Source organism: Myiozetetes cayanensis, unplaced genomic scaffold, assembly GCF_022539395.1.
Source record: "Myiozetetes cayanensis isolate MyiCay16 unplaced genomic scaffold, myiCay2020 scf30, whole genome shotgun sequence".
Classification (NCBI taxonomy): Eukaryota; Metazoa; Chordata; class Aves; order Passeriformes; family Tyrannidae; genus Myiozetetes; species Myiozetetes cayanensis.
The window spans coordinates 4757502-5041520 of record NW_026087522.1 but is presented as its reverse complement, the minus strand read 5'-3'; the positions used below and the strand labels follow the sequence as shown (position 1 = coordinate 5041520).

The window sequence follows — 284019 nt, the reverse complement described above, 5'->3', positions numbered from 1 at the left end:
AGTTGTTACCCTGTTTTGGCAAAAAAAAAAAAAAAAAAAAAAAAGTTAACTACAGACAGTTGTTTCTAATGATCAGAGATCTATTTTAGTAGTCAACTGAAGGTTTAGTTGTGAGCTTCAGATTTTGTGAACTCCAGATGTTGTGCAGTGGTTTCTTTTTTTTCTTTTTTTTTCCTTTTTTTCTTTTTTTTTTTTTTTTTACGAACAAAAGGAAAATCAAAAAAAAAAAATCCCAACCCTGAGGAATATGTACACTGGAACCGTAGTGGTAGCTTTCAGTATTGTAAAGAGATTGTTATATACAAACCTTTTTGCTGTTTATCCTGTATGTAATAAAGTCCTTTCTAGATCCTATGTGAAAAGCAAAGTGAAGCGGCTCTCAATCTTCAGCATGTTTCCTCATCAGCGAAGACTTGTGTAATGTAAATTGTGCCATGTTATTAAAAAATGTGAACTAAACTGCTAGGTGCTTCTTTGTGTGGAGTACCCCAGCGTTGCCATGGGGAAGAAATCCTTTTTCCCACCAGTGGGGTTTTGTTCAGAAGGAATAGCTGTTAAAAATGGAAAGGAAATGGCAAGCTTTTCTAAGCCATCTTATTAAAATTATTAGAGTAATCAGAGAAAAAGGAACAAAAAGGAGACCACATCCTTGGCTTCTTTAAAATATAGTACTACCCTACTTGGATTAGATTTTAATTAGACCATAATCTCAGTCTTCTGGATGCGCATCATTAAAAGCCTTCTGAGCTTCTGACTGAATCCAGTTCTAGGTGGCCACAGAAGGATGGAACTACTGGAGCAAGTGTGAGGGACCCATGAGAGAGGTTCTGATGAAAGCATCGTCTTCCAGGCTCATCTCAGCGCTGTCAGAGGAGCCCTGACAGCTCTGTCAGTGTGTGCAGGGGGAAGAAACATGCTCTTCATTGTCCACACTGTGATCTTTGTCCTCCCAGGTGCTGAGCAAACTCTTGCTTCTGGTCCTTAATTCCCAATTAAGCCAATGAGCCCTCACTCTCAGAGCCCCAGGAAGCATTGAGGCATTTCACTCCCTTTGAATTCAATCCAATTTAAGATTCGTGTGTCAAGTCTTCTACTGCTGGTGATGCTCAGAGGAATATGCCTGAGAGGAATAGAAAGAGGTGAAACCAGATTTTTTAATGCTTTTAAACTTAACAGGTGCCTTCCTTGTTTTTCAGAAGTTTGATACAGGCATGTTAGCTTGCAGGTATAGACAATTTGATCTTTTTTGCAGGGTTTTCTCTTCAGGACATTTGTCTTAAATCTTCTATTTTTGAATCCACTGGTGTTTAAGAAATGAAGTTCATTTAAAGACCACACCAAGTACCATCTGTGGGAATTAAATGAGTGGTGAGGGTATTAATTCTGTAGGCTGTGTGAGATTTAGATCATAGAAAGCACTCAGCTACTGTGCTTACAGCATCCAGGACGTTGCTTTAGGCTTTAAAGTCCCACCTTCCCACACTCCAAGTATTTTTCCACTTAGCATCTTCCTATCACCAGTTGAGATGCCAACCATGGTGTACAGGAGAGGAATCTTTGAAAGCACTCCTAACATTTGTTTCCCAATACAATCTTCATTCTATGTCATAGTTTGTCCCTTCTTTTTTAACTTTCTGTATTGTCTTTGTTTTGCCTTACTGATACCTTGCTCTAGCCTGGTTTTCATCTATCATCATCAGACCTTACTGCTGCCTTCTTTGCAGTCCTTTTCTCCCTCATGGCCTATGACAGCTAAATCTATCACAGGCAGCAATAGACACTGCCAAATATTTTCCCAAAAGTCATAGACATATTTTTGTTCCTTTTTACCTTTGCCTGTGTGAGCTGTAAGTGAAAACTGTAGTCCTTGCTGGACTGGGAGGTAGGGGAGGATTTTACTGAAAGTATTTTCATTTGCTGTGGCTGTGCCTTGTGAAGTAACTCTTCAGCAGGATTCTTGCTGCTTTGAGCTCTAACTGCTGCCTCCCACGTGCAGGTGACCCTGCTGCAAGCCCCCTGGAACCAGGTAACACACCAGTGGTTGTGTTGTTTTCCACAGGAGCTCTTTGGCTTGCTGCTCTGCTTCTGGCAAGGGGGAAGAATGAGCTGTGGTTCAAACAGTGGCCAAAGGCTCAGATCACACGGGGTTTTGTTACTCCCACGGTGACTCGGTTAAGTCCCACCTGGAGAAACCAACTTCCTTCTTTGGACTCCACCTGCCAGCTTTGAGCACAGCTGTCCTTACCTTCAGAAGGTGATTTGGAGCAGGATCCCAACTTAAATGGGCTGAATTGGCTTTTGAAGTTGACTCTGCCTTAAGTCTGGATGAAGACAAACCTCTAACTTTGCTGGTTGAGAGAAGTGCATGCAAAGGAGTGGTGGGAGTACCTTCTCCCTTGCTGATTTACAGTCTGTCAGAGCTTCCTTGCTCCCACTGTAAGGTACCAGTCATGGCCATTCCTTAAATGAAGCTCTTTGTGGGACAGTCTGTCTCTCACTCTGTGATTTCACTGTGCTTGCTGCCCTGACTGGGGCAAGGGAGCATTGCCCAGTGCTGCTGTAATACAAAAAAATCCCTCAGTAGTATTAAAACTGAAGGCCTCAGTGAATTAGCCATGGTAACCTCTACAAAAGACTTCAGATTTTTGCCAGCTGAGAACCAGAGCTGCAGGTGAGGGCACACTGTTCTCCCAGTGTCCTGTCTCCAGCTGGAGGGGCTGGGACTACTTGTGGCTGTGGGCAAGGTGGAAGTTCCCAGCTGGCAATGTGCTGAGGACACACACCTTTCCTTTTCCACAAGTGTCTTGCAACTGAAATCATGTCAGCAAAAGGTATTTCTTGGTGAGAAAGAATATCCCCTTTCTCATTCCTGCACTGTCTGCATATGGAAGCACAGGTATTGATAGCTGTCAGAATGCCCACATGCTGTCAGGCACAACATCAGGGATGAAGCTCAATCCAGCAAGGAGCAGGGTGTGAATTCATGGTGCCACCCTACAATCTCCCACGGCCTTTGTGCTGCCATTTGGTGTTTCCTCTGCTGGGCTGGTAATCCCTGTTTTATTCATGGGAAAGGTGCTGCTGGGAACTCAAAGCACAGAGTCACCAGTGGAATACCAGGCACCTCCTGCCTGACTCAGCCCAGGAGTCACCCAGGGCAACGGGGTTACTGCCCCAGCCACTTGACAACAGAAAAAGCCTGGATCAGGAAAATTGCAGAGTCAGTAGTGGTAGGAGATGAGGAATTTCTGCATTGCTCTTCTGGGTTTTAAAAGCACTTTCAACCCTCACCCATGTTAACACCTTCTGGCACCCTAGATTTGCTGAACTTATCCAGGAAAGAATGGGTTGACTTATTTATTGATAATTCAAGTACCTCAAATATTGACCTAAGCTGATAAGGCCTGTGGTCATTCTGTTTGCTGTATTTTAGCACTTAATGTGGCTTGTTTAATCATCATTGTTGCTCAGTATTGAAACTCACTTTGAGTGCAGCATTTTTCTTGGTTGAATTTATATGTTTCTCTACTGAAAAAACTTGTATTTAGCCCTAGGAACTGAACCATCCACTCCTGGTACAATTATCTTTGTTTCAATATAAGACGGTAATTAAGCAATAACTTAATCAGCTCATTACATTGAGCCCTTACCTATCAAATATACAATAAAATTATTATGAAATGGATCTTTTGCTTTGCATCTTCAAAGCACTTAACTAGTTAGTGTTGAATCACTGTTGAGGGGGCAGAGGGTGCTTTATGCAGCAGAGACTGCACTGAAAGCTTGGAAATTTGTTTTCTTTTCTTTTACAGACAAATGAAAATGCAAGTATAAACCTTACGGGATTTTCAGTAGTCCCTGTTTTGGGGGGCTTGGTGTATTCGGAGGTGGAGACATGATGCATTTGGAGCTCGTTTGAATAAAAAAGAGGGTGTTATTGCCCTCCAAAAGGAAAGCTTTGTCTCACTTAATCCTAGAAAGTGAAACAGAATTGGATGTATTTTAAGCTGTTAGAAGAAGATGTCGTTCTGCAGCCGTACCACAAGAGGGTAGTTCAAGAGAGCCTGAAATGTGTGCAGGCTGACGGGATGGCTCTGCTGTTTTGGGCAAGGTGAATGTAGCAGTAAATTATTTTTATGAGAGTCTGATCTGTGAGGAGCTCTCCTGGCCCCCTGCATAAATGACAGAAACCCCAGCAGTGCTGTGGCAGGCACTGATCAGGTTGATTACAGAGTGACCTTGCTTTATCACATTTAATACAAGGCACTGGAAGTGGTCCATACCCAGAGCATTCCGCTCAATAAAGGAAATTGTATTTTGGAGAGTTAGGCTTAAATTGCACAGTGCTACAGTCCAGCAAGAAAGCAGGTAAGGGAATAAAAGATGCTTCTCTATAGCAAATAGCATGTACAGTATGAGTTAGTGTGTGTTGGACTCAGTGATCCTTATGGTTCCCTTCCCTCAGGATATACTGATTCCATTCTATGAGCTGCTTAAAGTCTCTGCCTTTAGTGAGTACATCCATCTGATTTTTCCATTACCTGGCTTTTGAAACAATTAGCCAAGGTCTAAGCAAGAGAATTGCTTCCCTTGGAGAAGGGGAAAAAAATTGATGCCAAATTTCCTAAGAAGAGAAATTAAAATGGTTTATTTACCATCACCAGAGCTGTCTGCTTAACACCAGCAGAAAGCTTGGCCCTGGCTTTACCTTTTCTACCCTATTTGCCTTTGTCACGTCAGTGGAAAGCCAACATGGAACAGGCTCCCCAGGGCAGTGGGCACAGCACCCAAGGCTGCCAGAGCTCCAGGAGGGTTTGGATGATCCTCTGGAGCACAGGGGGGGACTCTTGGGGCTGGGCCTGTTCAGAGCTAATGATTGGACTCAATGTGGGTCCCTTCCTAGCTCAGCATATTCTGGGATCCTGTGATTTCCCTGATGCTGTGCTCGCCCTCCTGACTCTCCCAAGGGGCTGCCTGAGGAGCAGCAAGGCATGGCCCCACATGGCCCCACTGGTGTCTGGCCTGGCTGAGGAACACAGCGGGGCTGGAGGAGCCTTCATCTCCCTGCTCGCATCGCAGGGCAAGTACCTTGGAAATGCATCTGTCCCCATAGGCACAGCCTGGAGTGTCTGACCAGGAGCCTTCGGGAAGGGTGGCAGCCCCTCACCACCTGCTCCCAGGGCACCTGGGAACACTGGTGAGGAGAACTGAGCTCTGCCTCCTCACAGCCAAAATCCCGGTGCCCAGCTCTTCTCCCCTGGGAGCCACAACAGCGTTTCCACGATCCTGGCACTGAGGTGGAGCGCGACGCTGAGGAGATGAAGGCTCACAGGGACACCTCAGCACCCTGGCCATCTACACCCCAACACCAGGAGGGCTGCCCGGCAGCACCAGGGCTGGGGGGCTGCAGCCCCTGCCCCAAAGGTAGAGCCTGACGTGCCCCACAGCCCTGACGATCGTGTCTCATCCACCTCGCAGCGTTACCGCCGGGGCTTGTTGTCAGCGGAGTCATGCTATGATAGTCATTATGGTTTTAAATGACTCATTTTCCACTTAACTGTATTACTGTGGCTTACAGAGCATCTGGAGCTTTGCAGCAGTAAATACATCACTGAATGCTACAGCAATGTACTAATCTGTTGCTTTGAAGAATCTTTTTAGCAAGATGCAGCCGGAGCGGGCAGGTGTGTCTGTGCCTCTGCCGGCCAGCCCAGCTCCCTGGGGCACCTGTCCTGCACCAGAAAGGGGTAGAAACACGGCTGATGGTGACCTGTTTGCACAGACTGGTTTAACATCTTTAGTACAGTTTGATGACGCCTCGATTTGGCGGGTTTTGTGCGAAAAAATGAGAGATTCTTGTCAAGACGCACGTGACCCTGCGCTGGCGCTGAGGCGGCTGGGTCTGTGAGGTGTTGGTGTCTCGGGGAACGCCGCAGGTCTTCTCTCATCATCCTGAGTGGAAGGACCCCCTCTCCAACATAAGGAAGGACTCTTTATATTGTGTTTATTATGGTTTTTTATGTTTTCTCTCCTCAGCGGGAGGCACGGCGCGGGATGGATCTGCAGAGGGCAGTGTGGGAGAGGGAAAGCGCGGCCAAGATGGCGGCGGGGCGGGCGCGCTCGGGCGCTAGAGGGAGATGGCGGGCTGCGGCTCGAGGAGCTCTCACAGAACCAAAAATACGATTTTTGGGGCTCTTTGGGTGTTTGACCCCCCAAATGGACCCTCTCTGCCCGCAGCTCTTGTGCCGGGCTGCAGAGAGGCGGCAGCCGGCGCCCCTGGGGCGGCCGCGCCTCGAGCTCTGCACAGATCTCAGCAGCTCCCGCTTCTTATTTTAGAGCCGTGAGGTGCTGGATGGGGGAGAGTCTGGTCGGGAGTTATTTTGATAAAGGCATCTTGAGAAACATCTTGAGGAACGCAGCAAGTTGGAAGTAAAGGCTGGGGGGAAAAAAAAAAAAAAACCGCACTGTCTGTGAGTTCATGTGTCGCCTGAGGTGATGGAAAAATGAAGTGGGAAAAGGAGCAGGTGCGACAGACTGGGGTTCGCATGTGTTCATTTACTTGTCATAAAAACAGGCAGCAGACGCTTTGCTTTCTCCGCCAGCTCCTCGGAACGTGGTCCCCGGTGCCCTCAGCCCTCGGCAGGACAGACTGGCATCGCCAGCAGAAATGCCAGGGAAGGTCAAGGTGGTGGTTGGCAGCTCCACATAAACCTGGTTAAAGAATTAAAGCGAAATAAAAGCCTGTTTAGGAAGAGGAAAGAAACGCCCAACAAACCCTCTCTTTTCAGATTTTTGCCACCCGTATTCACCTTGTTGCCTCTTCCCCAACAGCCTGCGTAATTTCTCACTTTGAACATAAAAGAAGTTCCATCCCCCAGGATGCTGGGGAACAAGAGAAACCCTTTAGTAGTTTCTTTTCTTCGCCAAAGTTGAGTTTCATTAGAGAAACATTGGTGTCCAAACTTAGACAAATTTGGGGGAGAAAAGTTGTTTTCCCTGAACACCGTCCTGGCACTGCCTCGCTGGGATGGGTGGACAGCAGGACAGTGGGGGCAGACAGCTGGTCACTCGTTTCTGCCCCAGGATGGGCTGTGTCCTCCACTTCGGGTGTGAGAACCAGGATCTCTAGGATTTGGAGGGGAAATTATGCTCAGACCAGCATCGTATAGGTTTAGTGTGACGGGGGACTCCTGAGCTCCGGTAATGTGGGGATGAAGCCAGACTGTGTGGAATTAGACATAAAATTTGCTCTCCCTCCAGTTGTGTGGAGGTAAATTAAGTGTGTGTTGTTCTGCAGCATGTTTCTTCAGACGACTGCACGTTTTACAATTGTATTTCAGAGCAAAGGACTAGGGGCTTCAGGTTTGATTTCTGTTCCAGCCTGCTGGGGAGCCTTAAGATGAATATTAAGAATCTGTGCCTTTGTTTTTTTTCCACTGTGATAAGTGATGCTTTTCTCCCTGCCCTTCCCTCCTGCCTTGTCTCTTGCACAGAACTTTTATATCTGTTATTAGGAATTCTGCAAGAGAGGTTTCATCGTGCTCTTTTTGTTTTATTCTTTTTTTTTTTTTTCTGCAGTATAATTTTCTAATACTCATTAGCAATGCATAAATCTATTCTGGCAGATTATTTAATTTTATCTTTAGGTTGGCTTGAATTTGGAGGAACTACAGTCAAAGTGGGCATTGGATTTTAAGAATTGTTCTGTAATGGCTGCAATAGCTCTATATCACTGCAAATTCTGAACTCCATGAACTTGTTCCCTGTTTCTATAGCTTGGCTGAGCAAACTTTGCTCTGAATGGCACCATGACTGCTTGATGAAGCAGAGAACAGTCTATTTCCAGCATATCTAGCGTAGAGTGGGTGGATCTCTGACTAATCGATAATCTACATGAGTTTCTATGAAATTCTGGAATCTAGATTACTGTGGGATCAAACTGGACCTTGTTTTTTTGCCTGTATCTTTGACAACTTTCTCCCCAAACGTGCAGGACTGAATTTGCCTGACACTGAAGGGCTGAACCATGAATATCCTTGACTTTGACTTCCAAAATACTTGCTGCATTTTGGTGTGTGAACTCAGCACTCCACTGAACCTGGGAATCCAACTGAAAAATAAGAAGACAGCTCTGCAACACCACACCTGTTGGTGATTCATGCTTTTGATTTTCTGTTTAAATGCATCCCATCAGTGAAATTTCCCACTTAACTCATCAAGACAGCAAAAGACCCTCACAGATATATATTGGGGGGGACAAAAGACAAAATGTGATGTTTCAGTGTAAAATAGCAGGATTTTCTTTCATCTAGAATACTAGATGAGAGTTTTGGCTCTATGAAGGAAGGTTGGTTTGCTGTTATCTTGTGGGTTTTTGGCAGGTGGTTGACTTCAGGAAGTTCAGATGGATTATCTGGAAGGCAAATGCAGGGTTAGCACCTCTGTAATATCTGATGGGTATAAAAGCAGTGCCTGAACATTAGCCTGGGGGAGGATGTTGTGTGGGGATATTTCTGCTTTGGAGAAAGGGACAGAGGATGGTCTAACTGGGAGATAAACAGGAGGTCTAAATGGAAGTTAATGGAAACTCAGTTGCAAAATAAAAAGGGGTTTTTTTGTGCATTTCTGAATCTGCAAGTCTTGGAAAGATAGAGGCTGATGATACCTGTGAATCTTTTCTTCCTGTAGGCAACTGAAGACCTGTTGAAGCTAACAACAAACTCTCTCACTGCTGAGCATCAGAGAAATCCCAGGAGTTCCTGAATTTCTCACAGGTGTGAAAACATTTATTAGAGATGTTACTGGAAGAGTTAGGACAAAATCACTTATTTTGGTTGGTTTAGTAAAGCTGAACAGGCTGTGTGGCAGAGGCACCAGGTTGGGGTTGTGGAGCTCTTGTTGACTCTGCAACTGAGTGGGAGACTCTCAGGTTTACATAGTTTACCCAATATCAAAATGAGCCTGGTATTCCAAACTTCTCTGGGGATATTATCCATTGTATTATATCTCCATCCTCTAGATCTGTGAAAACAGTGAACAAGAGAAGTCATTCTTCTGGGTGGAGAATGCAACTCTCCTGATAATTGTAAAAGACAAAACAGGAAGTGTCGTTTTGAAATGTTTACCTAGGATGAAGTAATGGTTCCTAATGCCCCAGCACAGCCACAGCCTGGGGTTGTTTGCCACAGGGCAGACAGGGACCTGGGGCCATGCCAGCTTCAGGAGGTGGAGTTCAGGCTCTCTGTGAATCCCAGGGCATATTCCAGAGCAAGCCAAGCCAATAACTGGGTCTTTGCAGTAATCGGACTTTCTGGTTCCCAAAATGCTGACACATATCAGTCCAGAGGAACCCAAAACCTGAGGAGATTTTCCTTTGAAATCTGACCAAAGGCTCCCTTCTCGTATTTTCCCTGAGGGGAGCACAATCCACAAATCTGGAAGCTCTGCCAGCTTTGGTAGACACCACTTTCCAAATGCTGCTGGTGCTGTAGAGTTAAACCAAAAGCCCTTCCAGGTGATTTATGTGTCTGCTCTGCCTGAGATGTTGTGAAATCCCTGCAGCCTAAGAGAGTCTGTGGGGAACTGGCCCTTGTTATTGGAACAGAGTCCATTCCAGGAGACATTTTCATTTTGATTCATTGCCTTTTTCCAGTGTTTTCCTGGAAGATTCTCAGCAGCTCTAATTCTGCCTCATGTGCTTTGGTGGCAGACACCTCAGGGCCCATCCTGGAACATCTGAATGTCTGCATGTGGCACTCAGCCCTGGTCTGGGCAGTGCCTGAAGGCCACCCCAGAGCTGCAGCTGCTCAGTGGGCTAAGGCATGTCTATTTGCTCCTTTAGATTTGCTTAGTTTGGGGTCTCAGTCAGCTCTGCCAGGCTCTGTGAGGCAGGAAGAAGTAGCTCATAACCAGGTATGGCCCAACCAAGGCTGTGCAAAGACAAGCAACCAGCTTTGCCTTAATGGGCTGGGCTTTGGTGCCAAAGTGGTTTTAGTGGTCTCTGTGTTGCCCAGTTTTTTCAGGCAGTGAAGGAGCACTGTAAGGTGGGATTTGGTAGATGCTCAAAGCAATAGCTTTCATGTGAGCTTCTCCCTCAGGTGGAAGGTGACAGTAAGGGACAAAGTATGCAGGTTCATAGGCTACAGCTGAGGTTGGGAGGGAGGAGGGTTGGGATGTTTGATCTGTGTGTTCTCTTACTCCAGCCATCCTAAACAAGGTCAGGGTACAGCTGAACAAATTTAATATCTCACTAAACCATAGAGAGGAGTTGAATACTTGCAGGTCCACAGTGAAGACAGACCTGTGTCCATCCTGTGGAGAATGTTTTCATTCCCAGGAGTATGGTCAGTCATGGGTTTTGCTGATGTCTGTGTTGAGCTGATTGTTTAATGGTTCAAGTGGCCCCTGGTTGTTTAGTATCTCTGTATCTCACAGACTTAACTGTTCTTTGGTTGTCTGGGGTTGTTTTGGGTTTTTGTCATGTTTGTAAGGGCAGTTTATAAGTGAGGAATCCAGTCACAGAAACATGAAGTTCAAGACTGTATGGAGGAGGAGGGGATGAGCCGTTCAGCTGGGGTTCCCCAAAGTTCATTCCTTTCCCCAGCCTGGCAGGCACCACTGCAGGGCTGATATTTTAGATTACCAGGGGACTCAGGAAGGAGAGGAGAGATGCACAGTAAAGTGTCCAGCCCCAGAGCTGGTCACTTCAAACCATGAATAACTCCTGTTTTCCAGGAATCCTTTCTAACACTACTAGGGCTTAGGCTGCTCTTTACCCAAACAAAACACTTATCCCTTCTGGGTTGCAGTGTAGCATTTCTGCCTGCCCTAAATTCACTTAATTTTAACTTAATCGCTCTGTATTCTTTAATGTTTCAGTGAAACTGCCACACTGCTGTCTCAGCAGTAGTAGTGAGGAGTTGAAAGGAGCTAATCATGCTGTGTAGCTCAATGCCTTGTGGTTTATTATTAAGAATAAAGACGAGCACTCCCCTATTTTATCTCTAATGTGCAGTTTACTTAATTCCTAATCCTCTGAAGAGATGCTGTTTTTCCAAACGGCTTGGCTGCTGCCTGGCTTTCAAGCTGCACATGAAACTTAAAAGCTGAACTGCTCAGTGCTGAGAGAATTTTAATAAATGCATGCATAAGTCTGTCTTCATTAGCTGCTCCTTAAACATTCAGGAAGAGAAGTTTTCCTTTTCCTGGTGTGCTTAGTTGGGATTATTTCTTTGCTGTAGTGTGGAACGGTCACTGAGTCGAGGTGCTGAGCAAAACACACCCTCAGACTGAGAGCTGAGTTCTTTAAGTGTTGGCAACTGTCTGAAATACCTGTCCTTCCTCGGCTGCCAGTTCTTTTCTTAGCCTGACTGCTGCCTCCTCCCTGATATTTCCATAGCTCCTGCCTCCTCCCCGTTATTTCCACAGCTCCTGCTAAATCTGGCTGCTGAGTTCACCGAGGACAGGGGGCTGTGGGACGAGTTAACGAGCTTCTGCAAGCAGCTACGTCATTACAGTGATACTTCTCTTTCTTTTCAGTGTATTACAGTGCAAAGGTATTTAGCAAACAGTTTAACAAGCTTCATCTGCAGAATATTCACATTGTTGTGTTTTCAATTGTGGAGAAACATGTCTCTGTTCAGCCTCTAGAATAAAAACTCCAAAAATTCCATGATGACCTCAGTACTCAGGTTAAGTTTTCAAACTGCACATGGTCAACGAAGCCCATGGGTTTAGAGTGTTGTTTCCATTGCCCCTCTCTTTTGGGTACATTTAATTTTACATTTTGCATTGCCTTTTGCAATCTTCCTGTTTCACCAATAGCCCCCAGATTCCTCTTGCTGCACTCAGCTAATTGGATTAACACATTATATTTATTGTAGGGTATTGATTTGAGAATACCAATCTTCCACTCTTAACTGTAATCTCATATTTTCTCTGCCCTCAAAGCAGCCCTGCTATAATGTCCCTCCTGACCCACCTTTGCACTTGGACTTCATATAAAATCACAGCAGTAATTAACAGCCCTGAAGCCACTGATGCTCTGCCCTGCAGGCTCCTTGATGCCTTCAGGAGCACTGAAGGCTGAGGCAGAGGTGTTGGATCTCCCACATCTCCTAATAGCTGCTCCATGCTGACAGAAATGACCTCCCAAAATCTGGGGCTTGTGTTTCTGCAAGTGGTTAGTCACCTGGGTGCTTAGCCTTGGTACCTTTGGGGGAGGTTAAATACCTCAAATATTTGCTTGCCTGTGCTCACTCTTCAATGTTCAGACTTCTGGCAAGAGCTCAACATCCCAGTTCCCTGGTGACCTGTGGAAATCTCTGCCTAAGTGTCCTAAAGCATATAAATCTTCAGCTTTTCATAGAGTCAAGAAATGGTTTCAATGAGATTCACTGAAATGAGCAGCTTTTCAGGAACTGTGGCAAACAGAATCTTTGTGATCCTCTGTGGAAAGCAAAGTGTTTTGCTGTGTGACACTCAGGGTGCAAGTTCAGGACTCTCCAGAGTTTGGAGATTCGTGTCCATCTTTGTTTTGACTCCTGAAAAACCACATTCATGATGTAGGCTGCACTCTCTGAAAGGCTGGAATTGTGCTCTACACTGGCCAGAGGTTTTCCTCAGCTTCTCCTCCAGTGAGCTGAGATTTCCTCCAGCCTGAGCTGCCTTTGCTTGTCTTTGGATGCCTCTGAGCGTGGTGAGGCTCCATCAGCCACCCTGCCCCACACTGATCCTTTGCAGGGAGCTGCTTGCCCTTGGGATCCTGGCAGTTCTCCCATCTCCTCCAAAACAGGACTGCAACAATGCCTTATTTTGGCAGAGGGGAAATAGGAAGCAAAATGTTCTGCCTTGGTTACAGCATGGTGATAACAACACCAAGGTTGTGGGTTTGGTCCCTCTGCAGCTCAGTCATGGAAGAGTTGGACTGGATGATCCTTGTGGGTCCCTTCCAACTCAGAGGATTCTGTGATTCCATGAAACCTGCTGTGCAGTCCAGAGCAGAGGCTGATGTGCTCACACAGGGGAGAGCAGTCTCCAGGTGTAGGCAGCTTCATTTTCTGTCTCACTTTGCAGTTGTCACAGTTTTAAAGAATATTTTCATTTTCCTGTGGCAGTTGTAAGACACTTTCATGGTTTGACAGCTTCAATGCCAGATAACTACTCATCACACCGATGAATTTCTCTTTCAATATCAACATTTCACTTTTCTGAGATCCAAAGCAAGGAGAGGACAACCATCAGGAACTAACAGGCTGTAAACACGAGGGGTGGGAATGCTGTCACAGGGATACCAAAGGAAGATTTGATTGTGAGGGAGTGAGTTTTTTTGTGCTATTTGACATTACATTGACTGAGAATTTGGTTATGTGCTTCAGAAGCACTGCTGAGAGGGGAGGGGGAAACACAGCAGAAAAATTGCTGGTTGTACCTGCTCAACTTTCGCTATTCCTTGAGAAAATAAACCTTTTCCCCTTCTTTCCATTGTGACAGTTTATCTCTGTCTGAAGTTTTACTTCTATTTATTAATAGATCCTTGTGAGTTCCTTAAAACTGGAGGTATTCTGTGATTCAGTAACTTACCACTTGTTTGGTTTTATGAAGTAAATGCTTTGCAAGACAAGCAAGCACATCAGACCATCTCTGCTACCTGGAGCCAGTGGATCTGCTTTTGGGTGGAAAGGTCAGTCAGGTGTTTCTGAATTGTGCAGAAACAGGCTTGCTATGGTCTGGCAGTATCCTCATCACAAGACAGGAAGAAGTCTCTGCTGAACAGGTTGCTGTGCAGTGGAGAAATTGGTTTTAAAAAAACAGGGCTTGCAAATTAGGTTTTATTTCTCATAATAGCTTCTGTAGAACTGAAGTCATGCTTGGCAAGTACCTGAGGAGCGTGGATGTCCTCTGGTACAACTTAGCATTGTCCATGACAGTGGGCTGTTAACTTCATCTCAGAGCAGCTGGAAGGCAGAGAGAGTTTTGCAGTGTTTGCTCGGGGGATTGGTATTAAAAACCAGATTGTTATAAAAATGGAGCACGTTTTGTAGGAATGGAAGTGTCTAGTTGTGCAAAAAATAAGAGCTAACAGGTGGCTGGATGCTAACCAGGCAAATAGGAATAAATGATGATTTGGATGCAGAGCTGTTGCCTTGTTGAAGATACCCAGCAATTTAATAAGCTCCAGGAATACAAGAAATTCCTGAGGGCCCAGTCCTGCCATGCACTCTGCAAATGGACTTAATTGAGTTGTAATGAGGCTGGTCATGGGCAACTGTTCCACTTAGACCCGCTCGTTACAGGATTAGATTCAAACTCATGAGTGCAATGTGGATTGGAGCAGTACTTAAAACATTTCAGTGTCAGAAGCCCATCAGAAATAAAGAAGTAAAAATCAGCAATAAATAAAGAAAACATAAATAAACCTTATTTATGCTTTTGACATCACGTTACCTTGAAATGCACCTTCCTGCAAATGGGTGGCTGAACCCAACCTGCACCAGAAATGTTTCCAGTCGGTCTTGGATGTTGATCATGTTGTCATCTGGCTCAGAAATGCTCCTGTTGAGAAATGGTAGGTCAGTCTGTAACTAAAAATGACCTGAGAGGAGATTCCATAGGGACAGGTTTGAGGTGGGCTCCTGCTCTTCAAAAGCTTCAAGGGGCCAATGGGCTGCTGAAAGTGGTGGCACACTCTGTGCTCCTGCAAGAAATTGATTTTATTAATAAAAGGTAATATGTTCTTAACATCCTTAAATATTAATAGGTGAATTTCTGAGTATAGGAGAGAACATTCTGATCAAGATTGAATTTTTACTTTTTCAATTCCTGCCAGTGTTTACACACTGACAGTTTAAAAGAACAGCAAATACCTTCAAACATTTATTTAGAAATAAAATTGCCTCCAGGGCTGACTAGTACTGCTGAGGGTTGGGATCCCATTCTATGACATACCAGAGGAGACTGACAAGCACAATTCCCTGAATGGGATCTTGGAGGGAAGGTTTGATGCCACAGTAATAATTTTTATCTTAAAATGCTTCTTCTGGAGGTGAGAGAAGCATGTTTTAGTGACATGCACAACTTTATTTCATCATATTTGGGGTGGAAGGGAGGCAAAGTTTGAGGCTTCTGTATTAGGAGCAAGATAAAGTTATTTAAACTGCATCCCACACATCCAATCCTTTTCTCCACACTGTAGGCACAGTACCTGTCCAATTCTATTTAACTTGCCCTCAGGCTTACATGTAAGTCTCTGCTGAAATGTAATACTATAATTACTGTCTAACTGTTCTTAAATAGGTAAAAATGACCTATCAATACATAATAAACCGAGATAACAAAATATCTTATTCGTGTTTTCTGAAAGTCTCAATTATTTCTATTTGGATATCAATTAGAGTTTGAGTTTAAAGAGAATTCAGAGCAGTAACATTCCTTTCACTTACTCTGAATTAGATGGCAGTATGTTTCACTTAATATAAATTGTGTGTGATTACTTACAATCAGTTTAAATCAATAACTTTGTGATGGATTTTTACCCTCTGCTATGGTTTCTCAGTAATAAATCCCTTGTTTAGTCCAGAAGGCATTGCTTCTTTTGGCAGCTTTCCATGCATTTCAGTAATGAGTATTGGATAGGCACAGTTTCAGCAAATCAGCATTTAAGAAGAAAAAAAAAAGTCTCTGTAGAGGATAAACGCATTAAAAAAATCAATTTAACTCAACTAGTCCCAATTCAAATTAATAGAATACTTGGCTTTGAGAATCTGAGACTGTTCCTTGTAACAGCGATGTGTGTGTGTCCTGGCTAAAGAGTGTGAAGGGGATGTGCTCTGGGATTCAAGGGTTGGAAGCTCTGTTACAAAACCCATGGAGGATGGGTGCAGATGTTATTTGTATATTTGGTTGATCGAGCTGAGTCACAGTCTGGCCTGGCTTGTTCCCAAGGTCCACCCACCTGCAGAAACTGTTGTCTTTGCCCCAGAAGAGCAGACTCCCATGGACTAGAGGAGGATGCTCTGGAGAACTCTCATGGTGGTCACAGTGCATAATAAAAGACATCCCAGGTGCAAAAGCTGGTTGTAGTTGCATTTTAGGAGGAGCAGAAAGAGTCCCAGAGGGGGTGGCAAGGCACAGGCACTTTGGGACGTGACATCCTGGGTGAAGTATGGCTTGCTGGGGAGATGGGTGTGGGAGGGGTTGGTGAGCTCCTTGAGGATGGAGGAAAATGTCAGAGAGCAGGCACTGAGAGGGGCCTTCCCCAGGGTGTGTCAGGGGCTGCAGGGAGGGGGCAGAGGATGGCCCAGGCTCTGCTGGGGGGGCCCAGCAATGGCACCAGAGGAACGGGCAGGAACCGATGCCCAGGAAGCTCCAGCTGGACAGGAGGAAGAACTTCTTCCCTGGGCAGTGACCCAGCTCTGAACAGGCTGCCCAGGGAGGGGCTGGAGTCTCCTCCCTGGGGATATTCCAGAGCCCTCTGGACACAGTCCTGGGCCATGTGCTCTGGGCTGGCCCTGCTGGACCAGTGACCCACTGGGGTCCCTTCCAGCCTGACCCCTTTGGGATTTTGTGACGTGGGCTCTAGGGGTGGTAGAGCCCAGGGACAGCCAGCCTGGCTGTGGCACTGCAGCCCCCACCCCACCTTCTGGTGAACTCCTGGCAGAAAACCTCTTGGTCTAAAGCACCAACTCTGCTTAATCACATGGGGAGTGTGATAGTAATTAATTGAACCAGAGTAGAGAAATTAGTTTTCATCTTGCTGACTGGAAAGCAGCTTCTAGGCCAGGAGGCTGTTCCCCATCTCTCACTGAGCTCTGTTCTCCAGCTCATTTCTGCTCTGTGGTGACCACACCTATGGTCAGCCTTTCTCCCATTTCTCTCAGCTCCTGGGTTCAAAGTCACACACTAGTGCAGTGTTGCTTCCCAAGGCTGAGCAGACTTCACAAAGGAATTCTTAGAAGAAATAAAGCATGGAAATGAATTAGTGAAATGATGAACTTCAAAGAGCAGCAAAAAAGTCAGGGAATGCCAAATATTGCGTGGGGAGGCAGTGAAGAGCAGTGTAGGGAAGGGTCTGTGGGAAGAGAGCAGTACAGTGGGAAACAAGCATTTGTTCTGGTGCAAACACTGTGCTTTAGGGGTGATGTGGGTAAAATCACTGAGGATATTTACAAAGGATAATTTTGTATCTGGGCAATCTGAGTGCTCTGATTTGTAAAGTAATTGCCACTGCATCCAGGCCTTGCATCAGGGCTGACACTAAAAGAAGTGTTCAAGATATGCATGCAACTGTATAATTTTACGGTTTTAATTCATTGGATTTAGAAGGGCACAGAATGGTTTGGATTGGAAGGGACCTTTGGGATGATGGAGTTCCCTGCCCCCACAGCATGACCCAGGTGTCCCCATGCAGTGCCACGTGTGACTGGCAGCGTGGGAGTCACTCACTTCCACTCCAGTGGAAACTAGTTTTGAGCAATACTTGCCTGGGAGCCCAGCTGAAAGTGTAATTATAGCACACAGGGAGACAGTGCTGTAATTGAACTGTTGCTGATAGGCAGTGAAAAATGACTGTCCTTTGAAGGCTGTGCCCATCCTTTTCTCTCTCTCGGGATATCTGTTTTAAGATCAGTTTGTGGTAATCACAATAGTTGGCATTTCTCATCCTTGGAGCCTTTCAGGTCTCATCCCTTCAAGGTAATAACCACTTGGACTTCTGACCTGTGCTTTGAGCCACTCTCAGGTGTTCCAGGGAGATACTTTAGGGAAGAAATATGTTCCCTACAGTCACTAACTCCCTTTTCTCTGCATATGAATACCATAGAATTGCACAACAGCAAGACCTGTGGATAAGGTGCCCTGTCATTGTCAATGAAGGCTCTGGTGTTCCAGTGCTGGGGCACCCCAGCCTGTTGCAATGGTGCCTGAGGGTTTGCACTCACCTTCAGCACATTTACCACACCCAAAGCAGGGCAGATGGAAATGGCTTCTTGTGAGGAAGCATCTACCTCTGGTTTGTTTTATTGCTTAAGACCATTTGCCAGCACATCACAGCTCAATGTGCCTTTTTTGTTCCCTTGCCTTTTAGGCAAATACTTGGGTGATCCAGTGCCTGCAAAAGTTTTGCACAACTGCTGGCAAAATCCCTCCACTCCTGCTGAAGCCTCTGGTTTCAGGAGGAAAGGGTGCTACAGGTTGAATCCTGGGCTTTGTGGGGTTTTTGAAGGGATGGGGAAAGGTAGCCAAGAAAAGTCACCAAACTCTCCACTCAGGACTGGGAGCTGGTGGTGCAGGATGCTCTGATGGATCGTGGGTCTCCTCTCCTATCTCCCAGTGCAAACTGGTGCAGACCAGTGTAATCAGCACATTGTGTCTGTGTGAACAAACTTGGTGTTCCCCCAGCCCATGAGAGCTGTGGATGGTTGAGGTGTAGGTAGGTTTGAACACCTCGAGGTTTGCAGTTTGGAAATGTGATTCCTCTCTGCCTTTTAGGGCTGTGGTGCTTTCCTGGAGTCATCTGCAGGATGTCACCTCCCAAATGCTTTTCATCTTTGGGTGCCTGTGCCCTCTGCTTCAGGCTTGCTGAACATCCTGGCTCTTTGCCACTGGTTCAGCTGAGCTGTATTCCTGTGGATGACACTGCAGTTGAATGTTGAGAGATTTTGGAGGGGACCTTGACTTGCCTTAACCTTGCCTTGTGCTCAGGAGTTATTTTGGGAAGATACCGACTGAATGACACTGAACCCTGACAGACAATGAGGCTGCAATCAGAGGAGGCAAAAGAAGTTCTCTGCAAAACTTCTTCCCTTTGTTCTGCTTTCTCTATGGAAAAATGTGCCAATTGGTGAATCTGAGAGCAGGGGAAGGTTTTGCTCCCTCTCCCCTCCCTGAGAGAATGGGGAGGGACAAGCCAAACTCCCTGGGCTTGCTGGGGAGTGGTGTCACAGCAGGGAATCCACCCAAATCCTGCCGATCCCATCAGCTGACACGTAGTGTTCTGTCGCTGAAGTTTGTAGGAAGAGAAACTGTCTGGAGAAAGGACTCAGAGCAAGTGAAAGTATTGCTCCACCTGGACCTGGGAGATCCCCACTCACTGCTTTTATTGCTTTTACCCTTTCCAAGTAATGGACAGGGAAAGTGAGAGAGTGACACGTAAAGAAAATCCCGCTGTAGTTTGGAAACCCAAGCAGTTACAGTTGCATTCATTTAGTGTGAGCTACTGAAGAGTCAGAGAATCACTTGCAAGTGCATTTAGATTTCCCTCTCTCCAGTGCTAAATTGCTCCCTCTCTCAGAAGAAGTCGAGACAGCAGCTTCTCAAAATACCTGCTGGTGAAGGAGCCACCTGCTGAAGAGAGCAAGTTCCTTTTACAACTCTATTTTCCATCTTTCTGTATGTACTGTCGTGGCAGACTGTTTTCTGCCAAGAACTTTTGGTTCCTTTGGCAAGAGGGGACCTGACAAAAGTGCAGCCCTCTTCAACAGAGCACCTTTTTAGAAATTTAAGTCTTTGATCTACAGAAGGGACAAATTCCACCCACCCCCTGCATCCCCAGGTTACTGGATGATTCAGGGGCTTTGAGTAGTACATAATAAAAAAAAAAAAAAAAAAGGATTGTGAAGATATTTCTTTTCTTCTCTCCCCCTCCCCTCTTTCCTTTGACTCCGTGTCAAGGTGATGGTACTAAATTTCTATTCCAATAAAGATGTGACCGGCCACTTACCAGTGAACTCGTGTCGAATGAGGGAGCTTTGGGCAGCTTAGTTGGGAATTTGTAGATTATTTACAGACAAAGGTCCTTTTCCCAGTGGCAGTGCGCTCAGATAAAATGCTGGGGGGTCGCCACAGCTCTGCTGTTTGACATTTAGCAGCTCGTATCCCATCTCTGCCCTCCGACCTCCCGACAGGGTTGTCTGCGTGGTTTGTGCTGCAGCAGCATCTTCATTCCGATCGCAAACTGCGCCCACTGGAATTGCACAGACAGCCCTCCGGCCACTGGGGTTTCTCGGCTAAAGAACCCAAAAGGAGGCCGGCCGTGGTTCTCGGGATTGAAGTGTCCGGGAGAGCGCGGGCTGTGCCCGGAGGCTCCCACGTTTGGTCACTGACCTGCGCTTGGTTCAGAACTGCCCCCGCGAGGTTCTTCCCACGCGGTTTTTCTCCCTTTGTACCAGAGGCGGGCTTTGAACTGGTGTTTTGTGCTGTGCCTCCTCTCCCTGTTGGGCACGGGGAGGATTCCTCTGCTAAAACAACCCCGAATCGAGTGCTTTCTCCCGAGGGAGCTGAGGCGGTGCCCGTGGGGGCTTTGGGAGCGCTCTTGAGCTGTGGCCTCGGGGAGCCTCCGGCTCTGTCCTCTCATTTTCCCTCGGTCTGACGCCTGGCTCCAGTTGATCCATGTCAAATGAGCATGGATAAAGCTGCTCTGGGACTGCAGCAGGGTCGGGCTGGAGCAGGAACTCCTCTGAGGAGAGGAGCAGTTGGCTCCGGCCATGGCTGAGCGCGTCTGAAGAGCGTGTAGGAATTTGGGATGCGCAGCCTGCGATGTCTTTCATCTTACCACTGCATTACCCTACAGGATCCTTTCCGGGTGCTTTGAAATTTTTCAGGATTAAAAGAGGTTCTCCAGTGACCTTTTCACTTGCCTTCCTGTTCCAGTGAGGGAGGGTGTCTTGGATTTCTGGGCTGTTAACACGATGATGCTTTTAATGCAGAGAACTTGTTTGTTTTGGGTTTTTCCATTTTCCTTTCTATTTTTTTTCATGTAGTTGAGTTAGGCTGGTTCCAGCATAGCTTTATACCAAAGCTTTTGTCTCTATCCTGAAGGGCTGAAGGCATAATCGCTACTTTCTTATTTAAATTCTAAAATTGCGTTTCAAATCTTACCTTTTCATTTCTTTGTAAAAGTCTTCTCTGGCCTTTTGAGGGCTGAGCAAAGACAGTTTCAGTAGTGCAGTGTTGCTAAAAGGCTGTAAATCGCTCCCTTCACTCTTAACACAGAATTTGCATAATCCCAAATCATGGCATTGAAGAGTAACTTCTGACCACTGAACTTCACTGGATTCTGGTGAGCTTGGATCCATGTCCAGGGAGTGTTGGTGGTTCTGGAAGGACGTGGTTTGCTTGTTCACCCTTCATAATGAGCTTTGCTTTATATTCGGTTGGGCAAAATAGAGCAAGGAACCCTCTGTGTCAGTTCATCCTTGGATTGATCCTATGGAAAAGGGCTGCTTCCTTCATGGAGAGCTGGAAACACCGAGCTGCAGGGCAGCCCCCTGTGAGCAGCAAGGGAGGAGTGGGGAGCAGACCCACAGCCCAGTCCCAGAGCCCTGGAGAGGCTGAGAGGGGGATAAGGAGAGAGAAGCCCCTTGCTTTATCCCTGCCTCCCTCCCTGTGTGTCCACCCAGGAATGGCAATAGTTGTCTCCAACCCTTTTGTTTGGATCTGTCACACCTGGTGCATTTCTGGTTTTGCTGGCACAGAATTTCACCTGCTCTGGTTTGGTTCCTCCTAAACCAGCTCTGGAGGTTCAGTGTGCTCCTGGGATTCCTCCTTGAAAGGGAAGGAGTGGGCAGATCCATCTCCCAGCTCCCGGGATGCTGTCACATCAATCAGCCATGCAAACGTGCTTGCCATGGAGGCAGCTCTGCTTTTTGATTATCTACCTTATTACCAAATATATTGCTCTCAGGCAAGTGGAGGGAACCTTTTCCTTGCTAAAGGCTGTGGAGACTGTTCAAATCCCTGTGACAAGCTGTACATTAAACCTCACAGTCGTGGTTCCCCCCTTGTGTTACTATTGAAGAATTTTGCTGTGGGCTTTCTGAAATAAGCAGTTTAGCTCCAGTCAGCCACAGGGCTGCAGATCCACACCAGCAGCTTCACAGGCTAATAAGCTTTCTCTTAATGGTGCCTATAAAGCTGATGCTGCTGGAGTTGTAATGTTATTTCTCAACTTGAAGTGGGATCCTTCCAGATGTGCCTGCCTTGTTTTCCCAGCTGAACTAGCCCCTGCAAAGCAGCCCTGCCTTCGTGCTGGTAGCTGAGGGTGTCTTTTGGAGGATGATGGCCAGAAAATAGCCCTGAGCACCAGCCCAACCTGTACCCCAAGGGGAAGGGACTGGTCACAATTGCACACGTGCACTGGGATTTGGAAACTGTGAAAAGTAGGTATTCCTTCTGAAAGGAAAAGAAGTTTTGGCAGGTGTCCTGTGGGCCATGCAAAATCTTTTCAAATAATTAATTTTTAACTTTTTTAAGGGAGTCTTGAGCAATGTCAAATGACTTAAAACATGACAAAGCTTTTCTGTTAATGGCCAAGTTAATGAGGCACTGAAGTGATTTGTCTTTTGAGGGAGCAGCATCTTCATCTCTGGTGGCTGCTAAGGGCACATTGGGTAAACACCTTTTGGGAATGGTGGGGGTTCCACATGATCCTGTCCAAGGCAGGGGCACAGATGAGGAAAACTTATTCTCTTCCTGCCCTCTTGCCTTATCTTGTGAGTTTGTGGCTTTACAAGTTTTTAAGGAAGGTTATGGGTGAAGTCTGTGCATGTTGTATTGAACATTATCTCCCTCAAACTTTGAAGGAAACACCCTTGAGGAACCTGGTCTAGTGGAAGATGTCCCTGCCCCGAGAAGGGTGTTGGAATGAAATGAGCTTTAAGGTCCCTTTCATCCCAAACCATTCTGGAATTCTGTGATCTGCCTCCCTCAAATTAGGGGCATGTTATGTAAAGGAGGGGGCATGTAGGAAAAACCCTAATGAAAGCATGTAATAGTTTTTGCAAGCAGTTCAGTAGGAGATAGCTTTTTGGCTCGAGAGAGAGTAAACAACTAGAAAATTATGGTCATTTGACAGCAGGAAATCTATTTTTTGTCATTACTGTATATTAGAGACATCAGGGAATGAGACTGTTTAAGCCTTGATCAGTCACCAGCCCACACAGGATCACTTCCTTCTTTGCTCTTTCTCTTCATTTAATTTCATTGCTGAGATTGACAGATTCAAGTATGAAAGGCTTTCAGTAGGTGAGCATTTCCATCTCAAGGATTTGCCTGGCTTGTTAGTTTTCAAATCTCATTTTGGAACACATTGCATTAAATTACATGAAATTACCAAGCACTTTAATTACTTTTTTTATTTTTTTAACCCAACCATTCTTATCTACTGCTATTGCTTACAGAGTATGGAGAAAAGTGGAGTAGTTTGCTGATGCAATACCACATCCCCTGATTGTTTTGTGCTTCAGGGGATGAAGAGGAGTTCAGCTACTGCAGTGGGAAGCACAATGACACCCTCAGTGCCAGAACTCCAGGTTGCTGTAGGACTCTTCCTTTGACAGTGTCCCACATCTGAGGGGACTGAAGAGCCAGCTGTGTCTCTGCAGCTTCTTTTGCAGGGGGGAAGAGGCCCCTCATTGATCTGGAGATGGAGATGAATGGGTTGTTTTATCCTTTTAGGTGTTGCTCCCAATCCTGTCAGCGTTGGCTTCCTGTTGATATAAAGTTTTGTCACCTGGGAAGGAACAGGAAAAGAGAGCAGAGCAAAATGGAGCAAGGGGTGAATTTACAAGGCTTCTAATAAATGGGGATAGTGATGAGGAAAGAATTGTTGTTTGTAATTGGAAGGCAGTGGGATCTTCCCACCCAAATTACCATTTCTAATTGACTTGGAGGAGAGTGCTCCCTGGTTTTCCTGCAGTGGTGTTGCTAGGAAGTGTTGCTAAGCAACTACTCAATGACTGAACCGACCTTTAAGATAAATATATGTATTTTCTCCCCGTTTTGATGCTGGAGAGCAAACCTCTATTTTGTCTCTGGTACTGGCCTTTCCCTGGGCAGTAGGAGCTGTTTGGGTGTGGGAATTGCTAAATAATAGTCTTAAGATGAGGCAAAGCTGTTTTGTAGCACAACCTTTTTGTCTGTAACAGTCTCAGCAGCTCGACTTCTTTCTTGCAATGTGAGCAGCAAAACTTGGCAAACAACATCTTAAATGATTTATCTGATTAACTGAGTGATCTTCATTGAATAAATCATTGGAGAATCATCCTTCACTCTTCACTGGGGTGCAGGGGCGGGCAGGGCAGAAGCAGAGCACGGGATGGCTGTTGGTGCAGAGTGACAAACAGGAGTTAAACACTCCCATGGTCAGGCCTTCTCCAAGGAATCCTGGTGGCACAGCACAAAGCAGCTGCTGGGACCTCCCAGGGGCATTTTGCTTTTTCCAGCTGTCTGTGAAGCAAAAGTCTTTGTTTATTATCACGTTCAAATGAATTCATGCTCATAATTCCTTGAATGCTTTTGCCTGTCCAAAAACGTGTCACATGTTTAATTTTGTATTTCCAGAGGAACAATTAGAATAATCTGTCAGGCTCTAGTTTAAAAGTACCTGTAGTTAAAGACAACTTGCAGAAGGCTTTAGGGGTATTCTGGGTTTTTCCTTGGCTGAGGCTGAAGTCCCACAATTCCAAGACTTGCTGAGGGCATGTTGGGTACCAGCCATGGAAGAGTCCTGAACTTTGTCTGTGGTCCTTCTTCCCTTTCCAGGAAGCAATTTTCCCAATATCCAACCTGCCCCTCCCTGGCACAGCTGGAGGCCGTTCCCTCTCCTCCTGTCCCTTGTTCCCTGGGAGCAGAGCCCGACCAGAGAACTGATATGGAAGAGCAGCTTCTGCTCCTCAAAATGCCCAGGCAGAGGTTGGTGTCCTTCAGGGATGGGTGGGAGGTTCCTTTCCAGCTCAAAAGGGAGAGGAGGAGGAGGATCTTGGGCAGCCCAGGTTGTTTTGGTGCTGGGAGCTGGATGGTGCTGTCCCCTCTTGCAAACCCTTGGCTGAAAGAAGAGAAGTCAAGGCAAGGAAAAGCATGAACCACTGCAAGAACCTCTGAGGAGGGAGAACAGGGAGCAGCCAGGGGCTGCAGGGAGGCAGGTTTTGTTTGGTCAGTGCTCAGCAGCCACAGCCTGCCACGTGCTGTGTGTTCTGTTCCCTGCTTTCCTCCCCAGCCAGGCCTGTGAAGAGCAACACTCCCTCCCCACCCCTGAACTTCCCAGTAACCTCACCACTGTCCCTGAGCCCGAGTGTAACCAGGCTTGGAGGGTGCTGTGCTTACTTTTTAAACTCTTTTTGACAACCTCCTTCAGCCCTGTTGAACTTCAGATCTGCTCTTCCCCAGACATTGCCCCCCCCAGACCCGGTTCCTCGCAGTGTTTGCAGCCACCCAGCTGACACACTGCTTGTCCTGCAGCAAACCCAGCCATCCCCCCTGTTCCAAACTCAGCTCACCCCTGGGAGTTCCAAGCTCTTTTAGCTGGCAGGGCTTTCCCACTGCCTGCCTCTGCTGTGCTTGTCACCAAGGAGGATGGCCCTGGATTTTGCTTTTGCAGAATTTAGGCACCCAACCAATCAGTCTGTGTGTTGAAAGACAGGCTGTTCCTGATGGGGAGTTATCCATGTTATCCATCCTCTGTACAACATCTGTTATGGGGGGGGAATTGACTTCCTCCTCTGGTCAGAGTGGCTGTGTCTGAGCAGAGCAGTGCAGGTGAGATTGAGCAGAGCCTTGCAGTGAATAATTCCACAATAATTTCTGAAAGAGAGTGGCTTTTGCAGCTCTCTGTGCACTGTAGGACCTGTTCCTACACGTGTAGCAAGGGCCGGGGATGATTAGCATGAAATTGAATTTTGTGTTAATCAGTCTCAGGCAGAAGTGCAGCACAGGACTGACTAGCACATAATTTCATTCCTTCCCTTCCCTTAAATAATAGAGCTGCAGACTGGGAGGGGAACAGCTGCTCCTGGGGGTCACGGGGAAGAGTCAGTGCTGTGAGTGACCTGTGCAAGGGAACAGAATTCACATTCAGTGAAGCAACCCAGGGCTCTCCAGGTGAGGAGGTGGAGGCTGGTTTATTAGCACTTGGGTTTGTCCTAGCTCCTAGCTCAGTGTCCAGGAACAACAACTGTTTTAAATTAAGGGAAGGAATACTTCCAGAAGGAAAGCACTAAAGGACTGGGACAGGGTATTGTGTGGATATTCTGTTGCCAAATTTTAAAACTTGATAGAGTTTAGTAACCTGATTACAAAAAAAACCAACCAACCAACCAACCAACCAACCAACCAACCAAAACAAAAAAAAAAAAAAAAAAAAAAAAAAAAAAAAAAAAAAAAGGAAAGAAAAAAAGTGAATGTAGAAATGGATAGAAAGGGGAATTTCTTATTCCTTGTTTAGAGAAAGCTTCCTGGGGGTTTGCAGCACCTCCCAGAGGCTGAAGAGCTCAGTGGTCTGTACAAAGTCCAGATTCTGCAAATACCTCTCAGTACACCTGTAGTCACTGCCAAATTAGGGGAAATCATGGAATAGAATCATTTAGGATCGAAAGACCTTTAAGGTCATGAAGTCCAACCATCCCCCAGCACTGCCAAGGCCACCACTGACCCGTGTCCCCAGTGCCACATCCACATGGCTTTAAACCCCTCTAGGGGTGGGGACTCCAAACCTCCCTGGGCAGCCCCTGCCAGTGCCTGACCACCCTTTCCATGAAGGAATTTTCCCATTATCCAACCTGCCCTTCCCCTGGCACAGCTGGAGGCCGTTCCCTCTCCTCCTGTCCCTGTTCCCTGGGAGCAGAGCCTGACCCCCCCCAGCTCCCCCCTCCTGTCAGGGATTGCAGAGCCAGAAGGTCCCCCCTGAGCCTCCTTTTCTCCAGGCTGAGCCCCCCGAGCTCCCTCAGCTGCTCCTGCTGCTCCAGCCCCTTCCCAGCTCCGTTCCCTTCCCCTTGTCCCGAGGAACCCAAATCTGCCCCCAGGGCTGGAGGTGTCTCAGCAGTGCCAGCACAGGGACAGTCCCTGCCCTGGTGCTGTGACACCCCATGGCTGGGACAAGCCAACTTACTTTTCTAAAACTTAATTTCTGGAGGAGGGAGGCTTTCATTCTCTTTCCAGTGTTTAATGCCAATCAGTTGCTAAACGTTTTATTGAGCATTTCCAATTGTTTTCAAAACTATGGAAACACAGTTGTTGATTTGATGTATTGGTTTGTGTACCCTTATAAAACCTGGACAACGTTAGCAAATAAAACAGTCATTTGTATTTGGCTTTACAGAGTTAAGTAGACTTACTACAATATACCTCAGTCCTTCCTGCAGGGCACTGTCTAGAGCAGGAGGTTCTATTGTGGTGGTGTTCAGAATTGACTGAACACTTAGTGTGTGTTGTTCAGAAATTATTTTTAAGTGAAATGGAACAAAACTGAGTAAGGTACATAACTGGAGAAAGCATTCAAAATCCTACAGCTTGCCACAGACTACCACAGCTTTCAGAAAATATTGATTTTGCCACATTAAACACTGTATGTTATATCAGGGCCTAAGATTGAGAACACGTAGCATGAATAATTTACCACTTACGGAGTGAGCCTGGCTACAGGAGTAAGGAGAAAAACAGCCCTACCCTCAAAGCTGAGAGCTTTTTGCAAGTGGGAGCATCTGATGTTGAAAGACCCCTGGAGGGTGAGGTTTCTACATGAGAAATTCTACAGAGCAATTGAGAAACGTGTCTCTCTCATCTCGTGGCTTCTCTTCCCTGCGTGGAAAGATGAGAAGCTCCGCAGATGCATCTTTGACCTGGGCAAAGCTCTGGGTCACCCTGCTTGGAGAAGACAGGACTGGGGCTAAGGTTCAAACTCTGCTGCTTCATGTGACCCTTTCAGTTTGTAGAGGTCACTCAGGAGAGAGGGAGACTTGCACATCAAAGCAGAACACCTGGTGTTGGAAAAGCTGCCTCTTGTTTAACTCCTTCAGGCTCCGTGTGCAGGTTTGTTGCCACAAGCAGCGAGAGGACTGGTGAGAGCCTTCCCTCACCTCCTGTTGTTTGGGCTCAAGGAGGGATCTGTCTGGAACAGGGGGTTACCTCACACAACTCCTCTGACCTTGGGATCGTTTTGCAGAGTGACTCCTGAGAACTGCAGGTGTTCCCAGTTCCGTGGAAAAAGGAAAACTTGGTACCTGCCCAGAACTTCACCAGCAGAGATGATTTTCCACGGAGCTGCTCAGCATCTGCAGGGCTGTTTGCTGAGAGGTTCTGACTTGCTCATTTGACACTTGTTCTAAAGACAGCAATTCCTCACCTCTTCCCTCACCCGAATCACACAGTGCTCTGCCTCCCTGCAGCATTCCTTCCTCTTTCTTAGAGGAGGACAGAATGCAATCGAGGCAGCTGATAATGCACAACAATTAACATGCATTTGAAGTAAAGCAGCGAGTTGTCACTTAGTATGACAAGTGGAGGAGGAAACTGGAAGTTGATAAACATGAATTGCTAATATTTTTCTACAAAGAAGCTATGGGAAAAAAGGTAGAGAAATGGCATTCCTTCCTCCTCCTCATCTCTCTCTCCTTAGCCTCCCTTTACCTCGTGGTTCAGAAACTGTCACGTTTGACTGAGCAGAGCCCCAAAACAAGCTGCAAATGACTCATCCCCTGCTCAGTGTTGTTTCTGTGGTTTCACTACCTTGGGCCTCTAATTTCCCTCTCTCTGTAGAAGGCAGAGACCTCACATCCCTGTTCAGATGCAGAGCCTGAGGAAATTATGGAAAGAGACTTCTGTTTGCAAATTGTATCTGAATCCCTGATAAAATTTTCAAGGTTCTTCTAATCACAGTTACAGCCAAATGCTGGTGTCTCTTCTGAAACCCAGACAGAGTGGGGGGAAATTAAAGGATGTGCTGTGAAACTCTGGGATAGGTAGGGATGCTGATAGGTAGTGATTGTACTGAATGGTTCAGCTTTTGGTTTTCCAGAATTAGCACTGCCAGCCTTTGCACCGGCCTGGGTTGGGTTCTGAGGTGCAAGTGCTTTGTCGTAATGTCAAAGCACAGGTTCTTTATTGGAATTACGGTTACCAGGGTAAAACTTGTGTTCACTCTTCCCCTAACTGTGCCTGAAAGAGGCATCTAGTAAATTGGAGTTTCTAAGCTAGAATAATTTCAGGAACTGGAGAGGTCTTCGGTGATTAGTTTGTGCAGGGTAATAATGCAGATGGCAGAATCATTTTCTTGCAGGGCTGGAAGCGGGTGAACTGGCAGGGAAATGACAACAACTACCTGCTCAAACAGTGACTGTTCCCTCCCCCTGCACCTTTCAGAGGCTTGTAAGATCCCTGCAAAACATGGCTTTTTACTGTGTGGAAAAACTGGTGCTAGTTCTGTTATTACTTGTCCAAAGAAAATGACTTTGATATAAAAGAAACTAAATGTTTCCAGCATAAAATGAAGAAAGGTGTTGGCTGTAGATTTGTGAATAGAGGCAAAGAAATAGCCACTATGTGTTGGACAAAGGTTTAGGGCAGTAATTCCCTTTCCTTATCTCCTGGTGCTCCGGGAGTGTTTGAGTGCAGTGTAATACAGAGGCAGCTCTCTGGGAATTGAAGCTGGAGAGTTGCTCATGCCTGGTACAAAGGGCGTCAGGTTGTATCTGTTCAACAAGGAGTCCTGACTCTGTGCTGAGTGATACAGCAAAAAAAGGTGCTATTTAGAGGATTATTCTGAAAGAACAGTTTTATCAAGTATGATCTTGTCAGGGATGTCAGATTTTGCAATTTCCCCTTCCCGTCAGAAATCCTTGCTTTGGGATTTCTTTACTCCTATTTTTGGTCTTCCAACAGAATGGACAGGAAGAGAAAATAGCCCCAAACTGCACCAGGGGAGGTTCAAGTTGGACATCAGGAGGAATTTCTCCATGGAAAGGGTGGTCAGGCACTGGCAGGGGCTGCCCAGGGAGGTTTGGAGTTCCCACCCCTGGAGGTGTCCAAGGAAGGACTGGATGTGGCACTCAGAGCTCTGGGCTGGGGGACAAGGTGGGGATGAGTCACAGGTTGGACCTGATGATCCTGGAGGTCTGATTCTATGGATTATATTTTTCAGGTTTGTTTCTGTAAGTGGGGATAAGTAGTTTCACTTCAGGTTTTGTTAGTAAACACCACCCATGGGAGATTGGCCTTTTCTAATGGGAAAGCTTTCAAAGCTTTTATCTGCAGCAATTTCTCCCCTTCAAAGATGTTCCAGTGACCCTTCTTACAAGAGCATTATTCCTGTTCAGTGGCACCTCAGACAGCAGCAGGTTTTTACCCAGTCCAAGAGCCTGAAGAATCCTGAACTTGTGATTCCTCAGGAACCCAGAAAGAACGTGGCTCTACCTCAGTCCTTGCAGGACGGGTGGCGTGGATTAAAATGAAGGGGCCTGACCTGATTTGTGCACCCTGGTTTGTAAGGAGAGGGTGCTGCTCCTGAGACAGGAGGGGATGCAGGTTGGGAAGGGTGTGCTGAGCACTTCAATCCCCATCTCCTGAGGCTGCACTTAAAGGAAAGGAGGAGTGAGAGGCTGCAAACTGGAAATGCTCTTGAGCTTATCTGTTCTTCTTCCAAGTTTGACCCAGGCCCTGCTGCCAAACCAGCTCTCAAGCTGCTGAATCCAGCTCTTTCCCCTCTTTTCCTTGTTCCCACACCCTGAGTATCTGTGCTGGGTTTCCACCTTGCTGCTCAGTAGTAGGATCTCTCCTAGAGCCTTGAGAAGGTGCTGGTGCTGCCCTGTGTAAAGGAACCCCCCAGTCCCTGCTGTGCTGGTTGGGAGCACGTGGGGCTGCCCCAAGGGGATACAGATGCTGAATCCCCAAACCCATAACCCACAGTGGGACCGGTGAGTGCTCACAAGGCAGCAGAACCTTTCCCTTTGCATTCAGCCATGCACCCAAAGCATTCTGCATTCCAGCAAGGAGGCGTGTTCTGAAATTAAAACAAGCTGCTGATAAGTTTAATAGGGTGATAAGTTTAATAGGATTCATGAGTTTAATCTCTCTTGACAAACTGAGTTGGCCATGATAGTGAAGGAGAGGTGTTACTAGGCAATTAAATTGCTTTAGTTTCCAGACAGGGTCTTAAATGGACAATTGGTATGAGCATATTGCCTGGTACAGTGTTTTAGTATTAAATGAGAAAATTATTTCCTGTCAAAAACCTTCTAAATGTGGGAAACTAAAGAATATCTCCAAGCCTAAGAATGTTATTTATGTATTCATAAAAGAATATTGGAAAAATGTTAGAGAGCATTTTACTAATTCCACTTGCCTTTTTAAATGAGAAATCCTGTTAGTTGGAAGCCCAAGTATTCATTTTTTTGTTAAAAATCAAAGAGGGCTTTCCACACTGGATTAGAGTGGCTTTAGAAGTCCTTGCTGAAGCATATAAATATATTGGTTAAAACTGAGAAAGTGGCTGGGAGCCTCCAGCTCCAACATCTGTTCAAGAATGAATAGAACAAAGAGCACAATGGCTGTGAGCAGAGAGGGAGATAGGATTCTTTAATTGCTGAATGGGATTTTGTGGTGCCACGGCCACTGCAGCAATTTTGAACAGTTCCCCGTAGTAAATTAAATAATGGGGCTAACATCTGTATTCTCTTATCTGCTTCCAGATTGCAGGGAATTCCTCTGCCTTGCACCAGGGGCTCTCTTTGTCCCCAGGGCACACACAGGGCAGGTGCCTATCGAGTTGCTGTGATAGAGCTCAGGGCTCCTCCACACGGCCTTCAGCTCCCTGTTTGCTTTAGATAGGGCTGTTCACAGCCCCCTGGGGAGAAGGGCAGGGCAAACGTGGGGGCTGTGGAGTTGAGAAAGGAGAAAGGGCTGGGGGGCTGCTGGGGTTGAGTCTGCCTGCACCAGCATCTGGGTCTGACCTGAGCAGCACCTCCTAAACCAAGCCCTGAGGAATCACAGAATGACAGAATGACTTGGGAGGAACCCCCAAGGATCCTGGAGTCCAACCCTCAGCCCTGCACAGCCCCAGCCCCAAGAGTCCCCCCCTGTGCCCCAGAGGATCATCCAAACCCTCCTGCAGCTCTGGCAGCCTTGGGGCTGTGCCCACTGCCCTGGGGAGCCTGTTCAGTGCCAACCACCCTCTGGGGGAAGAACCTTTTGCTGAGATCCACCCTGAGCCTGCCCTGACACAGCTCCAGCCATTCCCTGGGGCTGTCCCTGGTGCCCCCAGAGCAGAGCTCAGTCCTGCCCCTCCTCTGCCCCTGCCCAGGCAGTTGTAGACTGTGATGAGCAATGTCAGAGGGCTCCCTGTGCTTTGTGTTAGAGCTTCTCATGAACCCAGATCCTCATACACAGGTGGGCAGAGAGAGGAGGACAAATGTGTACTAAAAAGCACCATATTCTGTAGTGTGATACCTACAGTTATGTCAGGCTGTGAGGGTGGCAGAGTAAGTGTGATGATCCCTGAGGTCTTCAGTAATTTACTGAAATGTGTCAGTAGGGTACAGAGACACAGCAGAGCCCATTTACAGTCTGCAGCTTCCTCCCGAGGGGCAGACCCCACCTCTGCCCTTTGTGAGCAGGGACAGCCCCCAGGGAATGGCTGGAGCTGTGTCAGGGCAGGCTCAGGGTGGATCTCAGCAAAAGGTTCTTCCCCCAGAGGGTGGTTGGCACTGAACAGGCTCCCCAGGGCAGTGGGCACAGCCCCAAGGCTGCCAGAGCTGCAGGAGGGTTTGGACAACGCTCTCAGGGACAGGGTGGAATTGTTGGGGGGTCAGGAGTTAGACTCAGTCCTTGGGGTCCCTTCCAGCTGAGGATATTCCATGATTTTACTGCTGTTTATGTGCTACTGAAGAGTAAGAACTTTGCATCACTTTCTTTTGCTTCCTTCTTGGTCCTCAGGGAGAAACATCAATGACCTGTATCCACAGTGCATATAATAACTAATATATAATAACTATAACACATCATATTCATATTTCTGGAGTCTGGAAGAAGAAGTACTTTAGGAGGCATAGCTAAGGCAGTTAAACGTGGTTTTTCTTGTCTACAAGGGATTCCTTGGCCTCTGGAGAGGATGCTTCCTGGGTTAAAAACGAGCTGTTCTTTGGCTGGATTTGGGTAATGTTTGTTACACAGACTCTGTGACTTGCTTAGGAATGAGCATGAAAATTAATCTCCTTCTTAAGAGGATATATAGATGAGAGGAAGCTTGAGAGATTATTATATCCTGTTTGAGGACATATCAAGTGAATAGAGTGTAATATTAGTCATAATGATACATTTCTATCTGCCATTAGCATAATATACCTGTATAGAAACTTAAAAATCTATTCCTTCATTAGTGAAGAGCAGGAGCATGTTTGCTGCAATGCCTCAAACTGTCACTTTGGGCTCTGCTCAGAAGCACCAATCAGGCAGTTGTGGTTTTGACTGAAGGAGCTGCATCTGTTGCTCAGAAAGCCTTGTTGTATTAATTTGCCTCTCCTCGAGAATCATCCTGAGGTGCAGCTCCTGTTCTGGGGCCGTGGGTGGGCAAAGCAGGACGTGTCTGCTCGTTTGCTGATGAGGGAACAGGGGTCCTTGGCTTCGTGGATCAACAGCAGCTTTCCCTTCCCTAAACTGAGGCTGTGAAATCAGGATGAAGGGCCAGGTTTGTGGCCAAATAACAGGGATAGCCACAACCTCTGTCTTGTGCTCCGTTGTCACATCTGGGGCTGGTGTTAACACAGCAGAAAAACACTGAATTAAGAAGTGCTCAAAATGCCTTCAGTAAACACTGAGACTGCCTTGGGTTTTCTGCCCTCTTTCCCAATGCCACACTGAAATATTAATTAACATCTCCAGTTCTGCCTTCCTCTCATAATTAGGGGTTTGCATAGCTGGGAGTCTGCAATTGTTGGGAAAGCAGCCTTTGGAATCCCTTAGGATTTGTTTTCCTTCTTAAAATCATAAACAATGTTAGTGTTGACCTACATAGCCCCTGAGTTTTCTTTTTTTTAACCTAAACTGTTGCAAAGGCTACTAATTATAGCCTACTCAAAAATAAATTAGCAAACCATCAGTAAGGATTACATTAAAAGCAACGTTATTTCCCATAACATTAATAAGCCTTTTTTTGGGTGTGATTTATTTGTGCAACAATTACTGTAAAGTCTCCTGGAAGATGTATTTCTGTGTAGTTAATGTAATACACATGTATGCAATTTTCCATTTTAGTGCCTATTGATTGCTTCATTTTTCATCTGTATGAGGCTATTCTTATAATTTCCTCTGGGCTTTCAGGACTGGCAGACATCAAGGGAAAATCATAGTGGTGTCCTGTGGGAAATGCAAAAAAGCAAATAGATCAGAGTGGGATGGAAGGGACTGAGTTCAAGTGCGCTTGCAGCATGAGAATTTCGACTGCCTTCCAACCTTCTGGAGATCTGAAAGGATTTTATTGAAGTAACTTCTCTTTTATGTGTTTTACTGGGAAATGAATTCTAATTGTGAGCAGAGTCCTTGTGCGTGGAGGGGGAGTGTGGCTGTTCTGCTCTGTTTGACACTCTCCGAGTTCACAAGGTCAGGGGGAACGTTTCTTGCTCCCAGCTGTATCATTTGAAAACTTAGGTTCAAGTTACAGGTAGCTCAGGGAAGTTTTATCAGAGAAGTCTAGCCCCCAGAATTCAGATTTGCTGCTTCAAATGTCCAGGGCTGTAGGGCACACTCGTATCAAAATGTAAGAGAGGGTGAATTCACTTGTACCCAGTTCATGTGAACTGAGAAGCCACTGGTTTAGTTCAAAACAGGAAGGAATGTGTACAAGCTGGAGTGATCCCAGAGGAGGCCACGGAGATGAGCAGAGGCTGGAGCAGTTCTAGGGGCAGGCTGAGGGATCAGGGACTCCTGGAGAAGAGAAGGCTCTGGGGGGACCTAATTCTGGCCTTTCAGTACTTGAGGAGTTCTAAGGGAGCTGGAGAGGGACTTCTAAAAAGGGTGTGAAGGGAAAGAGCAAGGACAGTGGCATCAAACTGAGAGGGCAGGGTTAGATGGGATATTGGGAAGGAATTCCTGGCTGGGAGGGTGGGCAGGCTCTGGCACAGGTTGCCCAGAGAAGCTGTGGCTGCCCCAGCCCTGGGAGTGTCCCAGGCCAGGTTGGATGGGGCTTGGAGCAACCTGGGCTGGTGGAAGGTGTCCCTGAAGGTGTCCCTGCCCATGGCGGGGGGGGGACTGGGTGATTTTTAGGTCCCTTCCCTCCAAACTATTCCATGATGCCATGCACTGCAATCCTGATCCTCGTTAATTGGTTGCTCTCTGCTCTCCCCTCTCAGCCTCCCTGGGGGATGTGATGGGAGGGACAGGCTCTGTTTGCAGTCAGGTGGTGTCATGTTAATTCCAGGCAGGAATTTCTCTTCACAGCTCTGAGTAAGATAATTAAATATCTCCTTATTAATACAGCCTGAGTGTCACAGTATGTAGCTGTTTATAATACAGCCTGAGATAATGTAGTTAATTTATGTTACATTGGCAGTGGTAGCTGTAACTTTTTGCTGGTTTAATGGTTACTTGTGCTTTTACAACCACTTGACAAAGAGAATCAGGCCCAGGATTTGGCTGCAATTGAAGAGGGCAGGAACACAAGTGGAGCAGAGGAGCTCACACACAATCTTCTAAGGTCACATTATTCTGCTGAGATCGAAGGTGTTGAGAGGGACATGGATGAGAGAACTCCAACCAAACTCATTCAGAGCTCCAGTTACATCTCTGCTCTGAGCCAGGTCACTAAATCCAGGTTGTGCTTAGTGGGGAGAGGAGAGTTATAGTGGATGATTCACCCAAACTATTTTAGGAAGTGCCAAAATTTGGGTGAATGAGAGTCAGAGAGAGAAATCCAGTGCGACCATGTCCAGCTCTGCACCTCTGTGAACCTCTTCAGTTTTGTTACAGAAGATGATAGATTTGGAATGGATAAACACTTGGAACATTAGATTTTCAGAGGTGCCCACAAAGGAGTTATCAGATACCCAATTAACCTTTTTGGAGGGATTTGCATGCCTGACTTCTTTAGCCTGCTTTGACAATCCTGGTAGCTGTAACTATTCCATAATGAAGCCCTGTGCAAATTACATGGAAAAAGTCCTGTGCCTCTGTCATTTCATGCATTGCTTCCCTTGGTGCCCAGGGAAAAACACTTTAGAGAGGTGTTGCCTTGTGAACAGTCATTTGGAGGTTGTATTTATGCCCTACCAGAAGGGTCAGCTTAAAAACACCCTTGCAAGATCAAACAGGGTCAAAATCAGATATTAAACAAATAGTAAGAAAATGATAGAAATTCAGCTCTTTCCTTTGAATGAATTTTAAACTCTTGATTGAATTCTGCCCGTGAGTTGGCACTCACTGCTTTCTACCTTTGCTAAAGCTCTTCCACAGGCACTTCACATTCAGGTGGGTCTTGCAGGGCCACTGGCTCCCACTGTCTTGAGGAGGAAAAAAGACTTTGAGCACTGACACCTTCCAACTGAAAAGAAAAAAAAAATCTTTTTTATTGTGGCCTGATCTTCTGTGAAAGATCCTTTTCTACCTTGATCATCCACAGGCCCTGCAGACTCTCCAGCAGGCTACTACCTGGGCCACTTATTCTAAAGGATTTATTATCAGATGTTACAGCTTTGGCAAGCTGTTCCTCTACAGTATTTTGGTGTGGTTTGTACAGTCACCTGCTGGAGTGCTACGAGGTGCTTTGTATTTGGGGTACAACTTCACCTTCTTGAAGCCTCAGTGTGGTGTCTTTGTGTAACCCTCTGCCATCTGCAAGGACCTTGCTGTTGGCACTTCTGAGGTGCAGGGTTTTTTCTGAGCGTAGTTCAAGTTGTTCTTGATTGCGAGAAGAGTCTCTCCCTTTTCTGTTAGTCCAAAATGGACCTTGAATTCAGACACCCAGGGGATCTGCATGAAGAACTTCATCCTCAGTGCTGGCCAGGGCTGTGTCAAGAGTTGCTTCTCCTGTGGTTCCCTAATTAACTATTTAATGAATAGTTGAAAAATCAATCTTGGCACTGTGCCTGAGTATGAACATTTCCTTGACACACATATTGGATTCTCCCTTTCCAGCTGCAGTTTTGGTGCTGTGTTTCTGTGGTCTCTCTGAGCACACGGGGTCACAGCTGCTGCAGCCACAGGCAGTTGGCAACACAAATCTGTTTTCTTGTGTTTCTCCTTTCAAGGCCTTGAAGATGGTTCTGCTGCTGTATGTGCAGGAGTTTGTGCTGAGAAGAGGCAGCTGGGACAAGGCTCTGCCCAGCTCCTGGTGCAGTGTCTGCACGATGAGGCAGAGGGTGTGCACAGAGGATTTCCAGCTTCCTACACTCAAAAACTTGTTCTTCCTCCAGCTCCAGGAATGTTAAGGGTGAGTTCACACAAAGTACTAGATGTCCTCAGGAAGAGAGATCTTTCCAGCTAAGACTGAGGGGATGAAGCACTGGATGTACCTCAGAAATCCTCCCTCCTGGAGCTCACTGTGCCACGCATGTGATGCAGATGGCAACCAACACTTCCAGTATCACTGACTTTCCAAATGTTCTCCTCCCTGCTGCAGGAACGTTCCAGTGATCTCTGCACAAACCTGCCTTCAGTTCCCTGCTGTGTCCTCCTTTCCCTGCCTTTGGTGGGCATGAGGAGCTTCCTGATTTCATTTACTTTGTAGTTTTCAAGCAGGTCTCCAAGAGAAGCACACACGTGTCCTGTTTGCTATTTTTTTGGGGTGTAGTACAACTAAAGAAGGGGAGGAGGGAAGCTCAGAAGACCTGAGGATGAGAATATCTAATTACCATTTTTCTTGTTGCTCAAGATAACCTGTTCATCTTTCAGTCACCTCCTCAGAGGTGACTATAAGTGAGAATCTTAAGTGTGGCTACTTTACTGGAACAGCTGAGGTTATCAAAGTCTCTCTAGGCTACTGTTCTATGGCAGTTCTTTTACAGGAAAAATGCAACATTTGCTAAAAATTTAAATGTAGGATGAAGTTACTTACGTAAATTTGCTGAGATAAGGCTGGAAGTGTTTTAGTGAGGAGTTTGGAAGGAGAATTAAAGAGGAGGGTAAGACACAGAAATCTGAGCAGGCCAACTGTGCCTCCTCTGAGCTCAGGAGTGCCAAGACTGTCTTTTAGCATATGGGAAGTTTTATAAGGACACAGACTGAGGCAAGAAGCAGTGCAATTCAAAGATCATCCATCTCTTCTAGTGATAGTAATTTCTTACCTTTTATGTCTCTGTGAATCTAAAAGCACTTAGAAAGAAATTGGTGTAAATTTTCCCCATTAGCCCGTCGTCACCTAAGAGCTGACTTAGAGCTTGAACTGGAGGGGTGGGCTGGCAGTCTGGGGAAACACTGGTGCCAGGGGCTTTGCCAGGCTGGGGAGAGGCAACTCCTGACTGGAATGTGGGTTTGGTACTGAACTGGTGTTGCTGGAACCTCTGCCTGTGCCCGGGATCACAGACCATTGGAGAGCTGGTGTATTCACAGCAGGTGCCATTCCTGCTGTTCTTACTCCATGCTGTGGCAGGGCACACAAAGCAGGACATCAGCTCTGGAGCCTTTCACCAGTTTCCTCATTTAGTTTGGACTGGCCCAAGAGTGAGGAAGGCAGGTTTTGCACGACAAGCCTTTTGCTTTCTTGCAGCTGTACCGAGTGCCTTGGGAAAGCCAGGCAGCCTGGAAATGATTGTCTCAGTAGGGTTATTGCTTTGCAAGGCTGTGGAATGGAAAAATCTAGGGTGGCTTTATTTTATTAATTTTTTTTAGCCTCCTAAATCCATTTTTATAAGTTGAATTCCTGTTACAGGTCCTAAATTTACTCAGGAGATCTGTAAGGGAACCCTTGTAGGTCCTCCTGTGTGTCTGAAGCGTGGGCTGGTTGTTTTTGAAGCAATAGAATGTGACAGTCAGAAACCAGTTAAAAACAAGTGATTTCAGTACCTGAACTCATGTTTCAAGGACTGCAGGCTGATTAGCTCCTCTTGTCTCCTGGATCCAATTACTCACCTGTAAGTAAAGCAATTCTGAGTCCCCCAAGCAAGTTCTGATATTATCAGTGGATTTAGGCAACTCCAAATCCTCCTAGTAATCTGAAGAAGTGGGTTTTCTGACTTCACCCAAGAGACAGATAAAACCTCAGCCTGGGTCTGTGCAATAACACAAACGTGTGTCATATCTGCTTTCCTTTTATATCTTCTTATTCCAGTTGACAACAAGAGTCAGATGTACCAGATATGCTTAATCTGGTAAAGAGTGTCAGCACTATCAATTTTTTCTCTGCTTTCATATTTCCTGCCCTTTTAATACTCAAAGCTGCTGCTCTTCCTTCTCCTGGCCATACTTCTTTTTCCTATTTCTGTTCCTTTGACTTTAGGCAACTCACTGTGGATAAACCTGGTTCTTCCAGGAGGAAAAGAAATTACAGGAATAAATGAAGTCTGGTGGGTGTTGTGAAGGTGGAAATAATGTTGCAGAGGACGTGGTGTCTGTCACTGTAGGTACTTTGTGGTAGGTCTGTGTTTGTTTTAGAAGTGTCTTGGTTACTGCTTGCTTTGCTGTTACTTCTTCCACACTTGAAAAAAATACACTGAACATTTTCATGCAGTAAACAGAAGGGTGGCACTTTATGGCTTTCAAAAGGAACTGGAAGAGAAACCACTTTTCCATACTGAAAACATTGCAAAATAACCACAACAATGATAAAATATTTCTTCATCCAAAACAACAGCTGAGATCAAAATGCCACAATACTTTGGGGAGACAAAACTTATAATTTGGGACGTTGCATTGAAGTTTTCCTTTTCTTCTACACCCTAATTTCCAGGTTGTTGGTTTGTTGAAGGTTGGTGTGACATCATCTCTGCTCCTGGGATTTATTCCTCTCTGTGCTTGTTTCAGTTAAATCTCCCACAGAAGTGAGTGGACACTGCTGCTAAGTGTCTACAGGACTGACCTTGTAGCAGCTTTGTGAAAGGGTGCAGGAACCTTAGGCAGGGTTGGGAAATGGGAACTGCAGTAGTGGAGATGGCTGGTGGCTCGAGCAGAGTTGAACCTCCCTGGTTTGTCTCCATGGGATGTTCTGAGCTGGCTCAGAAAGCCTTGCAAGGGGTGGTTTTCTGAAGGGTCAAACTGGAGGTGACACCCAAACCAGGAACCTGGGAGAGGGTGGGGCAGAAACAGGGGGGTAGGTTCAGTGAAAATGGGTTTTCCAGGCTGGGTTTGTGCTTGGTAATATTGCAAGACAATTACAGGGAGGGCAAGGCCAAGTTCCTGCTGTAGAAGGACCCTGGTGAGGAGATCTCGGTAGAATAACTGGAAGGAATTACACTCATATCTCTGGAAAGAAGGAGTAGAAATCATGATGGAAAGAAACACATTGAGGGCTGAGCTATTTGTTTCTGAAGGGAGGGGACAAGATGGACTTTTAGGGAGAACTTGCTGTTGCACTGAAAGCAGAACTCCCTATTTACTTAAGGAGAAAGAACTAGAGGAGTTTTAACAGTGGTGTTTTGTTGGAAAACTAATTTCTCATGTTAACTACACATCTGCAGAGCAACCCTTTCTATATGACCCAGGTGGTATGGGCTCCTGGGATCCCTGGTTTGAATCATTGCCCCTCTGTAACTCACCCTGGACCAACCATGCCTGATATTCCTGACAAGGATAAACCCAGCTGGCTCAGAGTAGCACAAACCAGCATTTATCCCAGTCAGCTACTGAGTGATGATAGTCCTTTCAGTGTTGCTCTTGTTGCCAAATTTGCTTTCCAAAACCCCTGAGGACATTGCTGAATGTGATTTTTCACACTCCTGCTTTTTGCCACCATCTCTCACTTACCTTTACTTTCCAAGCGTTTTCTTCATCATTTAGCAAGAACATTTTGAATGGATTCATATGGTGAAATAAATCTGGCAGGCTCTTCCCATCTGTTCTGGAGAAAGCTGCATTCCAGAGGTCGTGGGATGAGTATGTGAAAGGGAGAGTATTTTGGTACATGTGATATGCTGGGGTTTTTTTAAACAGCTCAAGAAAGTCCACAAAGAAGAATGCAGAATTTCAGCTCATGAGAACTGGCAGTTGAAATGGCTCCAGGATCTCTGGGTCAAGAGGAGAACTTGGTGAACTTCTGCATAGAGGAGATACTTTCCTAGTGCCACAAGATGCTTTTCCCGTGTCCTGTGCACAATGCAAGGGAACCAAACTGTGTGCAGGGGCACTGAGGAGAAAACAGGGGAGAAATCAGAAAACTGATTTAGGCAGTGAAATGCCAAGGCACTGGCACTGACTTTGAGGGTCCAGCAGGGCAGCCTGGTTTGGGCCCATCTGAGAGCCTGTGCCCAGGGCTCTTATCTGCTCTAATCTTCTTCTTAGCATGGTTGATCTTACTGAGAATAAGGGACATCTACCAGAAATACTACAAACTTTAGGAAAACTCTTTTACAGTAACACTGAGAAATATCTCTTTTTAAAAGGAGTTTATTTCTTGAAGCAAGATACTTCAATGTGTAGGTAACAATGAAACAGAGAAATGTACATATATGAAATCAGATTTGCCTATGAACTCGTTGAATTTAGGCTTTGCCTTAGTTTGAACATAAAAACATTCATAAAGTTCCCTTAGTTTGAGTTCGCTGCTGCTTTTCCCTTCCATTATTGCCTGGGTTTTTGTTTTCCTTACTGACAGTGTCTCATTCATTTGTCCTTGTCCATGATCTGTGAGTGCATTTGGGTTTTATTGTGCATGAAGAATTCCAGCTTATTGCCTTTGAAACACATCCTGGATGGAGCCATTGGAAGTGTAAACAGAGTGCTGAGAGCTGGAGGGCAGATGGAATGAGAGGAGCCTGTGAGCCCAGGGACACAAATCCACTCAGAGAGAAAGGAACAGGATTCCATTAGTTGTTATTATTATATAATTATTACATACAATTATATAATTATAAAATATGTAATATGATTTTAATATAATTATGTTATATTATTATATAATCCCAGGCTCCCTTCCCTCTGCAGAGGGGACAGAACAGACAGGATGATTTCCATGACCTGGACACAGGACTGGAAGCAATACTGAGTTTGCTGATAACACTGAACTGGGAGGAGCTGATTCCCTGGAGGGCAGAGAGGCCCTGCAGAGAGACCTCAGCAAATCACAGATGGGCCCTCACCAACTGTGTGAGTTTAACGAGGGCAAGTGTTGGATTCTGTACCTGGGTGGGGCAGCCCTGGCTGTGTCATGGACTGGGAATGAGGGGCTGGAGAGCAGAGCCAGGAAAGGGCCTTGGGGGTCCTGGTGGTGCCAGCTGTCCCTGAGCCAGCAGTGCCCTGGCAGCCAGGAGGGTCCTGGGGGCATCAGGGAGGGGATTGTCCCGCTCTGCTCTGCCCTGGGGCGACCTCACCTCAACATTGGGGCAGTTTGGGGGGACACAATGGAAGGAGAGATTGAGCCATTGGAGAGTGTCCAAAGGAGGCCACGAGGATGGGGAAGGGCCTGGATTTGAAGCCGTGTGAGGACACTGAGGGCACTTGGTGTGTTCAGCTGGAGCAGAGGAGACTGAGGGGAGACCTCATTGGGGTCTGCAACATCCTCCTGAGGGGCAGCAGAGGGGCAGGTGCCAATCTCTTCATTCTTCTGACCAGTGACAGGACTCAAGGAAGAAGCTGGAGCTGTGTCAGGGCAGGCTCAGGGTGGATCTCAGCGAAAGGTTCTTCCCCCAGAGGGTGGTTGGCACTGAACAGGCTCCCCAGGGCAGTGGGCACAGCCCCAAGGCTGCCAGAGCTGCAGGAGGGTTTGGATGATCCTCTGGGGCACAGGGGGGGACTCTTGGGGCTGGGCCTGTGCAGGGCTGAGAGCTGGACTCCAGGATCCTTGGGGGTTCCTTCCAACTCAGGATATTCTGTGATCCTATAATTCACTTCCTTCCTGTTGACTCACCCTTGCTCTTCTCTTGATGCCTGAAGTCTCCAGGAGATCCTGTAGGTACAGCTGATGTCATCTGACAGCCAAAGCAAACCCTGCACTGGGTGTTTGTTACCCAGAGGGGAGCAAAGGGGCTTCAGACAGAAACTGGAGGGGTCAGCTGGTTGTGTGTGACAACCACCCCCATCGCCATCTGTCCAGAGAAGCTTCCCTGTGGCTGGTGGTAAATCACGTGCAAACCTTTAGTCCTGGTGGAAGGTGCATGTCTGAGGGTCAGACCTGAACACAACTTGCTCCACTTGGCTGTGCTCCTCTAGAAAGTATTTACAGAAGTGCACCCAAAATAAATTACATTCTGATCACTTCCAGTTATTGTAATTGAGAAGATGGTCAGAGAAGAGCAGGTAGGAAATTACCAGGAGCTTGGAGGATTTGATTAATAAGGGAAATCACTAGAAGGTGCAGAGAGTGATGGAGGGAGAGATGGAATATAATCCACTATAAATATTTGAAGAACAATACTCAAGACAGAAGCAAAGTGAAACAGAGAGCTATGAAATAAATGCAAGGGGGAGGCAGGTTCCTGACAGTGAGATGTTTCAGGCTGTGTGTGCAGCACCTCAGAGGGACACCTGGCCAGTGGCACATGTTAAAACTGAACCAAAGAGATGAGGAGTGACACCTCCAGCAGGCAACCCTTTGTGGGGAGGCAGGAGATGAGGAGTGACTTAGACATTCCTGGCAGGATGCAGCACTGACAACATGGCTCTGCTGTTTTGAAGTTGAGGCATCAGGTGGATGTGCAAATGGGAACAAGAGAGTTGAGCAGTTTAGACCCTGTGGAAGGGAACAGCTGGAACCTGCCAGTCCTGAGATTTTGGGAAAAGTACAGCTTCTAATTTCATCTTGGATTGAAGAAAGGTGCTTTTGTGACATAGAATGGCTTTAGAATTGTGTGTTAGCTGTGAGTGTGTGTGAGAAGTGCCCCAGTGCTCACAGTGCTGTGGCTGTCAGAGGTGTGTGAGAAGTCCCCAAACCACGTTGTAGGAGGGACCCTGTGCTTGGGGGTCTCAGGGTTGGACTCACAAACACTCGCTGACTGCTCAGCACTCTTAGTGCAAAACATCTTTCCAAAGCCACTCAAAGCACCTCAAGGTGCAAACCAGGAGGATTGCAGTTGTTATCTGTCAGGGTTCTCCACTCCTGGGTGGGGAAGGTCTCCTGGCAGCCCTGAACAGCCACATCTCAGCTCTTCCCTCCCTCAGCCACTGCCTCTGAGTTAATTCTGTGCAATTCAACACAAGATGAAATGGAGAAACTCAGGTCTATGTGATATGTCTTTATATTGTAATGATTCTCAGTTGTCCCAAATCCTCTGCAGGAGCACATCGCAGTAGATCTATAGAACTGTCTCCAGTGTTTAGTATAAATTGAATATTGTCAGCAAGAAAGAATCATTTACAGTGCTCCCATTGTATTTTACTTATAGTGAAGCCATTACTGGAGTCATGTCTTTTATTTATATTAACATGTTGTTAACTGTAAGCTAATAAAGATGCAAAATGCATGAAATCAATTAGGCACAGATTTAAGGAGTGCACGTAAAGGAAATTTTCTGATTTACCTTCCCATTTGTTGAATACAGACCTGGCATTACTTTGAACATGAAAGCAATCAATTGACTCTGTTTAATTCCATTAATTAATTTCTGCTATCATTTTCCTTGCCTCTTTACTTCAGTTTAAAAACACCTGGATCCCAGTTAGAAAATTCCCTGAAGTAGTAACGATTTCAAATTAGGAGGTTTCTTTAAAAGTATCATTTGGGCTCTAAGAGCTTATTAGTTAAAAACTGTATTCCAAGATAATCTTCAACTTCACAGAAGGAATTAATGGTTTTAAGAAATACATTTGCTTCTGGTTTTCATTAATTTTTGTTTGCTTTTTTATGAATCTGTAACTTGAGAAGTGTGAAAAGCTTCTTTCTCAATAGAGAGAACTTTTCAAACATTTCCAAGCCTATAGTTTGTTTCTTAGGCAGGGAAAAGTCTATCAATTTATTTTTGCAGTATTTTGTCCAAAATATTGAGAGCTCTGTAAATAACTTCTAATTAAATTAGATCTGGTAAGAGTACAGTTTTTTCTTCTGCACTGTCTAGCTGTGAACCAGATTTTCTAATGCATTTCTGTTGTCAAAAGCTGTTGCTGAACTGCAGAACCTCAGGACTGCAAATAATGGCAACTGTGGAACTTCTGAGTTGGGTTTGGGTTGATTGGGTTGGGTTTTGTTCTGGCAATGGACACTGCAAATCTGATAATTTCACTGGCAAAATAAAAATAACAGAGTCAATAAATTACCTGGAGATCAGTCCCTGCCCTTTGCAGGAGCCTTGGTGTGAACTCCCATCCCATTTGGAGCCAGGCTCTGCTGGGGGGCCAGCAATGGCACAAGAGGAACGGGCAGGAACCGATGCCCAGGAAGCTCCAGCTGGACAGGAGGAAGAACTTCTTCCCTGGGCAGTGACCCAGCTCTGAACAGGCTGCCCAGGGAGGGGCTGGAGTCTCCTCCCTGGGGATATTCCAGAGCCCTCTGGACACAATCCTGTGCCATGTGCTCTGGGCTGGCCCTGCTGGACCAGTGACCCACTGGGGTCCCTTCCAGCCTGACCCACCTGTGAGGTTTCTGTCAGATTCTTTACCACAATGACAGGCCATGTCTCCAGGATGAAGCCCCTGGTCCCAGGGAAGGAGCTGTGCTGGCTGCCAGGGGGCAGAGCTGCTGGACACTCCCCAGACTGTCCCCTCTCATGTGCAAGGCACACAGTGAGGATGGGGCCAGTGGCACCTGCAGCTGTCAGGAGCCTTTTAGTAACATCCTTGAAAACTTGGATTTCTAATGCACTGAATACCCTGCCCCAACCTCAGAGCACCTGGGCAATGTCTACATTTAGGGATGTCAGTACTTGGTTCCACTCACAGGCTTCACTGGCACTTGTAGGTGATGGATTTAGTACTTCAGGGATGGGTTAGGGGTTTGGAAACTGGGAATCTTGAAGCAGCAAGACAGTCCCCAAGACAGCTGACAATCCCCCAGAAGGGTTGGATTTTACAATTAGAAAGTGAAACACTCATGAATAATGTATATGGTCAAATCAATTAATCACAGAAAGAGAATTGGGCTGTGTGTGCTCCACTTTCATGTTCCCTCTTGGGAAATGGGAGGGGAAGAGGCCACTTCTGTTCATTCTTCAAGAGGAACAAGCAGCAACAGCAGCTGGAGTTGGCTGGGGCAGAGGCTTGTGCTGTGAGATCACTCTGGAAAACAGAATTAGTGATGGATTAATGGATCAAAGTTGTGGAGTTGTGATCTGACCTGTGGTTGTGTCACCGAGCCTTTGCAAGGGAAGTGCTTTCAAATGTGCCTCTAAATGCTCATCGTGAGACAGAATAAAGAGGAATCCTTCAGGGAGAGGATCAGTACAATCCAGCAGCTCTGCCACGCCCCTCGATTCCCACTGCTGGAACAACGAGGGTTTCTGAAGGGCACTGGGGGGGTGTGGATCGGTGGGCTTAGGTGGGATGTGCCAGGGGATAACCAAAGTGTTTGTGTCCCCTGGGGCTCTGCACTGGTTGAACTCTTTAGTTACAATGGAAACAGATCAAAGTGGGTTTTGTGGGTTTTTTGTTTGGTTGGTTTGGTTTGTTTGTTTGTTTTTGAATCCAAGTGGGTTATTTGGGTTCCTTCAGGGAACAATTCTGTAGGTAGATCTTCTTTAAGCTGTACCTACTCTTGGGGGCAGCTCAGACTGAAGAACCCCAGAGCTGTGGGTGTTGTCTCCCATTACATCTGGAGGCAGTGAAGTCTTCAGGGACTGAGGGAAAAATCCCCCCAGGATCCTGCTGCATCTTACAACAGCAGGCTCTAAGTGGCTTTCCCAGGATTTCACTAAAAGTCCCTTGGCACAGCCGAGAGTTGTCATGGATACTCCAACTTCAGGACACTGCAGCCCATCATTGGTCACATTTATGAAATGTTCAACACTTTTAACTCTGCTCTCAGTGCCAGTACAAACCCACATCAAAGCAGATGGTGCAGCACTACAGGAATAACCTCTTTACCTCCTCGGCCTTGGGAAGGGCTCTGCTGCTCAAAAAGCTCCAGCAGTGCCAGTAAGCACCACCTGAGCACCACTGGGGCACCCTTTAATGTAAATAAAGGTACAATTGGTCATGGTTTCACTGGAGAGCCCTCACTGCTATACATGGACTGCCTTTCTCAGCTCAAAGCATCCTGTGCTCTCTTGATTGAGGTGAACTATTTTGGGTGTGTGACATCAGCTGGTGAGCACTGCCCTACAATCCCAGAGCTGTCTGCTGGATTTTGGAAGTTGGGGCAGAAACAAGGATAAACAATTGGCTGGATTGTTTGTTTGATTGTAAAGATGTGGGGAGAAGTTTCTTCCTGTTCAAGTTGCAAACTGGAGACCATAAGGAAAATTTGGACATAAGAGCCATTATTAACCTGCCTTGGCTTTGGAGTGGGTCTGGATTTAATAGTCTGGCAGACTCTACCCTATTTCCCTGTTTAATTGCCAATTAGTGCAATAGATCTCTGTGCACTCTTTGGAATTAATTTTAGTGAGGTGCTGACAGATCACAAGGAGGAGCCAGCTGAATAGGAGATGGGTCCTGAAAGGCAGCTGCTTTCATGTCTCCTGAAATATTCCTTCCAGGAGCTGACAGCAACAACAATCCCCGTGTTAGTGCCTTCCTGAGCAGCTGTAGGGAAACAAATATGGGTTTTTTTAACAAAACTGAGCTTTTGGGCCTGGCTCTAGTAAATCATTTAAACTGACATAAATGAGTAAGCTGTCAAGTGCACCACATGATTCCCCTTTTTAATGCTAAAAATAATGAATTGTAACTTCTGGGAGAGCAGGGCACTGATACTTCGTTGGCTTGAGTGAAGCAGCCACTGAAGGGCTGATTGAAGAAAGTGTGAGAGCTAATAATGATAATAATAATGCCTTCAGACTGCAGCAGTGGGGGCTGATAAATCTGTAATTAAAGGTGGTGTTCACCTCCCAAGCACTGTCTGGCACTCTGGTGGTGAAATGCAGCCCTGCCTCTCACTGATGGCTCACGAGGCGTCTCCACTGCCAGTAACTCTTCCTACACCCCAGTCACCCTCCACTGCTTTGTTTCACTTCCTGTGCAGAATATTTTTCTGATCTGATTCTTGCAAGTGAAGCAACAATATCATATTAGAGAGGGTCAGACAGGGGGTAAATCCTCCCTTTCAGAAACACCCCAGAAGAAGCCTTGGTGGTTTTGAAGTGTAAGTGCAGGAATAAATACAGGAAGTTTGCATTTCTTTGGATCAATGACTGAATTGAAATTGGATGTAACATCGATTTTTATTTTTCTCTATTTTTTTGGTGTGGCAGAGATGCACTAAACTGCATCAAAGAGTGCATCTGTGCCATACATTAGAAGTAGATCGTGTATGTGCTTATGGAAAATGGTCTAGTGCTGTTCAGGATGAGAGCAATAAATCCTGAAAGCCCTGCATCCTGCTGGGAGAGATGACAGGCCTGTGAAAACAACAGCTGTAGTTTGTAGGCCCTGCTACAAACCTCCTTTGGGGTTTGAGAGAGCCCTGAGGAGCAGCAGCAGAAGGGGGTGGCTTTCAAAAGGATCCTCCTGGAGGACTTGGTGCAGACCCTGGCAGTGTCCATGGGGACACTCCAGTGTAAAGACTCAAGATCCTTTTGTAAAGCAAGAGGAAGCTTTGTAAGAACAGTAACTTTCCTGAAACACTCGTGTGCTTTGACTCACTGCAGCGTTTCCTCTCCAGCATCCAGGAGAAACTGCAAAACCATCCCTGTGATGGGGCTGGAAAAGCGATTCTGGTAAATCTGCAGTGCAGTGGATCTGCAGTCATTAACTCCAGCCTCAGGTACACTCACCTTGCAAGGAAATAAATCAAAACTGCTTCAAGGGTTTGGGCACACTGAAGGCAACACCCACCTTGTGCCCAGTTAAAACATCAGAAAGGAAAGAGGCCTTGATAATGATGGAGTTTGGGAACTTGAGAAATTACAGAGGTCACTTCAGATCCCATTGGCCCCTCAGCAAAACTGTTTCAAGGCATTTGAGTTTTCTGACCCTCTTTGTACATATTTGAAAGCCACAGCTTTTTACCCAAAGTGCTCTAAAGAAGATTAAACAGCTTTTTAACATCTGCTGTGTTCATAGTGTGTAGGAAGAGCTCTCAGTTGCTGGTAAGATAGATGGGTTTTTACTTCATTTGGAAAAGGTGTTAAAGCATACTTTGATTTATGTTTTTGTGTTCTATTATACTCTGAAAAGGGGCTGTAAGAAATTCCTTGCTTTAATTTGGTGATTTCAGTTCAAAAGGAAAGAAATGCTTTAAAAACAAAGCACACCCATGTCTAGAGGTCAGTTCTGCTGCAGGTGGAAACAGCAGCATCTGTTTAACAGCAAGTGGCCACTCTGGGTAATGACGTGGTACAGAGGCACCTGGGAAAAACTGGAGGGCAAAAATACAGACTGGTTGGTTGAGCTATAAGAGCAACTAATATTTAACAATTGTGTGACAAAGGAAGGATTTAATAAATTTAATGTAATAAATCTGCCTTTTTTATATGATAATATATAAATCATATGTGTGATTTTATATGATGGTGTCTCACCTGGCACTGTTCCTCAGGGAAACCCTTTGTCAGGACAGAGCTGCTGAGGGAAGAGAGGACTCCTGGGACATCAGGGCTTGGCATGGCCATGCCTGTCTCCACTTTGGCTGCTGGCTCTGGACTGGGACTACTGGAGTGCCAAAGGTCTTGGATCTGGAAAGCAGAGGGAAGTGGGGCCTGTGTGAGGGGCCAGAGAGAGGCCCCTAGATCTCTGGAGGGACAGGCTGGTGTTGGGGTGAGGGAGGGGCTGGGGGGTGAGGTGAGCACATCTCAGTGACACTCAGCTCTGCACAAGGGCTTCTTGCAGTCCATGAATCCCATGTATTGAGGCATTGGCTACTTCCCATCATTCAAACCCTCCTGCAGCTCTGGCAGCCTTGGGGCTGTGCCCACTGCCCTGGGGAGCCTGTTCAGTGCCAACCACCCTCTGGGGGAAGAACCTTTTGCTGAGATCCACCCTGAGCCTGCCCTGACACAGCTCCAGCCATTCCCTGGGGGCTGTCCCTGGTCCCCCCAGAGCAGAGCTCAGTCCTGCCCCTCCTCTGCCCCTGCCCAGGGAGCTGCAGACTCTGAGCAATCCCCAGACTGTTCAGCAGTAACAGGACCATGTTCTGGACGATGGTGCCACACACAGGGCCAGGAGGAGCAGGTGAGAAGGACTGAAAAGAATCCAGAACTGCAATTCTCAACCTTTCACTTTTATTTTCCCATGCTGGTCTCATTTTTACCTTTACTTTTGGGTCTTCATGTGACCCCAGTCAGTAGAAAGTGTCTGGCTGCTCATAATGTTCCCCATGATCCTTACCCTGGAGGTCTCCCCTAAAACAGAGCTCCCAGCTCCCAGTGTTGACCTGTTGGTGTGACTTTGGCTCAGACCCAGCAGAGGAGCTGGGCTGCCTTCCCAGCAGCAGTTTCCAGCCTTAGGTCTCTTTTTTTTTTCCCCTCTCCAGGGATGCTCATTCCAAGCACAGATCTGAATTCAGGGCTGTTCTCTGCTCAGTCTGTAAATTCCCCAGGGATCATCTCACAGGACAGAACAGCAGCAGACGTGGAAGGGGGAATGGTGTTTGCAGAGCACTCCAGTGATGCTGATTACAGCCAGTGATGCAGCACCCTGATTCCTTAATGCTCCCCTAAATTCCCACTCGGGGTTTATACCCCAGGAATTCAGGCTTCCTGCTTGGAATAGCCTCACAATCACATCTGGAGGCAGTAACTGTGGATTTTTGCACTTCAGAAGAAAAGCCAGTTGCTGAATCTCTGACTTATCTGAATTTCCCTTGATGTTAATAAGAGATTGAACTGAGCAGAGGATGCAGAGTTTCAGCCTGAGGTTTCTGAAATTCAGATTTGCTGCTGCCTGATATACATTGCCTTGTATGAGTTAATTAGCCTGTATAGAAAATCGATTTTTCTGCCTGTTTTATATTTACATGCTTTGCCCAGAGCTTGCCTCTGCTGGGATTATGGAATTTCCATTTGGAGAGGTTATTCCAGTGATGAGTGTAAAGCTGATGTTGAGCAGAGCTTGTCTGATGTCTGGGCCCTGATAAAAGCACTCTGCAAATCACACCCTGCTTCTCTGGGCAGGGTATCTGCAAGGGTAGGATGTTTCTGGTGAGGAGCAGGAGGCTTCTGTATCCCACAGCTTTTGGGACAAGTTTCATGTACAACTGGATGGGGCTCTGAGTGCAGGCTTGAACTTGGAACATCCTGGGGAGAACTTACCCCAGAAAAACTGAACCCAGAAGGTGCCTTCATTTGTGGGTGAAGTGTGGCCTTTCAGGACCTGAAGGAGCTACAAGGGAGATGGAGAGGGACTTTTACAAGGGAATGTAGTGACAGACATGGGGGAACGGCTTCCCACTGCCAGAGAGCAGGGTTAGATGGGATGTTGGGAAGGAATCCTTCCCTGTTCAGGTGGGCAGGCCCTGGCACAGGTTGCCCAGAGAAGCTGTGGCTGCCCCTGGATCCCTGGAAGTGTCCAAGGCCAGGTTGGACAGGGCTTGGAGCAACCTGGGCTGGTGGAAGGTGTCCCTGCCCATGGCAGGGGTTGGAATGAGATTAGCTTTAGGGTCCCTTGCAAACCAAACCATTCTGGAATTCTATGATCCTTATGGTGAGAGCCAGCAGGACTGATCAGAGTCACCTCTGTCTAATGAATGTTGTGCATCAGGGTTTGATGTGCTCTGTCCCAGGGACAGAGCTTTTATAGCCCTGCATATTTACTGAGGTCTCCGCTGCTCTCTCAGTAAGGAGATTAGCTGAGGAAATAAGTTTTGCTCCCTTAGGAGCTGTGGTGCATTGCCAGTTTGTAAATACACAGAGGCCATGGAAAGAAAAAACCCCAAATATTGTATCAAGCTGTGCTGTCTGAAATGTTGTTTTATATTCTAAAAGACACTTGCTTTGATATTGAAGACTTAGATGTCACAAAAAGGGAATGTGTATGATTCAATTTTTTACAGGGCTATAGCTAAAGAGAGTGGTAAAATTTAATGGTGCTGCTGGCAGGGTATTTTCAGGAAAGACCCAAATGTGTTTCTAAAGTAAACTTCACACTGTATTTCCTGTAGTAGGGGAGTCACAGTAAAACAATCTTCATGAGAGGGGAAATAGGAATATAACCAGCCCTCTGCAGCCTCAAACCAGCCTTTATAAGTGCACATCATCTCCTTGTGCTTCAGCTCTTAGCTTGAGTGTCCCAGATGATTTGAATTCATCTGTTGAGTTGGAGGAGAGTGAAGCTGCCAGATATTTTGTTGTAGCTTTATATTTGTCACATGAGATGTTTGGCTCAGAGGAATCGATTCCACACTTCTGTTCTACTCGGAAAAGGAGGCTCGTGCAGCTCTGGGGGTGCCAGGAACAGGCTGCAGTTATTTCATGCCTGGATTTCACATCCCAGTGCAGCCCCAGCCTTCCCAGTGCTCTCCCTAAAACTGGGTGGGAGGTGGGGCTGTTGGTGCATGAGAGGTCACCTGGCCCCCTGGTCTCTGGGACATCATCCCCAACGTTCCTGTTTGCTCCTCAGGCAGAGCAAGGGCAGTGCTGGGTTGTTTGTGGCACTGCTGTTGTTCACCTCATTTTTTTCTCTGAACTGAGGGACAAAAAAGATAATTTGCATTAATCATCAAGGACTAATGCAAAACCCCAGTGTGGAGACGTGAAAAACTGCAGGTGTGAGAAGCTGTGCTGGAACCTGCCGGTGATTCCAGGGCATGGATGGATCAACAGCCACGTCTGCTTTGGGCTCTCACTGCTCCAGTCAGGGTAAGCAGGTCCCTGCTGTCACTGTGACACAGGGCTGGCTTTGAGCTTTATTGCCTTTCCCTTCTAAGTGCCTGCAGACCCAGCAGTGCAGAAACTCCTGTCTGTGGTGGCTGCCAAGCTAATCCAGCCCATTGTCTGCACCCAGTGGCTCAGCACTAAGCACGTGCTCTGCCAGTGCTGCTGTTTGTCCCCAGCCCTGTTTGTCCTTCTGCCCAGCTGGCACAAAAAGCTTCAACACCCCAGGTCTGTGCCCTGCAAGGGACCCTGCTCTTCCCTCCTGCTCCTCCACACAAGCCTAAACTCCCCTTGCAGCCACAATTTAACAGTTCACTCTCCGGTTTCTCATCTGTAAATGCAGCTTGGGGAGAAGAGAAAGCATCTTTCTCTGTGTCACATGTTTAAAAGCTGTAAATAGCACACACAATATAACTTGAACTTTCCTGGAAAGCATTTTGTGCAATCTGAGCATTTTTCACCCTAATTTGTTCTCTCTGTAGGGTATCTTTTTTTTTTTTACAGGTTTATATTTTCCTTTGCCCAGTGATTCCTGAAGCCTCTCAGTGAGTATCACTTTCTAAAATGTATCTATAATAAGGGACTTGGCAATTAAGCAAACAGAAAAGCCCACCCAGAAAATGCTTTGAGATTTGGTTACTCAAATAATTGCCTTGTGCTGTGGAGCATCTACAGCTGAGATGAATAAAATCTCTCGGGTTTGATTCCTTCCAGGACCTGAAGGAGGTGATAAAGATGGAGAGGGACTGTTTAAAAGGGGCTGGAGGGACAGGACAAGGGACAGGAATGGCTTCAAACTGAAAGAGAGGAGGTTTAGATGGGATATTGGAGGGTGGGGAGGCCCTGGCACAGGTTGCCCAGAGAAGCTGTGGCTGCCCCTGGATCCCTGGAAGTGTCCAAATCCAGGTTGGATGGGGCTTGGAGCAACCTGGGCTGGTGGAAGGTGTCCCTGCCCATGGCAGGGGTGGAACTGGATGAGCTTTTATGTCCCTTCCAATCCAACCCATTCCATGATTCTGTGATTCTCCATCACCTCCCTTCAAATTCTACCAACACCATCTTCCTTGTGCAGAGGCCACTTTTTTCCTCTTGTTGTTGTTTTAGTAGTGATCCAGGATCTGGAATAGGGTTAAAACTTCCATGTAAGTAAAGCACTGTAATTATAACTGATACACCAGAGGTATGTTGTGTTTAATATAATTAGAGACCAGACTTTGCTGTTCTGATCCTTTCCATGTGAACAGTAACTTTGTGATCTGTTCCAGAGATAGAAATAAAGCAGGTAAAGCACTACCTGGTGTAAATAAAGATGTCAAATAATAGTCCATAACACAAATCCAGATCCTGGGTGGAGGATGATGGCTTCTGCTGTGTTCAGAGGTGTCTTATATCTAACATTCCATAAAAGTGCTGTATTTTATAGCCATGGTTGGTACTGAAGTGAGCAATGTTTCATCCCTGAGCCTTTGGTATTCCCTCTGAATATGCCTCTATCCACAGCTAGACCAGAAATTGCAGAGCCTAGTAAGGTTTTCATTTAAAGACCATATGGGAAACATATGGGAAAATCTCTCTTGTGTTGACCTGTCATTTATTATGACATAGATTTCATTTTATGAAATCTTTCACCTTATGAAATCTTTTGTTTGTTTGCCTTTGCTGAGGTGTTCTTGCCTTCCCTTGAAATTCAACTCTCCTCCCCTGGGTAAACTGATCCTTTTGTTTACTTGCTGGGGAAATGAAAAAGATATGCCTGCTGTGGTGGGGTGACCTGGCTGGGCACCTGGTGCCCACCAAAGCTGTCACTGCCCTGCTCAGCTGGGCAGGGGACAGGGAGCACAGGGAAAGGCTCAGGGGTGGGATAAGGGCAGGCAGAGATCCCTCCCCACCTCCTGTCCTGGCAAACAGACTCAGCCTGGGGGAATTGGTTTAATTTACAACCCAGCAAACCAGAGTAGGACAATGAGAAACAAAACTGAATCTTGAAGCACCTTCCCCACAGCCCCCTCTTCTTCCTGGGCTCAACTTCACTCCTGATTCCTTCTCCCTCCTCCTCCCCAGGGGCTCAGGGGGATGGGCAATGGGAGCTGTGGTCAGTCCACACCCTGTCTCTGCTGCTCCTTCCTCTGCAGGCCTTGGAATCCTCACACTCTGTGGGGTCCCTCCCACAGGAGAGTCCCCAGGAACTGCTCCAGGGTGGATCCTCCACATGGCCACAGGTCCTTCCAGCAAAGCTGCTCCACGTGGGCTCTCTCTCCAGGGATCCACAGGTCTTGCCAGGACCCTGCTCCAGCACAGGCTCCCCACGGGGCCACAGCCTCCTTTGGGCATCCCCCTGCTCCCTGTGGACCCCCATGGGCTGCAGGGGAATCTCAGCTCTGGTGCCTGAAGCACCTCCTGCCCCTCCTTCTGCACTGCCCTTGGTCTCTGCAGAGTTCATTCTCTCCCAGGTCCTCCCTCCTCCCTTCTCCAGCTGCACTGGGGCAGTTTGGGCTTTTTTCCCCCCTCCTTATCTCAGTCACCCCAGAGGTGCTGCCACAGTCCCTGCTGGGCTCAGCCTGGCCAGCAGCAGCTCCATCCTGGCTGGCCTTGGCTCCGTGGGACACAAGGGAAGCTTCCAGCAGCTTCTCACAGAAACCACCCCCTCCACCCCCCTTCACCCCCCCAGTCAAACCCAATTCACTGCTCAGGGTTAAACTTCAGTTTGGGAGAATAAGCAGCAGTAGCAGATGAGATCCCTTAGGAGGCTCCTGCTTCTCTGGAAGTGCCCTTGGTGATGCAGATGGGAGGGAGATCAGTATGGAAAACACGACCCAGATGTTCCTTCTAAGCAGAATACTTACATATACACACACATGTATATATATATAATGATGTTCCAGGCACTGGCAACTCTTTAAAGGAGCAGCAAAAGCTCTTTTTTTTTTTTTTTTTTTTTCCCAGAGAAATACCACATCAACAGGCTCAGCACAGTCCCCAGTGATTAAAGCTACACCTACAGGACAAGCTGAAAGCTTTGCCAGTAAACCTCCTCCTTGCTAATGCCACTGAAAGCCCCTTCGTTATCCCACCCAAGGCAGAGTTTAAAACCAGATCCTTTCCAGAGTCCCTTAATCAAAAAAGAGAGATTCAGGAATGCAGCAACACAATCAACTCGACACAGAAATGTTTTGCCCTTTCTGCAGGGATTTCTGTGTAGGACATCCCTCCTCCAGGTACAGAGGCTGTGCTTCCCACGACTGGCCATTTGATGTGCCTATTCAGAATTTTCCCAAAAAGCTCTTTTGCACTGGGAATGTGTTTTAATATGAAATCTAGTTGCTGGATAATTGATAAATTATAGCCATGAATAGCTTAAATGTAATTAGTTAATATGTGGTAGAGAATCGTCATTTTTATAAGGAGAAATATCAAATTATTAGAGTTCACAGAATTTGAATAACCATTTATTAAGCATTAAGAGAGTTAAAATTAACCCTTTTTTGTCTCATTGCATGTGTATGTCAAAATTTATTTTGTTCCCTGGTAGAATTGAAGTGCAAATTAATGTTGAGACCTTGTGGCTGTTCATCACAAATGATCTCTTGAGCCAGAACGGAGCTAAATAAACAGCAAGGCAGCTCAAACACAGGCTTATACATAGTGATCACTCCAGTGATTCGAGTCACTGAGCTGCTGAACTGAAATTTAAAATATGGGGCTTAAATGGGTTTGAGTCAGGTATTACCCTGGCCATTTGCACAAGAATGGGCAACAGGCTCTAATACTCCTTCAGGTTCCTGGTGCTGAGATTATCCACACAAAAGAAAGAAAATGTGTCTTTGCAAGTGAGATACAAATGTGGCAATTAAATCCAGTGAATGGGGTTTTAGTCCCTGCACTGCTCAGTCTGAGTAACTTGTTCCCACCCTGGTCAAAAGCTTCATTCCCAAACCGGGGCTCCCAGTTCTCCCAGCACTCACTGATGGGGCACTTTTCTCTAAAGGAGCAGCATCATCGACCTCACCAGGGCTGGCCATGGCACTGAACAGGGCAGTGACAGCCCCAAACCTGCCAGAGCTCCAGGAGGGTTTGGACAACACTCTCAGGGACAGGGTGGGATTGTTGGGGTGTCTGTGCAGGGCAGGAGTTGCACTTGCTGATCCTTGTGGGTCCCTTCCACCTCAGACTGCTCTATGATTCTGTGATTCCAATCGGGAAACTTAAAGCCCGAAGTCCTTAATTTCAATTATCTCGAGAGGTGCTCCAGTGAGGCTGCAAAATAATTTGTATGTGGCACCTCTCTCGCTGCTAATCCCGAGCAGTGATACCTGGTGTGCTCAGTGACTCCTCAGCCTATTGACTTGAACCTATTGAGCAGTTTCTTGTGATCCCATCCGTGATTCCTCCTTCATCTGCACTGAACCACTCCAGGCAGCCTAGGAGCTAAACTGAGCTAACAGCTTTTCTCTTGGTTTGTTTTTTCAAAGTTTATATGCATATCTATCGTTTCAAAGTGACCTACTCAGTTTTTTTACTCGATGCAATTTTGTGCAGGCAGAGAAAAAAAAAAAAATATCCATCTGTGGAATTTTTCTCTCCAAGATGACAAATGCTCAGTTACCCCAAACAGGGACATGTGTGTATGCTCAGAGCTATTCCACAGGCACTTCACTCTCCAGGGGACTTTCCCTATGAGCATCTGCCTTTCCCCAAGCCTGGCTGGTGCAGGGGAGGGTGTCCAGTGTCAGGGGTGGAGATGGCCAAAATGATGTCACAGGATCCTTCTGCCTTTGTGCTGTCTTGTTCCTGGGCACCAGAGCCCTGAATCCCAAAAAGATAACATGTACACCCTCTGTGAGCTGTCCTGACTTATCTGGTGTGATTTGCCCTGAACAGCATTGCTGAACCTTGTGACTTTGCAGTGGGAATTCTGGAGCAGGGAGAACGTTTCCCAGTTTGGAAAGTTGCTCTTGGGATGTATCCAGCCTCTCAGACCTGGGGATTTTGGTCCTGCTTATTCCCTATCACCTCTGTGGATCATAACAACCTTCCTTTCTTTCCAAAACTGTCTCCTCTGTACCTCAAGCACTTCCTGTTGGAAGTTTTTAGTGGCAGCTCCATGGAATGAGTCAGCTCTGTGCTGCTCACACTCTGCTGAACGAAAGGACTCTGAAGGAATAATTCCCTTGTTACTGAAGCCTGGTTTTGACAAAGCTGTGGAATTCAGTGCTCTCTTGTAGCTCTGTGTGTCTAATTGATAGAAGGCAAACACAAAAGCCTCATGTGAATCATGGAATTACTGAGGTTGGAAAAGACCTCCAAGGTCATTGAGTCCCCCCTGTGCCCAATGCCCCCTTTGTCCCCCAGCCCAGAGCACTGAGTGCCACCTCCAGTCCTTCCTTGGACACTTCCAGGGGTGGGGACTCCAAACCTCCCTGGGCAGCTGTGCCAGTGCCTGACCACCCTTTCCATGGAGAAATTCCTCCTGCTGTCCAACCTGCCCCTCCCCTGGCACAGCTGAGGCCGTTCCCTCTCCTCCTGTCCCTGTTCCCTGGGAGCAGAGCCCGACCCCCCCCGGCTCCCCCCTCCTGTCAGGGAGTTGCAGAGCCAGAAGGTCCCCCCTGAGCCTCCTTTTCTCCAGGCTGAGCCCCCCCAGCTCCCTCAGCTGCTCCTGCTGCTCCAGCCCCTTCCCAGCTCCGTTCCCTTCCCTGCACACGCTCCAGCCCCTCAGTGTCTCTCTTGTCCTGAGGGCCCAAATCTGACCCCAGTACTGGAGGTGCCCCAGCAGTGCCAACACCGGGGGACAATCCCTGCCCTGGTCTTGCTGCCACACCATGGCTGGGACAGCCCAGGTGCCCTTGGCCTCTTGCCCACCTGGGCTCATGTTCAGCCACTGCCTTTTCCATTGGGCATCTTTCCAGCCCCTCTGCCCCAGCCTGGAGCTGTTGTGCCCCAAGGGCAGGACCTGGCACTTGGCCTTGGTGAACCTCAGGTGTGAATATGTGAAGGTCAGAGGCAGGAACACAAGAGCAGCAATGCTCTGGTTCATTATTCTCATACCTCCCTTCCTTAAAAGGCTCTGAGATGAGAGTACGTTTTAGAGGAAAAAAATCAGCGTTGCATCCAGTAGGTTATTTCCCAGAGAAATACCAAAAATATCCTTCCCCTGAGCATTGGCCTTTCTGCAATAATTGCTCTGTAGAAAATGCAAATACACTGTCCAGGCCACAAATAAACCCCCTCTGGAATGGCATCACTGCTGGTGCAGGGTCCTGGCTGTGCCTCCAGGGTTCACCAGCCCTTTCCAGCTCCAGCACAGTCACAAACTAGAAACTCACCTCATGCCCTGCTCGTGTTTTCCATTCTTGGAGTATTTGAGGAGCTTAAAGATCACCCCACTCAAAGGACTTGACAAAAGTGTCTCCACTCTGTGAGGAAGTAACTCCTGTACCCCTCATCTGAAGTGTTTTCCCATCTGCCCAGTCTTTTCATGTCTTTTTGGTTTTTTTTTCCTAGAAAATTCACCTTCTTCCTCTTTTTTGTTTCGTGACCTTCATCCTACTCATTCATGACCTGCCCAGCCCTGGGCAGGCACATCTGCAGGGCTGGGCCCAGCTCTGGCTCCTCAGCACAGCAGGCACAGGGAGCTCCTGCAGCGGCTCCAGCGCAGGCTGGGAGGATGAGGAGGGCACTGGAGCATCTCCCTGCCCAGCAAAGGCTGAGGGAGCTGGGGCTGTTCAGCCTCCAGAGCACACACTGAGAGGGGCCCTCCCCAGGGTGTGTCAGGGGCTGCAGGGAGGGGGCAGAGGATGGCCCAGGCTCTGCTGGGGGGGCCCAGCAATGGCACAAGAGGAACGGGCAGGAACTGATGCCCAGGAAGCTCCAGCTGGACAGGAGGAAGAACTTCTTCCCTGGGCAGTGACCCAGCTCTGAACAGGCTGCCCAGGGAGGGGCTGGAGTCTCCTCCCTGGGGATATTCCAGAGCCCTCTGGACACAATCCTGGGCCCTGTGCTCTGGGCTGGCCCTGCTGGACCAGTGACCCACTGGGGTGCCTTCCAGCCTGACCCACCCTGGGATTCTGGGATCCATTGGCAAGAGGAAAGGACAAGACCAGCTACTTATAAAGACCAGGGAAGGAAGGCAGGCCTGAAACACATTTAGGTTTTGGCTTCATACTTGAGAATCTCAAACTGCATTTTCCCCTTGCTTTCCCCAAACACTCTTTCCTCCCCATCCCACCATTCTGTGTCATCCCAGCCCTAATGACACGTTCTGTGTCATTCCTGTCCCAAAGCCCTTCAGAGCTAATCAGGACATTTAGGATTAATGGCTGTGCTTTCCTGTTTCCATCAACTAAATGGATATTGCTCATCTGGAGGTTATGGTCAGTGCTGATGGCTCTAAAGCTCCTTACGGATATGATGCCATAAAAAAATGTAAAGGCTCTTGATGGTTTATTATTTTTATATGTAATATTTACTGCCTTTCCCTGCCTTCTTGTGGAACATAACGAATGGTGTTCAGCTCCCTGCAAACGTGTGGTAAATCAATTGTTCCACAGTTTTTTCCAAGTATCCTTACTTAGTGTTGGTTTTCATGCACACGTTTTGGAAACTATGTAAAATGTGCCTTAAATAGCAGAATAAGATAAATGCCAGGGCTCTTACAGCTTCCTCCACCTGCTTTCAATGCAGAGCTGCCAAACAATTCCAGTGCTTTATAGCCTGTTGTCCCAAATCAGATTCTGTGTTACTTTTGGTTTAAGGGCTAATAGCTTTTTGAAATATATTAGTGTTTTCTGGTGACAGATCCAAGATTAGCTGTTTATCCATTGTTCCAAGAGGTATTCTATAATCCTGTGGCACAGGAAACTTTATGAGGAATTTTACAACCTTCCATGAGTGCATTGTGTTTTAAAATGCTAAAAAAGCAGTTAAGGAGAGAAGGAAACAAAGCACTGCAGTGTGGCCCTCTGGTGTTCCACTGGCCTTTGAAGTGTTAGAGAGTGAGGGGGAATGAATGACTGCAGGAGGAATGACTGCAGGAATGACTGCAGGAGGCATCACTGACAGTCACTGAGAAGCCTGCAAACCAAACCTCCACGTGTTGCAGAACTTCTTCACTGGAGGCACATTGGCCTTAAGAACCACGAGCATCAGGAGTGGTGGGACTGTTCCTTGAGCCCAAGTCACTGCCAAACATCGAGCAAGCCCTTGGTAGCACCAGCACTGAGGGAATGACATCCATTGGATTCACCTTCCCTGATTTTTTCATGTAATGGGATGGAAAGTGCCGTGGGCAGCACATTGAGGAAGGTGATTCTGCCCCTCTGCCCTCAGGTGAGACCCCCCTGCAGAGCTGCCCCAGCCCTGGGGAACAGCACAGGGAGCACATGGAGCTGCTGGAGAGAGCCCAGAGGAGGCACCAAGAGGGTCAGAGGATGGAGCAGCTCTGCTGGGAGGGAAGGCTGGGACAGCTGGGATTGTTCAGCTGGAGAAGAGGCTTTGGGGTGACACAACTGTGGCCATGCAGGAGCTGAAGGGGCTACAGGAAACATGGAGAGAGACTGTTTACAAAGGCCTGGAGTGACAGGACAAGGGGGAATGGCTTTAAGCTGGCACAGAATAGGGTTAGATTGGATATTGGGAAGGAATTCTTGGCTGTGAGGGTGGGCAGGCCCTGGCACAGGTTGCCCACAGAAGCTGTGGCTGCCCCTGGGTCCCTGGAAGTGTCCAAGGCCAGGCTGGAGAGGGCTTGGAACACCCTGGGCTGGTGGAAGGTGTCCCTGCCCGGGGCAGGGGGTGGCACTGGATGAACTTTTATGACCCTTCCAACCAAAATTTTATGATTTGGGGCAGTGCAAAAGCAGGACCTTGGGAGCACATCCATTGTTCCACAGGTGGTTTATGCAGGGCAAGGCCAGGGCAGGGCTCAGGACACCCCTGTTTCTTGCAGCGTTGCAAACTGTGGATACAACTTGGATGAATCTCTCCATGGTGCTTTATCCCCCTTTTGCATGGAGGAGAAGGGAAACATCCAAGAGCTGTGATGAGACAGCCCAGAGGAGGGGGAACTGGATGGGCTCAGCACAGCTTTTTGCCTGCAAAAAATCCTCCGTGAGACCTTCAGCCCTAGATGCAAATGCATGTTCCCTCAGGGGATGTATTTCAGAGGCAGGGTCTAGCACATCATTTTCTCTCTCTGCCTCTTTAAAGATGTCATATCCTTCACCCACAACAAATGCTATTGTTGGAGAGAAAATGGAAAACCTTTCAGGCCATTCTTCTGAAATGAAAGCAGCAATCTTCAAAGCTAAGAACAATCCCTTCAGGGGAACTCAGTAACTACTCAAACCACACGAAAACGGGTAGTTTGTACTTGTGAGGGATCGAGGCTCAGGACTGTTCCATGCAGGCTGCAGGTACCTGTGGAGATGTTTGTGTTTGGCAGTGGCTGGAATGGTGTGTCACTGGGACAGGGGTGGGCTGTGCTTGGGGCCTGCTTTTACAGGGGGAGAAAATAGGAGCCTATTTTGGGCACCAGTTTTGATTTTCAGGAGCAAGTTGAAGGTTTTGCTGAGCCTTGTGACCTGCTTTGCTTTGCAGCTCCATCCAGTGACTGGTGTGAGAGGAGCAGCCTTGGCTGCTCCCAGCCCAAATTTGGGTTTGGTTTGTCCCAAATCTCCTCTTGCAGCTTCACCTGGACATGAAACAAAGGCAGGGCACAGAGTCCAGCCATGAATGACTCCCCAGCTGAGAATATTTGTAATAAAAAGGAAGATTGTACTTGAAAAGAGCTTGTTTTGGGGGCCTCCAGGCTGGGATTGGCAGTTTTGTGGACCCACCTCCCAAACCACCCACCCACCGCCCGTGGTGGGGACTATTTCAGCACCAGTGCTGAGCTGAGGGTTTCAGTGTGTTTCTTAGGGCTGCTTAGAAATGTGAAGGTGGAAGCAGCAGAGAATGGGAGTTTGTGCAACACCTGCCAGAGTCCAGACCTACCCTGGATGTCCCGCTCCACACCAGCTCCAGTTGGGCTCTGCATGTTGGGATTCACCTGGAGAGTGGAGCCCTCCAGAACCTGCAGCCCCCAGTGAGTGCCTGAATGTTTGATCCATGGGAAGATGCACAGGGTGATCAGAGGGGTGGAGCACATCTCCTGTAGCTAAGGCTGAGGGAACTGGGATTGTTCAGCCTGGAGAGGAGAAGCTCTGGGGTGACCTGACTGTGGCCTCCCAGTGCCTGAAAGGGGCTACAGGGAGGATGGAAAGGGAATGGCAGGACAAGGGGGAATGGCTTCCCACTGCCAGAGGGCAGGGTTAGATGGGATATTGGGAGGGAATTGTTGGCTGGGAGGGTGGGCAGGCCCTGGCACAGGTTGCCCAGAGAAGCTGTGGCTGCCCCAGCCCTGGAAGTATCCAAGGCCAGGTTGGAGCAAGCTGGGCTAGTGGGAGGTGTCCCTGCCCATGGCAGGGGGGTGGAATGAGGTGGTGTTTAAGGTCCTTTCCTATCCAAGCCATTCCATGATTCTGTGACAACCCTGAAAAGTTCTGGAGACAGCCAATGAATCAGCAGCAAATCTGTAATAAAATCCTCTTTGGGTTCAGTTTTATTGTTTTTTTCCCCTACTCTACCTTTCACTGACGTGCACAAGGATACACAGCACCTATCAGGGATTGCTGAGACAAGCACTCAGAGTGTTTTGGGAACTGGGAGCACAGTTAACATGCAGGTTCCCAAAATAGGACAAAAGGCTACCTGAGAGGGAAATGCAGTTGTTTAACTCCAAGTGTAAACACATATATATCTGTTTCTTGACCTACTTGATTTTCCAAAGATTAAGAGCTGTTTGAAGTGTTCCTTTTGCTGGCATGCAAACCTCTTGAAATTTTTATGAGAAGCATCTTCTAAGTTCTGTCACAAGAATTTATTGATGTCAGTCAATGATGTTTAATTAGTGTGATGCAGACACAGACTGGCATTCGTTAAGCTGTTGTTGCAATCTGTGGCTCCTCTTTATGGGGAGATTTAAATTTTTAAGATTAAACCAGTGTGTTATTCCCAGATGGCCAGCCCACCATCCATAATCACAGCAGGATAAACACTGCCCTGGCATGTCTGAAACAGAGTTTAAGCACAAATCCAGTGCAAGAGAGATCTGAATACTCCAAAAGAAGAATTACATAAAGAGACAAATGGTTGGGCACACTGGCTTGTAAAACTCACAGAGTTTTGTTCTTGTTGTTGTTGTTTTTAAGACACTGTTTTTATTTTGAGCCCAACACACGGGGAGTCCTCATAGATGAGGAATAAAGGCAGGTATCAGTTTGACATCTGTGGCTGCACCATGGCCAAGTCTTGAAGATGCCCCTTCAGTGGAGTCTCCATGACCCCAAACCCACCTTCTGCCTGGCACTGTCCTGCTGGGGCTGGGCAGTGCAACCCCCTGAGTCCATGGGCTCAGAAAAGGCTCTGAGCCCTCAGCTGAACACTTGCTAGAAGGTATGGAACAGTAAGTTATTCCTGAGCATGAGCTGTAGCATCTGGAAAGCCCCCAGAGCCAGGCTTAGGGAGCAGCCGAGAGGAGATACCCCATCTGTGGGATCACCTTTGCTGTGGGACAGGCAGATATTGCTACAGGAGGCAAGGCCAGGCTTTTAGGGAGACAATTAAACCCTGAGAGGTGTTTCCAAATCCAAACAAACTGACTTCTGGTCTATGTCTTGGGTGCACCATCAGATCTGCAATTCTGATGGTCACAGAATCACAGAATGTGCTGAGTTGGATCCACCAGGATCCTGGAGTCCAACCCTCAGCCCTGCACAGGCCCAGCCCCAAGAGTCCCCCCCTGTGCCCCAGAGGATCATCCAAACCCTCCTGCAGCTCTGGCAGCCTTGGGGCTGTGCCCACTGCCCTGGGGAGCCTGTTCAGTGCCAACCACCCTCTGGGGGAAGAACTTTCTCTTAATATCCACCCTAAGGCATCCCCACATTATTAGGAACTAGGATATGCTGCAAATTGACTTTGGGATTTTTCTGCAGTTCCCTGCTTCCCACTGGCATGGACACACTGCAGTGCTGCTGAAGGGGCCACTGGGTCAGCTTTAAACTTAAGAGGCTGGTGGCAAACTGACCTCTTGTCCTAAAGGCTCTTCGTTTGGTCCTGGCCAGGTAGTTTTTGTCATTTCCTGGATCCCTTGGGAATTTAAAACCTGCTTTGAAAACCTGGAGAAATGGCTTCATGCTGAAAGAGAGCAGGGTTAGATGGGCTACTGGGAAGGAATTGTTCCCTGGGAGGATGGGCAGGCCCTGGCACAGGTTGCCCAGAGAAGCTGTGACTGCCCCAGCCCTGGAAGTGTCCAAGGCCAGGTTGGAGCAACCTGGGCTGGTGGGAGGTGTCCCTGCCCATGGCAGGGGGTGGGCCTGGATGGTCTTTAAGGTCCCTTCCAACCCAAACCATTCCATGATTCTGTGATCTTTTCAAAGGTCTTCAGGTACCTCTTTGTTTGCCCCTGTAACAGGAAGGAACAACAGTATTTCCTGGCTCAGCTGAGATATTCTGAGAGAATATGAGATGATGATTAGGGGTTGAAATGTCATAGGCTTATACTTATAAGTAATATAAGTAATAAGTAATAAAAAGAAATAAGTGAGAATTTATTTTCTAGTCATGCAAAAAGTCAGTATTTAAAATGGATTTTCTGATTTTTTTCAATAATTTATCAAAATTTCAACAAACTTGCTCTTCTCCCTTCCCCCCTGTTTTTCAAGAAAGAAGCTGAAACTTTTCAAAACAGCTCTAATTATAAAATGATTTAAGAATCAGATTTTGGTCATCAAGCTGAATATTGAAGTCAAAGAAGCAAAACTAAAGAATAGTTGAGCCTTAATCTGTAATTCTGCTTTTTCTGAGCAAGTTCCTTCAATTCTGAACTCAGTCAAGAGTTGAGGCCATTCTAGAAGGTTTATAAATGCTGATCCTGAAAGATCTTTATTGATAACCAATGCAAAGATCTTTTTAATATCCTTGGGGGAACCATAAAGCAATCTCATAAGCAAAAAGCACAATAAGTTGCTTGTTTTTTCCCAGCATTTCCCTGATGTGTCAGTGATGAGCTGTCCATGCTCACAGCCTGAACTTAAAAACTCATGAAATATGAATAGAGTTATTGTAACACAGAACTAAATATGTTCCCAACTTTGAAGATAAGACTGAAGAAAGTTACTTTTGTGCATTGGCTGCTCCCACAGTGGGGGAAAGTGAAGGCTGGAGACAAAGGGTTCACTCCTTGATAGTAAATACGTGCCCAAAGTACTGTCAAAAATGACTCCAGAGAGAGCAGACAAAGTGCCATCAGCTTTTTAATATCAGCTTCTGAAAGCAAAAAGTGGCTTTTGTTGCAAGTGTTTGCTCATTTCTCCAGCCCAGGCCTCCCATGGCCAGTGGATGGAGGGCACAGAGGAATTCAGGGGTGTTGGTGACCCTTGCAGGGGGAAAACACCAGTGGGAAAAACAAGGAGCCCATGGACAACATGGAGGTTAAAATTCACCTCCCTCCAGGGGGGTTGGACTTTCTCAGAGCTGGTTTTGGGCAGCAAAGGAACAAAGTTAAGCTGAATAATCAGGAATTCCTAAGAGCCTGAGGGAGAAAAGGGAAGATGAGCAGCTCCTGAGCACCACCTGCACACAAAGAAATAACCCAGTTTCACTGAGAGCACCCCAGCCACAACTCTAAGATTTGGAGGAAACAAATCATGGCTTTAAGTTGAACCTGGTTTTTTTTGGGGGTAGGGGGAGTTTAGTTTTTTGTGTTTTTTTCCTCATGCAGATCATGGCTTTCATACAGTGGTTTAGTCACAGATTTATGCAGTTCAAGCAAATTTACCTACAAGACCCAAACATGTGGTGGAGCTGAGTTTGCCCTGTGCCCTGGAGAACACTCAGCACTGGCACTGGCTCCAGTAAGTAGCAAAACCTATTTTTTCCTGCCTGTTTTACATCTCTCAGAATGTGAGGAGAGTCTGCCCCAGATATGTCATGGTATCATGCCACCATCAGATACTTCCAAAGTGATCAGGCTGAGATAACTTCTGGAAATCAAGTTATTTTTGTGTTTTTAAGTCTTCTTGTAACTGGCAGCTCGTGTTCACTGTATTTTAAGGAGCAGAGATTTGAGCTAAAGCATTACTATGTCATTAACCAATCCATTGAATATTCATGATTTAGGGGATTTTTTTTCCCCCACAGAAGGAGAGAAGTAATTATTTTGGCTAGCACTTGAAAAGTGTGTGTGCTGTTCATAGAACTCCACTGGAATGGGCAAAAATAGAATTTTTCTATTAGACATGCAAACTGATCTTCTCTCCCTGATACTGAGAAATATCCTTTAGTTCTTCCTCTCTATTTAGTAACAATGTTTCATGCTTTTTTTTTTCGGTAGTGAAAATGGAAAAACTGATTAAAAAAAAAAAGAGAAAAAGCCCAGACCCTCCAGTGGAGGCTGAGCTAGCCCTTGGTTGAACCTTGATTTAGAGAGTGGGGTCTTGATGAACCTTTCCATGTTTGTAGCAAAACTGCACCTCGAGACTGAATTAAACTTCAATAGCAAATACAAACTGTATTTTCTATATACAAATAATGTAACACAAATGTGTTTGTATATACAAATAATGTAATACAAGCTGTATTTTGTATACAAACTGTAGTTTGTATTTGCTGTTGATGTTTAATTCAGTCTCGGGGTGGTGCCAAGCTCGAAGGAAATTCATGCTCCAGGGCACGGGGGGAGCTGCTCTCAGGACTTCACTGCCACAAAGCACTACTCTGTCTGGGCTCCTTCAGCCTCATCCTGTTGGTGTCCATCCTCAGGACAGGACACAATCAAACGGCCTCCAGTTGTGCCAGGGGAGGTTCAGGTTGGATATTTGGAAAACTTTCTCCTCTGGAAGGATTGCTGAGCAGTGGCACAGCTGCCCAGGGCAGTGGTGGAGTCCCCATCCCTGGAAGTGTTCGGAAGGGCGGGGATGAGGCACTTGAGGACTCGTTTAGGGGTGAACAGGGGGGTGGTGCTGGGCTGATGGCCTTGGAGGTCTTTTCCAACCTTTTTGATTCTGGGATTCTCTGATTCAGGGGGCTTTTTCATCCTTCTTGTGTGTTGTGTGAAGTACTCTGCTCTTCCCCACGTTGCTTTAGGGGAGGTGTTTGGTTCTCCCTTAACAGAAGGAAAAGCAGCAACAACAGCAGGTACCTGGAGAGGTGTTTGAGCTTAATCCACCCAGACAGGGCAGGGGGCTGTTGATGTGTACTCCTAATTTTAAGCTCTCATGGTATTTCCCACACAGCACATTTTTTTCCTTGCATTTTTTGTGCCTATTCCTTCTCTCCTGCCACGCTGCCCTCCCCGGGCCCACAGACACTCACAGTGCTGGGTGTCCTGTGGCTGTCACCCTAAGGAGAGATGTGGCTTTCTCCCTTCCTCCCTGCTTCCTTCAGGGACTTAGTTCTGCTCCTTTCTTGGGGAAAGTGGGGGCCAAATACTTGCCTTGTGCTTCAGCAAGGAGCTGCTTCAAATTGTTTGTTGTTTTGTTTTAAGATCCTAAGAGTTTGGGTTTTTTTTTTTGGTTTTTTTTTGCATTAGGATCATATGGAATAGCCATGTGCCAAATGTCTTTAAATCCAGCTTTTCCCAAGCTATTTTATAATTAAAATAGATCTTGCTGTTTCTGTGCAATGCACCAACCTGACTTCAGTGGGAGCACTGGGTAATGAAGGACAACAGGAATGGGTCTCTAGCCCAGGCTGCTTCAGAATAAGCAGCAGGCAGTTTTCTGTTTGCTCAAATATTTCTGCTCCTGACAGTTCAGGCCATGTGGTTTCCCTTTTTGGTAAACTGCTTTGCAAAGCTGAGGTGGTGTTTGTTTATTTGTTTAATAAAAAGTGCTTTTATTGATCTAGAGAAAACATCCCAGTTGTCAGCTCTGGAAACAAAACTCGTGCCAAAACACCCCCGAAGAACCCCCAGAGCTGCAGGTGTTGGGCTAAGCTTCCCATCAGTGCCAGCCAAAAGCTGGTTTTCAGCAATTTGTAAGGTATTTCCAGCTTCATGTCACCCAAATCATTCACATCGTTTCACCCTCTTAGCAGAATAATGAAGCTGAGTGTGGATGATGGACTGACCACGGTGTTTTAGGGTCTGACAGTGAGTTATGTGCCTGTCACTCTTCTCCAGGTTTGTAGCAGGGTCCTCGCTCTGAATGCAGAAGCCATAAAAGATTTCATGTGCAGCTAGGACTAAATTAAAACTCCAAATCCTCCAAAGCAATTTTAGGTCTGTTTCCATAGCATTGATTTTTTTGTTTCAATTTTTTTTGTTGTTGTTTTTAATTATGGCTCGGGGGTGAGAGGGGTTATTCTTACCTTTTCAAAAGTTGCCTTGTAGGATACAATGACTCAAGGTTGCTTCAACTTTTAATCCGTGTTGGTGTCATCTCTCTGAAAAACTGTGGCACGTGAATAGAGCTGGGAACAGCGGGGTTGATGGGGTTGTTGAGTGGGGGCTGTGCTCTCAGAATAGTCAGCATTCTGGCATTAATGGATGTCAATTCTCGCTTATGATGTTTTCATCACTCCACCTCGTGTTGGTGTTTGAGGCAGAGCCGATCCTCGCTCACCGTGGCGGGGACAGCTCCAAAGCCGTTCCCTGGCGCCGACACGGAGCGTTCGGGCAGCGGGATGCTCCCGTCGTGATTCCGTGCCTGTCAGAGGAGGCCGGGGGTCCAAGGGGGAGGATGAGGCTCCAAGGGAGATGATAAGGCTCCAAGGGGGAGGGTAGGGCTTCCATGCGGGAAAGCCGGGGCGCAGAGTTCGGGAGAGGACCCCGCACCGGCCTGGGGGGCTCAAACTTTCAGTGACACGGACGAGCCCGAGCGCGTTACCGCGGCCGGCCCCGCCTCGCCCCGCCGGAGCCCCGCACCCACCGCGGGGGCGATGCCGATGCCCGGCCGAGCCGCGGGGAAGCGGGGGCGGCCCCCGGGCCGGGCTCGGGCCTCCATCGCGGGCCGTGCGGGGGCTGCGCCGCAGCCGCGGGCCCCGCTCGGGGCGGGGGCTCTTCATCCCTCTCCTTCTCCCCCTCCCCTTGCCCGGGAGGGGCAGGAGCCCGCGCTCCCCCCGGTGCGGGCGGCGGGGGATGCCCCGAGCGCGCAGCGCAGCAGCGGCCCCGCGCCCGCCCCGCGGCGGAGGCGGGGGACGGAGGAGGCAGGAGAGGAGGCAGGCTCTGGAGGCAGGAGAAGAGGAAGCAGGCTCGGCGGTGATGCCGGTGCTGCCGCAGCGCTCGGCGGCTCCGCGGCCGCCCCGCAGCCCCGGCGCGGGCGCCCAGCGCGGGGCATGAAGTGGCGGCGGCGGCGCGGCGGGCGGAGCGGGGCGGGCGGCCCCGGCCGCGCCTCCTCTGCGGGGCCATAGTCCGGGGCGGGCTCCGCTGCTCAGCCTGGGCGAGCGGTGCTGCTCCTCGCCAGCCAGCCCCGCTGCTCGCCAGCCCCGCTGCTCCCCAAACCCCGCCGCTCCCCAAACCCCGCCGCTCCCCCAAACCCCGCCGCTCCCCCAAACCCCGCCGCTCCCCAAACCCCGCCGCTCCCCCAAACCCCGCCGCTCCCCCAAACCCCGCCGCTCCCCCCAAACCCCGCCGCTCCCCCAGCCCCGCGCTCCCCGCGCTCGCCCCACGGATCGTCCCCGGCCCCGCGATGCGCTCGCAGCGGGGCCCGCTCCCGTAGCCCTGCGGCTGGCGGGGCCCCTCGGGAAGTTTGATGGCTTCTCTGAGGAGAGTCAAAGTCCTGCTGGTGTTGAACCTCATCGCCGTGGCTGGCTTCGTCCTCTTCCTGGCCAAGTGCAGACCCATCACGGCCAAGAGCGGAGACTCCTTCCATGACATCCATCCCAGGGCAGAAGTGGCCAACTCGACAGCCCACGGCGGCAGCTCCATCCAGGATGCGGTGCTGAAGAGGCTCTCGCTCCTAGAAGACATAGTCTACAGGCAGCTGAATGGTAGGAATAGTTCTCCTGCTTTAAATGCCTTTCGGGAACGGTCGTGGGTGGTGAATCGGGGCTCAGAGCAGGTGCCCGGCTCGCTTGAAGTTTGCATGCCAGACCCATTCTTTTCTGTGTGTTACTGTGCAAACGGGGTCTGAATCAATTTAGCACCCGATTTCCAAGTTCCCTGTGTGTTTAGAAGCCCAAAGTACCTTGCACAGGGTGGGAGGAAATCGTAATAACAGAATGCTGCCTTTGAGATTTATAGCAGCGGTCAGGGGATGACAGAGGCACGATTTCTGCATCAAACGAGCAGGGTGTGCAGCGGGCGAGCATGGGCTGGAGCAGTGCGGTGTGTATTGATTGAGGGAATGGCTTTTACTCCTCCAGAGTTGGGTTTTTGGAAAGGAGTTCTTAAATGGCCGAGTGTGTTGCATCACTGGAGTGCAGAAGGTCAGAAAGCAAAGGCACTTTCTCTACGAAGTTAAGCAAACTGTTCAGTATTTCCTATGGCTCAACACTGACGACTGCTAATTAAAATCTCAAGTAATGCTTCTCTTTATAGCACAGCAAAGGGATTTCTATTAAAATCTCACCAGGTTCAGTAGTTCTGAGATGTCAAAAGGGAGTTTTAAAGATGCTGTGCAGGATAGAGAAACACGTTGTAAAGACGTAAGAAGTCTGGCTGAGGTATCTCATTAAAACACTCACTGTGGAAGCTGATTTTTTTCAAGTTGTTCCCCACAGATTCCCAGCTGGGGTTGTTCTCTCAACCAAGAGTCCTGTTTATTGCTTCCAGTCTCTGTAGCTTTAACACCTGCAAGTTTTGATGTGTCGGAATTAGCGGAGTTAATGTTTTTTTTTGGCCGTGTCAGGGTGATTCCCTCTCTGAGTTTTGACTAGGAAGCTGATGTCTGATTCTGAGCCGTGTTGATCCAGGAGCTGGTGTGCCCTGAGTGCTGAACCCGAGCTCGTGCTGCTCTGACTTCTGTGCCTGGGAGGTGAGGCAGGAGCAGGAATGCAGCGTGCCCTCCCCATGCCAGTTGGCAATGCCCTTCCCTGTGCCCAGCCTTGGCTCAGTCACTGTCTGGGCTTTGGGGATGGCACTGGACACAGTGAGAGCAAGGAAAGTGTTGTTTATATTCCTGCCTTATGCACTTGCACGAGGAACCCGTCCTGCCTGTGCCCGTGCCCGGCACCACGAGATGCTGGGGCAGCACTGCCGGGTGACAAACGTGACGAAGAGTAAGAATAACAAGGAATGAGGTAGAAAGCTGCATGTTATTTATAATAAAACTGCCTGCTCCTGGGATTTGCTAGGGCAGAAGTTCCTGGGGAGACTTAGGCAGTTATTTAAAAAGAGGCAATAGCTGCAAGACAGGAGCCCTCACACCAGGAGAAGTAATTGTGATGCAATCTGCCATTCCCACAGATACACGGGGAGAGCTGAAGTGATAAGATATTGCCCTTCCTCGATGGCTGCCTGCTCTGCTGTGCTCTGGGGCTGCTCTTGGAGCTGGCTGGGGTTGTGAGAGGAGCTCAGGACAGCTCTGTGCTGTCCACAGGCTGCTCTGGGCACTGGGAGGACGCTGTGGTGTTGCACTGGAGCCTGCTCAGTGCTGAGGAGCAGCGATGCACCTACAGACCAGGGGAGGCAGAGAGGGAATAGAGATCCTGCCCATATCACAAACGTTTTCCTAGGGCAGGCAGAAAGCTGAGCACATAAATGTGACATCTTGTCTGGCCTCTGCGTCCTGGGGTGATTTATAGCAGCACTGATCAGTCTGGCTAAAAAATAGCTCTGGCACAGTGCTTATGTAACTTTGGGTCAAGTGTATCTTTGGTACGTGTGGTTTTGAGAGGAGCACAATGTGCCCGGTTCTCTGAGTGATGTCTGTGTGCTGTGCTTCAGCAGGACAGGGGTTTAGAGCAAGATATGGGGGCCAGGTGAATCCCCATCACCACTGGAAGGGAGCAGTGGGGTGTGTTGGGACAGCCCCTGGGAGTGGCTGGTCCGGCTCCCCCACCAGGAATTTTCTGTGCCTGGATCATCATTCCTTCTGGGCACTTGAGGAAAACCTAAATTTGAAATCCTGCTGCCCCACTGGAGTGTGCAAACATGAGTTCACTCCTCCTCTTTGATTTTCGGCCGGGCAGTTGTGTGCTGGTGCCTCACCAACCCCACCTGAGCTCTTGGCCAAGCCCCTGCAGAACAATCCACCCAGAGGTTGTGTAAAGTCATATTTCACTGTAAATCTGACCCGTGGTTTAGCACAAAATCATAAAACATGGTGTCCTGTAGTGCAGCATGTGGAAAGTCTGCGCCTTGGGAAGCATCAGGAAGCGTTTGGCCGAAGAGAGAAACTACCCCTCGGTTTGGGTGCAGCCAGCCATGGATTTCTTCTGCATTATAGGACTTGGCTGGGTTTCAGTGGGAGTTGAAGCCATCTTTAAAAAACTGAATCTCTTAAAAAGCTCCATTCTGTAGAGATTAAATGAGCAATCTGATCATACCATTGCTGTGGGTTTGGTTTGTGAGTCATGTAGTGTAAAACATATTGGAAATAACAGCCCTCTGTGGTGCAGCAACCCTCATGTTTTATGTGTGTGTATGTATTTATCTCTGTAAACATTGGCCGTGAAAACAACCTAAACAACACTGCCTTGGGCCTGGTAAAGGAAGGATTTGTCACAGTCACTCTTTTTGAATGACATTTCTCTGGTGGGCCATCCTGGAAATAACACCAGGCTGCCTCTCGCTCTCTCTGTGCGAGAAGAGCTGTCCCAGACGTGCCTCCCACAGTGCCTCCTCCCTCCCCAGGTGATGCACTTGGCTGGTCTCACGGTGTTCTGGAGTTACCTTGGGTAGCAGTGCACAAACCTGCGTTGTGTCAGCCCCTTGTTTCACTCAGGGGTTGAAAGAGCACCCTGGGAATGCTCCACAGGACTGGGGAGTCACCACAGCAGGCACTGGCCAAGTGCAGTTTTCTCCTCATTCTAATTCATAAAGTACCCATGAAAAGACTTGGGTTTGCCCCAAATTGTCTATTTAGTCCCCTTGTGGCCTGATTGAGAGCTGTATGTGTGCTTTGTTCATTCTAGAAGTTTGTTATTGCTCCCTAATTCATTGCACGAGTTGTGTGGGGTTTGCTTTTTGCTGTTCTGCTGCTTTTTGCTCTCTCTAATCAGATGGCTCCCACACACAGAAGGACGAGGGTGCCCTTTGAAATGGAGGGCTTTGTATGTAGAGGCACTGATCTGAGAATTGAGAGGATTTTTAATTTCTGGAGTCACTTTTATGGCTGGAATTCTCTTGTTCAGCAGATGTTTAGAGAAAGCTAATGAAGGGTGGAAAGGAAAGCGTGTATTTTACTTAGGGTATTAACCACAACTTGTCTTTTTGATCCAAAGCTATTTTCCTGTGTGCTGACATTTACATAAGCACAAATTGTGGTCCAGGTTATCTCCAACTTTATGGAGGTTCGCACAAATGAACTTTTCGCTTTGTCTTTGTGTTTACAAAGAGGGGGTTTCTGTGCTTGTGTGACTGGGTAGGGAGTGAGGAGCTGGAGGGAACAGAGGCTCAGGAGAGAGCATCCAGCTTTGGCAGGAGCCATGGGCTTCCTGGGAAGTGCTGGGCAGAGTCACAGAATCCCAGAGTACTCTGAGTTGGAAGGGACCCACAAGGATCAGGGAGTGAATGGCCCATATGGAGATCAAACCCATGCCCTTGGTGTTACTGGCACCATGCTCTGCCCAGCTGAGCTCATCTCAGAGTCTACCTCCATCCATTCCCATTCCTCTGGGGTCATGTGGGAATCCATTAGTGACCATGAGGTGTTTGAGAAATTGGGCATTTATAGGATCCTGAGACACCAGAGGTGGGCCAGCTTTCTAGCATCAGACTGGCCTGTAGGGTGAGTGCCATGGCTGGAGGAAAGCTGATGTTTGTGTCATGGAACAGTGTACAGAGACACTGCTCCCTGAGAGACCCCTCAGTGGGATGGGTCCTGTGCCTGTTGCATGGTGAGAAGTGGCTCCTTTCCCTTCCTCCCATGGGGAATTGCCCAGGTGGCTTTTGAGTGGCTGTTTCATCTTTCTTGAGCTCTTGCATTACCCTCTTCCACCTCCCTTTGTGCTCTTGAAGGTGTCCTGGATCCCACCCTGGTGTGGAGATGTTCACAGCAGGGCAGGGTGTGTTTATCCCTCACCCAGGAGGAGGGAGGATGAGGCTGGGGATGCTCTGGGCAGGAGAAGCTTTGGGAAGTTGGACACCCTGCTGGGTGGGCATGTGCAGGATCCATCAGCAGGTTTCCTTATGTGTGCCCTGCTCTGGGGCTGCCCCAGTGCTGAGTGTTCATCCCAGGCAGGAGCAAAGAGCCTGCGTCTCATTTTGTGTGTTGTCCTCTCTCCCTCTCCACCTGCATCTGATCCTGCAATCCCCTGTGCACCAGAAGCTCTTGAGGTCAATATATAAATACTTGTCATTAAAACTGCCAGTTTGAGAACAAGGAGTGCAGGAGGGAGTGAACTCTAATCAAACCCTTGGCCTGGGTGTGGGGAGGACATCACCTGTATCACCTTGAGCAGACGGCAGCTGATTTTCTGCTGGTCCCTGCTTACCTGAGCAACCTTCCACCCAGCTGGGCTGGGACAAGCATCTGCTTGTGCATGTTCAGGGGGTCTGGCTCTGGATTAAAGCCTCTGATGGCTCCCACACACAGAAGGACGAGGGTGCCCTTTGAAATGGAGGGCTTTGTATGTAGAGGCACTGATCTGAGAATTGAGAGGATTTTTAATTTCTGGAGTCACTTTTATGGCTGGAATTCTCTTGTTCAGCAGATGTTTAGAGAAAGCTAATGAAGGGTGGAAAGGAAAGCGTGTATTTTACTTAGGGTATTAACCACAACTTGTCTTTTTGATCCAAAGCTATTTTCCTGTGTGCTGACATTTACATAAGCACAAATTGTGGTCCAGGTTATCTCCAACTTTATGGAGGTTCGCACAAATGAACTTTTTGCTTTGTCTTTGTGTTTACAAAGAGGGGGTTTCTGTGCTTGTGTGACTGGGTAGGGAGTGAGGAGCTGGAGGGAACAGAGGCTCAGGAGAGAGCATCCAGCTTTGGCAGGAGCCATGGGCTTCCTGGGAAGTGCTGGGCAGAGTCACAGAATCCCAGAGTACTCTGAGTTGGAAGGGACCCACAAGGATCAGTAAATTGCTGCTTTTACCAACTGTTAAAAGTTGAAGAGGAACTTCACATTCCTTGGTGGTGAAATAAGCCTGTATTCAGTTTTTAGAGAAACCTGCATCTGTGCTTTTGCACGTGGAATGATGTGCACATGCTGAGACAGGACCAAGCTCATGCCAGCAGCCTCCTCCTCCCTGCTTGTGCTCTCATCTGCTTATCCAATTAGGAAATTAACTTTGGGAGGGTTGCATATGGACACGGAGGCTGATACTGAACCACAGCCCTTTGCAAGCTCTTGCTCTCCCCCTTGTAAAGTGGCCCTTAATTAACTTAAACCACTTTATAGATATGTGGATTTGCTTCCCATAAGGGTAAGATAATGCTTATCTTCTATAACACTTATCATGCTCCAAACACATTACAGACTTAGCTAACTACTGACCACAGAAATTATATATGGAAATAAGGCAGATTAAAAGTGGTTCTATCAGCAGTTAGTAGTTTGTAATAGCACTACACCCACAGACCAGTAATACTGAGATTTTAACAGGCAGGTAATATATTAACTAAAAAGCTAAGAAATTCTCTGAATAAGATAAATAACAGTGTAAATAACTGAGAGTGGGGAAAGGCTGTTTGTAGGCAGAAGGGCCCAAACCTAAATCCATGTTATTGAAATCAAATAGCTCTTTATAAGAGCAGAGCCTCGCTGGGTGAAATCTTTGACTGAAGAAATGGTGATGTGGAGATAAGTGAGAGCTGATGGGGTGTGACTGCTGTGTTAACTGTGTCCCACAGGATCTGGGATGCTCCTTCCCTGTCAGTCTCACCACCACGATATGTTTTTGAAGTAGAAACCAACTGTATTATGTTGTATGTTATATACTTTATAGCAACTTGATAAAAATTGCCACTTCAGCATTTATTATATACCTGACAGGTTTGGTTTCCTGATTCCCCATTAGAAATGACACAAATTATGCAGATTCAGTACCTGCTTTTAGAAGTTCTCAGCCTAAACTTCCTAAGTGCAGGAGAGAGCTCAAGACACCTGAGGGCTGCTGCCTGTAAATCATTCTCAGCAGGTTCACAGGAACTGGGTCTGATGCCCACCAAAGAATGAATAAAGGAAATACTTCTCAGAGAAACAATACAGTTAAAAGATGAGGCTTAAGATAGTCATTTAGGAAGCATCTGGAAGCTTAGACATTAATGTGGCATTTAGTTTACAGCCAGCTGACGAGGAACTGATAGATAACTTTTGGTTTTGATAGTTGCTTGGCATCATGATCCAAATATTCCCTGTCATTGGCAACGAATGAGTAATAAGCCACTAACACATTTGTCATGCAGAGACAACACAGGATTCATGAGATGCAACTGCAGTGACCAGAAAATAGTGACAAGGGTGGTATTTTATTTTTGCATATTAATAAATGAGGGGAGAAACTGAACCCTGTTGGTAAAATTACAGAGGGACGTTACATTTATCCTGCCTATTTAATTAGGCAGCTCTTGGAAACATCTTTCTAAGGATGTAAAAAGCCCAGAAAGGTGCTTTAATTATGTGATTTTCAGTCTGGATCAGGGGTGTGCTGTTGTGTCACCAGTGAGAGACATTTGGATTGGATGTATTTGGAAATGATGGTCATATAGGAAAGATCTGAAGCCATTGGAGAGTGTCCAAAGGAGGAAACAGAGATGGGGAAGGGCCTTGGTTTGAAGCCGTGTGAGGACACTGAGGGCACTTGGTGTGTTCAGCTGGAGCAGAGGAGACTGAGGGGAGACCTCCCTGCAGTTCCAACTGCCTGGGCAGGGGCAGAGGAGGGGCAGGACTGAGCTCTGCTCTGGGGGGACCAGGGACAGCCCCCAGGGAATGGCTGGAGCTGTGTCAGGGCAGGCTCAGGTTGGATCTCAGCAAAAGGTTCTTCCCCCAGAGGGTGGTTGGCACTGAACAGGCTCCCCAGGGCAGTGGGCACAGCCCCAAGGCTGCCAGAGCTGCAGGAGGGTTTGGATGATCCTCTGGGGCACAGGGGGGGACTCTTGGGGCTGGGCCTGTGCAGGGCTGAGGGTTGGACTCCAGGATCCTTGGGGGTCTGAGGATCTGTAATATTTCAGTGCCTGGAGTCATCCTGCCTGGCTTGCAGCTGCCTCTCCAGAAGGACAGGACTCAGCCCTGGGTGGAGTGTCACACCTGAGGGGCTCACGAAACACTTTGGATACCCCAAAGCCTTTGGGATGGCAGCAGGCACTGCTGAGAGAACAGTCCCATGCTTGCCATCTTGGAGATCTTCTGCCCTGACCAGGCAGGACAGATGGATGAAGTTGGCTTTAGGCATATGCTTGGATTTTGGGGAGCTCTCTGGTCTAGTCCAGGCCACCATCCTGCCTCCCTCCTCCCCTCCTGGCAGACAGCACGGGCTGTCTGGGAGCAAACCTGCCTGTTAAGGCACAGCTCAGCAGCAGACAGAAATGAGCCTGCTCAGGTAATTAAAGAGGTTTGACTAATTTTGTGATTTGTACCACTAATCTTTACCTAAAGTGGAACATCTGGTCCAGATGTTGTGGCAGGCTGCCAGCTGCCAGCTCCTCCAGATACACCTGAGCCCCGGGATGGCTGAGGGCGTCCTGCATTGATAGATTACATTTTAAAAGGAGACTTTTTTTGGGGTAAGACATCCTTCTGGAAGTCTGCAAAGGGCTGTTTAAACTGAATACTCAGAGTATTGACCCTCCTGTGAGTCACCAGCAGTGACTGAGCTCCAGTGATGTATCCAAGAGGCACGAGATGATTTTTCCTAAACAGTTTTGGGAGTACAAGCGAGTGTGGTTTTTTTCAGCCCCCAGTCCCCACGGTCAGATTTCTTCTAGAAACTGTTGAATGCTTTACATCTCATTGCTACAAGCCCTGCTAGTTGTGCCTATAAATCTAACAGCTATCGACCCACACTCTGCCATTCCCTGATGGTTGCCTAAAAATAACGCAGGAATCATGCAACGAGAGCCCGACGTAAAACAGCGAGGAGAGGGCTGAGCCATCACACCCCCTGCCCTGGCTCTGATGTTTGGAATCCTTGGGGAGATGCAAAGTTGTCTCAAAAAAGAAAGGAAATTCCCTGCGAGTTGGACAAAAATCCCAGTTTGCCTCTCCCGTTTTCAAAAGCCGGTGCTCGGCGCTCCCGCTGTGCAAGGAGTCCTGGTTCCTGTGATCCTGCCGTCCCAGGGATTCGCTCCCTGGGAGTCACTCTGATACCTGAGCCCCCAGACAGCGATCCAAGGGCTGTCTGCCGTGTTACAGCACTTGTTTTGCCTCGGAACAGGAAACACCCACAGCGTCCCAGGGTCTCCAGTGTGGGAGTAACACGATAACTCTCCGTTAATGGGTTTGTTAAAAATAGGGATCTTCCTTGGCTGTTGTGCAAGAGCACCATCCTTCCTGCTGAGAGGGGAAAGGAAAGAGCCCCGAAATTCCAGGGCTGTGTCACACCCAGTCAGTCACACGAGGCTGACCTGCCTTGGTGCACGTGGGGACTTCATGTCAGCATTCTCAAACCACCGGGGTGATGTCAGCACTGGGTGCTGAGGAGGGAAGGGAAACCCTTGGTCCCCTTCTCCTTTAGCACCCTCAGCTTGTGTGCAAGTGGAAGTGACTTAGAATGGTTTGGGTTGGATGGGACCTTAAAGCTCATCTCATTCCACCCCCTGCACTGGGCAGGGACACCTTCCACCAGCCCAGGCTGCTCCAAGCCCTGTCCAGCCTGGCCTTGGACACTTCCAGGGATCCAGGGGCAGCCACAGCTTCTCTGGGCAGCCTGTGCCAGGGCCTCCCCACCCTCACAGGGAAGGATTTATTCATAATATCTCATCTACACCCTCCTTCCTTTAGTTTAAAGCTGTTTAGTGTCGTGTTCTTTCCCGTGGTTTGAGGTGAGGTTTCCCAGCACTGGCACTTCTGGAAAGGGGAAGGCTCTGGGTGGCAAGAGCTGGGCTCTGCTCTGTGCCACCTCTGGGCATCTTCAGCTGAATTATTCTGGTGTTTCCTCAAGCTGCATCAGAGTCAAGCAAGGTCTCTTACCTGCTGGTTGTCAGAAGTGATTTAACCTTAGTTTTAATCTCCATTTGCTGGTGTCGCATCTCGGGCAGGGTAATGGCCCACCGTGGCTGTGCATGTGCTCAGAGGATAAAGATGAAGTGAGAAGGTTAATTTTAAAACAACAATTAGAATTTCTTGCTGGGTCTCTGCCCATATTACACTTTAAATTCAATCAGAAGAGCACTCACGTTTGCACCAAATTACTACTAATTCTTCCAAAGCACTTGCTTGATCACACTTTAAAAACACAAAGTGAAGGAGGAGGATGAAAGAGTGAAAAGCCATTTAATGAATTTTAAACCTCACTTATATTCCATTATTGGGTTTTAAATAAGTTTTGCTGACCTCTGTGTGTTTTTATTTTTTGCCCCCTTCAGTGAGGTGTCATGGAACACTGAATGCTTTAAATAGCTGGGAACATAAACCCCCTGTTCCTCTGGATTTTATTGCAGTTTTTCCTGTTTGCACTGACAAGACAATAATAGTAATAATAAGCACTACATTTGTGTAAACCTGTAGTCAAGGCTGGGGCCATGTTGTAATTTTACCCCTTGCTAAGTGTAGACCAAACACCAACCATCATGTGGGATTTCAGTTTGCTTGAAGTTGTTGTTCCTGCCATCAGGAGGGACTGGTGGCACCACGAAGGGCAGCAGGATCCAACAGGAAAGGGCTAGGGATCAGTTCTTCCTCTGATGTTTAGTGTGATGCTGGACAAGTCACTTAGAATAATATTTGAAAAAATACACAAGTAAGGGATTGAAGTTCCCTCGTGTCTCCCTGGGTGGCTGTCTCAAGGAGAGGAGGAGATAAAGAGGTTTTTATGTGGTGAGTGGTATGAGGAAACACTGCAGAAGAGTTTTGGTTATTTGCAAATACTTGGAACTGGATTCAAAGAGGTGGGAATAGAAAATGTGAGGAAGGAGAGATGTTCACTTCTTGTTCCTCATGGAATGGCCAGCCCAGAGCACATGGCACAGGATTGTGTCCAGAGGGCTCTGGAATATCCCCAGGGAGGAGACTCCAGCCCCTCCCTGGGCAGCCTGTTCAGAGCTGGGTCACTGCCCAGGGAAGAAGTTCTTCCTCCTGTCCAGCTGGAGCTTCCTGGGCATCCATACCCAGCTGCTGGAATGGAGCCTCCAGGAAGTGATTCCTCCTCCCTCACACTGTGACCTTGGCCAGGGCCCCTGACAGGTTCATTTCCCAGGTGTTTGGTGCTACAAACCAGTGAGAAACTGGCTGTTCCCAAACCAGATAAATCATGCAACAGGATGAGGCAGAAGATGGGAGGAGGGAGTTAGACCTAAAGTTGTGTTAATTCCCTGTCACTTCTGGATTTCAAACTGAAGTTGGTTTCAGTCTATATTATTACATGTGAACTGAGCTGAAGGGGAGATATGTTAGAAAATGAAATAATGGAATCATGGAATAGCCTGAGCTGGAAGGGACCTACAAGGATCATCCAGTCCAACCCCTGGCCCTGCACAGACACCCCAAAAATTCCACCCTTTCCCTGAGAGCATTGTCCAAACCCTCCTGGAGCTCTGGCAGCCTTGAGGCTGTGCCCACTGCCCTGGGGAGCCTGTTCAGTGCCAACCACCCTCTGGGTGTGAAACCAACCAGGGCAGGAAGATGAGCAAGTGGAGCTCCTAAAGGGATGTGCAGGGGGACCCTGGCTGTGGGAAGGGGTGGTGGGGAGGAACCAGAAGTCCCAGTTTGGAGGAGCAGGTGCTGCAGGTGGGGCAGGTGCTCTCTGGGTGGAGCTGACTGGGTGGGTCCTGTGCAACACTCAGAGGGACAGGGCTGGTTTTTGGGCTCTGCAGGTGGAAGGTCAGAAAGGAAAAACTGGAATGTGTCAAAAATTAAATTAGTAACTGCCCAGTGAACCAGGGGTGGGGGAGCTGCTTTCTCTGGCACAGAGGGGGACAGTTCAGACCTGGGGTGTTTGACTGGGGGTGTGTGAGGAAGGGGCAGTGTGAGAGCTGGATGATGCAGGTGGTTTTGGGGCACACAAACAGCTTTCCTGCAGAAACCTGCCTCTCAGGAGTGTCCAGAGGCAGTAACTGCCTTTTCCAGTGTCTTACATGGAAGGTATTACTGGGGTCAGGTCATATTGACTTGAGTTGCCTTTGGATCAAGCACTGAATCAATAAATGACTTTCTGGGGGAGTTTAATCGCTGCTCTGCACAGACATGAAAGGGGTTAGTCAGTAAAATGGGACTTCACACTTTTATCAGTCTTTTCTTAGTAAGTTGCTCAACTTCCAAGGCCTAATTAATGCTCTGTTCCTGCTGCAAATTTTCCTCCCTACTGATGCTGCCTGTTTGATCCTGTGGAACAGCATCAGACCTTGCAAATTAGGACTGCCTGCCAGGCTGCAGGGAGGACAGAGGCAGTGAGAGGGGAGGGATGAAATTTAGACAGCACATCCCCGTTGGAGGCCTCCACCATGGTTTGGGCTGTTTGGAAAATCCTGGAATTCCTTTAAATGTCCTGCTCTGCATCTCCAGAAATACCCAGCTCCAATTACAATTGCTGGCTTTGGGTATCCAAAGAAGTTGGACTGGGATGTCCAGATCCACTCCAAAGCTGCAGGTCCCTGTGCAAGCACCTCTGGTAGCACTTTATTCTGAGGCTGCCCAGCCTTTTCCATCGTGAGAAACTGCATTAATTTGTTCACAGTTTTTCCAGTTAGATGAGGTGGTCAGATATTGTCAAGATCATGTTTGTCTTTAATTCCAGCAAACTGATCCAGATGTTTTTGGAAATGATGTATGAGAAGAATCACAGAATCTCCTGAGCTTGAAGGCACCCCCAAGGATCATCCAATCCAACCCCTGGCCCTGCCCAGACACCCCAACAATCCCACCCTGTCCCTGAGAGCGTTGTCCAAACCCTCCTGGAGCTCTGGCAGCCTTGGGGCTGTGCCCACTGTCCTGGGGAGCCTGTTCCATGTACCAGGAACATGAACCAGTGTTCCCATGGAGGGACAAAAACTGCTATAAAGGAAAAGAGTGGAGGGATTGAGAAATGGGGTTCCAAAAAAAACAAAACAACAAAAACAAAACAGGGCTGAGAAACCCCAGGAGCAGAGAAGGGGGAGGATGAGGAGGCACAGTGATAGGGAGAGAGGGGGTGTGGGGTGGCCCAGGGTGTCCTGGCAGGGGGCAGTGCCCCCAGGGAACAGGGGCATCTCTGGTTTGCTTCAGGAATACTTGGAGGCCGTGCAGTTGCTTATTTTGTTACGAGTGGTGGAGAAACCTCTGTCTGCAAAATAAAAAAGTGCATTTCCAACTGACTCTTTTGTATGGATGAAATATAAATAAAAAGATAAAAAGGTGCTTCCAGAAACCTTCTTGGCAAAATGTGGTTCTTGGGTGTTTGTGCTGCTGTGCTGATTCCAGTGTCAGTGCTCAGGAGATGAGTGGGGACAAACCAGGGCAGGGATTATTAGCTGTGCAAAGCAAAACAATACAGTTGCTGTGGAAAAATTACAGGGTTTGTGCTCAAGCAGATATTTAACCTTTGTTTTTACAACTCCAGAAATGAAGCAGTTTGTTTCTTAATGTAGGTTTAATGCTCTGAGTGTGTGCTGACTGCATTTCCACATCAAATGCATGAAATGCTGGGCTATTAAAATCTGCTGTAACGATCTCTTTTCCCATAACTCCTAATATTTGCCATTTACTAATTATGATGTGCCAGAGTAGTTTGCATTTGTAGTAGGTGTTTTAAATGCTGCAGCTGTCCTAGTTTCAAGATAACTGCTGGTGACTTTTTTTTTTTTTTTTAAGGAGCATTGTGTGGGATTGGTGATTTTTGGAGGTTGGAATGAAGTGCTCACCTAATACTCTTCTTTATTAGGTTTCTGTTGTACAGGTCCCCAGTGGAAACAGAAATAGATGTGGCAGAGGAGCAGCAGTGCTGGAGAACACCTATATTTTCAGTGAGGATCACTGGTATAAATTCATGCTGAGTCAGAAGGACATACCTAGGGTGGGGGCTGTGGAGCCCTTTTTGATTTGGGAGTTCCTGCTCTCTGGGTCTTTTTTTTTTGGGGGGGGGGAGGAGGGGGTTAATCCTTAGGATTTCCCAAGAAAGTTCTAATAGGGCAGGTGTGGCTGTTTGAGAGGTCCCAGCCTGGACAGCAGCTCCAGGTTGTGGGGAAGAAAAGAGCAGGATGGTTTTTTCATGGTTCATTTTGCTGCTCCAAGGGATGGTTTGGTGGGATCAGGTGAACTAGTTTAAGGACCACACAGGTGCTGTGAGGCCACTGACTTTTGTTTTGGGTTTGCAGGGCAAGGGTTTGGTAGCAGGGGGGACCTCAGGGGTGGTTTCTGTGAGAAGCTGCTGGAAGCTTCCCCTGTGTCCCACGGAGCCAAGGCCAGCCAGGATGGAGCTGCTGCTGGCCAGGCTGAGCCCAGCAGGGACTGTGGCAGCACCTCTGGGGTGACTGAGATAAGGAGGGGGGAAAAAAGCCCAAACTGCCCCAGTGCAGCTGGAGAAGGGAGGAGGGAGGACCTGGGAGAGAATGAACTCTGCAGAGACCAAGGGCAGTGCAGAAGGAGGGGCAGGAGGTGCTTCAGGCACCAGAGCTGAGACCCCCCTGCAGCCCCAGGAGAGCCCCCAGGGAGCAGGGGGATGCCCAAAGGAGGCTGTGACCCCGTGGGGAGCCTGTGCTGGAGCAGGGTCCTGGCAGGACCTGTGGATCCCTGGAGAGAGGAGCCCACGTGGAGCAGCTTTGCTGGAAGGACCTGTGACCATGTGGAGGATCCACCCTGGAGCAGTTCCTGGGGACTCTCCTGTGGGAGGGACAATGGGACCTCAGCTCCCATTCCCCATCCTCCTGAGCCCCTGGGGAGGAGGAGGGAGAAGGAATCAGGAGTGAAGTTGAGCCCAGGAAGAAGTGGGGGCTGTGGGGAAGGTGCTTCAAGATTCAGTTTTGTTTCTCATTGTCCTACTCTGGTTTGCTGGGTTGTAAATTAAACTCATTCCCCAAGCTGAGTCTGTTTGCCAGGACAGGAGGTGGGGAGGGATCTCTGCCTGCTCTTATCCCATCCCTGAGCCTTTCCCTGTGCTCCCTGTCCCCTGCCCAGCTGAGCAGGGCAGTGACAGCTTTGGTGGGCACCAGGTGCCCAGCCAGGTCACCCCACCAGAGCCTCATGTGATGGATCTCCCTGCAAAGCAGAGAGCTGAGAATGTCAGAGAAGTGCTAAAACAAAGAACCTGGAAAGTGAGTCTGGGGCTGCACTTAAATTAAAAAGGGAAATACGCAGCTCAGAACTATTTAAAGGCTCTGCAAGCAAGGAAAGCCTCAGTTGTCTGTTCTCTTTGCATTTTATTTTACCTTGAATTTTACCTGTTGTCTTTTTTTTTTTCTTTAATCCCATTTCTCAATCACCTTCACCAGAGGCAACTCCAGCTGTGACTTGACAGCTGCTCCTGTCTTCTGCAGCATGTGCTGCCAAAAATCCCAGTTGATTCCAGGGCTTAAGGCACAGTGCTGTCTATTTTCTGTATTTCTGCCACCTATGAAACGATACATATTAATATTAACAATGCTCTTTCCCAGTGCAGAAGCCTCCAGGCCTGTTGCAGTTCTGGTGGGTTTTTTTTTGAAAGCTCCATTTTTGGCAGGAGCGTCCTGAGCTCACGAGCACGTCCAGGGCGGTGCTTTGGGCTTGGCTGCAGGGGACTCAGGTCTGGAACCAAACCCTTAAACTCCTCAGGAGGCTTGAATGAAAGTGAGAGCTTTGAATGCAATCTTCCCCCCTTCACACCCTGTGAAATGATTCCTCCTGGCTTGGAAGGAGAGGCTGGGGAAGGCCCTTCCTGTGCTGAACGTGCCAGGCACGACCTCCTGCACGCACCTGGTGTGGGTTGACCTGTTTGCTGAGCCCCTTTCGTGCTGCTTTTAACCACAGGCTCCTTCTCTGCAGCCCAGAGGGCAAAATGCTGCTGCTGTGAGAGGCAGCATCCAACCTGCAGCCTCCCTCCCTTCCAGGAGTATTAAAAAACCAAGAGATGTTTTTCCTTTCTTCTGCTCCTTCCTTGGCACCTCTCACACCTGCACGCTGAGCTTTGGCTTAAAGCCTTAAGAGCAGAAACTCAAGAAGCTGGGGGGGAAAAAAGAGCTGATCCAGGAATCTTCTGACTGGATCAATGGAGCAAAAGAACAGGCTGAAGCTGCACAATTGGGTGTCAGGAGAACCTTGCTCAGCCTGCTGTGTCAGGAGCTTGTACCAGTGATAATCTTCAGAGGTGCATAAGGCAACAGCTTTTCCAGTCTAAGGAACTTCTTCTAAAGTTGACTTTAAAAATGCTGATTTTTAGTTTATTTTTTTTTTAAACAAAATTGCTGATAGGGGCATTCAAGCAATAATGATGTTTCTGTGGTTCATTTTCCTCAGCTCAGTTTTTGGATGTTATTAAGTAGAAATTCTTCAGTGTTTGCCTCCTGTGAGCACTGGGGTTTCTTTTCATGGCTTTAGTTGCATTCCCTGTGCTGTGGACACTCAATCCTACCAGGCAGCCAAAAGGAGCTTCCCAGAAGGAGCTCTGTGGCAGCACCATCTCTGCTGGCTGCAGGAGCCTGGGATGCCCATCCCTGGAGCAGAGCTCGGATCCCAGCGTGTCACTTGTGTGTTCAGTGAGCTCAGCTGGAATCAGCTGCTGGCTTTGATCAGCAGGAAGGTGTCCTGTGAGTCTGCTCGGTATTCCTTGAATATTCCCTGTTCTGTGGAGCCAGGCTGGGAGAGCTGGGGGTGTTCAGCCGGGAGGAGAGAAGGCTCTGGGAGACCTCAGAGCCCCTTCAAAGACCTAAAGGGTCTCCAAGACAGCAGGAGAGGGACTGGGGACAAAGAGGAATGGTTTCCCACTGCCAGAGGGCAGGGTTAGATGGGATATTGGGAAGGAATCGTTCCCTGTGAGGGTGGGCAGGCCCTGGCACAGGTTGCTCAGAGAAGCTGTGGCTGCCCCAGCCCTGGGAGTGTCCAAGGCCAGGTTGGAGCAACCTGGAAGATGTGGGAGGTGTCCCTGCCCATGGCAGGGGGGTGGAACTGGGTGATTTTAAGGTCCCTTCCAACCTAAACCACGCTGGGTTTCTATGAAACCTCTGGTAGGGTTTAAAACCCTGAGCCCAGCCTGTAAATCTTGAGGAGTGGGTCCTGCCTGCACCCCTTCTTGGGGGTGGGTTGGGAAACACCCAAAGAACTCCCTTTCATCTTTGTGGAAACATCCTCATTGTTTCCAGGGGCTTCAGCAGGGTGAGGATCAGGCTTTGCTCACGTGCCTCATTCACTGCCAGTACAAATTGGAAAGCTCTGTGCTGGGCTGAAGAAATAAAAAGGTAGGGCCTAATTTTCAGGCTGAAATTGCTGTAAGCTGGGCTTCTCTCACATCACTCCCTGGAGCTTTGACAGTTTAATTCAAGGGATTTTTTTTCTTCTTTTTTTTTCTCCTTGCTGGGTCACGAAGACCCTTTGTGTCCTCCTGCATTGTGTTACCTGTCAGGGACATGGGATTGTAGCTGTGGAGCACATCCAGAACTACCTGTATGGCAGATACCTGCCAGCTGTCCTTCCTTTTTGTGTCTCAAGGGTGTGGATTTTTTTTTTTTTGACAAGTAAATACAGTCTCATATTTATACCCATACCAGGAATAAATCAAATTAGGCTGAAATTACCCTTTGCTCTTACAATGCTTTGCACAGCTCTTACATTAAGGAGATAAGGAGAGGAGCCAACCTGCTTTGAAGAGGAGCTGATTTCCATAGCAGGCAGAATGACCTACTTAGAGGGGGGGTGGGAGAGGGAAAATGGGCTCTTTATTTATTTATATAATTTCCACGTCTCTGCGTCAGCGCTCCCCTGGCTGAGCCCTCTCCTGACACTCACCTGACAGGGAACTGGGAGTGAGGAAACGTTTGTCCTACAAGAATCCACTTTGTGTCAAAAGCCTCCCGTTGGCTTTGCAGCTGAGGTGGAGCTCAGCTCGGTGCAGAGGCTCTTGGGAGATGCCACGGTTCCAGACTGTGGGAATGCTTTGTGGGAACGTTACTCTTGGTTTAACATTTGTGAGAAAATCTGCACAATCTCCTTCACTGCCTCACTTGAAGCAGGAGGAGCAGCTGCCTTGCTCTGGGGCTCCTGAGCATCCTGTTCCAGAGAGGCACAGGCACAGCCCTGTGGGGAACTGCCAAAGGGCACAGCAGATCCAGGGATGCTCCAGCAGATGTTTTGGAGCAGAGGGTGGGAGATCAGGTGCATTTGCTCCTGGTTTTGCACATCCTGGTTTGGTAGCCAAGAGACACGTGGAGTTGTGTGTATGCCATGAGATCAACACTGGCTGGGTGGGCATGTGGCCTTCTTTTCTTTAAAATGGGCTCTTTTGGTAAATAATGTATGTCTGATTCAGGTGCCACCTTAGTAGGGGACTTAACTCTGCAGAACAGCGTCAGTGTCTGGGAGGCCAAGGCTGTGCCTTTGGTGTATCATGGAATCAGCGTGAAATGCTTTGGGTTGGAAGGAACCTTAAAGATCATCTCATTCCACCCCCTGCCATGGGCAGGGACACCTCCTGCTAGACCAGCTGGGCTCACGTGCCCCCAGACCACAGTGATGCTGAAATGCCTCAGTTCATACATGAGGAGCTGATGTGTCCATCCCAGGGGCTTTATGACCCCCTCTCTCAGGTGCTGAGGGCTGGCACTGCCCTGCCAGGCCTGGCTTCTGCTCTGCAGCTGTGTTTGGGTTTTAACTCCATTTGCATCACCTGCAAAATTTACATATCCAGGGCCTGAGTGAAGCTGGGATGATCTGAGCTCTCCCGTGCTCAGAAGGTGATGGACTCTCTGCTCTTGCAGTTCAGGTGTTGTGATGTCCTGAGAGGCAGAAGGGGAGGGCAGGGTGTTGGTCTGAGCCGACTGGGACAGTCTCAGCTGAACTGAGCTGCTCAACAGGTTTATGTGTAAATGGAGATTCCTTCATTTGGTCGGAGAAGGCACTAAAAAGTTTGTTTTGCTTGCCCTGTGCAGCGACAAATATTTTGTGAGAGCAGCGTGTGTGTGGCTGTGTCTGCCTGAGCAGCCCTGCCCTGTGGGTAGTTGTGTTTCACTGGAGCCATATGCTGAATTTACAAAGCCCTTTAGGAATTTGGCAGGATCTGTGAACTAAGTTAAAAATTAAGCACTGAGGAGTAGGTGAGAAAAGCCTGTTCACAGCCACCTCGGGGCACCAATGCTCCTGTAACAACTTTGTTCTGTGCAATTACTGTCCCCTGTTGCTTTTTAATAACATTTCTTTCTCTTTCAGTCAAAACTCAGCTCCTTTTAACTTCCATTCTTCCCAAATCTGAGAATCCAGAGGAAGTCTGGGGCCTGCTTTAAGTCACATATGTAAAAAATAGGTTTATTGACCAAGTGCAGAGAGGAAACCTCAACATGAGGAAGAGCTTCTTTCCCTGGAAGGTGGCAAAGCCCTGGAACAGCTGCCCAGGGTGGTTGTGGAGTCCCCCTCTCTGGAGACATTCCTATGGAATAAAATCCCAGAATGGTTTGGGGTTGGAAGGGACCTTAAATCCCATCCATTCCCACCCTCTTCCACCAGCCCAGGTTACTCCAAGCCCTGTCCAACCTGGCCTTGGACACTTCCAGGGCTGGAGCAGCCACAGCTTCTCTGGGCAACCTGTGCCAGGGCCTGCCCACCCTCCCAGGGAACAATTCCTTCCCAATACCCAACCTAAATGTCCCCTTTTCAGTGTGAACTTGCTCCCTGGTAACTTCTGAGGTGCTCTCGACTTCTGGGGAGGTGCAAGGAGTAATCTTCCTTTCTTTTTATCACTCAGCATTGCAGAGTTCTCTCATGTCCACTGAGCTCATCTACCTTCTTTCCAGTGTGGAGAGCCCTCCTTTATTTCTCATCTGTAAAGAGCATTTTTTAAAATCTTTGATATCCTGTTCCTTTGTGCTGCTCCATATTTTTTATACCTCTGCTTGTTTGGTTTTAACTGGAGCTGCTCCCAGGCCCAAAGTAAGGAGGGCACACTTGGGCCAGACATTGGCAAATTGTATCAGTAATTGCAAGAAATTCAAAGACATTCCTTTATATAAAATTCCAGCTATTACTGCTAATTACTGTGAATTACTATTGAAGGGGTCCAGGCCTCATTCCCTGGTCTGAATGGCTCCAGTTCTTCCAAGCCCTCCTTGTCCCACCTCCTTTCCTATGGTGTCTTGGGCAGGAAAGGCTGGGAGAGGCCTTCAGTGTCCCAAATCCTTGTGCTGCTTCTTCACAGGGTCTCAAAAATCAAAGTGAAGCTGCTGAAACCTGAACATGAGATCACAAGGCCTGTTTGGGCCACCTGTGGAGCTTCAGACCATGAATTTGGTTGGTCTCTGGGTTTTGGAGCTCTGAGGAGCTGCTGTTCCCCTCCACCTCCTCACCTGTTGTCAGTGGGGTTGCAGGTGGATTTCCCCCCTTTCCTCTTGAATGTGCACATTGAGGGAGTTTGTGAAGCTCTTGCTGGGTAGAATTTGGCAGCTCTGCACTGGTTCAGTCTCCATCCTGCAGCTCCTGCTCTCGCTCTTGCAGTTCAGTGTCTTCCAATCTCTTGTGGACTCTCTTGTTGATGTCAAGAAACCAGTAAAGCTTTGATTCATTTTTTTGGTAGCAGTTGTATTTAATGTGTCAATAAGATGCACTTCAGATTTGCATGTTCCCACACTGCAGAGCGTAAACAACCCAAACAGAAATGGAAAACCTTTTACGGCGTCGCTGTGTGTCATTAGAACAAGTGGTGTCTGGGAGGAATTTAATGATTCCTTTCAGAAGGATTTATTTTGATCTAATATTTTAAAAACCCCACTTTAAGCTGCTGAACTGGTGGAGAGCTAACAAGGCAGTGCCTTCCTTGGCCATTTTGTCATTTGATTGAATGGTAAAACAGGAAAGGTTTTATTAATAATCGTATTTTTGCAGAGTACTTAGAGAATTAAATTAGGAAACACCAACTAAGTCATTCAGACAGAGCCCTGTGTGTGTTCAGGAGTGTCCTGATGGGATGCCCTGAGCTTGCACCAGGTGAAAACATCTGCAGTCAACATATTATTACACTGGCAGTGTCCGCCCTGCTCGAGGAAGGAATCCAAAAACCTGCCCAGCTTCACTGGCAGGGACAGAAAGGAGAGGCTGTGAAAGGCAGGATACTGCCCAAATATCCATTTTGCCAGTTAGCAAAACAGGATGTTTTAGACTCACCATACAGCCCATTGAGACGGGAGAGTGAAGAAGTGACCCTGGCCCATGTCAGGATTAACTCTGGGAAAGGCTGGCCTGGAAACAGGACCTGGGGATTCGTGTGAACAGGAGGATACCCAAAAAGAGAATCAAAAATAAGAGCTGTTTTATCCTTTGTTGTTATGGAGCTGCTTTCAGAGAAGTAGTAAATGAAAGCTTAGATTTTAGTGGTGTGGCCTCTTGCCTTTGGCTGAGGGCAGTTTGTTATGGATGATGCCTTTGGAAGGCTGGAAGCTCTTCCCAAGATCTTTGGTGTCAGCCAGTGCCCAGCAGATTAATCTGGAATCAGAGGTACTGAGGGTGTTCTGGGGCACTGGGAGCTGCTTTCATTCCAAAGCTGAACACTGAGGTCTCTCCTAGGGATGGGATTTAATCCTTGATACACATCTGGATGAAGAATAAGCCTCCCCACATCACAACCCTTGCTCTGGGCCAGCAGGCCCTTCACTTCTCCCCATCACCCAGTTCAGTTGTTCTGCTCAGTGGTGGGATAATAAAATAGCAGGATTAAGCCTCGTGCTTTGAAACCTAAAGCAATTCCATTATCAGTCGCTCCATGTGGATGGCACTGGACAAACAGGATGATCAACAGCCCAGAATTCCTGTCCTCAGTGTTTGGTGGCTGGCAGAGCTCAGCCCCAGGGAGGCAAAGCACAGGAACAGTTGAGCAATGATGGTGACAGTGTCCTTTTTGAGCCCTGCCTGTCCATGGCACTGGATAAAGACATTCCCGTGGGTACAGCAGTACAAACACAAACAGTGCAGCTCTTGGATCCAGTTGTGGAGATGGAACAGATGGGCCCCTGTGTGCAAACAGAGCCTGTTCCACGTTCACTGGCACAGCAGCCACAGCGTCTGTTGGAGGAGCGAGGCTTCACCAGTGCCAGAGCCTGGAAAAGCCCTGGAAAATCATATTTTCTTGAGAAAACTAATTAACTAGATGTTCTCTCTAATACGTGCAGGCTGACAATTTGTGCTGTTGCATATGGAGGCTCTGCATCACTGAGACTTGTGATTTCTTCCCTCTTGCCCTCATGAAGCTCCTGCAATTCCCTTGTGCCTTGGAGCAGTGACACCACAGTGCTGCAGACACAGCACTCAGCCCTGCTTTCCTTGGGTGCATGTTAAAGACACTTCCCAACTTCCTGAAGCCCTGGAATGGGTAAATAAACACAGGATGACATCGAGATCTCACCCTGGTGAGGAAAAGGGATGGATGCAGTCACTGCAGGAGGGTCCCTGGGGTGCCCCTGAGCATCAGCAAGGCTGCATCAGGCACCCCAAAGCTGTGCTGGATGGGCAGGATGTATCACCTGCACCTCTGGAGGAGGGGAGGGAAGGTTTGGGGGCTTCACTCTGCAATAAACTGGGGTTGGAGAGAACATCTCAAGTAGGGGCAAGAGGAGGTGAAGGTTTGGATTTCGATAAGAAATTCTTGTATCGTGTTTCCTCTTTAAATGATCTGTGCAGCTTGATGGGACCTTGTGGCATTCCAGAGCCAGAAGGAGGGATTGATATCAGTTCAGAGCCTCCTGTTCAGGGGTGCAGGTAAAAGGGCACATGGCCCAAGTAACTCCTTGAAGTTGAGCATTCCTGAAGGGTGAAAACGGAGTGCTGGAACATGCAGAGCTCAAAGTGGAGATGAAGTGAAGATCTGGGAGGCAGCAGTGTCCAAAATCCTCTCTGGGTTTGGGGGTGAAGTGGGTTGGTTCTTTAGATTGGGGTCTGCTTTTTTTTTGATTGTTTGAGTTGGGTTTTTTGGGTTTTCTGGTAGGTTTTGTTGCTGGTGGTGGTTTGGGTTTTTGCAAGCCCTGTGGCCTGGTGGGTACTGCTGATCCAGGGAGTCAGTGTGGGCAGGATTTGACTGTCAGCTGAACATCCTGGAACCAATGCAATCCCCTTGCTTAAAAACCACAACCATTTACAACAATAAATGATGTACCCAGTTCTGCACAGATGTAAACATTGAAAACTGTCAGGAAGAAAATCTACGCTGTAAAATCAGCCTTTAGAGATTTTCAAATGTCATTAGTACCTGTTGTCCAAGCATGGCTTGATAATTGCTGCATTTTTTTTTGCCTGCATGTGGCACTTCTGAGAGCTTTCAGTCTGTACCCAGCCTGTGATAAGCACCTTCCCTTTGGCAAGAGGTCTCTGTGTTCCTCCCACTGCTTTCTCTTTATGGCTTTAATTCCTTGGGCTTTGCCACAGTTTGATTTGATTTTCCAGCTTTGCAGCGTGAGGCCTCCTAATCGTGTCTGGCCGTTAAAGGAAACATCCATTCCTGGGATTGAGGTTTTAATTTATTAAACCCCTTCCTAATGGGGGTCAGCTGCAGCCCTGCACTTGGTAATGAGTGTTTGTTGGGAGCCTTTGGAATGGCAGAGCTTGGAGGTGCTCGTTCCAAGGCTGTGCAGGTGGGTGATGGGCTGGAGGGGCTCACACGGGGTGTGATCCTGGTGCTGGTGTTGTCTGAGCCCTTTCCTGTAATCTCAGGAGTTGTAGAGGACCAACACTGTAGGGAGGAGGGTGTATCAGAGGCTCAGGTTTTGGATCCAGCTGGGCACAGTCCCAGATGGAAAGAGCAAAGGGGTTGCATATTAAAAGGAGCTATTTCTGAGAGCTCAACCAAGGGATGCTCCTTTGTAGCACGTGTGGGAGATCTTGCCCTAAAATGCTTCGGAATCATAGAATTGTAAAGGTTGGAAAAGCCTTTAAGATCATCAAGTCCAGCTGTCACCACCATCACCACGTTCACCACTGGACAACGTCCTCAGGTGCCCTATCCACGTGTTTTCTTGAACAACTGAGGGAAGGTGACTCCTCCATTTCCTTGAGCAGCCCCTTCCAATGCTTCTCAACTCTTTTAGTGAAGAAATTGTCCCTGATGTCCAACCTGCCCCTCCCCTGGCACAGCTGAGGCTGTTCCCTCTCCTCCTGTCCCTGTTCCCTGGGAGCAGAGCCCGACCCCCCCCGGCTCCCCCCTCCTGTCAGGGATTGCAGAGCCAGAAGGTCCCCCCTGAGCCTCCTTTTCTCCAGGCTGAGCCCCCCCAGCTCCCTCAGCTCCTCCTGCTGCTCCAGCCCCTTCCCAGCTCTTTTCTCGTGATCAGCCACTCCAACCAAGCATCCCCAGGGCCCTTCCCACCAGGCACATTTCCAGCCCCTCTGCCCCAGCCTGGAGCATTCCATGGGGAACGTTCAGATTCCAGCAGCTGGAACACCAGGCAGGGGGGATGTTGTCCTGTGCAGCCTCCAGGAAAGGTTCCCATCACTCCAGGAAAGGTTCCCAGACCAAACTGCTGTGGATTTGGAGCTTGGCCCATGAAAGCAGGTCCAGGGCAGGAAATCAGCACCTCCTGCTGCCTTGGGATAATCCACCTGTCCCTCAGCATCCAACATTTCCTCCTCATTTCGGAGGGTTAGAGAAGTCCCAAGACTCAGATTGCTGGTCCAAGTCTGTGTTTACCCAGAGTGTGTGTGAGCCAAGGAACAGGAGTTTTGTTTTGGTCTGACTCTGGTGAAGTTAATTGGGGTCTTGTTTGTTTGCTAAAGCAGCACAGAAGGATCCCAGGACACCAGGCAGGGGGATTTTGTGCAAATTATAAGAGATACATATATTAGTCTGTGTGTTCTTTCATATGTCCTTTCTCATCTTTGCTAATCTCTAATAAATCAGTGTTTTGGGAGACCAAACAGAGACATGGAAAATCTCAGAGTAATAGGTTTTTAATAGATTCTCCCTTGAGCTTTTAATTTAATTTTTCACTTTTTCATGCTCTGTCCTGCTGCCAGTCCCTTCCCTTTGGTAGCTCTTTAAAAGGTACTTCCTTTGCCAGACTTTTCCAACAGGCTTTGGGATGAAACATTTTGCATCTGATTAAATTCTGTGTTCATTCTCCCCACATCCCCCAAAGAAAATTCTGGTTTTTCTTCCAGAAGATGCAAATCAGATGCAAGGCAGTGAGGATCATTTTCCACCACCTTGAAGTATTTTGCTTCACCATCTTCCTGCCAGCTCAACCCAGGGTATCTCTAGTGAGGCTTGCAACCAGAGGGACCAGTTCATTCTATGGTACTGCTGCCTCCTGGGAGAGAAAATTCCCTGTAACCTCTGATTTTATTCCATGAGGGCTGTCAGGGACGCATCACACAACAGAAGCTTTGTTGGCCTGTGTTGAATTTCAGCTGGGGGGTTTAACTGGAGAGGTTTTACACCTGCTGAGCCCCTTGTCACTCACTGCAGTCACTTCTTTGGGTGAGGCACCGAGCTGTGCTTGGCCTGTCACCCCTGCCCTTCCTCAGGTCCATCCCTGGCTGATTCCCAGCACAGGGATCACCCAGCCTGGCAGCCCCAGGATCCCACCATGTGACCCTCACCAGCACTGTGACCCTTTGTAGCTGTTTTCTTCACTCTACATGTCACCTTTAGACAATCCCAGGATGTGCTGAGCTTGGAGGGACCCCCAAGGATGCTGGAGTCCAACCCTCAGCCCTGCACAGCCCTAGCCCCAAGAGTCCCCCCCTGTGCCCCAGAGGATCATCCAAACCCTCCTGCAGCTCTGGCAGCCTTGGGGCTGTGCCCACTGCCCTGGGGAGCCTGTTCAGTGCCAACCACCCTCTGGGGGAAGAACCTTTTGCTGAGATCCACCCTGAGCCTGCCCTGACACAGCTCCAGCCATTCCCTGGGGGCTGTCCCTGCTCCCCCCAGAGCAGAGCTCAGTCCTGCCCCTCCTCTGCCCCTGCCCAGGCAGTTGGAACTGCAGGGAGGTCTCCCCTCAGTCTCCTCTGCTCCAGCTGAACACACCAAGCTCCTGTTTTTTTGTGTTTTGTTTTGTTTTTGTTTGTTTGTTTGTGTTTTTTCTTTTTTTGTGGTTTTTAAGTTTTATTTGTTTTTTTATTACTTCTCCCCTTTATTCCAGTGACTGCTGGAGTTGTGCTTTGGCACCAATCTGCAGTGTGGCTGAAACCTGAGCCTAAAGGGACAGGGTCCCCGTCCTGCAGAGCTCTGCCTGTAGGGCTGGCAGGGAGGGAGCAGTGTGATGGCAGAAGTCAAAAGACATCTAGAGCCAGTCAGGAAGACACTTAAGCCAAAACTCAACTTGCAAACAAGTGTCATAATACTTTTGTTTGATTTAATTGGTGTTGGGTTTATGTAAAAGGGTCTGGATGCTTTACATCACCATCTATTGACCCTCCAGGGGCCCCTTTCGTGCTCTTGAAAACACTGTCAGCAGCTTCCAGTGAGAACTGTGCTCCACTTAGGGCTGGAGCTCTGCACATAAATAACTTGTAAGAGCTGTGGGAAAGCTCCTGTTGGAACCATTGTCCTCTGAGGGCCAGGAGTTGCTGCTTTCCCGGGTTTGCCTTGTATTTCTCTCTTAAGGACATACGATTATCCTGTAGCAAGTGGCTTTGCTGTGCACAGAAATCTGGGCTCCAGCCTTACCCATTATCATGAGAAGAATGGATTTCTCCTCTTCTGTGTATTAAGGACGTGTTGTGACTCTGTGGAGTTGCTGCAGCAGTAAATGATGTATGAAATGAGAAATCTCTGCTCTGTGTGCACAGACACGGCCTGGGCTGTGAAACCTCCAGCTCAGATACAGCCAAAAACAGTATCCAATGTGACTCCTGGATCTTCCTCTGCTAAAGCACATTCCACCAGGTTTGGTTTAAATTTCCCTGGAGCACTCGACGAGCCTTGATTGCTCATTATGGAGAGGGATGTTCCTGGCAGATGTGGAAAGCACGCTGTGCACATGAGGACACTTTTTCCCTGGAAGCTTGAGGTGAAGAGGAAGTTTTCTGTTCCTTCAGAGCCCCTTATGAAAGCCCTCATATAAAGCTTTGGTTTGGAGATGTCCCACCTTCCTCCTTGCCCAGGCAGCGAGCTGGATGAGCTGGAGCTGGCAGGTGTTCCATGGAAACAATGCCCAAGGGAGTGGTTTCCTCACTACATGTGTAGGATGGGCAGGCCCTGGCACAGGTTGCCCAGAGAAGCTGTGGCTGCCCCAGCCCTAGAAGTGTCCAAGGCCAGGTTGGAGCAACCTGGGCTGGTGGAAGGTGTCCCTGCCCATGGCAGGGGTGGGACTGGATGATCTGTAAGGTCCCTTCCAGCCCAAACCCTCTGTGATTCTCTGCTCAGAACTGCAAGATAGGAGGGAGCCAGGGAAGGAAGATTGTTACCAAAACTAATCCAGTGGAAGGGAGCACAGTTGGGAAAAAAATGCAGAGGAGGTCTTGTGAAAAGTCAAAATTTTAAATGTCAGATGGAACAAATTTTAGAGGAAAAACCCAGAAGTTCGGCAGCAACGGCAGGAGACAACGAAGGCTTTCATCAGAAAAAGGGTGCCAAGTGTTTTAGTGGTCATTTCTGCCTTTGGTTATGGATCAGCTAAAAGGTATGTGCTTCTTACACTGAAAAATGGCAGCAACAGGAGACTTCAACTTCTTCTAAGGGAGGTTCATGGAACTAAAAATACAGGTCTCTGTATTTTCTCAAATAACCTCACCTCCTGGCACATAATTCAGTTGGGGAACAATTTGGAATTAATAACAAAGGACATTTTTCTTCCTACCTTTACCAACGAGGCAGAATGACTGAGAGATAACTCCCTTGGATCCTTCCCAAGAAGCTGCATCAGTGTTCCTGGGAGAGTGCCTGGAACTCACCAAAAATACATCATCTGTTTAGCCAAGGCTGGATGAGTTATCAATTCAACACAAACTGTGCCTCTCTGAGTGGGTCCTTCTCCCTCCTGTGGTATTTGGGATGAGCCCTTTCCCCTCTCCAGACTTGCTGTGTGACATCCAGGGGGTGTTAACTCTTGAGGTGCTTCAAATCTGCTTCCCCTGCTCTGCTGGCTCAGGTCACTGTGATGGACAACGTCCTGCACTGGCTCCTGGCTGCTCTCCTGCCCTCCAGCTGCCCTCCCAGCTCTCCTGCATCCCTCTGGCCATGGTCCCTGGGTGCTCTCCCTGTCCCTGGGTGCTGTCCCTGTCCCTGGGTGCTGTCCCTGCCCCTGGGTGTTCTCCCTGCCCCAGCCACATTTGCTGTGGGGTGGACACCGAGCTCCTCCACTGGGGGGTATCAGAAACCCTCTGAACAGCCCTTTGCTCCCTCAGAACGTCAGGCACAGATAATTGGAGTGTGCCTGACCTCTTGCAGCCCTGCAGACACCTGGACAGCTGTTTCTGGCCGTGGATTCCTGCAGCGTTTTTTTAAGGTGGAGGGAAAAATGATGTTGTTCTGTGACGCTCCTGAAGTGTCACCTCACTAAGTCTCTGCCAGGAACAAATAAATCTAAGGGAGGCAGAGGGGAGGGAGGGAGGGAAGGCGATTTTTCTGTGGCACTGATGTGGCCTTTTTGCTTTGCTGTGCATTTCAGCAAACTGGATCAGCTGGCAGAGCTTCCTCAGTGATGACAGAACACGGCTGGTCTCGTGGGACCTGCACCGAGGGTCCCTGGCAGCCCTTTTGAGGGTGTCCCCTGAAATTCGGGATCACAGCTCTATATGACCCTCCTGTTGAGAAAACAGATTTATCAAGCATTCATTTGAGGCCTTCCAGCAGGCTCTGAAAACTCTTTCACCCAGATCCTCCTGCCACCTGATCTCATACCAGGGACTGTTCTACAGAGCTCTGACATTGGTTTTATGTCTTAAAAACACTGGGAGTGTGTTTGTCTGTGCATGCCCATCTGGAGGTTGGTTTCCTCTCTGTGGGGTACAAAGAGCTCTTCATAATTTTGTGCTGCCATTTCAGCCTTGACATTTCAGTGGGAGGTGTCCCTGCCCATGACAGGAGGTTGGGATGGAATGATCTTTATGGTCCATTCCAGCCCAGGCCATTCTGTGATTCTGTCATTCTGTGATGATTTCTCTGACTTTGCAGGTTAAAAACTTACTTCTCCTACAGCTGCTGCTTTCTGGGCTTGAACCCCTGTTCTGCTACTCTTGAGTGAAAGGCAGTTTAAACTTTCTTCAGGTGTCCTCTGGGTTTGTGGAGAGAAACAGCTCTTGCAGAGCTTTTGCCAAAACAGCAGCAAATGGATCTTGGAAGAGCATCTTCAGGAGTGCCATGTTCACACATCCTGATGGTTCTCCCCAGTGCACTCAGGGTGATTTGTGGAATCACTGAGTCACTGAGGTTGGAAAAGACCTCCAAGGCCATCGAGACCACCCTGTCCCCCAGCCCAGAGCATTGAGAGCCACCTCCAGTCCTTTCTTGGACACCTCCAGGGATGGGGACTCCAAACCTCCCTGGGCAGCCCCTTCTAGTGCCTGACCACCCTTTCCAGGGAGAAATTCCTCCTGATGTCCAACCTGCCCCTCCCCTGGCACAGCTGAGGCCGTTCCCTCTCCTCCTGTCCCTGTTCCCTGGAAGCAGAGCCCGAACCCCCTCGGCTCCCCCTCCTGTCAGGGATTGCAGAGCCAGAAGGTCCCCCCTGAGCCTCCTTTCCTCCAGGCTGAGCCCCCCCAGCTCCCTCAGCTGCTCCTGCTGCTCCAGCCCCTTCCCAGATCCGTTCCCTTCCCTACCCACCCTCCAGCCCCTCAGTGTCCTTCTTGTCTGAGGGTCCCAGAACTGCCCCCAGGGCTGGAGGTGCCCCAGCAGTGCCAGCACAGGGACAGTCCCTGCCCTGTTCCTGTGACACCCCATGGCTGGCACAGCCCAGGTGTCCTTGGCCTTCTTGCCCCCCTGGGCTCATGTTCAGCACCCCCAGGTCCTTTTCCATTGAGCATCTTTCCAGCCCCTCTGCCCCCAGAGCACCCCATGGGGTGGTTGTGACTCAAGGGCAGGACCCAGCACTTACAGGCTTATGCTGATGAAAGATGGTTAAGCAAGTTCTTTTGGTTTAGATTTTTCGTCACAGTCTAATGGGTTTAGATATTCGTTTTATAGTAAAATTAATAGTCAGCTTTAAAAACACAACCACAGAACTCCCCTGTGGTAAACCAGTCATGTTCACAGAGACATGGAATAAGCTTGTGGTTGAAACCCCTGTGCCTGGAAACCTGCAGAGCATGGCTAGGACTGGGATCCTTTCTGGGTGGGTTTTGAACCGAGGAGGGCACTCTGCTCTCCCCAGTCCTGCAGGAGGGCTCCATAAACCTCCTTTGGTGACATCTCCACCAGGGCAAACTGATGGTGTGGGAAGCTTCAAGCCCTGTTTAACTGATGCACAGTGGGGCTGTGTGGTCTGTAATGCCCAGGCCTCCCAGGGAAATGGATGTCTTTCAGAAGTGTAGCTCACAGAGGGTCGTTTTCTGTGCAGCCTTGATTCACATAATAAACCCAGCTGGAATTGTAAATCCTCAGATCAATGCATTTCTTTGCCTTTTAACAACTCCTGAATGAATGCAGCCCTGCACAGAGGAGGATGGTTAATGATGGGGGTTCAGCAGGGTGTTCCAGGCAGGTGTGGTGGTTACACCAGCCAGCAATCCCATGGGAGAGCCTCAATCCTGATTTATACCCTCCTCTATCAGCAACTGAATCTCAACTGAGTCTATATTACATGCCCAGGACATTGAGGGATTGGTTTTGTCCTTCTTTTCAGGAGGGAAATCTGCTGTATTAACAGAGCACAGCATTTGAGCTGCCTTTCCTCCCTGCCTGGGAAGGGGAGGAGGAGCAGGCGCTGCCAGTCTGGCAGTTCTCACGTTCAGGGTTTGCTTCTGGTGTGTGCACTGGGACAGACAGGCAGGGCCCAAAGGCTCACTCTGCTCAAATTAACTTGTGTTAACTTCCCCCAGAGCTCAGACACCTCCCTCCATCCTTCCCTGCCTTATCCTCACATCTTTGTCCTGGGAGGGAGGGGTGGATTTTGCAGCTCACAGGAGCCAATGTGTGGGATGATGGTTATCCTGTTAAATCCTGGATTCCTGCCTTGTCAGGCAAGTGCTCTTATCAATCTTTGAGCCATGGGCATCTTTCCCTCAGCTTCCCTGTACCCTGTGAACTCTCAACTTTCCTCTTGGGACCATCCCTGCCTGCAGAGGCCTCCGAGCAGGAACGTGTGAGGATGAGCTGGTGTAAGGAGAGCGCCGTGATGGAGCTGAACTTCATCGAATCCCAGGAGTGATCACAGGAAACAGGATGGCTTGTGCTGAAAAGGACCTTAAAGAGCATCTCCTTCCACCCCCTGCCATGGGCAGGGACACCTTCCACCAGCCCAGGTTGCTCCAAGCCCTGTCCAGCCTGGCCTTGGACACTTCCAGGGTTCTGTGTTGACACTTCAGCACGTTTAAGGCTTGGGGAGCACAAGCTGTGCTCAGAGCAAGGCTTGTTGTGCTGTTGTTGATGCTGATGTTGAGCTGTTTACATGAACATAATTACATTAACATAAACAAAATATTTATATTGAAGTCATTGCAAGGGAAAAATCACTTCCCTCATCCTGTCTCACATCTCCATGTTGCCTGGTTGCTTTTCATAAAGCACCTCTTAATCTTCACTTACATTTCTATTAAAAAAAACCAACAAAACAAACAGAGATCTTGCAAGTGCAGCTGATAAGGAGTGAGGTAACTCAAGCTGGAGCAAGAACTCAATCTTTCAGATTCATTTTCCAAACCAAACCCTCCCAAATCCTACTTTCTGTGTAAGGAGGAGATTTTCTAGGGCATGGCATTAGATGATGTCAAGAGGAATCAAAGGCTACGTTTTTCCAGAGAATTTGTGTGACCTGAAGGCCCAATTTTATCTGAAATCAGTAAGACTTAGTATTTTACAGAAGGTAGGCTTAGGTGCATGTGCTTAAATGAAGTTCACCAGTAGAGCTGCTCAGCAGTGTGTTCAGATAAAAAGATGCCCAGGTTTCTGCAGGATTGCAATTCTAACAACCTTTGGTAAAATCACAGCACTTAACTTTCCTGTGTGTTTTTGGAAATCTCTCCTCTCAATCCATAGCTTGAGGAGCCCAAGTTTAGGGATCCAGGACTAAAATTCCTGGTCTCTGTGCCTGAGCCTCGCTTTTTCTCCAGAAAGCAAAGCCATTTTACTGTACCAAGTCACAGAATCCCAGGATGGGTCAGGCTGGATTGCTCCTCCCCACCTGCACGACCTACATTTGCCTTTGTTGACCTTGAGATTGTTCTCTGCCCTTCTCCCCAACTTGTCCAAAGGTTCTAATCACTGTAATTCATATTTTTTTTCCCGATTGCTCTTTTCTACCTCAGCAAGATTTCAACAGAGCGGCTCCAAGGCAGAATCTTGTGTGTCAGGTTTCACCCCAAAGCAGGTTCTTTACATTCAGCTTGGAGATGGAGATTTTAGCAGGAATTCTGACAGCCTTCCCAGGCACAGCTGCAGCAGGAGCCAGGGGATAACTCATGGTGGGCTGGATCTGCCGTGACGTTAATCTGGGTGAGGGAAGAAGGAGATTTGATAAGGCCAACTACACCAGTCAGGACTCGTTCGGCCTCTTCTGTGTCTTGAAGATGAATGTCAGGAAGTACCCAAGGCAGCCCCTATTCTTTAGATTTTCACCCTGAATTATTTAAGCATATTCATATCAGCTTTTGTACCTTATTACATCTGTGGCCAGGGGACAGATATTGGGCTTTGTGCAGAGCACTGAAGCAAAAAGGCAATTTTCAAGCCGTGGCCGGTGAACGTGGTACCTTTATTTTATCTGTGATACCTCGTTAAAGGCCCCATTTTGTCCTTTGCTGCCCTCCCTGTTCAGGCCTTGCTTGTTGTTTCATTTGACCCCGTTATGGTTTGTGCTTGTTCCTTTCTGTTTGGTGTTCATCCCGCTTCTTAAGGATGGGTTTGAGGTTAAACAAGTGCTTAAAGGCTTTTGCACCTCGAGGTATCTGTGTTCCCTTCAACAGACAGGTGGGTTTTCAGGGACTTTTATTTTTTGTTTGCTGTGGAAGCCCAGGTGAAGGTGCTGTGTTGCACACAAGGGGAGTACTTTTAAAAATTAAGCACAAATTAAGGCATAAGCAGTTGCTGGATCAGTGTTTGTGGCTCTGGTCCTGCAGAGGATCTCTGGGACACTCCTGAATCCATCCATCAGGACTAACAGGACATGAGCTCAGGGTGTGGGAAAAGCTAATTAATTCATTAAGTTAGAGAGGCAAAGCAGGGAGGGAGGATCAATGGTGACACTTTGGATCATGAAGGAGCCTGGTCTGGCCTTGGCCCTGAAGCCCACGAGAAGATTTGGCCTCCTTTTAGACTGCAAACCTCAAAGAATTTACCACTGCTCCTGGGTTTTATCCCCTCCCTTCCTCTTCCTTTTTTACCCCCTTATCCCTTCCCTCCTTCTCCCTTTTCCCTCCCTTCTTGCTTTTCCCCCACTTTTTCCTTCTCCCCCTTTTCCCTTCCCCCTTTCCCCCTTTCTCTCACCTTTTCTCTTCCTCCTTTTTATCTTTACCCCTCTTTTTCTCTTTCCCCCCATTTTTCCTTTTTCCCCTTTTTCCTTTTCCCCCTTCCCCCTTTTCCCTTTCTCTCCCCTTTTCCCTTTTCCCCCTTTTCCTGTTCTCTTCCCTTTTCCCTTCCTCCCCTTCTCCTCCCCCCTCTCCCTTCTCCCAGAGCAGGAATCGGTGCAGATGCAGCAAACACATCCACCCCAGTGAGCATTTTGTGTGTGAGTTGGGGGCAGCCACTGCTGCTCCCCCATTCCTGAATCATCCATCTCTCTCCACAAAGTGCTGACATCCAGCCCAAAAGTGGCTCCTGGGACTGTCCTCCTCAGGATTCCCATTTCCAAGAGCATTGGGGCCGTGCCTTCCCTCAGACTTACAGTGCCTTCAAAAACCCATTAGAGGCCCGATTATCAGGGGTGCTTTTAAACCCCTGCAGCATCCATCTCTTTGCTCCATGAATTATGGGCATGATGTATTTCCAGGCTGGAAGATACTCTGACTCCATAGATCACAGAGCTGCAGGTATCTCCCTGCCAGCACTTGGATACTGGGTTTGATTTGTGGGGATACTGAGCACAGGTAATTTGCTTCAGTGCCAGGCACTGTGGTGTGTCCAGGGATGTTTGGGGTGAGCATTAAGCAAAGCTGGGATGGATTGTGTTCTCCCAGGGAAAAACTGGCAGCCCTTATTGAAAGGAAAGGATCCCCCCCCTTGTCCCCCAGCCCAGAGCACTGAGAGCCACCTCCAGTCCTTCCTTGGACACCTCCAGGGGTGGGGACTCCAAACCTCCCTGGGCAGCCCCTGCCAGTGCCTGACCACCCTCGCCAGGGAGAAATTCCACCTGATGTCCAACCTGCCCCTCCCCTGGCACAGCTGAGGCCGTTCCCTCTCCTCCTGTCCCTGTTCCCTGGGAGCAGAGCCCGACCCCCCCCAGCTCCCCCCTCCTGTCAGGGATTGCAGAGCCAGAAGGTCCCCCCTGAGCCTCCTTTTCTCCAGGCTGAGCCCCCCCAGCTCCCTCAGCTGCTCCTGCTGCTCCAGCCCCTTCCCAGCTCCGTTCCCTTCCCTGCACACGCTCCAGCCCCTCAATGTCCTTCTTGTCTGAGGGTCCCAGAAGTGCCCCCAGGGCTGGAAGTGCCCCAGCAGTGCCAGCACAGGGACAGTCCCTGCCCTGGTCCTGTGACACCCCATGGCTGGCACAGCCCAGGTGTCCTTGGCCTCCTGCCCCCCTGGGCACACCTGGGATCATGTTCAGCTGTGGTTCACCAGCACCCCTTTCCCACCAGGCACTTTCCAGCCCCTCTGCCCCAGCCTGGAGCGTTCCATGGGGTTGTTGTGCCCCAAGGGCAGGACCTGGCACTTTGCCTTACTGAGCCTCCCACCACGTCCTCAGCCCATGGATCCAGCCTGACCAGGTCCTCTGCAGGGCCTTCCCACCCTCCAGCACATCAACACTCCCACCTACCTTGGTGTCACATGTGACCTTAATGAGGGTGTCCTCGATCCCCTCGTCCTGTTCATTAATTAAGGTGTTGGACAGGACTGAGCCCTGGGGAACTCTATTAGTGACCAGCTGCCAACTCCCCTTCTTGCCTGTACAAATCTGCCCCACTCTTTGTTTCACTGGCCTGAAGGTTTGGTTTAAGACCCAGGTTCCACTTAGGCACAATTTTAGCATGAAGTTCTTGGGTAGCCACAAGGTAATGGCCTGTCCATGCCCACAGGGAAATGCTAAAGGCACTGACTGCCCCTTCAGCTCTACTTACCTACAGTTTGGAGTGTTTGCAGTTGTTCTCCCAGACATTTCTTGGAAAGCCAAGGGTGTCCCAAAGCTTTGTGGTGAGTTCAGCAGCCACTGTTAATTTTCTCCCCAGCCCAGGGAGTGATGAGCTCTGGGCACTGGAGGTGTCTGGTTTTTCTCAGCCCTTTTTCAGACGTGCCCTGTGGGGTGCTGGGCTATGGTTTTTGCTCACCAACATGTTTGTGGGATGCCATGGGGGGAAAAGGAGGGATTGCAGCAGCACTTGGGACCCCAGAGCTTGATCTGTGAGAGCTGCCATGAGGTCCCTGCAGTGCCAGAGCCTGGGACAAGGTACTGGGGGCATCATGGTCTGAAACATCTCCTGCTGTGTCCCCAGTGACGTACCCTGAGGAAAGACTGTCACCAGTTAAGTTTGCTGAGAGACAAATTGAGGTTCAAGCTCTTCCCATGTGCCTCCTGTGACCCCAGACAGGTCATTTGGCTCAGAACATTTCTATTTCCAAATATAGAATCACAGAATCACAGAATATCCTGAACTGGAGGAGACCCACAAGGACTATCCAGTCCAACTCCTGGCCCTGCACAGACACCCCAACAACCCCACCTTGTGCCTGAGAGCGTTCTCCAAGCCCTCCCTGAGATCTGACAGGCTTTAACTTAAACTAAATATGATTTAACTTGTAACAAAATTGGTGGGAATTGGAGTCCAAACACCCTTAAACACCTGGCTCTTGGTGCTTGACTGAAAAATCTCCCTGCATGTGCACATTCTGTGTCAGATGCCCAAACCAGAGCTCTCAGTTGGCCAGGGGATGGGAAACCTTTTTAATATCTTTCTGTATCCCAGCTGGAAACATCCAATCTATAAAAGAAATGGTTAGTGAGAGGAGGGAGCCCCCGTGGCCCCCAGCTGGGTCTCTCTCTGTGTGTTTTACATGCAGCACTATTGGAGCAGCCAGGCTTTTGCTGGTTGCAGGTACAAGGGAACAAACACATTTGTGCTGCCTCAGTGGGAAGGAAAATCTGTTGCTTCAAGGGCTTGAGCTTGTGCAGTTTGCTGTGTGAGCATCAGAGCCATCCAGAGATGGAGCAGAGATGAGTTAAGAGCTCCCAAGATGACAAATTCGCTGATGTGGAGACATGGAGCTTGTGCAGGGAGGGAGCCCGGGGTGTGTGACAGGTTGTGATGTGCCCCAGCAACCTGATGGGGAGATGACACGGGAGATAACTGGGATGTGTGATCTGCTTGGATCTGCTCCAGCAGACATGCCTGCTGGCTCCTCCAGCCCTTCCTTTAATCTCTGCATTCTTCACCTTTCTTATCTTAATCACCTCTTGCTGCCTTTGAAAGGCAGTGCTGTGATATGATTGTATTTTATTTGGTGTTTGTGCCAGCACTGCACTTGCTGGGTCTGTTGTATGGCTTGATTTTTAAAGGGGTTTCACTGATGTGTTCAGATGTTGGAAAAATCGTTTCTCCAGGTAAAAATTCACCCTTTGAAATCACGACTTTTCCTTCTGATTCCACTAAAGTATCATTTAGTTTTCTGTATTTTAGAGCATTTGCCATTGCCTACGTTGTATTTACCCTTGCATTGTAAGACCTGAAGTGTTCGTGCCTCAGAAGACAAAACCCAGAGATCCACCACTAAATTTATTGCTTGATAACATTAAAAAGGGAAAATTGCCAGTAAGCTCTGGAAGGCACATGTTTTTCCCCTGCTTGGAGAGTTCTCCTCAGCCTCCCCCTGGCTGTTGAGCACGAGCCCTGTGTGCCTGCCTGCTCCTTTGCCAGCAGGAGATGCACAATCCAGACTTCATGCAAAGAGGAATTAAGAGCACCATTCTGGTCTCTACCTGATTCTAGAATGGTTTGGGTTGGAAGGGACCTTAAGGATCATCTCATAGCACCCCCTGCCATGGGCAGGGACACCTCCCACCAGCCCAGGTTGCTCCAACCTGGCCTTGGACACTCCCAGGGCTGGGGCAGCCACAGCTTCTCTGGGCAACCTGTGCCAGGGCCTGCCCACCTTCCCAGGGTTTGTTCTGGACCAAATCCCAGAGTCTTTCATCAGCCTGGAGTTGCAAGGGATGGCAGCAAAGCAGAGGTGTCACTGCTCCTGTAAGACCAGACCTCAGGAGCTTCCAGCAGTGGAACAGTGGCCACCTCAGGGTTAAGGAACAGCCCTTGCAGTGTCTTAAGGCTTTTAAGTGTTTCACAGCCAAGCCCAAGTCAGATGGCTCAGAAAGATGCAAGAAATCTGTGGTTCCTCCACTTGGCTCTTTCTCTCTGTTGCTCCTCCATCTGGCTGCCTGCAGTGCTCATGGAATCCTGGAATATCCTGAGCTGGAAGGGACCCACAGGGATCACTGAGTCCAACTCCACTGTTGCCTCTGAGCCTGTCGTGTTCCTCTGTGCACTCCCAGTGCCTGTAAGCTCTTCTCAGCAGTGAGGGAACTGAAAATGCTGACCTGAGGTTGGGCTTTTTGGGCTGAGATGATGTCATGTTAGGTGGGAATGAGTTGTGTGTCTGTCCTCCTGACCTGGCCAGCAGAGCAGGAAGCAGCAGCTGGATAACCAGAGTGTGTTCATGAGGGGCTGTGCTCTGACATTCACAACTTCTGAGGCTGCAATTCTCCAGACTCACTAATTTTTTCAGGTCTAAGCATCTTAGTGAGTCTCCAATGTAAAGAGCCAGTTTGTTTCTGTGGTATTTCTGGCAAGCACCAAAGACTGAAAAAGGTCATGCAGTTCTTGCCTCTAACCCTGGTTGGTGGTGGTGCAGGGGGGATTCCTGCTCTACCTCTTGCTCAAACAATTGGGGATCAAAAACAACCTCAACCCACCCTCCTGTCAGATGTTTGAGGCTGCTCAGCACTTGGGGAGTGTCAAGGACACGGAAGGATCCTCTTGGGTGGGCTCAGAGGGACGTGGGTGAGCTCTGCACAGCCCTGATGGAAAGGAAGGGGCTCTCAGAGCATCCCCTCTCCTCCAGCTCTGTGTTTGGGTACCACTGCAGCTCAGCAGCTGTGTGCTAACAAACCCATCCATCTTCATTGACTGTCCTGCTGCTGCTCCTGCCTGTCCTTAGGTGGGGGTTTTGGGGGTATTGACAGGACCAATTTATCAGCTCAGTAGGAGTCAGAAGAAGTGTTGCCTGCTCAGGGACAGCAGGGGATGCCCCTGGTGTCAGAGCCCTGAGCTGGCAATGCACTGGCACCTGTGTGATGCTGGTGCTGGTGATTCAGAGAGTTGCAATCTGTGTTCCTGATACTCTGTGATTCCTCAGAGCTTTGGGCTCTTCAGGAACCCAATTCCAGCTCAGCTGGACAGATTTTGTCCCTGAACCTGGGAGCAGTGTCCTTAGGGGTTGATTTACCCTCTCCCTCTGGCCATGGGATGTTGCAACCACGTGTTGAGACTCCAGTGTGGCTTTACAGAGCAGATGGCTTGGAAGGAGGGTAAATTTGGCTTTATGGAGCTCCTGGTGGTAGTTTGGGCCATGAGGTATTTGGGAGCTGCTGCCAACATATGGATTTTGTTTAAATGTCACGTAATGGGGAATCTTATGAATGAAAACATGATGTGCTTATTTTAGGCAGGGCAGCAGGGACTGCCTTGCCCTGAACAGGGGATCAAACCTGAGAAGAAAAGTTACTGATCTTTTTCCTGGCCATTAATTGAGGTTACCTGAATTTTTTTACCAGAATTAGATTTTTTTTTTTTTTGTTACTAATAGTAGGAAATAGGACTTAGTACTTGATTACTTAGTCTAGGATATAGCCTTACCCTTAAGATAGGATTAGAGCTCATGTAATGATTTTCAGCTGTTCATTATTTCATTTGGCCCATGGAGGGACTAACACAGAACTCACAGAGGCAGCTTTAATAAATGCCAGAAATATGCACAGCAGGGCTTGGGTTTTTTAACATAAAGAGCAAAGTTACTTTCTGCTGACAATTACAGGCATGTAACATATGGGGAATTATGGAAAGAGGTCTGCAATGGCCCTGAATTTATTGAGAGCTCCTGGGGGAAGTGTTTATCCTGCTGCTCTAGGCACAGACATTGCTGTGGTGGGACTGACACAACCCACACACAGCCCCAGCTGGGAACAGTACCTGTGATTTCATTGCCTGGGGATCCCCCCATAAGGGAACAGGTTGGTGGTGTGTGGAAATATTGGATTTTGTAGATGTTACAGTGGAGAACAAGAGAAAATTGTCTGTACAAACACAGAGTCCAGCCAGCTGACCCGAGAACATTACAGTGACAGTGATACCAAGAAACAGGCCCGTGGTGCCCCTCAGGTGCTGAGGGAAGTTTCCTGCTGGTAATTCACAGAATCACTGAGGTTGGAAAAGCCCTCCAAGACCATCAAGTCCAACCTGTGCCCGATCCCCCCCATCCCCCAGCCCAGAGCACCGAGTGCCTTGTCCTGTTGGACCCATCATGCTCTTGCCTCTCCCCCTCCACTTTGGGAGCCCAGTGTTACCCAGCAGATGGGATTTTCTCCCTGAGGAGATGCAGCTCCTCTTTCCAGCCTTGAGAGAGGAGGGATGTTCAGTTTAGAACCCACTGGCAAGTGTTTAAAAATAAGCCAGCACAGCAGCAGCCGGTGCCGGCTGGAGGTGGGAGCTGAGACATTGCAGAGGAGAAAAGCAGATTTGCTAAAATTCTGTTCAGTCCCTGAAGTCCCCCCAGTGCAACAATCAAATCCCAAAGACAGAGGGGTTTGTGGGTCTCTTTGTTTTTTGGTTTGGCAGTGGCACACAGAGCCCCCAGAGCAGGTTCAGAGGGTGATGAAGTTGTGCTGATGAACATCTTCCTCCCAGAGCCTCGAAGTCACCTTAAATATATTTCATTTATTGCTGTTGTCATTAGTTATTTGTACCTGGGTAGTGTTCAGGAAACCTGGTCATGTATCAAGATCTCATTGAGTACAAATGAACAATAAAATAACACGGTGCTTCACAGACCTTCCAGTTAATGACTTAACTAATTACTCTAATTAATCTGTGCAAAATTGGAGAATTTGCCCTGGGACCTTTTGAAAAATTAGTAAACATATATTGTCCTTTTTTTCTGCCAGATTCTGAGGTTTTTATCTCTGCTCTGGGTTACACTGGAGCAGAAGAACAGCTGTGCTGGGACATCAAAGCGTGGCCAAAAATGTCCATTTAGCCTTAATTTGTGCAAAATACCTTCTGGTGTCCACTCACCTCCCAGGCTGAGGAGTGGGGCTGACACTGGGGGTCTCTCCTTGGCTTGGCAGGGGCTCTGCCTGTGCTGGCATCAGGATTTTGGGGGTGGGGGTGTAGCACGTGTTGTTTCTCCCTTCAAAAAGTCTTGGTGTGGGAACAATTGATTTTTGAGGCTGGTCTAGTTGAAATGAGCAGCACATTCCTTACAAGTGTGCATGTATTGAAAATATGACAAATTATTTGGCCTAGAGGATGTGATACTGTCCTTCTAAATGGATCCTCTTGGAATCTGACCTTTAAAAAGGATGTTTTGTTGGTTTTTTTTTCTTTTTTTTTAGCGAGGTAATTTCTAATACCTCAAGCTCTTGCCAGCCCCAGTTTTGGAGCTGAAACCTTGAGCAGCACAAATATGTATTTATTACTTCTTTGTTGCTGTATTTTTGTGTGTCCTAATCCCCCCTGCCCTTCCCCCTGCACGAATGGAGGAAACAAGCCTGGTTCAAACTGCTGCTTATCTGCCTGGGACTGGAATTAGATTTGTTCTTCCAAGAAGCGATGACAGATACGAGGAGGTGACAGGGGTGATTTGTCACAGGGAGAACTTCTGCTGTGTCTCAGATGAGATGCTGGGAGCGTTCACCTCCAGAAGGTGGTGACCCACAGCAAACTGGCCAGTCTGAGATAAAAAGGATCTGTCTCAGGGCTCAGTGAAAGCAGGGGAAGGGCTCCCGGGGAGTCAGGCTGCTCCCAAGCCATCAGCAGCTCGGCGGCAGCAGTTCAGGGGCTTGTTTTAATCTGCAGCAGGAGCTGTGGAGAGTGGTTGCCGGTGTTGCAGTGCCTGCAGGTGCTGTCACACAGGTCTCAGGCTGCTGCCCTTCCACCTCGGGGATCCCAGGGAGGGTTGTGAGGATGTCACTTACTTTTACTCATGCAAATTAATCTAATGGCTTGCTTTTAAGCTCACGCAGAGCACAGCGAGGTGCCTGCGGGTGCATCAGGGGCACGCGTTCCTCCTGCCTTTCCTCCAGGGAAGCCTCTCACAAAGTTCAGCTCCAAATTGCAGATGTAAAGAGTCCTGCAGTGTTTGTTTCAAGCCCCAGTGCCCACCTGAATTATGGGTTGATGCCAAATCACCACCAGCCCCTGAACATGTTCAATTTGCTAGTTTGGAGTCTGGCTTTCTGATGGTAAATTGTTTCCGTCACTAATTTGAAAACTGAGCAGGAGCTTATCCAGAGCAGTGACATTACACTCACCCTGGCTGTGTGGAATAAAAGGGTTATCTGCTGGTAAAATCCTGGGGCAGGTTGAAGTGAGAAGGAGCAGCTTTGAGGAAAAGAGGGATGAATGCTGCCATTAGATGCTTTAATAGCCAAGGAACACCAATATTCCTTCTCTGGTAGAAAGAAGGCACTTGAGCCTCTGGTGTCACTGGAGGATGTTTCTGAGGACCTTGAGCACGTGTAGGGGGGAGAAGTCTGAGATACAAGTGGTGGATGATGATACAGAAAGTGTAGGAGGAGGGGAAGGCAGGAAAAGGAAGGGCTGGTTGGTGCACAGGGTGGATGAGGGGCTGTGGAGATGCAAGAAGGGCCATGAGCAGCGTTAGCAAAGCGGTGCCTGGTGCTGAGGTGGAAGCAGAGATGTGAATTTCTGGGGTGATGGAAAATTTTACACTGGAAAAGCAGCACTGAAGAGCGAGTGCAACCCTTCAGTCACATTCCTCTTTGAAAGTGTGTGCTGTAAACTCCCAAATTCAAGCCCAAAAGATGAGTTGGGGCAGCAGCTCACTGCTCTGCCTGCCTTCCCTCATTTCCTGCTCAACATTCCTTATTCTCTTTGAATTACAGATCCAGGTTGCTCTCGGGTGTTGTCAAAAGGTGGCATATCCTTAATAAGTAAACATGGGGAAATGGGTGTAATGCTTTTGGCTTTGCTCTGGACCCCCATCTGAAGCAGGAGCCCAAGGACAGCCCGATCTCTGCAGCCTCAGGGGCTGTGGAAGGATTTGTTGTGGCAAGCAGGAAGAAAAGAGTGGCAGATCCTGGAAGGATGTCTTTGGGAAAGAGTGGGGGGAAAGAAACAATCCCCTTCAGCCCCTGTGTGAGTCAGGGGAGGTGTGACCCTGTCCTGCCACAGGAAGGTGTCCCCAGTGTGGGTCCTCAGCTCCCCTTTCTTTCCCCTCCCAAGCTCCCAGCAGGGTCTGGGTTTCATTCTGTGTGGTTTGTGGCTGTTCTGGGGATTGGGAGCAGCACCCTTTTCTGCTGAAACAGCATATTTTTAGGGCATCTTTCCCACAACATCTCTGGACCTGCTTAAGGAGGGAGGGGCTGGGGCTCAGGATTTGGCAGTTCTGTGTCCAGTGCAGCTGCATTTTCCAGTGAGCAGCTGATTCCCTGCTAAACCTGACCTGGAAAGGCAGGGAGCTGATAAATGAGCTTGCTGACCCTGGGTATTTTACAATGACACTTTTTTCCCCCCCTTAAGTCCTTTAATTTGCTGGAGGGCAAAGAGGGCCAGCTTTGCCAGGTGGGTGCTGATTGCATTCCTTAGGGAGCTGGAAGAGTGAGAGGCAGATATAACAGAGTGTTTGAGCTGTTGTGTTTTCCAAATTGTTTAAGGTGATCAGTTTGGGGATTAATTAAAAAATGGCCCTAACAACTTGTCTCTCTCTCTGTATGTCAAGAACAAGCGATTGCAAAGCTTTTAGTTGTGTTCTTATTTTAAAACTAAAATATCAACACAAAAAGAACAGTTCCTGCCTGTGTGCTGGGAGCTGCAGGGTTACTCATTAGCACAGGTTTTAGGGGGGAATTAATTGGTCTTTGTGGGAATCTGGGCAGGAGTCTTAGGAGGAGAGACAGGAGGAGGTTGTGGGGGGCAAGGACTGAAGTGTTCGAGGGATGTGGTGTGGAAGGGAGACTGTGCTGGGACTTTAAGGGGTGGAAATCCGGTGGGAAATGAAGGGGCAAGTGGCACATCCCTGGGATTTGTGGGAATCTCTTCTGCAGGGCAGGAGGCTGATGGAGCCTGAGCCAGGGAGACAACACACACCTCAGTGCTTGAGCCACCCCTGGGGCCTCTTGTCATCACGTTAATTGAGTGCAGTGCTCTCAGAAAGAGGCTCCAGGCACTCCTCTTTTGCTAAGAACGGGATCCTGTCAAGTGTTGTAGTGGCTGAGGCCTCTGGATTGACCTGGTCCCAACACCATCCAGGGCTGGCTCAGAGTGAGGTGTCAAAGAACAGCCCTGAGATCAGGGCTCAGGTGTCACCTGTCACTTGGTGTGGCCACTCAAGAGGGGAGGCCTCTGGAGGGAACCACCCTGCCAAGGCAGGTTGTTCAGGAGGTGGGAAGTTCTCTGATTTCCCCAGAGCTCAGATTGTGTCTGTGAGCACTGATCCTTCCTGGCTAAGACACCCTGGACGAACTATTTGCTGTGTTTGAGCGAGGTGTGTCATCTCTGGAGTTCTCCTGGAGCACCAACTACAGCGGGATCAGGACCCTGTTGCTCCACGTGCTCTGTTGTACCCAGTGTTCTACAAAAAGAACAAGGACAGTCCTCCTGCCTCAGGTACCTTAAAACCCAAGTCCTATATTTAGCTCCCTTCTCAGGAGTGCTCTGAGCATTAATTATGTCTTTAAAGCACTCAGTGCCTGTCATCAGGAGCTCTCTGCAGAAACACAGAGTGTCACAGTCACAGATCTGGGGCCTCTTAGGGGCTGTTCCCAGTGCTGAACAGCATAACCAGTGACAGATGTGCACTGGTGGTGGAGACCAAGCTCCAGCCCTCCTTCCTCGAGGCCCTGATGGCAAAGCAGCTCAGCTCAAGCTTTACTTCAGCACTTGGGTTGGGTTTTGTAGCAAAGTGCTTAAACCTACACAAAGCTCTGCCTTCACCATGCAGAGACTGAGTCCCACTGGAGCAATCCCAGGCTTTTGTCCCAGAGGTGTCTACTGTGTTCACTACAGCAAAACATGGATTACTGACCCACCTTGGGTGTGTGGATGGTGTGTTTGCTGGCAGAGTGCAGATGTGCACAAGAATAAAGGCACTGCAGTGAGAACATTTCTCTCTGGTGACCAAATGAGCTCCTCTATTCGTGGCCTTGGATGTTGCACGTCACGGTGTGTCACCCCCACGACCTGTCTGCCAAGTGCAGACAGATGGGAAGGAGTCTGAAGAGCACAAGTACTCTCTGGGGTGCCCTGTGTGTCTGAGAGCACACCCAAAAACCAACCACAAATTGGGCTGGGCACGGAGTGAGGAAAATGTCTGAGCACAGCCAGACCCAGGGGCGTCAGAGAAGTTAAATGCACTGAGCAAGCCCCTGTAAAATGGATTTCTTGACCTTGAAAAGTAAGTTCACAGCTCAGTAGAATGCAATTAGGGGGGTGAAGCTTGTACACACTTGCTGAAGATGTACCTGTGAACTCAGAGCTTCTCTCCCTGCAGCCACATCGACATCACAGTCACATCCTCTTTTTTTGGGAAAGCCTGGTTTGGGCAATGTCATCCCTCCTGTTGGTCTTTAAAGAATAGCCTGATGAGCACACACTGGAGTAGCCCAGGGAAGGATCCTATGGATCAAAGGGCCCCTGTAGGGAAACTGGGAAGCACTCTGAGGACCCTCTGAGCAGTGCCCTGTCTGAGGGTACAGTCCCTTTCTACAGCACCTTTTTATGTCCAACTTTTTGGCCTCAGTGACACGAAGCTCTGCCTGGGGCCATGGCTTACAAACAACACCCGTGTTTTCCTCCCTTCCCCTCAGGAGTGGGAAGGAGGGAGGGAGGAGGGAGCTCCTTGGCCGGCCTCCTCCACCTCTGCAGGTTTTTTCCCTGCCCTCTCCCATTCCCTGGCTCCCAGGGCTCCATGGAGCAGATGCCCCCTGCATGGAGCTCACACACTTTGCTGCTGAACCCCCAGCCCCCCCCAAAACTCAACCCCAAACTGGAGTGCCCAGCTTTGTGTTCATGTCTGCACTACACTGTGGTATTTCTTCATTTCTTTTCTTGCCAAGTGGCAGCTTTTCCCCCCTTTCCAACTAATCTATAGAGGCAGGAAATGTTTGCAGAAAGGAAAACAAGAACACGCATTGAAAGCAACCACAAACACGAACAGCTTGTGATGGAGGCACGGCCTGGAAATAACAGATTCCTCCTGAAAACAAAAGTGCAAAATATTATTTATAACCTTTCAACGGGGTTTAGAAACTGTTGGCTCACTGTTTTTGTGGGTTCTCTTCTTTGCCTGATTCCATACTTGCTGCTGTGGTTCTGCCCCAGTTCCCTGTCCCACTGGGGGGGTGACTCCAGACACAGTTTCTCTTGGGACAAGATCGAGTTAAGAAATTCCTGTTTCCCCACCTTTGGCTGTGTGGTCCTGTGCTGGCAGTGAAGTTTGACATCTCTTTGGTGTGTCCAAGCAGCAGCTTTGCCTGGAAGCAGAAGGGTTGTGAGGAGGGTGGGAATGGACTGTGATACCCAAGGAAGTTCAGTTGTACACTGGGGGATAAAAGCAGCAATGCCAGTCAAACCAAAGGGGTGTCTGAGGTGGGGTTTGGGCAGTGGCTGGTGGGAGTGACTGCCTGGGGGTGAATAGGTGGCAGTTTGGCCCCACAAATCACTGCCTGAGCACAAATGATGGAGGGTGATGCTTTGCTGCTGGGGATGGAAGGGTTTGGGAATTTCTTCAACTGCCTATGCTGAAGATGATGTTATGATGTGTCCTGATTTTCTGATGCTTGGGTTGGGCTTCAAAGTGGAGGCAGTGCAGGGTCAGAGTCATGGAACAGTTTGGGTTGAAAGGGGCTTTTGAAGATCATCTGTTTCCAGTGGTTTCTCAAAGTCCCATCCAACCTGACCCTGAAGCCTTCCAGTGACGGGGTATCTATAACTTCTCTGGGCAAAGAGCTGCCCTGCCATCGTCTTTGAGAGCCTTGCAGGCAGTCTGTGCCCTGCCAGAGTGATGTCCCAGTAGCTCAGAGAGGAAAGCAAGGCAGTTCATTCTTGCTTCAATTGCAGTCTGCCTTCTAAAAATAAAGCTGCACACAGTTGCTCCTCTCATCACCCCAAGGGGCCCAGGGCTGACCACTGTAAATCTGCAGGATGGCCTTTGCCCTTGCCCTTGCTCACTGGGGCTCCCGGGAGCTTCTGAGCTACCCCACAGGCCCTGAGCCTGTTTGGGAATAGTTTGGGTGCTTCACAAAGCCCAAAAAGTGCAGAGCTTTGCTGAATCAACACATCATCAGGTGTGTGGACCAGGGCCCTTTTCTGTCTTTTGAATGGTGACAGGCCCTGAATTGATCTTTGAAGTTACTGGGACAGCATCACATTTGTAATGTCAAGTCCTGCTGTGGTTTATGCTCTGTGGCACTGAGAGGCTGCTAATTCAGACCCTTCTTAAGATACTTCATCAGCTTTTAGATCCCTGTGCTACCTCAGAGCAGATGGATTGCTGGGCAAAGCTTTTAGTGGAGCTTCTCAACCTCATTGCTGTCAGTGTGAGGAGAGGCTGGGATAATTCCCTCCTCCCACAGAGCATCCACAGGTGTGCCCAGAGTCCCCTGTTGTCCTGGAGCCTCAGCAGGTGACTCCCAGATTTATGGCTGGGAGTGGAGCAGCCAGCCCTGCTCACCTGGTGCTGGTCTGCTCTTAAGGGTTCTAATCTGGTCTGAAGAGGGGAAAATGCCCCAACAGTCCTGGAGGGAGAAGCTTGTGGAGCATTTTGTCTGCAGCTGCTGGAGTGAGCAGTGATGGAGATAGAGGGCCCTAGAAATGAACTGAACCCAGATTGCTGATGCCAGAGGGTCCCACCAGGAAGGTGAACTTAAGCCATGCAGATCTGGCTGTGCTGTCTTGGAATCAACCTGCTGTGCCAGGATGCTGTGCTGGGGGAGAAGCTGCTCTGCTCTGCTGGGCATCCCTTCTCTCTCTGGTTGGATTTTGTACCTGGTTGTGTTGGTCAGGCCCTGGCACAGGCTGCCCAGAGAAGCTGTGGCTGCCCCATCCCTGGAAGTGTCCAAGGCCAGGTTGGAGCCACCTGGGCTAGTGGAAAGTGTCCCTGCCCATGGACTGGATGGTCTTTAAGGTCCCTTCAACCCAAACCAATCTGGGATTCCATGCTGGGTACTCTTCTCTCCATGTCCCTTTTCTGAGGGTGTTCTTTGCTCTCTCTGTGGCTGCCTGGGCTTGATGGTGCTTTGTGATGGTTTGGGCCACCATAAAAGAGCAGGGAGAAGCTTGTGAGAAGATTGCTTCAGACTGTTCTAGCCAGCTCCTGCAAATAGCTTCTGTGTGTGGTGGGGAAATGATTTTGCCTGCATCCCAGGGAGATTGGATCCTTGAAAGCAGCCCTTAGGCAGGGCTTAATAAAGCGAGGTCTCTGGAGTTCCTCAACATCTTGAACATGATCTGCTGTGCCTGGAGTCACCTGTCTCACCAAATGATCTTAGTGATGGCTTTGACCCTGATTTTCCTTTTAGTTATCCATTGTCATCTACTGCTTTTTGCCTCTTTTTCCTCCCTTCTCTCCAATAAATAACAGCTATTTCCAGAACATGATGGTCCCATCTGTTACTCAGAGATATAAATTTGTATTTGTGTGTCATGAAGTGCAAGTGAGATTGCTGTAACCTACTCTTTTCTTTCCCTTTTCTGCAAATCCCCCCCCATCCCTCTCCACTCACAGATCCCAGTCTGTTCCCAGGAATTGTGAGTCAGCTGCTGGTGTTGTGTTTGTCACTCCAGCACTTGGAAACTGCCTCAGATCTGTCAATGCCCTGCCTGCAGGATACAGATCCTTCCTTCCAAGGGCTGTGTCTGGCACCTGCTGATGGAATGATTGGTTTATTCCAGCACATTTCATCCCACAGAGCTCTGGGAGCTGCCCCCTGGTCACAGGGGTCCCTGTGCCAGCCCAGGGGGGCACGAGGTGAGGGTGGGAAAAGCACATATCCATTGGAAACCATATATATATATTTATATATATATATATATAAAACTGGTCATTTTGGGAGAGGAGGAGACTGAGGGGAGACCTCCCTGCAGTTCCAACTGCCTGGGCAGGGGCAGAGGAGGGGCAGGACTGAGCTCTGCTCTGGGGGGAGCAGGGACAGCCCCCAGGGAATGGCTGGAGCTGTGTCAGGGCAGGCTCAGGGTGGATCTCAGCAAAAGGTTCTTCCCCCAGAGGGTGGTTGGCACTGAACAGGCTCCCCAGGGCAGTGGGCACAGCCCCAAGGCTGCCAGAGCTGCAGGAGGGTTTGGATGATCCTCTGGGGCACAGGGGGGACTCTTGGGGCTGGGCCTGTGCAGGGCTGAGGGTTGGACTCCATGATCCTTGTGGGTCCCTCCCAGCTCAGCACATCCTGGGATTCTGTGAAGGCTCTGACACTGTCAGTGATGAGCTCCAGGACTGGAATTTCTCCTTTGGAACGGCAGCCCCAGCAGCAGCAGCAGCACCCTGTCCTGGGTGGTGATCTGAGCACCCACCAGGGAAGAGCATTCCTCTAATCATTACATTTCTAGGAATGCTTCACAGGTGCCCAGGGATTATATTCCCTGGGATATTCCCTGGGATATAAATCACCTCCAGTCTTGTCTTTTGTGTCTGAATGAGATCTCTGTGCCTGAGCCTCCCACAGAGGCACTGCCTGTTCTCCCTGCTGAGCTGCAAAGAGCTTTCCCCAGCCCCCAGATTTGTGGCTCTGTTGCTAAATCCTTCCTCCTTCAGCAGTGATTTTATAGATGTGAAGCAGGATGGTGGATTCCAACATCTTCAGACTTTCAGGGAGCACAGAACTGTGTCCAAGCTCCTCTGCTCGTCCCAGGTTTTAGAATCAACTAAATTATTCCTCAGAACTAAAAACCCTTGGCCAGTTGAAGGATTTGTGTTGTTTTTGTGCCAGAGGCCAATCTTGATTGGGAAATTCTCGTTTGGAACCAGAACCTGGTGGTGTAATGGCCCAACCAGGGTGAGAGTGGCTTTGACTGTATTGTCCTTGCAGTGGGTGCTGATCCTCCCTCTGGCTCTGAGGGGAGTTCCTCTGTGTCTCCATTTTCACACAGATAAGAAAAGCTCAATTTTGATTATGGGTGTGTATAAATATATATATATAGATGTATATTTATGACTAAGTATTTCCAATGAGATGTCAAGCCCTGGGCAGTGTGACTGTGCTGTCCCACCCTTTCCACACAGTACAAGGTGGGAAAAAACCCTCGGAAAACATTCCCATAAAGATGTAAATGCAGCTGTGCTTAAATCACTCTTCTACAATTCATCATCTAACCTGCCTTAAATCATAGAATCCCAGAATATTTGGGGTTGGAAGGGACCTTAAATCTCAGCTTGTTCCACCAAGGCAGGATGCTCAGAGCTCCATCCAGCCTGGCCTTGAACACTTTAATATATTTAATACAGAGCTGTGCCCATCCTATTTTGGTCCTTGCCTGGCTGGGCTGCAGGAAAATATGTTCTATTCACTCACACCCACCTGTCACAATTATTTAAGTGAAATCTTAATGCTCTGTTGGCCAAATTCATTTCAGGGAGAATTATTCACATCATTTTACATCGGCAGGAGCTTTCTTAGAGATGCAATATGTTGCATTACAGGTAAAATATGCTGTATTTTCAGTTTGTGTCTGGCTAAAATCCCTGCTTGCCAAGTCTGGGATCTGCTGCTTTTTCCTGAGCTCACATTTGTCATTCAGTGTGGAGGCAGAGGTTGGAAGTTTTCTTTCTCCAGTGCCCATGTTCATGTTAATCTCTGCAGTAAACCACCACATCATTTGCATGGTGAAGGACACCAGGCAGCTCTTGGATCCCTGCAGCTCAAGGAGATGTTCTGATATGCTAAAGAACAGCTCACTGGAAAAGTACTGTCCAAAGGGAAGGACAGTGATCCTTTAGCAAGGGGGATTTGTTGGAAGTGCTGCAGCAGCTGATTTGGGGGATGTACTGGCTTTTGATAAGAGGGAAAAATAAACTTTACATGTACACTGAATAAAACTGTGCAGGGTTCAGGGGAATACTGGGTTTTCACTGGACTCCAGTATTTAAGCTCATTTTGAAAAATTATATATATATTTTTCCCCCATCTCTTTTCTGCTGCTCCCTTTGCTGCTACTTTTAGTTCCCTCTGCAGGAGGAGGGTGCTCTGAGAAGGAGGTGAGAGCCAGGGAAGGTCCCAGAGCCAGCTGTGTTTGGTATTCCCTCCACAGTTCCCACAGGCTGCCTGTTCTGCAGTGTAACCTACAGTCAGAGCTTATTTATTCTAATAAACTAAAGGCCTGAGCAAGGACTGCCTAAAAATTGTGTAAAAACAGGGAGAAGAGGGAAAACCCCATGTCCCAGGTTACACCAAAGCTGCAAAGGAAAATCGGTGCCTGTTCATCTGCCAGTTCCCCCTACCCTTAATGAGCCCTCCTTTAATTTGCAGCAATCAGCAGGACAACACTACAAACTCCAGCAGTTTGCCATCGTTTCCAGCATTACCTGGGACACTTTGCCCTTTGGTAGCTATTGTAGTTTCCCACAAAATGCCCTAAAAGCCTCTCAGTTGTGTCCTCCCTCTCCATCCCCCTGTGGTCACACAGAGGCACCAGGAGCACCGTGAGTGCTGGAACATGGGCACAGATTGGGCCATTTACCCCCTTGCTTTGGCTTTTCACTGAGTCAGAAACACCTTGTTGGCCTTCAGACCTCTGGCTGAGAGAGGCCAGGAGGAAAAATCCTTGTGAGAACTCTCAGGGCTGGAAGATCCTGGTGCTCAACTTAATAGAGGCTGTAATTTTCAGAGACATCTCCTTTAATTTTCTCTCTATGGTTCCCGTGTTTTCAGGACCATTTCAATATTATTTATCTCTTCTGGAGGAGGAGGGGTTTATGTTCCTTTTTATTGTAGGAATGTGCCTTTCCACCTGAGCTGTGTGTACTCCATAACTCCTGCAGCAGGAGGACATGAAGAAAGATGCAGCTGAAAAATCTGCTTTTCCAGAAGTCTTTCCTATATTAGAATCCCAGAATGGTTTGGGTTGGGAGGGACCTTAAGGATCATCTCGTTCCAGCCCCCTGCCATGGGCAGGGACACCTTCCACCAGCCCAGGGTGCTCCAGCCTGGCCTTGGACACTCCCAGGGCTGGGGCAGCCACAGCTTCTCTGGGCAACCTGTGCCAGGGCCTGCCCACCCTCACAGGGGAGAGAATTTCTTCCTGATATTCAATCTAAACCCACTCTCTGTCAATTTGAAGCCATTCCCCCTTGTCCTGACCCTCCATCCCTTGTCCCAAGTCCCTCTCCAGCCCTTCTGTGACCCCCTTTCTGGCACTGGAAGGCTGATCTTTTCCACCCTCAGCATTGAGGCTCAAGAGCCCTGTTTATCAGAGATACCTTTTAATTCCAGGGCCTCTTCCCTCTTCCCCAGCCACCTTAAAGTTTGCTCAGCTGAGGTTTAGATCAGAGTTAATGTTTTCCTCCATCCAGGCTGACATGGAGCAAAATGCTTCCCCCCCGCCATCAGCTCCCAGGGAGACTGGAAATGAAGGCTGGGTATCCCTTTATATTGTGTTTTACTAAAGGTTTGCTCTATCCTAGAAAACTCCTGTCTCCTGAGGAAATACACTGCCAGTTTAAGAAGAGACTAATATATTTACTAGAACTTTACTCAGTCTAGGAATAATTTTGCTGTAGAGATTAATTTTTTATATCATCTTGAAGAAAACCAACTCTCTGGCAATTCCCCAGGGGTCCCATGTCTGGCCATTTCAGCAGAAGGGACTCAGATCTTGGCAGCTTTAAATGTTTTATCCTTCTATTCCTGCAGTGTAAGACCAATATATTCCTTTTGTTGCAAAGTTCAGAATTTTTAGGAGATTCTGAAAAAAAAAACCCTGGTTTTGTTTCTGAGGAACTTGGTTGAGGTGGCTCTGGGAGGAGTGAAGCTCGTGGCTGCTCAGAGCTCTGGTCTGCACTGAACATCTCAGGGTGATGCTGCTCGTTACCACCTCAGGAGCTGGCAGAGCTCCCCAGGGAGTGGATTGTCTCCCAAGATCAAGCCTTTTGGAGGGGATTAGTGCTGTTTATCGCTGTAGATGGGCTGGAGCAGACATCAGGAGAGACTTTCTGGCAGTGGTTCAGCCCTTCTGCTTTGGTGCCTGCCCAGGATGATGAAGGATTCACTCTGTGAATTGGGAGTAGTTTTGACTCGTTGTTTATTCCCCTCTTCCTAGAGGGAACAAGCTGATGGGCTGATGCCCTTGCTCTTTCTTGCTTGTTGTGTCTCTGTGTGTGACTTCTGGTCCTTCCAGGCTGATTTTAAAAAAGTTTCATAGAATCACAGGATCAGAGAATCTCCTGAGCTGGGAGGGACCCCCAAGGATCCTGGAGTCCAACCCTCAGCCCTGCACAGGCCCAGCCCCAAGAGTCCCCCCCTGTGCCCCAGAGGATCATCCAAACCCTCCTGCAGCTCTGGCAGCCTTGGGGCTGTGCCCACTGCCCTGGGGAGCCTGTTCAGTGCCAACCACCCTCTGGGGGAAGAACCTTTTGCTGAGATCCACCCTGACCCTGCCCTGACACAGCTCCAGCCATTCCCTGGGGGCTGTCCCTGCTCACACAGATCAGTCCTGCCCTTCCTCTGCCCCTGGAGAGGAGCTTTGGCAAAGGGCTGGATGTTTTCCAAGGGAAGGTGCCAAGGCACATGGGCTGGGCTGAGGGGAACTCCTGAAGTTACTGCAAAGGCACCTCAAGCTCACAGAAAGGTGCCCTTTGTGCGGCCCAAAATGTGGTGAATAAAAACCAGTGAAAGGGTTGACTGGATGAGGATCTGCTGGAACCATTTGTTTCCAGTCCTGCCTCTCCTGAGGCACCTTTCCAGCCAGCTGGAAGCAAATTTCTTCCTCTTCTGTTTGGACATGAATTACGGAACGTTCCTCGACTCTTGCACACCGAGGTGACGTCCCTGCTCAGGGCTGAGCCCTCCTGACAGCCCAGGCTGGGGGAGGAAATGTTCAACCAGCACAGAGACACACACCTGGGAACACTCATCTCCCTGTGGGGCTGTGGGATATCCTGGCTGCTCTCCTGGAAGGAGGGGGATGGATCACAGCCCTGCCCAGCACATACAGATGGATCACCTTGATTGACTCCCTTGGTTAAATGGCTTGGATTTATCTGCACTTCCTGAGAGGGAGTTTAGAGCAGCAGGAGGACAGAATATACAGAAATAAGAGAATATCCTCAGTGAGGAGAGAGAAACATGTGCTGGGAGGTGTGTGTGTCTAGTTGCCATGACTGTGGTCACAGAATAAAGCAGTTAATGGCATTCTGGGTTTGTCACTCAAAGCTGGTGTATATAAATCATGCCTTGGCCTCTCTCAGGTTCCTCAAGAGAGGCTTCATTTCACCAGGACCCTCATTTTGCAGTGTCACAGCAGAGCCTCCTCCCGAGCATGGGAGCACAGAGGGGTCTGTGTGGGCTCTGCCCACGCCTTGGGAGAGACAGAGAGTGCACCATCCATCCCCTGGTGTACCTTTGGGCTGTAACAGAACCACAGAAGGCCAAGGAAAGGTGTCCTGGTGCTGTCTAGCAGCTCCCACCCCACTCTCCCAGTGGGTGTCACTGGTGGATGGAAGGTCTGGCTGGAGGGAACACCCAACCTGCAGAATTCCTTGGCAAAGATATCCCTGCCCCAGGCCTCTCCTGCTGCTGCAAAGCCCAGCTCAGCTCCAGCAGCCTGGAAAGGCTGGTGTGGCCTCAGAGGGTGTTGGGGTTTCAAACCCTCAGCAGGGATTCCTCACCTGGAATTCCAGGTGCTTCCCTGAGCTGCTGCAGTTGGGAGCCCAATTCCCTTGGTCTGGACAGAGATAAGAGGCTGAGAGAGAGAAATGTGTTAAAATGGATCAAGAAAAGCAAAATTCGGCTTTAAAAGCAAACTGGTGGGTGCTGAGGGTTCCTGTAGTGGAAGTGAGCTGTGGAAGGGGGGTTAAGAGCTCAGTGTTCCAGTCCTTGGAGAGACAGGAGGAATTTGTTATGGATTTTGGTGGAACTGTTTCATGGGGAACGTGAAGAAGAAGGAATTAAAATGATAAACCGAGTTTTTGTTAGAATGTGTCTGTCAGAGTGGTAAAACCCTCAGCTGATGAACTGGGCAAGACCTGGGGTACTCTGAGGAAATGTGTTTGGGCAGAAAGATCAGATTTTGAGGAAGAAACAGACATTTTGAGAAGAATTGTCTCTGTGAGAATATCTTGTTCTTTTAAAATGCTGTTTAACTCTGCTGCAGTCTGCGTGGGAAGTGAAATTGGTGTCTCTTCCCTCCATAACCCGGCTGTGTCCCCTGTGTGGGGTTGGGAAGTTCACAGAGTGATCTCCTGACCTTCTGCAGGCCACAAAGTGTCCCCTTTCCCAGCTTCTTGACCAGATCCTCTGGCTCTTCTGAGCCTAGAGATGGCAAAAGGCAGCTTGGATGTGTCAGCCCTCCCCAGGTCACAGCCAGTGGCTCCTGGCAGTTGATTTGTTGTGATTATCCTGGGATAAAATCTAATCAAGTGTGGGCAGGGGGACTCCAGCAGCCTGATGGAGCAGGGAAGGATGTGCAGAGGTTCCTTGTCAGAAGGAATAATAGGAATAACAGCAATAAAAGGGATAACAATATTACTACTACTACTAACAATGATTCAACCTGTGCTTCCGACTGTGATTTACATTCCCAGGTGATTTTATTTCTGCCTCTCTATGCTACTTTTGGAGGAAAAATGTGTTTAAATCTGTGTCTTGGGGGGAGGCAGGAATGTGTTGTCCAGGGCAGAGGAGGTCCATGGGAGGTTGGGAGCTGGACCAAGCTCATCCTGAAGCCCTGAGCACAACCTCAAGGTTATTGTCCCTTCAAAAGCAAAGAGGTGACAAAATCTGTCCTGCTCTGCCACTGAAACAAAGGAGAATTTACCCTGGTGTCTTTAATTAAAAAAAAACAACACACAAAAGAGCAAACCAAACTAATCCAACATTACTTTTATGTTTCTGACAAAAAGAGAGAGTCTCTGCTAATGAAAAATATTAAAATTCCAGGTATCCTGTCTAATAAATAATAACATGAGCATGAACCTGGCTTCCCACAGTCAGCACCAAATCATGCACAGAGCTCTTTATGTTTTGAACTTTGCCTATTTCCCTCAGCTCTGCAGATATAAATAAATAATTCCCCTTGATAAAGGTCTGGGAATGCTGTACTTTAAAAGATAAGAAAGCTTTGAGGGGGAAATTGTTTTTAAATCCGTAACATTTGTATGCTGTTCACTGCTCACAGCGAGCACAAATTCATTCACTTGGCAGTTACCCAACCCTATTTTATTCTTACTCTGTGTTCCACCTCTCCTTCTCCTGGGGACACCTAACCTTCTGTGTAATTACCTCTCTGAGAGTGGGAAGGAGGCCTAAATAACCTCCCTAACAACTAAATAAGTACACAGATCCCTGGGACAGGTTATCACTTGGATGCCGGTGGTGGAGCTATCAGGACCGGCGTGCCTGAGCCAGGAGGAATTTCAAGACTTGAGGCAGTTTTGTTCCAGCACTGGGCCAGAGAACTAGAATTTGGAATGTTTTCAGCAAACCAGCCTTGGATTTTTGGAGTATTTGAATGCCTTCGATGGCTGGAAAGAACAGAGATGGGTTTTAACAGATGTTGTTTTCTCTCCAGGTCTGTCCAAGTCACTTGGTCTCATTGAAGGCTATGGGGGGCGTGGGAAGGGTGGCCTTCCAGCCACCCTGTCCCCTGAGGAGGAGGAGAAGGCCAAGGGACCCCATGAGAAATATGGCTACAACTCCTACCTCAGTGAGAAAATCTCTCTGGATCGCTCCATCCCGGATTATCGGCCGACCAAGTAAGTACCTGCTGCTCCGTGAGGGAGTGCTGGGGTTTGGGTGGCACCACGGGAAGGGGGGTGCTGTCCATGCTCTGGTTTGGGACTCTTGGCTCTTCCCTCATTATTGTTCACAGGGTCCTGCTCAGGGATGAGCAACTGGGGTAGTTTGGCTGAAACTGAGATCAGGGAATCACAAAATCACTGGGGTCGGAAGAGCCCTCTGAGATTGAGTCCAGCTGCAAACCCAGCAGCAGGGTGTTCACAGCTAAACCACATCTGCAAGTGCCACATCCACACGCTTTTGGAACACTTCCAGGGCTGGTGACTCCCCCAGTGCCCTGGGCAGCTGTGCCAGGGCTCAACACCCTTTCAGTGATGACATTTTCCCAATATCCACCTGACCCTCCCCTGTCTCAGCTTGAGGCCGTTTCCTCTTGTCCTGTCACTCGTTCCCTGGGAGAGGAGACTGATCCCCACCTGGCTCCATCTGGCTGTAGAGAGTGACATAATTCATTAAGATGATTTAGCAGGGGAAAAAAGTGATTTTCTTCCCACTCTTCTCTCTGTTTTCCTGAAGCAGGACATGACTTTGGGTGGAAGTGGAGCCATCAGAGTCTCACAGCAGCTTTCACCAGCCAAGGGCTGATCCCCGAGCTGTCGACCTTGGTGTTTATTGCCCTGTAAATATGTGCAAAGACTCTCCCTCTCTCTCCCTTGTCAGCTCCCTCACATCCCTGCAGGACCTCTGGGGCTGTGGGGCTGCCCTTGGGCTCCTCCTGGGACACTGTGGGATCTCCTGCTGGAGATCTGGGCCTTTGAAGGGAGTTGCTCAGGTGGCAACATCCTTGTTCTAGTCTCTTGCCAGAATGATCTTTTAAGGTGATGGTGATTTTTACCTGCCAGGCACCACAGAAGAACAGATTTTAAAAGAGGTGACACACCATTTTCCTCAGAGTGGGAGAGAAGACACGCTGGGAGTTTATCTCTGTGAAGGTTAATTTTAGATATGGCTGGTGGAGAGCTCCTCAAAATAGCAAAGGGTCAATTTGTCCAGGCCTGGAGTGAAATCCCTGATAAAAAAAAAAGGAGCTGAGAGAGATTGAGATGCTGGAAGACACTTGTCCAATGGCTGTGTTGTGGGGGCAGTGACAAAGCTGTTGCTTGACATCTGCAGAGCACTGAAAATCCTGCAGCTCCCTGGCTCCAGCAAATTGTTCAGGCTGGGAGAGCTTTTGTTCCTTCCCTTCCCCAATGCTGCAGGAATTTCAAGCAACCACTCTGGAGTTTCCAGGGCTGTCAACCCCCCACAACACAAATCCTTGGCTGAGTTTTCCAAGGAGAGGAGGCCCAGGCTGCAGCTCTGCTGGGGTGGTTCAGGACAGACTGAATTGCAGCTACAAATTGCACCTTTGGCTCTGTGAGATGCAAATTCCACTCCAATGCAAATCCTTGGAGCTGTTCCTCCCCGAGCTGTTACCTGAGGCTGAGCTGCTTATTTTCCACTTCTCATCCAGAACTCTGACTTCAGCATTGCTTCCTGAGAATTCATTTGAGAAGTAATGTGGTTTGGGTTTTTTTTTTCAGATTTTTGGGTAAGAAAAGGATGAATTCTGACATTTTTAGGCTTGCATTGTATTTTCCCTCTGTGCCACTATCCATCATTTCATGGGAGAGTGGTGGAGAAGACAGAGCAGGCACAGCAATTCCTTAGAGATGCTTCATTTTGGAGCTGGGCTGATCCTTTGGAGAGAATCTGTGGCACTGACTGCAACTGCATAATTTTATCTGTGTAAGAACTGAGGAGTGTGGTTTTTTTGTTGCTTTTTTATTTTATTTTATTTTGGAGATCAATTGTCTTGGTATTGCAAGAGAACAGTTGATCTGGTATGAAATAGGCTGGAGTTTGCTGGAGGATTTGAAAAGTTTCAGCTTTTCCTACCTCTGGCTCCAGGCTCCTCTCAGCACTTTGTGCCTGCAGCTTTATGGCTGATTTTATGAAGGGTTGAACACAAACCATTTAAGTCAAGTATCCTGGGCTCTGATTAAAAGAGATTCCAGTCAAAGGAAATTAGCCTAAATGGCTTCGAAATTGCAGCATTAGTGGGGAAAAAACTGTAGAGAACCCTCCAACTGATAAGAATTACAAAGCATGTTAGTTTTAAATATAATAGTGAAGCCTGTTTGCTTCAAGGAAAGAACCAGAATGCTGATGGACTGGGCCTGGGTCTGGTAGTGGCTGCTGCTCTCACATCCTTTCCTTTCCACCTTCTCTCTTTTAAAGAATGTGCTCAAGTGTTACTGTGAGTCCTCCTCCTGCTCCCCCTTTGTGCCAAAGTGAGCAGAGGAAGGAGAGTTCAGGGGAAATTTGGCCCCAATCACTGAGGGTTCAGGGGTTCAGGTGTCCCTGCTCAGAGTGGTTTGCAGGCAGGGTTTGGGGATGAGGAGGCAGCAGCACTCCCAGCTGAGGGGTTTCTGTCCCTGCCCAGGGGCAGCAGAAAGGAGGGAGGTGATTTTCCCTGCAGAAAACGGTGCCAGAGGTGCTGGGTACAGGATGGTGCTTTGGAGAAGGTAAGATCCTCCCCAGCAGCAGGAGCAGGGCTGTGGAACACCTTGTTTGCCCTGACCTGAGGAGTTGTGGTGTCTCTTTTTTGGTAGTTTGGATTGTCATCTCGGCTTTGGTTACAAAATGCAGGGTTTGAGATTTCCTTTTCCTTTCCCAAAAGCTGAGGCCGCTCCCCTGGGCTGGGAGGTGCCCTGCTGTTCTCCCCTGGAACAGGACTGGGTGTTGCACTGCACTGGTTCCCAAAAAAGTGCTGCTGGCAGTGTGGATGGGTGGAATAACGTGTGTGCTGCTGGTGCCAGCACACCTTGGGAGCTGGGCCTGTCAGAGCTTAATCTGGAGCTCATTAATGTCGATGTCCCTGGGCCTGACCTCGTGCTGAGCAGCAAAGGCTGTGCTGGGTGAGCACTGCAGGGTGCTTTGAGAGTGAACCACATAACAGGTCACATTTTGGGTGGCCAAGGAAGCTTCTCCTTTACCTAGAATAAGGCAGGAGTGACGTTTTGGTGCAAGGGGCTTGATTTCAGAACTGGCCACAAAACAGTGGCATAATGAGACAGGCACAGGCAACACATTTCTGACTTGTCTGATTGGGGTTTTTGCCTTTAAGATGAGATTCCTGCCTGTTCTGGAAAACAATTACAGCTTCCAGATTGGGAGTACCCAAGGTGCTGCCTGCAGGCTGCAGGACTTGTACACAAATCTCAAAAAAAAAAAAAAAAAAAAAAAAAAGCAGCTGGGGAGATTTTCTTCAATTTTCTGCAAAAAACTGTGAAGGACAAGGCTGATCTGTGAGTTTTATTGTTGATCCACTCACAGCATTTTCTGCCCATGGAGGATGGGGGGGTGGTTAGGAAGATATGTTGTTTTCTATATTGAAAGTGAAGCATATTTACATGGGATCCCAGGGACTGGAACATTCCCTGCTCTGCTACCAGGTTTTCTGCACCTCTCTTTTATTCTGTGATAGATGATTTAATGGGAACCTCTCCTGTGTGTAGCAGGAAAATAAAAATTGCTTTGTTGGATCAGTTTGCCTGTCCATCTTATCCAGCATCTAATCTCTGATAGTGGAATTACCAGATGCTTCAGGTTGAGGAAATCATATTAAGGAAAACTATGAAATAATCTGCCCATCTGGTCCCTTCTGCCTCCTCTATTCTCTCCTTTCAATCCTATCTAATATAAAAGTGGAGTTCTCATTATCTCTTTAAAAGTCTCTTCCTTTCTGGAATCCTGCTAAGCTCTGATTCAGTGGTATTTCATGGCATTATGGGATTAAGGAGTAGATTTAAGTAAAATAATACCCACGATTGTTGGGACTATTGGATCACTGGGTGAGGATGACAAATTCCTGCTGCTGCAAATCTCTTGACAGCTGCTCCCGTGCAGGGAAGCCTCAGGAGTTTCAAGTGAAGAGGGAGGATGAGGGTAGTGATAGGGAACTTGCACAGCTTGATTTTTTTTTTTTTTCAGATTACTTGAGGGCTTCCCAGCAGGACACACTGCCCCTTCCTCCTGCCTGCCTGGGGGTCCAGAGCAGGGCTTTGGAAAAGGGATAGGATGGGGGAATGGCTTAAAAATGACAGAGGGCAGGGTTAGATTGGATTTCTCCCCCTCATAGGTAAGCAAAGGGTTTTGTTCCCTTCTGGAGCACCCTGAGGTGCCTGCACAGGAGGGACATGGAGCCAGTCCTGAGGAGGCCACGGAGCTGCTCCCAGGGCTGGAGCCCCTCTGCTCTGGAGCCAGGCTGGGACAGCTGGGGGGGTTCACCTGGAGAAGAGAAGGCTCCAGGGAGATCTGAGAGCCCCTTGCAGGGCCTAAAGGGGCTCCAGGAGAGCTGGAGAGGGACTGGGGACAAGGGATGGAGGGGCAGGACAAGGGAATGGCTTCAAACTGAGAGAGAGGGAGTTTAGATTGGATATCAGGAAGAAATCCTTCCCTGTTCAGGTGGGCAGGCCCTGGCACAGGTTGGGCAGAGCAGCTGTGGCTGCCCCAGCCCTGGAAGTGTCCAAGGCCAGGTTGGAGCAACCTGGGATAGTGAGTGGAAGGTGTCCCTGCCCATGGCAGGGGATGGGATTGGATGTTCTTTAAGGTCCCTTCCAACCCAAACCATGTTTGTGATTCTGTGACAGGAAAGCTTTGGAGGTGTGTTGGGAGCTTGATTTGCTTTTTCCAGCATTCTTCTGGTTTGTGTTACCACAGGGACCACGAGGCCTTAGATCATGACCTGGGCAGGGCTTTACCATCACCTGCAGCCACTGCTAAAGATGGAGCAGTTTCATATCATGGCCTTGATTTTAATCTTTCCCAGTGGTGTGTTTGGGGGTTGAGTCAGAGCCATTACACTCAAGTGTCTCAAGTGGCTGAATCACCCATTTATTTCCATGGGAGCCTTCTCTGGGAGCAGTTGGGCTTTTTGGCACCATCTGGCTTGAGCTGGTTTTATCACCAGAGGCCTCGTGTAGCAGCAAGTTGAAAGTTTTTCTGTGGGATGTAGTGCAAAAGATGGAGAGTTTTACCTTCTGAGTAGAATTTGGGTCGTTTTTTGACAATGTAAGTTAAAGGAACTAAAGCAAGCCTTGATTTAATTTCCATTTAAATTGGTCTGTGTGTGCCCTTGGTGGGCTCTCAGTGTGTCAGTGCTGGATGCTGGAACATCTGTGGGTAGAGGGAGGTCCTGCTCCCTTTGGGGTCTCTCCCACCCCTGGAGAGCTTCTTGCCCTCATGCCTTTGGGTCTCAGCCTCCCCTCAGTTTACTGGGGTGTTCCAGGGCCAAAGAATTCCATTTTGGCTTCATAATCCAAACAGAATACACATTTGGAAAGTCCTGAACGTGGCTGTGACTTAGACACACCAGGACTGTCCAAGAGGATGGCCCTGGAGGGCCACATCTGCCTTCACACTGCTCTTAGTATCTCATTTCTTCCCCAAAATTGAGGTTACACAACCTCCTTCAAGCTCTGCTGGAAGCAAAATGCTTTTTGCCTTTCCCTCCCTGCCCGGAGAGGAGCACGTTGGGTTTGGCAGATGGGGCTGAGATCTCCAAACGAGACCTGAGGGGGCTCTTTATTGACGGTTTCCTCAGGTCCTGGGGAGCTGGAACGTCCCTGAGTGGCACGTTTGTGATGTGCCAGTCACTGAGCCATGCCCTGCCCCTGGCTCTTTAGCCAGGCTTGATGAAATGAGTCTGAGGAGAAGGACAGCCCTTCAGAAGACAAAAACAAACTGCTTGAATTACGAGGGTGATATTTGCTGGGAAATAGAGTTTCGGGGCTGTTTATTTGTTGTGATTGCTGCTTATTGCAAGCAGAGGAGGTCAAGAGAGCTCTTTGTCTCTTGCATGCACAATATGTTGCCACAATACATTGTTTTACCTTTTGCCAAGAGTCTTTTGTTGTGTTTCAATCCCACACACAAATGATAGGAAGGAAGAGGGAGGCAAGATGTAGTGCCTTTTTCTTCATCAAATAACTGAAGGAAAATCTAGTAAGGAATCACGAGAGTGTAAGAAGGAAAAAGCCATGAGTGTTTCAGATGTGAAATTCTCTTTGAATCACATGTGGGAGTATATTAAAAGGTACTTACACCTCTAGGAGAAACTCAGAACTGGTTGTGTGTCTTCTCTCCTAATAGATAGTCGTGGGTCTGATCCAGCATTGCATGAAAAACACTCTTGCCCTTGGCTTTTTATAGTTTCAGCCATAAAAAAAGGAAAAGTAATATTTTCCAGTGCTTGGAAAGATGCCACCTGCAAATTTTCTGGGAGAGCAAGTAAAGAAATCAAGCAGTGAGTATCAGTGACAAAGCATGAAGGAACTGCCTCAGAACAGGGCTCAGCAAAACCAGATGAGTTTTGCAGTCCAGAGACAAGTTTGGTGGATATTTGCTGTCTGTGGGTGCCATCCTGTCCAATCTGTCCCATCCCTGTGGGGCTCCAGGGAGTTTTGTTCTGCCAGGCAGCATAGGGAGTCATGGAACTTCCTGAGCTGGAAGGGACCCACAAGGAGAGTCTCACAGAGTAGCTGAGGTTGGAAAAGATCTCCCAGCCCATGGAGTCCCCCCTGTGCCCCATCCCCACCCTGTCCCCCAGCCCAGAGCACTGAGAGCCACCTCCAGTCCTTCCTTGGACACCTCCAGGGGGGGACTCCAAACCTCCCTGGGCAGCCCCTTCCAACACCTGACCACCCTTTCCATGGAGAAATTCCTGCTGATGTCCAACCTGCCCCTCCCCTGGCACAGCCTGAGGCCGTTCCCTCTCCTCCTGTCCCTGTTCCCTGGGAGCAGAGCCCGACCCCCCCCGGCTCCCCACTCCTGTCAGGGATTGCAGAGCCAGAAGGTCCCCCCTGAGCCTCCTTTTCTCCAGGCTGAGCCCCCCCAGCTCCCTCAGCTGCTCCTGCTGCTCCAGCCCCTTTCCAGCTCCGTTCCCTTCCCTGGGCACACTCCAGCCCCTCGATGTCTTCTTGTCCTGTGGGGCAAAGTCATCCAGTCCAGCTCCTGGCCCTGCACCGACACCTCAGCAATTCCCACCCTGACCCTGAGAGCATCATCCAAACCCTCCTGCAGCTCTGGCAGCCTTGGGGCTGTGCCCACTGCCCTGGGGAGCCTGTTCAGTGCCAACCACCCTCTGGGGGAAGAACCTTTTGCTGAGATCCACCCTGAGCCTGCCCTGACACAGCTCCAGCCATTCCCTGGGGGCTGTCCCTGCTTACAGGGAGCAGAGATTGGAGCTGTCCCTCATGAGGAAGCTTCAGACCACTGTGAAGTCCTGGAGCTGTCCCCTCTCTGCTCTGGGGGTAGGAGGTAAAGCAAACCCAGCTTCAGACCTCAAACAGTTTGGATTTTACTTCTCCTGCCTCCTCGAGGCCCTGGAGCCCTGAAGAGCTGCTGTGCTGTGTGTGCAGGTGCTGCGGTGCCTGAAGCCTCTCCAGGAGTGGGATTGCAACTTCTGGTGCCTTTGCAATGATTTGCAGAGAGGAAAAAGCCTCTTTACTGCTCCACTGCTTTTCCAGCACTAATCCAAACCACAATGCTGCTGAACAAACACGGGTATTGATCCTTATTCCTTGGTGCAAACCCATATGAGTGTATGGAGATCCTGCTTTTCCTGGAAAACTGGGCAGGTAAAGACTCCAAAGACTCTTCCAGCTGTGCTTTATATTTACTGGTTATTTTTAAGCCTGCTCCTGTGACCTGTTGGAGGGGACACGAGGCAGGTGGGGTTGGCTCCAGGGAACTGTGAAAATCCCACTAGAACTGGACATGTCAGACTCCCTGTGGAAAAGTTTAGGGCTTTGTTTTGTCTCTACTGTGGATTTAGGTAGGGACACAGGGCAGCTTTTTCTTTCATCTCCTTTTGAAGCAGAGGTCACTGAAGCACTCTGTGTGTGTGCAGTCAGAAGTGTCAGAAGCCTTCAGTGCTTAGAAGGCCCAATATCTTCTTTAAACTCAGTTGGTAAGAAAGTGCTTTGGGGAAGGTAACTCCAGTTTGTTTAGTGGCTGTTTGGAGATTCTCTTACTGTCATTATGCTGCACAGTGTCATCTGGAAACGCTGTGACCATGGATTTATAGACACAGCACTGAGGTTTTTTTCTGCAGTACATTCCACTAATTGTCAATTTTGCCTTCCAGACTCCAGAATTATTACCTGTTCTTGTAAGTTCAGAACATGATGCTTCAGGGAAGACTCGTATCAGAGGAGTGTGCTATAAAACATTTGCTAATGTAAACAGAAGTATTAAATGATCACTTTGGCAGAGGATGGGATTAGTGTAATTTAACAACTCGCTTTTGTGCTCCTCCGAACTCCAGCGCTGAAAAATACCTGAGTTATCATCAGTGCTTGTGACTAAACTGTGCTTATGGAAATAAATGAGCCAATTTAGGCTTTGGATACACTTCTCTTGAGTTGGTTTCCAAAGAAATCAAAACCTGTGTGTTTGTGCTGCGTCCCTGGATTGCCCAGAGGTTTCCTGTCACCACAGGAGCTACAACTGCCTGGGCAGGGGCAGAGGAGGGGCAGGACTGAGCTCTGCTCTGGGGGGACCAGGGACAGCCCCCAGGGAATGGCTGGAGCTGTGTCAGGGCAGGCTCAGGGTGGATCTCAGCAAAAGGTTCTTCCCCCAGAGGGTGGTTGGCACTGAACAGGCTCCCCAGGGCAGTGGGCACAGCCCCAAGGCTGCCAGAGCTGCAGGAGGGTTTGGATGATCCTCTGGGGCACAGGGGGGGACTCTTGGGGCTGGGGCTGTGCAGGGCTGAGGGTTGGGCTGCAGTGATCCTTGGGGGTCCCTCAAACTCAGTACATCCTGGGATTAAACAGCACATTGCCAGCCAAAGCAGCAGGGGGTGAGTCAAACACTGGTGTCTGGCCAGTGCTGGTCCTGGAGCCCTTTACTGAGTTTTCCAGCACCCAGGGCAGTGCTGGGGAGGCTCTCCAGGGCAGAGGGTTGTCCTGGGAAGGACACAGAGGTGGGTGACCCGGGTGAGGGGTGAGCGTGTCCTGCAGTCCGTGGCTCCTCACAAAGCACAGTCGGCCACAAAGCCTGAGCCCTTTGGAACAGCTTGGGAGTCCATTACTGAATTTCCCCATCTTCTCCTCCCTGTTGTCCCCAAACTTGGTAAATGTGAGGCCGAGGAAACCCCAGTGTCTCTTGTTCGTCTCTGTGTGTGGAACAGCTCATGTACACGAGCTGGGTGAGGGGATGTGACATCTGTAATTGCTCTGGCTTTTATCTACCTCAGATCTGTGTGAACCCAAGAACTTTACCACAAGAGCCTCTCATGAAAATAAACCCTGTTCTCTCCATTCTGCTTTTAAAACTTCGTAGGTAATTTCTGCTTAGAGCTTGCCAAGTAATGTGCCCTTAGAAATGTCTCTGTGCCCCTAAATTGTACTGCCTATTTTTGATAACCCTCATTCTAAAATAAAGCACATTTCTGAAAAGGAATTACTGGAAATAAAGCAGGTGCTTTAAAATCGAGTTTCCTGGGGAAATGTGGGGAGTTTCAGGGCTTTAAGGGTCAGAAAAAGTGTTCTGATCCTCTAAGCACTGAGCTGTACCAGACAGCAGAAGGTGCTTTAAGATGCTTGGGTCACAGAAAATGGTTTGATTTTCCCTGTACTTCAGAGAGTAGACACAATTGATTTAATATTTAATGACAGTCCCTTCTGCAAGAAGACATGTGCAACTGAATCAGCAAAATCCAAGCTATAATAAGCAATTAATGAATGGAGCATGATTAGGAAGTGGCAGCATGAATAGCAGTCTGAGCATTTGCTTTCTTTCCAGCTTGTTCACAATCTTTACAAAAGGCAAATGGAGATCAGTTCCTTTCCTGGGGAAGCTTTATTTTGGAGGAGAGCATGAATGGACCTTGTTTGGTATCAGTTTGTGCAATTGTCCCCAGTTCAGGTTCTTCCTTTCCCACTGAGATTTAAAGGCAAGAAGTGGCACAGATGTGTAAGGAAGAGGTGGGAAGCAGTGCCCGTGGATTAAGGAATGCAGCAAGCTTGAACCTGCCTCTGTGTGTTGGCACACTCTGTGTGGGAGCCAGCAGAAGATTGCAGTGTGATTTATAACATATTGTACTTCCACCAGGGTGCTTTGCAGCCCAGACATGAGTAAATCCTTCAATCCATTGGAATTTACCTCAGAATTTATGCCAGAATTTACTCCAGAATTTACCTCCCAGCTGTTCAGCTGCATCAATGCAGAGTTCATCTTGCTGGGCCAGGAGGGATCTGAGTCTCTGCAGGCAGAAAAGCCAAGTCTTGGCTGTGTATTGATGGGTTTAGTTTGGCTGTGAAGGTGGGAGAACATTTTGGGGCAGGTTTTGTGTGAAGTGTTTTGGCCAGTGGGAAAAAGTCCATTGACCTCGGTGAGGTGAGGATGAGAGGGAAGAATATTCCAGAGCTCTGTGGTTTTCAGGTGTACATCCTGGTGTGTGGAGGTGACAAAAATGTCTTGGCAGGGCTTAGGCCATGTGTCACTGTAGGTACTGTGAGTTTGCTGTGGTTTGTGACTACTCCTACCAAGTATGTCATGGAATTATTTAAGTTGGAAAAGCCCTCCAAGACCAGGAGTCCGACCCTTAACCCAGCACTGCCAAGGCCACCACTGAACCATGTCCCCAGGTGTCACATCCACGGCCAGTGCTGCCTAAAAACACATCCAGTCAGGCAGTGTGAGCTCCCAGCCTGGAGGAGCAGCACCCATCTGTCTCCTCTGGGTGCTGGCAGGGTGAGAATGGAACTGTGTCTTTAGGCACCCCTGGTAGCATCTCTGTTGTGGCAGGAAACAAATCTTTAGCCCTCAATCACGTTCTCTGGGATGGAGTAACAATAAAAAAGACCTTCTAAAGTGTCTGTGGGAGGTATTTGTGTCCGTGGTCATTTGGATTTCTGCAGGTAAAGGCAGGAAGAACAAAAAGGATGTGATACCCCAGTGGGGCATCTCCACTCCTCACTAAAAATTACAGAGGAGTGTTTTGGGTTTTTTTCTGAAGTCAAGAGGTTGAGTATTTTTATTTGTGGGTTGCTTGTTTTCATCCTGTAGTAATTCAGCTCTTTTTGGCAGGCTATAGTGGGTTGGATCCCTCCCTAACCTGCTTAGTGGGTATTTAATGGTGTCCCAGTTCTGCACTGGGCTAAGCTGGGTGTCCTTCCTCCCCGTGTGGGGAATAAAGGCAAACTTCTGAAACACTGGAGTGAATGTTTGGCCATTTATTGCACCAGAAAAGAAAGTACTGCCTGAAAAATTAAAGTGCTGATGGTGTGGCCAGTCACTGCTTTGGAACTCTATCACTACCTGAATCTTCAAGTTTATTAACTCCCCATCCTTCATGTCCCCTTACCATGGAGGGGACACCAATAGTTACAGCCAATTAAGTGCATTCAGTGAACTGGTACCTGAAATTGGGATATGGTAGAAATGAAAATCAAAATCAGCCCCACCCTGTCAGTTTTGACCCTTGGGGTAGTGCTTGTGACTTGTTTTTATTCTTTCCCCAACCAGAGCAGTGCTTATCTCCTGCCAAAGGTGTGTCAGGGTGACCTGGGTGAGCAGCCTGTGCTGGGGGTGGGTTGTGGTGGTGGTGGCAGCTCTGGGATGCTGGGATTGTGGAGCTGTGGAACATTCACCAGGCAGGAACTTGGCCTCTGCCAAGGCTGATCCAGTTCTGACAGAGGTTAAGTAAACTTATACAGGGATTTCTGCCTGTAATAGAGAAGGTTTAAAACCTTCTTCATCTTCCCAGCTCATAAACCCATCAGCAGAGGGGATCTGTTATCACAAAAAGGAAGAACTACCTCTGAAAGTCCATTGTGCCTTTTAAATCCATCATTTTTATACCATTTTTATTCCTGCAATGGCATCATTCCACCTTGTGTTCCAGGGAGCACAAGTGCTGGCCACTTTTCTTCTTCATTGCCCAAAGTATGTCCTGGGGGTGTCAAAATCTTGAATTCCTGGGAGATCTATTCCAGTAAGACACTCCTACCTTAAGGCTCTGCACCAAGGGTTTCATGTGAGATTTGGCAGGGAAGTCTCACAGCACTGGCAGCTTTATCCCAACCTACCTGAGCAGAGCTGGGAAGTGGCGGGGGGATTTTCATCCTGACATCCCTGGCTCTGCCAGGAGATGAAGGGCTCCCTACACTGAGGTTCAAGTAGGGGAGAAAAAAGGTGTTTTCACCTACCCCAAAACCAGCTCTTCAGTCTGTGCAGTGGGTTAACCCTGGCTGGACTCCAGGTACTCACTCACTCCCCTCTGCAAGTGGACAGAGGAGAGAAAATATAACAAAGGGTTCGTGGGTTGAGAGAAGGACCAGGAGAGATCCCTCACCCATCACTGTCATGGGCAAAACTGGCCCAAAGTGGGGATATTAGTTAAATTTATTGCTAGCAGAATCAGAGCAGGACAGGGAGAAGTCAAATAATCTTAAAAACACCTTCCCCCACCCCTCCTTCCTTCCCCAGTTCTCCCTCCTCCCTCTGAGCCGTGCAGGGAGACGGGAATTGGGGTTACAGTCAGTTCATCACCCGCTGTTCCTGCTGCTGCTCAGGGAGAAGAGCCCATTCCCTGCTTCCCATAGGACTCAGTCCTCCACCAGCTTCTCCAGCCTGACCCCATCCCACAGCAACAGCTCTTCCCACCCTGCTGGCCCGTGGGTCACTCCTCCAGGGGTCAGTCCTTCAGGAATGAGCTGCTCCGACCACAACTCCTCCCAGGAAAACCTGCCCTCCCCAGGGGTCAGCAGGTACCTGCCAGGACCCTGCTCCAGCAGGGACCTCCCACGGGGTCACAGCCTCCCTCAGGCATCCCCAGGGCACCCTGCTCCGCCCCTGGAGCCCTGCAGCCCTGTCTGCAAAGGGCTGAAATGGTTGGTACCTCACCATTTGGGGAGCGCTCTCAGTTTTGGGCAGCGAAGGATCAGAGCTGCCTCAGCACTGAGAGGTTACTGGGGGTTCCTTGAGTTGCAAGATGATGTTTGCTCCAGCTTGTCTTTCCAAGAGCTTGGAGAAGGCAGCAATCTGTGAGAGCAATTTCGGGCAGAATTCCACTTATTGTGCAGAAATTCTGCCCGAGTTGTCTCTTACTCACCCTTGGCTTTCATGTGGCAGTTCCATAGATCATTGGAGAAAAGGCACTTAAATATGCATGAGCTTATTAAGCTGAACCCTCTCTCTGCTGCTGAGCCATGTTTTATAGGAGCATCTCCACAGCCCTGGAAAAGCTGTGCCAACACAGTCGAGCACTTTCGTGACGCTGACGCTGTTTTTGAGGGCAGGAAGTAACAAGAATCATTTATTCTACTAATCAAAAGGATATTTGCCTCTTTAAATATTCAAACCCTCGAGCCTTAAACGAGACTAAAGTGTCAGGAAGGGATAAGCTCCTGATAAGCACGTTAGCTGGATTTATTTGGTGAGATGGCCAGCAAAGAAATGATTAGTATGTAGATAGCAGGATCCAGAGTGGGGAATTATTGGGGGCTCAGAATTAAACATAAAGAGGAGGAGGGAGATCTGAGCACTCCAATGTGTAGGAGAAGAGGAAATCTCTCAAAAGTCATCATCAGGATTGTCTTTTCTGAAGGGTGTGCTCTCCATAAACAGAACCACTATTCTTTGTCTGCCCTGTCTTCTTCCACAGGCACACAGGATCTCCATGGAACTGGGTGATCTTTAAGGTCCCTTCCAACCCAACCATTCTATGATCTGGGTGCCCCATTTCGTGCCAAGGTTTTCATGCCAGACTGTTCCTGTCTGCCCAGTTCACAAGGGTCTGTTATGGCTGATCACACAAAAACGATGGAGAGGGTCCACAGGAGCCCATAAGTGGCTGTAGGGATAATTTCACAGGGTGTGGGAGCAACACAGAGCCCTAAAACCTGGGGCATTCTGCAGACCTGGGGTGTGTCCATGGTGGTTTCTCCATGGTGGTTTCTCCAGCTTTCTCCATGGTGGTTCCTGCTGGTGGCATTTCAAAAGGACATGGAGGGGTGTCCCCTTCATGCACTGGGGGAGAATTGTGCCTGGAACAGCCCTGAGGGGTGTTTCTGGGAAGATGAGTGATGGTGTAGCATCAGAGCTAATGATGATGCAGCTGCTGAATGGGTCATCAATCAGCCTGAGCACTGGGGGCTCCTCACACCCTCCCTGTGTGGCAGCAGCATGTGGCCATCAGTGTGCTCCCTGAGAGCATAACCCAGTGCTGTGGGCTCCAAAAATCGTCCCATAGGATGCTGCCTAATCCTTCCCAGTGCCAGGCCTTGGTCAGGCCAAGGGAATTGTTCCACTTGGTACCCAGAGCAGCCTGCTGCTGTTCTGGTGACCTTTTCTCCTGTGTGTGTTCCTCATGGTTGCCATCCAGAGCAGGGCCTTCCTGTGTGTGACATGGACACTGCAGAGTGTCCTTTTTGTACTGGCTTTGAAGGATGGACATTTCTAGTGGCTTGAACCCCCCTGGCAGGAGGGTGGAGCCAGGTGGGGTCAGGCTCTTTTGCCCATGTGTGGCCCAGTCACTTAAGGGTTGGACTCGATGAGCTTGGGGGTCCCTTCCAGCTCAGAGCATTCTGTGAAGTGACAAGACAAGAAGAAACAGCCTCAATGTGCCAGGGGAGGTTTAGTTTGGATATTGGAGAAAATTTCTTCACTGAAAGGGTGGTCAGGCCCTGGCACAGCTGCCCAGGGCAGTGGGGGAGTCCCCAGACCTGGAGGATTAAAAGCCCTGTGGATGTGGCACTTGGGGGCATGGGGCAGTGGTGACCTTGGCAGTGCTGGGGAATGGTTGGACTTGATGATCTCAGAGGGCTTTTCCAACATTATTAATTCCATGATTTATGCTGGAGGAAGGACACGAAGCCCAGGATCCCTGGGTTACATCTCCCCATGTGCTGTGGGGCACGTTTGGGAGCTTGCCTTGATGAGAAGGTTCTGTTTTTCATTGGCATTTCCTGAACTTTCCCTTTGGCTTCCCTTGCCATGCTGTTGGCATCCCAGGCAGCCAGGAACTGGAGTGTGGAGCTGGCAGTGGCCTCTGCTGTGGGACTGTGCTGGTGGAGCCGTGCTGGGATCAGCTCTGGGGTGTTTTATCTGCAGACCAAGGGGCACTCGGCCAAATTTGCAAGCAGAAACTTCTGCTCCAGCTCCAAACTGTGCCCAGGGTGGTGCTGAGGTGGCACCAGCCTGGAGGAAAACAGCTCGTGGCAAAACTCTGTCTCCAAACAGATGGAGGGGCTGTTTTAGCCCAGTGTTTTAGGGCACTGGGGGTTGGCTGAGATCTTTCCACATTAAAACTGTGATTTAAAAACACCACCAGTTTTCTGCAGCTTCTTTCCCATCAGTGGTGGTTTTCTAACACCTCTTCACCACCTGATACAGTTTGTGTCTCTGGATCTGGACAGTCTGTGAGCTGCACCCCTGTCCCTCAGTTGGAGAGATGGCTCCAGGCTGGATTGATCAGCAGGGTATCCTTAGGAAAATCAGGATACTGCTGGATCGTTTCAGATGGGCTGTTGCAGCCTGATTTTTATCCAGATCCAAATATGACCTTTTAAAACACTGGACATGTTTGAAAACCATGGCACTGTGACCAAAGAATGCTTCCAGAGGTGGGGAATGCTGCCTCCTCACTGGGAATAGGGACAACTACACTGTCTAATTAATGGGATTTAATATCCCCTTCAAACTTTGGGGGGCATTTTCTGTTGGATCTGGGGAAAGAGGCAACACCAAAGGCACAAAATGAGGGAGAAAAGGTGGTGGTGTGGCAGATCTGGGGCTCTGTGCAGAAGAGATGTGAGTGCTGCAGGAGGGGGTGGATCAGGGAGGAATGCCATGGAAGGCAGAAGATAATTTCTTGAGCCAGGGATGAATATAATCATTGATGCAGCACCTGGGGTTGGGGATTGCTGATCCCTGAGGATGAGCAGCATTTCTGCTCTGTGCTCTGTGGTGTGACTGCCCAGCTCCTCTCTGATCCCACAGGGCTGTTCATCATCGTGGAATCCCAGGACCTCCAGAGCTGGAAAGGACCCCCAAGGATCATGGAGTCCAACTCCTGGCCTTGCACAGACACCCCAAAATCCCACCCTGACCCTGAGAGCATTGTCCAAACCCTCCTGCAGCTCTGGCAGCCTTGGGGCTGTGCCCACTGCCCTGGGGAGCCTGTTCAGTGCCAACCACCCTCTGGGGGAAGAGCCTTTTGCTGAGATCCAACCTGGCCCTGCCCTGAAAGAATTTGATGTGTTGTTGTCTCTTTAATGCAGTGTTTTTTTCTGGAAGGGGCTGCCATGGCTGGAGGGGAGGCAGCACACACAGCTCACACCAGAGCACAGGAATCCACTGGCACTCTGTGCAAACATGGCTTGCCCTGAAGCTGAAGGATCAGACAGGAGGTGCCAGTTTTGTCCTGGAACAGTCCACATTGCAGCTGGTTCCTGAGCTGCTCTGATTCCTGCAGATAAATGGTTTATGTTGGGGTGGGGAATGTGCAGAATCCATCAGAGTTGGGCTCCCAGTTCCCTGGTGCTGGGCAGTGCCATTCCAGGTGGTTGATGGAAATGGCTTTGCACCCCAGAGAGGAGGTGAAAGGAATTAACTGAGTAAGGGAGTGGATCATGTTCAATCACTGGGCAGGAAGAAGTGGTTTCCAAACATTTCTTGCCCCTCTGTGGCCTCTCAGTGCTCTGGGAGTGCTCGCTGTCATTCCAGGTGATTTTTCTGCCGAGGGCTCACGGAGCAGTAAATGCTGGGATATCCCTTTCCTGTTACTGAGACAGACAATAAACATCCTAATCTCACTTGCTGCTCTGAAGAGTGGATTTACAGCTGTGTGCTGAGCATAAAACAAACAGGCAGAGGATTCCAGGGCAGGCTCCTGCGTTGGAGCAAAGCTTGATTTTTATGGGGTTTTTGTGTTTTGAAATTGGCTGCTTTGATTAATCCAGCCTGATGTGTGCCAAGCTGTTCAGCATAAACTCAGCCCTGCTCTCCCTCCCCCATCTCCCCTTCTCATCCTTCATTTGGTTCTGAATGGCTTCTTACATAAACCAGGGACTGCAGAGATGCAGAGGAAAAAACGTTCTCCATAAATGTATTTATTTCATGGGTTTCTTTGCATGTTCTCATGATTGCAAACCTGGGCTTTACAGAGGATAAAGGTCTTGGACCCAAAAAAGGTGGTGGAGGACACGGACCAGGAGTTCTGTGGCCTCAGCACCTGTCTGGATCCCCGTGGGGTGGCTGGGGAGGAACTGGGAGTTGTCCATGGATGTTCAGGGCAGAGGTTTCTGCTGGGCCTGGTGTCTGCTCCTGAAATGAAAAAAGATGTCCTGGAATATCCTGAGCTGACAGGGATGCACAAGGACCATCCAGTCCAACCCCTGGCCCTGCCCAGGACACCCCAACAGTCCCCCCCTGTGCCCCAGAGGATCATCCAAACCCTCCTGCAGCTCTGGCAGCCTTGGGGCTGTGCCCACTGCCCTGGGGAGCCTGTTCAGTGCCAACCACCCTCTGGGGGAAGAACCTTTTGCTGAGATCCACCCTGAGCCTGCCCTGACACAGCTCCAGGCCTGAGCCTTAGACCAAGGCCAGAGTTTAAGTTTCCCCCTGTTTAAGGCCAAGAACACTCTCAGTGAGAGCTCAGCAAGGTCCTTAAATTAAACCCAGTGCACTGGGAGGTTTTCCCAAGCCTCTTAAAACTTGGAGAGTTTTGTGAGTGTGATTTAATGGGATGTATTTGAGCATGATTTAATGGGACATAAAATGCCTCTCACTCTGATATCCCATTGATCTACAGGAGAGACAAACCTCTAAGGTGTGTCTTTCTTTTTGCTATTGATTCACGGTATTTTGATATGAGCCCTGCAAGCAGGTGCCAGCCTGTGTTTAACTGGAGACAGCAGGATGTGGTGGGAAAAAAGTGTGGTAGGACTTCTGCCTTGGGTCCACCTGCAGATGTGCCCTTGGCTGGGGAGCTCCTGATGTATGTGGAGGAAAAACTTCCCAGACAGCCTTTTGGTCCTGGTGGGATGATGAGTGTGGGCTAAATTAAATACAAAATGAGGTGCTGCACTTTAACCCTATGGGTTACATTTAATTTAAATTTAAAAGTATTCAAATGTCTGAAGTGTTCCCTCGAACGTTCCACTCTCTGGACTCAGGTTGGGCAGAGCAGATACAGTGAGAGCTGAGTGTTAGAAATAAAAACTGAGTCACAGAGTCCCCCAATGGTTGGGGTTGGAAGAGACCTTAAAGGTCATCTTGTTCCACCCCCTGCCATGGGCAGGGACACCTTCCACTAGTCCCAGGTTGCTCCAACCTGGCCTTGGACACTTCCAGGGCTGGGGCAGCCACAGCTTCTCTGCCCAACCTGTGCCAGGGCCTCCCCACCCTCCCAGGGAACAATTTCTTCCTAATATGACCCTCTTTCAGCTTAAAACCATTCCCTCTTGTCCTGTCCCTTGCAAAAAGTCCCTCTCCAGCTCTCTTGGAGCCCCTTTAGACACTGGAAGGGGCTCTGAGGTCTCTCCAGAGCCTTCTCTTCTCCAGGCTGAGCACTTGGATAGTTGGAGAGACTTGAATCCTGAATTTGGAAGTGTTCTGGCCTGGGATCTGAATTTTGAAGGCACAGAGCCAAAGATTCTCTCACCTGAGGGGAATAAATGTGGGCAGAGGTGAGGTCTGATAAGCTGTGCATTTCTTGTCCCTGCTCCTGCCGGGATTTTCTGAGCTGTCCCTCAGGGCAGAATATTTGGGGCTTGTCCACAGCAGGAGCTGTGGAGCCTGAGGCTGCAGAGCATTGTCCACCTGCTGCTTCTGGCACCAGAAGACTGACAAAGCTGACGTTAATTTGGCTGTTAATTGCTGTCTTCCCCACTCCTGTGGTCACAGGCAAAGCCACCCCTCCTGCCTGGGGAGAATTGCAGCTTTGTGCCCCCAGCAATGAGATGTTTGCCTCGCCCACTCCTTCCCAGGCTCATCTCCTCTCCCTGGATCTCTGTCCTCAGCAAAGGGGGAAGGAGAACCCTGATAACAGCGGTGCAGGGGGAAGGGGAATGAGCAGCAGATGAAGCTCAAAGAGCTCGGTTTGGATTTTCCTCCAAACCTCTTTGATCACAAGCTGAGCTCTTTATCCCCCGGAGCTGCCTCGGGGGAAGGGCTGCCCAGAGGTGAGCAATGATTAAAAGGAAACACTCCTGCTCCTGTGACAACCTTCTCCTCAGCACTGCAGGCACCAACATACACCAAAAGGAGGGTTTTAATCTCAGAGTCAGCTGGGTTTGACTTCCATGGCAGGATTTCAGGGTCAGTTGTTACTTTGCCCCCTCAGGGCCATCGATTCATTTTAAAGATCTTCCCTTTGGCAGCTCCTTTCAGTGTGTGTGGCACATTCCATTCTGTGGAGCTCTTGGCTTGCCTTGAGACAGGCAACAGTTAAATCAAGAAATACAACCTTCTTTCCAACCAGCAAACTTGTTTAACTAAAGAAGACTCATAAAGAACTGTGTTTCTGTGCAAATCTTTGTCTCCCAAGTCTCATTTTGGAGCCTCAAGAATTCCTGCTGTTGCCTAAGAAACACCCAGCACAATTAAATCCAGAGGTATTGCTGGGGAGTCGAGGAGCTTGAATGGGATGTCACTGGTGCATTTGGTCTTTCTTTGCTTATCTGAGTAGGATTTACTTGTAATTCTGGGAACTCTGCTCATGTTGCATGTCTAATCTGTCATGGATGCAGGGAGGGAGCAGGGAGGCTCCTTCTCTTCTTCCCTCACACTTATTCATTGCAGGGAAAGCTGGAGAGTTTAATTAAATTGTTGGAAGTCGTCAAAGATCTCGTGTTTGCTTTGTGCAAACTGAGGGGTGAGGTCTCTGATTAGGATGAGGTGTGGCATTGAAACATCACCTTGTTGGAGTGGTGTGTGCTCCCTGGAGAGCTGGGGGTACCTGGAGCTGCCCAAGTTCTGCTCCAGGGGTGTCCCTGGCTCAAGGTCTGGTGTGTCCATGAAACGTGGAGCTGCTGCTTGTGGGGGATGGAGCTGGATGGTGAGTGACCAGGAGAAGGATGCACAGAAACGTGGCAGAGCAGGTTCCTCTCATGCACAGAAATGTGTCTGAGCAGAGGCCTGGCCACCAAACCTGCCCAAGTCAAGCAACTCCTCCTGAAACCCAGGGAGGTGATCACAAGTGTTTGGTTTTAACCATCCTGCCTGTGAAGTACAAAGACACCAGTTCGTGGTGATGTGCTTCAGAAGTATCTGCTCAGAGAGCTGAAACATTTATTAAGACTATTTAACCAAGGGTCATTTTATATTCATTTCTTCCCAAAGCAAATGGGGAGAAAATTCATAAGTGCCATTTAAGAACAAGGCTCGTTTCTGAGCATCAATTAATCTTGGGACAGAGCTGGAATGTGGAGTTCCACTCCAACTGCTAAAGCCTTTTTCTGTCTTATGGAGGCCACTCCTTGTCACGTTCCCACAGTCCTGTGAGCACAGACACACGAACACAACCTCAGTTGGGTGAACTCTGCATCTGCACCCTGCCCTGGGTGCTCCTTCATCCTGGTGGATACTCTTTGTTGCTATGTCTTCCCAGATAGTATTGATTAAAGGAATGGATTTCCAGGCAGCTGGAACCCCTGGCTGTGCACAGCTGGGAGATGGAAGCTGCTGTCCCTCACCACGTGCGAAACGTGCCCAACTCCAAGTTCTGCACCATGAGCTCTGCTAACCCCTCTGTGTCTCTCTCTGCCCTCTGTGCTCCAGGTGCAAAGAGCTGAAATATGGCAAGGACCTGCCCCAGATCTCCATCATCTTCATCTTCGTGAACGAGGCGCTCTCGGTGATCCTGCGCTCCGTGCACAGCGCCGTGAACCACACCCCAGCTCACCTCCTCAAGGAGATCATCCTCGTGGATGACAACAGTGATGAAGGTGAGCAGCACCTCCCACCCCCAAAACACCAGGAGGGTGTTTAATTTCTTAAAATCTCATGGAGGGAGCCGTTCTTCCCCCAGAGGGTGGTTGGCACTGAACAGGCTCCCCAGGGCAGTGGGCACAGCCCCAAGGCTGCCAGAGCTGCAGGAGGGTTTGGATGATCCTCTGGGGCACAGGGGGGGACTCTTGGGGCTGGGGCTGTGCAGGGCTGAGGGTTGGACTGGATGATCCTTGGGAGTCCCTTCCAGCTCAGCACATTCCAGTTCAGCGTGGTGTGATCCTGTTCTACCTGCTGGAGAAGCTGGAGAAAACTGGTGTGGAGAACACATCACACCCTGGGCTTAAAATCTGAGGTAGTCATTGTTTGAAAGCACAGCTGAAACCTAGAAAGGAAACCACAGATCCCTCTGACCTTTCTGGTCAGCAGGATCCAGGAGCTCTGGGTTGAGGAGATCCTTGTTACTGATAATAACACTTTGGTTGGTGCAGAGATGCTCCTGTAAATTGAATTTCCCATGGAGTTGAGGGCCAGCAGCCTGGAGCCATGAGATGTTGGGCTTTGGCCCCTCACAGTGGTGTTAACAGATGTTTTCTCTGTACCTCAGTTTCCCTGTTGTAAAATAACATCCCAGGGTCTGGAAATGGTGGGACCCTGCAGAGACCCTCCTACCTTATGTTTTGGGTGTGGTGTGGGAAGGAGAAGTGAAGAGGAAGAGAAGGAAACAAAACCCACCCAACCTGCCCAAGTCAGGCCCTGACAAAGCCTGGAGGGGGATGTTTGGTTTCCCACCTCACACACGTTGGTTCAACCTGCTCTTGGCCACTGTTGCCCTTCCTTCCCTTCTGCTTTTGGTGCCACAGAACTGCAGGAGGTGTTTTCATCTGGAAGCACCCTCAGACTCCCATTCTTCCAAGACATTTTTTCCTTCCAACGTACAGTTGGATGGTGGCTTCAGGACATCAGGAGAGTTAAAATCTTCAGGAAGAAGATTTTTGCTCACTGCCTTCTTCAAGTGCCCTCATCAGTCGTGCTGCATGCTTTTAATATTATTAAAAAGGAATAAACATGATGCTGTGATCAGAGGGAGGAGCAGGGAGGGTGCAGGATGTGGAGAGCTCATTTCCAGAGGATTCTGGGACACTCTGTGTGAGAGGAGATGGTACAGAACAACCTATTCAAGCCTGGAAAAATAGGCACTCAAATCCCACAGTAATGAGCACCACAGAGAGCTGATGAATTATAATTACCAGTAAAAGAAACAGGAGGGCAGCTCCTCAGCTGGTGGAAATCACAGCAGCTCCAGTGCAAAGCTTGGATGGTGTCCACCAGTGAAAGCTGTGGGATTGCAGAGCTGGAACTATTTGGAGAGTGAAGGGGAAGTGCAGGTGATCTGTCACTGGAATATCTGACATTACCCAGTACTTAGAGGGTTTGAAATAGCAAAATGAGCTGCTCCTTCTCCAAATTTTACCCTGTCAATGGGGGAAGAGAAGAAAGCTCCTTAAAAGAGAACCCACTGGAGTAATTGCTGAGCTCCTCCCCCCGTGGCTGTGCACAAAGAAATGTGTTTCTAAACAGCCTCTCCCAGTCACTCAGTGTGAGCACTCAGGGTGATGGTGAGGCCAGAGCTCTGGAGATGCTGCTGAAAGGCCCAGGACAACCAAACAAATCCTTCCTGGAAGCAGCTCCCCCACAGGCTGGGGCTGCAGGATGACAAATCTGCATCTGCTGCTGAGCTTGCAAGGCACCACCTCCAGGGTTGTGTTGGGGTGCCCCCACAGCGAGGGGCAGGATGAGGAACTGATGCCCAACCTCCTTGCACAGCTGGCAGTGTGCCTGCTGCATCCCACCAAGAGATTGCCTCAGGATCAGGAGCTTCCAGGGTCCCTCAGGATGGGCCAGGGCTGTGCTGAAGGTTGTACAACACCAAGGTGGTTCTGTCCTCAAAAACTTTGGGATGGAACACAAGGAGAGAGGGTGTGGGGAGTGAGGTGATGTTTTTTAGCTGGTGGGGTTAGTTAATAATGTCAGTGCTCTGCTGGTGAATCTTTGCAGGCATCATGACAAATGAGATTTTTAAGGAGGGATTTGAAGGAAGATAATGAGGTAACTTGGCAGATGTTTATGAAGAGCTCCTCCCAAGCGTGTAATAATCTGCTTTTCTCCTGTAAAAGAGATGATACAAACCAGAAAGTGGCTCTGGGTCTCCTGTGTTCACTCTCAGCATTGTCAAGGAGCTTCAATGACAGCAAAGAATTATTAATGGCAATAACATTGTCATAGAGTTCCCACTAATGGGAGGCAATAATTGTGAGCAGCAGCAGCAACATCATATAGCTGATGCTTTGGATATTGCAAACAAAGTCGTTGTAATAAATAGATTTGGCTTCTACAGGAAAATAATTACAGGAAAATAGTTCCTCATGAGCCCCAAGATTTAGAGATGAATCCTGGAGGATCAAGGGCTGGTGTTGAGCAGAGGATGGGGCTGTGTGGGTGTGACTTTGGAGGCTGTGATGGAACAGGAGGAGGAATTGCTTCAGCCTCTTTGGGAGCAGGGGTTGGAGGGACACTTCCCATGGGGGCATGGCTGGTGGGAAAAGCCTTTGGGGGTCACCTCTGTGCACCTGAGGGCAGGCTGACCTGCAGAGAGCAGGGCCTGAAGCCCAGGAGCTGTGTTGGACTTCTGGGGAAGGTGCTCAAGGCTCGGGAAGGTCCTTGGCTGGGGGGATTTGTGTAGGCTTTGTCAGGAGGAGCCACAACCTATCTGGGCAACTCAACAACAAAGCAGCAAATACTAAAAGACTCCTGGGATTTCCAAGTCAACTTCAGGCTTTAAAATCAACCCCATGGGTAGGGTAAGAGCCACCACCTGCTTGCTCTGAGCCCTTCAGGTAAACCCTGCCCATCTCCACAGCCAGAGGCAAAAGCTGGTGTGTGGTTTTCAGGCTGGAACAAACTGCTCCTGAGGACTCATTAGGCACTGCTTGCTCTCAGCTTTGCTGTGGTGTGATGTGTCCAACAGCACTGCACGACATAAAAGTGTGCAATGAGAGATTAAAGTTAATGAACACGGGCATTCTGCTGCTTTATGTCTGAGCTGGAAATAGATAAAAGATGCCAATGTGTTGTAACAGGGGAAAAAACCATCCCTCCTTAAAGGAGAAAGCTTGGGGAGTTGTAGTCTGAACCCCCTCCTCCCCTGAGCTGCACATTACACTTCACAAAGACTTTTTTGGAGGCTGCTTTTATTTGTGCTTGTTGCAGGGGTGTGATTACAAAGGCAGTGTGCAGGTTGTGTTTGGGAGTGATAAGGTGGCTCCTGGGCTGTTGGAGCGATGCAGCCACGTGCCCCTGAGATGCTCTGTTATCTCCCAGCTGCACACTTTGTCTGAGCCTGTTGCTTAATCATCACCTGCTTTTTCTTCTTGTTGTTGTTGTTCTTGTCGTCTGTCTTTTTAGTGCTTTTAATCTGGGATAATATCTCTTTGAAAAGTATAAAAGCAACCCTTTGGATAAAAGGCTGCTAAAGGAGCTGGCTACACTCGGGGAGACCCGCTCTGGGTTGTAATTTACCCCGGAGTAACGTGTTAGCTGAGACTTGATGTATCACTTTCTTGTTTTGCAGCTCATTTCAACAGCAACAACAGTGCTTGGTGTGCTCTCACTCCCCCAGGAGCTCGGGTGTTTTGTGTTCAGGAAGAATTGCAGGGAGCTGAGTCACGTCTTGGCCTTTCCCAGGCTCTGGTGCAAACCCAGAGTTATTCCAGCTGGAGATGGGGTGTTTAAGTGGAGCTCACCTGGTGCTCTCCACTGGTGTTCAGGTCTGAGGCTTTTGGGGTTCCCAGGCCATGGAGTAGAGCAGCAAACCTGAACTTCTTGGGGTGTCCTGTGCAGGGTCAGGAGTTGGACTGGATGGTCCCTGTGGGTCCCTTCTGATTGGGGATATTCTGTGGTTCTGTTTGGGTTTCACTGATCCAAATGAAGCAGAGGCTTGCCCTGAAAGGATGGCCTGGAGCTGTGTCAGGGCAGGCTCAGGGTGGATCTCAGCAAAAGGTTCTTCCCCCAGAGGGTGGTTGGCACTGAACAGGCTCCCCAGGGCAGTGGGCACAGCCCCAAGGCTGCCAGAGCTGCAGGAGGGTTTGGATGATCCTCTGGGGCACAGGGGGGGACTCTTGGGGATGGGCTGGGCAGGGCTGAGGGTTGGACTCCAGGATCCTTGGGGGTCCCTCCCAGCTCAGCATATTCTGGGATTCTGTGAAATGCCCCACGTGGGACCAGCTTTGCCTGTGACCCTCTGTGAGAACTGATCCATTCACCTGCTCCCCTTCCTCAGTTTCCTCTTGTACAGTTGCAGGTAAAAGCTTCAGAGACTCACCTGGCTGTGAGTCCCCCTGCACACACATCTGTCTGTGTTTATTGCCTGTTGAAGGAGCTGCTTTAGTGAGTTCCTGCAGCCCTCAGTGTGCCTCAGAACAGTTGTCAGGTGGCTTTTCCCCCCCAGCTGAGCCTGGCAAACACCACTCTGTTTTCTTTAGGGGTGTAGAGGGGGTGTGGCCCCCAGGACCACCTGGGCATTGCTGGGTAAGGAATTTGCTGCTTTTGGGAGCTCCTCGAGCTTCTCTGGTGCTGTTGGTCTTTATTCCTTTCTTTGTGTGTCAACAGGCAGTTCCCACCATTAGTCCTGGGGGATTCAACAGGGTTTGGAGAGGTTTGGGCAGGATTTGGGAGTGGAGCACTGAGCATTTGGGCACTGCTTATTTTCAGTGGCATCAGGTGGCTCAGTCTCTCTGGCAGGTCCATTTCCCAGCGAGCTGTGTAGGTAATAAAATAGTTTGCAATAGATACCATAAGTCATTGCAGCTGGCAGATGGGTTTTTTAATAAAGCAACAGGTCTATTGGATTGTAGTTCCTTGGACTTGCCCTTCAGGGAAGATCAATATGGACAGATGGAGAACAAAAGGCAGGATTGAAATTGAACCTGCTGGCGTTTTCAGTGGGGTTTCTCTCTGCAGATCTTCCCAGGAAGCAGCTCATGCTATGGCAAAGATCAAACATTCACAGATTGCATCCTAAAAAACCAGGAATGGTGTGGGTGTGCTCTGAAGGATGGTGTGCCTGAGTGTGTGTGGGAAGAGGACCATGGGGTGCAGAAGAGGAAGGAGTCTTCAGATTCCATGACAGGGCTTGGTTTGGATGGAATTACTGGTTGTGTAGCCCCTGTAGATGCACCCACTGGGATAGCTGGGAGAGCATGGCCTGAGTGAAGGGTCCTGTGGTGGAGGAGGATGAAGGTGAGCTGGGGGGCCACTGCTCTGCTCCCACCTTGGCTCCTGACTTTGTCATTACTTTGCATCCAGAGTTCCAGTTCTTGAACACGTGGCTGATTGTCCTGGAAATGTTGTCATTGGCTCAGTGTCCCACAGAGCCACAGAACATGCTGAGCTAGGAGGGACCCCCAAGGATCCTGGAGTCCAACCCTCAGCCCTGCACAGGCCCAGCCCCAAGAGTCCCCCCCTGTGCCCCAGAGGATCATCCAAACCCTCCTGCAGCTCTGGCAGCCTTGGGGCTGTGCCCACTGCCCTGGGGAGCCTGTTCAGTGCCAACCACCCTCTGGGGGAAGAACCTTTTGCTGAGATCCACCCTGAGCCTGCCCTGACACAGCTCCAGCCATTCCCTGGGGGCTGTCCCTGGTCCCCCCAGAGCAGAGCTCAGTCCTGCCCCTCCTCTGCCCCTGCCCAGGCAGTTGGAACTGCAGGGAGGTCTCCCCTCAGTCTCCTCTGCTCCAGCTGAACACACCAAGTGCCCTCAGTGTCCTCACACGGCTTCAAATCCAGGCCCTTCCCCATCCTCATTGCCTCCTTTGGACACTCTCCAATGGCTTCAGATCTTCCTTAGCTTGTGGTGCCCCAAACTGCCCTGATATTGCAGAGATGTTCTCACTTCCAGCAGGAGCTGAGGGGGTGAAAGCCCCGCTCTGAGCCTGTGCCAGGCAGGGTTGGGAATGGCAGCAGGTTCCCTGACTGGGAGATGCTTTGTTTCCATGAGGAAAAGGGCAGATTTTTCCTGATGTTTCCTGAAAAGGGCAGATCCAAGGGCCAGGTTGCCTGTTTATGTAAAAGCTGCATCTGCTGCTGCCCCTTAGTGCAAGTCATGAATTCCTGGCCTTCTGCTCCAGACCTTCCAACCTTCCCATTACAGTCAGGTCATGCTGGGAAGATTCATCAGCTGGGGAGGAAACATTTCCTAAGCTGATGTGACAGATGAAAAGCTCTGCTGCTTCTGACCTTAATGCAGCAGCTCTGCAGATTTAGGAGTTATGGTTTCCAGCCTGCTGGAGTTCATGTGGAGGGGTCTGAGCACCTCTGGTCCCACAGGATCAACACCCACAGGACCAGAGGAGCTGTGCAGGCACTGGGGGTTCCACTGGTGCTTTTTGACACAGTCATGTCAGTCCTTCTCACTGACAAGGGGGGACCTGGGCCAAGGCTCTCTGGGTGCTTGAACAGGAGTTTGGCAGAGAATTTAATTGTCCAAGGCCAGGTTGGACAGGGCTTGGAGCAACCTGGGCTGGTGGGAGTTGTCCCTGCCCATGGCAGGGAGTGGAATGAGATGGGCCCCTTCCAACCCAAACCAGTCTGGGATTCTGGGATTCCTGGAGACTGGCATTTCACTTTTTTTATGTAATATTGGATTTTCCAGAGGTGCAATTACGGATGGAACACAAAGCCCACCCCAAGTTCCAGAAAAATGAAACACAAAGCCCACCCCAAGTGAGTGCCAGGGATGTATCTCAGGGTGCTGAGTTGGTGCCCTGTGCCCTCTTCCCACAGAGCTGCAGAACAGCTGGGAAGAGGGAGAGACTGGCCAAGGCCAGCTCAGAGGCACAGCCATCCCCTGATTTAGGGCTTCAGATCCCAGAAAAGGGAATTCCCCCCCAAAAAGTGTGTGCTGTGCCTGAGGCAGACAGGAGGGAAGGCAGGGAGCAAAACCTGGAATTTTGTGCGAGGTTTTATAGGAAACCCTTCTGGAGAGAGGGCCTGGAACTGCATTTCCCACATCTGGTCGATGCTTTGCTCTCCCTGGAGTTTCTCTCCTTGGGAAGCAACCCTTAGGGATGCCTGCAGTGGGCAGGAGAGGGGCACTGTGCCCTCTGCTGATGAACAGGGTGTGGGGTGACAATGGGGAGCATCTTCCCACCATCTCTCAGGGGTGTAGGAATCTCTCAGGTTGGACCCTTTGTTGCCTCTTATGGCCCTTCCCTGTTCCACTGGAGTCACACTCTCCTCTGAGGTACTCAAACAATTCCCAAGAGGATTTGTCCTCTTTTCCTTCCGTTGAGATGAAAACTCCAATGTGGAAGTTGTCTTAATTGTTTTAATTTAAAATTACTTCCCTGCTGACAAAGGTACCTGAGATGCCAGTGCTGTCCTTGTGGGGTTTGATCTGTCACAAAAGCTCCTGTCTCTGTGTCCTTAAAACCATGCAGGAGAGTTGTTGTCTCCATAAAATCCTGGTTTTTTTCTCTGAGTGGCTCAGCATGAAATGGAAGTTGCTGAGTTATGGCTGTGTGTGAGGCAGATGCTTTGATTTGAGGAAGGGGCTCATTTGCTTTATTCTTTTTTTATTCCCACTTCAGCATAAATGAGAAAAGAGACTTTGGGGAAATGGAGATGTGAGGGGAGCCAGCCCAGAAAGGCAGGACTGAAGAAAGCACATTTTCTGTGCTTGGAGGAAGGCTTGGAAGGGAAGGGAACAGATAATCCTTTTCCTTTGATGATTTCAAAGCAGATGGAACTTGCTGTTTACTCTTTTGCTCTCCATTGCTGTGTTTCCTTCATGTGTGTGTCTTAAGTATTTTCCCACGTGGATGGTTCTGATTGTTGCTTTCTTTCCCTGTATTTTTGTTGTGGAGAGAGAATGTGTGAAGGGCAGCAGCCTCTCAGGTGAGATCACAGATCATATCTTAATTTGCTGCTGACCTGAAGCCTCAGAGGAATGAAAGACACTTTTAGGAAGTGCTTTCATGGTGCTAAGAGCCAACACTGGTGCACAGTGGCGTTGCTGAGCCCTCAGAGCTCCTCTCACCTGCAGACCTTTGTGCACTGAACTGGTGCAACAGGCACTGAAAGGACCAGGGTTTTGTGGCAGAGCACTGGCACTTTCCCAAGGGATGGAAAAACATTCTTGTGCTTACTCCTCATTGTAACCTTCCATGTGCTTCCACCTTCAAAGCCCTGTGTGTCTTTTATACTCAGTACTTGGACTTATCAAGAGTTCTCCTGCTGGTGGTGACTTCAGGCTGCAGGTCCACAAGGTTCTCAATCTCAGTTACTCACACAGGCTTGGACAGCAGAGTGAAGGAATCTGAACAGAACAGAAGATATGTGGTCTGAGGATCTTCTGAACAAAGCCAAAAGCTCTTTCATCCCCTCAGAAAAGCAGGGGGGGTTCAGCTTTTCTACTGGCAAAGCTTGGAAAACAAACAGCGAGCGGCAGGACTGGAATAGTGAGGCTGAGTGAAAGGGCAGAGAGGCTCAGGTGTAGTTCTGGTGCAGTCTGAGTTACTTCAGATGGGTTTGGCAGCACTTCTAAGAAAGATACTGAGCTATTGGAGAGTGTCCAAAGGAGGCCATGAGGATGGGGAAGGGCCTGGATTTGAAGCCGTGTGAGGACACTGAGGGCACTTGGTGTGTTCAGCTGGAGCAGAGGAGACTGAGGGGAGACCTCCCTGCAGTTCCAACTGCCTGGGCAGGGGCAGAGGAGGGGCAGGACTGAGCTCTGCTCTGGGGGGAGCAGGGACAGCCCCCAGGGAATGGCTGGAGCTGTGTCAGGGCAGGCTCAGGGTGGATCTCAGCAAAAGGTTCTTCCCCCAGAGGGTGGTTGGCACTGAACAGGCTCCCCAGGGCAGTGGGCACAGCCCCAAGGCTGCCAGAGCTGCAGGAGGGTTTGGATGATCCTCTGGGGCACAGGGGGGGACTCTTGGGGCTGGGCCTGTGCAGGGCTGAGGGTTGGACTCCAGGATCCTTGGGGGTCCCTCCCAGCTCAGCACATCCTGGGATTCAGTGATTCCAATGATGCATTCTGCCAGAAGTTCAAGGTGCTGATGTTTGGTATCCACAGGTGACTTCTCTCTATCCCTGTCTTTCAGTGGGGTGATACCTAAATGTGACAAAGGACTGCATCCTCTCACTGCCCTTTGCTTCTAAGGTGGCAGATGGGCTCCTTGATCCAAGAGCAGCGTTCTTGGCAACCTTGAACCTCTTCTTTGGGTTGTTCTCAGTCCAGGTGGTCTGTAGGGTGGGTTTGTTTTAGGTGAAAGCTGTTGCACCTTTCCAATGGGTTCTCTGTGGCCCCTGTTCTGCAGAGGAGCTGAAGGCACCGCTCGAGGAGTACGTGAACAAGAGGTACCCGGGGCTGGTGAAGGTCGTGCGCAACCAGAAGAGGGAAGGGCTGATCCGAGCCCGGATCGAAGGCTGGAAAGCTGCCACGGGCCAGATCACGGGATTTTTTGATGCCCACGTGGAGTTCACTGCTGGCTGGTAGGTGCTCAACCCCAGGGTCCTGGTTGGAGGGGTGTGATGGGTCACCCAAGGGCCAGTGTGCTGCTTTGTGAGGATGTGTCCTCACAGAATGACAGGCAGTCCTTTGGCTTATTAATTCCTTCTGTACTGCATGGCCACTGATGAGGAATGATGGGAACATACAGGAAAACAGTGACAGCCCCCAGGGAATGGCTGGAGCTGTGTCAGGGGGTTTGGGATGGATTTCAGCAAAAGGTTCTTCCCCCAGAGGGTGGTTGGCACTGAACAGGCTCCCCAGGGCAGTGGGCACAGCCCCAAGGCTGCCAGAGCTGCAGGAGGGTTTGGATGATCCTCTGGGGCACAGGGGGGACTCTTGGGGCTGGGCCTGTGCAGGGCTTGGAGTTGGATTCCAGGATCCTTGGGGGTCCCTCCCAGCTCAGTGATTCTGTGAAAACCTTCCCTTGCCCTTGTTTCCTAATCCTTCTCTCTCCCCTCCCTTTGTGCACTTTCCCTGCTCCCTGGTTCCATTTTTCAAGATGATTTCCCATTCCTTTAGCCTTAAGTAATTTCTGTTGGTTTAAGGAAGCCCAGGCACAGGGGATTGAAGGAGAAAGTGTTTCCCATTTCCATGCTCTTTGAAGCTGGATCCCAGTGGGGAAGGCTCAGATGCTTTGGACTGATTTGTTTCCTCTGCTACTGGGAATAAGTGCAGAGGTGCAGAGGCAGCAAAAGGTGTTTTTTAAGGATTTTTTTTTTCAGAGAGATTCAAAACATTTGAGCTCAACTGGCTTAAGTCTGAATCTATATCATGACAGGAGCCTGAGAGGGATTTTTTTTTTTTTTAACTTTAACCAAGTGTAAAGAGTAAATAGTCCATGTTTGTGGAAGAAGCAAAGAGTTCTGCACAGTTATTGACTCTGTAACAACAGTGCAGCTGAAGGGTGTCCTCAGGAGCTGTCTCTTGTGCTGATATCTGTATTCCCAGCTGAACATTCCTCTCTCCAGGTCACTGAGTCCTCACACCTGATTTTATTGATCTACTGAGGAAGCTCCTCTTTACTGAGCTCTTGGAGCCTCTTGTCTAGGGATAGAAAGGAGGTGTTTCTGCAGGGTGGGCTTGACTCCCTCTGGTGTTTTGTACCCACTCCTGGAGGCACCAGGAGTGCAGGTCACCCCTTGTGTTGGCAGAAGGAGCCCAGGGCAGATGGTGGCTGAGCACAACCCCCTGCTCTGAACATGTCTGAGTGGCCCAGAGCTGAATTTTGTAGCTGCAGAGTCATGAAACTGTATCCCAAGGGAAAAAAAGACCCTTCAGATAGTCCTGCTTCCAACATTTCCCTTGTTCTTCCCAGGGAAATGGGGTTTCCATTTGGTCTGAACTGGTTCAAGCATGGTTTGAACAAAGCATGTCCTTCATGGCCTTGCTTCCCAGAAGGGGAGGTTTCAAGCCAGGCTTCCCAGCCTGGGGATCATATTTTCATCCAACACAAGAAAGCCACGGACGGACCTGGTGGTCCACATGAGGACTGGAGGACAGGAGAGCTGGAGTTACCCAGCCTGGAGAAGAGAAGGCTCTGAGGAGGCTGAGGAGCACCTTCCTGTCCCAAAGGGAGCCTTTCCAAGAAAGCTGGAGAGGGACTTTAGAGGAGCAACAGGATGAGGGGGAATGGCTTCCCACTGCCAGAGGGCGGGGTTAGGTGGGATACTGGGAAGAAACTGTATGGAAGCTGCAGTGCCCACCTGCAGGTTCTGGGAGGAACTGGGAGGAACTCACCATCCCTTCCTTTGCTCCTCTTCCCCGCTCAGGGCCGAGCCGGTGCTTTCCCGGATCCAGGAGAACCGGAAGAGGGTCATCCTGCCCTCCATCGACAACATCAAGCAGGACAACTTCGAGGTGCAGCGCTACGAGAACTCTGCCCACGGGTACAGCTGGGAGCTGTGGTGCATGTACATCAGCCCCCCCAAGGACTGGTGGGACGCTGGGGACCCCTCCCTGCCCATCAGGTACGTCCTGCACACCTGCAGTGGCTCCCTGTCCATCAGCAGTGGGATAATCCAGGACATGGAGGAGCCTCTGGGAAAGGTGGAGAGGGGTTTTTGTAACAGCTCAAAGTGGCAGGGCAAAGGGGAACAGTTAGGAACAAATGCTCCCAGGGCTGGGGACCCTCTGCTCTGGAGCCAGGCTGGGAGAGCTGGGAGCCCCTGCAGGGCCTAAAGGGGCTCCAGGAGAGCTGGAGAGGGACTTGGGACAAGGGATGGAGGGACAGGACACAGGGAATGGCTTCCCGCTGATAGAGAGTGGGTTTACATTGGATATTGGGAAGGAATTCTTGGCTGTTCAGATGGGGAGGCCCTGGCACAGGTTGCCCAGAGCAGCTGTGGCTGCCCCAGCCCTGGAAGTGTCCAAGGCCAGACTGGATGGGTCTTGGAGCAACCTGGGCTGGTGGAAGGTGTCCCTGCCCATGGCAGGGGGTGGGATGAGATGGTCTCCAAAGTCCCTTCCAACCCAAACTATTCTGGGATTCTGTGAAATGCAGGAAGATGAAGGGAGGAAGCCACCTTGGGGTTGGGAGAGTGTCAGAAGCCCTGGCAGTTCAGAGAGGCTGTGACACAGCCAGGAAGGTTTGGAAGGGTTGAAGGGATCTGGAAAAGGGTGTTTCTTTGTACCAATATGCAAGAGCACTGGGGAAGTGCAGGAACTGTGGAGATTTGTACAGTCTGGTGTTTTACTGCTTATGACAAAGTGGCTTTGCCTTAATTACAGTGTTAAGTTTGTGCAAATCCTCAGGAATGAGGTGATTATTCCTGTGTCGTGGATTCATGAATGCAGCACTGTGTTTTCTGGAATGGACAGTGCAGCTCCTCTCAGGGCAAACTCAGGAAAATGTGTCCTGGGTTGTTCTGTACCAGCAGTGCTGCTGTGATCAGCAGTGGTTTCTGGCCAGGTGGGTAAGATCCACCTGGATCCTAACTTGGACTGTATGGAGAGGCAAAGAACAGCTGCAAACGTGCAAATCCCCACCTGATGGAATCCTGAACCAAAATATCTGTGCTTTGCTCAATGACATAATCCCTGGAAGCTGAAATCAGGTCTATTCCCATTTACACTGAGACCTCTTTTATTCCTTTTGGCTCCCTTGTTCCAGACAGCAAACTCAGCCATCAGAGGAGGAAGTGACAGTTTATTCTGGACAGGAATCAAGCCTTTGACAAATAAACAGTTACTTTGACCAAGTGCAAGCTGCTGGAGTTGTTAAAGGAGGGGCTGGGTGGCTGGGACTGACGGGATGTGAAGCTGAGGAAGCCTCTGCAGGTGGGGTGTGAGAAGTGTGGTGGTGGCAGCTCCTTGGCTCCAGTGGTGCCCAGTCTGGGGCCTCTGGAGGATCATAAAAGTGGATCATTTCTGTTGGGATGAACCTTTCTCAGCCAGTGGATGTAATACCAATAAAGACTTGGAGGGAAGAACAACCTTTCTTATTGACTAAAGTGCTGTGTTTGGGAGAACCGGGAAAGCTTTGGCAGATGGAATGTCCCCTGTGACTGTGACAACACCCTGGGTTTCAAAAACCACCCATCAAAGTGCACTGAGGAAACTGGAACCCCCCAATATGACATTTAAATATCTGGCATGACCTTCTGGTTCGTTGTGCTCCAGGCATGGGGGCTGAGGTTCAGTTTGCTGGTGCTGAGGATGAGCTGTGGCAGAGCCAGCTGGGGAGGGATGGTGCTGGTTGGTGGAATTTGGTGTCTGGTGGCAGAGGGGATGGGCAGGGACAGGACAGGCAGCAGATCAGCTGAGGAGGAGGAGAAGAGCTGTGGGGAGCTGAGGGGTTTGGGTGAGCCTGAAGAGGTGAGGTCAGCACTCAGTGAGAGGAGGGGCTGGGATCTTCAGGACCAGGCTTTGCCCCAGGCTGCCCAGAGATGAAGCAGTTTACAGGTTCCCTTTGAGCCAGGAGTGGAAATGGGGTCACAGGGGGGTTGGACACTCACATGTGACTCCAGACCTGCCAACAGATCTTGTGTTCCTTGCTTCAGAGCTGAGAACCTGCAGGAACTACAAGCTCTGAGCAGGTGCTGCCTCAGGGATTTCTCTGCTGCTGTGGAAGGGAAGGGTTTGCTGTGGGAGTTGCTTCTGTTGGGCAGAATGTCACAATGGGTTGTTCTGGTGCTTGTTTTCTCCTTAAAAATACCCATGGATGGGGCTCAAATGTGGACAGGGCATGGGGCTGTGGGTGCTTCTGCATTTCAGCTGGCTGCAAACAGTCAGTGCTTAGGAGGAGCTGGGGGGTGTGAGGGGTTTCTCACTCTGCTCTGGGGTTCCTGCAACCTTTCTGGAGACAGCCTAAGGGCAGGTGATGCCCCATCATCCCCATGCAATCCTGAGGGTCTCAACTGGTGAGCTGAACCACCAGGAATTAGAGGTTGTGGAGGCACCTGAGTGGCAGCAACAGGGCTGGATGTTGTGGTGGCCACTTGGGCTGTGCTGGAGGCATCTGGGATGTGGATCTGTGGATGCTGCTGCTGGAGGCCACAGGAATCAGGGTCTGGGGGCTCCAGGGAGTCAGGGTGGAAGGAGCTGCCTCAGGAAAGGGCTGCTCTGAGCAACCCAGTAACCTCCCAGCCATGATAAATAATTAAACAGCTGACTAAAATAACACTGTTAGCATGCACTGGGGGGGGAGGGTTATGAGAAAGATAAATGGGTGGTGTCCACTACAAAAAGCTAATGAAAAATTCTGTCTCGTTGCATTAGGTTGTGTAACCACATATGGACCAGAATAAATGAGCACAGTCATTTTTTTGTCGTATAATGCAATGAAAACTCTGCACTTTATAGCAATGTTTGCATGGAAGGGATACCAGTGCAGTGCTCCATGTAATTATGCATGGGATTAGAGGAAATTTGGAAATTATAGTCTACAGAGGTACATTAGTTTTTTAGAGATGTTTTAGGATGAAAGAGTGGGAGGGAAGCAAAGCAGTTTATTCCTTATCTTTGGGTTTACTCTCTCGGTGCTTGGACATCTTTGGAGCCCTGGGAGGAGCTCCCCTGCCCACCAGAGGTGCTCCAGCCTGTCTGTGAGCCCAGGAGGGGCAGCCCTGACCAAATATGTGGCAGCAGGACTGGAGACAGAGAGAGGGTGAATGTGTTTGGAGGCAGTTTTCTCTCCTAGATAATTCACTAGATATAATTATATATCCAGGCAAAGAGAGCTGATTGCATCTAAAATATGGCCCAGTCTCAAACTGGCTCCAGGCTCCAAGTTTATCCAATGATTTCCCTACAAGAAATAGCCTGGGAGGGATGCTGTGTAATACCTGGAGTCTGTAATACATCCTCTTCTGGATTTTTTTTCCCATTAACATTTAAAATCCTGATACTCAAAGATCCCTCAATCTTAGCACTCAGCTGGGCCTGGTTTCCCAGCCAGGCTTTCCTTGCCAGACTCTCTGTCCAGAGGATAAAGCTGTGATTACCGGGGAGTGGATCGTGTGTAAATCAGTTCTCCCACAGGAGGCAGACAGAAAGTGACATTGGAAATGGTCATCACACACATCCTGATCTTCATCAGCCTCAGCTCCTGCAGGGCTGTTTGGGTTTCCTGGTTCAGATGGGGTGGGTGTGGGAGTGAATTTGTGCTTCAGTTGGTACCTGGCTGTGCTTTGCTGCAGGAGATGTAGCCAGGATTTATTCAGACCTTTGTTATGAATGATATAAATCAGTCAGAGTTTGCTGAGAGTCCAGAAAACCTGTGAGTCCCCCAAAATGGGAGAAGGCTGATGCTTTCAGTGTCCTGTGGGCAATCCAAAGAAGGCCTTTGGAAATGCTGTGAAGTTGCAGATTGGTGACCTGGTCTCAGGGTATCCCCAGGGTGGGATCTCCTTTCTCAGCATCTCCTGGAATGATTCATTGCCCACCTGACAGAACATGAGCTTTTTTTGGGGGCTTCATGGGTTCTGGAGCCCTGGTGGTTGCAAACCCCAGTGCCAGCAGTTCTTCTGCCTGACCTGCTCAGTTCCTGCTGCAGGTCTGGTCAGAAAGGTGCTGTGGGGAGGTTGCTGATCTCTGCAGGATTCCCAGCTGGATGTGCAGATTGTGCTTCAGCCTCCTGCTTTATAATTCCATGTTGGTGGCTCCAGGGGCCTGATTCAATGGAATGCTCTCCTGTGTCTCTTCAGGAAGCAGGGAGGGCGTGTTGAGCAGCCTTGGGGACGAGGGACACTCCCCTGAGCACAGAAATTGGGGTGGTCCCACTTTTCTGCGGGTTCTGAATCCTGGATCTTTGCTGCTTGTCCTTCACCAGTGCTGTGACCACACTGTTATTGAAATCCCAGGATCATTAAGGGTGGAAAAGCTCTCCAAGGTCATCAAATCCAGCTGTGGACCAAGTACCCCCATGGCCAATAAACCTCACGGTGAAACCCCACATCTGCTCTGTTTCTGAACCCTCCCAGGGATGGGGACTCCACCACCTCCCTGGAGAGATTAGATGGGTTATTTACAATTTCCTGACTTTCTCTTTGTTGCTTTCCACACTTGGCTGGGCAGAGCAGTGGAGTCCAAGAGGAGAAAGAATTGCTGAATAGCTCTGGTAGTGAACAAGTGTTGGGGCTCAGGGAGAAGTCCTCAGGTGACTTCAGAGTTGCCAAGAAGCCTCTTTCCAAGCACACCAGTGTGTGGATGCCAGCTGGGAGGGTAAATTGGATTTTGGATTGGGCTGTGCTGCAGCTGCTTTATGTGGCACTTAATCTTTACTGGTGTTGGAAGACAAAAGCTCATTTAATTAGTATTAAGATCACTGTGAGGAGCAAATCAGGGCTGAGAGTCATGGATTGGGAAAGAATAGAGAGGCTGTTGGTTTGGGGCTTTTCTAAAGATGAAAATAATTTCAATTAACCCACCCAAATACCTGTTATCTCAGCCTCCCAAATGCTAATGAATTTGTGCTTGCAGTGCACTGAGGAAGGAGCAAACCCTCCTCCTGGTTGTGTAAATGATGCAGAGGCTGAGAGGGGACAAACAGAGGGGTTTGAGGTTATTGGACACGACATGGGAGTGGAGAGAAGGTGCCTTAATCTGCTGCTTAACAAAATGCTTGTGTTCATAGAAACTGTCCCCTAGGTCACAGAGCTCAGATGGGGCTGTGTGTCCCACTCTGCCTTTCATTTGTGGCAAGAGCAGAGGGATTTGTGGTGATATTTCATTTTTTAGATTTATTTATTCATTTAGTTTTTAATTCCAGAAACCACTAGCTATTGATTTTTCCATGGGCTTTCCTGCAGCCATCATCCCATGATGGCATTCCAAAGCCCAAAAACTTGGTGTTTTCTTTATTTTAATTAAATAAATGGTGTGTTTCTTTCCTCCTTTGGTTTAACCCCTGAGGCTTCTTTCAGGCAGGGAGGGATGGGATGAGCTGGATTGGAGGGATGGGATGAGTTGGATTGGAGGGATGGGATGAGCTGGATTGGAGGGGTGGGATGAGCTGGATTGGAGGGATGGGATGAGTTGGATTGGAGGGATGGGATGAGTTGGATTGGAGGGGTGGGATGTGTGAGTGTCCCAACAGCTGCACAAGGTTTATGGAGCTCTTTAATAGTTCCCTATAAAATTTAAATCAAACACAGAGATAAAATGATGGTACTGGGGATCTGTCCCAGCCTCTAAAGCTCCTTTCCCTGAGCAGGTCAAAGGAAGCAAAGCTCTGTGTTGACCCCCAAATCTTCATTTTCCTTGAAGGCTGATTCTCCTCCACGCCCTGTTCTGGCTGCAGTTTCCTGTCCAGGGCACAGAGAATGAAGGTGTCTGAAAACTTGAAATAAATTTGTTTCCAGTAGAAGAATCATGAAATGGTTTAGGTTGAAAGGACCTTAAAGCTCATCTCATTCCACCCCTGCCATGGGCAGGGACACCTTCCACTAGCCCAGGTTGCTCCAAGCCCTGTCCAGCCTGGTCTTGTAGAGAATAAATGGAGGGATTTCTTTTTCATCAGCATGTTAATTAATGGCAGTGTCTTGTTTGGGCTCAGAGGGGGAAGATTTAGGTCAGAATCACAACCTCAATAACTTTGTCATCCACCTCCAGATTAAATTAAAACCATCAAGTGCTTTAGCAGCTTCCAAAGTAGTTTGAGAACAACATCTTCAGGTTTTTCAGTCTGGGTTTTCCTTTCAGCCGTGAGGAGTTTCTGTGACCATTTGAGGACACGTATTAAAAAAAAAAACCTTTTAAATTGACTCTCTTGATTTTTATTTTGAGAGTACTGGGAGAAGTGATCCTTAACTCTCTGCACAAAGTGACTTTCACTCACTAATGCACTAATTTTAAGCTCTTAAACTTCATGGAGATTCCCTGTGGTGTGAGAAACCTGGACGTGTCGGGGCTCAGGTTGCTGCCGTTGGGCCTTTTTATGATGAATCCTTCATCTGGTCCTGTTTAATGTCACATAATTTAGTGCAAAACGTAAAAGGAGGGTGTCTAATAGTCTGTGATGGTGTCAGGATTTACAAGGTGAAGATTTATGTCTCTGTCTGAAAAACTGTAAAACCTCTGCTGGGAGGGGGGAACCTGAGGTTTGAGCACCTGGAGCTGGTTGGGAGCAGCCCAGGGCATGTCCAGCTTTCTGTCTCACCTCAGATCTCTTTATTTTTGGAAGATTTTCCTTGGGATTGGCTGCATCCAGAAGCAGGGGTGGTTCAAAGCTTGCTGGAACTGCCAGGGTTTGGGGGAGGGCCCTACAAGCCTTGGGGTTTTCCTGGGAATTCGAGCAGAGCTTCTGGAGCAGAGGGGCAGTGCTGGGCAGCTCTGGGACACCCCGCTGTGTTGTCACCTGGACACAAGAGAGGGACACACAGGGGGCTTGTCCTTGGCTGGTTTGGCCAAGTGACCCTGAACAAGCAGTGTTTGTGCAGGTTTTAGGCAGGACATCCTGGAGCACGGACTGGGCTTTGGGTTCAGTGTTAAACAGAGGGATGTGCCCTTCCTGGGACAGAGCAGATCCATCCCTTGGATCCTGAGCCTTCAGGGCAGCCTGGAGGAGACTGAGCCCCCTCACAGCCTTGAGTGGGGGATTGTTTTCACCAAAACAACGTCATTGTCCCACTCTGCTCTGGGGGGGGACCAGGGACAGCCCCCAGGGAATGGCTGGAGCTGTGTCAGGGCAGGCTCAGGGTGGATCTCAGCAAAAGGTTCTTCCCCCAGAGGGTGGTTGGCACTGAACAGGCTCCCCAGGGCAGTGGGCACAGCCCCAAGGCTGCCAGAGCTGCAGGAGGGTTTGGATGATCCTCTGGGGCACAGGGGGGGACTCTTGGGGCTGGGCCTGTGCAGGGCTGAGGGTTGTACTGATGATCCTTGGGGGTCCCTCCCAGCTCAGCACATCCTGTGACTATAATTTTATAAACCCCAAATCCAAGGTGTTATTCCAGGTAAATCTTCAAGTCCTCTTTCGAGCACCACTCAGAGAAACTTCTTCCTGCTGAGCCTTAAAGACTGGACAAGGGACATTGAGCTGTGGGCTTGGAGAACACAGGGTGAAGGGAGCAAATTCTCCATAATTTATAGAAATGGATTATAATTACCATAATATATTGGTGTAAAATGTTAATATAATCCATTTCTATCGAGAAAACCACACTGGCCACACTGGAAACATTTCTTTTTGTTTTAAAATCTTTGCCTAAGAGAATTATTTTGATTAAAAAGAAAAAAAAAATCATGCTCCTGGTTTAAAAAAAAAAATACACTGACAGAACCTTTAATCTGAGCCCAAGTCACAAAAACAGCCTTTATTGATGTCAGAGTTGTTTTAGAAAAGGAAAGAGTAAACAGGATTTGGCCTTTAATTTGTGAAGGGTTTTGATTTTTCAGAGGCATTAAAGAGACAGAAAAGATGGGTATTGAATTATTTAACAATTGCTTGGAAAATTAAGCTTCAGAGAGATTGTTTGCACTGAAATAATCTTATTAATGAAAACAAAACAATCTGGGGCAACACCAGTATATGGAGCTGGTACCCTGCTGGCTGAAGTGTTTCAGAGTGGGCCATGCAGTGATTTTGGAAGTCGAAGCCCAGCAGAGCCTTCCCTGTGGTCTGTTCACACTTCCCCAGGAGGAGGCTGCTGCTGCTGGGTTATACAAACATATTTTGTCTCTGAATCCAAAGCAGAGGGGAAAAAATACACCAAAAGGAGTTGGGGGAATTTGGCTTTTTGTTTTAGTTTGTTGGTTTTTTTTCCTTTGGCAGATGGCATTTAAGTGATTTATTGGCCAAAGCCGATCTATTCTCATCAGAAAGGAAGTATTTAATGACTTTGAGGTGGGTTTTCTAAACAAAGGAGTGATAATGGAGCCGATTGTCCTCCTGACAAACCAGAACAGCCCCTCATCAAAGAGACTTTAAAGAGTGTTTGAGAGCCAGCGCTGAGGGCTATGATTTCCTTTCATGTGCACTTTAATTCACTGTCCTTTGCAGCCACTGGTGCATAAATAGGCAGAGATTAAATTAAAGGAAAAATAGCTCCTTGTTATCCTCCTCGTGGGCTGGAGCAGTAAGTGATGCCCTGGGAGCTCCCAGCTGGCTCTGCCCTGGACCACAGGAGGCTTTTACAAACTACCCCTCTCTCCCTGCCCAGAACCCCTGTCGATGCTCTGTGCTGGATGTCTGAGTGAAATCTGGTCGAGGTTAAACCTCAAAATGCTTTCATGGGGTTTGTTACACGGGTGGGAGCAGCCAGAGCCCTCCCTCCTCATCCCAGGGCTCCAGGGCAAAGGAGTTTGGAAATCTGCAAGTGGGAAAAGCTAGGGAAGGGCAGTTTCCAAGTTCCTGATGGTTTGGGAGACCCCCAGCAGCAGAGCTGCCTCCAGCTCTGGGCTCCTCAGCAGAGAAAGGACACGGATCTGTTAGAGCAGAGCAGAGGAGGCTCCAGAGCTGCTCCCAGGGCTGGATCCCTCTGCTCTGGAGCCAGGCTGGGAGAGCTGGGGGATTCACCTGGAGAAGAGAAGGCTCCAGGGAGACCTGAGAGCCCCTTGCAGGGCCTAAAGGGGCTCCAGGAGAGCTGGAGAGGGACTGGGGACAAGGGATGGAGGGGCAGGACACAGGGAATGGCTTCAAACAGAGAGGGCAAGGTTAGATGGGATATTGGGAAGGAATTCTTGGCTGTTCAGGGTGGGCAGGCCCTGGCACAGGTTGCCCAGAGAAGCTGTGGCTGCCCCTGGATTCCTGGAAGTGTCCAAGGCCAGGTTGGAGCAGCCTGGGCTGGTGGAAGGTGTCCCTGCCCATGGCACGGGGTGGAATGGGATGAGTTTTAAGGTCCCTTCCCACCAAACCACTCCATGATTCTGTGATTCAAGGGTTCTGCTGCCCTCACTTGTTTAGGTCACTGCTGAGCCTGTCTGAAAATTTTTTGCCCTTGGAGTATTTTAAATCCTGGCATTTCAATTTGATTTCCTGCAGCTTCTCAGGGGAGTTGGAGGGAATGTTCCCAGTTGGGGAATGTTGCCATTCACGTGCCAGTTGGGCTGTGTGGTGGCTTTTTGCTTTGCAGTGAGGAGGGATCAACACCACAAATCTCGCTGTGCAGCAGCCCCTTGGCCATGGCAGGGCAGTGTGGGTCCAGTGTGGCCCAGCAGCTCCAGAAATGAATGTTGTGGGATCTTGAGGTGATGTGGAAGGACGTGTGGAAAGACTAAAGTGACTTAGAGAGGGATGGGAGGGCATAATGAGGCATTCACAGCCCTCCATCCATGGGATGGCACAGCAAATGCCTGGGCAAACTCAACTCTCTGAGGGGAGAAGGATCTGCCTCCAGCCTGATGCAGCAAAGAAATCAGGTGTCTGTAGGAGGAGGAGGTGAGGCTGAGGTTTGCACCAGGCTTGTCTGGGCTGTGGGGAGCCTTGCAGCCCAGCCCCTCCTTCTTTAGTCCTGGCTTTAAATTGCAGGTGTTTGGGCAGCAGGACTGGTCTCTGTTAACCCAGCACAGCCCAGAGCACTGGCTGAGATGTTCTTGTCAAGTCCAGCCCTGGGAGAAAAAAGCAGCTGACAGGTTTTCCAGTGGAGATTCTCCACAACTGGGATTTAATGCCCACGTTTCTGACTTCTTTCTTAAGGGGAAAAAAAGTTCTTTTTTTTTTTTTTTTTCTTTTGCAATGGCAGAAATGTTCCTTTAAATGTGGGAAGTCTGCTAAGACAGGGAGCCAAGGAGCAGCACTGGGAATTTCTCGTGGTCTGAACTTCATGCAGGCAGAACTAAAGACCTGGAGAACTTCGGGCTCCAGGGCTTTGAAACTGTGGCAGTTTTGGTCCTGAGCGGACCTGGAGTTGAACCATTAAATGTGGCCAAAACATTTGTGGCCAAAACAGAGGCAGAAGCAAAGGCTGGCACAGAGAAAAGGTTTGAGGTGAGAAAAGGTTTGAGGGTGCAGATTGATGCATTTTGCTCCTGGTTTAGAGGGAATTGGGAAGCTCCCTGGTGCTCAGTGGAAGAGACAAGAAGGCAGATTTGGATATAAAGCTGTTCAGAGAGAGGAGCTGATGCAGCAAACGGAGTGTGTTACAAGCTGTGCTGAAGGCTCAAAAGACTGGTCAGTGGAAGTGAGTGTTTGTTATATTGGCTGGAAAAAGCAGGTGTTAATTTGGTGTAAGATGGAGGATGAGGTGGCTGAGAGTTCACAGAATCCCAGAATGATTTGGGTTGGAAGGGACCATTAAAGTCCATCCCATTCCATCCCCTATCATGGGCAGGGACACCTTCCACTAACCCAGGTTGCTCCAACCTGGCCTTGGACACTTCCAGGGCTGGGGCAGCCACAGCTTCTCTGGGCAACCTGTGCCAGGGCCTGCCCACCCTCCCAGGGAGGAATTTCTTCCTGCTCTCCTTCCTAAATTTCCCCTCTCTCAATTTAAACCTATAACTCCTTGTCCTGTCTCCCCAGCTCCTGATGAAGGGTCCCTCTCTGGTTTCCTCGTAGCCCCTTTAGATTCTGGAAGGTCCTGTGGGGTCTCCACACAACCCTCTCTTCTCCAGGCTGAACATTCCCAGCTCTCTCAGCCTGTCTCCATAGGGTGGCTCTCCCAGTCCCCTCATGAACTCCCTGCTGTGCTTCCCTGAGGATTCCTCTCTTGTCTCAGCACAGCTGTGACTTTCCCAGGGACTTGGGATGTCTCAGTGCATTCCCTGCTGTGTTTTGGTGAAGGAAAGGGACATGAACACTTAGTAACCAGTGTATCAGCCCAGTGTTTAGCTTATCTCTTGCCTTCAGTTGACAGCTGTGTGGGGATCATCTCCAAGCAGGCTGGGAATAAATAAACTGCACGAGCCCTGGGTTTTGTGTTTTCTCTGCATCCACAGGCAGTTGCACTTGTGTGTGGGCAGTCGTGGGTTTGTCACCATTTCTGAGAGGCAGAGCATCTAAAAATCTGCTTTTCTTTTAGATGACGAGGTTTGCTGAGGGTATTTCACCTTCCTCAGGGTGAATTTCAGAATATGTACACGATACTTTGGTTCCTTTGTGTTGCAAAGCTCCCTGTCCGTTGGTCAACAAATGTGACACGTCCACTAGAATATTCCTGCTGGAAGAAAATGGAGTTGGAAGGAGAGAGAAGCACACAAATGCAGTGTGAAGGATGGGGAACTGAGCTGTGGCTGAAGGATGCTCCAAAAATAAAGTGGAAAGTGGAAGGATGGGAGAGATTGCAGTTACTTGTGGAGCAGGAACGAGGCGATGGGGGAAGCAGATGGTGGGTCGTTCCAGCTGATTTTGGGGTGGGGATTTGCAGCTCTTGCCATGGAAAATCACTTGGGATTTCATGAAGCTGAGTACACCAAAGGATTCCTGGTTTTTCTGGCCTGTGGCTCCAGGCTGTGGCCTCTCCACATCTTCCATCCAGGGGGCTCTTCACGGTGCACACGGTGAAATGCTCGTGGCTGAGATTTCCAGGGAGGTCTTGACATAAACCCAGGAGCTTTGCAGACCTGGGAGTTGTCAGGGCTGTGCAGCACAGGCACATTTTCCATTTCAGCAGGGGAGACAATGCAGCATCACTGCTTTTTTCCCACTGAGCAGTGTTTCTCTTGGCTAAGTTGGATATAAATCAGCACTAATTCCCCGTGTGCCTCCAGAAGCGGGTTCATTTCAGCTGTGAGGGAGCATTTGCTTTTCACACAGGAGTTTCTTTTTAAGCTTTTGTGCAATAGACTTTAATCTAGAAATAAATCATCAGACCATTACTAAATTAAAAATAAGTACAAAAGCAGACAGTGCTGCCAAGCGAAGGTTAAACTTGGAGCAGGAGATCAGATTAGAGTTTCATCAGTCTTTCCTCCCACTCTTTGCCTAATTTGGTACTTAAACGAACTTAATAACCATTTCAAAGATATGTACACCCAGCTGCTTTGGAGAGCAGTCTCCTGGTCCTCATGTTCTTATTTTGGGTCACATGCATCATTGCACTAATGTGCTATAACTGTACTTCTCGATGCCACAATTTATTTGGATGCAAAGGAATTACACTTGCTCGGAGCAGAGATTAGCATCAAGTTTACCTCTCTTGCCTGTAAAGCAAAAGGAGGAAAAGCAGCGTTTTCAGTGCCCTGGCAGGTTTTTGGCTGCCTTTGTTTGCTCTCAGACCTGTCCCCTGGCTCACATTAAAGAGTGTGGAAGCGACAGGAGGAAAACTCACCCCCAGCACCAGGGAATGGGCACTTACCGGGCACGAGGGGCAGGGTGGCAAAGCCTAAAGGGCCTGGTGATCCACTGGGTAGAAATCTGTCCAGGGTCTGTGAGGGTGGGCAGGCCCTGGCACAGGTTGCCCAGAGAAGCTGTGGCTGCCCCTGGATCCCTGGGAGTGTCCAAGGCCAGGTTGGACGGGGCTTGGAGCAAGCTGGGCTGGTGGAAGGTGTCCCTGCCCATGGCAGGGGGTGGCACTGGATGAATTTTAAGGTCCCTTCCCACCCAAACCATTCCCTGATCTGTGTTTCATTCCTCACCATGAGTCTGAGGCCCCTGAGCTGGTGTTTTGAGCAGCGTTTCACAACCCTGTGGTCCCTTTCAGAGGCTCATCCTGAACTCCTCCACACCTCCATTCCCAGCCCTTCAACGAGTGGGGTGAGATTTTCTCCCCACTTTTGCTCTTAATTTCACTGGGAGTGCAACTTGGCAAAATCCACGAGCATGTTCTGAGCTGTAAGAACTAAAAGGGCCTTTTCAGTGGTGCTGAGTGTGATCCATGGCAGGGAACTTTGCTGACTCCTGGCCATGTTTGTAGCGATTCCCTCACAGGTCTTTTTGCTCTTTGTCTGCTGCAATCTCCATCAGTTGTCTGGTTGCCATTGCTAAACAAATGAGATGATAATTAGCAGAGCAACATCAGAGGAAGTTGATTTTCCGTCTGTAATAAGGATGATGATAATTAAACATGCATGACCTCACTGGATTGAATAGGAATCAATTAAAATTAAAGCTTGTTGGGAATTCTTTTTCTCCTGTGAAATTTTTCAGGGAAAGCAAAAACAATCTAACATGTCCTAATGAAAGGAAATTGGGCTGATTTGCACCCTCAGTATTAAAAAAGGAAGAAGTTGTGAGGTTTTTCAGGGGTGGAATATTTTAGGGTCCCTCCCCCACCCTGCCCCAGCCTCGTGTAAAAGGCCCATTTTGAGGAAGTTTTTCACTTGGAAAAAGCCAGTTCCAAACTTTCCAGCTGTTTCTAACACTGTTTAGCAAAACTCAGCTCAAACACCTGGAAATGCTTCCTGAATTTGTGTCCAGGGAGGAACCATCCACAGGCTCCGTGTCCAGCAGGGCACATAAATGAGTTTTATAACACATTCTAATTTCCTGTGCATGAGTGAACATTGCACTGGAGCAGCTGATTTTAAAGGAAAGTGATTTATTGAAGGCAAACTGTAGAGATGAAACAATGGAGGAGTTCCAGTTGGAAGCCCAGAAAGGAGCTGGTGATGCCTCACCCTCAGCCCGAGCGGTGGGAGCTGAGAGGCTCTTCTGGAGTTCAGGTGGGAGTGTTGGGTTAAATTCCCTTTTTTGGCCATTTCTTTCCAAAGTGAAGCTTTGGTGGTGCTGTAGCAGTTGTAGCCAAGCTTGCCCAGGGCTTCTGGGATTGGCTTTTGGAGAGATGTGAGGCCTCTGAACCCTCAGGCTGCTTCAGCGCAGAGCAGGGACCTGAAGAACGGGAAACCAAAGCTTGGGTAGTCCCAGGTCCATGTTCCACATTTTGGGATGTGCTTCCAGCCTTTGGTTGGAGCCCTTCTAATCTGTGTGGAGCAAGATCCACTCCCAGGGATGTTCTGGATTCAGCTGCTGCTTTGCACTGCCCTGGTTAAACATCCTGAGGATGCTCAGGGGTTTGCCCTGGGATGGTGTTGTCCTTTGGACATGGCCTCAAGCTGTGCCAGGGGAGGGTCAGGTTGGACATCAGGAGGAATTTCTCCCTGGAAAGGGTGGGCAGGCACTGGCAGGGGCTGCCCAGGGAGGTTTGGAGTCCCCATCCCTGGAGGTGTCCAAGGAAGGACTGGAGGTGGCTCTCAGTGCTCTGGGCTGGGGGACAAGGTGGGGATGGGGCACAAGGGGGACTTGGTGATCTCAGAGGTCTTTTCCAACCTCAGGGATTCTGGGATTCTGGTTGGAAAGGACCCACAAAGATCATCCAGTCCAGCTCCTGGCCCTGCACAGGACAACCTCAAACCCCCCATGTCCCTGAGAGTGTTGTCCAAACCCTCCCTGAGCTCTGGCAGGTTTGCTCCTCAGAGCCAAGCCCTCAACCCTCCTTCATTCCAAGCCCCAACTCACAAGAGTTTTCTCTGGGGAAAATAAATAAAGAAATAAATGAAATGAAGGTTTCCTTTCCTTCTTCTTGGGCACAGCAAGAAGGATAGTGCAGGAAAGACAAGGTGGGGATCGGACACAGGGTGGACTCCATGGTCTAGGAGGGCTTTTCCAACCTCAAGGATTCTGTGATTTGCTCTCCTTGCACCCAGTCAAGTGAAAACAAATGCCAAAATCCTTCTTTTTTCTCCTCTTTGGAAAGAGTTTTGTCTCTTGACCGTTCCCAGTAACTGGTATTTTGGGGTGTGTGGTGGGAGGGAGTGGCTTAAATTCTCCATGTGGCCCCCTGTCCTGGCTGGGGTTTGGCACTTCTCTGAGCCTGTGCTGGGGACATTTGGGATTCAGATTCTCAGACTGCCCCAAATCTGATAAAGAACACACCACAAGGCCGTGTCTGTGGCTGACAGTCCCAACCATGTGTGTCGTCTCACCCAGCACACAAAATGGGACAAAAGAGTGCTTTTTTTGTTTTGTTTTAATACATCAATTTAAACTTCCACATTTTCCAGAGGGATTTTTTTTTCACCTGGCATTGGCATCTGTGTGAACATGGAGAACTGTTCCTGAGGAGAGATTTCCAACAGCATCAAAGAAATAACATCTCTCAGACTGGCAAATCCTGGCTTTGTTTAATTTTCACCTTTGCCTCATTTAGGTTTCTACACAATGGGGCAGTTCTGCCCAAGCACAATGGGTTTATTTTCTGTGATATTTATAGACTTGGCTGGAGAGGCAGGAAGTGTTATCCACAGGCACCAGCTGAAGGGGGTTACTGGGGCTGCAGGGCTCCCCCCAGCTGAGTTCAGATGGAGGCGGCACAAAACGCTCCATCACTCTGGGTTTTGAGCTTTCCTGCTGACTTTCCATGTGCCAACCCTTTCCTCTCCCAGCTTTCTCCTCTCCCTTGGCCCTGAAGCTGCCCATAAGGCAGCTCTTGCCAGTGGTTTCCAGCAGGGAAGGACATGGCCAAGTTTCCTGTAGGGAATTTCTTCCCAATGTTTTTCCTCTCACAGTGCTGGAGTTGTTCCTGTGAACACCTTGGGTTCAGGTCCAGCCCTGTGGTTGCAGTGGGGCTGTGTGGGGACTCACTGCATAAAATATCCTGAGCTGGAAGGGACCCACCAGGATCATCAAGTCCAACTCCTGGCCCTGCTGACTCCGAAAACCCCACCATGTGCCTCAGAGTGTTGTCCAGACTGTGTTATTTTCAGAGCTAATGTGCAGTTTTCCTGGGGAAAAAGGTGAATGAGGACTGAAGAAGGTGTTTCACTGGCTATCAGGTGGATCTCTTAGTGATCTATGTGGAAGAGGGATTTATCCATCATTCCCTGGGGGCTCAGTCCCTGCTGCCATCCCATGGGTGTGGGGCAGGGCCCTTCTGCCTGGTTGAGGGGGAATTCCTGGTGGGATCAGCGCAGCTTCCACGGGGTTCCTCAGGAACAAACGCTTCTTCTGGTTATGTCCATCCACCTGCTGTTGACTCCTGGTGTGCTCAGGGCAGTGGGTGAATAGCCCAGCTGGGTTCTGCCATCCTGTGTGACCTGCTGGGTGTCTCCTTTTGGTGGCCTCTGGGCTAGAAAGGACCACAGTTGACTCAACAGGAGAAGATTTGCTGTGCTGGGGGTTAAGGGACCCCAGTGGGTCACTGATCCACCTCCCTGCTCAGGCAGGGCCAGCCCAGAGCACAGGGCACAGGATTGTGTCCAGAGGGCTCTGGAATATCCCCAGGGAGGAGACTCCAGCCCCTCCCTGGGCAGCCTGTTCAGAGCTGGGTCACTGCCCAGGGAAGAAGTTCTTCCTCCTGTCCAGCTGGAGCTTCCTGGGCATCAGTTTGTGCCTGTGGCCTCCTGTCCCATTGCTGGGCACTTTTTATCTCACAAACTGAACAAATCTCACTGCAGGGGCTGCACAGACAGCGGGTGTTGTGCCCCACGAGGTGTGTGGGTCATCCCAGGCCTTTCTTCTTGGAAAAGGAAATTAAACATGTACATTTGAAGTGGGTATTTAGAAAACATAATGAATTTCATTGGACTTGAGAGCCACGTTGGGCTGGAGGCAGCAGCAGATCAAAGGGAGAGGTTTAACATCAGGACCCCGTGCTGTTCATTAGGACAAGTCTTGGAAAGAAGTTCTCTCTTCTGCCTCTTAATTACACTATCAATGCCAGGACCAAAAAGCAGGATGCAAGTGGCTGCTGCTGCTGCCCAAGATGCCATTATAATTAGAGTAGTCCCTGAACCTCATCCAGACTTACAGTGTAGTATCAATTCAGGTTAAATTGGGAAACTGAGCAGAAAATTGCTGTCTGGTGTTTGGAGTGGTTTTTGCATCTTAACATTATCTGATATTGTATCATTATGTACCGCTGCAAAATGCCAGGGCCCTGCCAGTAATGACACCGGGATGTAAGAGCAGGAAAACAGCGAGAGAGATTTAATTCCTTCTGCAGTTTCATGAAATAAAGTCAACTCAGGTACACACTTGTTCAGATTAAACGTAATGATGGGCGCCTGCAGCCCAGCTCTGTCGGGAATGCACATCCACAGGGCTGGGGGGAGAGGGGGAACAGTTGCCATGGAAATCCAAGCAGTGTCATCGCTGCAGCTCGTTGCGAATGGCTCATGTGTCACGGCTCATTTTCCCGGAGAAGCGGAGAAAACCGGGAATTAAAAGGGGAAAACGTCTCAATGTTTGCAGCGAGGCGTGGCTGGGACCGTGCTGGGAGGGCTTTGTGGGGACAAAGGTGCGGCTGTGAGAGAGCTTTGCTGCTTCCCCGGGCTGCCTGAGCCCTTCCCCATCCTGGCCGTGGCCTCTCTGCAGCCCCCCCAGCTGCTGGAACCCCCCTGGGCTGGCTGGGGCTCCCCTTCCTGCTCGCTCTGCTCCTCCCCACCCCTTCCTCGGCAGCCCAGCCCTTGGAATGTTCCTTCCCGAGTTCCTCGCTGTCTGCCAAATGATCCAGAGTTATTGTTTGATCTGATCCTTTAATTGAGAATTAAGTTGCTCGCTCTTGTGTGGAATAACACGTCGCTTGCTTTAAAATTGGATGAAGCACTCAAGGGGATTTTTCTTTTTTTTTTTTTTCTCTAATTTTTTTTTGGAGGGAGGGAATAATTTTTTTTTTTTCTTTCCATGCAAAAATAAATGAGGCTGCTAGACAAACAGCCTGGGTCTTTAGAGCCTCTCTTCAAGTAATGATGGTGTAATTTGGGCCTCTGAAATATAAGAAGCAAATAATAAATAAATGATTAACCTGTTTTTATAGCGCTGAAATCTCAATGTATTTTAACATCACAGTGGGTAAACAGGAGCAAAAGCATAAAGGCAATATAGGAATGATGACACAAAATTCAGGGGATTTGATGCCAGAACCTGAGGGAGTTCCCTGGGTTGGGTCAGTTATCTCTGTTTCTGGTGGCAGTTTTATTGTGGGATGGGTATATCGGGGTTCACGTGTGTTTGAGGTGACTTTTGTGGTGTGCACAGCAGTTGCACTGGCTGGGACTTCTCTAAAGACCCCTCTGCTCTGCAAAGACCCCTCTCTCTTTGGAGAAATGAAGGACCTGACAGGTCCTTCCCTTTTCCTCCATCCTTCCCTTCTCCTTCCCTGTCTTCCACTCCAAGCAGCTTGTCAACTTCAGCACCTTGAGGTGAAAATGGGTCAAATTGGGATGTAAATCTCTGGTTCCTTCCCTGTGGGGCTCTGTCAGTGAGAAATGTTGCCTCTGCCAGATCCCACCTGGGTGTGAACGTGGGCAGCTATCCCAGAGCTGCAACTCCAAGTCTAGTTTATTTTCCAAAGCAAGGTGATGCTCCTTAAAATTAAGTGTCATTTCTCTCTTCTTGCTGATGTATTTCCTTTACCAGCAAAGAAAAGCTGCAGAGTAAAATTGAGTGGAGTTTCTAGTGAATTCAAGCACACTGTAGTGATAAATATGGTTCTGAATAAACCTCCTTGTGGTCACAAATCAATTAATCTTTTTTTTTCCCCTGTGTGCTCCATCCTCAGGATTTACTTTCTCATTGAGTTTTTGCTGGCTGGTGCAGTGTACCTAATTCTTCACCTGGATAAATAACTAGTGGCATTTTTATTCTATAGCAAACCAGCGTTATCTTTCTTGCTGTGTACAAGCAGAGGGAAAAGAAACCTTCATTTTATTTATTTCTTTATTTATTTTCCCCAGAGAAAACTCTTGTGAGTTGGGGCTTGGAAGGAAGGAGAGTTGAGGGCTTGGCTCTGAGGAGCAAACCTGCCAGAGCTCAGGGAGGGTTTGGACAACGCTCTCAGGGACATTGGGGGGTTTGAGGTTGTCCTGTGCAGGGCCAGGGGTTGGACTGGATGATCTTTGTGGGTCCTTTCCAACCAGAATCCCTGAGGTTGGAAAAGAACCTCTGAGATCACCAAGTCCCCCTTGTGCCCAATCCCCATCCTGTCCCCCAGCCCAGAGCACTGAGAGCCACCTCCAGTCCTTCCTTGGACACCTCCAGGGGTGGGGACTCCAAACCTCCCTGGGCAGCCCCTGCCAGTGCCTGACCACCCTTTCCAGGCAGAAATTCCTCCTGATGTCCTAACCTGTTCTTCCCACTCAAGATCCTCAAAACACCCCATAAACACTGGGCAGAAAGAGAGGAGAAGAGAAAGGAGCAGTAACTGCCTGGAAAACACAACATAAATGGTTCTGGCTGAGGATACACTGTGGTTTTTTAGGCAAGGGTTGTCCCACTGGTTTGGCTGTGAGGGTGGGCAGAGCTTTTTTCCTACTCCCCTCCTGCTTGGAGCCAGCTCAGAGCCCTGCAGTGGGTTTGGGTCGTGGCTGTGGGGTGAGCAGGGCCAGAGCAGGACACAAGTCCCTGCAGAGAATGAGGGAGGAACAGCTTGTGTGGTAGAAACTCTTTTCTTCAGCCTTCTGCTTCTCTGGGGGGGAGTTAAAAATGGAGCCTAAAAGCTTTCCTGGGAATTAATCAGCAAATGAAGTTCCCTGGAATGGGAGAATTGCTGTGTGTAAAGAGGGGCAATGGAGCTGGGAAGGGGCTGGAGCAGCAGGAGCAGCTGAGGGAGCTGGGGGGGCTCAGCCTGGAGAAAAGGAGGCTCAGGGGGGACCTTCTGGCTCTGCAATCCCTGACAGGAGGGGGGAGCCGGGGGGGGGTCGGGCTCTGCTCCCAGGGACAGGAGGAGAGGGAACTGCCAGGGGAGGGGCAGGTTGGATATTGGGAAAATTCCTTCATGGAAAGGGCTGCCCAGCCCTGGCACAGCTGCCCTGGAGGGATTTAATAGACATGTGGATGTGGCACCTGGGGACATGGGTCAGTGCTGGCCTTGCTAGTACTGGATTAACAGTTGGACTTGGTGATCTTAGAGGGCTTTCCCAACCTAAACAACTCCATGGATTTTATCCTGGATTTTTAATCATCTGGTAGCAATGAGCTGCAAATGCTCCTGCAAGGCCTGGTGGGGTTTCAACCCTTTGGCCCCTGAGGCACCAGGAAAGCCCAGTTGTGGAGGGACTGCAAGGAACTGTGGCAAAGTCTAATGAGTTTGTACCCATTTCATCCAAATCAGAGGCTGCTGGGACAGCCACAAGTACAGCCTGGCTTTGGAAGGAGGGAGAACAGCAACACTGTCTTCCCCAAAAAAAGTCTGTCTCTGGAAGGGCTCTGGAATAAATGTTTGGTTACCAACAGCAGTGTCTTACTGGCCTGTGCCCAGGATGGCTCCAAAGTCCTGGCTGGTGGTGGAACACAACTTTGGGATTTAGGAGTGAAAATCCAGGGTGCTGCCCATATTCCTTCAGGTGTTTTGGTGGTAGAGCTTCCTCTGCATTGCTGAGAATAACCAGGGCACCCCCTGAGTCCCTTTGGAGTGATGACACCTCGCTGGTAACGTTGAACCCCTCCTGCAGGATTGGGAAGCCAATGTGATTGCAGAGCCATTTTCCTCAGGGCAGGAAGAGAATGGAGGGACCTGTCCCAAATCGATGAGGTTCAGGATTGTAGGCATCCAACTCACCTTGGAAAATTGGATTTTTGGTTCTGGAGACCCCTCAGCACTGCTGAGGGATTTGCTTCAGTGAAAGAATTGAGGTTTTAAGATGCAGTTACTGTTCCTTGTGACCCAAAACTTGGCAAAGTGTTGTAGCTGTCATTCACTGTAAGTGAAAACAACTTTTATAGAAGATGAACTTCTCAGTAGACAACTCCTCCTGCCCCTAAATGTTCAGGGATATCCCTTGGGTTTCTTACTGAGATCAATATGTTCTCATCCAACATCAGAGCCTTTTTGAGTCCTGCTCAATATTCAGCCTCTGCAGTGAGGGAGGGGACAGAAGTGAGGCAGTGAAGTTGAAAACACAGGTTGACAAGGACAAGGAGAGCTAAACTGTCCCAGCAGTCCAACTGGGATGGGAATGGACATGAGGGACTGAGCATCCTCATCACCCAGGAGATTCAGCTCCAGAAAGCTGCTGATGCTCAGCCCCTTGCAGGCTTTGTCCCTGAATGCAATCACAAGGAGCAGACAAATCCTGCCATATTTATCTCCTTCCTGAGTTTTCAGCAGGAAAATGGATGAGTTCTGAATTCCTCACCATATGTTCACCTTTGGGCATCAGGCTCTGCCTTTGGGGCCTGCAGTGATGGAGCAAGGGGGGATGTGAGCCCTGGCTGCCATAACCCTCCTCCTTTGCTCAGCAACTTCCACACACTAATATTTAATGCAGTGCCTTCCCTTCCTTCTGCTGCTTTTCCCCCTGGACTTTTCCTCCCACTTGTGCAGTCAGCATGTTCTGCTCCCCCTCACATATGGCACACAGAATTTTTCCCTCTATTAAAACCCTAACCCAGGAAATATTTGATGCTCCAAAAAACCAGAACAGTGAAATTAGAAACATCAAAATCTGAAAGGCAGTGAAAGGGAAGGGGATTTCCACCCAGGAATAACAAAGGAGTCGATGTGTAACGTGTCCTGTTGCATTGGTGAGCAGGAGCTGGATGGAGCTCCTGGAAGAGCTGAGGGTTTAATCGAGGTAACTTTGAACATCTGGCTTTGGGAGAGGGAGAGGAGGAGCTCTGTGTCTGGCTATGGGAGGCTGCTGGCAGGTGTGTGTCCCCAAACCCATTTCCTCCCCCTGGTCCTTTCCTGCACCATCTCCTGAACTCAATTCCCCTGGGCTGGTCCTTCTCTCACCCTCTGGGACCTCCCAGTGCTGGAGGAGCTCCCAGATGTGGCCTAACAAGTGCCAAGTGATGGGGAACAGTCCTCCCATCTGCAGCCTGGGCCCTGCTGGGGTGCACTGCTGTCCCCCAGGACACCTCCTGGGTCCTTCCCAGCTGTGCTGCCCCAGCCTGTCCTCCTGCAAAGGGGGAGGCTGTTCCAGGCTGGCATTTCCTGGAGCTCTGCTGGCCCCTCCTCCCATCCCAGTCCCTCTGGATGGCCAGACCTTGGTGTTGACCAAGGAATCCTGGGCTGGGCAGTCAGAGGAGTGTGCTGTGGTGTTTGTAGGGTCTTCAGGTACTTGGAGCCCACCCTGGGCAGTGGGGGTGTCTGTGCTGCCAGGATCACAGGAGGGTTGTTTCCAGCTGCTGTCCTGACTGATGAACCAAACTCCATCCTCCCCAGGGACTCTGGGCCCCTGACCTGCTCTGCCAGCCCCTTCTCTGCCCATCCCCCTGGAGAGCTTTGTCACAGAGGGCAAAACCAAGCTATTTGGGGTTCATTTCACTTTCCAGCCAGCAATGCCCCAAAAACCAAAAAGGCTCCACAGGACATCAAATGTGAGATCTGCTCAGTCCCATCATTGTCAGCACTGGTTTCTGAAGGACCTCCACTCAAACAAGTCCATGTGCATCCTTCCAACATATGGCCTTAGCAAATGATGGCCCAGTTTATATCCTGGACTTTGGCCAAGCAACTGTGTCAGCCACAGGCATGAAATGTGTGCTCACACCAACACAGCGGGCTGGGAAGAAAGCAGACAAGATTTTTAGGTCAAATGTCTGGAGTGAGCAGCTTTATTATTCTGAGGTTGTGTTGGCAGTTGCCAATAGGGTGAATAATGTTTTCTGTTGATCCTGGGGTCTGCTTTGCCTGAACCTGATGACAAAGGGAAGGGTGGACTCTGTTTTTCAAGGATGTAGGAAATGCATTGGCTGTGCCTGGCCCTGGGTCCCTGCCTGGGCTGGGGCTTTCAGGGAAGATGAATTATTCTGCACAATTTGCCTCCTCACTCTCAAGGTCCTGATTGTGCCTCTCTTCACCCAGCAGAGGGGAGCTGTGACAGCTCACAGGTGATGGTGCTGGAGGAGTCCAGCACTGAGGTGTGATGGGGATGGAATTACCCCCTGGAATCAATCTCAGGAGTGTTACTGAAAACCCCCAGAATGGATTGGGTTAGAAGGGACCTTAAGGATCATCTCATTCCATCCCCTGCCATGGGCAGGGACATTTTCCACCAGCCCAGCTTGCTCCAACCTGGCCTTGGACACTCCCAGGGATGGGGCAGCCACAGTTTCTGTGGGTAGCCTGTGCCACTGTCCCAGGGAAGAATTCCATCCCTGTATTTCCCCTCCATTCCCCTGTGCAGGTCCCTGGCTCCAGGGAATGTGCTCCCTGTGCACTCAGCTGTGGAGCAGCACAGAGCCCTCGTGCTGCCTGTAAATGCCACAAGGCAGCTTTTGATGCTGAGATGTTGTGTGTCAGGGAGAGTGAAGGCAAGGGCCTTTTCAGGAGAACAGGAGTGGAAAATGTGCTGCCTCTGTGTCCTTATGACCCACCAGAATGGGGAAGGTACTGACTGTGGGGGCATCGAGGGCACTGCAGGAAACACTGCAGAGAAACACGGATCAGGAAATTGGCTGCCTAAATGATGGAGTTTTATAAGAATAACCATATTTAATGGAAGGAAAGCCCCATGCAGTGCCCAGCCTCTGTGAGCAGGTGATGGGGTACCTGGGAAGAGGCCTAGGATGCTATTTTTCCTCTTGCCCTGTGCTCTGAGTGACGTTGGATTTAGTCTTGGTTTGTGCCTGGACCTGGGCACTGAAAATGTGCCCCTGGCCACTGTGCCACTGGCCTTGCCCTCCAGCAGTGCTGGGTGTTCAGCTTTCCCCTGTGCTCTGGGGCAGTGCTTCCCAACTTGGAAACACTTCTGTTTCCAATAACCTTTTCTTTTGTGACCCCCTGTGGGTTGGTGCTGCCTTCTGGCATCTCCTCTCTAAGAAGTGTCACAGAAACCACTCTCTGCTGAACCTTTTAATCTCCAAATGTTGCACTCCACTTGCTGCTTTTTTCCACCTTTCCTTGGTTGGTTGGGAGGACAGAACTGAGGCAGTGGGATTTGCTGGCAGTTCTCACGTTCCATGAAAAATTCCAAGTCGTTTGAAGTCCCTTTCCTGAGCCTGGGAGATGCAGATGTTGGACAGTGAAATGAAAGGAGCACACTCAGGTCCTGCAGGGGGTTATTTTCACAAGTGCCATTCTCACTGTCTGAAACCTGTATAAATTTTAGTAATAAAGGTGTTATAAATTCTATTCCCTTTGGTTGATGGAAACAACTCTTCCACCACAAGTTTCATTTACCTAAAGTACTGCACTGAAGTGTGTTCCATGTTTGTATAAATGAAAAGAACTTATTTTAAAAATCCACTCGAGGGTGTCTGCTTGCAAAACAATCCTTCTGTGTTGGCCATCCCCATAATGAATTATTCACTGTGTTGGGGGAAAAAAATAACCCAACCCCAAACACAATCCCCTCCAACTTCATTTTCCTCTTAATTTGTGCCAAGTGATGCTTGTGAGAGACCCCCAAGCAGGTGATTCCTGGGGTGGGTGACCTTGGGAACAGCTTGCCCTGCTTTGGGCAAGTGGAGTTTAGTTTTCCAGGCTCCCTGGATTGCTGTGGGCAGGAGAACTGGCAGCTCAGGAAACGGCAATTTTCACACCTGCATCGTTTCCCAGTTCAGGTGTTGAGTTCTCAGTGGCTTTGGTTTGTCAGAGATTTTTGTTGCCACCCTTATTTGATGGGAAGGACATGCCCATGTCTCTGTGCAGCTGAAGGAAGATCAGGCACTGATGTCATGTGAAACAGAAATGTCAGTCTGGGGATTTTTGGGGGGGGTTCAATCTGGTCTAAAATCAAAGTTTTCAAGTCTGAGAAAACAGTTAAGAGAGCTGCATGTGGCCTTTTTTAGTTGACAAGTTACAGAAGTTGGGTCTTTTGCTTGAACTAAATATATTTTTTCAGACTACATTTTTTTTGGGGTGAAAGTGGTTTGCCCATCTCTGTCCTTAAACCCACCTGGTGGTTGCCTTTTGCTGTTGACTTCACTGGAAGGTGTTTGCTACCAGATGATGGGAGATGGAGGGATAAAGCAATACCAGAGCTGTGGTTGTATTGCAGTGGGTAAAATAAACCCAGACTGCTTGATCAATAGTTCATTGAGGGGTTCTGGTGTCTCTGGATGCTCCCACAAAGCCCCCAGAGATGACAGGACATCTGTGGCCTCTCTCCATGTCCGTGGTTTGACCCTCAGTGGGGTTTGTCCCTCATGACAAGGATGGTTGAATTGGCTTTTTTTCTCTTTTCTTCAACTATAAATCATTTGTGACCTCTCAGAGCAGGGTCTTGTTGATTGTTTAGATTGTCAAAAAGGGTGGCTGATAAACCTCCAGATAATTGTGAAGTAGCTGGGGCTGTTCAGCCTGGAGAAAAGGTTGAGTGGAGACCTCCCAGCCCCTTCCAGGATCCAAAGGGGCTCCAGGGAAGTCAGAGAGGGGCTGTTCATCAGGAACTGGAGTGACAGGACAAAGGGAATGGCTTCAAACTGACAGAGGGGACATTTTGGTTGGATATTGGGAAGGAATTCCTCTCTGTTCAGGTGGGCAGGCCCTGGCACAGGTTGCCCAGAGAAGCTGTGGCTGCCCCAGCCCTGGAAGTGTCCAAGGCCAGTTTGGAGCAACCTGGGCTGGCGGAAGGTGCCCCTGCCCATGGCAGGGGGTGGCACTGGATGGTTTTTCAGGTCCCTTCCAACCCAAACAATCCATGATGCTCTGAATCCTTTCCATAGCTGATGGGCCACGCTCTGATCTCACTCAGACTGGGCTCCATCCAGAGGCTCTGCTGGTTGTGCTGGTGTTTGGTGGGTTGTGTAACTGAGAGCATGAATTAGTGTCATGTGTTTCTGCCTTAATTAAATCCTGCAGCTGGAGGAGGTGGGGCAGACACTCAGGGATGAGTTTTTGTTCCAAACTCCTCCGTCAGGAGGATGGCAAAGCCCCTTCCCCTCCCGATCCTGATTGCAAAACTCCTTCTCCTCTTGAGCCAAGGTTTCCCACTGATTGCAGGGGAGGGGGTAAGATTTGGGCCTGGTGTAACTAATTGTCGTGGGAGATTTGCTATGGGATGTGCTTTGCAGAGGGAAGAGCTTGACTTGCCTGGTTGCATTTGCATCTCTCCAAGTTCCAACTCCCACACACCCTTTCAGTCAGCACAGAAAGTCACCTTGGCCCTTCCCCACTTGGAAGCCCTGAGCTCCAAAACCAGGGCTGGGATTAGACCTCGAGCCTCCTTCAGTCTGGCTGCATTTCAGTTTGGCTGAGGAAAGAAATGAAGGATTGTGGCTTGGAAAAGCTTCTGCTGTGAGAAGTCAGAGATGTTCCTGTTTGGATCAGTCCCGGGGTGGAAATCAGCTGGTGGTGTCAGCAATCAGCACTTTGAGGTGCCTTGTGTCACCCAGAGCAGCTGAGGGTGTAAGACAGAGCCATGTGTGCTCTGCCCACACCCACAGACCCGACAGGGGAATCAGAAACACACACAAGGTTTGAAGATCAACCCTGCAGGAAGAATTGTGGTGCTGAATCCACGCAGTTCTCCCACTGCAGAGCCACGCAGGTGTTTGCCCACTCGGGAGTTACTCCCTCCTGAGGATTGTTCCCAAGCAGCAGGATTAGGATTTGCTGCTCCTGGGTGCAGCTTGGGTGGGTTTGGGGGGCAGTCAGGCAGCTGTATCAGAGCTGGTTTGGCCTCAGTGAAATCTGGAGGTGGAATGTGGGACATCAGGGACCTGAAGCTGTTGGAGCTGCTCGTGGTCGATGCCAAAGATGTTTTTAGGGTCTTGCTGAGTTGGAGGCTCTGGGAAGATCAGGAGAATCCTCTGCTCCTGCATCATGGGGACAGGAGGGGTTGTTTTTCCCTTCCAAATGGTCTAAATAAAACAGGAAGGTGAGGCTGGGACAGGGGGTAAGCAGCAAAACAGCTTCATTACATCACACAGGGCACAGAGACTGGCATGGGGAAAGGGAGCACAGGAGGCTCTTAGCCAGGGCAGCAGCCTCCTGCTTTTTGGTTTAGTTTCAGCTTCCCTTACAATTCCTGCTGTTTATCCACTTTGCCCACACGGGAGCCAGAAGCTTTCCTGCTCTTTTCTGTCAAAGTAAATTAATGGGGAGAAAAACCAACCACACAGATGCTCCAAATCCCAGGCTGATACTGCAGAGCTTTGGCTCCTGCATCTGATTCTCAGTGTGGTTCAAAAGCAGCTCTGGAGGCACTTGGGGCACTCAGAAAGGCAAAAGAGCAGCAATTATTTGTGTTTAAACTGGGAGCTGAATCTTTCATCCAGCTCAGAAAGGCAAGATGTGGAATCCAAGCCCGGGTTTGTCTGGGATCACCCTGCACATGTGATGAGGTTAATCTGTTGTGGGCAATGCACAGGAGTTTTCCAGGGGCTACATTGGCCAGATGAGCTTTTTTTGCTAAATTATTGGCATAAAAACGATTTTGGGAAGCTTCTGTGAGTGTGAGGGAGGTGTCTCCCCCTTCTGCAGCTCCCACACTCCAGCAAACCACCTGGGAAGGCCAGAGATGGAAACCCAGCTGCTTGCACAGAGCAGGGTGTGTGTGCTTGGGAGATTGGACTTTCTGGGGGCAATTTGGATTTTCTAAGATCACTCAGAGTCCTCTTCTCCTTTGCATCCAGCACAGGCCATGGAGAACAGCTCCAGATCCACTGGCCCCAGCCAGAAATGCTCTGGCATGAACTGGGGCAGCCACCCCAGGGCAGGACCATCGTGTCCATGGGGGCAGTTGATCAGAGGGATGGAGCAGGGGTTGATCAGAGGGATGGAGCAGAGGTTGATCAGAGGGATGGAGCAGGGGTTGATCAGAGGGATGGAGCAGGGGTTGATGAGAGGGATGGAGCAGAGGTTGATGAGAGGGATGGAGCAGAGGTTGATCAGAGGGATGGAGCAGCTCTGCTGGGAGGAAAGGCTGAGAGAACTGGGTGTGTTGGGGAAGAGAAGCCTCAGGGAGACCTAACTGTGGCCTTGCAGTGCCTGGAGGAGCTACAGGAAAGATGGAGGGAGACTGTTTACAAGGGCCTGGATGGACAGGACAAGGGGAGTGGCTTCAAACTGACACAGGGTGGAGTTAGATGGGATTTTGGGAAGGAATTCCTGGCTGTGATGGTGGGGAGGCCCTGGCACAGGTTGCCCAGAGAAGCTGTGGCTGCCCCATTCCTGGAAGTGTCCAAGGCCAGGTTGGAGCAACCTGGGCTAGTGGAAGGTGTCCCTGCCCATGGCAGGGGATGGAACAAGAGGATCTTTCAGGTCCCTTCCAACCCAAACCAGTCTGGGATTCCATGATGGTTCTTTCATGGTTCTATGAGGTTGATACAAGCTGAGTTTTAGTGTGTCTGGTTTTTCTCCAGTCTGGGAGATGCTGCCACAGGACACCTTGTTTCCAGTGCCTTTGCTGACCCTGCTCCCCCTTGAGTGTTTTCCCAGCTGCAGGAATGAAGCAGCAAGTTCTGAGAATGTCTATCTATGCAGAGTGTGACAGGATTTTTGTGGGGTTTTAAAATTGCCAGGCCAGGATCTCTAAAATGCGTCTCAAGCCGTCAGTAGGGGGTTTTATGGTTGCCTTAATTCAGAGTGAATTCCTCAGTGAGCCCTTGCCAGCCCCAGTTTAGTCTCTCACCTGTTAAAATGTCAGTCTGTCACCTCTCAGAGCAGGGCTGGCGAAGTGGGAGCCTCAGTAAGGAGGTTCTTCAGTGCAGAATTAGCACTGGAGTGCTCAGATGTGCTTCGTGGGGGATTAGGAACCTTTCCATGACACCACTGGGCCCCTGTAGGTTCTGTGCACATTTACCCCGTGGCTTCAGGAGGGTCTGGGGTTGTGTTCAATCCCCTGATTGACTCCTTAACATTTCAGCCTCCTCCTGCAGCTGGCTGTGGCTCCCACACCCTGGAGCTCCCCTGGTCTCCTGGGCTGTTCCCTGCTCTGTCTCACGCTGTTAAAATCAACACATGTTTTGTCTGATCAAAGGCAGAAGTGGAGTGAAAGTGCTTTGGGCTCTTTTGGCATGTGGTGCTTTACAGAAAGGCAGGGCACAGTTGCTGCTATTCCATGGAGTGAATTCCTAGCACATGGCTTTATTTTCTCAATCTCCTTCTCTCTGCTAATTTTGCACAGACAAGAAACCTCTGCAAGGAGACATTAAAAATGACAATTTCACTTAAGAATTAAGGTTTGTCCAAAAATCAGGAGGCAGTGGGATTGGAAAGGGTGTCCTTAGGGTGTGAACTCCTGGCAACTCCTGGTTTGGTTCAGCAGTGTCTGGATGTGCAGGACTCAGCATATGATCCACTGGCAAAGGTTCTCTGCTGATCCAGCTTCTTTTCTGGGACTCCACACACTGACATGCACTCCCTCCAGTGTTCTCCAGCCTGTGGATCCATCACAGAGTTGATTTGTGAAGGCCTGCAGTGGGTTGGAGGTCGGCCAGGGCAAACTGCTCATCCTTTCCCCCAGGGAATCTGCTGCTGCTTGACCTTTAGGCCAAACACAAGCAGAGGAATCAGCCTTTGGCCAGGACCTGTCGTGGGTGGGACAGAAGCCTTGTGAGCAAAACTGGAATGGTGAAGCACTTGGGATTCCCTGTGGGAAGGTGTCCCCTTTCTGGAGGAGTTGGGAGCAGCTCCCACTGCTCCCTGCTGAGTTTTTATGCACCAGGCTCCAAAACCACATTGCAGAGCTGAGAGACCCAGCCAGGCAGTGGGCACAGCCCCAAGGCTGCCAGAGCTGCAGGAGGGTTTGGATGATCCTCTGGGGCACAGGGGGGGACTCTTGGGGCTGGGCTGTGCAGGGCTGAGGGCTGGACTGGATGATCTTTGGGGGTTCCTCCCAGCTCAGCACATTTTGTGATTCTGTGAAATCCAAGGCACTGTCAGAAATCAGTGCTGGGTGATGACATCATCAGTTGAGTGACATCATTAGTTGGTTTTGCACAGCCCTGTGGGGCTTTCTCGTAGTTCTGTCCTGGATGTTGGAGTTAAAGATCCAGGAGCCTGGAGTCCCTGGGAAGTTCAGGATGTTTCTGCAGGCAGAATTTAGGTGGGGGCATTTCCATCCACGATAGTCTGGGCCTGGGAGCAGGGATGTGAGTGATGCTTATTGACAGCTGGAGCAGCTTCACTCTGTGGGTAAATGAGGGAGCTCTGAAACAGCCCTGTAAGCACCTCAGAGGAGCTGAGTAATGCATTTATTTTGACAACTCCTTGCTAGCAGCCCATTGGCAGGAAGGGCAGCTCCCAGGTTTGTCTTCCCTTCACGCATCTGTAGTGCAGAAACACAATTCCTGGGAAATATAACAGATACAATTTGTGCCTCCAGCATCGAGCAGCAAATGTCACTCTCATTCCTCAGAGCTCGGGGTTTGTTTTGGTTTGAACACAGAGTGAAGCAGAGAGGAAATAAAAACCAAGAAGAACTGTAGTGAAAATGTAAAGCTTGGTTAAAGATGATTGCCAGGGAAGGGAGCTCAGGGGTGGAGACGTGGGTTTGGATCCACCTCCCTGTGGATTAGTGCAGATCCACCCAACCACGGTCAGATGGGCCAGTATTTGCCAAGGGATTTATCCAAACTGCCCGTTTAAGGCTCAGACAATGTAGGGCTTCAAAAGCAGAAATCCCATCCAGTGCCAGGTGTTTATCACACCAAAAGACCTGTGAAAGGCTGTGTTTCCTCCCTCAGCTGCACAGGCTGGGGTTGGCAAAGGCTGCTGGAAGAGCTCTCTGAAAAGGCAGCAGCACTGAGCACAGGGCAGCAGTGGAATTGTTGTAGATTATCTGCTGACTTCAAGTTGGTAACTTGAGCACCAGTGTAGCCAGGGACTGACCTGCTGGAATGGGGCCCCCTCAACATGAGACAGTTTGTTGTGGGAGGTTTAAATTTTCTTTTTATGGGGGGTGGTGGTGTTGGGCTTTTTGTGTGGTTTGGTTTGTTGATTCCGAGGTTTTTTTTAATCACCAAATGCATTGATTTTTTTAATTCAGAGAATCCCAGAATGGTTTGGTTTGAAAGGAACTTTAAAGATCACCCAGTTCCACGCCCTGCCATGGGCAGGGACACCTTCCACTAGCCCAGGTTGCTCCAACCTGGCCTTGGACACTTCCAGGGATGGGGCAGCCACAGCTTTCCTGGGCAACCTGTGCCAGGGCCTGCCCACCCTCCCAGGGAACAATTTCTTCCCAATATCCCATCTAACCCTGCCCTCTGGCACTTGGAAGCCATTCCCCTTGTCCTGTCCCTCCATCCCTTGTCCCCAGTCCCTCTCCAGCTCTCCTGGAGCCCCTTTAGGCTCTGCAAGGGGCTCTCAGGTCTCCCTGGAGCCTTCTCTTCTCCAGGTGAGCACCCCCAGCTGTCCCAGCCTGGCTCCAGAGCAGAGGGGCTCCAGTGTTTTGGAGCCCTCAGCTCCCAGTGGAGTCTTGGATCCAAGGCCCTCCTAAATGACAACACTCTCAGCAAGTCCTGGTGCCAAGAGTTCACCTTCAACATTTAGGAAAAGGAAAAAAAGGTGTTTGACTTCCAGGTTGGTGCCAGGGGACATCACCAGGCAGCTCCTGCCCTCTGGCACCTGATCATGAAGTGACTGAGCTGGGAGGGACCCCCAAGGATCCTGGAGTCCAACCCTCAGCCCTGCACAGGCCCAGCCCCAAGAGTCCCCCCCTGTGCCCCAGAGGATCATCCAAACCCTCCTGCAGCTCTGGCAGCCTTGGGGCTGTGCCCACTGCCCTGGGGAGCCTGTTCAGTGCCAACCACCCTCTGGGGGAAGAACCTTTGGCTGAGATCCACCCTGAGCCTGCCCTGACACAGCTCCAGCCATTCCCTGGGGGCTGTCCCTGGTCCCCCCAGAGCAGAGCTCAGTCCTGCCCCTCCTCTGCCCCTGCCCAGGCAGTTGGAACTGCAGGGAGGTCTCCCCTCAGTCTCCTCTTAGAGTTCAGGAGGAATTGATGTTTATGAGGGATTGATATTTAGGAGGGATTGATGTTGAGGAGGGATTGGTGTTTGGGAGGTGCTGCTGGGTGTTTGAAGGGGAGTGGGAGCAGTCAGTGAGTTGTGGTTACCCCTGGGTTGGAAGGTGACTGTACAACATCCCTCTCATGGACGAGGTGCTGCCGTTCTGTGTCCCCAGGCTGGGCTCACATGGCATCTCACAGCCTTCAGTCTTGTGCTGCTCTTTTGTTCCTGTTGTTTCTTGGGGCTCAGTTGAGCTGACAGGGCCTTGTGCTCTGTTCCTACCTGTCAGGAGAATTACTCTGGAACTCAGCTCCGTGCCAGCCCGCAGTGTCAGCTGTGTGTTTGTCCCTAGATGCACGGCCTTGGCTTGCAGCATCCTTGTTACAGGCAGTGATTCACCAGGAGAGGCCTCTCTCCTGATTTCTGCTGTTTGGCTTGAGTGTTCTCAGATTAAAACCAATGTTTCAGCCAAAAACAGAGCAGGTTTGCTCTGGAGTGATGCTCTCATGAGCCCATTTTCACCTTTAAAAGTCAATTTATTGTAGTTTCTTTATCTGATAGTCACTTGAGGCAAGTGTGGAAGCTGGAGGAGTATTTTGGTGTAAGCTGGGACAGGACACGTTGCCCGAGTCCCGTTCTGGGTACCAAGGGATCCCTTTTTTGGTATCGAGGGGTCTTTGGCAGCTCAGTGAAGGATCAGGGGGGTTAAATCCTGATCCTTCAGCCCCAGTTTGGTGCTGGGATTGTTGCTGGGGTGGGTTGAGAGCTGGGTCTGACAAAGAGAACTTCGTTTACCTGTGAAGTTTGTTCACAGTGATTTTTGTGCTCAGTGCAGAGGAAGAACACGAGTAAAAGTCAACTGCTTGGCTGCCCTTGAGAAAAAATATATTCATGTTAAAAAAAGAAAAGTAAATAACACATTCCTGTTAAGTGCCTGATAGTTATACATATTACATCTCAAAGTAATTATCATTTAATTAGCAGTCTGGCAACAGTGGAAGGAGATGAAGTTACAGTTACAGAGCTGTTTTTGCTGGTAGGGAGAGAAGGGTCGTGTTCCTGGTGAGGCAATTCCTGCAGAAGCCTTTGGGAATGGCCCTTGGAGAGGGTGAGCAGCTCCAAGGAGCCAAACCCTCCAGGACAGCAGAGACCCAGAGGTGGGAAAAAAACCTGCAGGGTTTGCATGAGTGATATCTGCTTTATCCACGAGGAATTGGATGCTCCCACTTGAAAAGCAGAGGGGAGTGGGTTTAGGATTAGGTATCAGGTTGGATGAGCATTTGCAGTCTTGGACACCCAAACTCTGGAGAAATGTTTGGACCCTTTTTTCTATCCCTTTTCCTGCTTCAAATATTTTGTTGTAAGTCAGGGCTTCCAGTGCTGTGTTAAGGAACCATAAATCATGGAATGGTTTGGGTTGGAGGGATCTTAAAGCTCATCCAGTCCCAGCCCCTGCCATGGGCAGGGACACCTTCCACTAGCCCAGGGTGCTCCAACCTGGCCTTGGACACTTCCAGGGCTGGGGCAGCCACAGCTTCTCTGGGCAACCTGTGCCAGGGCCTGCCCACCCTCCTAGCCAGGAATTCCTTCCCAATATCCCATCCAACCCTGCCCTCTGTCCATGGGAAGCCATTCCCTGTGTCCTGTCCCTCCAGGCCCATGTCCAAAGTGTAGTGAAATAAATGTTATTCCTCTGCCACGTCACCTTTAGGGGTTTGGGGTAGAGGGGTTGAAACAAGATGATCTTTAAGGTCCCTTCCAACCCAAACCTTCCTGGAAAATAAAAGGACAGGAAATGTTTCACCTGCACAGAGGTGGAATCACCTGCTCTCCTGTCACTGGAGTTTGAAGTGGGGCAAATGCAGATCCTTAAATCCAGGGTTCTGTGAACCCATTGTCTTCTGGAGGAACTGGGAGCTGGTTCAAGGGTTCTGGCTGCCCAGCTGTGTGTTAAATCCAAGGCTCTGGGAGGACTGGTGGAGGCACCTCCCGCTGTGCTCCGAGCTGCCCAATGAGCGGCATTTCAGTCGCTGCCAATTAACACAAACGAGCTTTTAAACCACTTCTGGCCAAATTCAAGCCAGTGGCTGAGTTGCCCTGGGGAGCTGTGCATCTCTGGTGTGGAATAAATAGGTCTAGATTTGCATAGGCAAACACTGCTTGTTTAATGGAGAATCCATGTGGGATTGAAGCCCTGCATAAGCTGTTCAGGAGGGGGTTTGAGGTGACTGAGAGTCGATGGCAGGAAGAGACTGTGACCTCCTGGGGGTTAATGAAGGTGTGTGCTCCCCTCACCTGCCCTGTGCTGGAACAGCAGCTTCCCTGGGGAGGGATGTGCAGCATTCCTGGGGAGGGATGCACAGTTTCTCTGGCATGGGTAGACACTTGGATTTACTCCCCTCCCAGCTCAGATTAAAATTTCAAATCACTTAGCGTTGCTTGAATTTTATCTCCTGTTGGTTAACATGGTTTAATTAATGAGATAGAAGAAAATCTCTCTTTTCCTACTGGGGCCCAGGCTCTGGGGCTCAGCTCCTGGGGTTGATCCCAGGATGTGCTCAGGCTGGATCATTCCTGGGCAGGGAAAATGAAACAGCAATTTCCAGCTCTGCCCTGAGGGTCAGACCTTTAGGGGACCAGTCACACAGGGAAAGTAAAACCAGGTTAAGCAGATACTGAGCCTTCCTGACTCTTTATCCATGTTAATCCGTGCTCCCTTTTTTTTCTCTCTTGATTTTTTTCTCTTGATTTGCTTTCCAGGGAGGGAAAGTGCTTTTCTTGCATCTCTTATACATTTTTCAGTGGCTTCCACTATGGGCACATATGAAAATCTTGCTCTGCTCTATCTCAGCTCCAAGTCTGAGACTCTGTGTTGCCTCTGCTGTAGGACTGTCCCTAATAAATCCCTGGGAATTATTGCTGTTATGTCCCCCAGTCCTGCCTGTGTGAATAAACAGGACCCATTCAGGGTCAACCCCCTGGCACACAGATGTTTGCAGATGTGCTGCAGTGGTTCTGGGAGGGGTCCTCAGTCCCCTGTGCTCTGGGAAGGCAGCTGGGTGGGCCTCAGGGGTCCCCCCATGTAGGACAGATGGGGTATCCCCCCCAGTCCCTGCCCTGCCTCCAGCAGCAGCTCTGCAGCTGCCTGGAAATGAGCTCAAATCAAGAGCCATCTTTTAAGTACATCCCAAGGGAGAACCCTGTAATTGCAACTATTTCCTCAAAACCGTTCCTGAACAGTCCCCATTTGAAGAGTAATTATCAAATTTACCGTCTCTGAGGTGACTTGCCCAGGGTTTGTGCTCCGACACTCAGAGCTGCACCCCTCAAACCTGTGACCCAGCACTGCCAGGGGGCACAGGACCCCCAGGACCACTGGAAAGGTCACCTGGGGCTATGGCAGGGCTCAGGTCAGGGATGGAGAACAGCCCAACATCCCTTGTGCATGTTCTCCTGGCCCTGAGCTCCCTCCCACCTCCCGGCTCCTGGGCTGGAAGGGGTTCCCGAGGTTTATGAGGTCCCAACAGGATGGCTGTGGGACATGGATGGGCAGTTGGCCCATGGATTGAGGGTCTGCTGCTTCCAGGCAGCTGTGGGCATGGGGTAAGTCCTACTCCATGGAATGGGGATCTTTAGGGCTGGAGTTTCACTTCAGATGACAAAATCCCTGGAGTTGGAGGTGATTGCTGTCTGCACAGGAGCATTCTGGCAGCCTGGAGCAGCATGGAAACTCCTAGAAGTGCACAGGGGTGTGGAGGTGGGTGCTCAGTGATCTTCAGTGCTGGGACAACCTTGGTTTTTAGAATCAACAAGGAAGGGAAATGTTTTTAGGCAACAACCTCAGCAGCAGTTTTTATCCCGGAGGGGAAATTTTGCGGCTGAGCTTGGACGTGTAAATAGAAATCTGCAGCAGGTTCCCAAGCTGTGTCTTAGCACAGGGTGGGCACCAGCTTTTGTTGCTGCTGGGGGTTGGCAGCAAGGCTAGAAAACAGCAATTCCTTGCTTAGGAGGATGTTAACTACCAGTGCTTTTCTCACCACAGAAAACTGAAATTGGAGGGGTCCATAACAACATCGGTAGTTGATTCAGCAGCTCTGTGGGGAAATCACTGAAGTAATTTATAAATGCTTTTTTCTCTGGGCATCCAGGTATTTGTACTCACCTGCCAGAGGAGGAAACAGAGGCACAAAGGAGTTAAATGCTTTGCCTGAAGTCCCAGAGCAGGGACACGACAGCAACAAAGTCAAATCAGGCTCGAGCAAGGTCACAGCCGTGGGTAGCTGGAATAGCTATTTTAAAAAATACATCATTTTCACAGCTTCTTTGCCATTAAAAGTTGAGGTTGTGTTAATCTCCAATAAATTCAGCAAAGGCATGCAATCTAGCATCTCTTTTATGTGGTATCTCTCATTTTTAATTTGTTTCTCAGGTTCTGTCGTTCTTGGCAACAGCGGGAAAATAAACCCATTGGAAACAGACAATTAGCCAAGGTCACTGGGGCAGGGAAGGGAGGATTAGTCAGGAAACAACTGCTGCAGATGCCATCCCAGGGATAATGGGAAGGAAGGTGCTCTGCTGGGGCCTAAAATGCCATTCCTTCATGGCAATTTGGTTCCATCCTGGTGAAGCACACCCAGCTCTCTCTGCCCAAGCCATTGCACAGGCAGTGAGGGGGAGCTCAGAGCCTGGCTCCACATCTGCACAGAGATATCCTCTGCAGGAGGCAGGAGCAGGGTGTGCTTCTCCTTGGTGTAGGTTTTGGGCTGTTGCCATCACCCTCCTGCCCCGGGGCACTGCTGGCCCCCTCTCCCACGCTGCCCTGGTGCTGGGACACCTCCCCTGCTGCAAAGTTCTCCAATTCATGGGCTGAAGTCACTTGTAAAGCAAACCCTGCTCCATGGGATGCATTCAGGATGTGTCTGCCTGGTGTGTCTGGCACTGGAGAAGCTGGGAAGGGGGAAAGGAAGGGGTGAGATTGTGGTTGACGAGCTCATGGGGTGAAGCTGTGAGGGCCAGGGCCAGGCAGGAGGGATCTGCCTCATTGTCCTTGCTGGTGCCTTCTGGATGTGACCAAACCTCTTCTGAGGACAGGGGAAGGTGGTGGGGTAAAGCTGAGGGAGATGGCAGCAGGTTGGGCAGGGCTAGGTTAGTCTTTGGGTCTTTGGTTTCTCTGCCTACCCCCCATTTCCCCTGTGCAGGGAGTTCTCCTGCCTTGGTGTCCTCTTGTTGTCTCACTCCCAGCTCCAGGCTCTGCCTGGACCTCTCCCAGCACAGCCTGACCCCTCCATGGATCTCAGGAGCCAGGTCAGGCTCCACAAGGCAGTTCCCAAAGGTGTGGATGGTCACTAAGCCACGTCCTGCTGAAATACAGGGTGTTTGCTTTCCAATTCATTTTTAATCTGGTTCCTCTCCTCTTCCCTTTCTCTGCCCCAAAATCCTGAGGGACCAGAGGTTTCCTTTGTGGCTTTGCTGTGAACTGACTGGGAACAGATCCCACCTGGGGGTGGTGGCAGCTCTGGGGTGGCCCTGGAACCTCAGCTGCCCCTCCACCATCCCAGAGTCGTGCTGTGGTCAGACTGTGTGGTTCTGCAGTGAGCTGGAGTGGGAGAACTCCATCCTGGGATTCCTGAAGCTGCCAGTGGGGCACAGGGTTGGGACTGGGGCAGGCTCTGACTGTCCCTGTTTGATGACAGAGGGGTCAGTCCTTAATGCCACATCCCTATATTTAATTTCCACTCGTGGGTGTTACTCACCCCAGCTTTATTTGATGTCCTCTCAGCACACAGGGGATGGTGCTGGCAGTTGCTTCTCTTTTAGGTCCTTCAGTTTTGCCTATGGTCAAAAGGAAGTCAAGTGTTTTATCACAGAATATCACATAAAAATAAAGGTGGTGTTCTTCCCTACCCTGTTGTCATCAGGGAAATCATTGATAAGCCCCTAATTAAAGCCACAGGCTTAATTTGACTAAATTTGGTAATTTAGCTGAAATTTTCCCTCAAAGACAAAATAGAAAATGAAGATTGCTCTGAGCAGACCCCACCTGGAGCTCTGCAAACAGTTGTGGTGCCCCCAGCATGGGAAGGATGTGGAGCTGTTGGAGCCAGTCCAGAGGAGGCCACAAAGTTGATAAGGGGACTGGGGAGACAGGCTGGGAAAATGGTGTGGAGACCTCCCAGCACCTTTGAGGATCTGAGGAGGGTACAAGGAAGACATGGAGAGACTCAACATCAGGAACTGGAGCAGACAGGACAAGGGAATGGCTTCAAACTGCCAGAGGGCAGGGTTAGATGGGATATTGGGAAGGAATTCCTGGTCTGGGAGGGTGGGCAGGCCCTGGCACAGGTTGCCCAGAGAAGCTGTGGCTGCCCCAGCCCTGGAAGTGTCCGAGGCCAGGTTGGATGGGGCTTGGAGCAACCTGGGCTGGTGGAAGGTGTCCCTGCCCATGGCAGGGGTTGGGACTGGATGGGTTTTAAGGTCCTTCCAACCCAAACCATTCTGGGACTCTAAGATGTTAAATCAGGAATAGTGAGGTTGGGAGAGGGAGAAAGAACATCCATCTGGGCAGGTAAAGGACTATCCCAAATGTGCCAAAAGTGGGGCTGTGTCTCCCAAAGGGTTGTCGTGTGGAAAGTGAGCAACTCCATGACCCAAGTTTATTAAACACAACAGTGGTTTGATGGGAACTGGACACCCTGTCTCTTCTCAGCCTCCTTGCAGTCAAACCACTAATTATTTTTTTAATATCTTTTTTTTCTACATATTTTATAACTTGCTCTTTAGTACCAAATTGGAAGCCAAATCCAATTGTGGGGGAAAATTAATTTCCTTGAATTGAAGAAGCAATCTCCTCGAGACTTTTTAATCATCAGATGATAACTGTGTGCTAAAGAAAGGAAGACCATTAAAGTAACTTAATAGACCAGGATAAACGTTTTTCCCTGTATCTCCTTCATCTTTATTTAGAGATCCATACTGAGGATATTTCATAAAAGCTGCTCTTCTTGACCTTTCATCAGTTATTGTGTAGAGGAACCAACCGAAATAATGGTGGGGAACTAACACTGTGGATTCCTGGATACAAACCCAATAATTCTGCTCTTCCTTCCTGCCAAATTGTGTTTTTCCTTTCTCATTAAAGGAAGAATAGCTATGGGGACAAACAAAAATGCATCTAGCTGAGCCGTGTGATTTTTAAAAACAAGCTGTGTTAATGCTTTTAATTAAGGGGCAGAAGAACAAGAGGCTTTATCAGCTCCTTGTCTGCAGGCCATTATTTGGTTGTGGATGAGCAATCTGTTCTTGTCAACGTCCACCTTCTTGAAGGATTTACTACAAAATCAAATGGTGTTTTTATTTAAATTGTCGAGCACTCTTTGATTCCTCATTTATTTGATGTGGAGCATTGTTACAAAGAAGAATGAAGCACTTCATTTGTGTTGCTTGAGGGACCCAAGGGCCACTCGGGAGCTTTGTGGTGTCCTGTGCTGAGACAGGATGTGCAGCAAAGTGGAGACGAGGAAAAGTTGAAGGTGAAGTTGCTAAATCCCAATTAGAATCCCAGAATATCTGAGCTGGGAGGGACCCCCAAGGATCCTGGAGTCCAACCCTCAGCCCTGCACAGGCCCAGCCCCAAGAGTCCCCCCCTGTGCCCCAGAGGATCATCCAAACCCTCCTGCAGCTCTGGCAGCCTTGGGGCTGTGCTTCCAAGAGTGTTTGGGGAAGGATCACTGACTCTTTGCTCTGTAAATTGAATTCACATTGCAAAGCCTTGGGAAGGAATCCTTCCCTGTGAGGGTGGGCAGGCCCTGGCACAGGTTGCCCAGAGAAGCTGTGGCTGCCCCATCCCTGGGAGTGTCCAAGGCCAGGTTGGACAGGGCTTGGAGCAAGCTGGGCTGGTGGAAGGTGTCCCTGCCCATGGCAGGGGGTGGGACTGGATGAGCTTTAATGTCCCTTCCAACCCAAACCATTCTGGGATTCTATAAAACAGTAATGGTAGCAGCTCTCTCAGGGCACAGCTCCTGTTCTGGGCTCTTGGGACGTTTCCAGTTCAGAAAATGTTGTTCACCTGGGGGTGAGTTCCCAGTGATCCACATTACTGGGTCAAAAATGAAGTTTTGTTTGTCTGAAACTTTCATCTGGATTCTTTCTCGGGCTTTTAACTGTTCTCTGAGTGCCTTTAACAGATCTAACAGGTTTTGACTGGAGAAGTCAGAGATTCCCATGCCCCACCACACCTATTCCCAGTGCAGGGGATGAACTGGGTTGTTCATACTCTGTATAAAACCACAGCAATTTACCCTTCTATTTAATTCCAGGAGGTAATCTGGGGTAATGGAGCTATTAGATTTGGCATCTGTAACGTGGTTATCATTTCAGGAAGAATTGTTTCTGCTGATGGCAGTTAACTTGCTACAAATAAAGCAACAGAATTGAAATCTTAAGTACTAGAGTGGCAGCAAACCATGAAACATTATCCTGCTTATTGGAAGGAAGGCTGAGCCTGCTGTTGGGGAAGGAATCTATTGAAAAAACCCTCTGATGGATTTCAATTCCAACTAATTTAATATGGCAGCTCTTCTACCAGTCTGTTCAAAGTATTAAAATGTCTCTAAATAATAATAAAGTGGCCAGAACCTTTTGTCTGAGGAGCTCAGAGGTTTCACCAAGATGAATTTGGCCTCTGCTGTGAGGCTGCTGAGCCCTGGCGTGCCCTGGGGACCCCAAATGCTCCTCTGGCAGATTTGGGCACTTTGTGTGGTGTGGATGGAGAGGTTGAGTGTGGGCCTGGGCCTTGTTTTCTGTAAGCCAGGCCTGGGTATTTTCAGGGATGATTTTTACCTCTGCAAACCAAAACTTAGTTCAGACTTTCATGTGCTCCCCCCCAGCATGGACAAGCCATGGAATGGTTTTTGAGCCGGGATTTTGGGGCTGATGTTAAAATACACGATCCTGTTGCCCCATTTCTACCTCAAGTCCAACATCCCCCTGGAGAACAGGCATTGCTGAGTGCTGTGAGTTCCCAGGTACAGGAGTTCCACCCTGCAAGGCTTCCCTGGGCAGCACAAGGTCCTGAGCTCAGGGTGGGCAGGGGGGGATCCCAGAGCTCCCCAAAAAGCAGCACCTTGGCACGGCTTAGCTCCATTCCACTCATTCCTTGTCCCCTCCCTGCTGACCTGAGTGGATCCCTGTTTTTTTTTCTTTACAGCATGGAGTCAAACACAAGCAGTTAAACGGGAGAAAGCTTTTTATATTTCTATTTTAGCACAGAAAATATCCCAGGGGGGTAAACTTTCCCCACACTGTAACAGAGGACATGCATCCCCGAGCAGCCAGAGTGGAATGAGATGGTTTGTTCAGCGCTGTGCTCTGTGGAAAAGTGGCACTTTATGGAGAGGGTCAGGAGTGTTTAACCACTCAAAAAAATACCCTGAAATGTGATCTCGGTGTGTGTGAATCACAGCAGCATCCTCAGCTCAGGGCAGCTGTGTGAGCTGGAGAACTGGGCCAGTGTTTTGCAAGTAATGAGGGAGGGGCACAGCCGGGGTTGTTGTAAACACGACCATCTATTACATCCTTAAATTTGCCCAGTTATGAGAAATTAACCCCTGGCACTGCGTTTTTCCTCACTCTCTGTGCTAGTCATTGATGTCAGTGTTGTCCTGCTCTCATTTTTCTCTGTTATTTCCCTGACCAGACCCCGAGCTCGGCTGCTCTTGCACTGTGGAGCTGAGCACTCTGAGGGTTTTTGAGGTTTTGCAGGATGGATGTGACATCTGTAACCCAGAGCCCTGTTGGTACAGGTGGAACTGGGCAAATGACCCAGCTGATGGTTCTGCAGATGGTTGTCTTGAGTTTTTAAAGGATTTGCCTCTGCAAATTTGCAGTGACCTTGTTGCTCTTGGTGATGGCTGCTCTGTGATATGTCATAAAGATACAAATGGGAAACCCTCTTTCAGGAAACCCTTTTTTATGGGATTCCATGAAAACTGATGTCTCTCTTGAAATCTACTCTGTTACTAGACAGGCTAGAGGTAAGAGAAAGGAAATGTCATTTTTACATTTCCTTCACTTATCACAGACTGTGCTCAGTTGGAAAGGGCCCACAAGGACCATCAAGTCCAACTCCTGGCCCTGCACAGGCCCATCCCCAAGAGTCACCCCCTGTGCCCCAGAGCATCATCCAAACCCTTCTGGAGCTCTGGCAGCCTTGGGGCTGTGGGCAATGGAAACCCAAAGAAGTTGTGCTCTTGCCCATGGACACCACAAGGTGTTTCCAGCAGAGCTTCTCTGTAATTTAAGCCCAGGACAACTCTTTCTCCAGCCTGTTCACAGTGACATGAACTTGAATTTGGGACAATATCATTTCAGGGGTAAAATAACCCCTTCAAAGGGCCTGGGGGGCATCAGGCCCAGCATGGCCAGCTGGGCCAGGGAGGGGATTGTCCCGCTCTGCTCTGCCCTGGGGTGGCCTCACCCCAATTTTGGGGCAGTTTGGGGCGACACAATGGAAAGAGAGATTGAGCCATTGGAGAGTGTCCAAAGGAGGGCATGAAGATGGGGAAGGACCTGGATTTGAAGCCATGTGAGGACACTGAGGGCACTTGGTGTGTTCAGCTGGAGCAGAGGAGACTGAGGGGAGACCTCCCTGCAGTTCCAACTGCCTGGGCAGGGGCAGAGGAGGGGCAGGACTGAGCTCTGCTCTGGGGGGAGCAGGGACAGCCCCCAGGGAATGGCTGGAGCTGTGTCAGGGCAGGCTCAGGGTGGATCTCAGCAAAAGGTTCTTCCCCCAGAGGGTGGTTGGCACTGAACAGGCTCCCCAGGGCAGTGGGCACAGCCCCAAGGCTGCCAGAGCTGCAGGAGGGTTTGGATGATCCTCTGGGGCACAGGGGGGGACTCTTGGGGCTGGGCCTGTGCAGGGCTGAGGGTTGGACTCCAGGATCCTTGGGGGTCCCTCCCAGCTCAGCACATCCTGGCATTCTGAGCTCACTCCTTGCTGCGATGTCTCCGGGATAACCAGTTGCAGGAACCACCTGAAGCCAACAGAAACTTAGTAGAAATCATCCCTCAGGCCATGAAACACTGCAGAGTGTCACTGACTGTGTGTTCCCGTGGGTGTCTCCCCGTGCAGGACCCCAGCCATGATCGGCTGCTCCTTCGTGGTGAACAGGAAGTTCTTCGGGGAGATCGGGCTCCTGGACCCCGGCATGGACGTGTACGGAGGGGAGAACATCGAGCTGGGCATCAAGGTTGGTGACACAATTGCAGGAGAAATGGCACCCAGCAGGATTTAAGGAACCCAAAGTAACACTTTGACAAGTTGGCATGAGCAGTTATTGGAATACTTCGCGGGGGGGGTGGGGGTGAGCAGGGGTGGGATTTATAGCATTTTAATTTCAGTTTAAGGGGGAAATGACTTGGTTTTAGGGGTGAGAGGAGTTTTTTGACTTGGATTCTTGTCTGTCTGACCTGATGCAAAAAGCTACTGACATAAAGTGGCGTTTCCAGCTTAAACAGACCCTGGTCATGTTGTCACACTGGCTGTAAAGTTACAGGTGTCTTAAATACCAGGAAGAACACAAGGCTGATGTTGTGATGTGACAGTCTGGGGGGAGGGTGATGGGACTCTTGTGAGTATTTCAGAAAGACACAAAGCCCGAAAATATTTTCCAGGTTTTCCATCTGCAAAGAAAACGTGTTCACAAACAGACAAAACCTGCTTTTCCCAGTGAAACCCCACGCTTGCAGAGCCACCTCATCGTTACACACTCCACGGTGACAACATCACTTGATTACTATGTACAATATTAGATATGGCTTAGTGATTCGAGTGTTTGCACACACTGAAGTGATTCATAAGCAATGAATTCAGTGTTCAGAAGCAACCTGGGATGGCAGAGTCTGTGGAGATCCTTCCAGGCACGGTTTGGAGTACGGCACTTGTACGTTAACGAGCTGATAGGGGGAGGCTGGAGAGTTATGCCTGGAAAATTGCATTGATTGTGCTGTTGTAAAAATGAAAAATCATTGTTCAGCTCCCAGATTTACCAGAGGATATTTGCTTTGCTGGCAAGTCAGAGGAAACTGAAGAAATCTATTGTTGTTGGCTATGGGGAGCAATAATCTCACTTAAACAAGGGAATGGAAATGAAAGGCTTTAAATGGGCCACAGAGCTTCTCTACATGTGAAATAATTACTGCTCATCATCGTGGGTCTGGAGAGATCCCTCTCCAAACCAAGCCCTTCTGGTGGCTCTCCTTCTTTGTTTGTTTGTGGGATTTTTTCAGTCTCACTGTGGAGTGAGCCGTGTCACAATCAGTAATTCACCCCATCTGCTGGGTTTGGGGGCATTTCGTTGAAGGTTGGCTTCTTAGCAGGAACAGTCAGATGGATGTCTCAGGCACAAGTGATGAGCATATGTCCTCTTCTTTTTCACATGCTGGATTGTTTAGAAATAGCTAAAAACCATCCTTTTGAACAAATAATTCCTCTCTCCCTCAGGTGACTTTCCCAAGGTTGTGTTTCTGACCCGTATGTTTGCACATTCACGTGCTGCCTGTTCTGGACAAGGTTTGAAAATCATTGGTGATTTTGAGAGCCAAGATCCTTAGAAATCTACCCTGTAAGGCTACATAGAGAGTAGATTTTTAAATATTCTTGAGCTCCAAAAATTCAGCCTCTGTGCAAGTGTCCTATTAGTGACCGACAGCTCACGACCCATCGGTCCCAGATACACCTTGGCCAGATAAACACTGGCCAGTATTTTTCCAGTCAGGCACCAAAATCCACATAAAAATTGAGGCCTAAGGATGTTTCCAGATAAAAATCAAGTTAACTGGGAAGAAAGTTAAGAGGCAGAGTGGGAGTGACTTTGGACAGATACACATTGGCCACTGTGGGGTGGCTCACAGGGAGGTCCTGGGGATGGTGGTTGCCAGGTGTTTGAGTTCCACTTCCCAGTAAGATTCCAGTTATAAAGAGTTTATCCAAGGAAACAGAGAGTTGTTCTGCATTCAAGCAGATGTCAGATGGATTTATCTGTTTCTGATGGTCCTGATGTAGAGGTTGCCAAGCCTTCCCCCTGTGCTGCCACACTGGGGGCTGTAGCTACCATATCCCAGTAAATAAAATCCTTTTAAGGATCAAGGAATAGAGAATTATTGAGGCTTTCTATGGGTATTCTGCTGTTTCCCATGGTAAGTGCCTGTTTGGAGTCAGAAAAGTCATTTGGTGGCTCCTCGGTTGTTTCAGGAATTCCTGGATGAAAATAAAGGCAGAAAGTATTTCTGTGCTGTTTTGATGATAATGCAAATTCCATCACCATTCTGAGAATCATTTGAGCCTTTTTAAACATTTTATGGAGGAGACTGTCCCATCTCATCAGAAAGGAGATAATAAATCCATCGAGGCTACAAGGAGGACATGGAAAAATGAGAGTGTTTCAGGCAAAAGCACAAGTTTAACTCTGTTGTGGTGAATTAAATACAAATAATCTGAATAACAAAATTAAATAAATGATTGAGAAGGTTGGGCTGGACTAACCTGGAAGGGCCAGGGCCATATGTTGTCCAAGAGTCTTGTTTTATTGATGTGCCTCAAGGTGGTGGAATCACCATCCCTGGAGGGGTTTAACAGACCTGTGGGACATGGGGCAGTGGTGGCCTTGGCAGTGCTGGGGGAACAGTTGAACTCAATGGTCTCAGAAGGCTTTTCCAACCTAAGTGATTCCACAAATACTGTAAAACCAGCTGTTCTGGCCCCATGGTGGTGAAATATATGGGCCATATGTTTCTTTCAGCTGCTGAATTCAGCGAGCAAAATGAGAAAGTTCCTGCAGGAGCCACTTAAAAAAACCAGTAACAACCTGTTAGTCACATTCCCAGGGGGCTCTGCTCTCCTGCACGTGCTGGGAGCATCCTGGGACTGCTCAGAGAATAATAATAAAGCCATTAAACACGTTGCTGCCACAGGCACAGTCCTGTTCTGCTGGCAGGGTGGCTTTGGCCCTGATGCAGGAACGTGCAGTTCCTCGGGTTATTGGATTTGCTTTTGTGTCTCCAGAAGGTTGTGCTCATTCACTCACTCCTCTGGTCCCCAGTGCCCACTGCTTCACTCCCTGAGACAGAGCTGAGTCCAATTCCTCTTTCCTTGGCAGGGAGCAGAGAAGTGTTTGCAGAGCAAGGCAGGGAAGGCTGATATTCCAACGGAGAGGTTTTCAACACCCCTTTTTTTCTCCCTCCCCACAAAGCATGCCTGGAAACGAAACCCCAATGGCACCAGGTCTTCCTTGCTGTGCTGACAACCCCAGGGAGCAAGGGTTTCATCTGTTCTGGTGTTAATGAGCCCCAAATTGTTTGGGGAAGACCTGGTGACCCGGTGATTCTGGTGAAGCTGCTGGGCCTGAGGTTTGGAAACATCTCCCACCTGGAAGAGGGAGAGCCCCTCTGCTCTGGAGCCAGGCTGGGACAGCTGGAGGTGCTTCACCTGGAGAAGAGAAGGCTCCAGGGAGACCTGAGAGGCCCTTGCAGGGCCTAAAGGGGCTCCAGGAGAGCTGGAGAGGGACTGGGGACAAGGGATGGAGGGACAGGACACAGGGAATGGATTCAAACTGACAGAGGGCAGGGTGAGATTTTGGAAGATTGGGAAGGAATTGTTGGCTGTGAGGCTGGTGAGGTCCTGGCACCTTTTGGGCACAGAAGCTGTGGCTGCCCCATCCCTGGAAGTGTCCAAGGCCAGGCTGGACGGGGCTTGGAGCAAGCTGGGCTGGTGGAAGGTGTCCCTGCCCATGGCAGGGTGTAGAACTGGATGAGTTTTAAGGTCCCTTCAACCCAAACCATTCTGGGACTATGTGACTCTATTGCTCCAGGCTCCCACTGCCCATCCTGGGCAGGATGTGGGTGCTGTGGGTGCTGTGGCCCCTTCCCCAGGCTCAGCTCCTGCTCTGGGTTCCAGAAAGAACAACCTGCTCCCTCTGACCAAGCTTTGGGCCAACTCTTTTAACCCTTTACTGTGTGGAAGGAGTTTCTGCTCTGATTTGATAAACCTGGTGCCCAGTTTTCATTGCTTGAAAGTGTTGCCTCTGCTGTGGGTCCCCACCAGCTCCACGTGGGCATTTTGGGGCAGAGGCTTCATTGACCATCTCAGCTCCTGCTGCTGAAAAGGTTTCATTTATTTTAAAGCTGTTTGTGGCCCAGGTTTTTAGGGAGTGTGTGACTAAGAGGGGAGGCTGCAGTTGCTCTGTGTCTCGCTTTTTCTCTGCAGGGAGCCTTAATGGTTTTTCATGGTTAGTCACAGCCATTCCCTAAAGATGGCCCATAAAATTGCTGGTGTCTATTTGAATAAAGATGCAAAAGTCTGTGGCATGGCTGTTGCCATGATTTCAAACTCTGGGATGGGCTACAAGGTTGCTTTCAGACTATTTTGTGCTTGTGTCGTGCATTGCTAATTAAACTGATCTGAGTTGTCTTTTCGAGATTAATTTAATCAATAGGGATATTATTACTACTTTGATGGTATCATTTGTACAAATTGTCACTTGGAGAAAGCAATTAACTGAGAATGCTTATTAGCTGATCCATCCCACACCTTATTTGTGCAGCAGGAATCGATTCCTGGATTCATTAAGATGAGCACAACTCAGGGATCCCTTTGAGGTTCAGTGACTGGCTCGAGCTGCTTTTTACTGCCAGTGCTCAATTACCTGAGGTTTGGGATGGATCTTTTAAAACTGTTTCCAGAAGAAAATCTTGGCACGTCCTCTTAATATGCCAGACCTTTTTCACCTCACATTTGTCCTCTGGATCCAACAGGCTGGATTGCTGGTGCTGCCAAGGCAGTGGGGGTGTGCCTTGAGCACATGGAGTGGCCTCCCTGTGCATGGCTGTGTGGAATCATGGAATGGGTTGGGTTGGAGGGGACCTTAAAAATCATCCAGTGCCACCTCCTGCCACGGGTAGGGACACTTTCCACTAGCCCAGGGTGCTCCAGCCTGGCCTTGGACACTTCCAGGGATCCAGGGGCAGCCACAGCTTCTCTGGGCAGCCTGTGCCAGGGCCTGCCCACCCTCCCAGCCAAGAATTCCTTCCCAATATCCCATCTAACCCTGCCCTCTGGCAGTGGGAAGCCATTCCCCCTTGTCCTGTCACTCCAGGCCCTTGTAAGTAGTTTCTCCCCATCTTTCTTGTAGCCCCTTCAGGTCCTGGAAGGCCACAGTCAGCTCACCCCAGGCTGAACAATCCCAGTTCTCTCAGCCTTTCCTCCCAGCTTTGAAAATAAACGGGTACAACAAGGGCACGTTGCTGTTAGAGGGGATTTCTTTAATAATCAGATTGTCCCCCTGCAGCACTTCAAGCACAGAAGTGACCCCAGTGCACTGGCAGGGACAGGATCCTTTCCCAGGGGCCCATGTCCCTGTACCCTTCGTTCTTCCAGAGACCCTTCAAAGAGCACTTTAATGGGACAAATCTCCTGCCTGTGTTCCAGCCATGAAGGAGCCTGTTTTGTTTGTATGAGTGTGATCATTCACAGGCTGAAACGTTGAGAGGGTCAGGGAAAAAAAAAAAAAAAAAAAAGAGAAAGCCATCAAATCAAGATATTTAAATTCCACACAGGAGCTTGACTCTTTCTGCATTCAGAAAGTGAAATTCTTTTCTTCCTGCATTCATTTTCCGTAAAATTATGGTTTTATCTTTTTGTTAAGGAGCAAACAGTGAGGGGGTTCTCTTTCATCTTTCATCTGTGGCTCTGTGGGTGTGAGGTGAGGGATGGGCAGCCCGTAACCCATGGGAGGCAGAGGATCCCCCGTGGGTGGGAGCAGAGGAAGGACGGCAGAGCTGCCAGTCCTGGGAAAGAGACTTTGAGTTTTTATCCTCTGTTTTTTGTAAAAATAAATACACCCCTGGCACAGCCTGGCCTTGCCAGCCTGCCTGGGAACACAGGCTCCCATGTGGATACCCTGTGGCTTTCCATGACCTCGTGCCTGTCACAGAGAGTGATGGACGTGAGCGTGAAGGGGAGCACACAAATCCCAGTCCTGACTGGGCCTGTGCCTGCCTGGACCTAATATCTAAATAGTGCCTGTCATCAGAATGTGAAAAATATCCCTGCTTAGGCTGGAGTTATTTTTATAATGCCAGCCAAACACAGACATCTCAAACCAGGAGTCACGTCCTGCCTCTGCCCCGCGTTAATGGAGCCGGGGTTTGCTGAGGGTTTGTGTTTGATCTTCTTCAAATGCCTCTCTGTCTCCTCTCTGCTCCTCTGATTAATATATTAAAGGCTGGGTGCAGGCAGAGCCAGCTGACAGCAGGCAGCACCTGCAATCCCTCTTTAAGCACCCTGTCCATCAGTGCCTGGTGTGACTGTCACCTATCCCGGCCCCACCCGCCGTGCGCGCGCCGAGGGTTTGGGATGTGGAGCGTGGTGGGATCCAGGAATCTCTGATGCTGCATTGCTACATTTTTTATCACTTTTGAAATACAGTGAGCTGAAAAGCATGTAATTTATTCATGAGGCTTTATTAGGCTTTGAGGGTTTGCTGAGGTGCAGGAGTTAGGGGTGAATCCAGTTCCTTGGGGGCTTTTTTCCCACATCTGCACCTCGGTTTGTGCACTGAATTAGTCATGGAATTACATGTGCTGCAGGGAAGCACATTTTTTGGGAAGTGTGGGAACAAATCAGCCTGAATTTGGGAGGGAAGGAGTTTGGGAAGCACAAACAGATGCCTCCCAAGCTTTTTTCTGTGGTTGGTTGCAGGAGGTGTTGGCACATCTGGCTGCAGGGAAGGAGAGCTCAGCTTTGGGTTGGAATTCCCAGAAATCAGTTAATTATCTGGGACTATTCAAATATCCACAATTTTGATACTCCTGAGAATTTATACTGAATTTAACTGAGAATTGAACTTCACCAGGCTGGTCAGGTGGAGAGGATGCAGTGCCAGTGGTGGGGGGTGCTCGGGTGGGGCTGTGGGCAGGAGGGGAACCACAGAATCCCAGAATGGCTGGGATTGGAAGGCACCTTAAGGATGATGCAGTTCCAACCCCTGCCATGGGCAGGGACACCTTCCACTAGCCCAGGTCATTCCAAGCCCCATCCAATCTCGCCTTGGACACTTCCAGGGCTGGAGCAGCCACAGCTTCTCTGGGCAACCTGTGCCAGGGCCTGCCCACCCTCCCAGGGAAGGATTCCCTCCCAGTATCCCATCTAACCCTGCTCTCTGGCAGTGGGAAGCCATCTCCCCTTGTCCTCTCTCTCTAGGCATTTGTCCCAGGTCCCTCTGCAGCTCTCTGGGAGCCCCTTTAGGCCCTGGAAGGGGTTCTGAGGTGTCCCTGGAGCCTTCTCTGAAGCCTGATCTGCAGGGTGAAGCTCTGTAGGGATGGATCACCTCTCCCTCCTCCATCTCCAGGCACAGAGAGCCTCCCCAGCATGGAGAAGAGGGGTTTGATGCCCTCTCACAGACCTGCTGATGTCTTGCCAGGACCCCAGACCCGCCTGAAGTTCAGCAAACATCAGAAAAACCCCATGAAAAGATATCAGAACAAACAACCTAAAATCCCACAACACAAACTTGCCAATGATACAAACTCAAGACCAGCTTTTAAAAAGTATTTTGTCAGACAGGCATCGAAATCCACATAAAAATTGAGGCTTAAGGATGTTTCCAAATAAAAATCAAGTTAACTTGGAAGAAAATAAGAAGCAGAGTAGGACTGACCTTGGAAAAGGTCTTAGAAACTGTGATACACCAGGAATACTCAACCCAGCCCCAGCGTGTTCATCTCTACCTGGATCCCTGTTAGAGGAGATTTTGCTCCTCAGAGTGGCTGTGGTGTGGTTGGAAGCAACATTTCCACCACTGACCAATATCCAACCCCTGCCTGCATTTGTTTTAAGAGCAGGAATCAGTACAAGTGTGAACTCAGAGCCTGTGTTGGGCATTTTCGCTGCCAGCTCAGAATTTACGGGAGGTGCTCGAAGCTGCTTTATCAGGAGCTTGGGTCCAGTTTTCCAATCTGGTAAAATGCTTTTCATCACAGCCTTCTCCGTGGAAAGGGAGCTGTATTTTGATTATTTCTGAGCAGGCTGTCAGCTCTGCAGTGGGGGGTGGAGAGCTCAGGGGCTGGGGTTGTAGCTGTTCCTCCGTGGGAAGGGGATGGCAGCTCCCGGCTCCGTTTTCCTCCTGATGGCAAATGGTTTGTCATCCCTGTTGTCCTCTGACAGATGGGACAGGTAGAGGAGGGGGAAGGCACTGATATTTTCAACCTGATTAATTCCACTGTTTTCCCTGACCACCCTTTCCATGGAGAAATTCCTCCTGATGTCCAATCTGCCCCTCCCCTGGCACAGCTGGAGGCCTCCTGTCCTCCTGTCAGTAGTTTCCAGGGAGAAGAGGCTCTGTGGCAGTCCTGGGTGGAATTCTCAGGTGTCCTTTCATCTCCCACTCCAGGGATACCTGCAGTGCCCCCAGATCCTGCCTGCAGCCAGTCCTTGCTGCTGTGGGGAGGACTGGAAAGGAGCAGCAGGAGTTGCTGGGGGAATCCCAGCAGGCTTGGCACAGCCAGGCTTGGGCTCTCCCCCTCCCTGGTCTTGCAGGGAAATAAATCCCTTAAATCCCATATTCCCCTGCATTCTTCATGAGCCCTCTGGGCCCTGGGCCATCCCTGCCCATCCCTGGGCCAGGGTCACATCTCCAGCACTGAGATGTCATTAAGGTGGGGATGATGCATGGGCTGGAGCAGTCCTGGCTCCCTCAGTGCCTGGAGGCTGCAATTTGGGCAGGAATTGCTGAGATGCAGCAAAGTGAGGTCCCCTGAAAGCTGGTTTTATGGCATCACTCCCTGGAGGACAAGTGGCCTCTGAAGTGTTTCTGGGGGTCTGAAACAATCACTCTGAAACCTCCTTTCCCTCTCCACTGCTCAAGGTGAGCTCAGCACATTTGCTCTGTGCATGTGCCACAGTGGCTGGGATATAAATTGCCCTATAAACCAAAAAAAAAAAAACACAGGCTTGTGTTTTCCTAAAATCCAGCTCCAAGCAAAACTGATCTTTGTCTTCTCACAAAAAAAACCCACTTGGGAAATGCCAGGAGAAAATGTGACATGGAATTACCCATCAGTAAATGAGGCTGATGATAAACTGAGGGGAGGAATGAGGGGTTTGTTCATCCCATTGTGTTCAGAAAGCCTTTGGGAAGCTCCCTGTTTGTCAGCACTGCAAAGGCAAGAGGATTATTTTGTCTTTTCATCTGACCTTTCTGATGAGCAGAATAACTTGTGATGCACCTGCTGGGGCTGTGGGACACACAGGTCCCCTCCCAGCTCATCCAGAGTTGATTTTGTCACTCTTCTGGCCTCTGGGGACTCAGGCAGGGCAGTAATTCATGCCTGGGAGCAGCCCTGTCTCACTGGTCACTGCTTTTTTCCAGGGATAACTCTCTCTCTTCATTGATACAAATTTCTGTAAGGCTTAAGGATTGTTCCTGGTAAAATGGAATCAATGCAGGACACTCCTGGGATTTTCAAAAAGCTTGGAGTTAAGAATTCCCTAGCTAACTCCTAAAGTGTTTGGTGTCTCTGGGAGGAATCCTTTTCATCTGAACTCCTCCTGGACAGGGAGTGCAGCTGATGGGGGTGGCAAGGAACAGACACCATCTGCAACTCCCTGCCCACATCCATCCCAGCTCTGCTGAGTCAGCAGAAAATGATGGCAATAAGAATATTTGTGACCAAATCCCGTCCCAGCACTGCAGGGAGGCAGCTTCACTCCCAAATTCTGGAATACCTTTCTGTCCTGCCCTCCTGCACGTGCCCCTTTCTGGAGGAGCCTCTTGGATTCCCCCTGGAACATCTGAATCCTTTTGAGCCCGATATTCTTGTCTGTGGGATCACTTGAGACCACTATGTTTTAAGTCAGCTTATGGCCAGGTTTGATGGGTTTTGTTCCTCCAAAAAATTCCTCCCAGTGTGTTTGCATTCCAGTCAGCTCCCTCCTGACCTTTGCCTGTGGTGTTGCTGGGCAGGATCTGCACTCTGCTGTCATCATTTCCAGCGTGCCCCGAGTACAGAGCACCTGTACCACCCTCAGTAAGGGTGGCATCACTCCCTGGGATCTGCAAATCCCAGAGCTGCTTCTGGAATATCTGCTCTGATCCAAAGAAATCCTGAGTGCTTGAGCTCACCTTGAGTGCCTTGCATGGTTGGGAATTGCATCTCCTGTGTTTAGGAGAGGTGTTGGCATCTCTGGACTCTCCCAGGGTTAATGGCAGTGAGAAGTAGCATCAGCTTGTTTGGTCTTCTCAAATCAGTTGGCTCCCTTTTCCACAGCTTCTTTAGTACTTGAGTTATTGCTCAGCCAAAGTCAGTTGGAACTCATCATTTACCTCCTTCAGGCATCCTGGAAAACCTCCTCTTCCCTGCTGTGAGTAGCAGGAGCCTGGGGCTGAGTGTGTGTCCCTCCATGTGGCACCACTTGAGGCTTGCCCTGTGCATCATCCAGGGAACAGAGGAAACAATGACACTGGATTTACGTTGCCCTGGGCATTTGTCCCTCAGTCTGGGGTGTCCCTGTGATCCTCCACGGAGGTTCTGTGGGGCAGCATTCCCAGCTGGAGCTCCCTGGAGCTGAACACCCTCCCACAGTGCCCTTTCCCCCTGGTGCATTTCTTTATTAATCCCATTTATTATTCCCAGCCAGACTGTTGCCTCATGGATGATCTAATGGCTGTGAATAAGAGGTGGTTGACCCCAGGAACTCTACACACAGTTCTCATTCCTCTCCTTCACTTCAGACTCTTTCCAGGGGTCCCTCAGCAAAGAAAATGCTGCTTTACCCCCACACCCCAGGCTGCCTCCTCCTCCTGGTGTTCAGCCACCAGCCACATCCTCCCTCAAATTGGGTAAAAATTGAAGTGCTCAACCCAAACCTCCTTGGCTTTGCCTAAAAACTCAGCCACTGAGGTTTGAGCCACCATGGAACTGAAGTATAAATTGGTTTTCTCTCCTCACTCGGGATTTCAGCAGCACTTTCACCATCCTGGCTCTCCCTGCTTAGAAGCTGCTGGGACAGCTCAGAAAATAAAATGCCATTCCCACCTCTGAGTAGCCAGGCTGGGATCCAGCAGAGCACTTAACTTGGAAGCACCTGGGCCACCCTCCTGATTTCTGCAGCACTATTTCACCTGCTCAGATGTAAGTCCTTAAGTGCATTCCTGGATCGAGGCCCCTGGAGCTGAACTTGAGCCACAAGGGTTAACATTTTCAGGACTGCATTTTTCCCTGGCAGAAGGGGTTGTTCCTCATCCTTGCCCCCTCCAAACAGTGCTTCCACTTTATGAGCTAATTAACTCATCCAGCTTTAAAATACAAGTGCATCCTTCTTGGGTTTCGTCATGTGTCACCACCTTCTAGAGAGTTATTATGTCTTATTTGCACAGAAAATACTGGGAGAATGCAGCAGAAAGTGAGTGAACCTGTTCAGTGCATAAATTTATCCCTGAAGCTTCAGTACCAAGCCCATTATTTCATAATCACCTACGGGCACAAAATATGTATTAATTAACCAAAGTGGTGCTAGTGGGCATATGCAAATGAAGTGGCATCAATCAAGCCAAGATCACCTGGCTTTGTGGTTTTACTTAAGAAATATTGCTTTGTGCTCACTGCAGTTCCTTAAAGTCTGTGCCTGGAAGTTCAGGATTCAGACCACAAAGGGCATCAGAATTTCCCAGGGCTGCAGAAACCACTGCAAACAATGCAGCTGATAATGAAGAATTCCTGTACAATCCCAAGGAGGGGATGACTGTCTAGATGTGCCTCAGGCACAAGAACCCAAGTTTATTTCTGTAGAGGGTATTTCATTCTGTCAAAGCAGTGGAGTTAAATTGAGACAGACAATCAGGTATAAATTCACATTGGGACTAAATATATCACAGAATCACAGAATTATAGAATATCCTGAGCTGGGAGGGACCCCCAAGGATCATCCAGTCCAACCCTCAGCCCTGCACAGGCCCAGCCCCAAGAGTCCCCCCCTGTGCCCCAGAGGATCATCCAAACCCTCCTGCAGCTCTGGCAGCCTTGGGGCTGTGCCCACTGCCCTGGGGAGCCTGTTCAGTGCCAACCACCCTCTGGGGGAAGAACCTTTTGCTGAGATCCAACCTGACCCTGCCCCAGCTCACTCCAGCCTTAAGATGTAAAGTGGGAGTTCCAAGTCTCCAGTTCTGCAGTGCCCAGAGCAGCAGATGACACAGGATCTGTCACTTGGCAAGTGCTCTCTTCAGGAGGAAGGTGACCCTTGGGGTGCCAGGGCAGTGCCAGGGCACCATGAGGGGCAGCACCTCCCAGCTGCATCACTGCTGGTCCTTCAGCTTTGAAGTGCTTGGCACATCCCTGTCCTGCACCTCTCCCAAACCAGGGCTGGTGGGTACCTCCTGCAGGAGGAGATTTGGCAGTGAATTGTCTCCTGGCTGACCTGCATCTCTGCAGCATCTCTGTTCTCTGATTTGTTGCTTTGGCATCATTCAGGCACTGACTGTGCTGAGGGCACCCTGGTGGTTTTGTGAGGGTGCATTTTGTTTGCTTTCCAAATGAGAGATCTAAGCTGGGTATCAGCTGATGAGTCAGGGCTGGGGGAAGGAGCCTTTATTGTTTAAGAAGGGTTAGTGTTGGCATTGCTGGCAAAGATAGTGTGGGTGGCAAAGAAACTCCTTCATACCTGGTCTCTTCCATCCACAGCTGTCAATCCACCCACCAAAGGGAGGTAACTGTGGAGATTCACCTTCCATGTAGCACAGATGTGTCAGTGTGAGCTCCACGGGCTCTGGATGTCCCCCTACCTGCCCATTTTGTCCCTGGAGCTCTGGATGGAGAGAATTGGTCCAAATCCCTGGGTTGAAACATCCCTCTGTGATTTTCTCTGTGCTGGCAGGACACAGTTCCCTCTTCCAGACCCCTCCAATCACCATAAATCCAGGAGAGTGAAGCCTAAACCAGCTGTCACCCCCCTTTTGGTTGGATTTGGTTGGCTTTGCAGCTGTAGAGCTCCAAACAAACACAAAGTTTGCATCCAGAAATTAAATGTTTCCTCACTCCTTCCTGGGATTTTAGGTTTAAAACCATCTAAATGTACAGAATTACATCTGGTTTCTCTTCAGCTGTTTGGCTTTGAAACTCTGTGTGGGTCTGCAACAAACTCGTGTTCCTTGTTGGTAATTCCAGCATCAGGGTCCCTTTGGCTGTGAGCATTAAAAACCCAACATTCCCACAGCTTTGGAACATCCTGGGACATCTCACCACCTCCTGATGGACTTGGATTTTGGCAAGTTGTGTTTTCTCCTTATCTGTGCTTGCTCTGTGGCACCTCCAGTGGGTACCCAGAGATGGGCAGTCCCAGGAGGTGACCCCTGGTGTTCCCCCAGGGGTTCCTGCTTTAGTGGCCAGCACAAATGTCTTCATTCAACACCACCTGGAAAACCCAGGGCTGGGAAAAACCTGCAGGTTTCTGATGTTCCCACCAGCTGCTGCACTGGGCTGTCCTGACAAACCCTCCTGTTCCCAAGGGCTCCCTTTTGTAGCCAAATCCACCAGCGAGGGGCAAAGTGGGACCTGGTGACCAGCAGGTTTTGCCAGAGCATCCAGAAAGGTGACCAGCCACGTTCTCCATCCCAACCCCCTTCCCAGCTGGTGTTACCAATGTTATCCAAGGGTTGCCACCACGTTTGCAGTCCAAGCTCATCACAGCCACTGAGTCCCTGGTAGTTTTCTTGTGTTTCTGCTCCATGTCCTGTGATGATGAATCACTGTCACCTGTCCATTCATCCCACCCCACTCCACTAGAGCAGTGGGATCACTCCCCCATGGCTTTACTTGGCCAACAAGAGCCTCTGCCACTCCCATATCTGCTGCACTTGGACTTGACCTCCTGGCCAAGGGTTTGCTGAACCCCCACATCTCCTTGCAGCCCCTTTGTTGCCTGGAGCTGCATCTCCTTGTGCTCCCAAGGCAAAAGCTTCAAGATGCTTGAAAATGGTTCAGAAAACAGACCTGTTTGACCCCTGCCACCAAGGGCTCTGTGGCTCAGGTTGTTGGAGAGCAGGAGCAGCAGGAGCAGCAGTCAGACCCTTCCCAGCAGGGCATCTCAGTGGTAATTTTTGCTGACAGCCAAAAATCAGCCAAGTGAACCATTTTAAAAGCCTCTCAAAGCCCTTTCATTTACATCATCTGCTGCTCTTGTCAAACACACGGGATGGTGTCTTGTCACGTCTCCCTGTCTCGTTTCTACAAGACTTCTGGTGTCCATTTAGATTATTCTGCAGGAGCAAACAGTTGTTCAGGGATTATCATCTGTATGATATGAGGAGAACGGTCAGGAACAGCCCCAGGGTTGTTACCTCAGGTGAAACTGCCATCAGATATAGACTTTTCCCATTGTAGGAGCTGATTTTAGCAGTTGAAGCTGCAGGTCCCCAGCGCAAGGCCACGCTCGTGGAGGGGGTTTCTGGTGAACAAAATGTGGTTTCTGCTGTGCCCAAATGAGGGAGCAGAGCAGGGTCAGCTCAGTTTGATGTCTCTGGGGAGCAGGTTTTGCTGCCCTGGTGTGTTGGTTGGTTTAAGGACCTGCTGAGCTGCAGATGTGTCCCCACAAGGGGACAGGAGCCACCTGCCCTAGGGGAAGGTGAGGAGCGTCCTGGGTCACTTGAGCAAGATCCCGACTCCCTTGGGATGGAAATGCTTCTGCAAAGCCATGGATGGATGTGGTGGGAGGTGTAGGGGGTGTTCCCATCTCATTCCATGCCTCCAAAACCTCCTTCTTGGGAGAGAAATTCCCCTTAGCTGGATGTTCTGCTTCCCCTGCAGCTGCAAAGTGCCTCTTGTTCATAAAACCTCTGCTGTATTTAAAAACATTTACAGCAACTGTATTTTCTTTTTTTTTTTTTTTTTGTGAGACACTGAATCCTCCTCCCACCTTTATGTCCAATAAAATTGAGAACTACCCACCTCAAACCTGAGTAAGAGTGTGCCTGGGCTGCTCTGATTTCATTTGGTTTGGGAACACTGTGTTTAATGGATTTGCTGGGCTCTTTCAGTGACACATATTAAGGGAAAAACGTGTTTATTGGCATCAAATTCAGAAGCCCTGTAACGTTTAAGGGGGAGATATGTTTGAAAATGGGATCTGAAGTGGGAAATTGTCGGTTTTGCTGCCTCTGCAGAAGTTCTCTCAGCTTTACTGACCAGGCTCCTGCAGTGCAGTTGGAATCCAAGTCCTGAAAAACTGAATGCATAATAAAACACCTGTGGCATGTCATCATTTTGGGTTATGTTACTGTAACTGGTGTATATATCTAAAGGCAATCATCACTGCAGAGGAGGGAGGGAGATACAGAGAGAGCTTTAAATTTCATTAGACATTGAAACATCTGAAGGAGGAACTATAACAGTAATATATAATAAACCTCTTTTTTTATCTTCTCATAAAACTGTATCTCTCCTCCTTTTTCCTCCTGAAGTTGATCTGACTTGCAGCGTTGAGGGTGTCTGAAATAAATCCATGATTAACTAAACAACAGGTATTCATAAAACTCCTTGTTTTACGGCAGCATTTGAGGCAGTGTGGAGAACGTGCTCTTCAGGCAGATGTACAGCCCTCAGCTCCATTACTGGGACTGTGGATAAATGAGTAGTTATGCCTGGTGGAGCTGATGTTCAGGCTGCACTTTCCCCTGCTGGTGTAAATCCATGGAGGTTTATGGAAGAGCAATATTATTTTATAGCTACAAGGAAACGTGACCCAGGGCTGGAGATCTCCAGGGGAGATGGTGCTGAGCTTCTCAGAGCACATCCCAGCTACTGCAAAAGAGACTGTTTTCCATATTTCCATTCCAGTTAAGAGTAAATCCTGGGGCATTTTGGGGACTGGCTGCTTCCATTACTGGAAAGCATCACCACGGTGAGGCAGAGAGGAAAGCTTTGCTCTGAATAAGCAGCTCGTAGGAGATTGTTGTCACTGAAAGCATTTAGCTCCTGGCAAACGTGTCTCCTGTAAATACAACAGGCTGGAAAGAATATCTGATTGTGAAAGGCATGAAAAAAATGCTGCAAATGTTCTTGCTAATCCCCTGGAAGGGTGTGTGGCTCTCAGAGGTGAACAGGCAATCCCTGTCCAGGCCGTTCCGTTCCGAGCTGGACTCGATGATCCTTGGGGGTCCCTTCCAACTCGGAATAATCTCTGATTCTGGACTTACCAAATGCAGGTTTCTCTGTTAGAAATGTAGAAGTGTTGGGATGGTTGGCCCCTGTTCAATGTGGGGCTGCAGAGTCCCCACAGATTCCTCTGCAAGGCCCATCCTGAGCCTCACAAAACACTGAGCTGGGCATTGGGGTCACCAGGGCTCACCGTGGGCAGCTCCTGCAAACAGCACCTCTGAGTCAGTGACAGCAAAAACAAAGGGATTTAGCAGGAAGAGAGCTGAGAACAAAAGCAGGACATGGCTCTGGCTCTGCCCACCCCCCGACTGGGCTGTGTCTCTCCAGGACTGCTGTCTGGGGAAGGGGTTTTGAGTTGGAAATGGTTCAGAGGAGGGCAGGGGGTTGGTGGAGGGGGAAAAGGGCTCCTGCACAGGGAAGAGCTCAGCAGAGAGGATGTCTGGAGCTGGATGGAGGAGGAGGAGGATGTGGGAAAGGTCCAAAATCAGTGACACAGATTTGCTTTTCCTTGGGCCCTTGCACTGGGAGCTCAGAGGGGTTTGGAAACACCGAAGGAGATGCTGCTTCCCAGTGTGTGTGGAAGCTTGGCTGCTGCTAGAAGTTCACTTATTCAACAGGTTCCTGGTTTAATTACTGGATGAAAAGTCCACTGAGGGCTATTAAATTTTGAGGAGGCTGCCTGTGGCTCCAAGTGTCACCATCATCTCTGCCCAAGGCTGGGACTGAGCTCTGGGGCAGCAGCACTGCACATTCCTCCTCTTCACCAAACTCTGGCTGTTGGCCACATCCAGCTCCACTTCCCTTAAAAACCTAGGCCTGAATTGAGCTGGAGGCAAAGGGAGGACTCCTGGATGTTGCTTCGGTCTCTTCCTGATTTCCCCCCATTTTCCTGCAGTGGGGCCCCATCCCTGGATCTGCTGGCTGTGGCCCTGTGATGCTCAGGGTTTCTCATTGCAAGGTCTCCTCTTCCAAAGCTCATGGAAAAATCCTGGAGAAGGGATGTGTGTGCTTTATAAGGAGAAGAAGGAGCTGGGCACTCGGAGTGATTCATCCTGCTGAAGTTTCACTCCTGCAGTGGGAGTTTGGCTCAGGGCCTGAGGGTGATGCCAGTGCTGGGGATGGCTGAGGAGATTCATCTCCCAGTCCTTGTTTCCCCTCCATGTGTGGGGCCCTGTTCCACAATCCTGAGTGTTGGTAGGATGACTCTGGGAAAGCCACAAAGCACAGAAGATGCACACAAGTTTACAGCAAGTGATTCCCGAGTTGTCTGTGCTCCTGCCTGCAGCTAAATCCTCGTAGGGAGGGGAAGGATTTCTTCTGACAGAGCAAATCAGCTCAAAATCTCCTTGCAGGAGAGGTTAAGCACAGCAGCCCCAGATCTGTCAAAACTACACTCGTTTCATCATCAATGCAGACAGTGTTCTCTGCTCTGCTCTGAGGAGTGTGGTCTCTGTTAACCCTTTACCCCCTTCCTGTCTCAATCCCTGTCCTTTAATCACCTGTAATCAGATTACTGGGCCTGACTTCCTCCTCCTCCTCCTCCTCGCTGCTGTCCCTGCCAACCCAGCTGAGCCAGTTAAAAGGCAAGACTGGCAGATATTTCTGTTTGATTTTTTTTTCCTGCTGTTGCTCCTCATTTGACCCTTCCTTTGTGCATCACTGGTAGAGATGCTGGAGGATGAAATCTGTTTCCTTTTGCGGGTACTGCACTTGGCACTCGGGCTCTGATGCATCAGCACTTTTCATTTTAAGTCACTTCAGGGGGGGTTTAGCTGGGCCATAAAAGCCTGGGCTCATCTGAAAGCTGAGGCACAGGTAGCAGGGACATGCACTCTGCCTTGATGAGTTGGGGAGAGGCAGCCAGCAGAGCAGACAACTCAAAAAAAAAAAAAAAAAAAGGCAGTCAGGAGTTGGCATCGCTGATCCTTGTGGGTCTCTTCCAGCTCAGGATATTCTGTGATTGTCTGAAATGCGTTTTCTGGCACTGCTGTTATTGCCAGGATTTGTTCTTTCACGTGAACAGCAGGTTAGAAAGGAGAGGAGCAGAACTGATGCACCAGGTGAAAAAAAAAAATCACTGCAGGAGACATTTACAGTGGCAGGAGAAGCAGCTTTGAGAAACTGCCCCCTCCTTAGAAAAGATGTTTCTCTTCTAAGAGCGACTGAAATGTTGCTTTAGTAAAGGAAAAAGAGAAGATACTGAGGATGCTTGAGGCAAGAGGGACAGCTGGGACCTCCCAGTCCTGGGGCTGGGTCAGCAAAGACACATCTCTGTGACCTGCCATGAAGGGTCTGAAGGCAGCAAACATGACACCACAAGCCTGAACTATCAAAGGGAGACAGTTCCTGCCTTCCAGCAAGCAACGAGCCCATCAATGCACTCATCCTAAATCTTTGTAGCACTCTGTGGAAGTGCCAGATGCTTCACATCCGAAAAAACTCCAGATTGTTGCTTCCCCCTTGTTTATCATTTCAATAAATGTTTGACTTTTCAGTGCCCACCCAGTGCTGGACCTGATTCTTGGGGTGTCTGCACAGCACCAGGAGCTGCACTGGATGATCCTTGTGGGTACTCTTCCAGCTCAGGATATTCTGGGATCCATCAGCAGTTCTGGTGCTCCCAGTGAGATTTCGGGATCACAGGGAAGCCCTGCCTGTAAAGTCTCATTCCCAGACTGTCATTATCTGCTTTTTCTCTTGGCTCTGAGTTCCTGTGAAGTGCTGTTCACAGCCAGCAAAGGTTCCTCCTGAGCATGTCCAAATAGGAAAGCTATTTCAGCACGTCTTGCCTTGCACGTTGCATATAACAATGACTGTTTAAATTCTGGAGATGGCCTGGAAGGTACATGATTGTATCTCCAAAAGGTGAACTAACATATTCCCCCGTGTGCAGGGCAGCAGGTAATAACTAAACTTACTAGAAAATGCCCATTTTTCTGCTCTCCTGCTTTTTGAAGTGATCCAGAACGAATTCCCTGCAGGCAGAAAGTGGCGACTCCTGGGTGTTCGTTAAGGGGAAATCTTAAAACATGGAACAGAGTAAAGCCACCTGGATTTAGGAGTTTGGCAGGTATAAAAAAGGCAGTTTTTCTTCTGGCATTTTCCTGAGTAGGGAGAAATTTTCTCCTGAAGTGGGATGTGGATATCTGTGATGTCTGGAGCTCTGGGATCTTTATTGTTATTACTGGCATGTCCCCAGAGCAGAGGATTTAAGGAACCAGAAAACCCAAGGTTATTGCTGAGACCCTGCTGGATGATGAAATAGGTGCTGATGAAAAAGCAAGCACGGGCAGGATGAGTTCCTAAGCATGGAAACACCAACATCACATCGTGGGAGAAACCTTGGGAGCATCAAGAACATGTTTAGAAGCATCACTTCCAGGGCAGGGCCCTGCATCCAATGTTGTCCTTCCCAGGTGCCTCCAGCAGAATGAGGTGCAGACAGGCATGTGCTTGCCCTCTGTGATCCAGCTCATCCTCCTGAGACTTGTCCTGCCCTTCTGCTGGTGGTTATCTCAATGTTTGCAGCCAGCTGGATGCTGTGACATCAGCCTTGCTCTGCTCTCCAGCTCTCTGGGACATGTGTGTTCCTGCCCACTCCTGATACAGGGAATAATCCCCTTCTCTGGGGTCGTTTATTAGAGTGTTTGAAAATGAATTTTCTGTGAGTGTGTCATCAGTTTTGTGTTTGGATAACTGCTGCTGCTTTGAAGGATGCTATCTGAGACAATCCAGCATTCCCAGTGGAACTGAACCTTCCTCTGGACTGTGGGACTGATGCTGTGATTGCAGTAACACTCTGCTCTGCTCTCAGTCCCTCTTTCCATGGGAGAGGCCTTTCCAAGCCTGTGAGCTGGATACAATGAGGGATTTAGCTCAGGTTTGGCACCTGCTGAAGTCTCCAGTGCCTGCTGGTGTCCATGAGGTCAGACTGGAGTCTGCTCAACCAGCTTTGTGTTTCCCAGGATCTGGGCTGGTGGTGGGGCTGGTTTGTCCCCAGTTCCTCCTCTCCAGACTCACCCTGTCACTGGAACACTCGCTCTTGGTGCCTCTGGAGGTGACCAGAAGCCAGTGAGGATCTTCAGGCTGCCTGTGTGGCTTTGTGAAGGGATTAATGCACGTGCTGCTGTCACCCATGGCACTGCAGCACAGTGAGGGTGATCACAGGCACCCCATTCCCTCCTGGGGCTCCCTCCCCTCCTGCTCTCCCCGTGCCATCCCAGAGCTCCCTCCCCTCCTGCTCTCCTATTCCCTCCTGAGGTTCTCCTCTCCTCCTGCTCTCCCATTCCCATTCCCATCCTGGGGCTCTCCTTCTCTCCCATTCCCTCCTGGATCTCCCTGCCCTCCTGCTCTCCCATTCCCACCCTGAGGCTCCCCTGCCCTCCTGCTGTGCTCAGAATCCCAGTTTGCTCAGGTTTTCTAACAGCAGGGGAAGATGCAATTCTAGTTATTTCCACAGCCCCAGTGAGCCCCCAGCTCCAGGCAGGGGGGTTATCTCAGGGGGAGGACCACGTGTCAGTCAGAGATTTCATCTCCAGGAGCTGTGAGTGAGGCTGGGGCAGCCAGGCTCAATCTCCAGGCAGGGATTGACTCAGTCTGGGCCAGAGAAGCTTTGCTGGGGTGGGTTGATGTCCACAGTGCCAGTGCCAAACCCTCCTGGTGTGACCTTGGCCTGCACCAGAGCCATGGGGCACCATTTCCATCTGATCTAAAACATGCCACATGCATGAAAATTGCATTTCAAAATGCCATGAAAAATCATCTCCCTCCCTGGAATTACTCCAGCCTGGGACAGTCTGAAGGTCCCTGGGAGAGCATCCCCAAACTCCATCCCCAAATAGGTGCTTTTAGCCGAGGATGAGCATCCCAAGTGACGCCTCTGTGACCTGGGAATGGCTGGGACTGGGTGATCCAGCAAATCCTGCACATCCTAACACAGCTCTGGGAGGGAAGCCCAGCAAAGCTGGCAGTGGGGAATGTTCCTGGAGCGTGAGGAGCCTGGGGCTCTGCATTCCTGAAACTCCTGCTGCCCAGGACAAGGTGGCTCCTGGTGTTTTTGTGCAAAGTCTGCTTAAACCTCCAGGGAAGGCAGGTTTCTAATTGAGGAGCTGCATGCTGTGTATTCACCCTGAGCCCTGATTTATGTCTGCTGCTGGTGGAATACATATTCATGACAGATTTTGCATAAGGCAAAGCAAATTATTGTTGGGAAAATATATAGGGCAAGAATCCCTTCAATTTGTTACCTCCTGAAGTGTCTCCTGTGATTCAAATGAAAAGCAAAGTGGCAGGTTTGAGTTTGCAGCAGTCTGGGAGGGAAGGGGGGTCATTTGTTAGGGAACCATCCTTTGGGAAAGGGATGTGGGGGGTTCACAAATGCTGAGAGACCCCTGGTTGTATCCCCAGTTGACTCTCTTGTTTCTGTCACTGTGTGACATCAGCTGTGTTGTTATCAGAGAATCCCAGAGTGGGTTGGGTTGGAAGGGACCTTAAAATCCTACCAGTCCCACCCCCTGCCATGGGCAGGGACACCTCCCACCAGCACAGGTTGCTCCAACCTGGCCTTGGACACTCCCAGGGCTGGGGCAGCCACAGCTTCTCTGGGCAACCTGTGCCAGGGCCTGCCCACCCTCCCAGCCAACAATTCCTTCCCAGTATCCCATCCAAGCCTGCCTTCCTCCAGCTCTTTCCTTGTGGGATATATCATTGTCTGAACTGGATAAACTGCCCCACAGGAGCTGTTGGAACTGGCCACTCACTGGAGAGGAGTCCCTGGGCTTGGGTACCCACAAATAACAGCCCCTTGTCCTTCTCAGCTCTCCCAGAGCCAGGCAAGTGCCAGCACCCAGGGAAGGGGCTGCTTAGGAAGCGTGAGGCTGATTTCTGATTGAATGTGAGTTTTTAGCCTGCGATGTAGATGAGATCTACCATTAAATTAATACACTGTGAACTCTAAATAATTACTGGAAGGAAAAAAAGAAAGGAGCTTGAAGTGATGGATTACTTGCCAGCACACCGAGTGTGTCCTGAATGGAAGGCAGGTTGGTGCTGCTCCTCTCCTGGAGAGGAAAATCCTTTGAAAAACCCCGTGCCTGGCTCTGTCAGTGCAAATTCAACCTCCTTCCCTTTTCCACTTGAATTATAAAATGTTTCTGTTTGTTTTCTACAACCCTTCGATTGGCTTTGATAAGGAACACGGTGTTATTTACTGTGCTTTAGCCTTGTACTTTAATCTGTGTTTTAGTAGCAGAACAAATTAACTGCTTTCTCCTTCTCCAGTCAGAGCCCTCTGGTTCAGAGCCAGCTGAGCCTCCCAACAAAGGCTGCTTTTAGTCACCACGTCTTCCCGAGCTCCCATCTTTAGTGGATTATTTTATTATTCTCCCTCTGATTTGAGATCAAAAGTGGCTGTGTTTAAAGCTCTGTATTTACAATAAACCAGGAGTAAGCCCCCAGAGCTGCTGCAGGCTGGCTCTGCTCGATGTAGGGCAGCAGATGCGATGCTTTGCCCCGGTGAGTGGGTTCTGACACGTGTGGAATGAAGTGGGAAATGCTGCCCAGGCAGAGCTGCAGCCAGTGGTTATCAATGCTGGGAATTAGCACCCTGGGAAATTAGAAAGCTAAAGGAAACTCCTGGATGAGGAGTATCTTTTGGAGGATGGGCTGCAGCAGGACCAGGGCAGTGCCAGGTGAGGCAACACCTCAAATCCTGAAGGGATTTCAAAGCCATGTGGATGTGGCACTTGGGGAGCATCCAAAGGAGGCCACGAGGATGGGGAAGGGCCTGGATTTGAAGGCGTGTGAGGACACTGAGGGCACTTGGTGTGTTCAGCTGGAGCAGAGGAGACTGAGGGGAGACCTCCCTGCAGTTCCAACTGCCTGGGCAGGGGCAGAGGAGGGGCAGGACTGAGCTCTGCTCTGGGGGGACCAGGGACAGCCCCCAGGGAATGGCTGGAGCTGTGTCAGGGCAGGCTCAGGGTGGATCTCAGCAAAAGGTTCTTCCCCCAGAGGGTGGTTGGCACTGAACAGGCTCCCCAGGGCAGTGGGCACAGCCCCAAGGCTGCCAGAGCTGCAGGAGGGTTTGGATGATCCTCTGGGGCACAGGGGGGGACTCTTGGGGCTGGGGCCGTGCAGGGCTGAGGGTTGGACTCCAGGATCCTTGGGGGTCTCTCCCAGCTCAGATATTCTGGGATTCTGTACCATCGGTCCATGGTGGCCTTGGCAGTGCTGGGGGACCTGCTGGACTTGGTGATCTCAGAGGGCTTTTCCCACCCAAATGCTGTTGTGGTTCTGCAATCAGCATCCTCTTCTCCACCTGTCTGCTGTTACAGAGATGCTTATGATCTGAAAAATCAGGGAAAACCTCATCATTGGTAACCAAATCCTGTTTGGATTATCCCAGGAATTGGGAGGAAACGTAGTGGAGAGCTTCAGGGTGTTGCAGGCTTGGATGGAGCTTTCTGAGCAGATCCTGCTAGAAGGAATTTCCTGTCCTAGTAGAGCCAAGTGCCCCAAACAGCCATTGGCCAACATTATCACAAAAAATATTCTTTCCATGCTGGAAAGCTGCTTATCAACACTTTTTCCAAACCTGATTATTCCCCGATTCTCTGGAAAGGATTTAAGGAAAGATCATGCTTATAAATTCATTTGCATTTTCCCCCCTGCTGCTTTCACAGTAAAAAACTCAAACCTCACATAAAATATCTGCTTTTTCTCAGTCTTCAGTTACAAATCACTGGATTTCATGTGCTTTCCCACTTCCCTTGTTCAAATATGGATTGTGTCATGCATAGAAATGCAGAATTATTTAAGGCTCAATAAAGAAGTGAATATAAAGCTCTTTGTTTTTCGAGGTATTTCTGTCTCTGGGCTGAATTCAGGGGGAAACCACTGGCAGCAAAAGCCACATTCCCCATCCAGAAGAATAGTCTGGACCTTCCTGAACCTTTCCAGAAGTCAGAATAAACACTCTGTAAATACTTATCCCCATTTTACTCCACATCCCATGTCTCCATCGTGACAGTTGCTTGGCAAAGCCGGACAGAAAATTCCTGAAATAAAACCAGCTGCTGCAGGAATTGCCTGAAATACTTTCACTGAGGAGAGAGGCCATGTGGAATATCATTCTCCTGACTGTGAAATGGAAACCATATTTAGAAAATGAAGCTTTTTTTTCCCACTGAAGAAGAAGGAAGGCACAGCCTGTGCTGGCTGGAGGCAGGGCCCTTGTGGTGTGAGTTCTGCGGTGTTGCACCGAGTTGGCTGCAGAATTGCTTGGAAGAAAGCACTGAAACTTTCTCCTTGTGGGAATGTTTTCACTGGTTTCAAGCAGCTGATGGAAAACTGTGCCCATAATAGATTACTTGCCTGCAAAGAAAATGTTGGACAGGGTTTTTGTGTTGCCCTAAACTCTCGTGGGGTAATTCCCCAGCTCACTGGACCTGGGAGTTTCTTGGTGCTCCTTCCCTGTTCCACATCAGCAGTGGAGGTGGGGCTGGATCCACCTGGTTCCACAGGCTGTGTCCCTTCCCTTGCAAGTGTCAAACCACTCCCAGCAGATCTAAGTTTAATAAAACACCCCCTTTCTGTGCAACAGCCCCCAAACACCCACAGGGATATGAATTATTTGGATCCAGCTGGATTATTTGGATCCAGCTGGGTGAGGAGTTCCTGGCTTGGACCAAGGGCCGAGGTGTTTGATGCTGAAGGTGTCCCTCAGTGTCTGTGTTCTCACTGCTTCTGGAAAAGCCACAAATGGAGAGCTGGGAGAGCCTCTCCCACTTTCCTTTGCTTTGGTGGGACTGGTTTCTCCCTCACCCAACCTGGACAACACCTCCAACCCCAGATTCCAATCAAAACCAAGGGCCTGGAAAAACACTTCTCTGCCAAAATGCTCTTGCAGGAATAGCTTTCCTGAAATTCCTGATATCCTTGCAAGCCTCAGCTTGGCACTGTGCTAAGAGGTATAAGCAGTTAGAGAATTAATTAAAACATTATACACGGTGTGGGAAATGAAACCCAATTTCGTGTTCACTTTTTAGCTGAGTTACTCTAATAAGTGTTGCAAATGCAGGTGAATATCCCACAAATTAAAGGGAGAATGAAGTGTTTTCTAATTTTATCTGGAGAAACACATTAAGGATGGCAGCAGGTCAGCTGGTGCAGGATTAATCACTTCCCAGCCCCTGGGGTTGGGCTTTTGGGGCACTTGAATGGCTGCCTACTTGATCAGGGAAAAGAAAGGGACTTTTTGGCATTCCAGGCACCTTGCCCAGCACCAACAAAAGGTGTCATTAACTGCCTGTGAGTTCCTGGATTTTCCAGCTTAGTTTTCCTTTCAAACTTTTATTGAAACGATTTTTTCCCCTATTTTTCCTCGTGTAAAAGAATCCAAAAAAAGAGCTGAAACGTTTGTGCAGTGCAATTGCTCTCATTGTCTTTATGAAGTTTCAACTAGTACAGGAAAATATTGACTTGTGATGCTGAGCTGGCCAACAGCATTTATTTCTCCCCAGACAGCAGCCAAGAAAAGAAGCTTTCTGGCTCTTTCTATTCCGATTTTTTCCATCATTTTGTTGTTATGGATCTGAACTCCCATTGACTCTTGGGCTTGTTTTTGCCAGGAAAGGAGGCACATCCTATTGACCAGCTGAGCTCGTGGAGAGAGTGGTCAGGGACAGAGAAAAGGTCTGGCCTGAATTGTGGGCTCTCAGGTGGGTGCTAAGTGCTGTGGAAGAGAAGATGCAGCAAACCTGCTGGTTTTATAGTGCTGTAAATGATGGATTTGGCGTGGAATAAATATCTGCCAGCCCACCATGGTGCTGGTGTGAGCCATCTGCAAGGACACTGTGTGGTCACAGGGCTGCTCGTGGGGACACTGGATGAGGGGTGGGAGGTGTGGGACTCCCACTCTGACCAGCCTGACCTTCCCAACCTGCTACACTTTGTAAGTCCCCTGAGGAGCAGCTGAGGGAGCTGGGGAGGCTCAGCCTGGAGAAAAGGAGGCTCAGGGGGGACCTTCTGGCTCTGCAACTCCCTGACAGGAGGGGGGAGCCAGGAGGGGGTCGGGCTCTGCTCCCAGGGAACAGGGACAGGAGGAGAGGGAACGGCCTCAGCTGTGCCAGGGGAGGGGCAGGTTGGACATCAGGAGGAATTTCTCCATGGAAAGGGTGGTCAGGCACTGGCAGGGGCTGCCCAGGGAGGTTTGGAGTCCCCACCCCTGGAGGTGTCCAAGGAAGGGCTGGAGGTGGCTCTCAGTGCTCTGGGCTGGGGGACAGGGTGAGGATGGGGCACAGGGGGGACTCCATGGGCTGGGAGGGCTTTCCCAACCTAAATGATGGTGTGATTTTGTGATCATCCCTGAAATGGCAGGAGGTGCTGGTGAGCTGGAAGTGGGGGTGTAGATCACCCAGATTTTGGTGATTCGAGTCCCAGTTGTTCAGTGTCCTTAAAACCAGCTCTGTCTGTGACCTGGGCACCTCAGGTGGGGCTGCAGGTGTGGGGTTGGATTTGCTGCTTCTCTGTTTTGTGATCATAGACCACCCAGTCCCACCCCTGCCATGGGCAGGAACTCCTTCCACCAGCCCAGATTGCTCCAAGCCCTGCCCAACCTGGCCTGGAACACTCCCAGGGATGGGGCAGCCACCTCCCTGGTGGGGCTGATGACTCTGCATGTCCAGTGCTCTTGCCATGACCTGCCCAGTTTTGCTCCAGTTTCGGCCATGCTGCTGCTCCTGTGGTTTCCTGACCTGCCTTTTGTTCAGAGGAGCAAAGGCAAAGTGCTTCATTCCCCCTCTTCTTCCTCCTGCCTCTTGCAGAGCAAATCACAGAGCAGGGCTGAGCCCACAGGGCTCAGATTTTGTTCCTTAGAAAGAGTAAATCAAAACTAGGTCAGAGCTTTGGCCTCAGACTGACCTTGCCTCCCTCAAGCCAACATGACTTAAGGGTTTTGTCATGTTGGATGAAATCACATCTGAGTTAAACATCCTTTATTATCTCTGTTTTCAGGCTGTCAGGGAGGAGATGTGTTGGAGTGTGTTCCATTCTATGATTTTTGCTTAGACGTGTTAGTGTGGCTCCTTTACAAACTCTTAAGGGCTTGGCCATGGTTTTGTCACCTTCAGCATTTGGCATTGCCTTCTAAGGGTGCCCCCAACATCTTGAGAACTCCTCATTGCTTCAGGAAAATCCTGGGGTGGCTGTTCAGAAAGGGCTGTTGTTGGCACAGGTTTCATCAGTCTCTAGTGCAGCTCCTCCAAGTAGAACTTGCCCTGCAAAGTGGCCAACAGACAAGATTAAATCATTCCTTGCTCTGCTGAAGGCCCAGAAGGATCTGCAGGAATCCCTGTGGAGCGTGGCAGGAGCCAGGAGGCTGTGAAATCCATGTACCCCATGTCTGAGAGAGATGATTGCACATATCTGAGACACTGGGATCTCCAAGGACTTGGGGTGATCCCTGGGGAGAGGGAGTTGTTGTCTGAGCTGGAATTTTCTGGAAATAACCATTTATAGATCTCTAGTTGAATGAAATCCATGTGCTAACAGGTTTTACATGTTTTAAAGTATGAGCTTGAAAAACAGTGGACGCTTCAGAGTTTAATTTCAGACTGAATTGCCTTGGGTTTAACAGGTTTGTGTTCATGACTTTCATGAAAGTCATAAAAGCCAACTTTTGAAGCAAAAGTTACAATATTGGGTACAGGCAGATTGCTCTGTTTTGTTGTGTTCTATTTGCTGGTTTTCTCTTTTATTTTAGAGAGACATGGGAGTCTTCCTGTGTGTAATACAGAGTAAGGCACTTTCTTGTCCAGAGAGTCATAGAGTCATGGAATATCCTGCGTGGGAAGGGACCCACAAGGATCATCAATCCAACTCCTGGCCCTGCACATTTTTAAAATATAAAAATGTAAATATAAAAAAGATATTAGGCTGTTAGAGAGTGTCCAAAGGAGGCCACAAGGATGGGGAAGGGCCTCGATTTGAAGCCGTGTGAGGACACTGAGGGCACTTGGTGTGTTCAGCTGGAGCAGAGGAGACTGAGGGGAGACCTCCCTGCAGTTCCAACTGCCTGGGCAGGGGCAGAGGAGGGGCAGGACTGAGCTCTGCTCTGGGGGGAGCAGGGACAGCCCCCAGGGAATGGCTGGAGCTGTGTCAGGGCAGGCTCAGGGTGGATCTCAGCAAAAGGTTCTTCCCCCAGAGGGTGGTTGGCACTGAACAGGCTCCCCAGGGCAGTGGGCACAGCCCCAAGGCTGCCAGAGCTGCAGGAGGGTTTGGATGATGCTCTGGGGCACAGGGGGGGACTCTTGGGGCTGGGCCTGTGCAGGGTTGGACTCCAGGATCCTTGGGGGTCCTTTCCAGCACAGCATATTTAAAGATTCTGTGATGAAAAGCTCAACATGCCCTGGCACCCAGAACCCCCCATGCCCTGGGCTGATCTCACAGCGTGGGCAGAGGGGAGGGAGGATTCTGCCCCTCTGCCCCCTCAGGTGAACCCTCACCTGCCTCCAGCTCTGAGGTCCAACATTAAAAGGATATTATGGAGCTGTTGGAGCAAGTCCAGAGGAGTCCACAAAGTTGATAAGAGAATTGGAAAACCTCCCCTGTGGGAACAGGCTGGGAGAGCTGGGGCTGGTCAGCCTGGAGAGGAGAAGGTTGTGTGTGTGTGTCCAAGGCCAGGCTGGACGGGGCTTGGAGCAACCTGGGCCAGTGGGAGGTGTCCCTGCCCATGGCAGGGTGGGATGAGATGGGTTTTAAGGTCCCTTCCAACCCAACCCACTCCGGGATTCTATAAATTCAAGCAATTTAAAGTGTGAATTTTTCAGCATTAGCAGAAGCTGCATATTCTGTGCAGCAGAACCCAGGGAAGGAGTTCATTTTTAGGCTCTTCAGGGCAATCACTTTTCACCACAACTGAGATAAGGAAGGAGGGACTCACCAAAATTTAGCACATCATGGAAGCACCAAATAAAATTAGTTTTATGAGCTGAGTTAAATATTTAATTAAGCATTTCAGATTGTAAATGTGATTATAATCAACATTTCACATTATAAAAAAGCCAGTGCACGTTTCAAAGGACATTTTGATTTGCAGCCTTGGCTCTGCTGATGGCTCAGAAGTGAAACAGCGAGATTCATAAATAAGCCCTGTCTCTTGCTTTACCTTTTCTCATAAGACACAGTTGATAAGATTTAAGTGCAGGCAGTTAAAATAGGAGAGGACAGGACAGGGTTTGTCACAGCAGTGGGGACCACAGTCCACTGGCTTTCAGCAGGAATGTGCTTCCAAAGTCTGCAGTGAAATCAAAATGATTTGAGGGCCACATGACAATAAAACAATAAAGAGAATTTAAATAGCTGGAGAGCAGGTTGTTGTTTTTTTTCAAAAAGCAGGGAAACAAATTCCAGATGTGGCCCGTCACAATGAAGGGTGTTTGTCTCCATGGTTGTTGGGATAACCCCATTCCTTCTCCTGGCTGTGGAACCTCCCAGCACTCTGCTTCCCACAGCCATTCTGCTTTTCCCTGTTGTCACTTGGCAGTTTCCCCTGGTTTGCAAACCAGCTTCAGCATTTCTGGCTTTGGACACTCTGAGTGGCTCCAGAAGGGAGTAGATTGACAGGGGCCTTTCTGTGAGAGCAAAGTATGAAGTTCACTCGGTGCAGAACGAGGGCTGCTCTCACATTCCACTCAGGGTTTTCCACCCTGGTTAACTGTGGGCAGAAATTGATGTGCCTTTCAGTTCTCTAATGGAATTCCTGGGTACAGGGAACCTTTGGGCTGGGGTTGCACAGCCTGATTGCAGCACCCATGGAGGATTGAGCAGCTCTGGCCTAGCCTTGCTCAGAATCTGCTGGGGACAGGCCCAGTCCTGCCCAGCATCCCCAGCCTGGCAGCCACCACTGCAGCTCTACAGGGCTGTGTACTGGAGCTCAGCTCATATACTGGAGATTGAGAATACTATTATAATACTATATTATTCTCTATAGTATTCTCTAAAGTATTCTCTATATTAATGTATATATTGTTATTATGTATTATTCTTTATATCATTATATGTTAATATATTATTATATATGATTATGTATTGTTATATATTAATGTATGCATTATTAGATATATTCACTGGGTTGTAAAAGGCAGGGCTGCTTTGGGGTTTGGGACAGGGAAATTGGGGAGCATTAAGTACTGATTTGGATATGAGCAGGTAACCCACCTGGCTGATCAAGGGAAGCCACTCGATGGAATCTTTCTGGATTTCAGGAAAGCTTTCCACGCTGTCTCTCCCAGGATCCTTCTGGACAAACTGTCCAGCCCAGAGCTGGATAAACACACCCTGTGGGGGGTGAGCAACGGGGTCATGGGCGAGCACAGGCAGTGACTGGGGTGACATCAGACTGTGACCTGTCACTAGGGGGGTTCCCCAGGGCTCCATCAGAGCAAGGAAAGAGCCCTGGGGGTCCTGGTGGTGCCAGTTGTCCCTGAGCCAGCAGTGCCCTGGCAGCCAGGAGGGCCAACCCTGTCCTGGGGGCATCAGGGAGGGGATTGTCCCGCTCTGCTCTGCCCTGGGGCGGCCTCACCCCAATATTGGGGCAGTTTGGGGGGCACAATGGAAGGGAGAGATTGAGCCATTAGAGAGTATCCAAAGGAGGCCACGAGGATGGGGAAGGGCCTGGATTTGAAGCCGTGTGAGGACACTGAGGGCACTTGGTGTGTTCAGCTGGAGCAGAGGAGACTGAGGGGAGACCTCCCTGCAGTTCCAACTGCCTGGGCAGGGGCAGAGGAGGGGCAGGACTGAGCTCTGCTCTGGGGGGAGCAGGGACAGCCCCCAGGGAATGGCTGGAGCTGTGTCAGGGCAGGCTCAGGGTGGATCTCAGCAAAAGGTTCTTCCCCCAGAGGGTGGTTGGCACTGAACAGGCTCCCCAGGGCAGTGGGCACAGCCCCAAGGCTGCCAGAGCTGCAGGAGGGTTTGGATGATCCTCTGGGGCACAGGGGGGGACTCTTGGGGCTGGGCTGTGCAGGGCTGAGGGTTGGACTCCAGGATCCTTGGGGGTCCCTCCCAGCTCAGCACATCCTGGAATTCCAGGATTCTGTGAATACCCTGCATTGCTCAGAGATGATTCCATGGAACAGGCCTTACACCAGCTAAAAATGCTGAAATTTGGGAGTCTGATGTGAAAAAACCTGACCCAGCATAACTTATTGTTCCTCTGTTTCCCTCCTGTTCACAGCTGTAATAAATTCAGAGGGTCAATTGAAAGTCCAGCCTTTTTTCCTGCCTGATGATATTCTGGACAGTTTAACATCCTGCCCAGCTCTGGGCTTGCATTTCATTCCAGGGACATGAATTTTCCCATCTTTGCTGCAAAGCAGGTCTCAGAGCTGGAAAATGACTTTTCTGCAAAGTGAATGTTGTCAGTTTGAGCCTCCTGATCAGGATAAAAGATCCATTTCCACGTCCCTTATGAGGGTTTTGTAGGGAATTTGCCCATCTGGCAGTGGTTCTTTCCAGTCTCTTGGGTGTGAGCAGGCACACAGTCTCCTGCAGCACAGATTGGGGCTATAAATAAACAAAAAGCAAGACTTTTTTCTTTCTTTTCCCCCTTAATTCCTTCCATCTACACTTATTTTCTGCAGCAAATGTAAGATTTCCCCTATTTCCAGTGCGCTGGAAAGGTCAGTCCTCTGCACAAAACCTGCACTTGCATTTTGGCTCAGTCTCCAGATGTTTTCAGGCTCCTTCCGTAATTTCAAGCAACTATTTTGTACTTTGGTTCTCCAGCTTTAAAATGGGAATAAGAAGCCTCTTGCTGTGCCCTTTTTATGCAGCAGAGAATATATTTGGACACGGAGCCCAGCAAATCCAGCTCCCAATTAATTGCCACTAATTGCAAGAATAAAGAGCACGTGTTGCTTCCTGTGGCACAATCATGGAATCATGGAATAACCTGACCTGGAAGGGACCCCCCAGGATCATTGTGATGCTCTGCAAGGTTGTTGTAACACCCTGGAATTGTGACAGGCTCATTAGCATTCCAGGTGCTTGCCAGTGTGGAGGATCTGCTGAGCTTCCCACCCCTCCATCCTGGCTGGAGGCCACGCTGGGTGGTGGTTTTGCTCTTGCCAAGGTTGAAGCTGCTCCTCCTGCCAAAAACTTCATCCTCCTTTCACTCTGCAAATCAAGCCTTCCTGAAAAATACCTTCCCTTGAGCCTTTGGTGGCACCTGCAACAGCCAAGGGCCATCAAGGGCATGTTGGTGAGACCTTGGGGTGACCGGTGCTGTGTCCTGCCAGTGACAGCCTGGGACAGTCCCTTCCAAGGGTCTGGCAGGGTCTACACAATAAACACGGTGAGTTTATAAGATAAATGATCAGTAGATAATTCACAAAGACCTTGGATGTATTTTGCTGAGGCTGAGCTTTCAGGTAGGTTGAGAATGAGGATTTTTTGGAGTGCTCAGCAGCCAGGACTGCACCGAATGCCACCATGGCCCATCCCAGCCTGTGCAGTGCTGGGAGCCCTCTGCCATGGGTGTATTTTGGCCTGTTTGTCATCTACTTTTAAATATTCCTGCTGTTATCAGACTGACACTAAAGGAAATCCTGCAGTCATGGAATCAATAAGGTTGAAAAGCTCTGCAAGATCAACTTTCAACCACTGAGTGACAGAACCTGAGGGAATGGCTGGAGCTGTGTCAGGGCAGGCTCAGGGTGGATCTCAGCAAAAGGTTCTTCCCCCACAGGGTGGTTGGCACTGAACAGGCTCCCCAGGACAGTGGGCACAGCCCCAAGGCTGCCAGAGCTGCAGGAGGGTTTGGATGATCCTCTGGGGCACAGGGGGGGACTCTTGGGGCTGGGCCTGTGCAGGGCTGAGGGTTGGACTCCAGGATCCTTGGGGGTCCCTCCCAGCTCAGCACATCCTGGGATTCTGTGAACCGTGTTGTGAAGTGCCATGTCCACTCATTTTTTGAACAAGACCAGTTTTAAAAGAGGCAAAACAAGCCTGAGCTGCTGTTCAAGCTGCCATCAGCTGGGAAGCCTTTGCAGGCAAGGAGCAAGATAAGAAATGAAACCCATGAAGACCAAAGTATGAAGATTTTCTCAGTGACTGTAATTTGCAGGGTGCTGGAGTCCTCCTGCACAGCAGCCCTGGGAGCCTCTTTGCTGAACAAGGCAGCACCACAGTGCTCATTCATGGGCTTCCAGTTAACAGGTGCAATTAACTCACCCTGGACTAATTAAGCAGCTCCATTTGTAAAGGAGGAATAAGGGAGTTGGATGCAGGGCATTTGTTTGAGGAGCACAGTGCAGTGCTGGGGCTGGGCAGCCGAGCGTTCTGGATCCCGCTGGGCCCTGGGCACGGCAACAAATCCAGAGGGTGGGAAGGCAGGGGGGTGTTTGTGGTGGCACCTGCCCCTGTCACCCCCTGTCCAAGAACAAATAGCTCTCAGCTAACCCAGGGTACCTTTGAGAGCAAGAGGAAATGCTTGTCAAGGTGACAGCACAGCTGGAGGCTGCCAGCTCTGAGCCCCGAAATTCCCGACCTCAGTCACCCACCTTCCAGTTTCCAGGGGAAGGTGTCCCTGCCTGTGTCAATGGGGTTGGAATGAGATGAGCTTTAAGGTCTGAAGTGAACAGCTCCTCTCTTAAGAACCTTTAGTAATCCTAAAACTTCATCTAAGTGAGCTGGGCTTGGGTTGGCTGGCTTTGAATGGATCTCAGAGGGGCCGAGATCACAGAATCCCAGAATCTGCTGAGCTGGGATGGATCCCCCAAGGATCATCAGTCAACCTCAACCCTGCACAGGCCCATCCCCAAGAGTCCCACCCTGTGCCCCAGAGGATCATCCAAATGCTTCTTGCCACAATTCAACATGGGTTTTTCCATATAAAAGCTGTCAAAGAGATGGAATTGGCCAGGAGTTGTCCAAGTCTTTCTCAAAGTCCTCACTGAAAGACAGAAGAAACCCTTGGAGAACATTGAGCTGGTTTATAAAAAACCCTTCCAGTTGCTTTAATCTGTTCATCTGATGATGTTTGGGGATGGAATGGCAGGGGAGAGCCCCGTGTGGAACCAGGCAGGAAGAAGGGGAAGAGGGAATGAGAGCACACAGATCACTGGGACAGAGGGAAAACGGCAGCGCCGCAGCTGGTGTGAGCAGGAGAGGCTCTGGGGAACTGCAAATCCTGATTAAAGCCAATTTTTTTGGCTCAGAGGGAACCTAGCAAAGGTTTTAACACCTGCTGAGAATGCCCAGCCCCACTGGTGTGTTCATTTACCCAAGTGGTTGTGGCTGCTCCTGTCAGAGCAGCAGTTCAGCCTCTCACAGGCCTTACGTGGGTGTCCAACTGCAAACCTCATCTTGTTTACTTCCCTCTCCTGGAAAATTAGGAAGAAGCATGGCCACAAAATGAATTTAAAAAGTTAGCAAAATAGAAAAGTGAAGTTGTCCTTCCCAGGGAAGACATCTGGAATGACTGGCAGTTGTGAGTGTGTACCTGCACTGCCTATGGAAAATATTTTGACAGCTCAAACTGAAAGCAGACTTTGGAGTTTGGATTTTCTTTTTTTTTTTGAACTGTGGTGTGGAACACAGCTTTGATGCCTTAATGGAATCTAGAGAGCTCAATAATATGTTTCAGGTTTGGATAAAAGAGAGGAAAATTGCTTCTAGCACTTTTATGCTCAAGAAAAACAAAGCCCAAATCATCTCTCTGTGATGTTTAATCTATATTATTTTATCAGTGTGATATCCAAGAGTAGCCTTGGTAGAGCTTGCTTAGACTTCTCAGCTCAGGGAGGAGATCCAGGAAGACTGGACCATACTCTGAGTTACTTTATATTGACCTTCCTTTAAAACAAAGAACAAAAATTAGAGGGAAGTCCAGTTGGGTGGGTTGATTTTCCTGGTGGATAGTTTGATTTTCCTGGGTGGATGGGATGATTTTCAAGGATCATGGGTCACTTCAACGTGCAGGAAGTCACTTCAACATGCAGGAAGCCAAACAAAGGTGGCAGGAGGTTTGTGTGGTGGAGGAGACAAACTGTGGGTCTGGTGCTGAGGGGTGAGGGCCTCAATGCCACCTTCATCTTGGTCAGACTGGCCCTGAAGAGTCCCAGGTCCCCAAGGCCAGAGGGCAAGTCTGGAGCAAGGATGACTTGGAGAAGTTGTGTTGACTCTGGAGTAAAGAAGGCTTGGAGGAGGATTGTGTTGGGGAATAGATCAATAAACTGGCCATCCCCAAATCCAGGGGGCCTGAGGGATGCTGAGGGAGCTGTCTGATGGCACTGAGAGGCCACTCAGTTGTCTTTGTGGCAACTGGGACAGGTGCCTGAGGTCTGGAAGAGGGCAAAAGTCACCCCCGTCTTCATAAAGGACAAGAAAGAGGATCAGGGAATTAAAGGCCAGTCAGCCTCAACTCCATCCCTGGGAAGGTGATGGAGCAGCTAATCCTGAAAGCCATTTCCAAGCATTTGGGGGGACAAAAAGGCAATTGGAAATAGTCCACATGGATTTACAAGGGGAAATGGAAGGGGACCAACCCAACAGCCTTCTGTGATGAGGTGTTGGGCTCAGTGGGGGGGACAGTGGGAGATGTTTGTCCTGGCACTGCAATGGTTTGGACTCTGTCTCCCATAAGTGGGTCAATCCCTGCTCAGCAGCAACTTGCAGGTTGACTGAAGGTTGATCAGAAGACTGGAGCAGCTCCTCTCTGGAGACAGGCTGAGGAAGTTGGGGCTGTCCAGCCTGGAGAAGAGAAGGTTGTGTGGAGACCTCACAGCCCCTTCCAGGGTCTGAAGGGGCTACAGGGAAGCTGGAAAGGGATTGTTCATCAGGAACTGGAGAGACAGGACAAGAGGGAAAGGGTTCAAACCAAAAGAGAGTAGATGTAGATTGGATATTGGGAAGGAATTAATCCCTGTGAGGGTGGGCAGGCCCTGGCACAGGTTGCCCAGAGAAGCTGTGGCTGCCCCAGCCCTGGAAGCGTCCAAGGCCAGGTTGGAGCAAGCTGGGCTAGTGGAAGGTGTCCCTGCCCATGGCAAGGGGTGGAATGGGATGAGTTTTAGGTTCCCTTCCAAGCCAGCCCATTCTGGGATTCCGAAAGGTCCCTCAGGACAGCCAGCCCTGCCCAGCTCAGTGGGACCCAGCTGTGACAATACAGGCTCAGCCCAGCCTGGCTGTGCAGTGGCAAACGAGCTGAGATTTAATCTTCAAATCCCCAATTTGCTGCTGATTCCATCCCATGTGACTCCCAGCAGGAGCCCTGTTAACTGGGGCTGTACAGCTGAAACCCAGCAACGGGGGTTAATTGGAGCCTTTCATCTCCCTTCCTGGGCTGCTTCTCAGCAACAGCTCTGTCGGGTTTTGCCTCTTTTTTAGCACTTTCCCCATCTCTTTATCTCCTTTTTTTTTTTTTTTTCTCCTTTCTGTTCTTATCCTTCCTCTGGAGGCAGCCTCATCTGCAGGGCCCACTGTGCTGCAGACCAGGAGCAGCTGCTCTGAGGGGTTTGAGGAAATGTTTATCTGGATGTCAGGTGGGGATGGGAAGCAGCCAGCTCAGCTCTTATCTGCTGTTGCTCCTTCTTAATTGCAGTTGGAGAGAAAAAGGGATTTTATGTTTCCAGTGATGGGGAGCTGATAACTTTTTTAATTTTACAATCTCACTCGCTCCAGTCTCGTGAGTCACGGTGGGAAGGAAAAAAAAAAATTGGTGTAAAAGATCACATGAGGTGGTCACCAAACAGCTGCTTCCCTTGGGCCAGGATTCCCCTCCTCATTCCCAGGATAAGTGAAGCCAAAGATACAGGCTGCCACCCCAGCCCATAAGCTGTGGGTGGGGTCAGACATCCCTGGAGATGGTTTTGTGCTGGCTCCTTCCAGGCCTGGCTGGAACCTGGGTGGGAATGAGCTCTGTGTCAGAGGCCTTGCAATCCTAAAATCCCAGAATAGTTTGGGTTGGGAGGGACCTTAAGGATCATCTCATACCACCCCCTGCCACGGGCAGGGACACCTTCCACCAGCCCAGCTTACTCCAACCTGGCCTTGGACACTTCCAGGGATGGGGCAGCCACAGCTTCTCTGGGCAACCTGTGCCAGGGCCTGCTCACCCTCACAGCCAACAATTCCTTCCCATGATCCCATCTAAACCTCTCCTCTTTTAATTCAGTCAGTGCCTTGGGAAGGTGTCAGGTGGGTTGTGCTCCTGCAGTGAGGTGCAGGAGGTGTTTGTTCTCCTTTCCTCTCAGCTTTGGAGGTGCCCCAGTGCAGTGGACACTCACTGCCAACATGTCTTTTCTCTTCCTTTTTTTTGATGCTGGTAAAAATTCCTGCTGGAAGGAGCTAAGGAATTTCTTCCTCCTCTTGTAGCCATTTGCACTTAATTATTTTTTCTGTACAGGAGAAATAATGATTTGCAGATGGTGGCAGCAGAAGAACGTGCCTTTCCTTTGGATGTGCCTTTTCTCCGTGGGTTGAAGCCAGGAGATTTAGGAATCGGGGGAAAATCACATGAGGTCGAGCACAGAATGCCAGATCTGATCTTTCCAGCTCTGGATTTTGATTCCTCCTTCCCTTTGGTGGCTCCTGGCATGGGAAAGCCTCAGGAAGTGCCCCTGAACTTGCCCTTGGGAGCTGCAAACCCCAGCAAGGGCCATCAGTGGGGTGGTGCTTGGGGGGAACCCCCAGGGGATGTGAGTCATGGACTGACAGCTCAACCTGTGGGATTTGGGGCTCATTATTCTGGCTTTTAATCCTCTGATGAGCCCAGTTCCTACCAGTCCTTGTGATCCTCCAGTGAGTCACCACTTGAGTCCTCAAAGCTGTTTTCTTCCTGTGTTTCCTGCTGGTTTATGGATTTTCCTTGGTTTTATTGAACAGATGAGCTCAGAAACCTCTAATCCTTTGGCCAGCAGTGGCTGGGACAGTGGGAGTCCCCTTGGGGCTGTGGCTGTGCAGGGTTTGGGTTTGTTCCTGGAGTTAAGAGCAGGTGTAAACCAGCCCTTGGGCTGCCACTTGCAGCTCAGTTCTTGGTCTTACAACAAGCAGAGCCTCTTCCGTGGCATTTGTTGCACAGAGTTGGGTAGAAATTAAATATTTAGTCTTCATTAATCTAATTAGTGCAAGAGAGGAGCTCCTGTGGGTGCAGTTCATCCTCTGTTGAGGTCCTGTTGCTCTCCATCAACAGCAGGGAGGCCATGAGGGACAAGGGGACTTTCTTGTGAGCAGACCCAAGCAAGCCTTGCTTAAAACCTGTTCCAAAACCACTGCTTCTGGAGCCACGTGCCCTGGTGGCAGGGAGGAGGTGGGGGATGTAGGCTGGGGGGCTCCCACCTGCATCCCAGCAATGATCCCACCCTCACATCCCCAGTCCCACTGTGCCTGTGTCCAGCCTGCAAAGAGAAAAGCTTTTTACTACTTTTTTTTTTTTTTTTTAAGGTGAATCTGTTTATTCTGCTTATTAAAGACCTAATAACAGCCTGAGCTTCTTTCTGGTGACTAAATATTTTAGTCCTTATCCAATGTCTGCTGAGGTTCATAGGAATTCTGTGTTAATGGGGAGAGGCATTGCCTTAAGCCCAAAATATGCTGCTTCAAGCAGGCACAGGAGTGCTCTGGTCCCCAGAGAGTCCCCAGTGTGGGGATGCCAACCCTGACAAAAGCTCTTCCTAAACAATCCCACGTGTGGATGAGCTGTGTGACATCCACCTCACCTACCCTGGAATCTCCTTCTGTGTCTGGCCCCACATCTGGGCCATCTCTGGAGATCATCAGTGCCTTCTGAGGGATGGAGTCACCTCCCTTGGTGGGGGAAGTTCTTGGTGGAGGTGCCTCTCCTTCCTTGGGGGTGCAGGTGGTGGAAGGTGATGGAAGGGCACGAGGTGCTCCCTGCTGGAGTCTTCTTCCTGCTTTGCTTTAAAGCAGACCTAAAAATAGGATGAGAGACTGGGAATGCAAGAATAGCAGGAGCTGGGCTGGGATTTTGGGAAGGATCTGCCCTCAGGGCTGGTTGGCTCAGCGGCTGCTTCAGAGTTAACGCTCCCAGTTTGGGCTGTTAACTTAAGCCCAGCACCAGATTAAGCTGTCCTGGCAGTTGTGGCCCTTGTCACAGCCAGGAAGGAGCAGGGTGTGACTCTGTGGCACTTCAGATCTATCCATGAGTCCTGTGCTGAGGGGACAGGTGCCAGTGTTGGCTCCAGCCACCCCCTCCCAACTGCTGCCACTGCATCCTGATCCTCCAGCCAGGAAGGAGCAGTGCCATCCTTGCAAAAATAAAAATAAAATAATAAAAAAAATTAAAAATATCCTGTGAACTGGTTACAAAAGTATTTGACTCGTCAAAAGCTTTTCACAGAATCCCAGAATGGTTTGGGTTGGAAGGGACATTAAAACCCATCCAGTCTCATGGCATGGGCAGGGACACCTTCCACCGTTCCAGGTTGCTCCAACCTGGCCTTGGGCACTTCCAGGGATGGGGCATCTGCAGCTTCTCTGGGAAATCCATTCCAGGGCCTTCCCACTTTCCCAGGGAAGAATTCCTTCCCAAAATCCCATCTAACCCTGCCCTCTTTTGGTTTAAAGTACTTTTTTTCCAGAGTAGCAAGGGGAAAGCAGGAAAAGAATGGTTTGCAGCTTTCTTGTCCTTTTTTGGTGTGTGAAAACGTAGAGGTTTGGTTTTCATTTAGGAAAATGCAAAAAAGGGAAACACTCCCAGTGTGAAAATGAAATATAACAATAGGGTTTGGGCAAAGCAAAGCACTCTGGAGAAAAACAGCCACTACAATTTCATTGTCCTGAGTAATTGTTGCTGCTTTTTGGAGGGAGTTGAACACCCCTAAATTGTGGATCTGCAGAGAGTGTGGGCTGGGACCCCTGACAATGCAGGAATTAATTGCTACCTTTAAACCATACATTTGTTTAACAGCTGCTATTAGTTCATTTTAAGGGATTTCACAGCTCTGGGACTAGACCCAGCTCCCTCTGCCACCAGCACAAGATGCCACTGGCAGCGTCAGGGCTTAGGCTGTGCTTTGTACAGCTCATGAGTGACCCAGGAAAGTCTGGCCTTAACAGAGCTGGAGTAAAATCCTGCCCCCCTCCTGCATGTGTGGAGCTCAGGAGAGCTTGAGCCAGCTGGGTTGAGGCTGCCTTGCCACTGACACTGCTGGGAGGGTTCACTGCTGCTCGTGTGGGTTTGGGGGCTGTGGCTCCTTGCTGGGATTTCTGCTGGACCTTCTCTGCCAGCCCCATTCTCGCTGGACCCAGGCTGGGCTCGGAGTCCTGGCTGGCAAAAAGCCCATGGCAAAGCTGGGGTTTGGGAATTGGATCACCCCAAACACCTTCATAGAATCCTGGAGTGGTTTGGGTTGAAAGGGATCTTAAAGCTCACCTTGTTCCAACCCTGACACCTTCCACCAGCCCAGGTTGCTCCAAGCCCCGTCCAGCCTGGCCTTGGACACTTCCAGGAATCCAGGGGCAGCCACAGCTTCTCTGGGCAAAAAGAAGCATTTTCTCCTCAAGATTTTCTTATGGCAGGAGGGTGTTGGAGACCTGGAGAGTGTGTGGGTCTCAGGGAAGGCTGAGTCATGTGTCTCTGGTGAAGACATCTGTCCCAGGAGTAATTATAGCGAGATGAAAACCAGCAGTGACAAGCTCTGTACCAGCAGTTGGAGCTCAGATTCTCATTTCATGCTGCAGAAGGATGAGTAATTCTAAATAGCTCTAAAGACATTTAAAAGCACCCAAACCATGACAGACAGAACAGAGCAAATGAGAACAAGGTAAGTTATTAAATGCTTTGTGAGCAGATACAAAGCCCTGTTATCACTGGGACGCTGATACAGGGTTGTCATTGTGCGGTGTCCCTGGAATGTGCTGCTCTGCTGTGGGGCAGGTTTGGTGACACCACAGCTGATCCTTCCTTTCCCAGCACGGCTGGAGGCTGTGGCAGCATCACCAGCTCTGAGCTGGGTCAGGCACTGATGAAAATCCCAGAATCCCAGGATGTGCTGAACTGGGAGGGACCCCCAAGGATCCTGGAGTCCAACCCTGCACAGGCCCAGCCCCAAGAGTCCCCCCCTGTGCCCCAGAGGATCATCCAAACCCTCCTGCAGCTCTGGCAGCCTTGGGGCTGTGCCCACTGCCCTGGGGAGCCTGTTCAGTGCCAACCACCCTCTGGGGGAAGAACCTTTTGCTGAGATCCACCCTGAGCCTGCCCTGACACAGCTCCAGCCATTCCCTGGGGGCTGTCCCTGGTCCCCCCAGAGCAGAGCTCAGTCCTGCCCCTCCTCTGCCCCTGCCCAGGCAGTGGGAACTGCAGGGAGGTCTCCCCTCAGTCTCCTCTGCTCCAGCTGAACACACCAAGTGCCCTCAGCATCTCCTTGGGTGGTTCCCCTCAAGGCTCTGCTGCAGCTGCTCCATCCTGGGGCTTTCAGCAAAGAATTCCTTGTTAAAAAATCCAGGAACCACGGGATGGTGGAAGGAGTCTTGCTGTGAGAGACACCCAGACATGCCAAGGAGGCAGGAGGAGAACCCCAGCCTGGCCCTGTCTGGGCTGCCCATGGCACTCAGGAAGGTGGGAGCATCCAGGCAGGATTTCTCCCTGCCTGCAGCCCCGTGTGGATCAGTGGGAGCTGCCAGGGCTCACCTCTGCAGGGGCCAGCAATCAGCAGCTTCCCATTAAACCAATGAGGCAGAACTGAGAGGGGCTTTGCAGCCCCGGAGCCTCCCAGGAGCAGATCCTTCTGCACCTGAATGCATCTTTTTAATTAAAACACGAGTTTTGCCAGCGTTTTCTGCTGGAAACCTCAGCCCTGGGAGGTGTCGATGATGGCAGAGGCACCTCCCAAGTGAAGCCCTGCTGAGCTTGGCATGTTGGGACCATCTTTAGGGCTGATTTAAAGGCTGTTGGAGTGGATGGGAGCATTCCCATTTTCCTTCAGGGACTTGGCTCACGCTTTAGAAATGTAATTTGAAGTGGAGCCAGAACGTGGCCCAGGCTTCATTTTAAAGGGAATTTGGTTGAAGGCTTTTCATTGCTTTAAGGGCTGCAGTGACTTTAGAGCTGCCTGGTGACTCACAGGTGAAAAAACAAAATGAAATAAAATAAAATAAAATAAAATAAATGAAGTAAAATATCTTAACATGCTGGTATGACTTGTAAAACCATGAGTAGTGTTGGGGCAGCCCTTCTGACTCACCTTGGAGGAGCAGAGAGATGCATCCAAGGCACCCCCTGCTCAGCCCCTGAGGCTGCAGCAATGGGCCCAGATAAATTTGGGGGCATCAACCTGGGAGCAAACAAAGTGGGATCTTCTGAATCTCTGCTTTGTTTCCATCTCTTCTGCCTTTGTGTTTTCCCAGGAAATGTCTATATTTATCATTTTCTCCTGGTACCAAGCCCAGGGATGCAGATGAATTAGGGATTAATAAGGATTGGTGTTGAAATCTGAACAAATGAACGAGGAGTGACTCATAAAACTGGGGTGACCCAAGGATACAGAGCTGCTCGTGGTCTCTTTTCTTCTGCCTTGTTCACTTTATACCTTCCCATTTCCAAAGCTCATTATTTCTATTTGGGTTTGGAAATGCCTATCAGAAAAACCTGACAAATTTCCAAAAACTGAAGTTGAAAAATGTGGACTTGATGAGGATCTTTCATTGCACCAAATCTGAAATTTTGTTCCATTCACAGCTTTCATTTTTTATTGTCATTTATTGGGAATTTTGAACTTGTAGTGCAAAGACAGGGATACAGACATTCTGATGAGCTCTAAATGAGACTCATCCATGGTCTTGGAATGCTCCCTGAGCTCTGGCAGCCTTGGGGCTGTGCCCACTGCCCTGGGCAGCCTGTTGAGTGCCCACTCACCCTCTGGGGGAAGAACCTTTCCCTAAAATCCCTAAAATCCAGCCTAACCCTCCCCTGGCACAGCTCCCTCAGGTCCAAGCCCACATGGGCTGTAAATCTGTTCTTGAAAACGCGTCCTGTGCTGCTGCTCTGGGTTTTGTAGCCTCTGTCATGGCTTTTGAAAGGAAGAAAATAGAAGTAGCTGCTTCAGCAGGAAGGTTATTAGTGCTGGGCTGCCCTTGAATGGCAGGGCTTGGATTTGGAGGCAAGAGCTGAAATGAGACATTTTCCATTGTGTGATTCAGTCTGTGCAGAGAGTCCTTTTAATCTCAATTTAATGAAAGTCGGCTCAGGACGTGTGAGTGACTGAGTGCTTGGAGAGACAGGAGGAAAGCTTGGAGAGGGCTCAAAGCAAGATGGATCTCTCCTTTAGATGGGGCTGAGTGTGGAAGGGGGCTGGGTAACCACCACAGCCCTGTCTGTAAGTGTGGGATGCTCCATTTACAGCGTTTGTGCCTGGAAATGCGATTCAGGAAAATCTGACAGATTTCCAAAAGCTGAAGTTGAAAAAACGTGGACTTGATGAGGATGTTTTGTTCCACCAGATCTGAAGTTTTGCTCCATTCACAGCTTTCAGTTTTGTTATCATTTTTTGGGAGGTTTGAACGTGATGCAGACTCAGGGGTACAGACATTCTGATGAGCTCTAAATGCCACTCAATCCATGGTCTTGGAATGCTCCCTGAGCTCTGGCAGCCTTGGGGCTGTGCCCACTGCCCTGGGCAGCCTGTTCAGTGCCAACCACCCTCTGGGGGAAGAACCCAGATGGCTCTGGGAAATGCCTCATATTCCTGGTGGAAAACGTGGCAGAATGGATTAGCTCAGTGACAGTCACACCAGGAGCTCCCCCCTCTTCCAGTCCCTCAGACCACACTCAACAGAGAACAGTCTGGCCTCGTTGTTCACTGTTGGCAGGGCATGTCCTTGACCCTCTGCACTCCTGCTGCATCCCAGGGATGGCTTTTCCCACAGCCTTTCCCCAGGTGCAGAGTTTCTGGAGTGTTCTGAGCACCCACCCATCCCACCAAGGCAGGAGGCCCCTCTGGGACTTGATCTTGTCCTACAGGTCTTGTCCATCACTGGTGCCTCACCGAAGTCCATCAGAGAGCCCTGCACAGCAGGTCCCTTGTCCTTCCCACTGTGTTGTAACAGGAGACTTCCAACATGTTGGTCCAGCTGAGGGAGGGGACAGATCAGGGATGGCCCAGGGCTGTCTCAGCAGCCGTGGTGCCCTGACCTGATGAACATCTGAGCAGGTGTGCCCCAGGAACTTGGCCAGAGGGGTGGATGACATCACGGGGAGCTTTAAACTTGCTGCTTTTTGGGGACGTGGCAAAGCCATTTCATCCCCACAGGGCAGGAGAGTTAATCCAGGCTGTTCTGGCTGTGGAAGCCTCTCCTTGCTGGGAGCTGCCAGGAGCACTGGAGCAGCACCAGAGCTCTTGCTGGCTTTGTGCCCCGGTCCAGAACAAAGCACCTGTTGCTTTGGGGCATTGACATCACCAGCAGCCTGGGAAGTCCTGCTGAGTTGCCCCAGGACATGGCCAAGCACAGCAAGACCCCCCTGTGGTGGTGCTGTACCAGAGGTGCTGTGCCAGCTGCACCCACACCACGGGGGCTCCTCACTGCCCTTTTTCTCCTGTATTTTCTTCCTCTGGAAGCTCTCACTCTTCATCCTCTTCCATGAAGCCACACTGCCCACATCTCAGCTGCTCTCTGGTGACAGATGATGGGGAGGAGCTGCTGAGGAGCAGAGTGAAACCCAGCTGCATCCACCAATCCTCTGGGAAGGGAGCTGCTGGCATGGAAAAATCACAGAATCATGGAATGGTTTGGGTTGGAAGCGAACTTAGAAATGGGTTTGTTCCACCCCCCTGCCCTGGGCAGGAACATCTTGCACTAGACCAGGTTTCTCAGAGCCTGGTCCAACCTGGCCTTCCATTCTCTGGGTGGGGAATTCCTGATTAAGAAATCCCTGCTCTTCCCTGGGCTCTCTGCTCTCTGAGGGATGGCAGAGGAATCCACCTCCCAAGCAGCCTGGCCTCCTTCCCTGCCAGCTCCACTTATCCCTCCCCAGTCTGGGAGCTGCTGGAAGGGGAAGGGATGGAGGAAATGGCTTTCCCACAGGACACTGAGCCCTGAGCAGGATGTGTAATAAGAGGTACAAATGATCATCCTGGAAAGGTCTGATTAGAGGATAATCACCATTCTTCTACTTCTAGGTGGGTTTTGAGGCTCTCAGTTACAGGCAATGGTCACTGTTTTCTTTGTGCTGGGATAAAATCTGAGTGTGTGTGTCCTGAGTGTAGGGATTGTTTTGATCAACCAAAAAGGATTCCACAGGAGCTGTTTTATGGTTCTGTAATGACTGTTGGGGTGACAGTCTGAATCTGCATTATGGGCTTCTATCACTTCCACTGCACTTATCCCTAATTGGGAGATCAAGGACAGGAGGAGTGAGGGAAGAAGATAAGGACTGAGCTGCTGTTATTAAAATACAAGCCTGAAATTATGCTGTACTGAGTGAGATGTAGTGCTGCTAGCCAGGGTTGTTTTGCAGTGACTCAGGGCATTGTTGTTCTACAGGCTTTCTCATTCTTGATTAGTGATTTTAGAAAGGGATATAGAGTGAAAATAGAAGCAAATGGATATTAGGTGATCTGAGGGGACTGTGCAGTTGTGGACTTAGAACTGAAATTCTTACCATTTATTGCATATTTAGTGTGAGTTTTACACAGAACAGGATGAGGGAAAGCACAGGAGTGGTACCACAGGTACCAACTAAATAAACAGCAGCCTGTCAGGTAACTGCAGGCAAGTGTTCCTGTGCTTTTACCACTGTCCCTGTGCTGCCCATTTCATACAAAATAAATAATACCAGTTCCTCAACTTTGTAAATAAGTCAATACTCGAGTCCATGACCTGTCCAGAGGTGGTTTGCTTTGCTCTGATCTAAAGGCTTTGGATGAAGCTCCTGCAGCTCTTTGGGAAATGAGAGTCCACACCGACACTTACAGTTTAATTCACTCCAGAGATGTGACTGCTCAGGAAAACAGAGCCTTTATTGCCTGTCAGAATTCCTTAAGGTCTCTCCCTGGACACTTGGCACTGTGCCTGTGTTGCTCAACTCTCTTCTCCTGCTTCAGCTGTGTCTGAACTTCATTGAAAGCCTGTGATCAGCTGGAAGAGAGACTGAGCTTTAAAAGATTCCCAGCCTTGTCTTCCTTGTCCCCCAGCCTGTTGTGGTGGACACACTCAGGGCCTTTTGTGCTCTTCTGGGACCAAATATGTCCCCTGATCCATCTCAGAGTCACACATGGATGGTCCCATCTCCTCCATGCTCTGAGGGACCTGGAAAACACCTCAGAGCAGGTTCTCAGTCTGTCCCTGTGGACATCAGCTGTCCAGGAATAATTTCGCACTGTCTGTGAAGAGGGAAACAATAAAGAGTTCCTGGAGGATGAGCAGACTTGGAGAATTTCTGAAGGATCTTCTCCTCAACTGGAAAAACTCACAGGGCTCAAAGGTTACAAATTGTAGTAGACATTTAAATTTAAAATATCTCTAGAGGCCTTGCAGTAAGAAAAAATTCCTTCTATTCCAGCATCTTGAAAGGGCATTGCAGTGGGAGCCATCCAGGTGCTGTGACAGCCTCTCTCCTCCTGTGATGGTATCTCAGTCAGACTACAGCGGCTGTACAAGGAGAGGACAAAGGCAGATAGCACAGAAATTACCTGTCAAGATGCTCAGTGGAAGAACCAGGACAGGATTTCACACCTCCTCCACCTCAGTGGTGTCCTCATGATGACCTCTGTCTGGAATTGTAGGATAATTCAGGCTGGAGGGGACTTTGGGAGGGTTGTAATTCACTTCCAGCTCCAGAGTTGGATCAGCTGTCCCAGGATCAGCTCAGCCCTCCCACACTGGTGGGACACACGAGCAGGGCTGGGCCCAGCTGGTGGCTGCAGGGGTGGCAGAGGTGGCTGTGGCTCTGCTGGGGAAGGGTTTGCTGCTGCTCTGAAGTTACCTCAGGTCTCCTGAAGGAGCTGTGAGCAAAGGTGCTCTTGTTCCAGTGGGCTGGGTCACCCTGCACAGTGCAATCCTAAATATGTTCTGCCTTCAGTGGGTTTGGTTGAGTTACATTTATGGAGAGCTCACAGAGCTGCTTTGCCAGCTGACCTGGAGTGTTTTCTTCAGGGCCCCTGTGATGCTTTAATTACAACAAATAATCCAATAATAATTATAAATAAGAAATATAATTCTAAATAATAAATGTGATTGTAAATAATTATAAATATAAATTTAATTATTAGAAATAATATTATAGTATTATAAATGCTCCATGAGGGCATGAACTGACCAAGATACATTTGCATTTTCATGCCACCAACATGAGGTTTTTGTACCATGGAGGACACAACACCCAGGTGTGCAGGAATATCCAGCCCCTCCCTCATCAAATCCTTGGAATCCTCTCTGTGTTCAGCAGCTGCTGCTGCTTAGAGAGGGATCTGAAACCCTGGCTCTGGGAAAGACAGTGGGAATTGTGCTGTTGGGCTCAGGGAGGGCAGGAATTAACACCCAGACAAGGCTTTGCTCAAGATTAGGTTGTGTTAATGCTGTTGTTAATGAAAAGAGGACTCAGCTCTGGTTTTAATCAGTTCTGTGCAGAATAGGAGGGAGAAAATCAGGCACATTTTTGCTTCCATCCCTTCCAAACTTGTCCCTGCTCACTGCACAGCCTTGGTCCTCGTGGCTTTCTTTTTGTGTGCTGTTTGAAAGGTGGAGTGGCCATTCACCCAGAGTGTGTCTGCATCCAAAAAAGAGCCCCCAAAGCATATCTGCATCAAGGAAACGCTGTGGTCTTCATTTAATCAGCATCTAATGCTGAGTACAAGCCCTGGCCACTTGCTCTGGAAACATCTGGAGATGAAAGAGAGAGTCCAGCTGGATGGGCCACCGAGGCAATGGGATGATCTTGGAGTGTCTGAGGGACAGACCAAGCAGCTGCAGCACAGTGATCACCCTAAATGCTGCCCCAGACACAGGACTCCCACATTTAAACTCAGAGGTGGATCTCAGAGGCTGTTGTGTCCCGATGGGAAATGTTTCTGGAGCTGGCCTGGCTTGAAGGAGTGACGTTCAAGAGCTGATGGTGCCTGCCAGCAGATGAGCAGCAGTTACTCATCTCAGAGAGCCTTTGCACAACACTTCACCTGCACAGGCACTGCAATGTTAACATCATGTAGTGGAGCTCTGTGCCAGCCCATCATCACTGGGGTTTGTGATGATGGTTCAGGTTTTCAGCTTCCAGCCTTGCTTTCAGTGGCAGAGTATTCATCATTTCAGACCATGAAAGAGAGGATTTTAACAGTGCCAAAGAAAATAAGCAGATGGTGGAGTGAATGGCAAACACATGACCGAGCTGCCCTGGTCTCCAGCCATCTGGTTTGGACCTTAGTGGATGTTTGGAGCTCCACACACTCAGTCCATGGGCAGCAGACACGGGGCTGGGAAAGGACAGAGGCATGACCAGCCCACAGATAAGGATCTGACCTCAGGGAGATGGGTAGATCCTTGTTCCCCTCTAGAACAAGGGGCTCTGAATTCCACCCCCCCAGCTGAGCTGCCTGTGGTCCCCCTGCAGTGACAGAGGGTGATGATGGCTCAGTGTCACAGGACCAAAGGTGGCTCCCTCTGACTCTTCTGCCCATCGGTTCTGAGCATCTCCTCCTGTCTGACCCAACCAAAATGCAGCAGTAAAATTCAGGATGTGTCCAGCTCTGGGGTTCCCAGACCAGAAAAGACATGGACCTGGTGGAGAGAGTCCAGAGATGATCAGAGGGATGGAGCAGCTCTGCTGGGAGGAAAGGCTGGGAGAGCTGGGATTGTTCAGCATGGACACAAGAAGGCTTTGTGTGACCTAACTGTGGCCTTTCACTACCTGAACAGGCTCCAAGAAAGCTGGAGAGGGAGCTTTGGCAAGGGCCTGGAGGGACAGGACAAGGGGGAATGGGTTCCCACTGCCAGAGGGCAGGGTTAGATGGAATATTGGGAAGGGATTCTTGGCTGGGAGGGTGGGCAGGCCCTGGCACAGGCTGCCCAGAGAAGCTGTGGCTGCCCCAGCCCTGGAAGTGTCCAAGGCCAGGTTGGATGGGGCTTGGAGCAACCTGGGCTGGTGGAAGCTGCTCCTGTCCGTGGAACTGGATAAGCTTTGAGGTCCCTTCCAACCCAAACCATTCCATCATTCTGTGATGGTTTTTCAAGGGGAACATTTGTACCACTGGCTCAGACACACCCAGCCCCCTCAGTGGCAGCAGGCCCAGGGCACACTGTACCCCCAGCCATGGGCTTTGAGCTCCTCTGAAGAGGAACAAGGTCTAACACTAAGGTAGTTTTTGGATAAACTGGCAGCTCATTTCAATGCTGTTCCACATCCTCTCCAAGCATAATGAATGAGGAAAACTGGGGCCAAAACATTGGAGAGCTTGGAAAACACTGTCAGCCTGGCTTTGAGCGTGGACAAGAGGTAAAATACCTGCTGTGTGTGTGTGGCCTCACAGACACTGCACCAGATAATGATCCCTCTGTCTGTGCCTCCTCTCCTTCCAAACGCTCGAGCTGCTCTTTTGGAGAGTTGTTTGAGCAGGTTCTGCAGAGAGGATGGGCTGAGTCCCAGTCACTCACATCCCTCTGGGAACATCCATGGAGCAGCTTGGCTCCCTTCCAGCCCCTTCCCCATCGGGCTCTGATGAGAGGAGAGCTGTGACTGCAGATCACAAAAGCTGCAGTTGGGATGTGCTGGAGCTGGAAGGAGCTTGGTGGAGCTGGGTCCTGTCAGCTCAGGAGCTGCTCCAGCACTCACCAAGCTGTCTCTGCATAAAGAATTCTGCTTCAGAGCTGCCTCTGATGGTTCAGATGATCCATGGCACGTCCCCCCCCTCCTCCTGCCACTCCCTGCATGGAACAGGGCTAGTCCAAAGAGCCATCCACAGATAATTCTCTCTAAAGGCTCTTTGTGCATGAAAAATAGATCAAAATTCTGTCGAGCTATTTATGCTGCTTTATTTTTACAGCTTTGACAGAAATGGGAATAGGAAAATGAGATCAAGATGCTTTTGGTACATGACTGGAAACAGAGTAATAAAAAAAGAGCAACCTCCAAGCAGTTCAGGGTGAGATCCTGCAGGTAATTTCTGCACCAGGAGTGGCTAAAGCCCAGCAGGTTCTGCTCCTTCTGAGGGCTTAACAGGGATTGTTGATGCTGTTTTGAAGGCACTTGTCTTTTAGGAGTCTGTAACAATCTTTGCATTATACTATTACAACATAATCAGGTCCTTGTCGTGCTGCCAAGCCTGATAACATCGGAGCACTGAGGAATTGCAGCTCTAAACTTATTAGGAGAGACCCAGATCCAGCCCAAGGTATTTCCAAAGCACTGGAGAGCTCTGTGCTCTGCAGGGATGTGCTCTCAGCCAGCTGGGAGCTGGGGGGAACAGATTTTGGCTCCAGCTCCAGCAAAGACTGGGAGTCCAGGTGTGAGAGCATCTCTCCAAGTGTTCTCGAGACGGGATTTCAAAATACTCCGTTCCTCTTTTGAAAAAATAATTTGGGAGCACTAAACCGACAGAGCCACAGTGGGTCTGCTGCCAGGGTTTGATTTTGCAGCAATTAAAGCATCAATCCCGAGGCACCGGGAAGCAAAAGGCTGTTGCTTTTCAGCTGTTTCTCCAAGCCAGGAGGATGTGGGCACTCGTCATTGCCGGGAATCCTCCCCACGCTGAGCTCTGTGATCAGGGGCTTTGAACTCCAGCTCCCCACAAGCCCATTCTCACCTATCTTATCAGGTGATAAATCAGCACCTGTTGTGTGCACTGTGCTCCCTGTGATGCGCCGTTCAGAGGGGGCCGAGCTGCATCTGCTTGGGGAAGCACAGCATAAATTTCTCACTGGAAAAGCCTCCAGTTGGAGCAAACTCTGCTCTGTGGAGGTGTCACTGCCTGGGAAACCCCTGGGGTTTCTGGCTTTATTCTGGCCTCTGCAAAACGTCAAATGTTGAATTCCTTGCAGAGTTAAGAGGGTGAAAATTGGTTCTTACCCGCTGTTGCTGCAGGTTGGGGTTGTGCACCTGCTTTGGTGTTTTCAAGCAGCCGTTCTGTAAGGAGTTAATTCAGCCATCTCAGCAAAGGTGAGGCATTTGGCCACTCGACAATCTGGGCATTTCTCTGATGGCTCTGGCACAAGACAGGCAGGAACCTGTCCAAAGTAAGGATAAAAAGTGAGAAAAGGAATGCCAAAAAGAAGAGAGAGAATTAATTTTTTGAAATGTATTATAGCTGTCTCCTCCCTCTTCCATCCTCTGCTGGAGTGGGGGTGGGCTGAGGTGGTCAGGTTTGGGTATGGTCCATTCAAAATTCATATTTTAAGGAGATGGCACATGATTCCCCTGCCTGATCTTGTTGGAAATGGAAGAATTTTTTTTAATAACATTACTTAATGGTTTTAATCAACTTTTAATTAATTGTTTTAATTAATCATAACCAATATCTATTAATTATAAATAGTGTGTTATTCTTAAATTACTTACTCTTAATTACTCTTATCCAGAATTTAGCAAAGTTGTCATGAGGTACTTTTGTGGGGAAATAGCTTGGGAAAAGTAAAGGAGCTTTAAGTGTTGATAAACTGACTCTGATCTGCTTCAGTGAACAAAGCCTGGGAGAGAAAGATGGACTGTTGGACATCTGGAACGCAGAACTTATGGACCACAAGCACATTTTGCAGAAACTAAAAGATAAAGGAGAAACTAACAAAGACTCAGAACTTGTGTTGGAAAGTTCTTCACAGAGGAAAAAGGCTAAAAACATGAACTAATTAACATTAACAGTGAGAAATTAATAACCAATAGTGGATAGAATACTGATTAATGAAAGAGAACTATGTGCTTCAGCACCAGAGAAGATTAATTATTTTGTTTGCTGAAATGCATAAAGAGGTGAAAAGGTTTTGTGTGGTTCCTTAACTCACCTTCTTGGAATCCATCTCCCCATTCTGCTGGTTCCAGGAGATGATAGTGGCTTTACAGGAGACTGCAGGAGCATTTCAGTGATGATATAGGACACAGCATCTATCTCTAGATAAACATATACATAAAAATATGAAATATCAGCCAGCCTGCTGTGTCTGAGGGTTATGCAACGTGATTGTCACCCATAAACAGCCCCCAGCCCACGATGTGGAGGTGTTTATTTACCAGAACTGGGGTTTAACAGGCCTGCTGGGGGAGATGTGTGCCACCACAAGCCTTGTGACAGGGAAACAAAAGTCCTACTGCTGAGTAGGCACAAGGTTTTGGGGGTATTGCTGAGTTTTGGGTTCGGGGAAGCGACCTCTTTATCCCATTCCTGACCCCTTTGGCATCCTGAGGAACAGCCCAACCTGGGCTCTGGGGACATCCCCCTGTGGGGACATGGGATGGGACCCAGCAAAGTGGGAACAGAAAGGATAGAGAGGCTGGGAATGGATCAGTGCATGTTGTTTGTTCTGACAAAAGGAATCATTTGGGGAGATACCGTCTCTGAGCTACACAAAGGAGCGTGTGGAGAAATGATTATTTCTCTGCCTTTTTTTGCTGTTTCTCAATTTTCTTATTTAGCTCTTCATTCTGATACATTCTGTATTATTTTAGCTGCCCTGAGTAATTGTGTTTTTCCCCTTAACTTTGGAAGTTACTTTGGAAAGAAGGGAGGGGGGTGAAGATAAGGCAAAGCTGTTAAATGGGAAATCTAAGGCTAATTAAGGCCTGGCTTTGCTAATCGCCTTAGAAACGAAGTTATCAGCTGAAAAAGCCTGGATTTGGTGCAATGGAAGTTTGGAATGGGCTTCCCCCTCGTTTCCTTCTGTCACAATGCATTCAGAGATTAAAAGTTTACCTTGCAGACAGATCTTGACACCACGAGACATGTTGTCTCTTTGCATTATCTGCAGGAGGCTGCAGCTGCTCTGGGATGGATTTCAGTCGGAATAGTTAAAATTTGGCAAAGTTATAAACAAATAAAGTCAGGATCCTTTAATGGGAGCTGTCAGTGTTCATCCAGATGTCACAGCACACTCCAGCTAGAGTTCCATGTCCAGGACAAGAGGGAATCACTGTTCCTTCTCCTTCTCCTTCTCCTTCTCCTTCTCCTTCTCCTGAGATCCTTCTTAAGGATCACCTCATTCCACCCCCTGCCATGAGCAGGGACACCTTCCACCAGCCCAGGTTGCTCCAAGCCCTGTCCAACCTGGCCTGGGACACTTCCAGGGATGGGGCAGCCACAGCTTCTCTGGGCAACCTGTGCCAGGGCATCACCACCCTCCCAGCCAGGAATTCCTTTCTGATATCCAATCTAAACCTACTTTCTTTCAGTTTGAATCCATTCCCTGTGTCCTGTCCCCCCATTCCTTGTCCCCAGTCCCTCTCCAGCTCTCCTGGAGCCCCTTTAGGCCCTGCAAGGGGCTCTCAGGTTTCCCTGGATCCTTCTCTTCTCCAGGTGAACCCCCCCAGCTCTCCCAGAGCACTGTAAAATCAACTTTGCTTTTTCAAATGGGGGCCTCAGATGTGATGGCAGAGGAGATGCTGGTGTTGGGCTGGGAGGTTCAGGAGCATAAGGGAAGACATTTCCCCAACTGTCCAACCAGACCCTCCCCTGGCACAGCTTGAGGCCGTTTCTTCTTGTCCTGTCCCTCCTTCCCTGGGAGCAGAGCCCGACCCCCACCTGTCCCAAACTCCTTTCAGGGAGTTGCAGAGAGCAGAAAGGTCCCCCCAGGGCTCCTTTTCACATCTGCAGAAGCTTCTAGAAAGTGGATTGTCAGTTCAGTGTCAGCTTTTACTTGGACATTTCACTGCTGGAGACAAATTGTTCCTTTTCCACGTTGAACTCTTAGGACATTTTGCTTGGAAAATAATTGCAAGTGTCTCACCCAGCAGCTTTCTGCAAAACACATCGAAGATCTCTGGTGATGGATTTGTTTTCTGTTTGTTTCCCTGGGATTTCTTCACTAGAATGCAGTGTTAACAGGTTATTTATAAATGCCAACCACTTTCCATGGGTTTGATCCCTCCTGTGCGTGGAGTGATGGAGACATTATTGAGTCACCCTCATTTACTGGAGGGGAATGATTCTATTTTTAATTTGGCATCACTTTCTGGGTGAGTGAATGGCAAGTTAATAGTCACGTGGCAATCTGACTGCCAGAAAACAAGGGGGAAACTTGAGACTTGCTGATCATATTTAACCTGCTGAGTTTCATCATCTGCCTTGAGCCTTAAATGTGCCTTTGGGGGCCAACCACGAGAGGGACTTGGGACAAGGACATGAGGTGACAGGACAAGAGGGAATGGCTTCATACTGAAAGAGGGCAGGGATAGATGGGATATTGGGAAGGAATTCTTGGCTGTGAGGGTGGGCAGGCCCTGGCACAGGTTGCCCAGAGAAGCTGTGGCTGCCCCTGGATCCCTGGAAGTGTCCAAGGCCAGGTTGGAGCAACCTGGGCTAGTGGGAAGTGTCCCTGCCCATGGCAGGGGGTGGGAATGAGATGACCTTTCAAGTCCCTTCCACCCCAAACCATCCCATGATTCTGTGATTTCATCCTCTGTAGGATGCAAATATAAAGACCCTGCCTCGCTAAATAGGCTAAACATGAATTAATTTGACAACACCTAATTTTTTTCATTAGTTTTGATGTGCTTGTTCTTGATTATCTAATTTCTTGATTACCCATCTAATAGGAGATAATTCTTCAAGGAGTTAGAAAAACTCTGGGCTGATTGTCCTGTTGATGCTGTTCTTTGCAGCAAATGGAGCATCTGAAGGGACTGGGGGTTTATTTGCCATGAACACCAAAAATCCAATAAGGTTCCTTAATAGGAAGATAATCTGTGTGTTCAAGGTCTTTTGTGGGACAAATTGGGACATAAATGAGGGTTCCCAAAGAACCTTCTGCCCTCAGGGTCTGAGAGCTGCAGGTTGGGACATCAGGGCACGTGAGCCTTGTTGGGAGGATGGAGATCCAGAGTCCTCCTGGTTGTCTCATGTTGGCACCGAGAGAACAAATTCTGGGGCCTTTCTCTGGGGTTCAGTCGTGGTTAGTGCAGGGATAAAACAGCAGGACTGTTTATAAATGCCTCATAAACCCAGATTTTTTAAAAGAATTTATGCTGACAGTTTGGGCTTTGTTTAGCAGATAGAGCTTTGGTCTTTCCTTGTGTAATTTTTGGATTTGATTTGTATTGGTCTCTCTGGAACTGACTTGTGGATGTGTACACAGGCACTCAGGTTACTCCAGTATATGAATTTCCAGATAGCTTACACAGATATTCCAGAAATTTAAGAAAGCTGACATGAATTACTTAACTAAAGCACAGAAGGACAATGGTGGGACTGTGGGGCTGGTGGCAGGCTGCTGGAAAATGACATTTTAATTAATTTTACAGTTTTAAAATAATTCTTCTGACCTCAAATGAGGCTAAAACCAAACAAATCCCCAAACCTGCAGAAACAGGTGGTGCTGGAATGACCCAGGACTGGCAGGTTTATTCAGTGTTGTAGTTGAACCCAGCACCTTCGGGAGCACCCAAGGGCACAACTCAAATGTTCTGCTTTCACCAAGAGGCTGAGAAACTAAAGAACTGAGCAGGCAGGCAACACAGGCCACTCCTGTCTCTTGCCTTGGGAATAAAGCTTAATAACTATATATATTTTTATTTAGAACTGCTCTGGTCAGTTCTGGTTTGCTTTGTTGCAAATCTCGGAGCAGACCTTGAGGGCTGGGCTGGGCAGAGCTGGGGTGTGGGAGGATGGGAGGGATGATGCCCCTCTCAGAGCTCAGCTCTGAATTCACTCTGGGGGCAGGAAATTGTGCTTAAAAGTCTTCTGAGAGGTCAAACAGCAGAGCAGGAGCAGGATGGGATTTTTCTGCTTCATGTTCTGCACAGAATAATAAAATGGGGCTCGTTTTTGCTGTGGGCTCCTCTCCTGTAGCAATCCAAGAGAGCAGCACGAGGAGTACAAAGGAAGGTGTCCTTGTTTGGGTCACCTGGGCTTGGGACACGCACGTGCCCCACACTGGGGGGGCTAAAACTGCCCCTTAGAGGTGCCTCAGGGCAGCTGATCCAGGCAGGAGCCTCCTCCTGCTGCTGCAAGAGCCAGTTGAGCAGGGTCGGTAAAAATCAGGAACCACAGATGGGAGGAAAGGTGGTGAGGCTGGAAGAGATCCCAGAAACACTGGGTGTTGTAATAACTGTGCAAAATGCTAATGCAGAGCAGGCTGCAAAATAGGGAACACTGGCATTGCTAGGCCTGCTTGGCATATGTGTTTGGAATGGTTTCCTGGTGTCCTGGAGACCTGGCTTTAAGGTAAATGGTGGTGGCAAACAGGGAGGGAAGAACACAGGTACAGCAAGCCTTCCTGCAAACTCCCTTTTCTGTGAGAGAAAAAGAAGATCTGAAAAGATCTGATAACTTGTAAAGTGTGATTTAATTTCATTTTAAAGAGCACGTGAAAGAACAACAATGAACAAATGTTTTCAAGTGGGAGAAATCTGTCCCTGCCATATGTTACACTGACTCATCCCCTCTGCAGGAGGAGATCTTGCAATTGTTTGAGCTGTTCCAGTTGCTTAATCCTTTTTATTTGGGAGCAGCATCACTGTAAACTCAGTGCTGGATCCTGCACTGTGTGTGGGATACAAACCTGAGCCCTCTAAAGCTGGCACAGCTCTGGGCAGGGGTTGGTACTGGTGGGGACCAGGGACAGCCCCCAGGGAATGGCTGGAGCTGTGTCAGGGCAGGCTCAGGGTGGATCTCAGCAAAAGGTTCTTCCCCCAGAGGGTGGTTGGCACTGAACAGGCTCCCCAGGGCAGTGGGCACAGCCCCAAGGCTGCCAGAGCTGCAGGAGGCTTTGGATGATCCTCTGGGGCACAGGGGGGGACTCTTGGGGATGGCCTGTGCAGGGGGTTGGACTCCAGGATCCTTGGGGGTCCCTCAGCACATTCCCTGATTCTGTGATCCTGCTGGAAATCCCAACAGAGCTTCATCCTGAATTAATAAATTCTCTTGGAAACCTCAAGGAAAAAACAAAGGAGACTCCACATCCTACTGAAACAGGGAAAGGAATGTTGTTGGTGTACCTGTAGATTTCTTTCCTCTGTCATGATCCCTTGGAAAATGCTTCCCAGAGGATCAGGGCCAAGCAGCCCCACCAGGCTATTCATGATCTACCAGGTCTTGGTATTAATGTGCCATCTCCTTAAAATATGTTTTTTGAATGGACCTGACCATCTCAGCCCTGCTCCATTCCAGTAGAGAATGGAAGTGGGAGGAGAGGGTGATAATACATTATAAAAAATTAATTCTTTTTCTTTTGGCATTCCCTTTCTCACTTTTTATACTCGATGATCCCCATGGGTCCCTTCCAGCATATTCTGTGTTCCTGTAAATTATAGAGTGGTTTGGGTTGGAAGGGACCTTGGAGCTCACCTAGTTCCACCCCCCTGCCGTGGCCAGGGGACAAATACCCCTTAGTGAGCAAACCTGGCCGTGGGTTTCTCCTTCCCAGCTCGACTTTGGGATGCTCTGCCCAAGCCCCACCGCTTCTCCCCCTTCCCTCTGCCCTGCCCAGAGCGTGGGGCTGACGGTTCTGTGGCTTGTGTTGCAGGTGTGGCTGTGTGGGGGCAGCATGGAGGTCCTGCCCTGCTCCAGGGTGGCCCACATCGAGCGCAAGAAGAAGCCCTACAACAACAACATCGGGTTCTACACCAAGCGCAACGCGCTGCGCGTGGCCGAGGTGTGGATGGACGACTACAAGTGGCACGTCTACATCGCCTGGAACCTGCCCCTGGAGGTACTGAGGCCTTCCAACCTGTAAGAAACGAGTTTTAGGATGGCTTGCTAGCACCTGCAGCTTGCCAGTGTTCCCCAGCATTCCTAAAAACGCTGTTTAACTTCCTCTGTTAAGGATTTTCAACAGGCAAGGGATTTTAACCGGCTGTCTGTAAAAATGCACTGACAGTGAGACAGAACAGAGACACAACACCTGATAGAAGTAGTCAAAGCTGCTCAGGAGCCTTGAAACCCTTCCAGAAGGGTCAGAGGAGATGAGGAGGAAGATGAGGAAGATGAAGATAAGACGTTTTTGGGATGTCTGACTCAAATTTGGGAGGTGTGGTGAGGGTGGTACTAAGGGAGGGACTGTTTTGGAAGTGGGTGTGGCAGTATTAAGCAGTGCTTTGAATTGTTAATTAGGTAATGCTTTGAGTTGTTAATTGGGTAACTAAATAAAAGCAAGAGGCTTTGGTAACTCTGGAGTCAGGCTCTGGAAGAAATTAGATTCTTGTGCATCCAGTATCATAACAATAATAATAATAACGGGAATAATAATAAAACTCACAAATTGAGTTTTAGGCATTTTCTTTTAAGTGCTGATTTTAGGCATCAGCACAGCTAAGGCACCCTGTCCTAAGTTTTCCCTTCATTGCTTAAAAACTTGAATTATAGAGCATTTAGTGCCTCTGGTGCAGCAGAGCCTGAAACACCCTTAGGTCTCATCCCCAGGCTGAGAAAGTCAGAACTCCCTCAGCTTTGAGGGAGGGACTTTGGAGGGATTCCCACTGTTCCCATCAGCCTTTTTATTTCCATTTCTGAAAGCTAAACCTGTTGCAGTGTTTGTGTCCCCGTGGAGTGTTTGCACAGCAGGAGCTGATGTGGCTCTGCCCTGCAGATGGAGCCTGTCTGCAGGCTGTGGTAGGAGGTGATTCATGGCAGTAGTGCTGGTGTCAGGTCCATCCCTGGGCTCAGGCAGCTCTGGGGCATGTGCAGCCCATCCTGGGTGTCCCAGCTCACAGACACTGGCACTGCCCAGGGCTCTCTGTGCTCCTGATGCTGGGGACATTTGCCTTTGGAGAGTCAAGGCCATTAGTGCTTAAAACCCATGGTTAGAATAAAGGACTGGAGGTTGGTGGCTCACAGGAGATCCCCTCCCAGCAGCACCATGGGCAAGTGCCCCCAACACTCTGTTGAAACAGCTTTGGTGGTTCAGTCATTTCTGCCCAGAAACGCTCAGGTTTTCTTAGATCTGACAGGTTGTTTCTGAGGGAAGCCCCAGAAAATGGGGGATCCCACCAGCAGGTCCAGCTGAGCGTGACCAGGGGGCACAGCCTGCCTGGGACTGCTCTAGGTGGGGCCTGGCACTGCTGGGGAAAGCTCTGTGGGCTCCAGGAGGGCTTTGTGGAGAGGCAAAGCTGCTGCCTGGGCTCAGCTCTCTGTGCAGGCTGCGTCTGATCTGGGAAGCCAAGGGCATCTCCTGCTGCCTGGAGAGCCCTGGGAGCAGCATCTCCTGCTGCTGGTCCTGCCAGAGGAGGACAGAGGGGTGTGGGGGTGGGGAGACAGTGATGCTCTCCAGGTTTTGGGTGGGATGAGGGTTCTGGGTGCCCCACAGAGCCCTGGGCACCCCCCCACATGCAGTGGGTGACAGAGAGCTGGGCTGCTCTCCTGAAGTGTGAGGTGAAACCACTGCCAGGAGTGTCCAGAGCCCATGAGAGCAGTTATTTCCAGCGACTCTCTTGGTGCTAAAAATAAACCCCAGAACATTCCTACTTGGCAGATCTCAGCAAAGAGCTGCTGGGATCCTGATCCTGATCCTGATCCTGACTCCTGCTGTGCTCCTGGTGCTGCTGCAGCAGCATCCTCAGCTGGAGCAGCATCTGCTCCAGGGCCTCTGGAAAAACAGTACAACCTAAAAATCTGAGCTGCTGCTGCTTCCTGAGGAAAGGTTACACCTGTGGGGACTTCCTGGCATTTGGAGCCACAGAAGTCCCAGAATTTGTAGAGAATTACAGAACAGCAGGTCCCTGGGAAGGCTCCATGAGCTGCCTGTGCTGCAGGTTGATGGTCCTGGGGGTGCTGGGGAGTCCTGGGGTAGTTGGTATAAAACCAGCAAGAAACAGAGGAATAGAGATGGAAGGAAAAGCTCCTTGCCCAGGGAGCTGCAGGAGGGCACTGCTCCAGCTGTTGGGAGAGGAGCTGTAGGACTGAGGAAATTTAAAACCCACTGGGAAGCTGCAGGTCCTGTAGAGCTTGGAAAAGGCAGCAGCACATGGATCAGCACTAGGGGTGGGTCTGGGTGACCCAAAATCAATTTGAGATTTTTATATACCAAAAAAAATCCAGATTTGGATTTGTTTGCTAGGGTGGGATTTTATAGATATACCCTGAATTCTTCTGTGATGCCACTGAATCCCAACCCAAGGCAAACCCCTGCCCTGCTATTTCAGGTGCTGCCTGACTGATTTGTTGTCCCACCCCATTTTGTCCACTCAGATTTCAGCCTGTCCTACCTGTCTGGACTGAATCATCTTTATTTTTACCTCTGAGCTACCAGTGGCACATTAAAATGGTGTCTTTTCTCAAGCAGAGTGAATAATTCATTAGAAGATCATTACAAGCGTTGTAATGGAAAATTGCTTTCCCAGTCGTATTTAATGATCACTGCACAGACAAGAGCAGGAGCTAAAATAGAGTGGAAACCCAGACACCTGTAGGGAGGAGGACAAGGGGCTGCAATGAGCCTTTGACTTCCTTGCTGCTGCCTTAGCTCCCCAAATTCCATGCCAGAATAAGAGGTTAAAGGGGGGCAGCTCTCTCCAGCCCCTGCTCCCAGCTCCTGTGGGATTATCCCTCAGGGACAGCCTGGCTTTTAAATCTGTTCCAGCAGTGGGTTCCTCCATGTCTCCAGGGAGACATTTTCACCCTGGAATTGTCCAAATGGTCATGTTTATCCTGTATCCTTAGATCTGTTATATCTGAATCTTCAACCTTTCTTCTTCTTTCTTTCCCCCTTTTTTTTCTACCTTTTAACCCTCCTCTGTGTCTCAGTGGGGTCACACCCCCCTGGGGGGTCAGGGAAGGGGTTTGGTGCTCAGTGCCCACACAGGCGTTGGCATTTCCATCTTTTAAACCCTGATGTCCATTTGCTGCTGCAAGTCTGAGCCTACACAACCTTATTGTTCTTCCCTTCCCTTCCCTTCCCTTCCCTTCCCTTCCCTTCCCTTCCCTTCCCTTCCCTTCCTTCCCTTCCCTTCCCTTCCCTTCCCTTCCTTCCCTTCCCTTCCCTTCCTTCCCTTCCCTTCCTTCCTTCCCTTCCCTTCCCTTCCCTTCCCTTCCCTTCCCTTCCTTCCTTCCCTTCCTTCCTTCCCTTCCCTCCCTCCCTCCCCTCCCTCCCCTCCCCTCCCTCCCCTACCCTCCCCTCCCCTCCCCTCTTTGTTTATTTGGGATTTTTACTGGTTTGTTTGATTGTTGTGGATTTCCCCCCTCCCTTAACAAAATATTATGGAAAAGCACGTGTTTCTCAGCGTTTCCCAGATGGATCCAAAGCCCAAGGGAATCGGAGAGAAGATTCCCCATCATTCCTGCACTTCCCATTTCTTCTCCATTTGGCTCCTCTTTCCTGAGTTCCCCCCAGGACCAAGGCATGTCCCATCCCAGGGGTGTCTCCTCCTTGCTGTGGCTCTGAAAGCCACATTTTCCTTGGGATTCTTGCAGCCAGAATTCCCTGACGTGGCCTCTTCCCGGAGCTTCCAGGCAGTTTGGAAAGGGCCTCAAAACACCAGTGAGATCCGTTCATTTTGAACCTTTCTGAAGAGTGACCGCCCCGTGCCGTGTCCTTGTTTTCCAGAATCCGGGCATTGACATCGGGGATGTTTCGGAGAGAAAAGCGTTAAGGAAGAGCCTGAAGTGCAAAAATTTCCAGTGGTACCTGGACCACGTTTATCCAGAAATGAGGAGATACAACAACACCATTGCTTATGGAGAGGTAATTAATGCTGAGCAGCCCCTGAGCTCAGACTGGTGATATTTCTCTGATGAGAAATGGCCTCAAAGGAGATGAATGTGAATCAAAACTGACTATTTGTGTCCAATTATATAAATTTGTAGCAATCTGTTCCCAGTTTCTTCTAAAAACCTGTTTGGGGATTTATTTCTGATCTTGGAGACCGTATAAAGTAAAATATTTTAATACATCATTTACTGAATTGACAGAAAAATTATCTATATTTCCCATTGACTGCATGGATTAAGCAGCTGTTTGTATATTTTTAATACACAGTCATCTTTTAAAACTCTCTGACTTAAGCTCAGCCTAATTCCTGACAAGGTCTCTGTAGGATACAGTGTGTTGTCACAACAGCTTAAGGACAAGATAAAGTAAGGAGACTTAATTCAATCTCTGCTGGCTTTGAAACCATTCTGGGAATATAGAAACAGGCATTTATGGGAACTAATAATAAATCCTCTGTTGCAATGGATCTGATGGAATAGTGGCAGTTGGAGGAGGCTCCTTGAAGCACAGCCTGAGCCTCCCAGATGGGAATAATTTTAGGAAAGATTTGTAATCAAAGTTATTAAAGCCTTCAAGCTAAAACCTCCCAACAAGTATTTTCATAGAATAGCAGAATCCTAAAATGCTTTGGGTTGGAAGGGACTTTAAAGATGATCCATTCCCACCCCCTGCCATGGGCAGGGACACCTTCCACCAGCCCAGGTTGTTCCCACCTGGCCTTGGACACTTCCAGGGATCCAGGGGCAGCCACAGCTTCTCTGGGCAACCTGAGCCAGGGCCTGCCCACCCTCCCAGGGAACAATTCCTTCCCAGTATCCCATCCAACCCTGCCTTCTGTCAGTTTGAAGCCATCCCTTGTCCCCATTCCCTCTCCAGCTCTCCTGGAGCCCCTTTAGGCCCTGCAAGGGGCTCTCAGGTCTCCCAGAGCCTTCTCTTCTCCACATGAACCCCCCCAGCTCTCCCAGCCTGTTTCCAAAGGCATTATTGCATTATGGCCCTGCCTGGGAAGCCTGGAGAGAGGAGAGCTGAGAGCTCTGGAGAGGGGAGAGCTCTGGAAAGGTCAGAGCTCTGGGGATCAGCCCTGGTTCCCAGGGCTGTGGTGGCTGAGTCTGGACCACAAACCCCTCCTGCCCTGCCCCTCCCAAGTGTGTCCTTCAGCTCATGGCAGTGCTCTGCCATCTCTGCCTCTCCTCCTCCATCCCTCCTTCTTTCCCAGGTGGGCTTTTTTCCCCTGCTGTTCAGTTTTCACTGAAATCTGAGCAATCCTGCACTGATTTTGGGCCCCTGGCAACTTGCTGCCAGCAGCCTAAAGCTGGCTTTGTTCCCACCACACGTGAGCAGAGAGGAGAAAGCCGTGTCCAGGGAAACTGGCTCCTTGGAATGGTGGTTATTATATAAAAGCAACCACCATTAGCCCTGGATTTAAAGAAAAACATCCAGTGCACTAAACCTTTTCCCTGCCTGATTATTCCCTGTGATGTAACACCTTGCAGTCCTCCTCCAGCAGGGGAGGGCTGAGCATCTTTTATTCCTCATCCCTGAGCTGACAGGGCCCTGACTCTGCTCTTCTTCTTTCTTCCAGCTCCGAAACAACAAGGCCAAGGATGTGTGCCTGGACCAGGGCCCTCAGGAGAACCACACAGCAATACTGTACCCCTGCCATGGCTGGGGCCCTCAGGTGAGGGGGGAGACACTGCCAGAGGGCACAGTGGGGTTAAAAACACCTCAGGGATCACAGGGAATTTTTCCTCACGCCCTGGTTTTCTGGGTTGCCAGAACCGTGGCAGAGCTGCAAGTAAAAGTTTGGAAGAATCTTGCAGGCAGGGGTAAATAATGATGGAAGCAAACAGCCCAGGAGCAGGACACAACCCAAGGCCAGTTAGGATGGGGGGCTGAGCAGGTGGAAGGTGTTGCCCCGTGGCAGGAGTTGGAACAAGATGATCCTTAAGGTCCCTTCCAACCCAAAGCACTCCATGATTCCCTGATTCCTCCTCTTTCACCCAGCAGAATAAAAATGGCCCAAACAAAAAGTGCTGTGACAATTCTCCATCTCAGCTTGGCTGGGATTTCCCTTTGCATGATTTTTCTACTCCTCCTTTTGCCTCTGGAAAATGTTGGGGTATCTGGGGTCCAACACGCTCAAGGAGGTTCATTTTCAGCTCAGATAATGAATAGTTCAGGTGATGGAAATGCATCAAGATCCCATTTTACTCTATGGTCACCTTGGGCTTTCCAGGCTCACCAGACTAAGGAATCCCAGAGCTCATCTGAGCCTGAACTGGAAAATTCAGGAGACACCTGAGGCTGGGAGTGAGATATGGGAGCCCTTCAGGGGAGGGACAATGTCCCTCTGGTTTATCCCTGCCTGTAAACAAAGATCAGGCAACTGGGGCTGGTCCAGTCACTGCTAAATAGAACAAAGCTGTTGCTTAAATGCACACCATTCTTTTCTCAAATGGCACAAAGTACCTTTTGGACTTTGTGGATGGAAACTTCAACCCCTAAGTGCATTATGGTGTGAGAAACTGGATTAGGCTGACATTGCCTGCTAACCCTGGGCTCTGAGATGAATGGCTGAAAGCAGGTTATTTATTTTTCCCTCAGTTACTGGGATTAAATTTAACTCTGTTTTCTTCTCCTACCTGGAGTTCTGAAGCCAAACCTGGCAGTGCTGCTGACTCCCTTCCTGCTCCCCACTGTCCAACCTCAGCAGAGATTCTTCCTGGTCTTCCCTCTCCACGAGTGTCCCTTCCCTCTTCCCACTGAGAGTGGCAGTTCTTTTGTTTCATGGTACATTGCAGGAGTTCAACTCCTTGGAAATGCTTTTTTAGAGGAGTTGTCAGTGAGCTTTGGAATTTGCAGCAAAATTGGACTTTCTCTACAACTGTTTAATTAATGGGCTGCTTGTTGTAATTTATGGCTGGGAATGTGATGTAAACACTTGTTATATATAAATATATTTTTTTTAATTATTTAGATATATAATTTATAAATATATAATATATAATATATATATTTATAATATATATTTTATATATATTATATATATTTAATATATATTTTATATTTATATATTATAATATATTTTTATATATAAATATATTTTATATATTTATATATTTATATATAATATTATATGATATATAATTTATAAATATAAATTATTTAGATATATAAACCCACAAGGAGTTGTAATTCCTTTGCAGCTGCTCAGGATCCCAAAACACACAAGGTGGTGCTCAAGTTGCACATCATGTCCTGAAATCCCCCTTTCTCTCCTTGATCCTGTGGCCCATCCCAGACATGTTTGAAGTTTAATTTAAACTAAATTTAGTTTAATTAAGAGCAGGTTCCTCAGCAGCAAGTGAGGGGAAGGTGTGGGTTCCCTGCTGGCATGTGATGTGAGGACAGGGGGGCTGTGGATCCTGTTCCCTGCCCTGCTGGGGATGGTGGGATGTTCTTGGAAGTCCTCGTTCTTTCCAGGTTCATCCCCACACCATCCTTCTGTCCCTAGATCCACAGGGAGAGAGAGGCAATGACCTGCTCTGCAGGGAGGGATTTATCCCTTTTATCCCATCAAGGCAGGGCAGTTTTTGTCCTATCCTGAATTTCTGCTCTCTCCTCACTGCTCCTGGGTTTCAGCTCAGCCTGGAGCCCTGAGCTGGATGCAGCTGGGTGTGGTGGCCCTGAATGCAGATGAGACCTTGGCTTTACTCACAACTCCTCCTCTGTATCCCCCACTAGCAACATTTTAGGGGGTTTTCTCTTTAGCTTCCCTTTCTCCCTGCTTTCATGCACTTCCAGGTCAACTCATGACCAGATTCCAGCACGAAGGATCCTTTTATCCCGTAATTATGTTGAGCCTGCTGATGGATTTTTTTTTCCTTGCCTGATGGCTTCATCTTTGAAGCAATTCATCATGCAAACACCTTGCAGTAATGATGTATTACACTAATAATACAGTAATACCTCATTGGAGTGGCAGAACTATGGTGATGTATGAAGGTGATAGAAAGCACTATAATGCTATAAAACTTAAGATAATGTTCACCCAGCAGAGCATTTCATTTAATTATAGGATAAAATATGTTTTGCCCATTTAAGCAGCAGAACCTGAGGACAAACCCATCAATACTGGGATCATGTGGGACACAGGTGACGAAACAGCACATCAGATTAAATTGTGTTAAAAGGCAAATAGTGAACATTTTCCTGAGGGCTGTTAATTGATGGGCTGCTCAGTGCAGAAGGGAAGCTAAACAACCCTAAATTATTTTCCAATAGAGTCAATGAAGGTCAGCAAGGCTTTTATTTCCCAGGTGCTAAGATGTCTAATTAACTTTCTCCCCTCCCTGAGATGCACCCAGGCAGAAATAATAATCCCACAAGATGGACTGGGGGGGGACAGGTTTGCTGGGGAGGGGGAGGGGTCAGCATGAGCTCTGTGTCCCTCTGCTCCCCTGGATCAGGGGGCTGGGAGTCCCTGGGAGAAGAAGTCCCCTGAGGAGCAGCTGAGGGAGCTGGGGGGGGCTCAGCCTGGAGAAAAGGAGGCTCAGGGGGGACCTTCTGGCTCTGCAATCCCTGACAGGAGGGGGGAGCCGGGGGGGATTGGGCTCTGCTCCCAGGGAACAGGGACAGGAGGAGAGGGAACGGCCTCAGCTGTGCCAGGGGAGGGGCAGGTTGGACATCAGGAGGAATTTCTCCCTGGAAAGGGTGGTCAGGCACTGGCAGGGGCTGCCCAGGGAGGTTTGGAGTCCCCACCCCTGGAGGTGTCCAAGGAAGGACTGGAGGTGGCTCTCAGTGCTCTGGGCTGGGGGTAGGGTTGGGATGAGGCACAGGGGGGACTCAGTGATCTTGGAGGGCTTTTCCAACCTAAAGGATTCTGTGATTCCCCCCAAGGGCAAAGCAGCCCCCCAAAGTGATACCTGCAAGGGGGAACTTGGCAAGATGCAGTTTGACCAGACTGAGGTTTTACTGGAAGGAGGTTCCCAGCAGCTCTGGGTGTCAGTCAGTGTGTGGGTGGCTGGGGATGTGGCTTTGGGCCACTGAGGTTGAGGAAAGGCTTTAAGACCTCACCAGTATTAACCACTTTTAAATGGTTAACTTTGCAAGAGCTTTAAACTGTTTTCCTCTGGTCCTCTGTCTTGGTTTTTCCCTTTGTTTCTTGTCCTGTGCCAGGCTGGGTTGGGATCCTCAGCTCTGGAGAGGAGCAAAATAATAGAAGAATTAAGGCATGGAGTACCTTTTCTGTGGAACCAGGCTGGGAGAGCTGGGGGGGTTCACCTGGAGAAGAGAAGGATCCAGGGAGACCGGAGAGCCCCTTGCAGGGCCTAAAGGGGCTCCAGGAGAGCTGGAGAGGGACTGGGGACAAGGGATGAAGGGACAGGACACAGGGAATGGCTTCAAACTGCCTGAGGGCAGGGATAGATGGGATATTGGGGAGGAATTGTTCCCTGGGAGGGTGGGGAGGCCCTGGCTCAGGTTGCCCAGAGAAGCTGTGGCTGCCCCTGGATCCCTGGGAGTGTCCATGGCCAGGTTGGAGCAGCCTGGGCTGGTGGAAGGTGTCCCTGCCCATGGCAGGGGGTGGAATGGGATGGTCCTTAGGGTCCATTTCAACCCAAACCATTCCATGATTCTCCAGTTCTGTGTAAACATCCCAAAAGAAGAAAATTCCCTAAATGCCTGAGGAGTTTGTTAGAGAAGTTAGACAGGATTTTTTGGGGAAAATCACCCTCAGGTTTGCAGCTGGACAGACCTGAAGGCTGCAGTTGTCAGAGCTCAGACACTGTGCTGGGTCCAGACACGTGTTGGGGGCTTCCTCTCCCTGTTTGACACAGGAGGTGACACATCAGTAGATGCATTTGCTGCCTCATATCCACGTGTGTTTTCCAGCTCCTCCCCTCTCCCCTCAGCTCCTTCCCTGCTCCGTTCCCGCGCAAGGGTTGGATTTTTGCTCTACTTATTTTCCCCGCCACATTAGGCAATAACACGTCAGAGCAGAGCTCGTGGTGCCTGGTGGGCACGGGGCCAGCTGTCTGAGGACAGGCTGCCAAATCTCAGAAAAAAAGGGAAGCGTCTGGCACGCGAATTCCGAACGTGGCAGGAAACGTTTCGGGAGCGGGAGGCGGCAAAAGAGCTCGTGTTGCACATTTGGGACATCTGGGTGGTTTCTTCTTCTGTTGTGGAGAAAGCTGGGCTTATTTTATTTATTTTATTTTATTTTATTTTATTTTATTTTATTTTATTTTATTTTATTTTATTTTATTTTATTTTATTTTATTTTATTTTATATGCCCCTTCCTTTCTGCAAGACAAGGAGTCTTGTCATAGAATCCCAGAATCCCAGGATGGATTGGGCTGGAAGGGACCTTAAAGCCCATCGTGTTCCAGTGTAACAGGGTCCAGCTCACAACCACAGATCCAGGGATGGTGCTGCCCAGATCCCTTGGGCTGGGGGCCTGGCTCTGCTCCCACATGCTGGGCATCAGACAAACCCTCTGCTCCTTCACAGCCCACCAAGGGCCAGTTGCCAAAAGCTTTCAGCACCAGGAGGGTTCAGGTGCAGCAGCCCCACAGCACCATCAGAGACCCATGGGATGGGATGGGTTGGAAGGGACCTTGAAAGGACATTAAGTCCAACCCCCTGCCATGGGCAGGGACACCTCCCACCAGCACAGGCTGCTCCAACCTGGCCTTGGACACTCCCAGGGATGGGGCAGCCACAGCTTCTCTGGGCAACCTGTGCCAGGGCCTGCCCACCCTCCCAGGGTAGGATTTCTTCCCAATATCCCATCTAAACCTACTCTCTTTCAGTTTGAACCGATTCCCCTTGCCCTGTCTCTCCAGTTCCTGGTGAACAGCCCCTCTCCAGCTTCCCTGTAGCCCTTTCAGATCCTGGAAGGTGCTGTGAGATCTCCACACCACCTTCTCTTCTCCTAGCTGAACATCCCTAAATTCCTCAGCCTGTCTCCACAGGGAGGTGCTCCAGCCCCCCAACTTCAGGCCCTTCTCTGGACTTGCTCCACACTTGCATGTCCTCCTTATGTTGGAGGCACAGAATGCTCTGAAGGTGGTGCTCAGGTGCTCTCTCAGATGAGCTGCCTGGTTAAAATCCCACTGTCAGGCTTTGAGCCCCTTCCCCCTCAAGGCTTGGCCCTTGGACACATCCAGCTGCTGGACACAGATATGGGAACTAAGCCCTCAGCTGGGCTGGAGGTGCCCTGGGGTCATTCCCAGCTTGCTCCAGCCCCTGGCACAGCTGGAAGCCCAGCACAGGGTGGGAGAGGATCCACATCCTGCACTTGGGCACTCCACGCCTGGGGGAGGCAGGGGATGGGTGGGAGGAGGAGGAGGTGATGGTTAGGACTTCAAACTCTGCAGGTTGTCCTCCCTTCTACCCCAGCAGTTTGGAGGGTGAAATTACTGTCAGGCTAAGGGGACACAACTGTTCTGCACCATCTGGCAAAGGGCTCTGGAGGGAACAAGGGCAGATCCTGCACTGGGGGTTGGGATGGGGCAGCTTTGACCCCAGAGAAGCTGTGGCTGCCCCATCCCTGGGAGTGTCCCAGGCCAGGTTGGAGCAGCCTGTGCTGGTGGGAGGTGTCCCTGCCCATGGCAGGGGGCTGGACTAAATGTCCTTTCAAGGTCCCTTCCAGCCCAACCCATCCCATGGGTCTCTGATGGTGCTGTGGAGCTGCTGCACCTGAACCCTCCTGGTGCTGAAAGCTTTTGGCAACTGGCCCTTGGTGGGCTGTGAAGGAGCAGAGGGTTTGTCTGATGCCCAGCATGTGGGAGCAGAGCCAGGCCCCCAGCCCAAGGGATCTGGGCAGCACCATCCCTGGATCTGTGGTTGTGAGCTGGACTCGGACCCTGTTACATTGTTTTAACTTCATTTTCAGTGTTTAATTATTGCAGCCCAGATAACCCAAACTCCCAGTGTGATTTACTCTCTCTCTTTAACCATCTGGGTCACAGATATGCTCAGTTAATTAATGTGCTGAATCCTCCTTATTTGTCTGCCAGATAATGGCCTGATTCATAATTTAAAGAAGCAGCTGTGGATATCTTTCCCTTCAACTATAAAAGGCAGGACAGTGTCATTCATTCCTTTTTACTCCTGAATTTAAATATGTTTAGGGAAATCTTTGGGTGGGATTCCTTAAACCCTGGGAATGGAGGAGCCCTTTGTGCATGGCCCCAGGGTGGGGATATGTCAGTGCCTGATGACATTTCAGTGTCTGGTGCTCCCAACCTGCATCTTCTTGGCAGCTGAGCCAGGTCTCTTGCAGCACTGGGTGGTTGGATGCTGGGATATGCTGGGATATGCTGGGATATGCTGGGATATGCTGAGATATGCTGGGATTAGCAGCAATCCTGAGCCTTTGCTTGGGGCTGAGCTGTGGGGGAAACTCAGGATCACATTCCTGGGAAACAGGGCCAGGTCTGACAGTGCTGCCTGGCCCTTTTGGAGCTCTGGAGGCTGTGCCAGGCACACCAGGAGCACCAATCCAGGTCAAAGCCAGGCTGGCTCACCATGCTGGGCCAGCAATACCAGCCAAGCCAGCTGGGTCCAGCTGGAAACCAGGGAAATCATCCATGGCCCCATCCTACAGTGTTTGGGCCCAGAGGAGGATGGAGGAGAATCACAGGATGTGCTGAGCTGGGAAGGACCCCCAAGGATGCTGGAGTCCAACCCTCAGCCCTGCACAGGCCCAGCCCCAAGAGTCCCCCCCTGTGCCCCAGAGGATCATCCAAACCCTCCTGCAGCTCTGGCAGCCTTGGGGCTGTGCCCACTGCCCTGGGGAGCCTGTTCAGTGCCAACCACCCTCTGGGGGAAGAACCTTTTGCTGAGATCCACCCTGAGCCTGCCCTGACACAGCTCCAGCCATTCCCTGGGGGCTGTCCCTGGTCCCCCCAGAGCAGAGCTCAGTCCTGCCCCTCCTCTGCCCCTGCCCAGGCAGTTGGAACTGCAGGGAGGTCTCCCCTCAGTCTCCTCTGCTCCAGCTGAACACACCAAGTGCCCTCAGTGTCCTCACACGGCTTCAAATCCAGGTCCTTCCCCATCTCCGTGTCCCTCCTTTGGACACTCTCCAATGGCTCAATCTCTCCTTCCATTGTGTCCCCCCAAACTGCCCCAATATTGAGGTGAGGCCGCCCCAGGGCAGAGCAGAGCGGGACAATCCTGATGGGTTTAAGACTCAGAGTTATTCTTACCCCTTCCCTGTGTCTCATCTCCCCACCTTTTTTGTACATCTGAAAAAAAAAAAAAAACCAAAAACAAAACCAACAAAACCCACCAAATCAAGGCTAAAAAGTCTGGAGAAAGTTGGTTTTTCCCTCTTTTCAGTTCCACTCTCCCTGTGCCCCGTCCCCACAGTTCTGTCCTTTCCTGTGTCACTTCAGTGATGCTCCCACAGTGCTGATGGTCCTTTCTGTTCCTCGCTGCCCACAGCTGGCACGTTACACCAAGGAGGGGTTCCTACACCTGGGCGCCCTGGGCACCACCACCCTTCTCCCGGACACCCGGTGCCTGGTGGATAACGGGAAGAGCCGCTTCCCGCAGCTCCTGGACTGTGACAAGGTCAAGAGCAGCCTCCACAAGCGCTGGAGTTTCATCCAGGTGGGTTCCAAGCCTGCTTTCTAAACCCTGGGCTGGGGCACCTCCCCTGAGGGGAGATGCTGTGGAACAACAGGGTCCTAAGGCAGAGGGAAAAGGGGAAGAGGGATCAGGGGCAGGTCCATTTCTAGTTGAGATTTTCCTTTCTGATACCATAAAGGTGGAGCTGGTGGATGTAGCCTGCCCTGCCAATCCTTCCACATTCCTTATGGATAATCTCCATGAAAACACAGTATCTTTGTGCCAAGGCAGAGCGTGAATAATCCACCTTGTGTACACAAGTGTGCCACCTTCCCAACACAGGGCATTTAAAGGTCCCAGATGTTCCTTGGGTGCTGTTGGCATTGATGGGTGCTCATTCCACTCCCATTATTCCTTTTAGGAATTATTGTATTGCTGGAATTGCATTTCCACCCAGCTAGTGCTGTGCACCTTCCAGCAGAGCCCAAGGACGTGTCTGCACCCCTGGGTGCCATCCTGATTTGCTTCACAGGCAACCCAAGGTCTTCATTTTTTTTTTTAACACCTTCCCCATATCCTTGAATTTTAATTCCTTCCTTTCATTTCAGAACGGTGCCATCCTGAACAAGGGCACGGGGAGGTGCCTGGAGGTGGAGAACAGGGGAATGGCTGGGATTGATCTGATCCTTCGCAGCTGCACAGGACAAAGGTGGACAATTAAAAATTTCATCAAGTAAAGGCTGAAAGAGTCAGGGGAGTGTGACTGCAACCACAGCTGACCTGGACTGACCCGACAGGACTCCTTTGGAAAGGATGGAATATCGAAACAGAGCTTTATTCATGTTATCAGGAGAGGACATGGGGGAAAAATGGGCATTGCTGTCTTTCTTTTATTGTGCTGTAGTCTCCCCCAGCTGATTCCAGCTGTGTGAAATGGGGGCAGAACTGCTGTTTCCTGCTGCAGAGCACTGGGGAAGGTGCCACTTGTTGCTGCTGGGACGACTGGAATGAGCTCCTGCAGCCCTGGGAGCGTCGTACTGGCAGGGAATGGTTGCTTTCCCAGACAACTCCAAGCCCTCCCAAAGGGCTGGGTAGGTCGAGGGTCACCCACCCTGGATCCACAAGGGTAAAAACGTGGTGTGCATGTGAGAGGAAAATGGTCACCAGGAAAATCTGGTCACCAGGAAAATCTGGTCACCAGGTCCCAGATGAGAGGAGGTTGAAGGATGTGGTGTTTCGCTGGGTCTTTGCTCTCTTTTCCCTTCCTTGCCCCCGCATCCAGCAGCCCCTTTCCCTGAGTGCTGGAGAAACAAAACACACCCTTCATCCCCCCAGCCCTTAATCTCAGAAATGCCACTGAATAAACCCACTGATCTCCCATTCCCCCCCTCCCTCACCCACGTGTTGTTGGCCAAGCCCTGAGCAGCACCAGTCCCTCCTGTGGAGACCCCAAATTCCCCTTGGGAACGATGTGGGATGTCTGCCTGCCTTCTGGGGACATCAGGAATGGTGGTCTCCCCAACTCTGTAGTGGTGTTCTCTTCCTCAGGCTGCAGCACCCCTGTCCTGCCTGCTCCACGTGGGACCCTGGTCAGGATCCTCCCCAAACCCTGCTCGTCACTTCAGACCTTCCCGAGCCCTGGAAGGAGCAGAGAGGGAGGGCAAGAGACCAAACCAATGGCACTTCGACTGAAATTCTGGACCTTAAAGTCACTTCAGGCTTGTTAACGTGGTGGACTGGTCTCACAATAATTTTGGCTGCCAAATCTTGGCTCCCAAACCCCCCCAGTCGTCACGGGAGACCGTTGTTTGTGTGGGGCCCTGGGGTCTGGCTGACCTGGAAAAGGGAAACGTGGTCCTGCACAGCTGCTGTGCATGGATGGACAATGGATGGACACAGGCCTGGCTCAGCAGAGAGGAGAAGCCAGTCCATCTCCTGTCCTTCTCACAGAATAATACTCTTCCTGGTTGCCCTCTGGCTAGGGTGCACTAAAATATATTAATATATGAGATGTATGTGTAAATATGGTTCCCAAAGGTGGGATGTGCACAGAGTTGTTTGCTGCAGAGCACTCATGCCTGTCTTCCATTTGCATCAGGATGAAGCTACCTGGATGTTTAATGAGTTTAATTTTCAATGCCATGCAGCGGGTTTATAACTGATGTTTTAGTAATTTATTGAACAGAAGCAGATATATTTCATTGTTCCTTCTACAGCAACATAGGACTGATTGTTCATTTAGGCTTTACAGGACTCCCCCAAGCACTGGGGTTGTCCCTGATTATTTCCTTTGCCTTCCTTAATGAACTAAAACCTCTTAGTTGTCCTGAACTGCAAAGTAGGGAGTCAATGTGGAATTTTGCTCTCCTCCTTCACTGTTGCATCATCTCTCGTGTGATAAATCTCAGCCCTTACCAACCCGATATGATCACAAATCTTTAGATGCATGATCTGTTTTCCCCCTTCCATTTGTTGCTGCCTTCTAAGAAAAGCAATTTCCTGCTGAAATGGACTCTAGGCCAGTCTGGGGGGTTGGTCAAACTGGTAAAAAGCCCTTTAACCGAGCAATCAGTTTGCTGTCAGTCACCAGCGGCAGCCACATATTGGTCAGAGGAGGGAAAAGCCTGCATGTTTCAGGATAAACAATCAAAAACGTTGTAAAACTCCTAGTTCCCAGTCCAGCTCGAGTCCTGCCAGGGCCCAGGGCACCAGCAGATGGGCTTTGTCACATTTAATCGTGGTGGGATGAGGTGCCACCCCCCAGCCCTCCGTCTGCCCCGCTGCTGGCGGCTCCCGCCCCGTCACCGGCAGCACCACTGAATGTGTGGCCTCACCTCAGCTCCCATCCCTGGCAGGAGCTGCTCCAGGTGCCAGGCAGGAGGGACTGGCTGTGTTTAGCTCTCTGGATGGTCACCACAGCCCCTCTGGGATGTCCCTGTGTCCAGCAGCCCCTGGCAGAGCATCTCCCGGTGCCATCAGTGCCGTCCCTGCGCTCCGGTGGCACAAGGTGAGGATCCTGTTGGTGATGAGCTCTTTGATCCTTTATTAAGGTTCATGGATGCCTTTTCTTCGTGCTCCATGTGGAAAACAACCCCCTAAACTCTCCACAAGGACGGGGAAGCTGGAAATGATCCCTCAGATGGGGCAGAGCCCCCACTGAGGTGTTTGCCCCTTGTCGCTGCTGTAATCGCAGCCTTCAGTGACTGAGAAGAATCAGGAAGATCAGCACGAGCAAAAAGAGGAATGAAAGGGAGAATTTCATCTGCTGTGTCCGTGTAAGTGAAATTCTGACACTGGTTTGTGACATGCAGAGGTGATTGCTGAGGCCACGGCCCAAGGTCTGCACCCTCCGAAAACGTAGGAATCTGTCTTAGAAATCTGGGTCTAATTGTTGCATCTTGGCTTATCTCTAATAATATGTTAATTGCTTTAAGAAGTGATATCCAAGTGATTCTTATTAAATATATTATTTGAGCCTTGTCTCCTGAGTGGTTTTAAAAAGATTCACTGCTGATGAGATACCGAGGCAGTCATTCTTCTCTGGTACTTATTTAATAGAAAAGTGCTGCTTTTTTAATGAAACTTCCACTTTTAAAAGAAATGGAAATGAAAGAGAAATCAAGAGAGATGGTGGACACAGATTAACTCCCATCCCATCCCATCCATCCCACTGCTGTCACTCACAAGATAACACAGTTACATCCCAGAACTAGAGGGGAGACACGGTAAATAAAGCAGCGTTTGCAAACGTGTTCCTGAACCCAGGCTGGGGGATCCTGCGTGCTCCTCAGTGTTACCTGGAGCTCAGGGCACTCCAACCCACTTCCTTACACCTGTATTCTCCTAAAAACCAGGTGCTGTGGTGCCCTATAAGGAGAGTGAGGGATGGGCAGCTGCTTTCCCAGGCAGGAGGGAGGTGTCTCTGTGGGTGCCCCGTGTGACAAGGGCACCACAACAGCTCCTCGGGTGGGAGCAGCAGCCATGGGCAGGGACACCTTCCACTAGCCCAGGTTGCTCCAACCCGACCTGGACACTTCCAGGGATGGGGCAGCCACAGCTTCTCTGGGAATCCCAACCCAGCTCGTCCCCACCCTCACAGGGAACACTTTCTCTGTGAAATCCCATCTATCCCTGCCCTCTGTCAGTTTGAAGCCATTCCCTCTTGTCCTGTCACTCCAGGCCCTTGTCAGTGGTCTCTCCCCATGTTTTCTGTAGCCCCTTCAGCTCCTGCAAGGCCACAGTTGTGTCACCCCAGAGCTTCTCTTCTCCAGGTGAACAATCCCAGCTCTCCCAGCCTTCCCTCCCAGCAGAGCTGCTCCATCCTCTGACCCTCTTGGGGCCTCCTCTGGGCTCTCTCCAGCAGCTCCATGTGCTCCCTGTGCTGTTCCCCAGGGCTGGGGCAGCTCTGCAGGGGGGTCTCACCTGAGGGCAGAGGGGCAGAATCCCCCCCTGCCCTGTGCCCACCCTGGGGATCAGCCCAGGGCACGGGGGGTTCATGTCCAGCCTCTCCCCCAGGTCCTTCTCCCACCTGCTCATCCCCAGCCTGGATTGATGCTGGGATTGCCCTGATGCAGAGGCAGCTCCAGCCCTTGGCCTTGTTGAACCTCAGGAGATTCCCAGGGGCCACTTCTGGAGCTTGTCCATGTGGATGGTCCCATCCTCCAGGTGTGTCCCTGCACCCTCAGCTCGGTGTCACCTGCAAACCTGCTGGGGGGGCCCTTGATCCCTTCATCTGTGTCACTGATGAAGATATCAAATAACACTGATCCCAAAACAGACTCCTGGGAGACCCCACTCATTCCTGGTATCCCTCAGGACTCTGAGTCATGGACCACCCTCTGGAGTCCACAGTGAGCTCTTCCCCTGCTGCTGCCCTTTGTGCTGCCCTGGGCAGGGAGCAGAACTCTCAGAAAGTTCCCTCTAAGCCCTCAAATGAAGTTAAACTCATTTCAAAGTCAGAAGTTTCGCTGATGGACTCCCAGCAGAAAAGCCTCTGCTTGGGCACGGAGCAATCTGGGCACTCATCTGCTGCTGGGCACAGAGCTGAGCACTCCACTGGGCAGGGGGAAATGAGGCATTAGAAACCTCTGCAGCTCATCCTGGCAGATGGAAGCCATCCTTTGGTGAGCTGGGGACTGGGAAAAGCGTGTGTGGCCATTAGGAATCTCAGCTGGATTTCCAAGGACAGGAAGGATGAAGGGTCATTCCCTGTGGCTGCCGAACCAAAAGAGTCCTTTAAACATCAGAAAAGCTTTGTGCCAGCTTTAGGGACATAAATAAACCCTTCCAGCCCCACCAGCCTGGTAAAGGTGAGGGGCTGAGCTCTTTTTCTGTAGGGGGCTGGTCCTGTGTGTTGGGGGAAGTGGTTCCTGGAATCCCTGTTCTTATAAATGAAAAAAAATCCACTAATTAATTATGGCTTGAAGTCTTCCTGCAGGCAGGAACCACACAACCCTCTGGAGCCAGGGAAGCTGCTCAGCTCCTTCACATGCCCAGCAAAGTCAGGAGTGGTGGGACTGGGATTTTAGTCAGGACTGGTGGGAGGGAGGAGCTGAGGAGCAAAGTGACATCATCCTTCCAGGAACAGTCAGATAAAATAGCAGAGCAGAGTGAGGAGCTTCAGAGCCCAGCTCAGCATTCTCCACTGCTCCAGGATATCCCATCAGGAGCAGGTGGGTTCAGTGTCCCACCCCACGGGGATGAGTGTGGTAAATACCTGCCCACGTAGGAACTTGTGGCAGCAAAGAAAAAAAGGGTTCAGTTCCTTCCCAGCAGCTGCTTTGGGTTATTTCTAAGCCCCAGCTGAGAATTTGGCCCAAGTGCTTTGGTTCCCACTTGGAGCCAAGATCCTGCACAAGGCAGGGAAAATAATAACCTGGGCTCCAGGGGCTCCTAAACTGCCAAATGTTTACTTGGAAGCCATGCAGGAATCACCACCTGGAACAGCCACCCTGGGCCTCTGAGTCAAGTGTTTTTCCTCCAGCAGAAGGGGGAAAAACAGAGAGAGAGAGACCCTACAACCCTGGGAGCTTTCCAGGGGGAGAGTTTCTTATTTCAGTCACATCTGGTGACTCTGAGACCTGATGGGTAATAGCTCCCCAAATGTCTTCCCTGCCTATTGTAATTCCAGCTTTTATTGATATAGGCAAGTGTTTCACAGTTTCAAGAGCCCAGGCAGGGACTAATTCCTTATTGTGCTCCTCAGCAATCACAGCCAGGAGGGAACAGCACTGGAGTGGGGACAAGTTGAGCTGTGCTGAGCTGCAGAACTGGCACCAGCACCAAAATGGGGGCGACATTTTTTCATTTATAAATGGGGGCCACTGGCATCCTGAGGGTGGAACAGCCACCACGAGGATCCTTTGAGCCTCCCGAGGTTGTTTCCTGCCTGGAAAATGTGCTCAGAGCCTCATCCCAGGAAAACTGGCCCAGTGGTGGAGCTCTGCATGGCAGAGAGGGAGCTGAGCTCCCACAGGGATCTCTGGCACAGGCAGGAGCTTCCTGCAGAGGTGCTGAGCTGGGAGAGGGGTGGTGGGTTGCTGGATGCCCACCCAGCTGCCCTCGCCCACCCTCCTTCCACAGCACGGCAGGGGCAGAAAATCAGCTGGGAAAGCTGGTCAAGAGAAGGGCAGGGAGGTCACTCACCAGGTGCCATCATGGGCAAAACAGTCTTGACTCGAGGGAAAACAATCTCATTTACTGCAATTAAAAACGGGGTGGGTGGTGACAAACAAACCAAACCCACCTTCTTCCCAACAACCCCGTTTCCCAGGCTCAGCTTCCCCGTGTCATTCCCAACTCTTCCACCTCCTCCCCGCTCCCCAGGAGGGTGGGGATGGGGGGCTGCAGTTGGTCCAGCACACTCTGCCTGTTGGTCCTTCCCCCTGTGCCACCGTGGGGTCCCTCCCACGGGATCACGTCCTTCTTGAGCTGCTCCAGCTGTGGATCCTGCCTGGGCCACAATTCCTGAAAGAAAACCTGCTCCAGCCTGGGCTCTCCGTGGGCTGCACCTTCCTCCAGGGCATCTCCACCTGCTTCAGCCTCCTCCAGGGGCTGCAGGGGGGGTCTCTGCTTGCCCATGGACCCCAGAGGAGCTGCCCTGGCACCTGGGGCACCTCCTGCCCCTGCTCCTGCCTGACCTCCTCTCTGCAGGGCTCTTTCTCTCACACTTTCCTCTCTCTCTGCATCTGTGCAGCATTTTTTACCCTTCCTTAGCTCTGTCACCCCAGAGGTGCCACCAGGGTCCCCCTGGCCTTGGCTCTGGCAGCACAGTGGGTTTGGAGCCGGCAGGACCCCAAACTCAGCGTGTCCTGCCCCCAGATGGGACCCCCCCAGCTCTGGGAGGAGAGCAAGGACAGCCCAGCTCGGGCTGGGAGAGAGGGAGGGATTAGCAGGGCAAGGAGAGCTCCTTCCTGCCCTTCCTGGGGACAGCTGGGAGGAACTGAGGAGCTGCTCCACCTTTGGAGAGGTCTCTGGGCAGCGCTGGCTCCTCTGCAGCACCAGGACATGGTGCAGACCCCCTGATCCCCCTGCCCTGTCCCCTGTGATCCCACAGGGACCAGCATCCCCCTCCCACCCCCTGCCCACGCCCAGCTCTGCCCCTCGGCCCCGGGGCCAGCTCAGCACGACCTCCATTCCCTCTGGGGTGTTATTTTTGTCCCACTTTGTCCTTAGTGGTGCCTTGTCTCGGTTTTAGTGTCTGGGGCTGCCTGACATCCCCCCTTTGTTCTCTCTCTGAGTTTGCTGCCGTTCTGGCCCCTCTCATCCCTTTGTTCTCCCTGTGTTTTCCTTTGTTTGCTCCTTTCCCTTTGTTATTTCTTTTGATTGCTTATTTCCACTTCTGATTTTTTTTTCCTACTCTCCCTCATTCTTTCTTGTTTCATCTCTCTTTTTTTTGCCTCTTGCTTTGTTTCCCCCTTATTCCTGTTCTCTCTCCTCATGGTTTGCTCTCTGTGTATCCTCATTTTTCTGTTTAAATTCCCCACCTCCCCCTTTCCTCCCCGAGTCTGCATTTGGAGTGGGAAAAAGTAGGAAACCAGTGTTTCTGTCTTTAAATTTTAATCATAGTGCCTATAATCCAAATCCAAATCCTGGTGGTTTTTTTTCCTTTTTATTTCCAAGGAACAGACAATCAGCACATCCTGTGGCAGCAGCTGGGCCTGTCCTGCCTCTGCCAGGGCTGCAGTGCCCGGACACAGGCTGGGAGATGGTGACTGCATGGATACATCCATGATTCTCCCAGATCCCAAGGCCTCCCTGCCAGGAAAAGGTGCAGATAATGGGTAGATCCTGCTTTCAAGCACCAGAAATCCACGGGGCTTGGGGGCCAAGAGGGTGTGGTGAGCCTGTGGCCCTTCATTTGAGGGTTTGGATCATCCACGTGGATGGAGAGGGAAAGGGACAAAGTGGGTCTAACTTTCTGGTCTTATTTTTTTCTAATAAGGAAAAAAACACCCCACCAAAATACTCTGCTAGTTTTTTTGCTGCCCAAGTTGAGCTGAATGAGAGCAGAAGACAAGGCCAGAGCCCCTGTCCAGGTGCCCTGTGGTGGGTCAGTGGTGGGACTGTGGAGCTCGTGGCACTCGAAGGGGAAAAATGGGAGATGTGGAGGGGGGAAGGGAGGGATCAGGAAAGGGAAATGGAAGGAATCAGAGCCAGATTTGGGGAGATGAGCAATGGGCAGGTACCTGGGCTGGGCTGGGTCTGCCTTTGGCCATGAGGAAGGTTCTGGATTCAGCACAGGGTCCCAGGAAGGGTCAGTCCTACCATGGGCAGCACTGGTGGATGGGCCACCCCAGCACCTGGGTCACCCCAACCCCAGCACACATCAGGCAGGGCTGGGAGGTGCTGGGCAGCCTCTCCATCCCCAGGGTGGCCACACAGAGGCCCCTTCCTGGTGGATGTTCATCCCATCTGCCCCTGAGCTGGTGGCTCATCAGGATTTCTGAGGCTCCGCTGTCCTCGCTGTCAGAGAGGTTTTGATGTGTCTGGGCTGAATTTTCCTGCTTGAATGGCAAATCTGAGCCTTCCCCAGCCCTGACAGGGAGGCTGGATGGTTTTTTTCCCTTCTATTCTTATTTCCTGTGTCACTCTTCTTCTGATCCAGAAAAGATCAAACTGCAGCTCTTCCAGCCAAAATCAGCAGAACCTTCTTGCTCATTAGAGACCCATGGAATCATAGGATGGTTTGGGTTGGGAGGGACCTTAAAATCATCTCATCCCACCCTCTGCCATGGGCAGGGACACCTTCCACCAGCCCAGGCTGCTCCAACCTGGCCTTGGACACTTCCAGGGCTGGGGCAGCCACAGCTTCTCTGGGCAACCTGTGCCAGGGCCTGCCCACCTGAACAGGGAAGGATTCCTTCCTAATGCCTAAAGGAATAGATCCATGACCTCTGGAGCCAGGAATCACCCCGTGTTTGGTGCAGAGAGGTTTCACACAGCCCAGGGATATCACACATGCCAGATCCTCAATGGGAGGTGACAGCCAGGGCCCATCCAGCTGCTGAGGGTGACCCAGTGGCCCGATGAGGGCCTGGCCCCAATATAAATCATAAATGCAATTAATTATGGACAGCCTAGAGAGCAAGGTCACGCTCTCCCATTCTCTTTCCCACCAGGATAATTTAGTTGACCTCCTCTGTTTAAGTGGAACAGCTCCTGCCGAGCTGCTTTGTTGCAGTTGATAGCGAGATAATTATAATCCCATCAGTGGTTAAACTGTTTCAATAGGCAAAAGACACTCTCTTCAGGCCTTTGATGGATATCTAACAGCTCCCAGAGATTTGATATTAATCAGCTGCTATCTCTTGACTGCTGGGAGGCAAGTGATCACTGACAATAGCTGGTGAGGGAAAACATGAGTTTCCTGAGATGCACATTTAATAAAAATAATGCTTTGCACGGAGCGTGCTGGGGGCTGCAATCAGAGCTGGCTGCCCACCACCCTGCTGCTCCCCTATGGAAGCTGGGATGCACCTGGAACCTTCTCCCAACCCTCCAGGATCTCCATTAGCACCGATTCCCTTTCACTGAAGGGATGGAAGGAGCATCTCCCTGGGCAGCCAGAGAGGGGGGTTTGGTCCTCAGCCTGCCATCAATTATTCAACACTTGGATCTGCAAGGTGAGGAGGGAAAATGCTGGTTAAAATGTTACTTAATATTTGATGGACTCCAGAATGAAGGGCCCAGAGTGTTTGGAACCTTCCTGGGAAAAGGTGGCAGGTGAAACGTTTTCATTACTCAAGCCTTTGAAGCAGGGACTTGAAATCCTTCCAACCCATG

The 284019-nt window shown here is 49.5% G+C and overlaps 2 protein-coding genes across 2 annotated transcripts in view; both read left to right on the top strand.

Moving 5' to 3' along the window:
• The window catches only part of AUTS2 (activator of transcription and developmental regulator AUTS2), a 753479-nt gene extending 753020 nt beyond the window's left edge, over positions 1-459 (top strand). Inside the window, 1 exon segment of the mRNA XM_050325674.1 lies at positions 1-459. This exon segment is cut by the window's left edge and continues 2707 nt beyond it. The gene's annotated coding sequence lies outside the window, so the exon portion shown is untranslated.
• A 69901-nt stretch (positions 460-70360) lies between these two features.
• On the top strand, positions 70361-277209 carry GALNT17 (polypeptide N-acetylgalactosaminyltransferase 17). The gene is made up of 11 exons (XM_050325665.1): positions 70361-70751; positions 126356-126539; positions 147355-147521; positions 156894-157068; positions 158857-159054; positions 202309-202426; positions 259980-260165; positions 263994-264131; positions 265741-265836; positions 273610-273777; positions 274344-277209. The coding sequence occupies exons 1-11, from the start codon at positions 70514-70516 to the stop codon at positions 274470-274472; spliced, it is 1797 nt and encodes a 598-aa protein (XP_050181622.1). The 5' UTR covers positions 70361-70513; the 3' UTR covers positions 274473-277209.
• Positions 277210-284019: the final 6810 nt, after the last annotated feature.

Coding starts and splice junctions, on each gene's coding strand:
- GALNT17 (XM_050325665.1), top strand. CDS start 70,514: ATGGCTTCTCTGAGGAGAGTCAAAGTCCTGCTGGTGTTGAACCTCATC. Junction 70,752..126,355: donor AGTCTACAGGCAGCTGAATG/GTAGGAATAGTT, acceptor TTTTCTCTCCAG/GTCTGTCCAAGTCACTTGGT. Junction 273,778..274,343: donor AGCGCTGGAGTTTCATCCAG/GTGGGTTCCAAG, acceptor CTTTCATTTCAG/AACGGTGCCATCCTGAACAA.